Here is a 256,153-nt window from a genome sequence, read left to right as displayed (position 1 = left end):
CGTTATCTCTACGACTTCAAATAAAAGTGATCCAATGTTGAACGTTCCTAATGAGTTGCTGCCAAAAATACTCCAGAATTAGTCTGGCAACCTTCAGCTACCGGCAAGAGCATTATTTATCATTTCTTTTTTTTTACTCACAACTTACCTGTCGTTTGAAGACCAAGCAAAGGCCTGAAAAATGTGCTCTTCTTTTATGTTCTTCCTCAATCAAAAAGGTATTGCCTGCTCAGTAATAGAAAGTCCTACACGGAATAAATATCGCTTCTCTTCTATTTGGCGAGAATTGTTGCACTCTGATTAGATGGCTTCGTTAACTTTAGCTTATTTTCTGACTCCTATTCGAATCAGTCCAACAGTAACTCTGCCTGCCATGATATGAGGTTTTATTGTTTCTTTTACTGTGGAAGTGACTTGATTACCTTGTAATAGACCGTACCAAAATATTGCTAGCCCTATAGTGTACAATACATACATACATACATACATACATACATACATACATACATACATACATACATACATACATACATACATACATACATACATACATACATACATACATACATACATACATACATACATACATACATACATACATACATACATACGTACATACATACATACAAGCATACATACATACATACATACATACATACATACATACATACATACATACATGATTAATGTCACTCCGCTTTCAGTAGAGAGGATATACATGCAGCAATTAATCGTACCATTTATCCATCCTTAATATATCTTATAAGTACCATGGCCTTCTGTAAAAGGGAACATTCTGAAACATTTTGTTTAGTCGAATAACCTAGTCATGATGTGCCGTAGTGTCGTGTCGCAGTTGGCCATACGTCGCGCGTCACTTCCCACGGTAAATATCCCGCCGTCGACAACGTTGTCCATCGATTGAGACACTCAGAAATGGCTCGATCGGAAAGAAATATTTGCGCAGAGCTGGGGCAACCATGCTCGCCTACACGCACGCATTCGTATAATTGCGTCGATATAGCGAATAATGTGCCACGGCCCACCAACAACCGACGTCGCGTGCGTGATGGACCATTGCCTTCGCCGTAATGTAAGTGCAGTCTCCCCATCGACCCTCAAAGCTTACGGTGAAAGGTGGCCGCTAAAATTTCATCAGGTGAGACGCGCGCATGCGCGTCACACAAAATGGGGTCGTTGAATAAGACGCCTCTGGCCTCTCGTCGAAGAGAGGTGAAGCGGCAACATGCTCGTTAAAGCCAAGAGCAAAGCTCGTTACCTCCCCGCCTTGTGTAGCCTGCCCTGCCCTAACGCTAAGCACCCTTGCTAAGCGCCGCGTACGCACAAAATCCAATCTAGTGTGCCCGTGTAACATGGTCTTAACTGGAGCTTTTCAAAAACTAGGGTGCACTTAGCGAACAGGACGAAATAGGATTTTTCCGGGGACACTACAGGGTGAAAGAACAAAGAACCCGTGGTTGACATGATGCTGTTGGGTCAGAAATTTTGCGACAGCACAGAAGGCCGGATGCTGTCGCAAATGGCAGGCGTACACAGGAAAACAGAAACTATTTCTCCTGAAGCTTCGAGAAAGTCTTCAGAGCAACGGTCTACACATCTATAATTTTGTATCAAATTGGAAAAGGCAAGTGACCCGTTTAATGTGCTGATTAATGTGAACTGCAGAGCATGCATTAAACCGACGTCGTCTTTTTCGTTTGCATTCGGTAGATACACTTGTTAGCTTATTATTAAATTATTTATCTCATACGTTCATGTGATTCCAAGAAACACATGGATTTTGTGAAATGTACTCTAAGTACTTCTATGCTGACATGAAATGCGTGTATAATTAGTAGTTTATGTGAACGTTTCATGGAACTCAACGTCAAACTGGATTTCGTAAATTTAACTATTTGGGTTTAATTTCCTATAAGCACCATGTAATTATGGAGGCGCTGTAACGGAGGGCTCTAGGGGCGTAGCCAGTGGGTGGCGCACCGGGCACGTGCCGCCACCGAATTTTTTTTTTCGCCATGTCACAGAGAGCAGAAAAAGACAAATTTAAGAGGCTGTCTCTCCCGAAATTAAGGTGATACCCCCCCCCCCCCCGTCCCCCCTCCCGAAAAAAGTTTCTGGCTACGTGCCTGGACGGCTCGAAAATTTTGACGACCTGGCGTTTTTTAACGTGCACCTTAATTTATAGGTCCTTCAGTCTTTTAGCACTTTCACCTCCGTCGAAAATGTGGCAGCCACAGCCGGGATTCACTCCCGTGACGTGCAGGTCAGCCCTAGAGCACCTTAACCACTGGACCAGCGTGGCGGGTACGGACTTTAGTTATGCTCTTATGATATATGATTATATTGTTTTTTTTTTTGAGGAGAGAGAGAGATACGAGCGATGTCAGGGGAGCTCTCTGTGGTATAGTGAAGCTGGGAAAGCACAGATGATTCAGCTGACTTCATTCCCTCAAGAAGCACAGAATGATTTAGATGCTTTTATGCATACGTACAAGCAAAAACAGACGAATAAGAAAATAGAAACCAGGATATTGCTAGTCTCCATGACATAGCATAGTTTGTAAAGGAATCAATAAAACAATAATTTACTTGCATGGCAAGGTCAAATTAAACGAGGTATCTATCTATCTATCTATCTATCTATCTATCTATCTATCTATCTATCTATCTATCTATCTATCTATCTATCTATCTATCTATCTATCTATCTATCTATCTATCTATCTATCTATCTATCTATCTATCTATCTATCTATCTATCTATCTATCTAATCTGTCTGTCTGCCTATCTATCTATCTATCTATCTATCTATCTATCTATCTATCTATCTATCTATCTATCTATCTATCTATCTATCTATCTATCTATCTATCTATCTATCTATCTATCTATCTATCTATCTATATATCTATCTATCTATCTATCTATCTATCTATCTATTGATCGATCGATCGATCGATCACACTCGCAACATACTGCACTCATACTGCGAGTGCAAAGTACATACGCCAGTTCAGAATTTCAGCAAGTACATATGCCAGCAGTTCAACAAGTACTCACTCCAGTTGACATAAACAACGTCGTCCACAGAGTGAATTGTTTGAAAAGTGGCGACCTTTCAAATGAGAGTGCATACTGAGATGTATCGTGAAATATGCTCTATCTAAATTTGCGCCAGTAGACACGTAAAGGCTGCATAGAAATGCTACGAAATAGAGACAATGTTATCCCACAACTTCGCATAGCGCCGGAAAAAAAAAAAACAGATGCCTAGGTGCCTATCAGAGATGGCGATCCACCGTAAACCGATTTCTCGGCTCTTATCTATATCTATGTACTACTACCTTGCACAGAAAGTTTAATCAGTGAACGCAGCACCGGAAAGCGCCACAAACATTCAACATATGATGCGAGAGGAGCAAGCAAACCTGGAGAGACGCGATTCACATTCCTGATGTCACTCCGATCACTTATTGTGAGTGGCGAGATCTGCAGATCTGCAAATGTCCCAGCTGCTCATGCGCGCATTGCAAGCCATGACCGACCGCCCTCGAAAGCGATTGCATGATCGTTTTCATAGATAGATAGATATGTGGGGCTTAACATCCCAAAACCACTTCATGATTATGAGAGACGCCGTAGTGGAGGACTCCGGAAATTTCGACCACCTGGGGTTCTTTAACGTGCACCCAAATCTGAGCACACGGGCCTACAACATTTCCGCCTCCATATGATCGTTTTCAAGCGAGAGTCTAAGCACAAGTATACAAAATATGTGCATGTAGCTTAAGAAATAAAGCAAGGGCTCTCCTTTTGACCAACGGAATGTCGTATTGCTTGCTTCCCAACCTTAGTGGATAATTTCGGCGTCACTGAAAAAATGCACAGAGAAATGTAGGAATGTCTGAGCAACGTAAGTTGCCGAAAAAGACGTGTTCACGCAATTAATGTCGACGCTTCTATTAAAGCTAGGGATCGAAAACAGGGTGATCGAGATTGCGACGTAAGTACAATATATGCCTGAACCAAATTTCTTGTGACACGAGCCAGGTGTGATACAAGCCATTCGACACGCTGTTCCAGGGCCAAGGCGGAAGTTTGGTGGTCCACTCCTGAGCACCTACATCATATCCCTGTTGTTTCTACATTAGCTTATTAATTTGCGATATCCATGGCATGAGTGAATCTGCACCTGACATCGTGGTGTCCAAGTCGTTTTGATTTTTTTTCTCTGTACCTTTGAAGCTGCAGTTTCATTGTTATACCTTTCACCGAACAAAGAACTTGACTAACCCAATAGAATCCTTGTTTACCTCATTAATTGAGGTAATAATAATAATAATAATAATAATAATAATAATAATAATAATAATAATAATAATAATAATAATAATAATAATAATAATAATAATAATAATAATAATAATAATAATATCGCCACCACATTGCAACAGGCGTTCGAACCGAGAAATGAAGTGGGTGCATCATTTTTCGTTTCTTTTTTTTTTCGTATAAACCTTAACTGATGCGTTTCTACTATGGGCCGTTTTTTTATACTTATCTGGAGGCCACTTCCTGTAGCTCCAGCGAATTAAAAGAACTGAGAGTATGAAATGCGAAAAAAAAAAAGGACTACAGGGTGCGCAGACGTATAGTTCCTATAAGGCCGTAGAATTATGACACACTGGAACATTTCGAGTGGAAGTTTGTACGCGAAGACCTCTTTATTTTGTTAAGAATGTGCAGGATAAGCAGCAGAAGAAAGGAAAACGCTGGCACTAACAAAAAAGAAAGAGAAATAAGAAGAAAAAAAATTAAGGAAAAAAACAGCTAGATGTAGGAGCCGGAGGTGCGGTATCGTGGTCTGCAAAATATAGTGCACAAAAAAGGCGTAGTGAGACAGTAGCGGTCACTCGGGTGAAGTAGTAACCTGACTCCACCATTACGCACCTGCGTAATTACTAACACACTTTAGAACAAGAATGTGGTAGAGAGTTGCTAAGTACACAACCATGCGAAATAATGCTTCGGTACAAGTCTTGATACGAACGAGGGAGCTAGAAAATGTACATTTTGTAGATACAATTCTCACGCTAAGAAACACCCGAGGTGAGTGTGAGAAGAAGGGAAATAGGAGAGTCCACTTCTGTGACATACTATACGAATGAATCAGAACAGAAAATACTGAATTATTTTCTTTTAAAACTCATTCATGTTGTGTTCAAACAAAATAAGAACGAACCCTTAGAAGTATACCCTTCTGTCCTTGATATACATGACGATAGTTATAGCACGAGAACATAACGACTACGAAGAGACAAGAAGGACACGAAGGGCACGAGCGCTCGTGTCCGTTGTGTCCTTCTTGTCTCTTTGTCGTCGTTCGGTTGTAGCGCTATAACTATCGTCATATCATACCAAGTAGCCCAAACTGCCACGCTTGATATACTACAACACGCACGCATACAGCGGCCGCTTCTTCATGCAACTTAATGCATCACATGCTTTCCAGTTGTTGCTTAAGTAACCGATATGCGCTTCTTTCTTATATTACTATACACAGAGTGTCACCAATGCTTTAAATAACGGTGCCTGCGTATACTTGGTGAAAACCGGTGCCGTTGCTTCCATGGAAGTGAAGTTTCGGGTAACGGTATCTTGCAGCTGGTGCCACGATGTTCTTTTGGCGTCCTCATATTCACCTTTGATAGCATGCAGCTTCACCGAAGACTCGCTTATTTTGTTATCACTACGGACGACTGACTGTAGTCATTAATTATTACGCGAAGATTAGGTATCAACCTGCAGACTACCATCACATGATATTACATCTGTTATACCAGGGCGTACAATTTACGAAATTGCGAAATGATTATGAAAGATGTCCCGCCGGGGCACCATATAAAATTAATTGTGAAACAAGAAGAAATCATGGTACTAAAATATGCAGTGAAGCAAAAACATTCCGTGCATGGCTTAGAGTTCAGGCTGTGGCGAAGGACGTTGTCACCGAATGCGGACTAACGCAGAAGTTGTTGCTCCGCCGTGTATATTCTAGCCCCAGTTATTTATATAGGAAGAAAACTTAATACAGGATTATCGACGTTACGAATGGTGGCAAAGTAAGCCAATAAACTACTCTCTCGTTTGTTTTGCAGGTGTCGCGAAAATAGGACCGTGATGCGTTTAAGCGCTCAACTTTGCGCGGCTTTGATTGCTCCCTTCGTGGCTTATGCGTTCTTTATGAATGGAGGTGCCTGAAAGCAGGCATAGCCTCTCCTCCCTCTGCCATTCCCTGCTGCGGTCCCGTCTCGGAATAGCAAAATAAAAGTAAAGACGAGGCGAAGTAAATGTCGTGCCGCCACTCTTGCAGTGCTGTCTTTCTCGATCTTTCACCTTAGGCGCAATCTGCGACTATTTTCAGTGTTCTGTACAGAGTTAGACTTTCGCAGGTCGACCGCACGCCACGGGGTGATAAAGAGTGAAGTCGGTGGCGTGCGTCAATCGTGACTTCTATTCGCAGTTTTTTTTTTTTCAGAGGCAATTCAGCTGGCTAGATAAAACAAAATAATAATGAAAAAACACTCCCGTGCAACTTGCCGAAACTTGACCACTCGGAACTCTGGGGGCATGTTATCCCACAGAAAGTAACGGCGCACTTAGGAATTATCTGAATGTAGGTACACATCAACGAAGGCAGTTATCGCTCGAGAAACTCGTGCAATGCAACGTGAATATAAATGAAGTAAACTAAAATGTAATTAAAATGTAATAGATGTACTTTCAACAGTCATGTTACGACACTATAGCTGAAGTGGAATGTTTGGAAAATAATAAAGTATAGAAGTGATGTTGCAGTTTCTTTAATATATATATATATATATATATATATATATATATATATATATATATATATATATATATATATATATATATATATATATATATATATATATATATATATATATATATATATATATATATATATATCCTTGCCATTGAATGTGCTGAAAGTTGAAACAGTGCGAATGCTTTTTTTAATTTCAGGTTATTTCCGCTCACTTGGTTTCCAGACTAGTTCGGTCATAAGCCCCTTTTTTTATTAATCTTCACAGCCAACAGTGAGCGGTTAAGGTGGTGCTGTTATGGCAGATCTTTCGTGTATGCGCGAACTGTGCTTATTAGACACCGCTTCAATACATTAATATGCCACTTATCAGAGTGCTCACATAGATTTCACGCAAGAACGGATACCACAGCATCTCTGCATCTTGTTCATTTCATTCGTCTGCATCATTTTGCGCCAAAGCATGCTGGAATAATTATACGCGCGAACCAGCCCAAGCATGAATACTACGCAAATAAGGCAGTTCTTTATGCAGCTCTGCCAATATTTTATCGTTTTCACGGTGCTCGACAAAACGAATGACTCTCATAAAGTCAACAATGCGTTAACAGGACAATGTGTATAAACTTGCTTATCAATAAAGTCACCCAAGAATGATTGCTTAGGTTAACAGCTGACCATATTGGTGCTGCTCGTATACAAACAGCCTACGATGTGATTAGCACTCGATTTTGGATTATTGAAGTCTTATTATTATTGAAGATATATATATATATTTATATATATATATGCATATAATATTGCGTGTCAGAAGCACAGAATTGCACCAGGTTTTAAAACATAGGCCCACCAATTCCAGAGCCCCTAGCCATATTTAATAATAATCATCAGCAACAGCAAAAGAGACAACAAAATGAGCCGCATTGGCGGTATACTCTTGTTGCCCTATAGACGCATAGTGGGTTATTCGCCGATTCGCAAAAGGAAGAAGTCTGGCGGGGTTGGCAAGTTCACTTGCAGTACACGCAATGTAGAAGTTTGAAACGGCCATGTGTCATGTGCACAGATGTTTGTTTTTTTGCGGTGCAGTTGAGGCATGCACCAAGAACCAAAGCCAGTCCAGGAATCAAAAAGTTGGTGACCATGGGGCCTGATTACGCCATTGCATTCTACTCTTGAAGGCGAAGCCCGCGAGCGTCCTCCGAGTTATCTGGCGATCTGTAGCTGCACAATGTTCTGACACAGGCTCACGTACGCTCCTAACGTACCGCAAGGTACACTTTCGGATTGGCCGACTTGTTTGTATTCATATGTTTTATCCAAGTTCGATATAATCCTGTTTCTATGCACACATTATATGACGCATGTGTTGTGCGTGTGTGAATCCTTGTGTACATGTGAAATTACTAATATATATTAATAATAATAGGGGTTTGGCATTCCAAAAGCACGACATGAATATGAGGAATACCGTAGCGGAAAGCTCCGCAGGTTTCGACCATCTGGTGTTCTCAGCGAGCACTGACATGGCATAGTACACGGACCTGCATTCAATTTCAATTTCGCATTGATTGATTGATTGATTGATTGATTTGTAGGGTTTAACGTCCCAAAACCACCATATGATTATGAGAGACGCCGTAGTGGAGGGCTCCGGAAATTTCGACCACCTGGGGTTCTTTAACGTGCACCCAAATCTGAGCGCACGGGGGCCTACAACATTTCCGCCTCCATCGAAAATGCAGATGCAATTTCGCAGCCATTGAAACGCGACAGCCACGACTCGGATCGAACCGGCGACCTTTGGGTGAGCCAATGAGCACCCTCACCGCTACACCACCGTGCAACTGAACTTAAAACACTCAACAACAGTTAACTGCATGTTTTACACAAATTCAAGCATATTCTACTGCTCGCTTACGATTCGGCACGTGTTCATTGCCTTCATTCGCTATAAGGTACAAAGCGTGGGATTTGAATAAACATAGTTGGAGTAAGCACCCGTCCTGCTAGCACTTCTCTATCCAGTCCTCGTCAAAGTAGCGCTGAAATGTTTTATGTAAGAATGTATCATCAACTAGCTCCGCAATGTGTTCTGTTAAGTGGACATTATAATATAGATGATTTATGACATTCGGAGGCCCCATAAATCACTCTACAGTGACAGCGACAGTTAATGCACTTTGCTTGACCAAATCAGGCCGATTGAAGTGTAGTTTTGTCTTTTGCGCCCACTTATAAGTAGTCTAGCGAGACTGAGAAATTATAGCATGTGTATGTGGATGAGCCAGAGCGACCGTTATCAGTACATAGGATTGCTTGAGTAGACCTACTGGCAATGTTCAAATAAATATGCGTAAATCAGGTGGAAGGTTAGCCGTCACGAGTATTGACTCTTCCGAGAACCAGATGGCGTGTTTCAGCAATTTAGATCCTCGATGCAACCTCCTGCTGTGATCTGGATGAGATGGTAAAGTGTTCACCTAAACGTAGTCGGTTAATGCTGTCTCAGGGCACTCTTCAAGCTAGACCAGTTTTGCGCGACGTTTATGCAAAATCATACTTCACACGCTGCCTCATGTACATATCCAAGTGAACTGAGTTTGACGACTTCAGACCCGCAGGTCGCGGAATATATTCCCGGTCACGTCGGCCACCCTTCGATGAAGGCGAAGTGCCAGAGGCCTGTGGGCTAAAATTTATGTGCGGGTTAAATAACCATGGGCTGTCGAAATTTCCGAAGGCCTCTACTACGGCGTCTCTCATAACCATATCGTGGTTTCGTGTCGTAAAACCCGAATAAATTTTATCATTAACTGAGCCGGCCGAGCACGTCATCGATTCTCCACGTAAACGGTATAGCCTTAAGGCCGTTGAAGGCTATCTACCAGTGCCTTCAAGTCGCAGCGTGACGCCGCTATCATGCACCAAGTTTAATAATAAAGAACTGGAAGCCTACTGCGTGGCTGAAATCGAGTGTATGTTGTTAGTATCCGAGTAATGTTACTTAGAGAATACTAATCCTACGGTATTTATTTGGCTTTGCTTATCGAGGAGTTTGTAACAATGAAATGGTAAATTGTAGGTCCAGGCAAGCTTGTCAGTATAACACATGCTGTAGAAGATATTAAAAAAATGTCGGCAGGTTGCGGAGCGCTATCAACATGTGGATGATTTATCAGTGTTTAACAGAGGCCGCAGTCTCAAGCTCGGAATGCAGCTGCAGTTCTCCTCACAAATATCTCACGAAAAAACTGAATCCTCGATACGTACATCTAATACCTGTTCCATACAGTGCGTTCACTATAGTGTGACCGTAAGAACCCTACCATATATGACCATTGCGTCTATAGACCGTATATATGACTGTGTACAAGAGGCCATCAGCAGTTTCGGAAACGCAGGCTACGAGCAACGATGACGCAGCTACCAACTTTATCAACCCTGAACTGCACCACGAACGTTTATAGCTACCTGACAGAACTGCCTGTATGTGTGCTATATTGACGAGCGGGATCGCCTGCAGACTTTTCGCAAGCGATGGGAGGAGCATTGTTGCTTCGCTTAAGTTTAAGGAAAGTTTTCACGGGATTTCTTTAAACGCAAGCCTCGCTAAACAATCAATAGTGTTAACAACACCTTAGCCTGACGGTTCACGAATGTGGTCCAATAACCTATTATTTGCAGAACTGTTAGACTGAATAGTTTAAAAGGTGTTTAATCCCTTACTACAACTTGATTATCGAATGGCTTTATACGTGATAGGCAATATTCAGTAGCCTTGAAGACTTCGAATTTAATAATTAAATAAATAAACACTTTGGCAGATCCCCCAATGGGAGAATTGGTTTTCATGCGAAACAGTCAGTGAGTAGCTATAGTAGCCAATGGAAGAAAATATATGGGCATGTATACACATGCATGCTGGTCTCAGTCGTAATGCTTGGCTATAACCCCGAAAAATGTGGCATATGCAGCTCCTCACTGACTGCTTCGCATGAACCCAGTTCCACTTACACTCTTAAAAAAAACGTCGACATACCCACTCACTGAATGCTAACCGTTCACTTGTCACAAAAGGCACTTACCTCTTAGATATAGATGCCGCAATTGTGTGGTCGGTTACACCGGCGCTTAAAGGTTAGCTTACGTCAGCCATCACGACAGTGGCCAGACGTCAGTTTCATCAAATCGAAGGGAACGCAACAATGTGATGATGTGCACAAATCATCCGTAGCGTTCCTCAGTTTAGCCCTTCTGGGTTGAGCAACGCTCGAGTATAGCTTGCTGTGCCATACGAGCAGATATTTAGTGTTTAACACTGCAACCACAACTTACGTTGTTCTGGCATCACGTCTGCATAGGGTACTTTTTCTAAGCAGTTTGAAGTCCCGGCGTGACTCTGTGGTAGAGGACTTGACTGTCATGCAGCATGCGATTCCGACTCGAATTCCGATCATTATTTGTCAGGATTTTTTTCTCACCTGACAAGTACGCTGACGACGACAAGGGATCTTCTATGACCCGGGATTCATGAAGCTATCACGGAGAAATTTTCAATGTATGTTCTCGCCGTTCCTGGGTTGTCACAGACTGAATTATATAGGGTGCATACCCACACGCTACCGGTGTTGTGGCACGCGTACATGTGCCACAGATGATGGAGGAAATGTTTTCATGACGTAGGTGACCGGAATTCGATGTTGGATGCAAGCACAAGAGCACCGATGTACCAATTTATATATATATATATATATATATATATATATATATATATATATATATATATATATATATATATATATATATATATATATATATATATATATATATATTGTGAGAGGTTCATGTGGGCTCAGGCGCTCAACCGACAAGGAATAGGGCATAGACAAAGACTGGACGTTTATACAAGTTGGACATAATTACACACATGAACCAAAACTGCATACATGCACTCCTAACTCGTGCCAGTCCAGTTCGCTCTACAGGTTTAAAACACGTAGTCATGGTTCACGCAGCCCTGACACAGCGAATCTAGTTCGCGCACCACTCGACGTCAACCACTCACGCCACTGTCGTCGAGATGGTCCGACGTGTCGCCGTGTCTCCTGGATTTGGGAAGGTCCCGGAGTTGCCGTCGCACCACGTGCACGGCCGTCGCTGGAACAGCTGCTCGCTGTGCGGTGGCTGGTCGGATCCGTGCTCGGCCAAGCCCGAGAACATCCGATAGATCGGCCCAGCACGCCTCAGCTTCCCTGACTCGGCAACCCACGTAGACGCCGACTTGCCAGCAGGTCTCGACCGTGACCACGAGCAGCGTCGTCGCCCGGCGTAGCTCGTCGCCCGAGGTCGTCTGCAGTCCAGTCGTGACAGGATGCGCGCCGTAACGGGCCGGTAGCCGCCACAACCCTCGTTCTGCCATTGCTGCCCGACTGCTTCGGTCCGACCTTCTTCTTCCACGTTCCGAAGAATTCCTTTCACGCGCCCGCCCACGAGCGGCGCCGCCACGCGCCACACACGCACTTTCGTCTTGCATTTACTAATATTTTACTACATTCTCCAACAGTGAACGAAGAAGCAAGAGAGTAAGACAATAAAAATAGAATAAGCAAGAATTTCCCATCTCGCCATTTAATGTCAAGGTAATTTTGCTTAACCACAGCATCATCTCTCTTTAGAATTTTCCCTTGCCCTATATTGAATCTACCGCGGGAAACTACAAGCGCAGTGCTATTTACCAATCTTGAAGTAGTAAGTGCTTGTCGCAATACTCACTGCCCGTCTAGTAACTTCATGTATTGATTGACTCTATCTTAATTTGCTTCAATACTTTTGTTCGCACTTTCAGTTTCGGTTTCTTAGTTTCTTACTACACTATATATATATATATATATATATATATATATATATATATATATATATATATATATATATATATATATATATATATATATATATATATATATATATGAAAACTGAAAACAGGTAAAGTGGCAAGTGGCCCTGGGTCACTAAGATATGCTTCCCACTTGATATATCTGATCCTACCCCTCACGTGTATATATATGGTCACTACCTCATAAGAGCACGCGTGTCAGAAAGACAGACTACTTTCAGCGTCGGCCAATCATGTAGGTTCTCTAAACGACCTAAACTTTCGGCGTATATAGGGTGTTGCGACGGAGAAGAGACCAGCACCCGCGTTGCCCTGGTTCAACACATCGTTCTTCTCTTTATCGCGTGCTCACGCGCAGCCCCGCTTTCTGCTCACTTGTTCGCGCGTCTTGTCCCTGCAGGGCGTTTTGCGCCAGCGTTTTCCCGCGGTAGATTCAGCATCCTCCCGGGGCCGCGGCGTGCTTGTTTGCGTTCAGTAGGCACAGCCGATGCAGATTTGCCATGCGCCGGACTTGATTCCGTCTGGGTAGAAGAGTTTTAAATGCTTGTCGATGCTGCATAGAAATGCACCGATCACGCTGCCGAGCTTCGCTTGTAACGCTGGCACGTTGTCGCCCTTGCCACCGAAGCGCAGGTGCGACGAAGATGAGCGGAATGCAGTGGAAGCAAGTAGTCCTCCTTCCTTCGTTTCCACAGTTGGAGAAGCAGCTCCCTTTCGCACATCACCCAACTTTCAAATTCATGCTCGATGGAAATAGGCCAACAGCTGCGAGATGTTCCTTGTACACCTGGATGCGTCTGTGGGTTAGGAGGTGTGATTCTGTCAGTGCCCGTGCATCTTCGATGACTTCGCAGAGTTGCATCAGAAAGCGGTGATGATGTCATGCCTCGATGATCTTGAGATGTCAATAAAAATAAACGTGCAATGCAGGAGTCAGAAAGAGTGGCAAGTTCTAGTGTCATTTTCTTCCACAAGTTCTCGACAGAAGAGTGAAGAGGCACGTCCCAGTAGATGTCTTGCCTCCATAGACGTCTGCGTCCCTCGTCCTTTGATGTAGTGGCTAGGCCATCACCCACATGTGATTTGAGATGCCGCAGAGGGACGTAGTCTCTCTAGGCTTCGAAGCGGTAGGCGGTGATGATGACCATGCATGGTGTCGGTGCTATAGGGCGAACGGTAGATCATCCTGCGTCAAGATGTCCGTGGCGTTGTGGGTTTCAAGTAGTTTCTTCGCGTGACATTGGGTTCTTCTCCTGGTTTTCCACTTCAGTTCCAATGAACTTCGGGATTTGGGCTTGTTTCCTTTTTCATTGAACTGCAGATCGAGTGCGTGGCGTCTGTGTTGCTCTTCATGCGCTTCCGGTACTGTATCGCCAGGTCTTCTGGAGATGAGCGCAAAAGCTTGCGGTGTGGAATGGTCGGGTTCTCTGCAGATGGCATGCCAATGCTACAACCGGGCTCGAACTGGATGCTCTCGTACTCGTCCTGTTTCCTTGATATTTGTGACGATCACTCGGACGGTTCTGTGGGAAGTAGGTTGGCGGTTTCTTTATGGACGAGATTTTTGCTGCCATACATATTGGTGGGTACCTCTACGACGACGTTGTATGTCCTATCGGTCAGGTTTTCATCGGTGTGCAGCTTCTTATCACAGGCCTTGAGCGTTTCGACGTCCGTGAGCATATGGTTGGTGTAAACGGTCACGTGTACCGTAGTGCTCCCGAGAACCCGGCAACTCATGGTTCTCGCTGCTAAAGGCGAGTGCTTGAAGCTTCGGGAAGGTGTCCAGGATGCCAGGTGCTCGTGGCCTACTGAGTTTAAGTTGTGGCTGGTTCTGTCTGAGTGGGTAGCTCCCATGGAGGTGCTGGATCCATCACTAGAGTGGTTGGCTTCGAGAACGGTTGAGCCATCGCGCGCACGCCCGTTCATCGCGGATCGAAGCCTGCTGATGGCTTTCGTAATCTTCTCGTGGTAATCCAGAGCGCCCATAATTTCGTGCTCAAACTCTTTGCCGTCAATGGCGTTGGCAATCAGTTTTTTTTTAGTGTGGTGAGAGCTGAGTTCTTGTCGCGAAGCCTGTCGATGAGTTCCTGCAAGTTGGCGGAAGACCATACAGTGTCTTGCAGCAGGACTTGTATGGCCTCAGACAGGAGTCGAGTGAGGGCACTGGGAAGGATGCTTCGGTGTTTGCGTAACTTGTCCATCCTGGGAACGTGTCGGTGCGGAGGATATCAGCCTTCTCCCGGTTTTCGGCACTATTATGTTGTGACACAGAAAAGACCGACTCCCGCGTTGCCCAAGTTGAAGACTTTGGTTTTCTCTTTATTGCGTGCTCAGGCGCAGCCACGCCCTGTGCCACTGTGCTCGCTTGTTCGCCCGTCTTGCCCCAGCATGGCGTTTCGCGCCACCGTTTTCCCGCGGTAGATTCAATATAGGGCAAGGGAAAATTCGAAAGAGAGATGATGCTGTGGTTAAGCAAAATTAACTTGACATTAAATGGCGAGATGGGAAATTCTTGCTTATTCTATTTTTATTCTCTCACTCTCTTGCTTCTTCGTTCACTGTTGGAGAATGTAGTAAAATATCAGTAAATGCAACATTTACTACTACCATGTCAGCTTCACTACATTTCGTTTGCGTTTTGCTACTAATAGTAACAGTATATGAAGACACAATAAACCATGTCATTGCTTTTCTGTCTGTCAGGGTTAGTAAAGTTACTAATTGCTTACATGACAGGTCCCCTCTACTAGCTGTGGTATGTTATGCCATAGTTGTGACAGTCTTACGAAAAGTTTAGGCAAACTACAACTTTCTTGATTATGTTGGAATGGCAATTTTGCGCTTTCTTATGACATGCGTAAAATAGTAAGTTAGGCGGATATGTGCTCAAAATGTCGATTGTATGCCTAAGTTCATGGCTGCTAACCCGCACAATGTGTAATGTCCAATGTAGGGCTATAAAAAACCTTAACGTTCTTTTTTATATTAGTATAGAAACCTTGCTATTTTGTTTGTGCGTTTACATGTGTGTTTTTTTGTTTATGGTTCGCTTATGCCTGCATATTAACACATTGCGTGTCTTACCATACCGTTGTGATATGTATTTAAGAGCAACTAGACTATGCATCCAGTTTGCTACCCTACACATGGGAAGGGGGAGAGTGGAGTAAAAAAGAGAGAAGGATAGACACATGTCACATCACACACACAATGCACAGTCATAAGTGAATTTTAATTAAGGTAACAAGACAATGCTGTTTCCACAGTGGCTCATGCAACAAGCTCTCATAATATGAGTCAGTTCAGGGCGTTAAACCAAATAAACCAACCGAGCATGCCGTTTCACTTTTATATCATTACCTTGAAGTTACCGATTTTGTATTACTACTCCCCTGAATGCAGTAAAGCTACTAAACACCATTGTAGTATTTTTACTAATTCGACATTTACTGACCATATTGCCGTATTAATACTTCGCATTAATTTCCCTTGAAGGAAGTAACGTAAGTGGTAATAAGCATGGTTTAAAGTTACCAACTCGGCAGTTAATACATTTAGCACTTTGACTTGACCGAGCTCGTACATAATAGGATAGGCTTCAGCCTGACTTAGACGAATACCATAGGATACACACGTATGTATTCTGTGTGTCTCCTATTGTCTTCGTCCAAATCGCGCTGAAGTATCCAATTAATACATGAAGTTACTAGACGGGCAGTGAGTATTGCGACAAGCACTTACTACTTCAAGATTGGTAAATAGCACTCCGCTTTTGAAGAGTGTGTTCGACTTCCATTCAAGATCGACTCAAACGTATACCACCTGACAGCCTGCAATTGGCGCTGTAGAATGGTTGAATGTGTGCTTCGGTGACTGGGAATAAGTAAAGTAATGAAAATGAAATGTCGAATCCAATGAAGGAAAAAAAATACACAAAAAGTGGCCAAGCCGCAGAAGGGTCTAACGTGCAAGCAGGGCGTGCAACCATGGAGAGTCCACTGACGCAGTCTGAGGTACTACAAGCGTGCGGTGTTTTATTTTCTTACACTATACAATCCTCCTGCAGGCTCTATGCCCGAACGCGTGTGATACAAGCTTCAATAATAGGACACGGAACTCCTCTCAATAATTACGTGACTTCAATGACAACGTTGGCCTTATTCTCTTCTGCGATAGCTGTAGAGAAGCCAAACCGAATAACAATTAAAAGAAAAAGCACGCACACGTTGTTTTTTCTCAACATTTCATTACTCATACATGCGCATATCCAACAAAATGAGCTGGCTTCACATTATGGGGCACTGATCAGCTTGAACCTCGCCTATACCATCCTTGAACGTCATATACGAAAAGCCAAGCGGGAGACATAAACGCATACTGAAAAGAAAGAAGAAGAAAACAAGAACGTCACATTGTTATTCCCTGAACGCCGTCTGTACCTAGCTCATCTTTTGCGTTCTTCGTAACTAACCCGCGTACCACCAGCGCCTGCTAAAGGACATCTGTGCTGGAACTATCGCCGCTAAGAGAGGTGGAAAAAAAAAAGGAAGACAGAGAGGCACGGTCGAACGTGGACATGCCGGACATCGTCCTGCATATTGGATTGTACCAGTACACCGGGATGGCCGTATATTTTCGCATCAGCCAATCCTGTGGGCGACATTGACGCATAATAGCACGTCCACCGCTTGGAGCGCGACTACGAGCGCATAATGAGAGTGTGGACAAACCTGCCGCTCCATCGCAATGGGGGTCCGGGATGGGAAAGATCAAAACAACAAGCCAGCCGAGAAGAGCCGCGCGCGACCACCTTCATTAACATTGAAAAGCTATCGAGCATTGTACGACATCATTAGACCTGGTAGGCTGTGCATGCCAATGAGCAGCACATGGTGTTTGAATATTAACACCCCGTCGCGTTGGCCGCCGTGCTTGGCACGCCTGCTTTCCAGATGAAGCCACAACCCTTTTGTGCCAGGCACCGCAGGAACAAGAACAACGGCCGATCGGCGCGAAATAATAAAGACACGCGGGCGGCGGAGTAATTTCCCCAGGCGCATGAAAGCAAACGGAAGACAAAAGCGACCACTGGTTAATTGGGCAGAGTATGGGACGCACGCTGCGCTGCAGTGCACGCTGCTGCCCTGCAGGGCAGAGAGAGAAAATAATACGTTGAGCGGCATTGACGTCAAGCTCGACAGTGTGATAAGACGTCATTCTTCACTTTAATTGCTCTTCGGCGACAAAGGACACGACGAGAAATAAATTTCACACTGCGCGTACAAAGACTGGCGCTTGTGCAAGGAAAAAAAAAAAAAAAGCGGCGAACAATAGTGGCGGAGCTGCAGTGTAGTCGGGAGGTCTGCACGCTGCTGTATCCTCGGGATGATGTTTCGCACGTGAGCCAGGCGCCCCAGCGCATACTTAAGCGCTCGGGATAAAAATGCGACTGTCTCTCTTATACTTCTGGCGCAAGATAGCGCAGATTAATCCACTCAGCAGCAGCCGGATTCGACGAAGACTCGTAAAGATTCTAATCCTGCCTGGCAGGCCGATCAAGCATCCACCCAGCGCGCTCAATAAGCGACCAGTCTTTTTGGCGGGGACTCACGTGCGAAAAACAAAATTAAAGCAGCGTTTCTTCTTCAGTTTTCGACCGACTGGTTTAAAAGCTGATAGCAGCCAGCATGCGGATTGGTGCCGGTGTGCCGAATGACGCCCCTTCCTTCGAGTCATCTGGTGAGCCACCTGAAAGCATTTATCAATCTTGATACACCATTGGTGAGAGGACGTGTGACACGAATGCAGAGTGGCGATCCCGAGTCGAAAGAGGCGGGGCCTTTTGGGTCTACCAGAAACGAAGTTGGATGTGTATGCATGTGTGCGTTTTGTTTTTGGACTTGTTTGATTGCTGCGTGCGTTCGCCGTATACCTTCTGCAAGCCAAGGCGAACGATAGAATGAACAAAACGAATCAGCCCCAACAAGCTCTAAAAGGAACGAACATCCTTTTAGGAGCGATATAAGCTGAAGAGAAAAGAAGAAAAGCCCAGAGTATTACGAGTAGGGTAGGTGTTCCTTTTCACGGATCGGCGCATGGGAGGGGGGGGGGGGGGGTGCTTTAAGATGCAGGGCCATTCTCCAAGGACGAGATAAGTGTGCTACTTATGAAAGTGCGAAATTTCGATACGTGCTCTACAGGATGAATTTAATTACCGATTACGTGACCGATTCGTACAGCAACATGTCTCGATAAAAGCTGAGCGTTAAGGGAGTTTTGTTTGAGCGGAGATATGGCTGTCGGGGTGGTGTATGCAAAGCCGTAAGAACAATGAATAAACAAAAGCCCTTTTTGTACAAGCCATTAATAAGCGCTCGATTGTCACCTAACACTTAAGTCTATGGAAATGGAGCGACTTGAAGCCAGCCGGAGAGGGGAACATTTTTGCTGTTGTCATGCACTGGCCGGGCTGTGCCATTTAGCGGGTTATTACTCAAGTGAGAATTTCAATATTATTCGAATGCATTACAGAACAGTGTGAATGATTGCTGGCTCAAACGAATAATTAAGTGAAAGTACAGCATAATCATAAAACCATACCTTGCTCAGTAATGGGAATTACACGTTGGTGTCACCAAACAAATTAAACGTAGACTTTTAATCATGTCCTGTGTAATTTGCCACTTATACTCAGGACACTAAATGGTTTTTGAGTTGTTTCCTGACTGTAGCTAGCACTATAAGTGGTACTTGATTAACAGTGCGATCAACGCTTGCGATGTTTGGTTCCTATGCCACGCTATATAGAAAGCTAATTCCAGTGTCCTTGCGCATATTTTTAGGTCGGTACATAATGTGTTACTACTCAGTATTTCTCGTGTTGTGGCAAGATTAAAATGTCAGACAGCTTTTATTTTTCGCTAAAGATTTTAATTTCACCCTAATACCTATGGCGACCTGTTTAGCGGACACTTTTAGTGAATGTTAAGAAATATTCTTCGTTATAATAACAGCAATGAAAGACATCGGTGTGTGGTCTATCGTGGAGGAGCCTATATATACTGGACTCAAGCGCGTAATATGATGACAGTTGTCACCCACAAACTGTATCCGGTTGGATGATTAATTCAGAATCTTAATTCCACTGATTTGAGAACCATTTACTTCAGCATCGGACCACGCCCCTGACAGCGTTTGGCAGACTTGGACATTTTCGTATGCCGTAAACCTGTCATTGAGAATCGTGTATGTTTAACGCTATACTGAATGCACACTCATACAATTCGTGTTAATGCCAAAGTTGGTCCACGAGATTAAAGAGCGCATACATTAAATTCATGAGATGAGGTGCCGCAAGAATATTAAGAACGACGTCTATACTAGGATACAGAAATTAAGTGCCGCAATCTGATCAAAGAGGGAAAAAAAAGATGAGCAAAGCGAACGTGTTAGTAGCGAGAAGCTAATAACCGACAGCATACAGTTGATTGTATATACAAAATTGTAAATAATATTAAATGACACATTGAATGGAAAGCCATGATGAGCCAACGTCGTAGAGGTGTATGAAACTTCACCATGTCATGGTCCTTTTAAGGCATCAGCTGTCGCGTGTTATCTTGCATCTTTAATTATTTGCTTGGTTTTGTTTTTCCATCTTTTGCTTTTGCTTTATACGTGCACCAAAAAGTTGCCGTGTAGGTGTGTGCTGGAAGGTACACTAACTAGCCTGTGAACTACGCTGAAAGATCGTGTAAAACAAAGAGCTAAACCGAGTGACACAGAGAGTGGAATTCGCTATGTTTCATTTTCCGTTTTTTTTCTTAACAACATACTGATTTGAAAGTGACTGGTCCTTCTATCTGAACTTGGGGTTATAGGCTCAATGATAAGCAATCATTTTTCATTAAATTTTACAGTTATGATTCTTTAGTGGCTGCTTAAGCTTCAATGGAAAGCTTACTCTCCAACCAGTGCCAAACGCTCTAGAAGAGGCATGCGCTGGCAAGGGCACGCTTTTTTTTTGTTGAAATTTCGGTGTTTCTCGTTTACTGTTTGAGAAAAAAGAAAACCGATGTTCCTCAAGGCACATAATCTCCGTCACAGCATGAGTGCGGAGGGGCCTACAAGGCGCCATTCTAATCAATAATTTCTTACGGTCGGGACACTATACCGCACACGCTGAAACATGATCATTGTAGCTGTGCCACTGAAGTTTCACCTAATTGGCTATCTCACATATGAATTGTAGAAATTACAAGCACTGTCATTAAAAATAAAAAAAAAATAAAAAAATAAGTACATAAATAAATAATAAATAATAAATAAACACATGCTGCAAACAAAAGGGAGTGCGTGATCCAGAACTGTATTATGGGGGCTCTTAATTCGTAAGTGATGTTGTTATTGATTGAGAATTTCGGTTAATGAAATGGTCGACGTCACAATTGAATTTATTCCTGCGCCAACAGCTGTAACGTAGAAATAATTTTAGGGGTTCCCCATAATTGATCAAGGTGACAAGCACCGCTACGTCCTTTCATATGTCTCAATATAATTCAAATGTATGCTCACTACGAAAAAGAAAACTTGCTATGAACGCATATGAGATTTGATACCCGCACACTTTCGATTACATGGAGAGTGGCATACAGAGCGTTTTATTTGAACACTCCCAGATTCGTTTAAGGTTACCTGTGGCTTCTAGCGAATACTTAGTTATTGAGCTGAATGATTCGACGAGGCAGACATTACATTTCTTTAGTATCGCGTCTTTTCTTAAGAAACGTATATGAAATATTTATCTCAAGGCGTCATGTCCAGCTTTGGCATCGTCATCAGCCCGGGCGTTATTTTGTATTTGGCAACGGGCAGGCTACTGTGACACTCGCATCGGCACACGCTTGGCGCCTCCATTGATCTCTCTTGGCAGACGCTAGTCACCAGTATGGACCTCTGTACAAGATCGATCTATTGTGTCACTTTGGTATGATGAAAAAATTCACCAGCCAAGAGGAAAAATGCTTGCAGCGCATCTGATTAAACGTCGCATACACCAATGACTTAAGATTAGACTGTTGGACTCACCGTTGTGTGTCCGGTGTAACATCCCAGAAGATCTCAATTGTGACCTCTGTGATTGCAGGCTGTGCATACCAGAGAGACATTTTTGGAAGGACGTCTTAAATTTCCAACGGGACTCAAATTGAGTTGAGCCATATTCTGGGCCCAGGGTAAAGCAGCTCCAGTGTGTTACGAGCCATGACAGCACTGCTCACTCTCTTGCGGGCCACAAGCCTAAAGTGAAACTTGGTAAATATTGTAGTCAACGTGTGTGTGGCTGTATGTGTCATGTGTTTATCAGTGTATATATCATTTATTAACAACCCAGCAACTGGGGTGGCTTGTCAGGCATGTCGCCTTTTGTGACGCCTGGTTGTTCCTTTGCTGTTCTAAGATACTTCATTACTCATATTAACGTGATTTCTTTCCCGACATCAAGCCTTCCTAAGGCTAGTTTGCGAGCGAGTCCTAAGGATCGGCATGACTCAGCGGTAGGGCTGGCACGCAGTGGACCCGCGTTGGAATTTCTTTATGTCACCACATGTTCTTGGTGTTTTTTTTTATTTAAGCTTTTTTGTTATTTCATGCGATAGTGATTACGGACACCGGCGGCCGACAACTACGGCGTGCGCCTCACCCGTGTTGTGATCCCAAAACAGCTTTTGCCGTAAAAATTAAGGCAGGTTTGCTCTATAGTGCTGTCGAGCCTGAAGGAACTGCGCAGCAGGGCATCCTTGTTTGTTTTATTTAATGTTTTCTCTTTTTTTTCCTCAGCTCTTTCCTTTTTCTTCTCTTTTCTATATTTTTTGTGTGTGCTTGTTTTTATTTTTCTCTATTTTTTCATTTCCATCTCTTTTTATTTCTCGCTTGCTTCCTCTTTCAATTTTCATGCGTGGTTTGTGTTTTTATCTTTCTCCCGCTCTAGTCGGTTATGTTTCTGGATGTTATTGACTTGTTTCTGCGATAACTTAAAGAGTCTGATAATGGCTTTCGTATGCCTCGGGACTTCGACGGTTGCTATACTATAGACTCGCACCCATTGAACCGTTTTTTACGGTAAATTACTTGACGTAGAACGCATAATAAGTTAGTAACAACTTGTAGACCAAAATGATTTTGCTTGCAGCCGCTTATTGATGTTGCTGCATTTTCCTGGGCTGAGAAATGCTTTTGTTTATCGTGCTAAAACCATAGTCTCATATAAAACGTCATTTCTTATGTCCGGATTAACTTTGATTCTTGGTTATTCAACTCTTGGTTCTTCAGCCTATACACCTTGTTCAAAGTATGCGATCGTTTTCTCATTTAGAGCCCCTCTCCAAATGTCGCAAGCATTGCTGGGATATATGCTACAGCTGACTATGATATTAGTGGTTTTGATTGTGCTACGTACGCCACGCGAGGACGACAGAATGCGACAACCTGGTCCACCTAATTTCTCCGCACCGAAAATGCTCTGTTCAAAAATTAACAACCCAAGCCAGAATGCAGCAGTATCCAGGGGCCAAGCCACATGGTGGTGACCCAGGTACTGCGACACCTTATGTGAAGACTTCGCCTTCACAATCTTGTAGTGCCAACATCCAGCAGAGAAAGCGCTTACAAATCCACGCGCTATACTGACCAAGCAAGTGGGGGAGGACTACCACCAGAGCCTCCCAAGCATCATCCGTAAGAGCGAGAATGCTATAGCTGTGGAAGCTATAGCGCACATATTGAAAGACTGCTCAAAGACAAACGTTTCTGGTAACTTCATGGCGAATGAGGACCCAACAATTGACAGTGGTTCATCGAAGTTTCTGAAGACTGCGATCATCAATGGTACTTATCAGCTCTCCATGATGATTGACTCGGGAAGTTCAGACTGTTCATTGCGTCATCAAGTGGCTGACCGGTGCAACCTGCAAGTTGTGTGCAAGGCCCAAGCACTGTATTGGTTGGGACGCACTGATACAACTATAGTACAGTCTAAAGGAATCTCTGAGGTTAACATATAAATTGATGGTGTGTTATGCCGTAAGGTCAAGGTAGTTGTCGTTCACAACAGTGTCTTGCTTGTGGACCTGCTGGTTGGTAGGACTTGGACGGAACAGGACCACATCACATACCTACGCATGGGAGACGAACTCAGGACTGGCTAACGAAATGATATTTCATTTTGCAACATTGACCTTGCCCAGATGAAGCCTTCGAAGGAGCCACTTCGTGTCAAGGGGGCCATTGTTATGCCCAAAAGGACTGTGTGTTGGGTGACAGTGGAGACCAATAAAAGGGAAGGAAATGTTATATTTCCTGCGGTAACTTGGAAGGAAATACTAATTCTCTTTGAGGACGGAATGGTTGAGATACCCATGTTGAATGACAAGGAAGAAGACCAACAGCTGGTCAAGGGAAGTTCGTTGGCTCATGCTGCATGAGCTGCCATCAGGGAGCTTAGAACTAACCCCCGTTAAACCTGTGCCTCAGCAGAAGCCAATTGATCGAAGCATGCTAAACGTTGGTAAGAATGTCAATGAACAGCAAGTTAACACACTGCTGAAAATGCTGAATGAATATAGGGACTTCTTTGCACTTAATTTGTCAGAGTTGGAGTATTGTAATCAACTAGACATGACGATCACAGAGCGTCCCGGGAGCAGCTCAGTTAGCTGCAAACCGTAAACCACTAACGCAGAGGAGAAAAAGGCGATCCAAGAAATTGTCAAGGAATGGAAGGCGACTGGCATCGCAACCCAAACATCTTCGCCATACGTTAGCCCAGAGCTACTTGTGAAAAAGAAGAATGAAGAAAATCGTCTAGTAATAGATTATCGATGGCTAAATAGCCAGACAGTGCCGCAACACTTTCCCTTGCCAAACATTGATGACAAGTTGCAATGAATCTTCGCAGCACAGATGTACCATGTGTTAGACGGTGCAAACGGATACCTTCAGCTTCCACTAAGTGAGGAATCGAAGGCCAAGACTGCATTCATCACGCCTGATGAGACCGAGCCGTTGGAGCAGCTATCAAGGAAGCCAAGCGCGTTTTTCTTAATGATACCCTTCCTTCAATTCTTGTAACCAACCCTTCTAAGTTTTGGAAAACTGTTAAACCTAGGGAAAAGATAAACATTTCGCTTACGAACTCAGATGGGCAGCCAGTTCGCTGTGAAGAGTGTTGCATTGCATTAAATGATTTTTTTGTTACTTCTTTTTCAAGTTGTTCTGCTTCTGCGTTGCCGCAAATGCCTAGTCGTGATTTTTTACCCATGTATCCTGTTACCGTTGATGCCGTTGGAGTGCAAAATTTAATTCACAAGCTTAAGTTATCCTCTTCTTGTGGCGTAGATGAAATCAACTCAAAGTTTCTAAAAAACACTGCATTGTATTCATCAATTTACTTGTCCTTAATCTTTTCGCAATCTATTCAGACCTCCACTTTGCCGCTTGACTGGAAGGTGGGGAAGGTGGTCCCTCTGCACAAATCTGGTAACACACAGTCTCCTCTCAATTACAGACCAATTTCCCTAACCAGTGTTCCTTGTAAAATGTTAGAACATATAATTTACTCCAACCTTGTCTCATTCCTAGAATCAAATTCTTTTTTTACTCCCTACCAGCACGGATTCCGAAAAAGTTACTCATGTGAAACCCAACTTCTTTATTTTACTAATGACATAGGATCGGCTTTAGATCGCGGCTCACTTGTGCATTGCATTTTTCTTGACTTTCAAAAGGCTTTCGATAAAGTACCTCACCAATTACTCCTCCTGAAAATTAGTGCCTTAAACATGGACCCGAACATTCTTAAATGGATTGAATGCTTTCTAACTAATCGCACTCAGTTTGTAACAACTAATGGCTATAACTCACCTCTTTCTAAAGTAACATCTGGCGTACCCCAAGGTTCCGTATTAGGCCCTTTACTCTTTCTTATATATATTAATGATCTCCCAGACAGCATTAACTCCGCTATAAGGTTATTTGCAGATGATTGTGTAATTTACCGCGAAATAAACAATGAATATGATAACCAATTTCTACAGTCAGACCTTGACACTGTCTCAACCTGGTGCAATAAATGGCTTATGACTCTCAACTCTAACAAATCTAAATGCATGTCAATAACCCGGCGATCTATTTCTCCCCCCTGTACCTACAGAATGAACGCCGTTCCCCTCCAGCATGTCTCTTCATATAAGTACCTTGGCGTTTACATTACCAACAATCTATCTTGGCACACGCATGTTACCTACATCTGTAATAACGCTAACCGAACGCTAGGATACTTACGCCGCAACTTTTCTCGCGCTCCGCTGTCCCTCAAAATTCTATTATACCGATCACTAATTCGCCCAAAGCTTGAGTACGCGTCCGCTATATGGGATCCCGTGCAGCAAAATTTTATTAACGCGTTAGAATCTGTTCAGAACCGCTCAGTTCGGTTCATTTGTTCTAATTATTCCCGTACTGCTAGCATATCAGAAATGAAATCTAACCTTGACCTACCCAATTTAACTGTCCGGAGGAAACTGGCGCGACTGCATTTTTTTCATAAGATATTTTTTCACAATCCATCAATGAAGCGAGACCTCATTTCACAACCGTCATACCACTCATCGCGCATTGATCATCAGCATAAGGTTGCCATTCCGTTTTGCCGCACCAAATTCTTTTCAGCAGCCTTCTTACCGAAAACAGCCGCCGATTGGAACCACCTTCCCTCTTCCGTTGTATCAATAACAGACCCTTTGTTATTCAAGACTGCAATTTCTCAGCAATGCTTGTAACTATACGCAGTTTCCATTATCTCTCTTTGTCTTGTATGTGCTTGAATTCTTATACATTTTTAGTTGACTTATGTTGCCTTCCTGATTTGCGCATCTGATACTTGTTTCTTTATTTTGTCTTTTTTTCTTGTGTGTTATATATGTTGTACCCACCCCCTCTGTAATGCCCTACGGGCCCTGAGGGTATTCTAATAAATAAATAAATAAATAAACATATGGTGTTTGGGTTGAGAAATGGTCCTGCTGTATTTCAACACCTAATGACCAAGGTCCTCGGATTTTTGCGCAACACTGTAGTGTTGTGTTACATGGACTACCTACCCATTTCAGATAAGGATTGAGAAGAGTTGTTGGTTCGGCTCAAAGAGGTCTTGAATGCCCTGTGAGCTGCTGGTCTAACTCTGAAAATATCCAAGTGTGTGTTTGGAAGTAACGAAATCGACTACTTAGGCTTCAAGATTACGAAGGGCTACCTGCTGCCAAGCTAAGTGAAGCAACAAGCCATACTGGACGCTAGCACACCAACTGATCTTCCCAGTGTAAGGGGATTTCTGGGTCTAACGGGATTTTGCAGGCGATTCATTCCCCATTATGCCTCGAATGCAGAACCGCTTACAGGAAGTTCACATGGCGGGTGGATAAGCAATGAGCTTTTGACCAGCTTCGAAACTGACAGTGCCACTCGTTATGAAGTTGTACAACCATTTGGCTCCGACGGAGCTCCACACGAACGCAAGCAGACATGGACTTGCGGGGATGATCCTTCAACAAGGTGAGTTGGGAAGCTGGAACTTGGTATTCTGTGTCAGTAAACGTACCACTGATGCTGAAAGAAATTACCATGTGGGAAAGCTGGAGCTGATGGCGATAGTCTGCAGTATGGAAAGAATTCGTCCATTTCTCCTAGACACTCCGTTCACGTTGGTAACAGATTGTCAAGCAATTGTGTATTTGAATGCGCACAAGACGCTTAAACGACAAATAACAAGATGGTTCGACTTGCTTCAAGAGTATGACTGAGTTGAAGCACCGAGCAGGTAGGAAAATGGCACATGTGGACTATTTGAGTTGTGAACCTGTAGGAGCGCCTAAGGACACCCTCGATGAGGGTGTCGAAACAAGTATTGAAGTTCCCTTACCATGAAATTAGATGAACAAGTTGTGATCATTCAATGCTCTGATGCAGATTTGGTGAATCTCGCTCAAATATTGGAGAAGCCAGTCAAAGAAAGGACCTAAGAAGAGAGCGCCAAGGTGAAAAATTTACGGCAGAGAGACGGGAAACTTCATTACAAGAAGACGATGGACGACTTCTCTTCGTGATGCCTAAAAGCATGCGCAAAACATTGTGCATCAAGTTTTATGACTTACAGAGACATTTTGCTTCAGACCAAAGGGTGACAAAAATCAAGGAACTTTATTGGTTTCCTCGGATGAAGTGCTTCGTAGACCAGCACATTTACATGTGTTTTGAGTGTTTTATCACAACGGTAACAGGAAGAAAGGATCCTGGGCTCCTGTACTCGATACCACCTGGAAAGAGACCATTTAAAGTCATTGGCCAACTTTGGACCACGTTGGTTCGTTTGTGAGAAGTTCCAAGAAAAACCAGTGAATATTGGTGGTGGTGGACAATCTGACCACGTTTGTGCGCCTGTATACCCCGTGCGAGACACCTCGGCGAGAAATGCGCTGCGGTGTATGCAGAACTTCCTAACAGAGTTCGGACTTCCGCAGGACATCATCTCTGACCGCCATGCTTCGAAGCCTTCTGTCAGGCAAATCGCGTGGCTCACACTCGGAACTCTGCCCACGAACCAAGGGCAAATGGTTAGGTGGAGCGTGTGAACAGAATTCTGGTGCCGTGTATTATGGCAACGATCAAGGACCCAACTAACATGGACTGGGATCAGAAGATCAAGGAGGTAGAAAGCTACCTAAACACTACTTACAATGCCTCAACAGGGACAAGCGCCTTCAAGCTCTTGCATGGATATCAACCAAGGATGCAAGATGAACATGGTGTACTGAGATGGCTGAACACGGAGAATAACGAGTGGGTATGCCCTGAGAAACTTCAAGAGATAGCTCAAGGGGACATAGTGAGCCAGCAAGAAAAGTCAAAACGGCACTTCAACAAGCGTCCTTTCTCAGCGGACAAGTTAAGCGTTGGAGACATAGTGGTCATGCACTGCGTTCCAAAGCACACTGGTGGTGCCCCAACAAAAGCCCACAAAAGGTGTAGAGGTCCACTCACAGTGGTAGAAGTTCTCCGAGCAGACACCTACAGAGTGACCTAGATGACCGGAAGAAACAGGGTCTACTCGACAATCACCCACATCAGCCATCTGAAAAGATGGGGTGGAAAATACCAGGAACAGTTCGACCAGTCAAGCTCTGATGAGGAAGAAATCATGCCGAGACGTAGCACACGTGTATCCAAAAGACCTGCGTATCTTCGGGACTACACCACATGAACTGAGGACAGTTCGTTGTCAGGAATAACCGAGGGTTAGCGGAATTGAAATGTCAGGCTGGGAACATACGCGGAGTAGGACAGAACCTGAATGAGAAAAGAAATTGTCACGTACGTTGCTTCGTCGCTACTGATTATTCTATCTTTTCCATCAATTAAACAGTTTATCTTTCCAACTGTGAGCCTGTGAAAAACTTCCTAACACAAGTGAGCTCGAAAATCTCGAGAACATCAAATGCATCATCATCATCATCAGCCTTACTACGTCCACTGCAGGACAAAGGCCTCTCCCATGTTCCGCCAGATAACCCGGTCCTGTGCTTGCTGCTGCCAATTTATAACTGCAAACTTGTTAATCTCATCTGCCCACCTAACCGTCTGTTTCCCCCTAACCCACTTGCCTTCTCTGGGAATCCAGTTAGTCACCCTTAATGGCCAGCGGTTATCCTGTTTACGCGCTATATGCCCAACCTATGTCCATTTCCTCTTCTTCATTTTAACTATGATATCCTAAACCCCCGTTTGTTCCCAAATACACTCTGCTCTCTTGTTGTCTCTTAAGGTCACACCTACCATTTTTCTTTCGATTGCTGACTGCGTCGTCCTCGATTTAAGCTGAACGCTCTTTGAAAGACTCCAGGTGTCTGCTCCGTAGCTAAGTACCGGCAAGATACAGCTGTTATATACCTTCCTCTTGAGGATAGTGGCAATCTACCTGTCATATTTTAAGAGTGATTGACAAATGTGCTCCACCACATTCTTATACCCCTGTCACGCGGGCACCTGCGAAGACCGTTTAACTCCCTCCTCCTTATGACAATGAAGGTGCGGTCTGTGTCACACGGCCACCCTTACGCAAACGAAGATAAATGGAGCATTTCGCAAAAAAAAAAAAAAAACTTTCAACGATCTCCTTTCGCAGCGAAACGAGGTACTTTCGTCCCCAGCAGTCTAGAGGTCAGAGAACAATTTCGAGCACTAAGTGGCCGCAGTGTAAAAATAATACATTTTGGCAATATTAAACGTTCTTTCATTGTAGTACTCCTTCACAACGGGTGTTTGCATATATTTACGCCCGCCAGAGTTCACTTACTCTCAACACTGATGCCCTACACACCATGCCCCGCGAGTCGGGCCGGTCAGCGCCAGCCGATCAACGTAATTACCAGCGCATTTTCGTACCACTTCCTCACGTCGTCCGCTGTGTCACTCATGGCTGAAGAACACAAAATGCGCGCTTACGAGGCAAGGAAGCATGAGAACTTTCGTACCGGTACCGGGCATATACACAGCAGCAAAACAACTAAAAGCACAATGTGGCCAGCGTCACTAGGAGCATTGCTACATTTAGCAAATGCGTTTTTATATAAAATCATTTTTAATGTTTTTAGTCGCATACCTACTTAATAGTGCCTTTTGTAAAAACCGCATAGAGAATTCACAAAAAAATCAATAGAGATGAAATTAGAATACTTTTACGAAGATCAAACAGCGCCAGCTGAGCCTCCTCGCGGCAACTGTTACAACCTTGTCATTGCCGTGTGACACTGCCACAACTCCTTTTCCATCGAACCCCCTAAGGGAGATTTACGTTGACGGTGTTTAACGAAGTTTGGTGGTGGCCGTGTGACAGGGGTATTATTCTTCTAGTTACTTCAATCTCGTGGTTCCGCTTCGGGGTTATTACCTGCCCTAAACAGACATAGTCTTTTACATCAAATGCACTTCGTTGCAAATTTTGGAAACGACTTTGCCATGGAAACTGTTATTATGCCCAGAATTAAGTTCGAGTGCCTAGAAGTTACAAAAACTTGGGTGGGAATTCTTAAATTACCCTATGAACACCAGCGTTACTTGTTCAAGAGTTATTTAGCGGAAATGTTGTTGATAAATTTACTAGTGTTGCTATTTCTCGTGCAAATATTGCATGCCTGTTAGAGCAATTCGCTTCAATAAACTGAACTCTGACACTAGCCTCAAGCGCTTGTAATTGTGTTACAGTTATATTAACGGGGGAAAAAATAAAAAAAAGCCTTGCTTTGAACATGACAAGTCGAATTTTGTGTTTTCTCGCATGCCCCATAAAACGCGGTTATCGGGCTTTCTGTTAAAGCGTTGCTGTCTATGGCTGCCTTCCAGGGTTTGACGTAACTGATCGGTATCTCGGAGGAGACGCCCGTGGATTTTAAGGCTGCATGCTCACAAAGTGAAAGCATTTCATTCGGTAGGTAGTATGCTGAACGACAGGGTAGGGCAGTAGTTCGTCACAATGAAATCAACGTAATTTGAATTCTAATGGATATTAGCTTTATTCAAACAGTCCACGAAATGCAGACAAAATTGTGCAACCACTAGTCTAGAGCACCTGCTCCTATATATAAAAAAATCGTATAAGGTTAACCATGTACATATCGCGTAACAAAATAGATCATTATTTAATAAATAAATAATTAATAATGCTGTCTCAGAAGTACTACCTCTAAAGCTCACTAGCCTGTTAGTGGACAATAGCATTAAATATATTCAATAATTTACTTTATTTTCTTCGTCTTAGCCCTTCAGAGCGTGCCTTCTCAGTGAATTCCAGTTTTCGGTGAATCTTTGGGAATATGCTTGCGCAACACAACCCCATAATCCTCATATGTGGCTGGATATGCGCGCCATACTCGTCCGTGCATAAATCACCTGTCGTTGATATTATTTGCTCCCCTACCTGAGCCATATAGATCAGCTTTACTCTTGCGAAATTGTTGCGCAGATGTCTCGCACTTTGTATTCGCCTAATATGTGGTGTTTCATTTCGACCTTACTTGTAAGCACTGTAATGCATAAACATGGAGCAAAAACACAATTGTTCACAGAATTTCACGTGCGCCTGTTTCTGCAACACGCTACAGATTTGTTTACTCATGGGGAACTCCCATAAGGGCAACTTTAACTGCTGGAGGCTCAGCAGGGGAATGGGAAAATTCCAGAGAAATCCGTCGAAATAAAGTTCACAACATGGCATCAGACATCATCAACAGCTTGGAGAACTTGCCGCCATCCATGCTGCCTTAAGTTCCTAGTTGAAGGACCACCGCAGACATGGTAAATCAGCGGCTCTAAAGCAGCCCTCCAGGGCATTACCTTAATTGTCATATCGTTACGGAGCAAATGAACAGCTAGTCGCTAATATAAGACTGTCATCGCCACGCTATAGAGAAGGAGCATGACATAGCGTATCAATAGACACCGGGCCACTGCGGCATCGACGGAAACAACCATGCAGATGAAGCAGCCCGATCTGCTCATGACAATGCCCCTCGTGCTGGTATACCATTATCCAGAACGAATGCCGCTACAAGGCTTCGATCACTTGCACGAGAACTGACGCCCGCTCAGTGGGATTCGACGGCATTTACCAACGTCCGCGTTCGTAAATTGGACCCACACCTGCAGCTCCGTCTTCCGTCGGGAATAACCAGGGCTGAAGAGACGCTCTTATATCATCTGTGGCTCGGGGTGGTCTTTACGAATGCTTATTCGTTTCAAATCGGAGTAGCCAGCAGCCCGAAATGCGACAACTGTGGCTGAGTGGAGACTATTGTCCTTCTTTTTTGCGAGTGTCCTTGCTTCAGTGCGCCAAGAAAAGAACTTTCGAAAGTTCTAGATAGACTTTACAATCATCAATTGTCGGAAGTAAGGGTCTTAGGACACTGACCTAGACAGTCCTCGGCACGCAAGGCATTGAGAGCGTTGTTGTGCTTCTTGGGAGCTTTTAACGTCTCTTTTCTGTGAACTTTCATACCCCATACCCTCCTTTCCCAGCAGAGGGTAACCAGATGGTCTGAGAACCGGCTAACCTTCACGTCTTTCCGTTTCTCCTCAACTTGGAGAATACTCATTCATACCAGCAGCCAGTTGGAAATCCAGCCACGACAGACATTTATATTGCAAGTGTGACGGGGGCGCTAGACTTTTTGCGTAAGAATAAATTGGTGGTATTAATAAGGGTTATTAGCTATTTCCATGCGAATTTGATTAACATGTACGATGCTATGACGAACATCGGCCCACAACAGTTACATCTGACCTCCACTTTCTTTAAAAAAAAAGGACATCACAAATAAATAATTCAAGAAACTGTTGTGTATATTCGATCACTGGCAACGCCGATACCACCGTTTTTCCCGAAAAATACGTCAATAATTATACTTTGCTTAGATTCCAAAGAGATCATTGACCGCCTGTGTCGTTGGGCCATTCGTTAGATATACGATGCGCCTATACCTTCACACGCGGCTTCGCAGTAGCCCGATAACTTGCTCCAGTCACGTTCTGTAGCTTTCCTCAATCGACCCCTCGGCATCCAGGCTTCCCGATAGCGCTAAAACATCGACGGCATGCGTGGTTGCTTTCGATCATTGTAATCAAGCGGCTTACCTTTGGCGGTGCCCCTTTCAAGTGCGCCCCGTACTTATCGTGGTGTGAAATGTTTCCTCCTGTAAGCACGCGCATCTCGTGTATCGCCGGCAAAAGCTTACACCAATACGAAATGACAAGCGCGACAAAAACAGATACACGGTGTTCAATCGCGCGTGCTCTCTGAACTCGTGTTGACAGTGACCCGTTACTAAAAGCCGGCCTTTATTTCGTTCTTAGTCTCTGTCCCTTACAGCAGCTCCAGTTGGCGCAAGGTAAGCGCGTTTATCGTGAGCATGTCACCCGAATAACATCTTTTGCGCCCGGTAATTTGGAGTGGAAAGGTTTAGTGCTTCTAATGTTTGCGAAGACGTAAAGAGAAAGGGAAAAATACCCTATGACGTTATCGTTGAGCACTGTTTTATGTGTCTCTTTTCGAAGATGGATTTTTGCTGCAGACGCTGAGCGTCGGAAAATTACAAAGAGGCTCCAGGTGTCTGGCGGCAGCGCGTGAAACGAGCCGTAGCAAATCGAGTCGGATCGGCGAACGTCTCCCGGATAAAGACAGAAGCAAAATGGACCCGATCGGGGCACCCTTGGCTGCTTCCCGTTTGCGAATGCGGTATAGATGTAGATACACGAGCATGCAATGACACTGATGAGCTCAGTGTCGCAACCACTTTTATACCGCATGAAGCCACAGAGATAATGAAGCCAAAAGAAGCCAAGAGGAAGCTATTTCTATTTCTTTAAAACTGAATTATAGAAATTAGACTGAGGGGAATCGTGAAGCATAGACAAGGCGTGCGCACAGCAGTGCCGGACCAGCAATGCATCAACGTAATTAGCAGAATGAAAAGAACGTTTATTGTAAAGTGTAGGACGTATTTATAGGCAGCACCGAGTAGACACACAATGGTGCACACGTGGTAATAACAATAATTCGATGTGATGCAGGCAACCAGCTGATGCGTCACAGGTGCGCACGCGCACGCACGCACACACACACACACGCACACTCACACGCAAGGAACGTGCGACGACGTATAGCATTCCTTCCCCCTTAGAATTTAAAGCGTTGTAGTGGCTTGCGAGGGCTTGTTGGGCGACACCGGTGTTCATGGGTACCACCGTGATTTTTCGTGATGCACGTTGTGCAGAACCATCATCATTAGAAATGAGCCCAATATAAATTTATTCCTCTGTGCTTATACCGCTTCCAGAGGCGATCATTCTGTTGCTTCGTCTTGCTCGCTGCAACTTGCGGCAGTCGTTGCAACTTATGGCCGTCGATGGCTGTCTGATCACTTCGCGAGTCTTGTTGCGGGCGAAGCTGATGTAGATGCCGCTGGACGACCCCGTCCGCATTGTCCACGGTCACCGATCTCGCTCCAGGACTTTCCTTCACATTGCTAGGCGTCCATTTGCTCCCCGCACCATAATTGCGGGCGTATACGTCACTTCCTGGTGGTGGCAGTCAGACCTCTTGAGCTTCTTTTGATCCTGTAAGGGCTAGAGGAAAACACGAGTACACGTGTACACGCGTTGAGCGTAACTCTGCTGGGAATTTACCGCACTTTCACGGAGTCCTCCAATGGCTAAACAGCAAGCGTATACCAGATTCTCCTCCAGCTTCCCTCTCGTCATTTTTCGAAGGCCATCTTTGATATTTCGCACTGCCCCTTCTGCTGCACCATGAGACTAGAGGTGGTACATAGGGAGCACATTGGAGGTGAACTATGTTGTTGTTTGCCATGAATTCCTCATAATCATGGCTGGAAAATTGAGCCCGTTGTCGGCAACAATTGTTCATGGTATCGCAAACCTGCATAAAATGTCACGCAAACAGTGAATGATTGTTTTCGTTGAGGCATGTGGACTCGCTCGCTGTGAGGCATGTGGACTCGCTCGCTGGATTCTGTGCCGACCGCTTGCGCCCTCGCGATCTCCGACGTCAGCGTAGCTCTGGCCGACTGAACTCGCCCTATGTCTTCTCCTGACGACTGGACTTGCTCTACGCCATTTACTGACGCCGACAAGAGCTCTCGCAAGTGGTGCTCCGTCCTCGTACTCCTGTGACCGTGTTTCCATCTTTCCTATCTCTCCTATCCCCTCGATATGTCGTCGCTCTCTGGCTTACCTCATGCCTCTTTCTCTCTCTCTACACCTTTATTCCTATCCTTTTAATCCCTCCTTACCCCCATCCCTTGTGAGCTACTGTTGATGTGTCGCTCGCTGAAGCAGACAGTTATGGTTCTCACTTTTCTCTTCCTTTCTCTCTTAGACCACTTTGTTGAGGCATGTGACAGAGGTTGGGCTTCGAGTCATTTCGTGTAGCCGTCAAGTACGACGAGTACCATTTTGCCGCTGATTGGCCCCGCGTACTCAATGTGAATGCGGGACCACCTTTCGCTGGTTTCTGGCCACCTGACATCTGGCGCCGTAGTTGGCATCGGTAAATTTTGAACACGATTCTTACACTGAGCGGACTCCTCTTCAATACTTTTATCTAGGCCTGGCCACCAAAACAATGAGGGCATCACAGATTTCATTGCCGGCGAATCCTGGTGAGTCTCATGTAAAAACTGCAGCACTTGTACTCTTGCTTCGACTCGTATTATGATCATATTACCCCCAGTAAACAAGGTCATGTGCAACGAATAGCTCTAACTTACAGCCAAAAAAATGGTTGTACGTCTCTTGTCAGCCCATTTGCATGTCTCGGCCATCCATGTATACTATGTATCGTTTGACTTTTACCAGGACAGGATCTGACGCGGTGAAAGCCTTTAGCTGACGCGTCGTCACGACACCCCTCTTCAGCTGGTTTAGCGAGGGTACACATTCGAGTGGCTTACCGTCATCGTCAATTTCGGTAATTTGCAGTGGCAGTCGGCTTAGGGCATCCGCATTCAGCATCTGTCGTCCTGGGGCGTAAGCAGCTGGTATAGGCCCCCAGCTGAAGCGTTCACCATTGTATCCGGGCAATGGCCATGGTGGGTGTCTGCCTGTCTGACCTCAACAGGCCCATCAACGGCTGGTGGTCAGTCAACAAGGTGAATTCCCAACCTAGAAGTACAGTCGCAGAATTTAGTTACACCAAATACCAGTGCCTCTTGCTCGAGTTGTGAATAGTTGCACTCTGCCCATAGAGTAACGTAAATTACAAGAGTGGTCACTCGGGCCAAAGGCGGTGGTGCTATGCAGCTCCACGCCGGCCGTAAGATGGCAACACATCACTCAGTGATTTCAAAGAAACACGTAATCTAGTTATCTACTACGGTGCCTTTTCAAGTGCATATATGTGTACGTTGCGATTGTCGCTTTGCCTAGCTCGCGTTGCAGCTCAGAGTCCGTCTTTATAGCCCGGAATGATCCGGCATGAATCGGATGCGAGAGAAGTGAACATGGCGTAGACGCGACGGCAACGTGGTCACGCTCCATGTTCATGAGCATTTACGGCAATGAAGAAGTACGGGCAGCCTTAGGGAGATGCCATAAAAGATGTGCGATAACGTGCCCGGCGTGCGTCATGGTCTTCGCTTGTTTCGTCTGCCTCTCAGCTTGGCTGCTGCTGCCAGGTACGAACGCCGTCACTACTTTGTAGTGTGTATTGTATTCAGCATTGAAGCATTAAACTAACACTTGCGGCATTGTGCTGTTCGGCGCAAAGAGCTTTTTTTCTGTTCTCCACTTCGCGTATTATTTTCTGGACTGCTTCACACTAACAAAAAAAAAAGAAAGCCGCTCTTCGAATTCTGTGCAACACGCTTGCGAGAAAATAGTTTTTTGGCTAAAAAAAATTGAGTCACCACTCGCGTTGTTAGATTTGATTTGTTCCGGTACATAGCCCCGCCACGGTGGTCTAGTGGCTAAGGTACTCGGCTGCTGACCCGCAGGTCGCGGGATCAAATCCCGGCTGTGGCGGCTGCATTTCCGATGGAGGCGGAAATGTTGTAGGCCCGTGTACTCAGATTTGGGTGCACGTTAAAGAACCCCAGGTGGTCAAAATTTCCGGAGCCCTCCACTACGGCATCTCTCATAATCAAATGGTGGTTTTGGGACGTTAAACCCAACAAATCAATCAATCAAATCAATTGTTCCGGTACATGTACTCCAATTCAGTGCATGAGTGAGATTGTGTGAAAAGTGCTGTTATGCTTTGTATCGTTATCTCTGGCGTTCGCTGATTGCGTAAAGCTGTTGTAATGAGCACAATAAGAGAGAAGTAGTAAAGAGAATTAGCGCGAAGGTGGAAAAGAAAAACGTAGCCAAAACTTTTTTTTTATCGCTTCATGCCGCCCGGAGTCGAGTGCTACGGCACCTACTACTGTGTTGCGTTGTGCACTTTATGTGTAGTTGTGTGCGTGTACTGCAGTTTTACTGTTATCCGGGTCCTTTATAATGTTACCTATATGTTTATTTGTTTTGTGTAATCTATACTCATGATATGGCAGCTGCATTGCCGCGTCTTGCAGTACAATTACCCTATCTCTTCCTGCCCGTGTTCATGTGCTTACCACGAATATCAGTTGAAAATGCAATGTTTGGCTTTTCCAGTGATTCTCATGACTTATTTAAAATGTGTGCATACACACAATGTGGCATCTTGGGCTTGCCACTCAAGCGATGAAGCTTACACGAAGCTACGCGCTGCGTGCAAGCAACGAGTTAAAAAAAAGTATTGCCTCCGAGACAACCACACGCACAGATGTTGTCTCGGAGGCCGTGTAATTTTTCTCAATGCTAGAAAATTGCCTTCGAGATATGCTTTTCTGCATGGTAGACGAAGAAAGTGCTTAACAGCGCAAACGACAAGAGAGGATAAAAGAGACGAGAACAGAGCGCTGCTCTCGTCTCTTCTATCTCTTCCTGTCGTTTGAGCTGTTAAGCACTTTCTTCGCCTACCATGCAGCACTAACCAGCCCAATCAAGCACTTTGCTTTTCTGCGGTCTGCCATCTCTGAGGCTACGAAGGTTCCCAACGCCTGTTTGGCGCTCTGCGAACCGAAATCAGCCACAGGGGCCTATGGGAGTGTCCGCTCTTAACTTTTTATGTTACTCTATGCTCCGCCTGTAATACCTATACGTGAGTGGAACCCGATCGGCCTGTGATCGTTACCGATCGTGTGAAGGAAGACCGCACCCCCTTCGTATGGAGACGCCTGGCACTCAAGTTTTAGTCCCTTTGAAGAGTAGAAAGAGACGACAACCTTGTCTACTTTGAGGCTTTGCTTAGCAACCTTGAGCAGGCTGTCCCCAGTGCCAGCACGCATTCTTTTCCAGCAGCTGATACAAAGGGAAAAGTCTAGTAGACTTGTTCGGCAGAAACCTCGCGTAAAACGTAGACATTCCCCCCCCCCCCCCCCAAATGCAGTTCGCTGACAGTATGGGGGCTCTGTGCCTGCGTGATAGCGTCGAGGTTTTTCTCTGTCGAATGAAGCCCATCGCGATCGATGCCCGAGATAGGCAACTGCTGGGCTACGCAGCTTGCGCTTATCGTGTTTCAACTTTACGCCTCTCTTTTAAAAACGCTCCAAAACGATGTTCAGCCTTTCGCCACTGTGGCTTGATTTTTCAGAAATGAGCACGCCGTCAAGATAAGCTTGTGCACCCGCAAGACAAGCTAGCAACTCGTGCATTTTATTTTTTTGAATATCGTGGGTGCAGAGGCTATTCCGAAAGGTATTAGTTGTAGCAAAAAAAGTCCCTTTGGTGTGGCAATGACGCAAATGTTCTCCACAACATCATCCAGTGCCACTTGATTCTATGCGTCCCGTAAATCCAGTGGGCTGAAACAATCACCGTCGTGTAGTTGCGCCAACATATTTTGAATGATGGGCAAGGAGTTTTGTTCAAAGGCGCATGCGGGGTTCACTGTGACCTTTAAATCTCCTGAGATTGTTTCTGCCCCTTATTTCTTAACAAATACGATTATAGGCCACGGCCATTCGGAGTGTACCATCGATGATAACGTTGCCACGCCGCGGTGGTCTAGTGGCCAAGGCACTCGGCTGCTGACCCGCAGGTCGCGGGATTGAATCCCGGCTGCAGCGGCTGCATTTTCGATGGAGGCGAAAATGCTGTAGGGCCCGTGTGCTCAGATTTGGGTGCACGTTAAAGAACCCCAGGTTGTCAAAAATTATTGAGCCTTCCACTACGGCGTCTCTCATAATCATAAGGTGGTTTTGGGACGTTAAACCCCACATATTAATCATCGGTGCTAACACGCCCAAGGAAACTAACCGATCAGGTTGAAGTGGCACGCGGTCGCGTAGCGCATGTGGTATGGGTCTGGACTTACAGAACTTAAGCACGGCGTCTTCCTTTACGTGCAGACTGACCGGAGGTTTTGTGATGAGCCCGGAAACACGTAGTGGAAGTCGTTGAATAAGCTGTTCACACTGGATCGGTCCGTTTGTTCTGTGGGCTTCGAGACTCCTGCAACATGGAAGGAAGGAAAATAGAGGGAAAAGAAAGGCAAGGAGGTTAACCAGCCTATAGGCAGCCGGTTTGCTACCCTGCGCATGGGGGAGGGATGGGGGAGATGAAAGAGAGCAGAGAGGGAAGATAGAAACAGCACATTCGGCAGCACATGCGCGCACACTCAGTCATAGTCCAGTCTTGTCTTTCGCGGTGTGTGACATTGCTGTTACAGTCGCTTGTTCAAGTCGGTGTCGCGTAGGAATTTCAACAGAGCTTTCGTCGCCTTCTGTTGCAGTGTCTTCTCTCGGGCACTCCACAGAATAGTGTCCACAGACATTTGGCTGTTGTCGATGCGCGCAAAAGCAGACGCCAGTGACTGTCTCTGGATTTCATACAATGGACAGTCACACAGGATGTGGTGTAGCGTCTCTTCGCAATGACAGGCATCGCAGAGAGCGTTGTCGGCCATTCCTATGACAAAGGAGTAAGATTTTGTAAATGCCACTCCTAGCCATAAGCGATGAAGTAGGGTGGCTTCTCTTCGGTCGAGTCCAGTGGGCATGCGGAGAGCCATCAAATAGGACAGGTGGTGTTGACGATTCGTATCGATGCTTGGTGGGCACCATAGTGAAAACGTGATTTCACGCGCAAGTCGTCGAAGATTACTGGCAGCATCAGTCCTCGAAAGTGGTATGGCTTCTTTTCGTGTTCCTTCAAGGGCTGCCCGCGCGGCAGTATCGGCATGTTCGTTCCCTATGATGCCGCAATGACTTGGCAGCCATTGAAGCGTCACATGATGCCCTTTCTCGAGTAAAGTGTGGAGAAGGCATCGAATTTCGAAAACAAGCTGTTCGTACGGGCCGCGACGCAGTGCTGAGAGCACAGATTGTAGGGCAGCCCTTGAGTCGCTGAAGATTGACCATTGTTGCGGTAGTTCCCGATTGACCACACAAAGTGCAGAGCGCAAAGCAGCTAGTTCCGCTGCTGTAGATGCCGTGGAGTGGTCAGTCCTAAAGCTGACGGTAACACCTCTTGCTGGGATAACTACTGCCCCTGACGAACACTGGTGGTTCGTGGAACCATCGGTGTATACATGTATGCTGTCTGAATATTTCTCGTGCAAAAGAAGAAGAGACAGTTGTTTCAGCACGGGTGACGAAAACTCAGATTTCCTCCGGATCCCTGGTACACTAAGATGCACTGTGGGTCGAATAAGACACCAAGGTGGTATGGATGGTTTAGATGCATGAGTGAAGCCCGAGGGAAGTTTATCGTTGTATTTCACGATAATTTTGGCGAACGATGCTTGGCGCCTCTCTGAAGGCAACAGTGCAAGGTGATGGCCAGGGGCACGTGCGAAGTGTCGGATGTGCGTTCTCAGGACTTCTACAACAATGTGAGTTTGTATCGGATAGTCACCAGCAATTGCAATTGTTGCTTCTGTTGACGTACATCTGGGCAGACCGAGGCACACTCTCAGCGCTTGGGCTTGTACTGCCTGTAAAACACGAACATTGGTCTTGCTGGTATTGCTAAGCACAGGCAAGCTATATCTGAGGAAACCGAGAAACAGGGCCCTGTAGAGCTCCATCATTGCGTCTACTGACATCCCCCACGTCTTTCCTGCCAGGAACTTGAACAGTTGAGAAATAGCGGTCAGGCGCTTCTTCATATAGGTCACATGCGGACTCCAACAGAGGTCCCTATCAATAATGATGCCCAGAAACCGGTGGGTTTTGGCGTAAGAAATCGGTCGCCCGCAGATTGAGATGACATAAGGGGTCATTGCTTTGCGAGTGAAAGCCACCAGCGCGCATTTTTCTGGTGATATGCTGAGACCTTGTTTGAACAAGTAGTTGGCAATCATAGTTGCTGCTTTTTGAAGCCGGGAACGTATCTGAGGACGTGTGACTGCCGATGTCCAGGCACAGATGTCGTCTGCGTATATTAATATTTTAATGGTGCTTGGCAAGTATTCAGCAAGGCCAATTAGTGCAAGATTGAATAGCGTTGGGCTAAGAACTCCGCCTTGAGGAACACCCCTGGTAGTATAGCGTCGCGTAGTTGGGCCATCTTCTGTTAACACAAAGAATGATCTTGCTGCCAGGTAACTCGAAATCCACCGAAAGACTCGACCACCAAGGCCAACCACCGCAAGAGCACCCAAAATGGCTTCATGTAGTACATTATCATAAGCGCCTTTCACATCTAGAAACAAAGCTGCAGATAGTCGCTTACGGGATCTTTCGTGCTGAACGTACGAAACTAGATCAACGACATTGTCAATAGAAGAGCGGTCGCGTCGGAAACCAGCCATTGAATTCGGATAAATCTTGTAGTATTCAAGATACCACTCCAGGCGGCCTAGTATCATCCGTTCCATTATCTTCCCTACGCAGCTGGCCAGCGCTATTGGGCGGTATGAGGTTAGTTCAAGTGGGGATTTGCCCTGCTTCAAGATGGGTAACAAGCGGCTTACTTTCCAGTCATCAGGAACATTGCCATCCTGCCACGAGATGTTGTAGAGGCTCAACAGTTCTCTCCTTGCACCTTCCCCAAGGTTGCACAAGGCTCGGTACGGAATACCATCTGGGCCCGGAGAAGTTGAACGCCTGCAGAGAGCTAGTGCCGCCTCGAGCTCCTCCATTGTAAAAAGGAGGTCCATGTGGTAGTCACGGGAACGGGGGACGTCACCTCTCACTGGAGAATCTGGACGAGTAACTTGGTTGGCGATCTGCGCACAGAAATCTTCTGCGACATCGATGTCTGGCCTCCTTTGAAATAGCGCGAGCGCTTTGAATGGAAAGCGCTGTTCCGTAGGGTGACGCAGACCTTGCACCGTTTTCCAAATGTGTGAGAGTGGCTTGCGAAGGTCTAGTGACTGGCAAAACGTTGTCCATCGTTCCGACGCTAACCTATCCATGCGACGCCGAATCTTCTTTTGCATCCTCCTGGCTGCCCTAAGATCGTGAATTGATTTTGTACGCCGATACCGACGCTCCGCCCGGCGTCGCAGTGCTCGGAGTCGCTCCAACTCTATATCAAAGTCGTTTCGTGTGGAAGATATCGTCACCGTGCGAGTGGCGTTTTGCATTGTGCTCTTAATTGTTTCCTCTAACCCAGATCGTAGGCCATCGCTGCAAGCATCTTCCATGTCAGATTTGAAGTTGGTCCATTGGACTGCTCGAATGGTCGTCCGTGGACCATAACTAGACAAGCCTTTGATGTTAAGGTAGATTGGAATGTGATCACTTCCTCGTGTCTCAACATCTGGAAACTACTTGACGTATCTCGCGAGGGAGTTGGAGACAAAAGCAAGGTCGAGACAGCTGCTGTATGTCACCCCTCGAAGAAAAGTGGGGCTGCCATCGTTCAGGAGAGTAAGGCCATAGTTGTAGGCGATGTTTGCTAACCTGCGTCCTCTTGCATTTGTCCGCGTACTTCCCCATGCGTGATTGTGCGCATTGAAATCACCTATGAGGACCCATGGTGCAGGGCACACTCTCAAAATATCCGCTAATCTCCTGGAATCGAGATTACTTGACGGTGATATATAAACGCCTATGAGAGTAAACATGAGTTGGTTCTTTTTCACAGTGATGCAGACATACTGATTGTCATCGTGAGGTGCAATTGGTTGCACAACATACGTCAGTTCACGACGAACAAAGACGATGATTTTGCTGCACGCACCGTTCGTTGAAGACATGACAGCTTCGTACCCCGATAGTCTTATTGGTTTCGACAAATTGGGTTCACAAATGACGATAATTGGAAACACGTTGGTAAACACAAACTGACGAAAATCTGAAAGGCGTGATTTTAGTCCTCTGGCGTTCCATTGGATGACGGATGCAGCCTTGACTTCTTTAAGAAATGTTGAGGTGTGAGTAGCCATCTTCCTAGTTGAGAGATTCAAGCACTGGGCTTAGGGCGTCCAATAGTCCAAGTGCGCTTCGAGCAGATGGTGTCTTCATGTCGACTAATATCGCTCGGATGGCTTCTATAAGGGAACGCAGCACCGAGATCACTTGACGATCAGTTTTAGGCAAATCTTCCATGGTTGGAGACAGCTCTTGTGTGGCCACAACCTGCACAGGTTCCTTGGCAGAAGAGCGCGTCGGGAGCGTGGGCCATTCCTCCAGAGAAGGAGGCTTCTCTGTTTCTTTCGTAGAAGTGGTGGGCCCTTTCGCGGCGCTACTGGATGGAACCGCTACAGAGTGGGAAGGAGCGTCTCGGGAATGTGCCTTCTTTGAAGACTTTCGATGATGCCGACGTCGACGCCGACGCCGGACTACTTCGGCTGCCTCCCTGTGTGTTGAGTTGTCTCGGGCCATTTGTCTGAGAACCGCGCGCTCCTTTTGGATTCGAGGACAGTCTTTCGACGAGGCAGCATGAGGACCACTGCAGTTGGCGCACTTCAGAGTAGTCGCCCGACAGGCGTCTTCAGCATGAGATTCAGCACAGCGGGGACACATTCGTAAGTTGGGGCATACGCCCTTGACGTGTCCTAGCCTGAAGCACTGATGACATTGAAGTGGCTTTGGGATGAATGGTCGAACCGGATGTCGAAAATGTCCAACTTTAACGTGGGACGGTATGCAATCTCCCTTGAAAAACACTTTTACGCAGCGCGTATTTCCAAGGCGCCGCACTTGCGTAATGACAGTTCCCTCGTTTGCAGGCTTGATGAGGGTAGACAAGTCAGCATTAGGAATGGCAGTGTCGATGTCATAAATTTCACCGGCAATTGATTTGTCATCCATCGGGATAAAGGGGCGCATTTTAATGCCACCTAGCTCAGTTATTTGCTGCAGCTGTCCTAGCGCACTCACATCGTGCACGTCTATGGCGAGAATGTTCTTCCTTGGGTTTACTCGTACGTCCTTAATTTGATGTGGCACCGCACATTCGAGAGCAACCGAAAGGGCTTGCCTGTTCAGGAGCCGTAGGTTGCTTGATGGATCTTCGGGCATGAAGATGATGACGTGCGGCCAGCGCGCAGGCCTTGAATGCACAGTCGCTGTGCTTGCAGGAGCTGATGCTGCTGTATTCGCCGTCCTTCTCTTTGCCCTCTTACCCCGGACAGGTATGAAGCTGCCATCAGATGTGTCGTCTTCCGACATAGAATAGAGATCGGTGTCCTCAGTGTCACTGGGAGAGCCAGCTCGCTTCCTTGTGGCTGACGGGTGTGAGGACCTGTGACCAGGTGGGCCTCTGCCATGCTCCATGTCCATCACCGCAAGACGGAGAGGCGAGGCACCTCAAAAGACCGATGATTTCACTAAAATGAAACAGAGCGCTGAAACAAGCGTTCTTCTAAAGAGACACTTCTTCTTCTTCCAACCTGCAACATGAACCACCGAAACACCAGCGACGTTCAGCAGCTGAATTAAATCTCGACCGCAAAGGCTTGGTCCCACACAGTTTAAGATGGCCAGCGCGCACTGCACCATCGCTCCCTCACGTGAGACACTGAGCGCAAGCTCCTTAAGCACTGGTAGTCATCGTGCATAGCAGGATGATTTCATACTGGATAGTCTCAGCTTCGGCCGCGTTGCCTCTCGTAAAGTTGACGTGGGATCCCAAACGGGTGACCCACTAGAGACTTCCATATAGTAAGCTTCACACCACACCAAGAGAACATCCGGCAAATCGGTGGCACCAGACATCTCTTCCGTTCCGAGGCCAACGTCGACATATGCACTGCTCTGTGTTCGTCGTCTGTCGAACTTTCCGTTCCCGTGAGAATGTTGCTTTGTGCCCTCCTTGCTGTTTTGTGCAAGGTGAGCGCGCCCTCTACAGCGGTAACAGTGAGCGTTAGACCAGGTGCAACCGCTCTCATTGTGCTTTGCACTACCGCACCTTGAGTATTCTTGACGTGCTGCACTCCACCTCTCGTCTTGCGGCGTTTTCCGCTGGTGCGCTTATACTTTCAACTCTGGTGTAAAGACCGTTCGTCCATGTTTGTCACACCACTAGCTGCAGCTGAGAGGACCATCACTTGAGCGTCTTCTAAATGTTAATTCCTGCTTCTCAAGTAGCTGCTTTTGCAGTGCACTTGACAGGACCCCATACACAGTGCGATCTCGTAGCATGCGATTTAAAGCACTGCCTAAATTGCAGTTATGAGCTAGTCGGTGACTGTCAACTAGAAATTCATTGATGGTCTTACCCTCATCTTGACAACAACTGAAAAATTTGTAACTTTCTGCTATTTCATGCCCCTTGGGATCGTAGTGCTCAACCAGCACTGCAACGACTTCCTCAGAAGTCAGCGCATGCGGCTTGCGTGGGGCCACCTTCCCTGTCGGTATACTTGTGTGTGTGCTTAAGGCAGCAAATAGCAGTGCTGTTTTCTTAGTCTGGTCTTCAATGACATTCTCTCCAAAGTCTGCCTCGACTTTATTAAGGTATGTCATCCACTTATCTTTGCCTTTTTCGAACTCCGGAAGCTGGTGGTGAGCCATGATCGCCTTGGTTGCTCGGTTTTTCGTAGCGTCAGGTTTAGGGTCATCCTTCACTGCATGATTGGCGTCCATGTATACGTCGCCACTGCAGCATAGTCAAGGCGTACGTACAGCAGCGCCGTACCACCAATGCATCAACGTAGTCAGCAGAATGAAAAGAACGTTTATTGAAAAGTGTAGGACTTATATACAAGCAGCACCATGTAGACAGTTAATGATGCACACGGGATAGTAGCAATCCCATCTGGTGCAGGCCGTCACCTGAGGCGTCACAGGTGCACGCGCGCACACACACACAAAGAACACGTGATTACATAACAGGAATAAAAGAGGATGATAAAAATATCAGTGTTTTAGCTCGGCTACGGCAGGATACACATAGCGGGAGCTAAAGGTGGACGCATGGACAAGCGAGCGAGTTCACGCGAGCCAAGCGCCAGCCAACTAGCAACACATCACCCCAGGAGCTTCCAGGCCCCATTCGGCGCGCCGTAAGACGTCACTGCTCTTCGCGCATGCGCAGCGCGGCTCTCGATAAGCCACGCGAAACTGCGCAACCCCGGCCGGTGTAGTTTACGCAACAGAACAAGCTTGACGCCTGTGAAAGCCGAACCCACAACATCTCAATATGCACGCTTCAATTTTTCAAAAATAAATAACGCAATACGCTTTCCTTGGCTTCAGTGCCCGTTTTCTTGATTAGAAAAAGCCCTTCAAATGATTTACCTCTTTGTTCAACCTCGTCTGGGTGGCTGGAGTTGCGCGCGACCTCAACTTGGAGCGAAGCATCACAAGCTTGCGCGCGCTTCGTGCCCCGAAAAACGCTCCTATTTACTTCTGAAGTGGAAAAGCCGCCACTAAAGCTTGTGATATGAACATTCTGTCTAGTCATTGTTATTCATTTGTCTCTCAAGTGATGGAAGTGCTTATTATTGTAACCTTTTCCTGTATTTTTACTTATCAGCACGATAGCGTTTTATAGCCCATTTATCAGAAATTTCCTGCTTCTGCGTCGGTATCGGCGAAAGTTGCTTGTGAGGGAAAAATCTACTTTGTGCATGATTTAGAAATAGAGATGGATGTAAATAATAAAAAGCATCAGTACCAGTAAAAACCTGACCTTCAGCGTGGGAAGCAGGTGTTCTTTCAGAGAGCCACGCCAGCTCTCAAAACTGACTCAAAGAAGGGGAAAAAAATAGATACAAGCGCCATGTTGTGCGAGGAGTTCCGTGATGTATTATTGCATGACAAACGCATAGAATCACATTAGGCGTCACACCAAGTGAATTGCGCAAAGGATTGGTGGTTTAAAATCCCATCCATTACAAAGCCCTCACGCATGAATAACCATCAGCAAAGCGTGCAGATTGCATGGGTGTGCGGGTGCGTCCTGGGTGCTTCGATGCAATATCCTAAAACGGCCTATGTTGCACGAAAACGCTCCTTTCCTGGTGGCGTTGTCGAGGTGTTCACTGAGAGGCGAAGAATAGCAGTTGAGAAGGCGACGCGAATGGGGTCCGATTAGGCTTTCGCGATCTGCTGTTAAGGGCAAGCTCAAACGTCCTCGAAATTCGTTCTGTTCGTCATTTGTTCATTTGTTTATTTTCTAACTGCCCCGCCGCAGTGTTCTGGTGGCTAAGGTACTCGGTTGCTGACCCGCAGGTCACAGGATCGAAACCCGGCTGCGGCAGCTGCATTTTCGATGGAGGCATAATTGCGGTCGGCCTGTGTGCTCAGATTTGGGTGTACGTTAAAGAACACCAGGTGGTCGAAATTTCCGGAGTCCTCCACTACGGCATCTATCATAATCATATGATAGTTTCGGGACGTTAAACCCCATATATCAATCAATCAATAGATGAATATATATTTTTTGTTTTCTTCTATCTGTCTTCTTTCTGCTTTTCTTTCCCCCTGTGTCCTTGTGCGTTTTTATATAGGTATACTAATAAATAATAATAATAATAATAATAATAATAATAATAATAATAATAATAATAATAATAATAATAATAATAATAATAATAATAATAATAATAAAATTAGCATGCGATCAATGTACACACATAACTACCTCTGTACCAGTAGAGTTATACTGAAAGTAAAATGATCAGCGAGGCGAACATATGCAGCGCATCAAAAACCTATGCGTGTTGGGAGCGTGCGAACATTGAACAATCAATCGAATATTTTTGTATTCGATTGGGCACTCCAATCGAATATGGCATATTCAAAATATGGAATATTTTGGAATATTTTTCATATTATCAGCATTGACCAAAGATGCTCAAATGAACGACACGTTATAGAACAGCGATGGTACTGTTTTCATTTTCATCATTGAATTATCCAGATGCATGCAGCCCGTGTACTTGACGGGACTATATCAGTGCTATATCGATCACAGGATGAAGGCCTTGCCACACTGAAGTTTCAAGCAAAAAGCGGGCCGATGGCCCTGAAGAGTGCCATTGACCCGCTGTCTTCACTGTCGCATTCATTATGATGTTAACTCATAAAAATTGCTTGATATTTATGTATCATTTTATTTAAAAGCTGTTGAAAAAGTCCCACCTAAAATACTGTACGATCTAAGGGCAGTTAAACCGATAACACTTCGTCTTTTATTTGGTGAGATGCGATCATGGGTGTCTGTCTCGCGCCAACTTGAACTATCCACAAGTTTTGACTCAACAGTAATAGCATGCCTGTCTCTTCAACAGAACTTTTCGACTGCTGAAAATTGATGATGTGACGCAGACTGCTTATGAGCATACTTAGAAAAAAAAGGAGAAACAAACAAAATAATATATTTTTTTCTGTATACGGTAGAGGGGTGAAAGCCAACACCACGCATAGTGTTGGTTTTCATTGCGTTTCGCTTTTGTTTCAATAAACTTCAGTTGTTTGATAGTGCTCGTACTGTGCCTTTCTCGTCGTGCGTTTCCATCTCGTTAACGCTGATTTTTACAAGTGTTCTTTCTGTGTTTCCTTTCATCTCTTTAATATTGAACGACAGCAAGGCTCTATCAGCCAGCCTAAAACGAATGCGCCAAGTCTCATGCAGGTTTTCGAGTGGCATCCCATTATCTGCGGTTATCTCACACGCCAGCAGCTTATTTGCGGTGATAGGTGTAACCAAGATATGAGAAATTAACGCTCACATTATCTAAGCGCTAGTTTAGAACATCGGTGCAACTTTGCACCTATGAGAGGGAGAGGAGGTTTCGCAATGTGGTGTGCCCGAAGCTGCTCCGACCGTTGCTTGTATACAGGCTGCCTGACCGTCGTCACACTACAGCGCCTTCGTCTTATATACTTCGCGTGTCAGTTCACGGGCATCTTGCATTACTCGGTGCTATACTGCATATATGTCACGGTGAAATTGATTTATATATGGTGTTTAACGTCCCAAAACCACCATATGATTATGAGAGATGCCGTAGGGCTCCAGAAATTTCGACCAGCTGGGGCTCTTTAACGTGCACCCAAATCCGAGCAAATGGGCGTACATTATTTCCGTCTCCATCGGAAATGCAACCGCTGCAGCTGGGATTCGATCCCGCGACCTGTGGGTCAGCAGGCGAGTACCTTAGCCACTAGACAACCGCGGCGGGGAACAGTGCAATGCAAAAGAATTGGAAAGATTGATCCACCCGGCGAAAAATCTACCAGACTTACTGATAGCGCATGCCTTGTTTTGGGCCCTAGTTCATCTTTCGTTTTCCACCGTTTACAATTCGATCACTATAGAACTTATTGACCTCAAAAGGGGGACTCCGCGATATGCGACTACGTTATCTTCCTGAATGCGCCGACACTACAGGTGTTCACAGCAAAGCGCAGCGCTGCATGTGTAACCTCGGCTGCTCGTCTACAAGCCCTAACCTGTTCCTCAAAATGAACAAACCACGACCGTTGTCTGCAGCCGTGATTCCGGCGTATCTCGCCGCCGTACAAGTGAGGCCACGGCGTGGCGCGCTGAAGGCTATGTACGTGGCCGCAGGTGGAGACACGTTTCGGCAGTAGTCGGGACTAGCAAGACAGATCAGCTTTTAATAAGTTGTACGCGTACGCGCGCAAGCAGCGCCCATAGGCAAACATGTCGGCCACCGGTGGGACTTCTGCAGCCGGCCCTATACTTAATAGCATGATGGATGGCAGCACGCACGTCTGCTGGCTGCCGATTCGTGAGAGCTCTCCCACTCTGCAAATGGCATGCTCTAAATTGCACCTATCTCGCGCACACACACATGCACACCCGTATACAGATCTGGTTCATTTAAATTGTCGCAATTATTGCCTCATCGCCCCGAGGCCTTGACACCGCGGGAGCCGGGTTTTCGCGGTCATTCGTTGATGCCATTACACGGTACTTTCTCGAGGACGGGAGCCCCCGAGCGCCGTTTACCCTCCCGTGTCTCGTAATCGTCAGTTGGCCACCACCTCGGTCCACCTCTAGTTGTAAGTACGATTCCTAATACTAATTGCTTCCTGTCTGCAGGAAAAAGAAGACGCCTTGCTCTGCGGCGCGCTGCACGCATTACAGGGCGCCGCCGGGGCCCCTTGAGCACGCGTGTGTATTTTGAGAGCGCCCGCAAAACACAGATGGGTCTGGCCGCTGGCCCCTTGTTGCGCGAATATTTATGAAGAAGCCAGGCAAGGGACAGAAAGCTCTTCATCGCTGAAGGAGAAAGCGCTTAGCATAAGATACGAGCCAAAGGGGCGATACGGGTTACGTCTCGCGCTCGTTATTTATCGCGACGGCCAGCGCCTTCTATCTCGGGCACGGCTAGGGTTTCGCGCAGTTTCCGCTGACGCGCGTGGAGGGTTACCACCACGGCGCGCAAAATATGCTGCGCCGGCGGCGCCTCAGAAGTCCGCGTCACTGTATCGCCCGCCAGCCCGGGCATGTGTGCGCGGCCGCGCGCAGCGGCACGCAAACTGCAGCCACCGGTGCTGTCTTTCCTGTTGCTATGTTCGCTCAATTCGCGCTCGCCGTGGTTCTTTTCTTCGGTCGAAGGCGAAGAAGGCCACAACGTTTCGCTGCGCAGGCCCCTGTGGCGTCGACAAGAGTGGCGATGTGGGCTTGTTGGTGAAACATAAATTTCTTTCAAAATTCCCTGTGGCGTCATCCATTATTGCACTGATTTCCAGCGGCACACCACCACGCTGTAAAGTTTTCACCGTGAATACACACCACTTAGCCCTCTTTCATGGAAACTGCTTAAAGAGGGAGAGCAACAGAAATTTCGGTACCGAAAGCATTCTCTGCTCGAGACATCATCACCATAATGAAACAGCTAATGGTCATCGCAGTGCCTATAAGGGTGACTAGCTTACAAAATACGCCCTGCGTATGCGTGGAAGGTAGCATAGAGATGAAATTACATTTGAAATATTAGTGTGGGCTTGGCTAAGGTGCTAAAAATTATCGGGTAGAAAGGGAGCCTTTTTGGCATGAAGAAGCACGTTTTTGTTAGAAGGCAAGTAATAAGTACAATAATTTTATTCTGTTAGCAATCTGAAAGCTTGCGAATGAAACATAATAAAACATATAGCAAGAATGCTACCCCCGCCCCCCCCCCGCTTCATTTCCTTTATTGCAGGAAAAAACGTGGTGCAGCAGTACTTATAAGTCGCGCTCTCTTTTCTTCATTCTGAAAGTGATGGGTGCACTAGCAAATATATTTTATTTTCAGAACTCGTACATATATCGGGTAAAGCAAGAACAAATTGGCAACATTGTCTGGGACGATGACAACCCGTGATTATGAGCCTAAAACTTGGTTAAGGTGTTCCTGCTGCCTGCTAAACCTTACTGACAGTAACCAAAGCAATTTTATCATTTCGTTTCGTACTATTATCTGGTCCAGTACTACAGGCAAGGAAGACCCTGCGAGCACGGGCAGTAAACAAGTGACGAGTCACTTTATCGCAATTTAACGGTGACTTTCAATAAAAGAAAAAAAAGACATCAAAAAGCTATCAGCTTTTGTATTCGCTAACACAGTGCACAGTGGATACACCGCATTTCTTATCCGCCACCGTGCCCACAAACGAAGGCGCTTGCCTTGCTCAAACGTAGCGCAAAATTTTGACTCTCCTCCAAAAATGCGAGCCATTACAGCCGCCCGAGGGTCGAGACAAAGCCAGGTTTAGAAGAAGCGGGGATCAGGACCACTAGTATACAAATCGCAACGCTGTGGAATCGTAACAGGCTAGATCCCCGAGTAAAGGCGGGCGCGGGGCATATATATGCTGGCAGAGGAGACGCGCGCCAGCGATTCTCTCGGGCATTATTTATTCTTCTTTTCGTTCCTATCGTTAGTTGGCTTGTTTGTTTTCGCCGGTGCGACGGAGGCAGTTCTTTCCCGAGAATGCTGGAGACGACTTAGAGGTGAAAGGATTTCCTTACGGGAAATCGGATTTCTCTAAAAAGAGAGCCTCCCTGGAACTGCCGCTCAAATAAGGTTCGGGATCAACAATAATCCCCGTCGTGGAGGAGTGGGGACATAACGTATTATGCTCGTCGGTGCCCCGACTACTGCCAACAGTTGCATGCCTGATCCCGATGTTACGCCTCATGCAGACGTATGCGAGGGCTCTAGTCATCCAGGCGACAGGATTTCGCCCCGTTCCTACGACAGATGGCGCATCGGAAATGTATGTACGTTGTCGTGTTCGAGCCGAAGATGTCTCGCTGTTCAGGCTGGCACCGCAGGAGAATCGCAACAGCTCGGAAGGACAGTGAGTAGCTTTTATCTACCTATTTGGTCTGGACGCAAAAAAAAAAAGAAGAGCGAGCAATGTTGCCTGATTTTACCAAGATTTTTTTTCTCGCATTCCCCGCGCTGAATAGCAGACCACAAACAAGGATACACGCAACGCGCCCACAGGAGAGCACATAAACGTAAACTAACGTCATTAATTTTACCTCAACAAGTCACTATTTCAGCAACATGGAGTTCTTGTCTTAAATACAAGATAGCAAAACTATTTGGGCAGCAGGCCAACAATCGTTTCCGGCGTAAAGCTTTTTCGAGAGTAGTTTTAGAAAAGACTGCACTCGGGACAGATTGGAATATACTGAGCATCATTTACTAGAAATGTGGGAAAGTTGCGTTATCAGTTGGGCTGGCTCGTTTACGGCTTTTTCTTTGATCAAACTGCGTAGCAGACAGCACACACCCACAAATAAGAAATGAGACAGACGAGCGCAGACTTACACCCGAGTTCCCTGAAAACACGTAATAAGCCTTTGAATAGTACCCAGTCGATGTTTCATGTCCCAAACTCGCCAAGATGGCCTAGTGGTTATATGGTACCTGACAGTTGACCCGGGAGTAGCGAGATGGAATCCCGGCTGCGGTAGCCACATTTTAAATGAATGTAAAAATACCAGAGGCCCATGTGCTTATATTTAGGTGCACGTCAAAGAACCCCAAGTGGTCAAAATTTTCGAGTTCCGGCCTCATTTTCGATGGAAGCAAAAATGCTTGAGACACTTGTGCTTACAATTAGGTGCACGTTAAGGAACCCCAGCTGGTCAAAATTTTCGGAGCCCTTCACTGCGGTCTCTCTCATAATCATATGGTGGTTTTGGGACGTTAAAACCCCAGCAATCATGAGATAGTCATGACGCTGCACAAAAGTGATGTCACCAAATTGGCTGGAACGAAAAGTCTGCTAGGGGATAACTAAGTCGCCCTGAGAATTCTAACGTCGCATCACTAAAAGACAAAATCTTATTCAGCTCAGCAGTATAGCGCTGGATTCGAGCACACCTTCAAGTGCATGACACGCAATGTTGTGCCGTGTATAGAGAGTGCAAAACGTATATTAATCTTACGGGCACCCCTGTCTTGCTCAACTGTTGCTTTTAACAGCGCAGATACGACACGATAATAGACTTCCTTTACCGACAAAGCCACATGAATGCCGCGGTCGTGAAAGGGCTTTCAGGGCAACACGCTCCAAGTTTCTAACAAGGATATCCGTTGCCAGACCCGCGTGCATCACGTCGTTGCGTAAACACAAAGTGGCTCATTGTCACACTCGACAGCGTTCGTGTTTTCAGGCCAACTGCTTGAGCGGTGCAATTTCGCTCCGCTGAGACCCAATTAGAGCAGCGAAACTGCACAGTAGGTGCGCGTAACAAAAGGTGGATGGGCGCTATCACCACAGGTTCAAAGGGTCCAATGCGTAGGTGAGGAAAGCTTGCCTGCGCATGAGTGTGCACGGGTTGCGTATAGACGCCTTAAGACACATGAATCGGTAGCTGTGGCTTCACAACGGTTTTGCTGGCTACCGGAGCTTCATTTTTTTTGGTATAGTACATTATGTTTCCACAATTATGTCATGTCACCGAATCATATCAGTGCATATGAACACGTGTTCAATTAGGTCAAAACTGCTCTGCGTATACAAACTCGCAGAGAAATTAGAGTTGTGTGAAATCTCTTATCATGCTTTATAGGCAGTACGTGGCTTCGCGATGCCTGCAGCATTTGATGATGTCTGATGTTTTGTGGCGCAAGGGCCATTTTGCCTGCGCATTTAACCTTACGGTCCGGCCCGTCGTGATCCATGCCAATCCGCACAGTATTCTTACACTGATACGTATTTATGTATGAAAACTACTTCACACCCCTGTAATCACAGTGGTTCTTTTTGTGGATGCGTGCGCAGGGCGTTCTAAAGTCGCAAGTTTCTCATTAACGCCCACGAAGGGCCGGTAATTACAGAATGATAACTAACATTGTTGCAACGTACTTGGTTTTTTTCTATGTGCTCTCTGTTCTTCCAAGGACAGGAAGCGAAATATAGAAATTGTGCCCGTACATAGCAGGCTTTTGAATCAAAGTTTTGGTCCTATACTGCAGCTTCCCGGCAGAATGGCTATAATTTCGAGCCAAAGAGGCTCGTTCCAAAGATGGCGCGTCATATTTAATTTGACCTACGACCTTAAAAGAGCGTCTTGTTGCCATTCCGCACGTGCACGTTTACATCTTAGGTTAATATTTAGTCGTCGCCACCGCGAGTACGCCCCCTAATGATAGGGCAGGTCACCTAAAACCATGTCTCACAAAGCGTGGCATCTGCGCAGACAATGCGTGAGAGACAGAAGAAGAGGAAGGAAGCGCAAGAGCAGACATTATTACCTCACAGACAGCGAACGCAGGAAGGGATAAAGGCCACTGGCAAGGAGGTGAAATGACGTCAGCGGCTTTCCGCATTATACCCTTCGGGGCAGTGTCCGCCGCGAGCCCTCAAGTAACACTCCTCCCCGCACAACGTGACATACACGCCATCTCACGACTGGGCGTCTCTATTATTTAAGCCGCGCTTTAGATTTGCCGCCCGCTCTTTAGGTGGCCCGAGGAGCCTTTGCAAGAGCGTGGCCTCGGATTCATTCAAGCACCAGGCGTGGCCGGCCACCGCGGCTGTCACAGAAGCAGGAAACGGAGTCGTCGACCACTTCGTAATACCCCCCTCTATCCACGCTCTGTCCCCGCGAGTAGCAGGCATGCTGACGACGGCGACAGTCTCGGCTATCGCCCCGCCGCGAACACGTCACCGCAGCTTCACACTAGCGCGCTGGAAACGCGGCTACTATGCGTGCGCTTGCGAACCCTTGCTCGCGTTCCCTGGAGCGCGCAGGCGCGCGCTTGCTCGCCAGAGAAACGCCGAGCCGAGCGTCGTCAGCGCACGACGTGAGGCGAGACAATCAGCCGCCCAGCCGTGTGGGGAAGAAGAACAACGGGGTGACAGGTGGCACTTCGGAGCGAGGCTGCGCACGTCAGGCGACCGCCACGGTGGCCGCGGGGAAGACGCCATTGTCTGGTAACACGGCAAACAGTATCCTCGGAACTTCGGACGCTCATTCGCCAGACCTGGGCGACGCATTCGCCGGCGCTTTTGCGGTCACGAAAAGGTTAGCCACACCAGGACCTCGGCGAGTCCGTTGATTTCGGGTTACGCTGGCTTCGTCCGGGGTAATCGCATTCGCCTTCTAACAAGCGAGGACGACGAAACTAAGCACCACCTGGGAGCACAAAGAGGACTGACCTTTGGGTGTCGGAAAGAGAGAGATAGAGAATGTAGTATGAAGAAAGACAGGGAGGTTAACCGGAAAGCAAATATCTGGTTTGCTATACTCTGCACTGAGAAATGGGGAAGGGGAGATAGAAAGGTAATGAAGAGGTGGCTGAAGGATCACTGAATAAGCAACGAAGAAAATTAGGGAGCTTCTGCTATTTTTCAGTTCAAAACCCGTCATTTTTCACCTATTGTACGTCATATTGCGAATAAGTGCCTCAATAAACATGCATTTGAACAATGAATGATTTCTTAGACGGAGGAGTGCCTTCAACTTTCTAGCAGTAAATAATGGTCACATAATTCGATGCTGCGCACCACATTTTTGCATATATGGCTCATGTTAACTAATAAGTCATGAGTCATTGAGTCATTGAGTCAATGAGTCAATGAGTCAGTGAGTCATTAACCTATCAGATATAAAGCGCCAACGAGACGATAGTTATAGCGCGAGAACGAAACGACGACACAGAGACAAGAAGGAGACGAAGGACACGAGCGCTCGTGTCCTTCTTGTCTGTGTCGCCGTTTTGTTCTCGAGCTATAACTATTGCCATGCCATACCAACTAGCCCAAGCTGCCACACTTCTGAGTCAACGAGAAATGCCATTTGATAATAATAATAATAATAATAATAATAATAATAATAATAATAATAATAATAATAATAATAATAATAATAATAATAATAATAATAATAATAATAACAATAATAATAATAATAATAATAATAATAAAGAAAGCAGAAAAGGATGAACGAGTAAACACTTAAATAGCGTTGCAACAATTTTAACTCACATAAAAAGTCGTCTATCGCAAGCGCTAAGCGAGCTTCGGCAGAATCGACCTCACATGAAAAATCACGTAGCAAATGACAGGAAGAAAAATAACGCTGAATATAATAATAACATCTTCAGCTGTTAATTTCGTGGAGTGTCCCGACAGTGCTGAACAGGTCCTGCAGCACTCGAGTTGCTGTGCGAAAATAAGCGACCTCTATTAGCGGCACTCGGTGTTCATTACAGCTATTCCAGCCCGATTATGATTAGGGCAACGGAGATAAGCCAGCTGAGCGGCACGGTCGGGGCAGAGCTTCAGCAGATGTTGCAAGGAACGATCTGCAAGTAGCCCGAGGAACAAGTGCTTACATCATGAGTGTCGCGAGCGAGTTAAAACCAATATTATCGACACGATTACATCCTCAATTCTTACACCTAAATCTCGGTACGGAGCAGCTATATGTTGAAAATAGTCGTAATTAAATAATACCTACCGAACCGGTCGGAATTTCTGATCTCCAAGTCCATGATCGGCGCAATAAGTGTGCATGCGGCAGAATACGGCGAATCGCGCTGCTGAGTGCGTGCGCGCCTTAACAGCAATAAAGATTAACTTGATTGGGTTCGTGTTTATAGTATGTTTCCGCGGTCGACGTTTTGGTGGTGCGAACTGCGGGATGTGGAAAATGGGATTCACTCACTCTATGACCAAGTTGTAAGCGCGGACTCCACATTGCCTTCCACGCACGATGGCGTAGATATTTATCTAAATTGTAACGCGGAACAAAGAAGCAGCAGCGTTCGCGCATACGTTAACGCAGAACGAGATCTGATAGTTGCCAGATCGAGACGTGCAGTCTAGCGGGAGTAGCAGTCGACAGCAGTGAATATTGGAAGCGCATCGCGTTCGAGGGGCGTGACATGGCGCGGACTGTGCATACAGCAACGACTGGTATACGGATCGTGAGCGATGCACGAGCTTAAACAATCGAAGCGGGGGCAGCGTGCGGCGAGGCTGCTGCGAAAGCGTCGATCGTCTATAACAAAAACGTTTAGTAATAGGTGGGGTTCTACATTCCAATACTATGATAGGATTATGAGAGACGCCGTAGTGGAGGCCTCCGGAAATTTTCACCATCTGGTGTTCTTTAACGTGCACTAATATCGCACAGTACAAGGGCATCTTTTATTTCGCCCCCATCGAAAGGTGACCGCTACGGCCGGGATCAAACCCGCGACCTTTGGGTGAGTAGCCGAGCACCATAGTCATTTTTCCACCGAGGCGCTCAACTAAAAGTGTTTGTGAAAGTTGTTTCGGAACAATTATGAGAATCACCGTTAGGCATATGCTTTCGCATCACTCACTGCAGCGTGCCTGATCAGTGTGCTTCGGAAAGAAGCTTACATCAATGGCTTGTATGAGATCAAAGAAATTAACATTCTGTAGTTTTGTGTGCCAATATCAATGTGTGATTATGAGATGTGCCGTACCTTGGAACTCGGGATTGATTTTTATCGACCATCTGAGGTTCCTTGACATGCAGCCTACACAAATGAAAGTACGCATGCATTTTCGCACTGCGCTCCCGTCGAAAGATGTCCGTGTTGTCGGGAATTGAATTCACGTTCCCAATCTTGGCAACGCGGCAGCCGCTGCCAAGCTTCACCTCTGCGGGTATGTGATGAACGAGTTGCAAGTAAACTGGTTATTAGCGTTATCTTGCAGCCAAGGCGATTATTTCACTCAGTGAAACGTTCAAAGAAATAAAGCTGATAAGACAACTTCCATCGCAAGAAAGAGTTTTCCTAGGCCGAAAGGTCTATCAGCAAGCACGTTAAAGAACCCCAGGTGGTCGAAATTTTCGGAGCCCTCCACTACGGCGTCTCTCATAATCATATGGTGGTTTTGGGACCTTAAACCCCACATATCAATCAATCAATCACCAAGCAGGACAAGGTTCCTAGTTGTGACGGCTACACAAAACTAGTAGATGCTGCACTTGATTTGAACGAGTACAACAATTTAAAAGAGAAATGTAACAGCATTCGTAACTCTATTCATAACAAAATGTGCATTTGCATTTTACTGTGGTCATTTTCGAAGATGGCTTAAAGTGATAGTCCAATTGATGCCACACGGTGTGTATTCTAAGCTTACCAAAAGTTATAGCATAGGCTTGAAAGGATAACTGATTTGGTTTTACGTGCTGAAACCACGTAGCTATTACGCATGCACGTTGCAGCATAAAGCTTCGAAAGCTCTTTGACGTACATCGACATCGCATCGTACACGGGCCTCCACCTTCATCAAAATGCGGCTGTGATCGAACGCGTCTCTTTCAGGTCAGAAGCCGAGCACTGTACCGTACCACCGCGCTGCCCTCAGCTGAAAGAAAGAAACCTTGCAAAATTTACTACGAGTAGCAAAAATGAGGGAGTGAAGAAAAACAGAATATGGTAATTTGTATCTCATTTAAATGGCATAGAAACAAAAAGCGACGCTGTGGGGCACAGTTATCTTTAATCTGATGTATACATACCAAAAGGAAGATAACGAAAATCAGCTCGCCTTGGTGGACTCTATCTGCTAACTACCTATGTCACTGGAGGCTGAGCAAACATTGTTCAGAAAGGAAGGATTTATAAGTATGTTAAGCGAGGAACGATGTCTATACGCCTTGGGCATGTGATAGGCCTAAATAATTACACCTATTTACTGTTATCACGACAAACACTGCATGCCCGCACAATGGTGACTTTCGCTTTCTTTTATCTGCATAACTTTGTTTTTTTCCGCGCTTAACTACGTCAAGAAGGTTTGAGGCGAGGGTAGTTGCCTCACACACTTCTACCGTTTAATTGCTCCCTGCCTTCAGGACGTTGCTTTGTAGCACACGGCCACTTGCCTTGTACTATAGTGCTCTCTTTCAGAGCTAAAGGGTGCACAAAATTAAAAACAGAAACAAAAATGGAACAAGAAAGGAAAAAGTTGGTATGCGGAGTTTCATCCCAGCAAAACAACAACGCTGCTCGTGTAGTTGGCCAACAAAAGGTGACAGCGCCGCCACTATTATTTTGCGCAGGCAAGGTTATTTTGCCACTTTTGTGAACTTGTCTGCAACTTTATGTATTGTGAACATTGTGTTTTATAATTCGGTGTTGGGTTATACCAGTAGGTGCGTCTACGCCAGCGATCAAGGCTTGCAAATGTTCCGCCAGTAACTATTTGGGTCACTGCCGCACGCATAATTACGTTTCCGTCAGTTCAGTCTCACTTTATAAAGTGAAGATTCGTTTTGGTTCTTTGCCGGCTGTTCCGATCGAGGCTTCTGAGAATACTAAGTGTTGCAAACACGGATGTCTAAAGCTTTCTTTCTTTCTTTATTATAATTTTTTTACTGGGAAACGGTACCGTGCACTTTTCGTGTGCGTCAATAAAAGCTCCTAGAAATAAAACAAAATTAACATTCTGATAGGGCGCGATTTGAGCCCGGGCCCCTACGCTTCGAGTGTGGATGTCTCAAAAACTGGGCTACCCACCCGTGTTTGCGGAAGGTGTATCCACTTTCAGCAAACACGGGGGTAGGGGGGGTAGTTCAGTTGTCATATTACTGCGTTGTAGTCGTGGTGAAAAACATAGAAAGAGAACACTTTCTGTGAAAGCCTCGTTGATTTTCGTGGTGATAGAATAAGAGCCCTGTTTCGGGACAGATTGTAAAGCCGACGTGGAGAATGGCATAAATCTAGAAAATTGCAGCTTTGCGAAAGTTTTATGCCAAGGATGTGGTCAGATGGTCCACTCGCTAAGCTGACAAATACTGTGCAGAAGCCCGCTTATTAGGATTAGGAGCCCGTAAAAGAACGCCAGACAGGCGAAATTTCCTGAGCTCTCCGCTGCGGCATCGCCCTCCGTTATTGTGGTGTTGGGACGTCAAACTTTTAACGTTGCGCAAAAACACAACAATTATTATGAAATCAACAGGGGGAGTAGCAAAAGTAGGAGCGTTTTTTAATCTACACTGAGCCAAATGGAAGGTAAATTAAAGGCTTTTCGCCATTACTTGTGTCTTTTATGACTCACCGAGCCAAACTATTGCCATCAGTGACGTTTTCTACACTGTAAACCTCCGCAATATTCTTTAATCCACTATGTTGTAAGTCTTGATTGGCTTGCAAGCCTCCTGGAAACCATTTGATTGCGTGAAAACGCCAACGTGATCACATTTGACAGTGTGCTGGAATTAAATAGGGCCCGTCAACTTCTCATGGAGAGCTAGTTCACTTCTGGTTGGTTTACAGGCCTCTTGAACGTACCTGCGTTTGTGTGAAGCCGTTGGCCACAGTCTCCACAACGGCCGCTTGTCCACTCGTGAGCTTACAGCCAGAAATGATAGCCATGAGCCAGCCAAGAAGACGAAGACGAGCTTGCTCGTCTTCATCCTCTTTTTAACAGCGGCACATATACAAGCCTATACCACCCCCAATAGAAACAATACTTGCAGAACTTATACTAGTGGCAATATGAACACAATTTATCATTTTTCTATATGCAGTTTGCGGGAATAATTGAAGTAACCCTGTGCGTTAATGCAGTTTATGACGTGTTCATTTCGCCATTTCTGACAAAAGAACATAAAAATGAAAGCAAAACAGACGTCCATGTTGTGCACGGTAAAATCCGAACGGAAGAAAAGTTGGAAGTCGTCCGGGTGTTTCGTCGCATACATTAACACGAAATACTTCACTTATCTTGTAAAATTCTTCCTTTGCCCTGTATAAATACACCGCTCTACTACGTATCATTAGCAATTTGTCCCACCACGGGAACAATGCCATGGTTACGATTTGTATGCTATATATGGCTCGAACGGCTTTAATACAAATTTGTGCGACCACGTTTTTCTTAAATTTTGATTGACAGCTCATGTTGATCATGTGCCATGATTGGACAGGACATGTGTGCTCAGTCATTATACCGATGAATAGAGCACTCTCTCTGAATTTCGCTATTCCTGTAGCGCCATAACGCTTTGAGTGGTTGTGACTATATTACACCGGAAAGTCTTTTGTTCACGAAGACCGGACAAAGTCTGGCCACAGGGTCAACTTTCCTCTTTCAACCGCGGTCTGAAGAGCGTTCAGCGAAGGCGACAAAGCCGTGTTTGCTGGCATTGTCTCGCGAAACTGCCGAGCAAACATGAGTCACCACAAACAGCTCCACGTATATGCAGCCATTCAGACGAGCTGCCTTCCCGGTCTCGACCAACACGGGCTCCGTCATTGTGGAGCAAGCGGGCACTCGTTAGCCACGCAAAAACCCTAATGGGAAGCGGCGCGCCTGCACAGCGCCGTATAAACTCCTAGCACGAGATGTACGCGCATCGTCACGTAGGTACCAATGTAGGGACCTTTCTATTCAGGTGTCCCTAACACGATTGTTTCGATAATAGCCAGCCGTCTTTGTTCCTGGTCAGTGATAACCGCCGGATGAAAAACGGTCGCCTGGGCGCTTCCGGAGCACGCGGCTGAATCGCGTGAGCGGAACGGCCGCCACCGCGAGGGCGTCCAGCGCGCTCAATGGCCGCCCATGGACAACCGAGCAGCCTCTTGCACGCGCCGCCAGCGGCGCTAATAGCCCGCCATGTCAGCCGCCGCAGACCGCGGGAGAGGTCGGCTCGCAACGTTAGAATCGGTTCGCAGCGATAAAGGGTTGCCGGCCACGCCAGTACCCGACTCGCTTTAGAACCATGCCGGGGAGTCGCTTCACGCTTTGGCGAGCATAACCTCTTTAATTCTCTACAAAGTGACTTTCTCTTTTGTTCCGAAGTTTGTTGAGTGAGCGCCCTCTCATGGACGGGATGACAAGAGAAGCAGTCTTCTCAAAGAGCCCGCGTATCCCGCGACAATATAAAGCCGGACATATGCGCGACAGAGGAGTGCTTGTTGTCGGTTCTACTATTGTGGCGGGTCCACATACTCTGTCGCGCTATGTATATATCAGCAACAGTTACCCAGCGCGCCCAGAATTATAAGTATGCTCATCTTTCGTAGAGTGTTTGTCGAAATTTTTGTTCGTATATGTTACGATGTCAAGTGCGATTTTCCGACTGTGCTATATATGCAGCGCAATATTCTTAGCAATAGACTATCAAACTTACCAAACTTATCCGCATCTGCTTCTCAGTAAGAAAGGCACCAGCGGCTGTTTGTATGCGTCGTACTCACATCTCAGCTTCCCGGTGTGTGCATGTGTTAGCCGCTTCTGCCCACTCTCCAACTCCTTTGTCTTCATCCATCTATATAAGCTTTCCTCCAGCGTATAAGACTGCAAAGCAAGCTCACAATAAATTGATTTCCCTACAACTCCTTCATCCCCACCTCTGTCTCAAATGTTTAAAAATACCATACAGCTTGCTTGCTTTACAAATCGTCGTGACAAACTGTCAGCACGTAAAGTTATATCTTGCGTGCCTCATAGGCTCATATACTCCCGTGGCCCCTAGACAGCCAGTGATGGTTGCAAAAGGGACCACCAAGCTAGGGGTTAAGTGAGTGGCGGGCCATCCAACCACGGTGTTTTGAGTCCTCCAGCAAAATCGACGCGGCCGCTCAGGCCAAGCGCCTTGCCCTATACTGTAATGCGCCTTGTGCCTTGTCGGTGATAATGCATGTGCCCCCACATTAGCCAGTGAGGGATAAGTCTTCTTTTACGATGTCCACACAGCCTAAGTTTGCGTCAATCGGCTTGTTTGACAACCCAAGGTTAACAAGTATGTTCGCGGCATTTCTCGCAACAGTAACTTCTGTGGAGGCCTCCGCAACACGTTCACTTTTACTGTGCGTTGGCTGGGTGCACTATAATTTACAACGAGGCTGCGTTGAGAGGCGCATTTTTCGAATTCTTTGTGGGATGAGTGGCAATAAATCCGCAGACAAAGCGGCTCACTCATCTCACCTAGGAGATCAAACCCTTCCGATTCTTCTGTCAAGGACAGGCACTGCAAAGCAACTTCGTCACCTGGCACGTAGTCTGTGTCTGCTGGCGTGGAAAACCCCAAGCAGAAGACATACGGAACTCCACCAAATAAATCCTCCGCTGGAACTTCGACCTCCATCCGGACTTCATCGACGTGAAGCTTCGCTCCTTGGTCGGCTTTGGTTGGGGGCAATTGCCTTCAAAAAAGCATGTAGAACACTTATTGGATTCACCGACAGTGCGGAATACGACGTCTGTGGCACATAAGAAGACATCGACCATCTGCTATGTTGTTGCCCTCGATTTGCCTCTGAGAAGCGAAAACTTTCTGACGGGTTTGCTACAATTGGACGATCAGCCACTCTCTGTGCAGATGCTGCTGGAGCACCGTCCTCGTCTTTCGTCGACTCAAGGGGCAGTCAAAGCCCTCTTGAGCTTTTTGAGGACTACGGGCCTATGTGAACGCTTTTAACTTTTGTGTAGTACCACCGCTGCATACACGTCAGCCCATTGACTGACATTTTCTTGTCTCTTTCTCTTCTCTTTACTCTTCCTCTCATCTTCATACTCCCCTTCCCAATCCCCCAGCGTAGGGTAGCAAACCAGGCATGTGCCTGGTTAACCGCCCTGCCTTCTCTTTTGTTGTTTTTGTCCTTTGCCTTGCATTTTTTGATAACGGCATTCAAGAGAGGCAAACAGGCAGCGTCGAAACAGCTGATTGCAAGCCTGATAATTTCGTGGACAGCTAGTTTCCTTGTTTCTTCTCTTTCCCGTAATCGACAAAAAAAATACACCAAAAGAACGCAGGACATCGCGTATTTCCACAATCGCGACGTGCGGAGAAATTAGCATGCATGCATGGTTGTCTTGCATCCCGAAGGTTTAGGATAGGAAATCTAGTTTTTCCACCGAGTCGTTACGTTGTATGAGCAAATGGGGCCGGTGATTATGCATGGCTGCGCATTTGCTCGTGTCGACAACGTGCACACTCGTCTTTTTTCTTTATCTGCCCCTGGCGTCAGCGCCAGGGTTTTACGCAAAGGGGTGTACGGCAGCTGTCACTTATCCTTAAAGATGTAGTTTTACCCTTTTTCCTTGAGCAATTAGGTAGATAATTTCTGCAGGAGTGTTTAGTCGTTTCGACGATGTTTGCGGCGTTTATCTTTGCTCTTTTCCTTATTTTGCATGGCGATGTAGCACTAAGATGTATGGGCAACTTCAGAGTCGGATACCTCAATCAGTTAACGCAACAATACAAGCAAGCGAACCAAGGCTAGGCAAGAAAACAAATGTTTAACATATGGCATTGAGATTCAGTGTTCGGGGGCCTATACTATGGAGCTGCGTGTTACACGCCCTCGTGTGTATCCCACTGTTTAAACCAACTGCCTGTCATTTAATTTTTCACATACTCTTCCCTGTATACCACGCCCATTGCTTTTTTTTTTGCTTCGTTCTACTAGCAGAGGTAGGTGTTGCTTTGCTTCGTCGCTTTGCACATCCATGTTTAGCACGCATTTGAAATTGAAGTGTATGTGTTTGCTTTCAAGGCTGCGATGCATAGTCAGCGGTTTTCAATAAATTTCACCTGCCTGGCGCACACGTCCATGTGCTTGTTCTCGTGCAGCCGTAGTTCTAAAATGTTTCTCTAGTTCTAAATGTTTCTAAATGCTACGACCACACCCTGTGCGGGACTCGTTTGCCCACACACTGACGCTAACAGCGGACTCTAACTGGAATGCGGGTGGGCGCGTCTCGTTTGTAAGCTCGCGTTTTAGGACTCTATGTGAGCGTGTGGGACTTTGTCGCGACACCTCTGAAACATATTCCCTGCAACATGGTTACAGTATTTATAATTTTATGTTAGTTAAATAGAAACTGCACTGGGGCTCAGCAGCTGCTTCATGTTGCCGTAGTTCAAACTAATGTTGTTAAAGCGAAACTAAAGAGAAACAATGACTTGGTTTAGATAGACAAACTGCACTGTGGGAACTCTAATGCCATGTTTCACTATCATAAGTTCATAATTAGTGAAGAAAATCAAGGCTCAAGTTTCATTTCTCAATTTCGCGCCGAAATCTCCGCGCGTGACATGAAGACACCAAAATGTATTTTTTCACATTTTTGCGAGATTGGCTCAATGAGTTTTTTTTTCTTCTGTAACTTCGTATGCCAGCTCTGTGGCACCCACAGGTGAAAATGTATATCATTTTTATCTATTAAAAGCTATGTAAAACCCAGTAGACGCCTTCAAAATTTGTGCTCGGCTGTTGACCCGCAGGTCACGGGATCGAATTCCGGCTACGGCAGCTGCATTTCCGATGGAGGCGGAAATGTTATTGGCCCGTGTGATCAGATTTGGGTGCACGTTAAAGAACCCCAGGTGGCCGAAATTTCCGGAGCCCTCCACTACGGCGTCTCTGATAATCATATGGTGGTTTTGGGACGTTAAATCCCACATATCAATCAATCAATCAATCAATCAATCAATCATTCAATCGAAATTTCTGACGTCACAATGTTTGGTGCTGGAATGCCAACGTTCGTCTCCACCCGCACTCTCTTATGGCGCATTTTCTGGTTAACTAAGCGTCGTGTCGTAGTAATAGTGGTGTTTCAGGGTTGTGAAATTGTACTTTACCAATATGCGAAAAATCGTTTTGCTCTTTAGCGTCCCTCTAAATTATTTCGCGAAGGACGACGTTCCAATTGGCGAGTTGCCAGTCATAGCTTCCTCAAATGCTCACAGAATTTGTGCGCAAGAGCTGGGTGACGGTGCAAGTGCTGGCGCTGTGTTGCGCGCACTTTGTTCTGTAGGAGGTGACTTCTCATTTCCACTCTATTTATTCTTGCACTTATTCTCCCCAGGCACGAAACATTGCTGCGCCGTGATGCCTCCCTCTCCTCAAACTACTAATACGACCTTGCACCAAAGCCTCATACATTTGCAACCGAGCCAACGATTGATGTAGTGGCTTTAACTTTATGGGGAAAATTAAGGAAGACAATGCAAGGAAGACAACGAGGAGGGGCAAAATGAATAATTTAGATTAGTAATAATATGTGCCAATCACTTTCTTAAAGTACAGTGCGAGTAAAAAGAGAACGAAAAGAAAAAAAATAAAGACTGGTGCGAAAGCAGCCAAGATATACCGAGAATGATACATAAATTTGCTCCGCCGTATAGACAGGTCGAAACTCTGCATATATATTGATACAGTCACTCCCTGCAGTGAGCCACGTGAAATTTTTGGCAATTGTCAGCACAATATCTCTAACTGAGATCGAGGTCGACCTTATGTCGGCTTCGTGGGGCTATCCACCACTAGCACCCCGAATCTATTTATATATGTGGGGGACAGGCGTACAGAGCGCAGATAAAAAAAAAAAAAACAGCGCTGCCGCGCTGACGCTTTCTCTCGCTCAGATGTCCGTTCTAGCACGGGGAGGCATCCTTACGCACGCCCAAAAAATCGGGGATTACCAAACTTTGGTCGACGCCTAAGCATTCTGGTATTATGCGCAGAGCTGCTAAGCATACACAGGGTTGCTAAGCATGCGATCACTTAGAGTGAAGAAATGTATCACACCGACGGTGACATGTACAATGGGACGGCCGTCGAAGCCCCCTGCATGGTTCTCAAAAATCAAGCACAGAGTGATTTGTCAGAAGGGAAGCTCGCTTCGCAATGCAGGCTGCGGCCTGTGCCGCTCCTCAGCGTGACCACAGGCGACGACGTCTGCAGGCGAACCAGGAAGTATAGGGAATTCGGCCGCTGCCGCACACCCGGCCGTCGCTGCGAATTACAGAGTGCGCAGGAACAACTCGCTGACTTTCATAATTGCAGGTAGCACGCTGCACTCCGCGCACGGTCTGTGCGCAGAACAAATCGCCCCCCTCTGAACGGCTCGTATTTAACCCACCGGGCCCGCGGCCATCGACAAAAGGGCGCTGTCGAAAGCGCGCGCGAGCAGCACGGACAAGATGGATGGGGTCGTACCGATGCGACGATGTAATTACCGCCCATTTTTAATAGATTCCATTTCGACTTTAACCCCGGCACTTAATGTCACCAGACTTGGGCGAGGGCAAGTTTGCTGGGACTGCTCCCAGTAAACGAGCCGTAACGATGCCTATCTACGTAATCACACGCCCTCCAGAGGGCGAGCTGATCGCGTCGTCTAAATAGGAAATCGCTCGTGGGTCCTGCCCGGGTGCATTGGCTGCTCGTAAATTGTTCCAGCCACAAGTAGGCAGCGAAATGTCGACAGGCGCACCAGAGGAGGCAGACGATGCTGAGACGGCGCCCCGCGAAACCGACGCGCGCGATCGATCCATTAGCTCCGTCCGATATAGGCGCTCGCGCACGCTCAGCCGATTATGGGTCGCGCTGAATTCGCTATCGAACGGCTGCACGTTTCGTTTTCTTTCGAGTGAAACATCGAGGCTTTGACAAATCAAGCTCTTTGCGGGGCAGTAGTGCGCAAGGTCAGGATTTAAGGCCGCGTTCTTGTTTGATCAATCAGTTTACGGGGATTACGAACGCCAGGGCGTTAGAGGTTCATGTGTGCGCTGGTGTGAATGCGCTATAGCGCGTACGAAGACTTGCATCTTTATGCATTATTATTGATCAACGATGAAGAGAGAGTTGTAATTGGTATGATTAATTAAATAATTAAGTAATATTTCATTGATTCATTCATTGATTGATGTGTGGCGCTTAATGTCCCAAAACCACCATACGATTACGAGAGACGCCGTAGTGGAGAGCTCCGGAAATTTCGACCACCTGGGGCTCTTTAACGTGCTCCCAAATCTGAGCACACGGGCGTATAGCACTTTCGCCTCTATCGAAAATGCAGCTGCCGCCACCGTTATTCGATCCCGCGGCCCGAGGGTGATTAATAGAATTATAACCCACCGGTTTTGTAAGGTGCGCTTCGTCATTTCTCGAGTGTCGCAGGCAGCCTTTTGCCCCCTTCTTTCACACGGCTTACTCGAATTTATAATTGCAGCTGCAGAAGAAAAGTAAAAAGAGAGAAAGAAAATGCATCGTAAATATTCAACGTCGTTTTGCGGTCTCACCTGACCGAATCAGCATACGTTGTGGGCACCGGCACAGTATAGTTCTCAGTTTGTTGTCTTTCCAGCAGCGGGAACGATACGAGCAAGAGCCTTGCATGCCCATTAGCAGGCGATGGCTTTTCCGGCCTATGAGCGATCGGCTCATTGCACACCAGGGCACGGCCATTTACGACTGTTCACCGTCTTATGTGATGTAACTGTATACCTGCGGCCAAGTCTGCCACCCGCAGCAGTGGCTTAACGGCTACGGTGTTGTGACATTGAGCATAAGGTCGCTGGACTCTTTTCCTGCTCTAGCAGCCTGGTGCAATCTCATGGGAAACGTAAGCTAAAACGTTTACAAAAAAAGGGACAAAAATATTCCTGCGCACTGAGCTAAAGCACCTCTCGTTGCCCTTGTGCTGCTTTGGATTTTAAAATCTCCTAATAGACTAATCGTTGTATGGTTTAACACCTGTAAACGCTAACATTACTGTAGCCAAACAAACGTATTCCACTTTCAAGATGTATTCATTTATAGATAAACAGAATACCACGACCTTATACGCATCACAGGCTTGGAAAGAGACGCATGCGTGGGTGCCGTTCTTCATGCCGACTGGCATCGGCGATCGAGGCGTAATGAACTGCCACAGGTGCTCCGCACTGATATGACCTTTCTCCTTGCCTCGTCTTTACTTCTATCCTTCAATCTCATTTTATATGTGCAGGGTAGCGAAGCGGTAGTGCGTTGGTTCGACGTCCTCTCCTTTGCGACTTTTCTTTCTCATTTTGCCCTCCTACGAAAAAGAAAAACGAAAAAAAAAATTGCCCGCAGCTTCCCTCGGGGGAACACTGAGGAGGATGCGGACCATATAATTGGTTAACGGGGTGTTAAAGTGCGACTTACTTGGGTCGATGGCTAAATTGGTTAACGTGGTTGTGAAATGGGGTGTTAAATTGCGACTTACTTGGGTCGATGGCTAAATTGGTTAACGTGGTTGTAGGAGGGGGTGTTAAATGAGTGAACACGTACACACGTATGCGAAAGGGCGGCGCTGGTCGAAGGGACGTCGATCATTGTGTTTGTGGATTCGTTGGAATTCATTTCACCGCGACCTTGGACGTCGACGCGCCGTACAAACCAACCGACGAGCGGCAACTGAGCGAGCGAGCGCCGACCTTGAGTATATATACAGCACGACGGCGCATGCACTGTCAGCTGTTGAATGTTCTCGAAGCGCGACGCCACATGCGCGTCCACTGGAGAATCAGGAGAATTGTAGATGTCGAACGCGGTGTGTAGAGGAGGAAGGGTGCACAGATGGTGGAGGAGAGAAGCGCGCGCGGTGTGTAGAGGAGGAAGGGATGCACAGATGGTGGAAGAGTGGGCGACGGCGCGACGGCGCATGCACGCGCGTCAGCTGTCGAATGTTCGAGAAGCGGTGCGGACGGCGCGGACGGCGCGGACGGCGCACTACAAGGCGCGAGTATAAGATGCTCCGCATCTAAAACGAAAAGGAGCTATCGTAAATGTTGTCAAACAAATTTGTGCACTCATTTTCACTAGCTTGTGCTAGTGTGTGATGGTCCACGACAATCTACGCAATCTTTCATTTGAATATAGTGACTTCTGCGATGGCAATTAAGCCTTGCAGGTGCATTATATTATACCTACAAGTCCATATTCCTTTTTTTATTACTGTGATATTCATTGTTCGCTTGCAGACAACACCAAATAGGTCTACGTAAAGTATAGTCGAAACTTACTAGCTGTACTTTTATCCACTTGCAGATTCTTCTTGCACACAAATGTTCTACTATAGCCCATGAAGCTTTTTGCAGGCGTAGTTAGGGGATTAATGCAGCTTTCGGTGAATCTAGTGTTGCATTGCTGCATTACTCGACCGAGAGTTCCTTTCTCGAAGTAGTCTAACTTTAGGTATTTGCTTTACAACGGACAAAAATTTTCCGCATGCCGGAATCATAGTGATAGAGACGCCGGTCGTTTTAAGGAAGCGCCACAACTAAGCCGTAGCAATCACTCACGGTCGTGAGAAGGTCGTCATCTTTCTCCAGCGTTTTACTCTGACCAAGGTGGTCCCAGGGAGCACTTGACAAACGACCTAGGACGTCCAGGTTGCCAGTGACTGAAGCTTACAGAGGCGAGCAATAAAATAAAACGCAAGTGTTGCCGCTGTTTCGCAGACGTTCCTGGGTATATATCTTATTTCACTCTTCCTTCGAAGATGAAGGAAGGCCCCAAGGGTCTTGACTGCGCCTGACCCGAGCGGGGAGGACCACCGCTCCGCAGTTATGGTGCTCCTCAGGGGTGCGTGGCCCGGGGTCCGTGGGAAACACTTTCCTTGAAAGCACTGCACACTTTAATGAAGACTGTGGCTTCGCTCCAAGGGCGCGCGGCGGCTAGTGCGGGGTGTAAAGTGTACTCGCCGAAGACAGCCTTCGCTCATTCCGGGCATCGCCAGTCGTCGTCCTGAACACCCAGCCAAGAGCATAAAACGCGTGCATCTCCCTTTTCACACTGGGGGCCCTCGAGATAAGCGCACGCCAACATCGGCCGAGAACGGCGCTGCCTAGCACGCGCAACTGGATCGCGCTCCTTCGCGCCTGACACATCCTATCGTCGTCGACATCGTGACGCTGCCCAGCACACCTTGGCGGACCTCGCGTACGTTCCTCCTTACATGCCGGGGGAGAAAGGGAGAGGGGAGAACGCAACAGACACGATCTCCTCGTTGAGAGCAAAGAAAAACCGAGAAAACGATGCAAACAGAGAAAAACCAGGACGACGGGGAACGCAAACTGGATCTGGCCTCCGTGTGCGCGGAACGGAAGAGCAAGTAGAAACACTCAAGCAGCGGGGGGATAGAAGCGCGCTTTATCGCCTTTTAATAAATGACGCCGGTCGCAGAAACGCATCACATCGTTTATGGGATCTCTGAAATGATGCCGATGACAATGTTACCGGTCGTCCGATAGCCGAGGGAAAAACGAGGGAGCCTGCCAGGCACGCCCGAGGCATCTCTCCTGTCCCCGGGGGCACCGCATCATTGGTGGTAGTGCCACTATTGTAAAGATTCTCGACATGTCTTGGAAATCGCTCTGAGACTTTTGCCGCGATCAGTTTTTTTTTCGCACCTTCTCTACGCGTTCCTGCGAGGTATCACATTATAAGCTTCACTGTAGCCCGCATGCCATCACTATAGTCGTAGCACACCAACGCCACTGGGTGCTGCTCTACCGCGAGGCTTTACGTTTCGATGACGTTTCTTGCATTGAGAAGACATTCTAAACGGGTCATCAGCCGCGATGATCAGCAGCGGGTGATCAGCAGCGATGATATGGGAGAGGGAAAGAGCGAGATAAAGAGAAAACGGCAAGATTAAAAATCGAATTCAAGCTGTTCCGAAATGAAAAACTGTGAAACTGGCAAAACTAATGTAGTACTGTATATTGTTTGCATAGTATCACTGAGAGCAAGGTATTGAAGTACTATTCTCGACAACTTGTGCAATGTCGGGTTACAACTTATTTTACCTGCCCTCATTCTATCAACAATAAGCATTTGTCAGTGATGTTTCCATGAACATGTGTTTCCTTTATTTGTTTCGTTTTCCATTTACTCTCTAATTTACCACCATCATACTTTTAAATATCTCTTTGCTTCACCACCTAGATAAACCTCAATAGCCGAGTTAGACGTTATCTCAACCTCTCCACAACAGCCCATTTATAATGAGGCAGAACATATCTATGCAAGCAGATTTATAGCATTACGCAGGTGCGCACTTCCACAACAACGCTTTCGTTTCTTTTCTTTTCGATGAGTGAGAGTGAACACTCTTAAACGTAAACTGTTTTCATTGAGCAATCACAGATAAGAGGGTGGCAACGCCCAACCACCTCACCGCGGTGGTCTATATATAGTGGCTAAGGTAATCGCCTGCTGACCCTCAGGTCGCGGAATCGAATCCCGGCTGCGGCGACTGCATTTCCGATGGAGGCGAAATGTTGTAGGCCCGTGTGCTCAAATTTGGGTGCACGTTAAAGAACCCCGGGTGGACGAAATTTTCGGAGCCCTCCACTACGGCGTCTCTCATAATCATATGGTGGTTTTGGGACGTTAAAACCCCACATATCTATCTATTAACGCCCAACTGTAGCGCACGCCATTTAGAACGAATTCGAATTACACTTCGCTCATTCCGGAGCACCGAATGTGTGAAAAAGCTCGTAAGGGCCTGATAGTGTTCCCCTCGCACAAGCATTTACACGCTGTTACCAATGGCGTGAACAGCAAGCTCGGCGCCGCAGATATGGGCGTCAATCTAATATGAGAGTCGGCTTTGAACACCGCATATACGGGCGCGCACAGTGCTCGATAAAGCGCACGGGCATACAGTGTTTCGGCCGGAACACGCGGGAAGTCCCCCGACCTGGTCTCTGGGGCGTCCTTTTAAGATATGCCCTAATCTTGAAGAGCTGTCTACAACGGTTGCGCCGAGCGAACACAGCCTGTGTGGTGCCTCGCGCAAGCCCACGCGTCCCTAGCCGATATCGAAGACGCCCTCGCCGAGTAGCATTCTCTCGCCAAAAAGCAAGCTCTGCCGAGACACGGCGCGAGTGCAGGTCGTTCATCATTGAGTTAAAACACGCAGCCAGCGATAAGCGGCCCAGCCTTGCCGTCCCCCGTCATTACGTCTTGGGTGCGGACAGCACCGAAAAAGGTGGCCGTGGCGACTGGCCGCGTTATCAGCCGGTGCATGCGCAGAGAGACGGAGATGGCGGTCGTAAATTGGACCGAAGACGACCGTGTTAGTCGTCGAGCACCGAAACTATCCGACGCCGGGTTGTCGCATCCCGGGATGCGACAGTCTCGGCCGACGAAAGCTGAGGCGCTGGTTGCGAGGAGGAGCACTCATTGCGCTCCCTTCGTGTGATCAGCGGAGGTTGCTACTCGGAGCAGCGGAGAGGAGGTGTGCATGCAGTCGCGCATGATAAAAATGAATCGACAACGGCTGCACGCTATGGTCGCTATTAGCAGCTACTCGGAGGCGGTATTTCGGTCCTGCTTTTTTGTTTGTTTGTTTCTTTGCTTCCGTACCCTCTGGGCGAGCCACTTCGCGAGTAAGACGCGCCGCTGAGGACGACCGGGTGCGCTCGCTCTCTCTTTTGCTTTCTTTCTTTTACGACGCCACAAAACGACTTCGATGCTTCCCAGTGGCTCCCGAAGGCTCGGGAAGGAAATGCCTGTAATTCCTCGCTCAGCAAAAGCTGCCCAAAGAAGTGGCGCGAAGTGGTCCCGAGACGCAGCCACAAATGCGACTGCTGCTCGACGACGGTTTTGGACGCTGTTTTTGTAGCGCTGTCGTGTCGCCATTTAAATTGTTCTTGCTTTCTTTTATTTTCTTACCTGGCTCTGACCATTTGCAAAGCAGCGTGGACTCCAGGCTGTCGCCGTTGAATCGCATTTATGGAGAGGTGCTCTTAGCCCAGCCACTCTGCGTGCTGGCATTCGCGGGAATGAGCAATCGAGGCGGTATAAAATACTTGCCACAAGCGAGAACGTCGAATGAAATAAGCCACCGAGTTAAAAAAGAGACAAGCTCTTATCGCTCACCGTTCCATAGTGAGCGTTGATCTTTCTCGGAAGGTTGCATGCTTTGGCGAGCTGTCGCTGAAGGGTGCAAGATTCCTTGCGTCGATTTCCACTCCTTTAGGTGTGTGCCCCACGTTTTCTCACTACAGTTTCTTCTTTGTAGGTTACGCACGAAAAAGGAAGAATTCTAACGTTTTGCGTTGTAGTCAGATAATTTCTAGAATCAGGATTATGATATAATTCAAAGAGGCATGATGCAATTCAATTAATGATATCATTTGGTGTTCTACGTGCCATAACCCCGATATCATTACGAAGGACGCCGTAGCAAAGAGCTCCAAAAAGTTTGCTTATCTCGAATTTTTTAACGAGCACTCACATAGCATGGTGCACAGGCCTCTAGCATTCGTATTTCATTGAAATGTGACCTGAGCCGAACCTGCGACCTTTGGGTCGGCAGCCGAGAACGGTTTCCGCTATCACCGAGGCAGACTCAAGTGTTAAAAGTTGGTTTTGCGTTTAATTTGATTACGATGATGATGATCATGATGATTACAAATATGACTATAAAATATCGAACTGATGATATCTTAGAAAATACTATCAGCAGCAACCGGAATGTATGCAGAGAAATGTTTGCGCTACTTGACTTAGGTTGGCCCCACTGTGGTGGTCTATAGTGACTAAGGTACTCGACTGCTGACCCGCAGGTCACGGGTTCGAATCCCGGCTGCGGCGGCTGCATTTCCGATGGAGGCGGAAATGTTGTAGGCCCGTGTGCTCAGATTTGGGCGCACGTTAAAGAACCCCAGGTGGTCGAAATTTCCGGAGCCCTCCACCACGGCGTCTCTCATAATCATATAATGGTTTTGGGACGTTAAACCCCACATATCAGTCAATCAATTCGAAAGTAGACGCTATTAAGCTTTTCAGGAGTGCTCCTTATAAAATCTCCACCCCAATGCCATGGATGCATTGTGCCGGTTCCAAAACTGCTACAAGACTGACCAAACACGTATGTTGGCCTACGCCTCTGGGCGTGAGCACTTCACTGATCCGTGGATTAGCATTTGATAATCCTGCATTGGGAGTGCACAGTGCAGTGCATGTCTCTTCTGTTCGCTACAGAGAACAATTTTCTATACCGCAAATACGTTTATTCAAAGGTAGGCTGCATTACACGGGAATTTAATATAGGGTAGCTAAGCCACGTTTACATATTGCTCATGTGAACTACTCTTACGAAACTTGCAGAATTTCTACGACTGTATGCGTCTGGATAACCGTGAACGTGTGGCTCATTGTTTCGCGAGGATAAAGTGGGGAGGCAAATGACCTACGCGCGTACTATTCTGGAGCACCGTAGAAAAGTACTAGGGACAAGCTTCTCAGTGAATGCGCTTTACTGCAGTCCTATTGTCTGTCGCAGTTTTCCAGGGTAATTATTAAAAAATGTTCCAGCAAAAAAGAGCGTAAAAATAAATGACTCGAGGGAAACGAAAATCAGTGGAATGAAAGAAATGCACCCACCAATCCCAACCAAAGGGTGATGGCGTTTAAAAAGTGTGTGCACGCGGAACAGAGGGGGCCAGCGTGGCCACCCTGACGCTGAAAGGCACTCAAGCGCCGAGCATATCCCACTCGATATCAATCACCAGGGCTTGCCCGCCGCCGCCTGGACCCCGTCTAACACAGGGACTCGACCACTCCATTTTACTACGTTCTACGACCTCTTTCGAAACGCCGGTGGCATCCTTCTCCTTTCAGGCAGCCCCCGCTGGACGGAAACAGACTATCGCTCAATCGTCGCCCCCAACCATGGCGAAATATAATTCAACAACAGATGACGACTTTCTATCGTCCATCTATTTGTCCCGGAGGATGCCCACAGCGTCCTACATTGTGCACACGCGTTTGCGCTTAACCGCGCGCTCTTTGGCGCTCGCTCTTCCACTCTTGTTTCGTTTTGAACGTGTTCTTTTTTCCTCTTTTTCCCGCGCATGTACCACCACGACCAGTGCCGCATGCAGTGGTGAGCGCTTACAAGGGTGTGCTGCTCCTGTCGGTCTCGAGACCGCCCTGCTGGCTGCTCCACAACCCCGTTCCGTCGTCGCTGTCGGTCCCGTTGTTTCGACAAAAAGATGAGTGCTGGAGGCTGCTGGGGCCAACCGAAGTCGGCCGGGGGTGTTCGGTAGGAAAATTAGGATGAATGATTTGTGGGCGGAACCGGAGCATCAGTCGCAGCAGGAGCCTATCGGGCATTTTAATGGGTTCCATCTCAGCGCTGAAGAGCGGGGCGAATTTCGGGCGACGTGCTGCGGGCTGGCGAGGGGGGCCCACCGCGACTCTACTCAGCCAACAGCACGGCGCTCAAAAGAACGCGTCAGCGCCACAGTGAAGCAGCGGCACTACTTTTTTCGAAGAATTCAAACATCCCGTAATGTTTTCAACAAAAGGTGAATTTGGCTGCAGCGTTGCTGCTGGCTCATTGCTCTACAAGCCAGAAAACTCTTTATGAAATTTTTGAAAAAAAAAAGAGACCACGCAGCTTGGAAATACTTGCGTGTTTTGTTGCTGAACATTGGCATTCGTGATTTCTCTGGTGCCTGCTATGCCCTTGCTAGTGTGGTGAAACCGACATCATGAAACTTTGCTCCATTAAATTCTGATATTCTTTGTAATCACCCGTATAGCTTAATACAATGTGAAAATTTTCCTAATGCTAATTAAATCAAGCATACTTAGAGAATTCGTTTGCGTGTGTGGAATGGAGAAAGGCGTAAATGGGCAGATATACGCCAGCTGACTCACACCTTTCACCTGGCCTATATAGTTCGTTTGCAGCTATATTCATCGTTCGAAGAACAGATGATTAATTTTAGAACTGCCAAAAGTTAAATATGATTATAAGCTTTTATGTGCCAAAGCTTAATAGGATTGGGAGGCATTTGTTGATTTACTTCAGGTTCCTGAGGGTAACTTATGGCACAGTACACAATTTTTTTTTAGTTCTGGCCCCAATTGGATGCGGCCACCGTCCGAGGGATTGAATCAGCACATGATCTATGACGCGGCAGGTAATTCAGAAAGTCTACTGGCTTTAGCACACGTTTGCAGTCTAGAATATTGCTGTTGAAAAGATTTGTCATTCTGGTTATCGGAAAGTGATAAAACGCCTCGTGCTGCAAGCATGACGAATTTCTTATTCTCGTTGGGTTGGGTAGCCTATAAAAATATTATGCGTCAGTGCGGCAAACATCGACACTAAAATAGGCCTTATATAAGTACACGCTCGTTGACGAGCAACACACCGTGTACATCATGTAGGAACTCTGCCTACAGGCCGCGTCTTCTAAGAAAGCAGCACTTCATTACGCTGTCAAACGTGAAAAAAAAATATGACCTCATGCCTCGCGCGCACATGTACTTCACGGCAGATTACGCGGATCAAATAAACAAAAAGCAGTGGCCATTCCAAGTACCTTGTGAGTGTATGTAAACGGGTCGAAATAGAGCCGTAAGAACCACTGGTCGTTTAAAACAAATTAAACACTCAAGCGACACTGACAGCGACAAACGCTGACCGTGTACAAAGTCGTGTTTCCCTCCCAAATAAGTAGTGAGGCTACATGTATGCTACCATCGGGGTTGTGTGAGTGCTGCGTTATTGTGGACAGTCGGAAGTCACCAAGGGCGCAATAGGCGGCAGGGCAAGCCGTGCGTTCGGCCTCGAACACGTATAGTGCGGCGTCTGTGTCACAGTATATAGGCGCCAACTCTGAATATTCACACAAGAGAGCCTCGAAAAAAAGCGTAGACGCCTGGTGTGAGTTAAAGCAAAGGAGAATGATGCTGTCTCGGCCTGCCGGCCAATTAGACGTCGTTAAAGGCTGCGAAGGCGATCACCTTCTTGCGAGCTGGGTAAAAATTTACGAGCGTGCAAATTATGAGCAATTAGGCCTAATGACAGAAACAAGCCTGACCGTAAAGGGATCACAAGGCGTGCGCACGCATCCGAGGAGACCAGCAGAAGGGAAAGAAATGTGCCGGCCGCAGTGCCAGCTGTTGCCGCACGCGCATTCCGCGGAGACCGCCGAGCACACATGGACTCCGGCAGTGCATGGGAACGCCGAGATGGTGCCTCCAGCACCGGGTTGCGTGCGTGTGTAGACATGCGTTGGAGCCTTGACAGTGCCACGCCCCCCGGTTATACTCGCGCGGCGACAAATCCTGCGAACGTGTGTGCGGACGGTGATGGCGTGCGTCGAGAGAGGGACAAATTTGCGACATGTCGTCTCCGCCTCACTGTTCAAATGCATTTGGACCGAATATCTCGAGCAGGCAATGTAGGGATGTCACACGAGAATGAGCGAGGGGTGGTAGGCGTTGCGAGAGGTGCGTGCACGTCGCCTGGAGCTCTTAGCGACTAGTTGTGGTGCCACCACTTTGCCCACACTATCGAGTCGTGTGAGAAGGAAGTACGGCCGTTAAACACACAAGATGTACGCATTCAGCGGCTGCAACCTAAAGCCACGTAATTGCGACTGCTCACATTGTTTGGAGAACGGTACACGAACACCGAGGTGGTCCATACAGGTGCGGAAGTAGCCCGTAGTCACGAGTTTAGCGTGTGCTGATTGTAATTTCCAATTTACGCGTCTGCATCGTAGTGCTCCAACGATGAAAATGATGAAAGGAAGAGTGAAGCACAAAAGTTTTAAATAAGAGGCTGGCTCGTACTGAGTTTGACAGTCAAAAACTTAAGGCTTGGAATCGAACACTTTCATCAACTTTGCTCTGCAGTCGTTATAGTTCTACCGGAGCAACGTCAAACCTTTACACTGTACCGCGATATGGACTACTCGAACTATTAACGAACTATTGTTCCATCAACCTCCCGTGCACTTGCAAAAAGGAGGGCTTCAAAAATGATTTTTTTTTTTATTTCAGCGAGCTCAATATTTCCGCTCTACACTTCCGACACTGGCTGGTAGGCGCATACGCTATCATTCATCGTCTTATAGTGTCCAACGCCATGTTACTTTCTTATTGCGTTACTCAGTATTTACTAAAAAACCTTAAATTTTAATCTTTACCGTTAAGGTACAAGATCTAATTTTTGCCGACTAGGTCGTGTACTAATGTGCTATCTATACTAGTTTTTATTCATTTTCATTACACTTTAGATAGTGGTTTTGGGACGTTAAACAACACATAATAATAATTACTTTTTAGATGGCACATTTGATGCTTCAAACTACTTAGCCGATATTGTTGAGGGCCCTCGGTAGCTATAGCGTATAAATTAATTTGATCCTACATCGTTCGTAGATTCGTCGAACAATTCACCACTGAGAAGAGGTTAGCTGGCTAAATAGATGTGTTGCCAGCTTACCCAACACTTTCACATGAAAGAAATTGAATATATATATATATATATATATATATATATATATATATATATATATATATATATATGAAATAGATGATCAGAGTTTCTTCCGGCTACCGTAAAAAAAGTTATAAACTTCGAGAATAGTGCAGTATAGGAAACAAAACAATAAACAATAAACTATTTATTTATTTATTTTTTTATTGTTTTGTTTCCTATACTGCACTATTCTCGAAGTTTATAACTATATATGTATATATATATATAAATATATATATATATATATATATATATATATATATATATATATATATATATATATATATAAATTGCAGAGCTTATCAGTTCGTATACAAGTATTTGACAACGGGATTTCAATGTGTGACTGTCTGCCTCGATAACATATTGATCGTCGATAACAGCGAGCGTGTAGCACAATTTAGTGATCAAAAATCCTGTTCTCACAACTCAAACAATCTGGTATCACATACAGGATGACGAAACGCTAAGATTTGGCTATCGGAAATTACGTTTCGTTTTTTTTAGAAGCGTTATCTGATGGTGACTAAAAACAATCCATGATTGTGACTGATAAAACGGCTGCAATAAATACATTCATTTGTTGCGATTTCTCTTTCACGCCGCTTCTTTAGCGCGTGCGTAATCACGTTTCGAAAGCACTCGGTCTTTTTACGCTACGAGACGTCGTTGATCATAGAAAATGTAGGGTGAGTCAAAGTTTCGACAAGTGATCCTATTTATTTATTTATTTATTAGTACCCTTAGGGTTTACAAAAAGCATTGTAGAGGGGAGGGGCTGAAGTAAATGAAAACAATATAAGGAATACACATACGAAGAAAACTACTGGAAAAAATGTTAAATCGAAAGAAAAAAATATCTCACTATAAAATAACATAAACTAACAAAAATATGCGTTTGCCAATTGGTGTTTGCTGCGCTGACGCCAACTTCCATTGAGCATCTGTCTTGCCAGGCCTTTCTCAGTCCATTGAGTGATATTGAGCGAAAGCGCGTTTGAATCACACACGAACGCAAGAGGCATGCTGCATCGTTCAGGGAAACTCAGCAGAGTGGAATTGTCACAAGCCCGGAATATTGGTACACCAAGTGAAGGTGTACAGGATTAACGCAACAAAACAAACACAATCATGTGCACAGTTCACTGAGTTCCTCCTAAGGAGGTTGAAACAAAGGCAAAACAAAGCATTACAAAGCCGCTGACGTCTTATCGTGTTTCGAAAGGTCGTTACCCTACGGGTTATGCCCACCGGCCATATCTGGGAACGAAATACATAGAGTATATGGTTAAGCGACTAAAGAACCACGTCTTTGCCCCACCGGACAACACAACACCGTTGTTTTCCGTGAGTTGAAAATCTGTCTTACGAAGTTCAGTCACGCAAGCTTAATTTTTTTTCAACAGAGCGCATTACTTAACTCTTCTTAACCATTTGCATGACACAGGCAACATATAGCGACAGGTAGACCATTGCGTACGCGAGTAAATGTCATACAGAGATCTTCGTGCGTGCCTCGTGGCTATTCTGCGAGCATGCATTTTGAGCTTCAGGGTACTGGTCAACTGGTCACCGCGGAGGTGAAATGCTATCTGCAGCGATCCACCCAGTATGACTTCCTGGACTGTTTATAAAAGTTCAGTCGACTTGCTGCTGTATATGGAAGTCAAGGTGGCGATCAATACAAGTTGCACTTATGCATGCGCTGCAATGAGCCCGCGCATCTTCGTCAAAGATGTATCTACTGTGCATGGACGCGTCAGCTCCATGCGAAAACGCAATTACCGGCACTTCTACTTCGCACGCCCTCCGAAACAACAACAATGTTCAAACAAGTTGCCCTTACTAGACAATGAAAATTATTTTTCTTAAGGAAACGGATGTTATAATCATCGAACCACGTGTTGTTCATGTAAACTGTGTCGCCTTCTTAAATTTTGGTGGTTGAAAAGATTTAGATATATAGTCAAATTACTCAGCAAGTCTCTGATGTTTCATTATGGATGCAAGAAAAATATTGATTGATATCTGGGGTTTAACGTCCCAAAACCACCATATGATTATGAGAGATGCCGTAGTGGAGGGCTCCGGAAAGTTTGATCATCGTGCACCCAAGTCTGAGCACACGGGCCTCCAATATTTTCACCTGCATCGAAAATGCAGCCGCCGCCACCGGGATTTAATCCCGTGACCTACGGGTCAGCAGTCGAGTACTTTAACCACCAGACCACCGCGGCGGGGTTGCAAGAATAATGTATTCAGGCGCTGATGTAGACGTTTTCATATCAGTGCCTTTTGATGTGGACTTTTCTACATCAGTCCCACGGCGACAGTTGCACCTCATGACGGGCGCTTTTGTCAAGCCTGTTTCTATAGGGTGTGCATCGGCGCCCCAGTTAAACATGGCTAAATGGCGTGTTCGGTATTGTTGCTTTGAAACTTAACCTCTCCTAGAAGTGCATACACACAATCAAATGATTTTAAGAGCCTTGGAAAGGCAGGGATGAAGAAACAAAACGCTTTAGCTTTTTATTTATTTTGTCAGCCTGCTCGGCTACGAATACAGGCCGCAGTCAGCTGTGTGTCGTCCTTCCGAAAATGGCTTCTCACCCTTCCAGCTGACTCATGACTGCACTCTGACTCAGAAGGCAATGGACCGATGAGTACTTCGCACAACTGTTCCTATCGAGTTAAAATAGTCTCTACCACGCTACACACCAAACAAGAACGTATATCATCGAAGGTGGGCTGGATGTATCGGTTAGCTGGGTTGGGTGGGCGCCGTATTTTTAAAGCAAACTGGCAGTATTTTTGCGGCCACGTTCATCGAGGTATTTAAAGGCGCAAATAGCTACATATTCTACCGTGTTCAAATTAAGAAACTTAAGGACTCAACTATAAGGCATGATGGCTTTTAAATTTCGAATGACAATACAGAAGGTGCTGTTTTAATGGTCTAGCTTATGTTACGTGAGCGTAAAATAAATGAAAATGATGTAATACACTGTTCTTATTCTCTTATTACTGGAGTCTCAAACAAATTAGACGCAATTTTCTTCAGTTGGGAAATTTGATGGTAGTCCGCACCCCGTCTTCTGTGGAGACGTTGACGCAAGTGGAGCTTAACTCGTACTCTTAAAAATATTTTGCCTGATTACATTTATAAATAAATAGTAACAGAACTTGCTATGAAGACATAAAAATTTTGTGTCATTACAAAAAAAAATTGTAGTTACTACAGATTCGTGACGAGACGACAAACATATATGTTGTGCAACAGACATTTTCGTTGGCAAGAGAAGTGGATTATGTTGCGTGCGCGCTGTAACAAAAAAGAGCAGTAGTCTAGTAGATGCTAAAAAAGTAGATGCTAAAAAAGTAGATGCTAAAAAAGAGCAAGATATACCGTACTTTGGATGAATTGACAAGATGCTTAGACTACCACCGTAAAAAAGTGTTATCGTAACAGGCAACAAATTGTCAAAACAAAGATGTCCCTAAAGTAACACGAAAGATTTGTTGTAGAACTACAAAAGCCACACAACATAAAAACAACAGAGCCTCGCGACGGACAACGTCATGCCATGTCCTAAAATGCACGATGAGAGAATTTACTGAAGTTCCATTCGGTTACATTTGTCAATTGGATCCCCCCCCCCTTTCAATTAAACCTCGCTGCTCTATTTTTTACTCATGCCACATTACGTGTAACAAACCTTCAGTGAATACTGACTGCGTCGTGATAATCTAAGCTTGATCATACAGGCTGTAAATACAATTGTGCCCCATTTCGTAAAACCAGTGGAATGAGCAAGAAAGTTGTCATTGTTCCTTGAACACATTGTGGAATTTCTGCTCAAATTTGCTGTCCACGCACGCCCACAAGTGTATTACAAAATTCCAGTGTTTTCTTGTCATACGTAAAGGTGGTAGCGAAAGCGTAGCGAGTGCAATCATGTTTCACAGCAAAAGCATTCAAGAGATCAGAACAAGGGCCGCGTGCGCAGTATAGTTGTCCGCCGTCGCCGCTGCCGGTCTCCATAACCACTATTGTACAAAATAAGAAAAAAAATTAACCCTTTGAGACGCTATGCACACAATTGTGCACACCAATCATTTTTGCTATTTGCATCAAGTAGATGCTAAAAAAGAGCAAGATATACCGTACTTTGGATGAATTGACACTCCTGCATAATAACTTTTGTTTTCATTTAACCTCATTTTGCAGTGTATCGATACGTATGCTCACTTTTCTGAACGCACTACCACGCTCGACGAGTCGTGCGAAGTGCCCCTTCCAGCGAGCAATGTGAAAAGAAGAATTTTTCTTTTGTCAATAGGGACATTAGCAAAAATGATTTTGCACTATATTCCTAGCCTGAGAGATTATTTTGTTTATGCTGAAAGTAAGCGTCAATGACTTCAGAGAAAAACAATATTTAATTACAACTTAATTTGAATGAGTTGCTACAACACTCATACATTCAAGAATAATGTTATTCTTGTTGCAATACTATAATGAGTACCTTGCAGTAACGTTGTAGCCATTTGACACATTTTTCACACAGCTCTTCATAGGTGGCTCTGAAATAGAAGGACGATAGTTGGCATCGAGAATGCCACCCTATCACAACAACAAAAAAAAAATGATTATTTATAGCATAGTGAGTACTCTGCAAGTGTTCTTGTAGTAGTTACCTAAATAATGTTTAAAGAAGGCTTTTGAAAGGCCCCTCTTTCAGCTTTCGCTGTGTCTGTGCTGCGCGCTCGGAGCAGGCCTGGTGTTTTTTTCCCTTTTTTTATTCGAATAGAGCATCATGATATTTGTATGACGTAGAAGCACTCAAATCATTAACCCCGAAAATGGGATATTTGATAAAAAGAAAACGGAGGATCGAGGTGCATCTATGATTTTTCCCTCTGCTCAAAACATTTGCTCACAGCTCGCCCTTCGTGCTATTCAGGGACGCCTTGCCTTAAACCCAACAGCCGTAGACACGAAAAAAGAAAAAAAAAAGGGGGGGGGGGGGGAGACCAACTGTGCCGTCTAGTGCATCAAAGCAACCGAGCGTGCAAATTCCAGTGAGTTTCGTTCCACTTGAATGTATGGAGTAGCAACAGCGTAGTAGTAAGTGGGAAATTTTACCAGCTTGGCATGTTCTAGCTGGAGCAAACGATTGACTTTGGCTTGTTCGTGAGTCGTCCGGAACACTTTTTTAAAAATAAACAACAATGTCAGAAGTCAGTGTATAATGAATTAGAACAAGCACACCATCTTAGATGTAACTGAAAATATTTATGAAATGATTGTGAAGGTAGAAACAAGGAAACAAAAATATATAGCAAGGGACTAAATTTAGTCTTTTTTTTAAATTTATACTGGCATAAGTATATGGTTTGAGCATTCAAGGCACTCTGTGAAGGAAAGGAGAAAAAATGGATGTGGCGGGGGTGACTATCAAGAGGCCATTTCTACGAAAATTTATCAAGTGCTTCATATGTGTCAATAGCATGTAACACAGGGGTGGTGCACTAGCACTTTCTCTCTTCGAGAGTGAAATTCCACGTGGAGCATTTTCGTTGTATGAATGACTGCAGAGAGAGAGATAATTTATTAGAAGTCAGATAGGTCGGCCTGAGCATATAGTGCGATGAATGTCTGCGACTTGTCCTGCATACATATAAATGTGCTCTTCCGCACGTTGGCCTACTGTCTTGTTGGCTTTCACAATACACAAGAGATATATCGTGGACTGTTGAGTTATACGTCCCCGTGTGTATTTAGTGTTTGATATTCTTCCGCAAAGATGACCCACACATACGAGTTTGACGTATATATACGGCATACCAAACTCGTATGCGTGGGTTGCAGCACTTGGAATACGGAGTCAAGGATTGCTTACTTCCGATATTTTTTTAGTTCATGCAACAAACTTTGCATTCATCAAAACGCCCTGCTAACGTGTTATGGAACTTAGTAAACCTTTTGCAACCGCTAATTATTTAGCGTACATCGTGGGGCGCGGATGTACGTGTCGGCGGGCTTATGAAATACGTGGCGCGGCTTTCGGAAGGCAATAGCGAAGCTGGAGAAATGAAATAGCCGCGAGATCGCCTTTGAAAGAAGACGTTGCATGAGAACGACGGTGGAGATATCCCGTAACAGATGGCCTTAAGTGGAGTCCTCGATCGGTCTGCCGAGGCCATGCAGGCGCCGAAAGGCGGCGCGGTATACGTTTGACTTACGGCGCGACTGCCTCGGTTTCCGCCGGGCTCGGGCCGCGAGTAACAAAAGGCCGAGGGCTTCCTGTCTGAAGGGGTTAGAAATTACGCCGAAGCTCTAATCAGACACTATTATTCATCGTTGCCGTTGTCATTTCTCTTGGCGGAAACGGCAGCCGCCGCCGACGCTCGAATCCGGCCTGGTCGCGACAGCGAGCGCAATGAAGAAGAGGAAGCACGAGGGAAAGAATCGCGCCGAGAAATGGAAGAGCAGGCGCGTGACGGCCGACCGCGCCGAGAACAAAGCAGCGCAAAAGGCGCCGAGGAAACCTGTCTAAAAACGAATTGCGTGAGGCCGGCGTAAGTTGGGGCCCTTGGCAGGCGGAGGCCGACGCACCTCGGGGCAATGACAAGCGCGGCAATGGGCGTCGTCACCGTAAGGAAGAAAACAGCCCCCAGATGGTAACAAGTACGGACACCGCGAGGCGCGTCGGCTACAACGGCGGCCCGTTTATACGCGCCAAACATGCAAAGAGCTCGCGCGGGGCCCAACAAAGGGATGCCATTATGCCCGTTAGCGGGCTGCAGCCGGCGAAGACGAAACAGGACTTGCCTCAAGCGTCAAGTTCTCAGACCTCCTTTCGTAAACCTACACTGATTTGCTGGCCACACGCGAAGCGCGACCAGGCACGGAGGGGCCGCGCTGTCACGAGATGCGAAGGTTGAAGCCGAGTCTTTTGCGCACGAAGATCTGCAGTGGCGCCGGGTGGCCGCGGGGAATAAACAACTGCGAAGGGCTCCTGCACGCAATGTTCGGCGAAAGAGTGCGAGGCGAACATAGGGACAAGATTTCCGCTCTCTTTTTCTTTGCATAATAAACATCCCTTGGCATTCATTACTATACACGTGCATTCAAAAATAAAGAAGCAGTGTCACCGCACTGCGAGTTCGGTCAAAAGCAGGCTGTTGCCGGGTAAGCAGCATCGCAGGGGGCAATGTGAGCACAATGTTTCAAACTAATACGGATAAAAGTGAAATACACGTGCGAGCTCAACCCGTCGAAGCCCTGTCATTTTCGTATGCATATACCCACAGCACGCACAGGAAGCCATGGCTGGGGTATATAGTGGCCACTGAACACGCGACTCTATATACTGTCGCATCGGCAACAAGAATACGCTTGGTTAAGCGTGCCGACATCAAGGCTGAATGTTTAGGCCGTACGCGTGATTCTAGCCAGAAGAGGCCAATGGAGCAACCCGTTCGTATTCGCTACCGACGAGCCTTTGGTATTCAGTCGCGCTCACATAGCTGATTACAGAATGCCGCAACGAATGGAACAGCTATACTTTGATAAACTCAGGATGTGCATATAACCGAACGATGACCACTCTAAATTTCTTGTACAGCTGACGAACTCGATCTTAATAAAAATTTGTGAGATATTACGTCCCAAAACCAAGATATGTATGTGAGAGATGCCGTATTGGAGGGTTTCGAAAGTTTCCACCATCTGGTGTCCTTTAACGCTCTCTAGCATAACACTGTATAGGCGAACCTTTTATAGACCACCGCGGCCCGGATTGAACTGGCGACCTTCGAGTCAGCAACTCACTCTTATAGAGGGTGCTTGTTTACGTCCCAGTAGTTTACACAACTTAGACTCGTCAAAAGAGCGACGTTGTATACGCCGAGCCGTACGTGTCGTTGCCGTCCGGTCGCGTGGATCGAGTTTCTATTATTCAAGGGCTCATAACCGCATGTCAACAAATTACCGGCCCATGAATATTGCATAAGTGAGATGAAATGCCTCGACCGTTTGAGTGCAGACAGCGGGAGGCATCTTGATGCACCGCCACCTTACGGCCAGCAGCAGCAGCAGCGTGCGCGCGGAGAACTGCATATGCCGAATGCCCGATGCAACGCCCTTCCACCGTGCAAACGACCCGGTTGTGCAAATGTGTGCGCTTGAAACAACGGAGGGAAACGCGGCACGCACGCCCGAGCTGGCAACTGACCCAAGGCGGAAGAGGAGGCGCACACTCGTCTTCCGTATATACCCGCCCCGCGTTGTGCATATATGCTTCCCTCGACACTTGAGCCACCTGCTTGGGGACTCGGAAACCACCTAGCGGGCGAAGACAGCCGCCGTCAGGGGCTTAATAACAGATATTATTTTGTTACGGCCTTATACGCGAGATGTGCTCCCGTAACTGTCGACACACGTAAGCGATAAACTGGTAGAAAGAGCCGGCGGCGTGCTCGGTCACTGAACGAATGGCCGACGCTTTCCTATGTATGGCCAGTAAAATTAACTTTGGTGAAGCTAAAATATAAGGATAAAAATAGGAGAATGCAGAGATACAAGTAAACTACAGGGGTAAACGAAAGAAAGAGAGAGAGAGAAATGTAGGCGTAGTTTTCGAGAAGTGGCAGTGTAGATGAAGAAGTAAAAAAAAAATGAAGACAAGAAAAGATATGAGAAAACCTTGAGAGAATGCCGGGGCTGCACGATCACGCTATTCTTACGGTAAGCATCGCTGCCTCTGTGTAGGCCGCTCGTTTTGGGCATGCTTTTTTAAGCGACGTAATTCGAGATATTTTGCTCCGAAACAATGCGCCGTGTCTTTCTTTATTTGCGGAACCAAAGTGGAGTGGGATCTTGCCCTTGGAGCGTAGAATTGTGAGGGTGCCGGAACCTTGCACTTTGAGATACAGCCTCCCCAGATGCGCCACCCGCACCGGGAAACTCAGCTGAACGCAGCCGCATGCCCTGAACAACTTGTATGCATCCAGTGCGGTGAGTTCCCCTCTGTCGACACCGAGAGAGAACGGTGTGCGAGCTAAGTAACTGTTTTTCCGGCACAGATTGGTCGCTTGGAGAAGAGGAAAATCATTTACCCGAAGGGCGGAGTTAGAAAAGCGTCCCTGAATGAGACGACAGACAAAACACGATGTACGATGCCAATTAATGACAAATTACTTGCGTGAGAGACCGTCACACACGGATATCTTTGTGTTGAGCACCGGAAATGTATGTTCATGTTAAAGCGCACAAAATCGAAGGCCACCTTCTTCTTTGGTGATCAAAGCATAACATGGATCATTAAACACTACTGGCCGACATAGACGTGTCTATGGTATGCAGGTTAAAAGAGCAATATCTCTAAACAACATCCCGAGTGACAGAGCAAGTATTTCTCATAAATGTAAAGATCCCTACAAAAGAAATTAAGGGACACCACGTCACTCCTTCCCCATCATAAACTTTTAAAAAAGCATGAAATGTGCATTATGTATGTTATACACACCGATGATTAGGAGAGTGAAAAGAACACTATGGGTGCGTGGGGGAGCTTTCATCAGCCTATCTATCAAATCAGCCCATCGTGTCAGTAGGAGTGGATGATTTGATAGTTATTCAGCGTGGTGAATGGTGATTAATTTGGTGATTTGGATAAGACTAGCTAAAAAAAGGGAGAAGTGTTAAGTGTGAGTAGCCTATGTTGCGTGAACAACGGCAGATCAACGAATAATTTATTTTACAGCGAATGCTGTTATGAGATCACAACTCGGGTCACGCGCAGTTGTCCGCCGTCGCCAGCGCTCTCCGTAACCATATCACGCGAAATTAGAGAAAAAAATAGCACCAATGACACAGTGGGGCTCGAACCCGGGTCCATTGTGTGCTAGCCCAGTATTCCACCACTGAGCCACACCAGTGCTTGCGACTTCGCAAACTTGCTTTAGGAATGCTTGATGTCGGGAAAGCAATCTCGTTGATACGATTTATAAAGCTTTTTAAAACAGCGAAACAACATCCAGTCATCGCACAATGCGAATAGCGTAACGAGTTGGCCGCTGTCTAATGCTCCAACCCATTACGAAAGCTTATTCTCGATCACCTATTAACAGTGGCGCATACCCACTTCAGCTATAATCCTCATCGTCGTCAGCCACTGCATGAAATATTGGCACAAAGTTCCTTGCAAGTGTTTAGCAGATACCACGCTTCTCAGAGGCATGACAAAAAAATAGCATAGCGAATGCCTACTACCCAAAAAAGTGGTTATCAAGCGAATGTGCTTGGAGTAGTTACCCAATGAGTGTTTTGAAAAACTCTGAAAGGCCGCTCTTCTAGCTTTCGCGTGTAACTGTGCTGCACCTTCCACGCAGGCCTGGCGTTCTCGCTAGCGTTGCTGTTGTAGTTATCAGGTTGTTTTTTTTTTTGGGGGGGGGGGGGCTTCTTTTTATTCTTCTTGTGGTGCAGCTTTTTACATGCTTGTTATCCTGCGGATGAAAACACAGTTACTCCCAATACGTTGTTGCCTTTATTTTGGTGGTGGTCATCGTCGTAGGGAACAAAAAAAACTGACAAATACCAAGCGCTAAAAAAAGCTATAGTATCTAAATTGCAACTTAAACTAAATAAACAAGCAACATAAAAAAAGCTTGACAGTGTCGGAAGGTATTCTGAGGTCTTGTCAAGCGTCAGATCTGGAATGTACGGATATACAACATATGGGTGCTAATGTGGCTTTCGAGCCTCTGGGGAAGAAGAAGGTGCTTGCTTTGAAGAAAGACAAAAGATATGATCAGCTTATAGTCATTGAGACGTGATTCCACTGTAAGATACGACAATTATTAACAATGGTGCGTGTACCTCAGGGGTCAGGCAGATCACTCAACAGTACACAAACCTTATTTACGAGTCAGTGCCGACTTTACGGTAAACGAGAGAAAAATTTCTAACTTCATAAAAGAAACAATTGCCTTGAACCAACTAGGTAGCCAGCCGGTTTCAGGAAAGGATACTCTATACGAGAGATTACAGCCATGTGAGCAACCATATATTATAGTAATCTGCCAAGTACGGCCAACGAACCACTTTGCGTGGTTTTGATTATTACAAGACATTTGACTTCGCAGAGATGCAAGTAGTCTTGGAAGGATCGCGCCACAACAAAGGGCTCGGAATGTATGTATATCTTGGCCGACATGTACTAAGACTTAACTGCTACTTTGCTTGAGTACAAGCAAAGTAATACATTTAGGACAGGGCAGGCGCGTCACACAAGGAGATACAATATCTTTATTGTTGTTTACTGCATATATATACTTGGAAGAAGTGTTCAAATGCCGTAATTGGGAATAAATGGGAAATAAAAAGCATATATTGGCAATCTACGGTTTGCCGGCGAAATAATGATATTCAGGGCTGATGTCGACGAATGGCAACCACAACAACCACAACAACCACAAAAAAAGTAGATTGAAATGCTCAATCGAGAACGTACTATGAGTGTAAAATATGAATATGCAAAAGGTAAAGTTAATTGATAGTACATTAGTCAAAGGAAAAGGAGTTAATGATTAGAAACAAACCTCTAGAGTCTGTATAAGAGGATGCATACATAAGACAATCACTCATAATCACGTGGTGGTCTTCGGACGTCAAACCCCAACAATTATTATTATTACTTACAGGAGAACCCACTCGTGAAACAGAGAGAGAGAGAGAGAAAATAAGAAAGGTAGGAAGGTTAACAAGACTACGTCCAGTTTGCTATCCTACACATGGGAAGAGGCGAATAACGGAGTAAAAGAGAGAGAGAGAGAGAGAAATAGAGAAGGAGAAGTCATTGCACACCACGCACACAGTGAAGAGTTTCACAGGTGGTCGCTCAGTGGTGCTGCCTTAAAGGGCTCGTGTGGCTTTCTGGGCTGAGGTGCTTGAAAACCATGGACCCAAGATCTTCTCCTTAGTTAAGAGAAGGCTGTAAAGTATTCTCAAGGCTCACTAGAGAGTGTGCCTTTACAATGTCTAGGATGGGCTAAAGCCCTTACAAGTCGGCATTCCTATATACTAAGATAGAATTTACAGCTCTGTGAAATCAACGTAAGCTGCCAACTATAGCACTGACACATTGGGCAGAAACATGAGGACTTGCTCTCTAGATTTTGTGCCGACCGGTTGTGCCCCTGCGATCTCCGACGACAGCGCAGCTCTGGCCGACTGGTGGCTCGCCCTACGCCATCTCCTGACGCCGACAAGAGCTCTCGCGGAGTGGTGCCCCGTCCTCGGATTCCTGCGACCGTGTTCATCTCTCATATCTTCTCCTTACTTCTGGGTGTCGCTGTCCCTGCGCCACTTTCTGTCCTTCCACCTCTCTGTAGTTATATACTTTTTAATCCTATCCTTTTAATCCCTCCTTACCCCCGTCCCTCGTGAGCTACTGTTGAGGTGTCGCACTATGATGCAGACAGTTACGGGGCTCACTTTTATCTTCTTTTCTCTCTTTTGAGAATCACATAAGAAGAAGAAGAAAGAAACACGGAACTTTAGGAAACTCGAGAAGAACTTCAGAACCCCGCAACGTGCGATAAACGAGAAATGAGAGGCATAATATGAAGAGACAGGAAGGGATAAGAGTGGATGAGGGAACAGGCAGGGTTTTCCGGCATTCTAGCTGACAATAAGAACAAAAATTGGACATAGGTAGGTAACTCAATGTGAAGTAAGCACATTGTCAATAGTAAATGAGAGCGATGGAATAAATAACTGCATATGGGAAACGTAGCCATGAATGGCAAAGTGTGAAGTGTACAGTATAAGTCAGGAACATGTTTAATGTGACGCTGAAAGACGAAGATGAAGAAACAGAGAGCACAGCTTGAGTGCAGCTCTGTGTTTTCTTTTGTTTTGTTTGGGCATTACAGAATATGGCACATGCCCACTCTGGGGGATTGGCCAAGATGTCGTAGTTTTAAATTTAAAATATAATTTTAATAATGTCGAATGAATAAGAAAAAGTAAATAAGAATAGAAGACTAGGCAATCTACAAAAAAATTCTGATTTCACTCTGTAATTGTGCTAGTAAACCAGACTGCGGAATGAACCTGATCATAGCAGTCTGGAATGTGTTGAATTCCAAGTGTTTTTGAAATATATGTATACTACTTATAGAATATTTGTTGTAGTAAGGATCACGATGGACTACCTTTAGAAGCTTTAATGTAACTGCAAACCGCATCAAAAACATCCCTTTGGCAATGTCCCAAACCTGAGGCACCGAAGCTTAGTGCAGTTTCTGCAGTTAAATTTAAACTTATCTTTGAAAGCGGAGTTACAAGTAGTCTTTAGTCTTCTTCTAATATATGTGTATCTGCAACATTTTAAAAAGTAATGTTCAATACGGGGGCGATATCGACAGACCAGTCCTGTGTAAATGAAAGTTCAAAGGGTCACACAGCATCGAAATCTGGTGATCGTAACTTCTGCTCACCGAGACTGAGCCCACAGCGCCTTCCATAGAAATTTTAGATGGTGACATTCTGTCCACGTTGTTACGGCTTCCATCAGTGCAAATGGCTAGGTTTGTAAATCTTGTTGCTGTTATATATTCTATATCTGGAAGAACCTTAAACATTGGGCTTAACTGTCGAAATCAACTGTGGCCATCTGTCAACGCTGCAACAAGCATACCAGATTACAATACTGTCGTAACTTTCCATACTATTGATAATAATAATTCTTGGCGTTTGACATCTTGAAACAACTACGTGATCTTTAGCGACGCTGCAGTAGAGGGCTGCGCATATTTCGTCCACCTGCAGTTCTTTTACGTGCGCATACATATAAGTACTCGGGCCTCGTGCATTTTCGCCTCCATCGAAAATGCGGCCACAGCATCCGGGATTTCATACCGACAACTTCGGGTCAGTGGTCGAGCACTAGGACACCATGGCAGGTTTTCATATTGTAGAAATCAAGAAGTCCGCAGACATAAAATGGAATGATCTCGCTTTAGATAGGTAAAATGGAAATCACTTAAAGAGGCCTGTGTACGGAAGGGAACATAACAAAGCCTGAAAATTATTGTGATGATTGCGACGATTATGTTGGATAATGGGACGCCGGCCTCACACCTCGAACGCGCACGTACGGCATGAGATCGACGGCAAACCTTCGAAACATTGAAGGCGCGTCACGCGACTGGCTCTGAACGAGCTCGCTTGCTCGAGCGTCAATCCTAAAGGTGTTCCTAAAAGTATAAGTTCCGCCTAATGACGCGTACGCTTGTGGCACATAAGGGTTAGAGAGTACCATAGTTTGTAATACTGCTGGCAGAGCATTTTATTTATTTATTTATTTATTTATTTATTTATTTATTTATTTATTCATTCGAATTTTTGATGATCGCTCTTTCCACCCAACCCCCCCTTCACGACGATTGTGCACAAGGAGCCTGCTTCTAATTGGCTCTTCGGACTCTCTGGATGAGCTGATTGTCTTGTTCCTAAGGCAATAAAATTTCACACAGCAGTGCTATATTAATTTAATCATTTAAAAAGGCGTGCAGATACATGGACCAAAGGTGTGACGCTTGGGGAACAAAATTTTGAACAAAGGGCAATGAAAAAAACGACTTCTTTTTTTCGTGACATCTATGTACAACAGTTCTGCGCATTATTATCATATTGTGTTTGCGGCTTGCGCATGCAATATTAGATGTGTCAACGGCATTTAGGTACAGCAAGGGCTCCGTGAAACGAAGTCCTCAACAGCGCACTTGACGAAATTAATAGCAGTCTCCGTATTTATGCAAGAATCTTTAAAACTCTTACTGCAGCCCTCTTCAGCCCGAATTGTTCTGAAGAAGCTAGTGGACTTCTTCAAAGCGTCGAGACTGATTGACACATTGGGGCAGCTCCCTAGCGGGACTAAAAATGAGGAAAGAGTGGTGCCTTCCCCTCTTTCATTCTCTCCTCACCCACGCTTCCCTTTACTACGCTATGCTACACTGTAGTATACACGGCTTTACTATGCTTTACTCTCTCCCCTAACTCCCATTTCGCCCTACTATACTCTACAAGGCTATGCTACTTTTTCTTTCTCTCTTTTTTTTTCTTCCTGCATCTTTCCTTCTGTATGTCTGTATAATTTTTTTATTTTTCTTTCTCTCGTTCTCATGAACACTGTTCCAGAAAACTGAGTTTACTTCATTCAGTTGTCAGTTCTCTTTCTGTTTCTTTCTCTCTTTCTAAATATATTTCTTTCTCTTCATCTTTCTTCTCGCTATATCCCTTTTAGCAACCCGAGAATATGGGAATCGTATGTCTCCCGTAAATGCTCGTTCTGCTACCACGCCTGCATAGCCGAGTGCTTACGACACTCGCTCTCGGAACGTTAGTGCGTGGTTTCGAATCCCACCTTCTCGCTCGCTAGATTTCGTGCCGACTGGTTGTGCCCCCGCGATCTCCGACGACAGCGCAGCTCTGGCCGACTGGGCTCCCCCCTACGCCATCTCCTGCCGCCGACATGAGCTCTCGCTGAGTGGTTCCCCATCCTTGGACTCCTGCGACCGTTTCCATCTTTCCTATCTCCTCTTTACTTCCGTCACTCACTATCCCTGCGCCTCACTCTCTCCTTGCTCTCTCTATATATGCCTTTTAATCCTATCCTTTTAATCCCTCCTCACCCCCATCCCTTGTGAGCTACTGTTGAGGTGTCGCACTCTGATGCAGACAGTTACGGGGCTCACTTTTCTTTTCCCTCTAAGAATCACATAAGAAAGAAGAAATCCCACCTCACCAAGAAAGTTCATTTTGTTTAATATCCTCATCCTCCACCTCTCACATTCTCTTTTCCTCTCCTCCGAATTTCCATCTTCCAACGCATTGCTAGGTGACCCAAGGTGCCGTGGCAGTTTATGGTGGATTTCGTGAATGCTTCAGTGCAAAACCTGGTGCTTATGCAGCTCCACTGTTTGTCTGTACAGTTTCCTTTCAATCTTTTTTTCCCCGTATTTCCTGCACTCACTCTATCTCTTAGTGTAGAGTTCACTCAGCCATGAATTTTATCTTCGAAGAGGCTCTGCACTACTCTGTTGTTGTTTTTTTCGTTTTGTGAAAGGAACCATCACCAGCTTAACGCACACGTGTCCAGGATCAATTCAAAGGTAGAATAGTGTCTTTTTGCTTCCTCGTTCAATGCGCTTAGGTGCAATTCTAATGTTGCGATGCGGGTGTGTTTGTATGGCGTTTCTAATCAACGGTGTAAAGCAAATAAACGTGGATACAAGAAAGGCAACAAACACTCATACAAGAAGCTATGTGTAGGGTCTTGTGCGTGTTCATGTGCATTTTGTGTTCCTGTTCATGTGCTCTACAATATTAATTGTTAGCGCTTCTTCCCTTCACCTGTATTTTCTCAAGAGAAGCACTGGCAAACAGTGGGTAATCTCGAAACTATACGTCAAGCCTTAGATCTCAATGAAAGACGGAGACACGAGCTGTTTACTTCACTGACGGAGTGGAAAACGCCACCGGTTGGCGAGCTCGAAAGTCTTCCGTCATTTCCTACATGGGAAAACGACGCCAGCCCCCATGCCCCTTAAGCGTGGAACACTCTGGAACAAGGTTTCTTGAACCAGGATGGGCACGGCCATGACTCACTCGGCAGCGTGGAGAACAAGAAGACGAAAATGAGAAAATTGTTTATTACAACCCATTAGGCCAACTTAACACGGAAAAAGTGTGTCTTACACACGAAGCACAGATAAAAAGTTGCTGCCGGCAACTTATCACAAAATAAGCGCATTATATACACGCGTTGAGCGCACAGTGCGTTAAGAAACAAAGCAAAAAATGACAAGAAACAATGCCTAAGTTGTTTTTCACAGTGATATGAAAAAGCGAAGAACCCCCCCCCCCCCCTGGCCAGGATTAAACGTGCAAAAATAACGCATGGCGCGGTGTAAATGCACCACATCAGAGAGAGCGCACATAATGGCTCGGTAATTTCTAGCGCGCGCGGACCAAGACGAGAGGTTGGCAGCGCGCGCTTAACCGAGCCTGCGAGAGCGCGGCTCTCCGACACGTCCTGCCGGCTAATACCTACACGAAGCTGCGTTCGTAATTGCGATTATTATGATGCCGGTGGTCCGGGAGCTCGAGCAGCCCCGCGCATGCACGCAGGATAGGCCTCCGTGGCAAGGCGGAAGAAACGCGAAGCTCCGATCTACTGCCGGGACAAAACGCGGGGTGCGCTCGCCCATCGCCCCCCTCCTTCCGAAACCAAAATGAATAAGAAAAAGTACGGCGACCAGGGGCGACACGATCTTCGCCCACCGATGAGCGGACAAAGCAATGAAGATGGAGAGCATCGTCGGCCTGGGTGGCGGCCTCACGGCAGGGTTTTTTTTTTTTTTTTTTTTGCGCGTGCTTCGCGAGTCGGACAACACTTGCTCGCACGCTCGGCTCCGTCAGCTTCCGCACCGATCAGCCTGAAACTGCTTTCAACACTCCTCCGCTTCTCGATGTACACAACACCGGTGTTCCGGCTTAACGGCATTCCACAAATTGTCCGCTCTCATATCCTCTCGCGCACCGCGATGGCACCAGTAGGTGCGTTGTATTGCTACGTAACGTCGGTGGGAATTCCTCACGGCGATGCTACGTCGACAAACAAGTAGCCGTGGTGGAATGCTCGTAATGAAACTGACAAACAAACAAAGCACACAAAGAAATGAACAGAGAGAATAAGGGGCCAGTATGAAAAATAATGAGATTCAACTCGCCTACACGTCTAAAAGTTCCGAAATGGGGAAGCTGGAACATAACACGATGTTATGGGAGTTTTTCGTTTCATTTGACCAATGGCACTTTTAAGTTTTACATGCGCACTCCTGCAGTGGGCGTTGTTTTTCAAATGCATGTGCTTCGGAAACACTGGCGTGGCAAGGATTACTGGCATCTACTGAGGAATAAGGATAGCTCATGAGCATTTTTTTCTTCTCTAAGCTGGCAGAGGTGAGGTTGCTGGAACTAACAATGTGCAAAGTTTGAATTTTCTGTCGTAGTTAAAGTGAACTTATACCGAAATACGTAACTATACGTAACTACACAACTTTGTTCTTTCGTGCAGTCATTGCGAAAAGAAAGACACTCGGTAAAGAATTCACGAATGCAAGCGCGAGGGCAAATAACATGCACTCATCGCTTACGACGTAGGAATGAGAGTTAAGAGATGTCTCAGACGTCCTTGCTTTGTATCGAAGATAACAGGGCTGAGTTAACAACATGCGCGAAAGGAGTGGCTCGTAGCTAATGAATCTTCACGTTCTTTTACTTCTATGCCCACTTCTCCACTTGCTGTCACGAATGGCAAATAGGTAGAAAAAAAAAAGAGGGGGGGGGTGCACAAAGCTATGATCACGTAAACGCAAGAGCGAAGAAAATTAAGTAGAATATCGTGACTTAGGCGCCTTAATTTATGTCAGTCATAGATTTTGATCTCACTTGATAGTTATTTAACCTTCATCGTAAAAGATGTACTACATTGTAGCCGAAATGAGCCAAATGTTGGGCCTAAATTTCTGAGAGCATTTCCTGCTGCGTCAAAGTCCAAGCACGTGAAAATATATTGAAATTTGTGCTCTCACACTTTTGTGTGGGACTGGGGAAAGAACCAAAGCTTGTACGTTTAGTTTCGTGCTCATTTTGCTTATCTACTTGTCGTGGTTTAAGCCGGAAAATCTGTTTCTGTTCTAACCTTTCAACGCGTCGTGAAATGCGTAAGTATGATGAAAAGTGGCCAACTCGTCCGTTACCGCAATCTTCAGGTTTCGTAACAAAAGCAAAGAGTATAAAAGCCTGGACAGCGCATGATGAATGAATGAGGCCTTCCCTAAATATTTCGAGACAGTGGAAGCGGTGCCCTGTGTTGCGTTAATGTATATGCCCTCTTTTTTTCACCGCGTTAGCTCACTGACTGACACTGGCAGTAGTGAGCAGGCGTAATTGTGATGCTCAATCATCCCTTGTTCTCAAGCAGCGCTCTCGGAGAAGTGCAGAAATACTCTCAGCAGACCATCGAGAGGCGCCGCAAGAAAGAGAAAAGAAGGCTTGGACAGGCGACCGGCCCATTATTTCCTCTCTGCGCATTGCATGTTCTGACAAAATAATCCTGAAATGAGAGATAATAAGCGCGTAATTGCTTCCGAAACATGCGAGACGACGTGCGCGGAATCTTTTTATATATAATAGGTGACGTAGGCCAAGCCTGTGCGTCTTCTTTTCTTATCCTTCGAAAAGCAGACGCACTAAACTCACCCAACCGAAACCGAGATTGTGTGTTAGCAGTTCCATATAGCAGCAGTAACAACATGTTAATGCTTCGTGTGCTACCTTACACGTGGCCAACGCAAAAACAAGCTCAGTATATATGTACTCAACGGAAAGAAAAATCACCCGATCGGCGCAGCCGGCACGGCTCGTGACGGCGCCTGAAGAGGCAAGCAAAATGAACAACGTGCTGACTGGCGTTTGCGAGAGCAGAAAGCACCTCCAGAGGGGGCTATTCTTAGCTAATTTGCCCATTTAGCATCACAGTCACCCAAGCGGTGCAGAAAAACCAAAGAAGAGATGGCAAACAGAGCACTTCTGTTTGCACAGCTAGAAACACTTTATGGGCTCATTCGAAAGCGCGCTTGGCCCGCATTAAAGGCAGCCTGGAAGAATGGAGCACTGAGCTCTTTGGGAAGAAAACGAATCGAGGGACAAGGAAAGGGCGAAAAAAAAAAACGTGAGGGGGTACAAAAGCGTGGCCAGAGCAGCGACACGGCGTAAGCGAGGCGAAGGGACCCGCAGGAGCAGTTTGAAACGCAAACGAAAGCTTTCTCGGAGTGGCTCGTAATTAATCACAGACGCGCAGAGACAGCAAAAAGGAGGAGGACGGTAGAACAACGACACGGAGCTTATTAAACCTTGCCGTGTGAGAAGTGAGGCAGGTTTCAGGACGGCCCGAGCGGAAACAATAAAAAGTAAGTATGTATGAGAAAGAAGAAAAGACCGCCGACGGTGTGTTTGTGTCAGTGCGTGCCATAACAAGAATAATCTGGGATCGGCGTCGGCGTCTGGCTTGATTTATGTGGCCCCTCGCATCACCGCATTGCGACTGATTTATTCCGCCTTATTTCTCGCGCTGGCTTCGCGCAGGTTGTTGGTGTACTTACGCGCTTAGTGAATGCTCGCGGCGTTGTGTGGGTGTGCTACAGCGGCGCGGGTGATTTTGTGGAGGGCATTTCGCGCGCCCGTCGACGAGGGGGACGTCCCAGCGACGCTTCTTCTGAACGTGACGGGAGATTAGACTTCCGCCGATCGGAACTGGATGAGCGACCTTTAAGACGGCGGCACTCCTTCGCGGATGTGAAAGAACGAGTCCGGAAGAAGGGCCCGCATCTCGGTCGCTCGTCGCCAACTCGACGTGCGTGAGAGCTCTCTTCATCTGGACATCGTCGTTTTTTGACCGTTTAATAATCAGTCGCGTCGGGTCGCCTTGCGTGGCACGCATCTTGTAAGCCCGTTCAGCAAGGCAAGAGCAAATTCGGCTCGGTTAACGCCGGTGGTGGCGACGAGGAAGCCGAGAGGTTGGCGAAGGAAGCGCGTACATTTTTTTTTTTTTCAGTCAGGTCGCCCGGAGGACCACACGCACAGGAATGCCACCCCAAAACACGGCAAAGTGCCGCATCATCATGTAGACGCGTCATTAGGGGCGCACCTCGGATCAGGGCGCATTGAGGCTGAATACTGGAGAGCGCGCAAGGCGCTAATCAAGCAGTAGAGTGCGCCGCCGGTAATTATACATTCAACGCCGCCGGCTGGGAACAAGGCAACCACGCTCTTTTGCCACTGGGCTCTGAGGCGTCGCCGCGAGAGGTATCCTGGCTGTCGAAAGAGAAAACAGAATTTACGACACGGCCAGGCTCGCACCTGGCACCTTGGGCCTGACTTGTTTAATGAAGAGAACATTCGAGAATTTATGCGGACAGATCGAGTGATAAAGCACTGGCTGGCTGCCTCAGCTTGTACACGGGCGCGGCGGCCATGTTGCCGCCTCGCGAAGCCACTGTTTTATTTTTATTTGCACGTGTTTTTTTCTCTCGTCTTACCTGTCTCCCTTCGCACCGGGGCGAACGGCTCCTGGTTTTACGCCTGTCGGGGAACGCCTCCGCCTTGTAACGCCCGAGGCTCAGGGCGCAGCCGTGCGCCGCCAATTTTGACGCGGCTCGAGTCGGGGCGAGAAGAACAAGAAAGCCAGGCCGCAAGGAACCGCAAGCAAAGTGCGCCGAGGGAGGGAAAGGTGTCGCACTAATTGCAGGTCTCGGCATTAGGTCAAAACGCTCGGCCTTTTTGGGACGCCGTCATTAGCAGTACGCACGCGGCCATATACCGGCCATTACAGAGCAAGTGTAAAATGCCACGATAATTTAGGAAGTTGTCCTCGTCGGGACACTATAAGCGTGCTTTAATTGATGGAGCCTTCTAATCGCTCTCAGGAAGTAAAGACGCACGCAGCGACCTGCTGCGGCACTTTTAAATCGTTGTCTTCTACTCTCTCATTAGGAAGTCATGTTCATGCGTCGCAGTACTCTGATCGGGCTCTGGTGTCACCAATGCATCTAATCAGCGGCCGTATGGTTATCCTGAGAGCAGGAAGGGCGGTACTTTGCCAGTATCTCTGATACTGCCCATATTTAGGCCCTCTAGCTGCGTTGCACGCCTGGAGGCCCTTGACAAAAATAACAAGCACTTGGGGCTTCAATATATCTCGAACGTTAGGTGCACTGATTTCTGCACGTGTCTAACGTTTGTTATTTGGTACCTGTTGATTTTTTAAATGTAGCCCGCACTCAAGCCATCGCCAAATCCGAATCCGAATAAAAGGAACACTTCGCGGAAATGCATGCATTCAAGCTGAGTTTCATGATATCAAAAAAAAAAAAGAAATACGAGATATGCCAGTCTATTTTAACTAGATCACCATTGCACTTATGGACCTTTGGAGTGCTAACGAAATTAGGATTCAAACGCTGCCGCTGTAGGTTATGGCGAAGATTTCCGGCGAGCTGTGCTCCGCTCAAAACACACGGCGAAGCACACAGCGCAGCATCGTGAGACCAAGGAAACATGGAAACGGCGTGTAGATGTAGGCAAAGGCGTTTGCAAGCATCATATTATAGTTTCTTGAGCATGTTAAATATAATATTGCAAATTTGTCGACTTGAGACGACAAAGAGAGAGCATGCACGTACCACCTACTGGGTACACTAATTTGTGTCGTGTTTATTAAAGGTAAAAAAAACCAGAGCAGTTAGCGCCATGCGGACCACTTTCAACGCAATAGCGTTGAAGATCTTGTTTCGCAGAAGTGCCGGCGTCGGCGTCATTGGTTGTGAGCGAGAAATGATCTTGTGCGTGACGAAAAAATTGAAAAAAAAAAACGTGCAAATAAATTACAAAGAAATGTAGGGTCCGAGTGGGGTTCGAACTCGGGTCGTTTGCGTGACAAGCAGGTGTTATAAAACATAGCCACGCGTCTCCTTTTGATGAAAACAACTTCCCCTTCCTGGAATTGCAGCGAAAATAAATTTCTTGCATTATAAACGCACCAGTTGTGTATACATGCTGTACAATACAGCATGAAATATTGCAATTATAACACGTGATACAATCGTGCAGTGCCATCAGGCTTCAGAAGAAGTGATGATCACGATGAATTCATGGTTTAAAGCTGGTCACCCACTACAAAAAGCGCACACGTTACTGCGCCTATTGCCATAAGGTCACGTAGTGGATGCATAGTTCGAAAAGATTTCATGCACTAAGTGTTTGAAGTACGCACTAGGGACATGATATCGGTATGGCGTTCGACTTTTAGAGACGGAGCTTAAGGATCCCCCTAATTTTTTCCTAGGAATGAAAACTGACTGCAGGGACATTCAAGCAGTACCTTATGCATTTGCCTAAAAGCACTCAAGGAAAAGTGAGTTCCTTTTTTATTCTAAATAAGTTGTACGGAATGCTACCTTCCCCCTTCCGCCCAGACAAACACCCGAAAGCTTTCTGCATTTAAACTGGTTTTAAAGCGCCTCCGGGACCGGCCACTTTTTGAGCAAACGACGACGTGATGTGGCGACGCCGTCATGTGACGTCCCGTTTTGTGACGTCATGTTGATGGGATACGTCCACGTCATCACACGATGACGACTTTAGGCATCGTTCGTGTTGACATCGGCACCGCCGTCACCGGACGCCGACGGCCACTTTTCGCTTGGTAAGGAGGCATCGAAGGATTTCGCCTTAAAAAGGAAATAATAACGACGTATGAAAGAGGAAGCACCGTCAGAAGTCCGTGACGATATGCCACGACATCAATGGAACAAGCACGTACGTATAAGTCACGGAGGCAAATAAAAAAAAAAGTTGACACTATAAGACAGCATGAATAACACAAGCGTGTGCAGGTAACGTGAACATATATAGGGAATGCACGCGTTGCATATTTCCTCCTTTGATACGTGGAAAACATGCAAATGACTAAGTTATTTGTGCAAGGTGACACTAAATGTGTAGTGCCTTCTCGGTTGTGCTCTCACCTTCCCTCTCTTGCCCCGCTCATTCTCTCTTGCTTTTTACGGCCCTGCTGCGAAACAAAGAGACACTGCGAGGGGAAGGAGTGGAAGAGGCACAAGGCGACAGAGTCTGCGACACCTACCATCCGCGCGTACACGCTCTGCGCGTATGCCTATAGTGATCCGCGCACGCCACCGGATGGGCACAATTTTGGGCTTCCTGTCTCGAATTTCACGGCTCGTTGGTCTCTTTGAGCTTCCAAGGCAGCGGCGAAAATTACACGTTGCCGAGCCGTGTTGCAGGCTTGATTTTATTTTGCCCACTTGTCGTCTTCACCTGTTTCGGTCGGTGTGTTAACACACGCCGGACTGTGTCACCTCTCGTGCACGGACCGCCGAGGACTTTCCCGAGGCTTGCGTGCCGCTGCTGGGTTCTTTATCGCGCCCTCTGCCTTTCTCTACACGGTGGCGGCGCTGAGGCCTATCTCGCATGTCTGTGTTCACGGGCCGCGATTTTGGTGGCGCTCTCCGGCTCGGTTCATGGATCCGCGCGGGAAGGCCAGCTCCTTCGCGTTTCGCCTCTACGGTTGGGCTTCCAGCCGCGTCTACACAAAGTACGGACTTTACAGCTGTTCTTCCGTCGCGGTTGAGAGAAGGTCATGGGCAAGTGCGAGAACGAAGCCGGCCGAACGCCTGCCGAGGCTAATTATACGCTCGGTACGGTGTGGTCGAGTACGCGGCAAAGCGGTCCTGCGTAACAAGAGCAGCCTCCGATCTGCCGCTGGCCGCGCATTGCCTGCGTGTGTGGTGAGGCAAGACATGCGTCGTTTTGTAACCGGCCGCTCATTGCGGCGCGCCCAGAGTGGTAGCGCACGGTACTGTGCTCCTGCGGGGGCCACCTCGTTCCCCCACGCCCAAGGCGCCACTACACGCAAGCTTGAGCCCACGTGAGTCACATCGTCGGCTCAGTGGGGTAGCCTTAATTACTTGTGCCTTCTTGCTGATTAAACACTGATTCGAAAAAATAACAGGACGGGTGTCACTGTCGAAGGGGCAGTATTGCACCGGGCTGGCATATAACACACGAGAAGAAGCACAACTGAGCGCGAAACATACGTTGCAGCCACTGGAGTAGCCAGTGAGCGGGAGGGCACTTCAAAGTACCACCCTCTGAACTTTTCAATTTTGCATGTGCGTATATACAGTCACAAATGAAAACGCACGCAAGAAGATGCATACTTTTAAAATGTATGACTGAATCCCCACCCACCCACCCACCTTTTCCGAAAGGAATTTCGAGCTGCGCTAGTCAGCCATGTAATTGTGAGTTGTGCCAACACCTTTCTGTTTCAGTTCGCCTTCCTTACTTTAGCATAAAAAAGCGACAACAGCTTTTAATGTAGCGCTGCTTTAAATTGCTTCCAATGCACAGTTTCCGAATAATTTTGGGGAGATAGAGTCCTCCTGGTTCATTCGAGAATTCCCTGTTCGAAGTTGTCGAATAGTGATTTCTTAGAAATGTCTCATGAATTCTATGAATGAACTCATCCCAGACTAAGGGATGCCGAATGATTGGTGTGATGACTATTCTGTGCGCTTCTTCTCCAGGGTCACTGCGATTGCTGCATTGCACCCATATTCAAAAATACAAATTACGTCATAATTCTAAGAAAAAGATGCAGCCAATCTTGGTACAACACACCATAATGCTCAGAGAAAGTGGCCTATACCAGAGGCAAACACTGTAGCGAAACTCATTGATGGCCTAGTGTGTTATGCATACTTTGAAGTATGCCAGTATTTTAATAAGGACATATCACGTTCGCGAGCGAGGGTACAAGGACAAGCTCTAATTCACACTCTTTCACCCCTTATAGCCTCTTTTGTAAACGTTTGTGTCTACTTGAGCACCATAATACTTCTAATTGTATCCTGTATTTTTTTCTGTTCTTACTGTACATGGCTTATCTTTTTGTATTTTTAACCGAGGGTCCCATTTGCAGTCACTGACTTAATTGGAACCCTCGCACGCATATTGTTTTTTACCGATCAGCGTAAGTTGTATTGTAGTAAAATGAAAGTGAATTAGTGGCAAAAACACTTCTTGTCGACGATTTTTTGTGATTTTCGACTACAGTTTTAGAGCTATAGAGCTGGGCAGGTAACTTTCTTTCAATAAGTTTTCAGCCATTCAGTAAGAGTGGCTTTCCTTCAGGTAGCATGAATGCGGATTAATTTCGATTACCTCTTTCGCATATGACAACGCAGACAGATTGTCGTTGTATTTCCCGAGCTCACAATATTAACGAAACAACCTCATATATGTGGCCAACGGTGCGGTTTCAATAGGGTCTATACTGTATTGAGTTTGTACAGGTGCTTGAGTTTTTGTTTTGGCTCAGTTGATGCAGTATAATGAACTAAAATGCTCTAGTGCCACTCCTTCGCAGCATTCTATTCATGTCCGTGGCATCCTCAGGAGTAACTGTGATACATTGGGTGCATATTTACACTTTTACACTCTTCACAGCGGCTGTTTTTCAGGCCACTTGACAGCCATACAGCATTCTCCATTTGTAAGTTATCACTCCCCTGATAAATCATCGTCGCAAGTTTACTTAGGAATCTTTGGGAGAACCAGACCTTTGGGCTAGTAAGCTTCATCTATCATCGTCACCTCCACCACCACCGCAACAACAACAACATTAATAATAATAATAATAATAATAATAATAATAATAATAATAATAATAATAATAATAATAATAATAATAATAATAATAATAATAATAATAATAATAATAATAATAATAATAATAATAATAATAATAATAATGATCACAGAAGGTCGTTTGCAGCGTCTTAAATATCGCCTTTGTGCATGCTCAAGCTGCGTTCTCCCTTTTATGCTCTAGCGATAAACGAAATAAGCTTTCACCCTCCATTTACTATGAGGTCCAGCAACAAAGAACCAATGAAAGAAGTCTTACACATTGTGACAGGCCTGACTATTACAACCGGAGGTCACACGGCGACGAACCAGTCACAGTATGCGAGCAAGGTTACGAAACGCTCCAATTCTGGTGTGGCATAATTTTCTAATCTCATCGGCGCCGGGTAACGAAACAAAGTTTGTCTTGCCAGATGGCTGCCGATTTAAGAGAAAACATTGAGAAGGACAGGCGTGCGGAGCACGGGGGGGGGGGGGGGGGGGGGAGGACACAAAAGTATGGCTAAGTGAGCGGGCATCATTACGCTTTTTTTTTTTTCGTGGCGCACCTGACACGACCAGGCGCTTTATTATGAGCGAAACTCCCTTCTAGATGTGTAGCGCTGCCACGAATTAAGTGCGATAAGCATAAGTAATGTGATGGCCATGGGAAAACTTTGAAAATGAAGTCCGAAGCTGAAATTTATTTTTGTTCGTCTTTGTGGGCACGTTTGAATTATGTGGCTGCGCAACAATGAAAAGGCGATGGCAAAAAAAAAAAGTGATACAAGAAAAAGGCGCAACTTGTTTTCGAAGGTCCGCGAACTTCTTCCTCGCGCAGGTATACATTAAAGCGCAAATCCATTAAGAAAATTAATTCGGGTGATAGGGATAATTAGTGTACCATTTACCCGCTCGTTATGGAGATACGGGCCACAGGGATAAACGAAAAATAAAGCGCGTCACGTGGGCATTATCACATGTGAAATCGAATATTTTCGCCCTTTCTAGCCGAGGCGCCTGCCGCATGCGCAGAGAGCAATTTGGAAGCGCAGCGCAGCTGTAAATTGCCTCGCGCGCTCGCACCTTGGGCACAAGTGCACGAGGGATACCGGTGGACCACCGTGAGGCAGGCCCCGCCAATTAGCCTTCGGCCGAGGTACATGCCTGCCTCGCCGGCCGTTGGGAGCTGCTGCGGCGCCGGGCGCGTTTCATTACGGCCGCGCCGCCGTTGCAGGTCCAAGTCGCGCGTCGGCTGCACCTCGCCGAGCTACTTGTGAAAACACGTCGGCGACACATGCGAGCGCCCGACCGAGCGAATTTCTTCCGGTTCCCTGCGCCAGGCAATCTCAAGGATGGGGCCGCCATAAATTCTGGCCCGTTCGTATGTATATACTTACACAAGCGGCCTGCAGCAACGCCTTGTAATGAAACGTTAAATGGCGAAACCAGTTTCCCGAAACTTTTATGTGCTAAAGCGTGAAATATTGCGGCCACTTATGGCGACGTAACGCATAATTTTGAACGTTTGAGCGAGTGTTAAAGTTCTTACATCTGCTTAACTCGAACCGTGGTCAGAGATGCGGCGCGTCGGGTGCTTCGCCACGCTGTTACCATCTGTAGCCTTTTGTTCGCATCACGAGATGGTGATGTTTATTACGGAAACAGGCTTGAAGAGCTTGAGGGATCTTAGTTGCGGATGTGTGTGTAGGTCGTGTTTTGTCTTCATAAATATCTGTCGCCGTCTGTCATAATCATGTGGTGGCTTTGGAACGTTAAACCCCCCATATAAGTCAATAAATATCTGTTATGCACGCAAGCACGAAGGCATGGGTGCCTCATAGAGCAGTCTAAGCTTTTATGTACAAGCACCCTCCACCAATGCAGTATTTCTCGAAGTTTTTCCTTATGTGATTCTTAAAGAGAAAAGAAGAGAAAAGTGAGCCCCGTAACTGTCTGCATCAGAGTGCGACACCTCAACAGTAGCTCACGAGTGATGGGAGTGAGGAGGGATTAAAAGGATAGGATTAGAAGCTAAAGAGATAGAGAGAGGAAGGAGAGAGTGAGGTGCAGGGACAGCGAGCGACAGAAAACGACGGAAGAGGAGATGGAAAAGATGGACATGGTCGCAGGAGTCCGAAGATGGGGCACCACTCGGGGAGAGCTTTTGTCGGCGTCAGGAGATGGCGTCGGGCGAGCCTAGTCGGCCAGAGCCGCGCTGTCGTCGGAGATCGCGGGGGCACAACCAGTCGGCCCGAAATCCAGGGAGCAAGTTTTTACTTATCCACGTTTTCGGGCTTGTATGCTGTACGTGGTGGAACAGATGGTAGCCCTACTTGTGCCCTCCTGTACTATCAATCTGTTTCACAGTTGTCGTGAACCAGCTTTGACAAAGTAGGATCAGAACCATGCTCACATGCATCGCCATGCGCTCTTTCGTTCTTTGCAGAGTATATGCAAGAGTTACGAGAAGCACTGTATGCGAATCTGTGAGGCATAGGAGCACGTTTATCCTTCTGGCCTTATCAAGAGGAGAGAGTGCAGAAGCGGCAGAAGCATCGCTGCCCAACACTGCCACGCAGAACAACAGGAAGTGTCCCTAGAGATGGTGGTCTCTCTGCGGCGTGTATGTGTGCTGAAGAGCAGGCAGCCGTATTACTTATGGAGCCTTTTCCCTACCGAAAAATCCATGTACAGCTTATCAAATAATATTAGAAATCTCGGAATCTGATATAAAATTACGTAGGACCTCGAATCATATGGAGCCTTACTGTCATGCACCTCATGCCCCATATTGTATACAAGGATATACACGGGACTTTATTCTTCTATCTATCTATCTATCTATCTATCTATCTATCTATCTATCTATCTATCTATCTATCTATCTATCTATCTATCTATCTATCTATCTATCTATCTATCTATCTATCTATCTATCTATCTATCTATCTATCTATCTATCTATCTATCTATCTATCTATCTATCTATCTATCTATCTATCTATCTATCTGTCTGTCTGTCTGTCTGTCTGTCTGTCTGTCTGTCTGTCTGTCTGTCTGTCTGTCTGTCTGTCTGTCTGTCTGTCTGTCTGTCTGTCTGTCTGTCTGTCTGTCTGTCTGTCTGTCTGTCTGTCTGTCTGTCTGTCTGTCTGTCTGTCTGTCTGTCTGTCTGTCCACCTACGTCTTTTAGCTCTCCTGGTCGTTTGGATAATGGGATCTATATACCTAAATTCGTATGGCATAACATGCCTGTGTGACGAGAATAAGTGACTAAAAAAACATGAAAATCATGACATGAGTATCATTAATGTCATGGTTTACATGTCATGGTTTTGCTGCTCCTGCGGTGGTTTTGTTGACATGACATATCGCAAAACTGGTATGGTGTGACATGACTGCATGGCGAACTTAAGTTACAGGTCCTCGCACGGAAATCATGAGATGCGTGTCATGTAAGAACATGACTATATTCCACGCTCATGATGCGCTCGCGGTCGTTTTGCTAGCTTCACAATCACCAAATTTGGTATGATGTGACATGAAAAGATGACTAAGGTATATGACTTGTGCGAACATGATAATCATGACATGCTTATGTAAGAACATGACTACATGCCACGTTCATGACAACATCTCAGTCGTTTAGCTAGCTTCACATATACCAAATTTGGTATTAAGTGACGTTTGGTATGAGGTGGGCGTAACGTTGTGCTTATCTCAATGTGACAATTCAACATTCCTCCTTCGTGCTTCGCATATACATTGATTCCCACTGTACATAAGATCTACCTTTTTTTTCATATTCCCTTTTAAAAATTAGCATGCTCTTTATTATTGTTGTTCCAGCCGGATCACATCTTCACACAATATATGTGTTGAATATACTGCAATATGGGCCAAATTATTATTGGCGCCCTGCCGCGGCGGTGTAGTGGCTAAGGTACTCGGCTGCTGACCCGCAGGTCGTGAGATCGGATTCCGGCTGCGGCGGCTGCATTTTCGATGGAGGCGAAAATGCTGTAGGCCGGTGTACTCAGATTTGGGTGCACGTTAAAGAACCCCGGGTGGTCGAAATTTTCGGAGCTCTCCACTACGGCGTTTCTCATAATCATATGGTGGTTTCGGGACGTTAAATCCTACATATCAGTCAACTAAATTATTATTAGCGGTATATAGTGCTAGCCTTTTCTACCTCACTTTGATGTACAGTCATAGTTGTCATAAGACTCATGACACGCCTATGTGCTCAAATTATCTATTCATTACCTGGAATCATGCTCTAGTGCGAGTCGAGTCAATAATGATGAGCAACGATGTCCCTACGTGTTTCCCTTTTCATACCACGCTGTACATCGTCCTCCTCCTCCTCCTCCTTCTTCTTCTTCTTTGATCAGGTATCCATTCTACAAATTTTTAATGGGGTTTAGCATCGAGCTACGGTCTCTGCTTGCAGCATCATTCATTTCTTCAATAACTAGAATGACTGAATGGCCCTTCTGTTAAAACAAAACCTGACTTGAATAAAGCTGAAGCGTCAAAACGTATGTTTTAACCTCTCTGACATTCTGAGAATGTCGCATTGCACAGTGCCACCACCCCATACGCGTCAGTGCGTTTATTTATCCTTTTCTTCATTGCTTTCCATCGTCTCTCTCAATCTCTCCTCTCATCTTCCCACTCCAATTTTTCATTCCTCCAGCGTAGGGCCGCCAAGCAGACATGTGCATGGTTAACTGCCTTCTCTCTTGTTTTCTTACTTTCTTTCTTCATTTCTTTCTTTCTCTCTCTCTCTTTCTTTTTTTCTTTCTTATAGAATATCTCGATAGTGCTTCCTGTTATATTTGAAGGTAAATTACTTTGTTTTTTAGTTTTTCGTCTTATGTATTCTACCTTTCCCGACTCAGTCTATATGCATACGTCAATCAAGCTATCCGGAATGATAAATCAACCGCATACAAGGGTGTCGATGGATCGAGCGGTCCCGAGCACCCATAGCGAGAACGTGCGGCCTCGTTGACGCAGTCGGGCGCTTTTGCTGCAGTAACATTATAACAACCCTTGCCTAAGAGAGAATGCTAGCACCGACACTGGACCCCTGGCGCTCGTTGAGAAACTTAAAAGCGGGCGGGTCCGGTGCGAAGCGAGGACGTTGCTCGTCATGCGCGGACTGGGACGCTAGCTGCCGCCACCACGTAGGTAACCAAGCGCGCCTTCGGGCAGAGATTTGGCTTAAGGGAAACATCACTCAGCCTTTCCCTTTGGTACAAATTACAAAGTGCCCGTGCACCGCTAATTACGCGCGCCCTGACGAGACGCGGATGTGCTGCGCCTCGTCGGGGCCGGCTGCACCAGGAAACAAGTATACCTCTCCTGCTCGCAAGCGCCAGATCAATTAGCACGCCCGGACAGCATGCGTTGTTGCTGCTACTCCCGCGCCACGCTCGTTTATTTCTTGTTTCAAAGTAAGCCTCGAAGAGGCAGCCGGAAAACTGTTAAAATGACATGCAGCGTTTAGAACACTGCGCTCGAGACGGAAGAAAAGAGTTGCCCGCGCGCCTCAGCGTGGCTGTCGGCTGGTGTGCAAGACATCGTATACATGCGCGGGCCAGTCTCACTGCCTCGTACAACAGATTGATCACTGTGGCGCCACGGACGCGTGCCCAAGAGAGAGAGCCCGCGCATATGGTGTGGGGCATTCGGCGGAGGGTATACGCGCAGCAAAACGCGATGAGGAAGGAAGAACAAGAGTTACTCGCGTACGATCTAAGTCATACCGCTCTGAAAAGGTTGAAGCATAGTCGTCGGGCCTGAGTTAAATCCTTGGTTTCACACTTACGTGGGTCGTTTGTTCACCGTAATTGCGATGCAAATTTTTCAATCGTCTCGTTTTTGGACATTTGCCGTTTCAAACATTAACGAAGCGTTACTAGGAAAACAAAAGTAATTTTGAGATGTTCTACCAGAACAAAATCAAAAGGAAAAGAGCGGCCTTGTGGCCAAGTTTGCGCTTGAGTGCACATTTAAATGTGTACTTAAGAGAACGCGACACTTGGAGGGTGAAAGTACACTAAAAAATTGCACTGTTGCGAACATTGCAAGATATTTTTTCCTATACTTTAAAGATGATGTTTGCTTTGTGCTGTTAACTGAAACAGTTGCAAATATTTTCGCGACGCTCCCTCAATCCGCATGCAGCACAGACGTTTTAAGCTATTAGTATAGTGAACCAAGTGAAGCAAGCATCCGGTCAATTCTTCAGCCTATACTATTAAGCAATAAATACACAGACATCGTTTACTTCCAGCGAACCCGTTCGAGGGATTTGTCAGGGCTGCAAGGACAAACTCTGTGGGAGATAATTAGAAGCTAAGCAAGTGGTCCCAGCTTTTCTAAGTAAGCCCAGTGCACGTATGAAACTACATCCTTTAGGCGGTACCGGCTGGTCACTCTGTCCAGCTGGCTATCTGCAGTATACACGCGGTCTTTGAGGCACCCCAGGCAGCACTCGACATCGTGATCGTCGGATCGGTTTTACGCTGACGTGCCACGGAAGCTCTTCTGCATTACAATGAACCGCGAGCTTGCAGAGCTCGGGGCTCGGTCGCCTCAACGCTTTGAGCGTGGGCGAAGCTCGTCCACGGTTTTAATTACAAAGCTCATTGCGAACGCTCGGACAATAGAGACATCTCGCCACATGTGTCGCGGCGAGCTTTGTGCCGACGACGGCTGCAGGGAAGCGGCGCTTATGAAGACTCGGCATAGAAGGCACACACGTTGCGACAGCGTCTTGGGCGGGCCCGCTCACTCCTCGCAAAGATGGCTAGCTGCCCCTTTCATGACAGCTGGCTGGTCGCACTCTCACGCTGCAGCTCTCGCCAGTGGCGCAGGCTGGACAGGGCCAGCTGCTGTGTCGAGAGAAGCGGTCATACCACGATTAAATTCAGCTGCCGCTATGCAAATTGCATTCTGGCCTGAAGTTTTGTAGAAACTGGAGACCTAACGTGTGTATGTACACGTGTGCCCAGCGCTGCGAGTCGCCGTGCGATGGCCCGCAGCGTCCTATAGGACGCTGCGAGACATCCTCCTGCAGAGCAAGCTCCTATAGGAGCTTGCTCTACAGGAGGATGTCTTCACAGCCCCGCAAAACAAGCGACGTGTGGTTGAGGCGAGCAGAGGAAGTGGTCAAGCGGCCGAGGAGCAGTTCCGCTAAGTGTTACGCCGAGGAAACTTACACGTCTTGGCGCGGGAGCTGGTCGGGCCAGTGCAACCTTGGGCGAACCTCGCCTCCCAGCGAGAACGATTTGCAGGCCAGTTGCAGTGATCCGTAGTCATGACGAGTCGTAGCGTGCGCATCCCGGGTTTCACCCGTCGACCTGAACGGCTGGCGTGCCTCTTACGGACAATGAAATGGCCCCGAAGGAAGAGCATGCGTTCTGAACAAGAAGGCCATCCATCAGCCTGAAAAGCGCGAATAAAAGCAACATGATCGGCCAAATTTTTTTTCCCTATTAGAACCCACGCGAGGCGGTCTTGCGTGCCGGCTGCCATCACCTGAGTTTATTACACCGAGCCCCCTCGGTAAGAATCTCCTTGTTGACAGCCTAATGATCTGCCTACCAGATACGCGAGGCATCGGTCTCCGCGCGCGCGCGCCATTGTGCGATCCCTTCGGCTTGGCGGCCGTAAACAGGACTCCTTCGAAACGAGTACAAAATCGAAATTTGCTACGTGGATGTTGACCGCTGTAACGCGCTGCGGCCGAGTGACCAAGGCAGTCCAGGGACCAGAAAACGCTGCTGTCACGGAAGACCAGCGCGAGTGCGGCTGCACGCAGTCTGCGGCGGGTCCCGGATGACCGCAATCCATCAAGCAGCCGCTGCGCCCAGTACCCTTGGAAGGACGACGCGAGGCTGTAGGCAATCTCTGTATGAACGTGGTTTGACGCCTATAACTACAGTCCTCTCACTGCATCCGAGGCGATCGCTGCAGATTGGATTTGAGAAAGCACACGGTGATTGCTTCGGGTACACGCCATTCACCGGCCATCTATACGCACTGCAAGTTGTATTTTCCTCTATCGTTTTCTCTCTCTATATATATTTTTTTCGTATTGGTGGCTGATCCACCGCTTCGGCTGCCGAGCTACATTTACGGCTGCAGGCAGCCCACAAGGCGGCACGCGGAGAACTGTGTGCTGCTTCGATGGATGACACAACACGCGGACGCGGAACCGGAGGCATTCGCAAGCGCCTCTTATAGCCGAGTTGGCGCATTTAAGAAAAAAAGCGCTGTAGGCATACATATTGACAATTTAGCTCCCACCGGGGCAGAACGGTGTACAAGGGCTTATACGTATTTCTATACGGAGTTCCGTGTAACGTAGACCGGAAAGCATAACCCTTGTGAGTGTTGCCACGCTAACATACCCAGCACGAATTAGACGTAATTATAGTAATCTTTAGGAAGCTTCCTTCTTCAGCCTATTCGAGGTAAATCTAGTCAGTTTTTTTTTTTTTTTTTTTTTGCTGGGAGTGAGGCACTACATGCTTCTCACACTATACACTATAGCTTATTGTACCTGTCGACCTTGCACTACTGTAATCTCGTGAGAGACTGACTAATGGCTTGTTCTATGCACCATAAAGACGCCAAAGAACGCATGTAGTATAAAACGAATACTTAAACGAAAGTGTGGTGTGCGTTGAATACGCGTTCCGTATTCGAGGTATACGATGCCTAGGTACGATGCGCAAGTAACTCAGAGGCCTCACGGCAGAAGTTCAAGCACATGTACATCATCATCATCATTATTCTGACTACGCCCACTGCAGGGCAAAAACCTCTCCCGATTTCCACTGATTAACCTGGTCTGTGTTTTTGGCTTTCACGTTACACCTGCAAACTTCTTAAGCTCCTCTGCCAACCTAATTTTCTGCCTTCTCTTGGAATTCAGTAAATTACCCATAATTATCAACGGTTATCCTGCTTATGCATGTCCGACAGATGTCCGTTTCTTTTTCTTTATTACAGCTGTGATGGCCTAAACCCCCGTTCAATCCCTGTCTCACTCTGCTTTCTTACTGTCTCTTAAAGTTACACCTGTTACACAGCTGGTAACTATGAGAAACATGACAACCTAAAGCGAAAAAAACATACAGCATGTAATTTTTTGGACAAATAATATGGGCTAACATAAGTTCATCTTCAACTTCTGTGTAGAGAATATAATTTAGTTTGTTTCTTATTTCGTTGTTATTTTAATAACGTTGTGTTTATGCTATTGTTTCATTTTCGTTATGGATGAATGGATGCTCATCATCCCAGATCGTGGCGGTCTGTATGCCAGCAAGCTTCAAAGTTGGGAACCACAGAACGTCAGCGATTTTGCCTATATGAAGTTTCTTCATATAACTCTAACGATTGGTTTTGTCGAAGTAAAGGAACATGTTCCCGCTAATAACTATACTTGCTTACGGAAACATGTAGGGACTTAGAGGTAACAGCATATGTAGCTGCCATGAGGGAATATACTGAACTCGAGGTCATGGGTTAAATCCCATTCGCAACAGGAACATTTTGATTCAACAGAAGTGCAAAAACGCTTGCACACTTAAATTTTAAGTCTCCATTTCAAGTTACAGTAAAAAAACAATTTGGGGTCTCCGTTTAAGGCATTCCCCACAATCAGATCATTGTATTTCTCTATATTTGCTTCGCTTCTAGAAAAGGCATATTTGTGTTTGTCTCCTTTGAGTTTTAGTTCACGCACGTGGTGCATGTCGACGTCATTAAAATTTCACGCTTCCGTTTAGCTCTTTCATTTAGGTTCACGTAATATTCACTTGTAATGAAATGAACATGGCAGAAGCGCCTCAGCAAACACAACGTTTCTTTCAGGCGCGACCATTGCAGCGAAGCGAAAGTGCACTTTACGCTTGGCCGACACACGTGGGCCACCATGAATTTTTATGTTTCAACTCCCCAGACGTATAATTACAGAAAGAGTGACGCAGCTTCGCCTCAGAAGGCTACATTGGTTTAACACGAGTTGCCTAAAGGAAGCATGTGTGGCAGAACGGAACCGGCAATGACTTCGTTGGAGGAAGAACCACGGACTGTGAATGTCCGCCGAAGGTTTAAGCATGCTCTTAACCTTTTTTAGATTTCATTATCTGTAACAGCCTTTCGGTATTTGAGTGAAATGTGCCGTGGTTACAGTGGGTGGAGCAGGGCAGACATGATTCGAAACATCCCTGTTGCAGCCCACAGACAGTACGTATATGCGCATATTATCAGTGTGCAGGAGTGCTCAAATGTACCTGGCTTTGCACGGAAAACGCGTATAGTGACAGCGTTTAAAGTATACTCAGTTATTCAAAGCAATATCTCCTCGAACAGATGCCCTTTCTACGTCTTTGTTCAATTTTTCTAGCTCATGAAAAAATTAACATGCTATACCTCATCAAAACATTCCTCAACAAAATGTTTGACCTCGGAAACGTCGTCGAAATGAAGCCCCTGTCAAGTGTTTTTTCAAGTTAGAAGACGTGTAGCAGTTGGAAGAAACCAGGTCACGTGGATATGAGTGTAGTGGACTAATTCGGAACCGAGAGTCTATTTTGGCATCCACCACTGTTGACTGTTCAAACATTCCAGCACACACTCCGTGCTGGAAGCTTGCTAAAACGTAGCCCAGCTCCTTTACCAATGCAGCCTTCTGAGGCGAAGCTGCATCGCTCTTTCTGTAATTATAAGTCAGGAGTTGAAACATAAAAATTCATGGTGGCCCACGTGTAGGATATTGGTGCGAGTGGAAGCGACATGCTCCTAGAAAATTCTGAGGAGCTGGGCTACGTTTTTGCCAGGTACTAGTCTAGCATTGAGAATCAGCTTTTCGACAGCGTATCATGTTACCGGATAGCTCGTGGTTGTTTGGTGGCCACTGCCCGGCTGCAGTTCAATTGTAAAATATCATCCCTTCAAACGTGAGAGCCAGCTATTAAGTGCACTCTAGGAAGGACATTTCTCTCCCAATGATTCTGACGTTTCAGTGGGTATGTACTTTATAGTTTTCCTTGAGAAACAAAAACTTAATAACACCCGGTAACTTTACCTGCAAGAAACCTGCTTATACCTCTGCCATCCCATCTTCCATATGAAATTAAAACTAGTTCTGAAAATTAGACACACCTAACATTTGCACAATATCATAACGAAGTATCATGATTTCGCATGCTTTCATGCTTGTGATGCAATTCTGGGCAAAAGGTGAAAGCCATCAACTTTTCAGCACCTCTGTCCTCATACAGGGTAACACTGTCGGGTCGCAAATCGCTTGAACCGTTTCTTCAGGTCAGTCATTTTAAATGCGAAGCATTTCTTATCGAACTTCCGTGAGTTTGAGCGTATCTATCTATCTATCTATCTATCTATCTATCTATCTATCTATCTATCTATCTATCTATCTATCTATCTATCTATCTATCTATCTATCTATCTATCTATCTATCTATCTATCTATCTATCTATCTATCTATCATTCTATCTATCTATCTATCTATCTATCTATCTATCTATCTATCTATCTATCTATCTATCTATCTATCTATCTATCTATCTATCTATCTATCTATCTATCTATCTATCTATCTATCTATCTATCTGCCTACGAACGACTTTTAGCTCTCCTGGCTGTTTCGATGATGAGATCTGTAGCAAAATTGATATGGCATAACACGGCTCTATGACGAGCATACGTGACTTCTCGTAACATGAAAATCATGACATGTATGTCACAAATGTCATGATTAACATGGTCTTTCTGCTCTTGCGATTCAAGGTTTCGTTCCCATGGTATATTGCAAAACGGGTATGATATGACATGACTGCATGGCGAACATAAGTGGCAGGCCCTAACGTGGAAATCATGGTATGCATGTCATGTAAGTCATGACTACACGCCATACGGTCATGGTGCGCTCACGATCGCTTCGCTAGCTCTACATATACCAAATTTGGTATCACGTGACCTGAGTAGACGACGAAAGTGAATGACACTTCCAAACATGATAATCACGACATGCGTGTCATGAAAAACATGACTATATGCTACGCTCACAGCGTGCTCGCGGTATTTTCGCTAGCTCCACATATACCGAATTTGGTATGACTAGACGTAAATAGACAACGAAGGTAAATGACACGTCCAAACATGATAATCATAACATGGAAGTCATGTACGACATAATTTACGTCCACCTCGTAACGTTGTGCTGCTTCTAAAGTGACATATCAACCTTTCTCATTCATGCTTCGCATATCATCGATTCCCACTGTACGTGCGATCTGCCAGTTTATTTTCCTTAGATTGATCATGTTCCTTTATTATATCATGAAAACGATATGCATATACGCAGACACTAATTTTACATAAAGTTTTATGCAGCGAAAATTGCATGTCTACGATATATCGCGGAGTAGTCTGGTACCTTTCAATGTAAAAACGTCATAGGACAAAAAAAAAAACAACTTTCAAACGCACACCAAAAACGTGTAAGAGCGTTAACGATTTCGCTCATTAGTCACCAGCTAGAACTAATTAGTATTACGCATTTTACATACTATGAACCTTTTAGCTACTATACTCAATGGCATCTAGTTTACAACTAAGTATAGGCTTTCTGATACGCCAATATTAGGGCCATGAGGTAGCGCTGAAAATGAAAACAAGGCTCTCTTTTTCATGCTCGTCATTTTCGTTTTCACAACCGGCGAGCTCATGACATTGGGAAGTATCTCGAGCTACTCGTTTAGTGTGGTTTGTGCGACCCGACAAACAGAATATTGGCGCCTTCCGTCGAAACAGCCAGACAGTCTACCCAGTTACTGGTGGCAAGGGGCCATTGTCTGTGTTCCACTTCACATGTGACGTTGAGTGCTTAGCGCATAGTCTATCAACGCCTGCGCTGCTGCAGATTATGACCCACCGAAGGATATGACCCACTGGAGGACCTATCAGCATATGGCTTATGATCCTATTTATGGGTCGTTCGCTGAGCTGTATTGCGTTGGAGGCGAGGGCTCCACGCACTGCAGGCTTCAATTATCGTAAACGCGTTTTATGCTCCATCATGGTCATTTCGCGAACGAAGGAAGCAAAACAACAGTAAACAATCTATTTTGATCCTCTGCGGATTCCCCCCCCCCCTTTTTTTTTCTCGCCACCGTAATGACTGCAGGGTTTAGTATTTCAGGCTTCAAGACCACAGCAGAGATTAGAGTAAAGCTATCTTGTTTTTCGCAAGGACATAGTAGTACGGGAGAAGAGATACGTAAAAGTGACGCGGTTGTTGTCGAATGGAGCAGTATACTAAATATATATATATACAGTCCAGAATCGTAAGAGCTCTTCGGCATGTTATCTTTTTGAGATATTGGCAAGCCCAGCAGTGAAAAAAGATATTAAGGTTTTTTTTTTCGGCTAGTTGATCTTGGTCCTATAGATGTAAACATTCGACATAGTTCTCGGAGAGTGTGCGAGCTATTAGTAAAAATATAAGATAGTACGCCTGGAGTGAGGTCAGGATGCACACTACACAACTTTTCAATGGTGTACTTAATGTGTCCCGGCCTTGCCAGTTGTGGGCGTATTTTCTTTCTGGATTCGAAGTTTTACTTTCCTTTTTAGTTAATACCGCCATATCAATATTGCAATTAACAACAACGATGACGACAACATGAAAAGTAAATATGGACGCTGCTATGATCCCATCTGGAAACTGGTAAATTTTGTCGTAAAAAAAGAAACATATATATAACCATTTACGGCGTGGTGTTCACCTTTGTTGACAAATCTTTTTTTCTCTCTTTTTACTTGACTACATATAACCACCAAAAAAACAAGGAAAAATTAAGGCAGCTTCGTCTGCTGCGCCATCTCTTTTGTTTGTCTTCGGTTTTCTATTTATTTCCTTTTCCCTTTCTGTCTTGATTTCTTTTCTAGTCTTTGTTGTGTTTTTTCCCTTCTGTTATTTTTTTATTCCTGTTTGTTTTCTCTCTACATTTCTTGCTTGCTTCCCCCCCTTTTGCAGTTTTTATACGTGTTTTGCTTTTGCCTCTATTACGTCAATCGATGACAGAATACGACAGTTCGAGGCCTGTAAAGGGCTCCGCACTTCATTTAATCATCAAGAAGCTCGAAGAAGAAGAGGAAGCACACTCCTCCTTGGCGCGAGCGCGCGCTCAATATCTTACAGATGGATATGCACTGCCCCGCCGCGGTGGTCTAGTGGCTAAGGTACTCGGCTGCTGACCCGCAGGTCGCGGGATCGAATCCCGGCTGCAGCGGCTGCATTTCCGATGGAGGCGGAAATGTTGTAGGCCCGTGTGCTCAGATTTGGGTGCACGTTAAAGAACCCCAGGTGGTCAAAATTCCCGGAGCTCTCCCCTACGGCGTCTCACATAAACATATGGTGGTATTGTAGACATTAAAGCCCACAAATATATCAACAGATGGCTATGCTACACGTGGGTTTTTCCTTAATTACACCAGGCTACCTCTTAATGTGACAGCATAAAACAGGCAGGGCGCCTAAAGTTCACCGTGCCTAACAAAGTTAAAGACATTTGTCTTGGATCAATTGGAACCGGCCGCACACTCAGTGTACCTCCTTCACCTTCTGTGCGCTGCCTGTTTCTACCGACGATCATTTTGATTAAGGCAGTGTGCATACTCAAGGAGTCGTTCCGCGTCAGCTGAGTTCCGGCAGTTCCGTCAGACTTGTCCTTTCAATTCGCTCGAAATGTGTTACGACTCATCATGCATTGCGCGTGTGTTTCGATCCTGAGATTCAATTATTTTGATGCAAAAAAAAATCTAGCACGATTGACACGAGAATCTGTATAGACACAGCAGATTGAGCTTTTATGCATGCGCAAACAAACCGCATACTTCAGGCTTAATGAGAACTAAGAGACAGTGATCCCGAGTAAAGTATCGGGGAGGTTATTAGTAGCAATAGCAATGTTAATGTGTTGAAAGAAAAGTTGACGAAAAGATGACTCTCTGCAGAGACCGAACCTGCGACCTTCGAATAACGCGAGCCATGTTCGACCAACGGAGTTATACAGCGGCGGCCATCCCTCCATCCACGTTATAGGGTATACATGTGCATTTTTTAAACGTGCGAGTGTCAGTCAGCGCCACTATAGTGACCTTGATGGCGGGTGCGGAACGCTCTTTTCTTTTAGGGGCGAAACTCTCAAGGTCGAGACTTGTCCGTTGGCATGCGCCGTAGCCATGATGATCGTCATGATTATAACGATGAAAATGATGACGATCATGGTCATGATATATGACGTGTCGATATGCTCATACGATGCATTTCGAATAAACTGGAAACAACCAACAACCACCAGGGGAAGGTGCCCAGACTTTCTTTTTGTCAACTTCATGCTAGATCTGATGCCACAAAGATGTAATAATAAAGCCAAAAACTAAATTCACTACTCAACACAACATGCCATTTATGACCAGCAAACCCTGTATATAACGGTACACTGCTTTGTCACCCATTTACATGCGTGAGTGGCCAATGTCACCGGAGACTTACGGTAACACTGAACGATCTCACTGCTTCGACCACTCATCATCATTCACTTCGTGGATATGCCGTGTTTCGGCTTGTTGGTGTCACGTAGCACGTGATCTTAGCACGAGCTGGCAGCTGACCAATAATCTCTCGAATTCAACCAGAAGGCATCAAGTTTGCCAGAACGAGACCCTCACATTTACTGAAGGAACGATGTAGTAATATAAGGACTCGTCTTGTCAATAATGCCAAGGTTTCTCAAGAAAATGAGAAGCCTTGGCATTGTTTGTTAGTTCTCATTAATATTTTGCCTAACACAGAAAATCTCTTATATTTCCATTTCTGTACTTGAACCTTGTCTTTTTCACTCTAGAGTGTGGAGTATCTTTGCAACAGAAGGAATAAAGTTGTTTAAGTTTAGCTCATTTAGAGATAGTCGGCCATCGACTAAAGGGGTTCATGACGAGCAAGTCGGTCATGCGCTATTGCTTCGAACAGCTTGCAATGCTCAAGCTTAGGTGGACAGCAGAGAAAATAGTGCTTTATTTTTTTCCTAATACGAGCGCAAGACAATGAGAAAGCAAGAAGTCACCCCACGCAGATGCTCAAAGCCTAACCCTGCGTCTTTCACGCTACTATACAGTATGGTTGTACTAACGAGGAGACGTATTCAAAACTCAAGCACACAAAAGTTTAATAAAAATGAAAACCCAACTTTTTTTTAAGTTCTTCAATGCAAGCTGAACGACGAATCCATAAGTGAATATGTTGAACGGAGTCAAAGCCTCTGTGTTATTCCAAATTTTATGTGTTCTTTCAATTCAAAATGTGTGTTAGTCTTTCATACGAAGCATCAATAGCTTGTCAAGTGCTCATAAAGGTATCGGTACAAGTTATTAAAAAAATCAAAGGCTGCTATGTCAAAACGTTGCAATAGAATGTTTATGCAGACCTTATCAATGTACATGCAGCGAGCATGTATAACTAAAGATCGTTTTAATTTATTTTCTTTTTGAAGTGATATGTAGGTTACACTACGACAATCCGTGCAACAGTTTTTTTATTATTCATCTATGGCCCACCCCACAGAGCGCCTGCTGCTGCATGTTGTTATCATTGAAGTCAAATATTTAACGGGACAGAATTTTTGCGCTGCCAAGTAACTCGGATTGATTTTCCTTCAACTATATAAGTGGGAAGATGACTCATTAAAGTAATCTTGACGGCAAATCTGAAGCTAAAGGTAGAGGATAAAATCACCGAGTGGCCATTTTCGACTCACTTATATTTCTTTTTCGAGCAGACGCCATACACTTTCGCCTCATCCTCCCTTTAGCCTATCGCTCTTCGGCACTCCCTGAAGACGTCTTTCGGTCCATGTTTTGTTGCTTGTTTTTTCTCCCAGGGCAACCAAGCAGGCTCGATGTTGGCCACGCTTTGTCAGCAATACGCTACAGCTTGTCCAACAACGTGTCAGCGCTCTTAAAAGAAACTATATACATCTTTATACATCTATGCCACTCCTTTTATGCTTTGGTCGCGGAAAAGCTGTGTAGAAATCCCTTAATAACCTCTCATTTCATTTCAGACAGGCCCTCTCCTGCACAGGCCATCTCTTGGGAACTGCTCTTCCAACTCTTTCAGGGGAAACAGGACGTCGATCGCCACGCAGCGAGTCAGTGAAAGGCAGGATAAACGTTGCGCGCCTGCTCCGAGTACGGCTGCAGGCGAGGAGCGTATATATAACTGTAGCTCGCTGTCCCAGGGGAGCGTACGGAGACCGACGGTTGGTCGCCTCTCTAAATGCAATCTCCCCCTCTAAGGGAGACCGCGGCTAGGCCTCGGGTCGTCTTGGGAGTGGCAGGACGAATTGTGAAGCTGCCGGGCTCGCGCTCTCCGAACGCAGGGCACACGGCATCGGACGACGGTGCCATCCCCGCGGCCCAGTTGGTCCTCCCGTCGTGTGGGAGAAAGAATAGCCAGCCGCGACAGCGAGAGAAATGCCCCTCAATTCCAGGGCTCTCTCCCTAGGGACGCCCGGCCGCGAGGCTATGATAGGTGTCGCGCGTGTCGCTCGGACGACTCGGTTCGACGCTGGGTTTGTGTGTGCGTACGTGGGGGGCGCCGGTTCCGTTCACCCGGTGATCCGTTCCTGTCGACACGTTCCCCGAGCACCGATGCCAGGATTTGGCGCACGAACCCTCCTCCGGCCCACGCTCTCCTTTGTCTTCCTCCTGCGTCCTCCTCCGCGGCAGCCGATTCCTCCTGTTTTTGCTGCAGTGTGTTCGGGGCTCAGCTGTGCTTTTCCTACTTGTCTTATTTCTCACCTCGAGTCTCACCATCTCGGATGGGTCCTACAGCGCACGAAAAACGAAACACATTAAGTCACCGATATCACAGGAGTATAGATCTCACAGGCTCAAGCCACCGCGTTTCACGTGTATTCGTGCTCCGGCAGTTCACACAAACTTTTATTGCGTGGAACAATGGGCCTATATGATTTAACGGGCGTGCTTTGTTTCCTAATAGGTGGAAGTGTTCGTCTGCTCTTTTAAATGTGGAGCAAAATTGCTGATGAGTAAAGCTGAATGTAACCGTATTATCACAATACTATTGGGGCTGTTTAAAAGTAGTCGTAATACACTATATAACCTGAACAAGCAAGGAATATTGTCTCAACCTATTCGACTCCTGTATTTCGTAAGGAACAGAAAGACGAATAAGAAAACAGATGAAACGGGCAGATTGTCACAGCGCAAGTAGGTCCTTTTATAGAGTAGTGCAGATGAAATCACACCGTGATATGATGCGGCACACCAGAATAAACTCCCTATGAAATGTAATATTAATTCAGCTGCAGCGCTGACGGTGACTCAAGACCTCGGTGCTGCCCTGAATGTTGATATGATAAGACATTTTCATAATTTTTGCTGCGTAAGAACAAAGCGCTAGAAAATTACGGACTCTCTATATAATGGATTTAATATGAAAGCAGCAGTTTTTTATGTTTATAGTACTTCTCTAACCTCTCTAACCTAAACACCATCGAAAATTCTGAAGTGAACTTAGGCCGCTTGAAGCCTTCAGAGTAAACGCTAATTTTTCCGGGCGTTGAAGGTCACTTCACCATAGTTTTACGTATCCCGATAGCATTCTGTTTTTTTGTGTCCTCGAAGTGATACATGGCTCTCTGTTTTATAACCATAAAAGAGAAACTGCTATTTCATGATACCCTTAAGATAACATAAATTGCACTAATTCATGTAGTAATGTACATCCGTTACTACTTTACAATGATAATGTGACATGTTTGGGAGATTCCTTCAACAGCGAAGCCGTTGTTCGTCGAAGTTTTCATGTTGGGGATCCCTGGTAACGCTTGTGGCCATCATAAATGGGTATGTACCACAGAAATTGGGCATTATCCCACTACTTCCCACTGGACCACTAGAAATTAAGGTGACAGCTAGCCCAAGAAACGGCGTGCGCGTTTCCATAGTCGCACCACTGCGACGTGATACCCTGTGGCTATAAAAGCTGGTGGCTTATACCGACACCTCAAAGCTTAACAAAGAACGCTTGACGAAGAGCAGTGCAACAAACAATCTTCAATACTTGCGAAACTTAGAAATGTGTTTGCCCAATGAAGGGAACGCCACCAACTTGTTTGTTTCATTGGTGTCTACGAAGCGTACCTGTTTGGAATTTTTTCACTTGTACAACGAACCGATGTTTCAGAAAAAACAATTTAATTTAGATTGGCAGTAACTCATTAAATATGTAAAGTGGGAAGCAAAGCCAGCGTAAATTTTCGCGAGCAATAGACTAAATGTTTTTTCTTCCTCTGTCAAACAAAAATAATCACTGGTGGCATTTATTGCCTAACGTCTTATAAGCTAATTATTACGATAAACATTCGATTGTTCAACAAGGCAATATTTTTCGTGCTGCACTTATCTTACTTCGGCAGGCTTTCCTGCCATGCCTTTGTTGACATGATTTCTGCGAACCAGAACAATCGTCCTTGTTTCTCTTGCTTTGCTGACCTTGGCAATTAGCATGACCTCAGCTCGCACCCTGATAAAGTGTCAAGCAAGCTTCCTGATTTCTCCTCATACAGTGGTGACTAATGCTTCTCGTGCCTTACTCATTGCTTGCTCTTTAACGACGCAAATTAATGAAGTACCGAATAGTTCTTTTGAGATGTCGCGCCGAATATGTTTGAGTGAGTCTATGTCTCGCAAGCGTAATAAGCAAAAATAAGCAAGAAGTAAGTATGGTTGGATGTAAAGATCGCACCTTTTATGAAGGGAGCATAGCCCTGCTCGTCCGCTCCATGAAATCATGTCTCTACTTCCATGACCCCGCTTACCGAAGAGCACGCTGCGAAGAGCCGAAGGAGTAATTATCCGGCTACATAACGAGGCAAGTATAATCTTGATGCCCGGAGCACCTGCTGCACTTGTCAGCACTCACTATAGGGAAGCTAGGAGCCGTGTGACTCGTCTGTACCGCATCCGTCTTTCATCGCGCAAGCGGTGTTTCCCAGAGCAACAGTATCGACAAGTGTAGTACAACATGTATGTGCTTACGTCTGGGGCTGAGGAACGACTGCCTCCGGTAATTGGAAATGGGTAGCCGCGCATAGCTGCCACGAGAGAGCGTTTTCTTGGGGCGTTTTCTTGGGCTGAAATGGCGTAATTGTCGACTCGAGTGATCGGCCGATGCCTGCGGCACGCAACGTATACCCCACACAGCCGGTGTATAACCGATCGAGACAGGCCCATTCGTTATGCACCGTCTGTATGCGGAAGACGGTCGTCGTGTGCCCGATCGCCACCGTCATGGCCAAGCACACACGTATCGCCGTCACGACCGCATCACGCTAAACTGCAGCGCGCGAGCAGCCGTGCACCGCTTGATCATCATTATTCTCCTGCGATGGCTCGCCGCCGCGGCTCGGCGCCGGGAGCGACGTCGGCGGCAACGACGTTCTCGCGTGCTGCGCCGTTTCTCCGCGATGAGCGATCATTTTTCTGCTATCCGCTGCTCCCTCGCGCAGACCACTCAAGGGTTGTTGTTACAAGAATGCCGTTCGATGGGACGCCCAATGGCGACGCGCACACGTGCCGCCGCTGTGCCGTTCACACACCATTGCGCATCGCATGGATCCCCCGGTTGACCGGCCACGCCGCGAACACTTCGCGCGCCGGCTATCGCCGGGAATTACTCGGGCAAATTTCACGCTCGTGGGCCATCCGTCATTGTCACGGAGCTCTCGTCACGAATATGGTAATGCGGCCGGCCGCATATCGGCGGCTCCGAACACATCGTTCCGCGTTGTCGTATAGCACTCGCTCCCCTCTTCGCGGTGGGTGTCCGTCCAGAGGCCCAGCTTTGTTTACTCGGGGTGTCACGTTAATGTCCTCGCCGGCTGCGGGGAGAACTCCTCGGCGCAATCCTTCGTCTACCGTATACATGACATTACGCCCTCGCGTGCGCATCCATAGTGGCGCAGAAAATGAGCGCCGCATCGTCGTCTCTTCCTTTTTTTTTACTTTGTTTCCTCGTCCTTCTATAGGACCCATAAGCCGCTGGTTGGTAGATGAACACACTTTGCGGCCTGTTTCCGGGCCGCTTTCGTTGCAAATAAAATAGCTTGCAAATCGATAGCAACTAGATACTCCAAGGTACACGATCGACTATAATAAACACGTTGTTATGAGTGGGCCTGTTTCCCGCCTTTTCTCAATCGGCCGCACAATCAGCTGCTGCGAAGACAAACGTGCGCGATACATTACAGAGGCGAAATGAATGCGTGAGTATTCCAAGTTTGTCAATATACCATAAATAGGTTTGTTTCTTAGACTCGATCTGCTGTACAGTAAATATAGTATGCATGTTTACTTTGAAGTGTATGGAGTACCGCTGGAATTTTATAAAAATGAGCCTCTGCTGCTTTTCCTCGTATGTCTCTTTGTGTACTTCACTCTTTCATTATCGTCCAGGCATATTCCAGGTCAATTGAAATGACTGCAAATGGGAATAGGCGATTTCTGAAAGCTCCCTGTCTATTTATCCCTCTTGTGTTTCTTACATCGACGTCATGGAGGTTTCACTGACGTCTTACTTAAGAAGTATTTATGACTTATTAAGGATTCTGTCACTGTGGGCCATTATAAAGTGCAGTCGTCATAGATTTCAGTTGGCTGGCCGTTATTAAGATTGTCTCGTGAAGGTTACGTTGAAAGCTGATGAGCATGTCAGTAACTGTCGAGATCTCTTCAATACAGAGCCTCGGACAAACTTTGTCGGCGCGTGTGCGTGTTTTAGGAACTCATGTAAGCGCAAACAAAGACTTAAGACATAGTGATGAAAAATTCTATAGAAAGGCCGGGTGCTAAACCGCTCGACCTTTCTTCTTCCTACTCTTTCTGTCTCGAGCCTTTGTTTCGTTGTTTGCGCTGGCATGTGTATCCCTCTGACGTCAACGAACAGGCTGAGATACGAGTCTTGCTTATGTACGTCTTCTTCTCAGTGCTAGTTTGCTACAAGATGAGAAATCCTCAAACCGCACAACTGAACTAAGGAAATAAACTGGAGAATATATGTAAGGAAGTACTGCATATAGTGCCGAACTCTATACAAATGGTAAGGAGCAAAAAGTCCAAGAGAGATTTATGACAAATAAAGGGATGTAGTGTAAGATCCACAACACAGGGTCTTTTACTTTCCTTAAACTTTCAGCTGGAGGCGTGCATTTGTATTTTTTATCTGTTGTGTTGTAAGGTGTGATTCCCACCGACAACGTTAGAGTATCAATACTAAACTGTGCATGACACAGTGTCCGACTTGCCCGCTTGGTCACCTTTAGAGCAACTTCACGCATTCGCCCCTTAGCTCTCTGTGTATGGTTGCTTTATTAACTGGACGTTGTTATACAGCTGACAAGTAGGAAGGCCACCTGAGTTTTTGGGGAAGTTGGGCTTCTCAGCTAAGTCAATCAGTTGCGAGTCTAACCGGGGCGGCTTAACAGCAGTGGGACGGCTAAGTTCTCTTCTCTGTTCATGTTTTGCGTATGTGCGTGAGAGATGCACTTCGCGCCGTCGTCTCGCCGCAGAAGACTCGGCGGCGGGCTTCTCTCCGTTGGTCGGAGACGATAGGAATTGCAGTCTGGCAACACAGGCCGAGGATGCGGCTCTCACGGAGCGCCATTACCATTAACGCGCTCCGGAGGAGTTCTGGGCGAAAGCAGCGCAAACAAAAGGGTGCATCCTCGCAAGAGGACGGCTGGAGCGGGGAGGTCTCCATTAAGGTGATTGCTTGCGATCCAGATTGCATCTAGCAGGTGATCAAACCAAGTGGCCTCGCCGGGAGATAAAGGAGCACGCAAAACAATTCGACAGCGAACGCGAAACCAAGGGGGAAAAAAAGAAAGCGACTGACGCAGTGCCACGTGTAAAGAACGCGGTGAATGCTCGACGAACGAGTCGGGACTCCAGCAGTGCCGTCAGTTCGTGTTCGGAGTTATCTTGACAAACTCGTCGCGTCTCGGCGTACAGCCGTCTTTGCTGAGAGAGGAGAACAGAAAGAAAACGCGCAGACGGAACGCCAAAGAATTACTCGCTGCCGGCGAATGGCGTGGGAGGATTGTTCTTGACGCTTTTGTTAGATACTGGGCTCGGGAGGACGCTCCTACTTCGGTCATCTCCTAAGAATATCTTTGTCAATGAGTAGGGGGACAGCTTGTGCGGGCAAGCATTACCGAGTTGCACATGCAGGATCTCCACCGAATTGAAGGGTCACACAGAGCACGAATAGCGAACAAATGTGAGTGCTTAAAAGGCAGCCCAACTGTTGAAAAGGGAGAGAAAGAGAAAATAAATTATGTTCGCATACAGCTGCAGAGTTTTTGTGTAAGAGAGCCAGAGAGTATAACTAATGAAACCAACAGAGACTTAAGCCAACGAAAGCGCAGGGGACATTACTTATTGTCTTTAACTGTAGCGTGATAGTTATGATATAAATTTAAAAGAATTAAAGTGCACGAAAAACCACAATTACCGTTGGTGTGATCCTAACCCACAACCTTCGAATCACACTTCTAATGATACACCAATTTAGCTACGACGGAAGGTGCTTGATCTTCCACTTCGCTGAGTTTTACGTCCGTTGAACCCCTGAGTAGCTTTGCCAGAACCACTGGTAACAAAGAAACCCCTGGTACTGAGAGTTTCACACTCGCCATCTTCGCTGCGAGAGCGTGCATGGTGTATAAATGCATCCCAACCACCAGGCAGTGGGGCAGCAAGTACTCCCTTTCTTTATCCCCTCCCCTTTCTTTTCTACTTCAATTTCTCTATTATGAGTAATTTGATCGTAGTGGTGTGTCATGAACGCCTATTTCTCTTTGTGATAACTGTATACCGGCTGCACAATTAGAGTTACTGTGAAACTGCGTGCAACGCTTAACACTTTTTCAGCGTTTCGTGCTTTCTTCTTTATCATTTTCTTTTCTTGCCGTAGAATTTGGTCATTGGTGAAATATTGGGCATCATAACGTGTGCATATTCATGTACCCGTTATCAGTACAGCAATCATATATGACCCGCTTCAACTTACCCGTTGCCAGGATGGGAGAAATCGAACCTTAAAAAGGTTCACGACTGCCATGCATTAATTGTAAAACATGAATTTCACCAGAAGTCAAGAGTATATATGTGATACAACTTGCGCAAACAAAGTAAATGTCCTTTCAAGGTATGTTGTCGCAGCAGGTTTGAATGTCACCGTGGCTTTTCCTGTCAAATCCTGGGAAACGCCGAAACTTTCTCCTTTCCGACTGCGGATCCAAAGAAAACTGCACCGGGTGCTTGTCAATGTTGCAGCGCAGCCAAGCGAACAGCGGTTCAAGCGCAGCCCTGGGTGAAATTACATGGCCGGCATTCTCATTGCGACCAGCGCTGTAGGCCACACACGCTGCTGAGCTCAAGTGAGCAAGCGAACCGCGTCCGAGCGACGCTGGCGCGATTTCTCCCTCGCATCAAGTCCTACAGACCACGCTCGCTCTACAGCGGTGTGCCGGGAAAGCACGCGTGCCGAATTGCTCCCCACAGCCTCCGTGCACGCGGTTGCCGCGAACCCGGCGTTCTCCTCGAGGGGCGAGACTCGGCCGCGCGAGGAAGCGAGCTCAACAATCCGTGAAATGGGAAACCGCCCTGACAATGCGGTCGGTGCTCGGCACCGGCCGAGTTCTGTTAATGAACACGTTAACAGAGCCTAATCCTTCTGCGAGACCCTGGCGGCGCCTGCGCATCAGCCCCTCTGACAAGACGGATAGCGGTGGGTCGACGATTCCCCACGGCTGCTGCTCGCGGTCCGGCCTGCGGTGGGGATCAGCGAGCGAGACGTCAGGTTCCGTAATATAGAAACCTTCGACCTGTCAGCCGTCATTAGGCCTAACCAGAAGCGGGAAGTCTTCCCCATCGCAGCGAGAGTCGCCACGGAGGGCAAGAAGCGGCTTGGTGCTGCAGCTCCAAAAGAGGTGGCACATAACTCCACAGCAAATGAGTTAGTGGGTCCGGGCAGGTTCATAGAACACTGTCGCATCTTGTATACGAGAATATGTATACGCGTTTACCCTGCTGTCGTTCCAGCTCCCTTTGTCCCTGAACAAAGTCCCACACCACTCCCGTTTTGCTCGGCTACATCGTCTTGTGGCAAAATATTCGTCTGAAATAGAGCTCCATAAATCGATAGATATTCAACTTATCAGGCAAGTCGAGAAATATATATATATATATATATATATATATATATATATATATATATATATATATATATATATATATATATATATAAGGAAAGAAGTGTATACCTAAGGGCTCGTTTTTCCGTGTTTTTACACAATACTAATGAGATCTAACAGGCAATAATGCCAAGAAAAGTATAGGGGAAGATATTAGACCAAATTGTAATGTAAATACGACGAAAAGTGGGTGAAAAGATAACTTGCCGTTGGCAGGATCCGAACCTGCGACCTTCGAATGACGCGTTCGATGCTCTACTTCTGAGCTACCACGACAGCTATCCCCCCCAACAACTTTATTGGGTTTACATGTGAATTAAACGTGGGAGTGTCAGTCAGCGCCACCAGTAGCCATGGCGGCGAGTGTGGCACGCTCTTTTTGAGCCTGTTTGGCGTCACGTAGCACGTGAACTTGTTACGAGTGGGCAGCTGACCTATAGTCCATCGTATACAACCTAAAGGCACTAAGTCTGCCAGTACGAGACCCTCGTTAATGAATAAGAAAAGAAGAAAGAAGTATATATATATATATATATATATATATATATATATATATATATATATATATATATATATATATATATATATATATATATATATATATATATATATATAAATAAGGGAAAAACGTGTATACTTCAGGGCTCGTTTTTCGTGTTTTTACACAATATTAATGAGATCTAACAGACAATAATGCCAAGCAAGGTATAGGGAAAGTTATTAGGCCAATCGTAATGTAAATGAGAAGAAAGAAAAGTGGTTGAAAAGTTATCTTTTCACCCATTTTTCTTTCTTCTCATTTACATTACAATTGGCCTAATAACTTTCCCTATACCTTGCTTGGCATTATTGTCTGTTAGATCTAATATATATATATATATATATATATATATATATATATATATATATATATATATATATATATATATATATATATATATATATATATATATATATATATATATATATATATATATATATATTTATATTTATATATATATATATATATATATATATATATATCAGGGAAGAAAGGGTGAATTACGTTTAGTCAGTTATACTACACGTTATTGCCTTTATTTTTTTTATTTTAAATGTAGAATGATGAAAACATTGACTTGGTAACGCCTGAGGTGCCAGAAAACCAGTGTAACGTGGAAGAGAAGAGTGCTCGGTGCGATGTGGCAGCAAAATAAAAAAAGTTTAATATGCGGTCATGAACTTGTTTCTAGCTCACCATAATATATACACACACACGTATATATATATATATATATATATATATATATGAAAGTAGATGCGCTTTCACATAACTGTTTATTGTGCCGACGTTTCGACGAGAACCCCGTCTTTTGAAAAAGACGGGGTTCTCGTCGAAACGTCGGCACAATAAACAGTTGTTATGTGAAAGCGCATCTACTTTCATATTTATAACCTTGCGGCAACCGAAGTTATTCTTCTGCATATAAGCCTTATATATATATATATATATATATACATTATTATATATATAAATATATATATAAATATATATATATTATATATATATATAAATTTTATATATATATCATTTCGTGCGCCAGCGAACGCCTGTTGTGGTCAAAACACTGAGTCAGAGCTCGGAGTTGAAAACGCACAAAAACGCATATCATCATTTCAGACATTAAACAATTCCTTATTCATGCGCACTTGTCTGTTTACGTAGTAATAATCCTAGCACGGATTACCAACAATCGAGAGACGCTGAAGTACATAACAATTCACTATACCATAAAAAAGGTTTTCTGGAAACAATCTAAATTCTCTGGAAGCTTTCTTGGCACAAAATATTTGTAAAGCTTTGTTTTCTTTGTTTCAACAGATTTCCTTTTTTTTTTCATGAACACAGCTCTGTTTTGCGTTGCAGAAATAGGCGTTAGTTTCTGCTTTCATCTTACTAATATTTAACATTCATTTTCTGTTCTACTGTATGAATATCCCATGCTTAAAAACTCGTTTCACCTTTGTACCTAACGACGCCGACCTCTCCCTAAGCATTGTGGCCTTCTCTGCTAGTCCTTGCGAGGTGCCAGTGACAACCCCTCCCTCCCGCCTTTTTTTTGTCAGCGTTCGTTATTATATAGAACGTCTCTATAGAATGCACGTCACACGACCGCAAAAATGGATCTGATGGAAACGGACCTGGCAAAAACTTTTCGCTATGCCTGTGTTTTCTTAAAGTTGCTAAATGGTCACAATCGGCTCCGCACTTTGTTCTAAAGAACGCTTTTATTCTACCAAGTGTCGCACAGCGGATGAAGCAAGTTTGCAAACGTTTAGGCGAATTGATTTGGTGAAGAATGTTTTGCCATCCCTAACGTAATTTTTCTGTTCTGTATATAACACGAAATGGATGTGCTAATAACAGAAACGATTTGTTTGCTGGATACAATTGACGAATTGCATCATTCGAAAAACAGAGTGTCCTCTTCTCCTATTGCGATAAATTCCGTCTATAGGTAACCAGAAAATACCTGTAAGTTTTATTTTATTTAACATACTTTTTTGACTGTGTATAAACAGATTATTTCTTTTTCCATGCTCTGCGCTGCTTGTTCAGAGTCAGCATCATGGTATAGTCAGCAGTCCACAAAGTGATATTGAAGTCATTCTTGTTGACATTTTCTTCAGCATAGCTGTTATCGTCGGTGTTTGCAGTGTTGATTGATTGATATGTAGGGTTTGACGTCCCAAAACCACCATATGAATATGAGAGACGCTGTAGTGGAGAGCTCGGGAAATTTAGACCACCTGGGGCTCTTTAACGTGCACCCAAATCTGAGCACACGGGCCAACTACATTTCCGCCTCCATCGGAAATGCCGCCGCCGCAGCCGGGATTTGATCCCGCGACCTGCGGGTCAGCAGCCGAGTACCTTAGCCACTAGACCACCGCGGCGGGGCGTTTGCAGTGTCGTAGAAGAAAAATATCATGTACCAGTACACACTCAGTGACCTCTTCAGAGCTCTGTACAAACGTTAAATAAGACCAGTTAAATGTGCAGCCTGTTGCGAAGCCACCTCCGAAATCCCGCCGCTGACCTCCACTGTTGCGAACGACGGACCGATCCCGCCGAAGCCACCACTGTTGCGAAAGACGGCGACGCCGACACGGCCCCGAAGGCGCCACTGCTTTCAACTCCGCCGGGAAGGTCACCAGCCGTTTGGTAGCGTATGTTTCTCAGCTCGCGACTGCTTCTGCGCAGAGCTGATAAGACGAGCGGACGAGACGACGGTGAGTTAAACAAGGTTTATGTACAGCATATATACAGAGGCGTTACAATTTCGGCACTGGGGCCGACAGAGACTCGAAGAGCCGAGCTCTCCTCTCTAATACATAGGTCAACTTTTCGCCTAAGACCGCCGACTCATACACATGTCGGCTCTCCGACATGGGGACTCCTCTCTCAGGACCGCCGATCGCGACGCGCCGCAGGGCTTCTTTTATTTACACCGGGTCCAACCAAAATGTCCAATCAGAAGCGCCGCTGGTCGTCAGGGCAGACTCCTCCAATGGGGTTGCCGCGCCATGCGTCAGACCACCAGACACGAGGACGCCGGCTCGCTGTCACGTGCGCAGCTGACTCAATGCACGTGGGCCAGAGGGGCGCCGCGCGTGTTCACGTCGTCGAGTTGATCGCGCCAGGCGGACTGCGGGCTGGCCTTGACCCAGATTGCCTTTTTCAGAGGCACGGACGTTTGACGAGGACTCGCTGGCAGAACAAGCCCCTAGTCGGTGTTTGTTGGACGTGTGTTCCCTTGTTAATTTTTAGTGGATCATGGTTGTGAGTGCAGTGGTTCGCTAATATTTTGGAGATCACTCAAACACACTCACGAAACATATTTCGCATTATGGCTCACTCGGTCTCAGGCTTACGAAAATAATGCTCACCCGGCTTCACTCCGACTCAAAATCGCGACCAGTCCGCCTCGGTGGAACAGTGGCTATATACGGTGCTCGGCTGCAGAAGTCACGGATTTGATCCCAGCCGCGGCGATCGCATTTCGTAGGAAGCGAAATGTTGGAGGCCCGTGTACTGTGTGTTGTGAGTGCACGTTAAGGAACACCAAATGGTCGAAATGTTCGGAGTCCTCCAGTGCGGCGTCTCTCATAATCATGTGGTGGTCTTGGGACTCAAAACCTCACGAATATGATTGTCCAGACTCACGACTCGATCTCAGCTCAAAGGATTCAACTCATGAGTCCGTTGGTCAAGAATTAGTTTTCTCTACTATGGTGCAAATGATTTTTATAACCGGTATATCCCTTAATCAGTGCTCTTCTTTGCGCCTTTTGACATAGCGTCTTCGAATACGAGTTATGGATGGTATAGGGACATTTTTCTTAAATGAGATGACAACATAAGCAATATTTATCAAGATTAACTGAACGAGTAGGCGGGGGTAGAGTTCAAGGTACCCCGTAAATCACGCCTCATAAAAAAAAATGGGGGCCCTTAAGCTTCGCCTTTAAGAGTTAAACGCGATAGCGTTATTCTGTTCCTAGTGCGTCCTTCAAACACTTAGTGCATGAAATCTTGTCGAACTTGCTACGCACCCACGTGCAGTAGCGTTTGTGCCTTTTGTAGTGGGTGACAGGCTTTAAACTAAGAAGCCATTATGATAATCCCATGTTCTGACGCCCGATGGCAATGCATACGCTTGTACCATGCATTATTACGGCAATAATTCATGTCGTATTGTGAAGCATATATACAGGACACGTGTGTTTGGTAAAGCATGGAAGTTAACTTCTGCTTGGAAATGCAGTGTTAGTATTTTCACTGTATTCCCAAGCAGAGGGTTGGTGGTGTTGTTGTCGAAGGTGGAAGCCTTCACAGCTTTCAGGGAATTTTAATATAGGTGTCTATTCAGTAGGACTACCACTACTTGTTGGTGTCACTTTATCGTCATTGTTTCGGTATATAGTGTCTGAGAACAGGCAACAACAACAAAAAAAGAGGCGTGGTTGTGTAGTATAGAACACCCTCTTGCCACGCAAAAGGCCTGAGTTTGAAACCCACACAGGCGTTTTTTTATTAATTTCATTTGAATCTTTTTTTTTATTTTTGGTCACTCATAGGTGATGATTTTTCGCTCACAACCAACGACACCGATGCCGGCATTTCTGCGAAATGTGCTCTTTAACGCTATCGCGTTAATAAATGTTTAAATAGTATACTGCTTAGACATGCGTGTGAGTAGACGTGAATGTGAATCCAGGTAAGGCTCATAGTAATGGTGAAGATTCCGTGAGTTCGGATTCCGTGAGTTCGGGTTTAACCAATTGCTGTGGCACATACACGTTTGCGGTTTTACGGCAGACCTGTTATGGTCGAAGAGTGCAAACGATAAGAGATGACAGAACGACTACAAAAAAAGAGATAGATTGAGAAAGAAACATAGCAAAAAGGGAAAGAGAAAAAGATAGAAAGAAGTGAAAAAAGGCAATTTTCTTTTACGTTCAGTTCACACTGTGGCAAACGAACGGCCTACTTCATCGGAGCACGTTCTCTGGTATACCAAACTACGATCAGTAGAAACCTCTAAATGAACTGGAAATTCATGAAGGAACTCAAGGATCTTCTCACGTTGTGCGTAATTGAGGTTACTATTACTTCCGTTCCCTGTCATTCCTGCTCACAACCTGTTGACGAAGCGTCGTATCACCATCGTACGTTGCTCAAACTAGATGTCACACTATTTTTTTTATTTTCGAGGTTTGCCTTTTTTTGGCTTTCGCGTGTTATTGTCCGCAAATTTCTTAGGAGTGGTAATTTTTTTTATTTTTTATTCTTTCTCAGTTTTGTTTTTGTTTTCTGTTGTGCTACTTGCTGTCGTTCTTTTTCGGTGATACTGTGTATTTCCGATTGCTTGTTTTCTGTTCTGATGTTTGCTACTTCAATTTATTTTTCTACATTCATTACTGGAAGAGGCCCTCGTTCTGTCTCTGACTGTAGGTTCTCTTCCGGTACACGAAAAAAATTGCAATCTTTTTTTCCCCAAAACAAAAGTACTTCTGGTTGATGCTTATACTGGCCTCTGCCTAGCTTAGAGACCTTTAGATCTGAATCACAGTATATGGGAAACCTTAGAAAGCTCTCTCACAACCCTCTCTCGCAACTTCGACGAGCAGCATAGCGCGTTTGTTGATGCGGTGGTGCCTCATGCAAGTTCTAGAGTGATCACGGTGATTCGCATTCGCTATAGGGTACAGTAGCACGTGGGCGATGTGCGTGGAGAAACCTAGTGAGCGACGGTTAAAGGGGACGCTCATGGGTCTTGGTGGCACGCGCTTTCTGTATGCGCGATATTGTGGCTGCAGTTGTTCTCCATAAGACAGTTCCTTATCTGGAGCATTCGAGCGTGCGTCACTCGTGATACCTATTGGCGCGATAAATCGTCGCCGCGTTGTCATTCATTCATTCATTCATTCATTCATTCATTCATTCATTCATTCGTTCGTTCTTTCATTCATTCATTCATTCATTCATTCATTCATTCATTCATTCGTTCGTTCTTTCATTCATTCATTCATTCATTTATTCATTCACTCGTTTTCGAAAAGTTTACATGAACAGCGAGCCTTAGTATAAAGGCTCGCTGGTTTTGCATTAAGAACAAAAAAAAAAGAAACCAAAACGCAAACTTGAAAGAAACAGTGCACAGGAATGCACGGAAGTGAAAACAAATAAAACGGAAATATAATCAAAAACAGAAAGGAACCAAAGAGGAAATAAAATGACGAAAAAATTCGGGGACTCTTCGCCTTTAAGAGTTGAACACGATATATCAATAGCCTGTCCCTAGCGCGTACTTCAACCACTTAGTGCATACTTTTTATTGTACGATGTTACCAGAGAAGTTTAAATTGTAGCCTTGCTATGTAATCGATAAAGTTGGAAGTTGCTTGTGTTAGTGAAGCTTCCGCATAAGGCTGCCTTCTGTGTAAGGAGTTGCATGCTTTAAACCATGAGCAATTATGCGTGGGAAATATTTCCAAACTTGTTGTGCACCTATTGTATACGTGGTCTGAAAGGAGTACGTGTCATTACGTGCGTGTCTTTTGAACGAGTGGCCGGCCTTAAACTACTAAGTCGTTATGATGATCACATGTTCTGATTTGACATGCGATGGCAATGTATGCTTGTACCACGCGATAGTATAATATTTTATGTTGTATTGTAAAGCACGTACACATGACGCGTGTGTTTGTAAAGCATGAAATTTATTTTCCCTGCATTTATAAGCAGAGGAAGTTATTTTCACTGTATTTTCAACCAAATGCAAGGCTATGTGATAGAGCACCTGTTTGCTGTGCAAATGGTCTGTGTTCGTTCCTCACTCCGACACGTAAATGTTTAATTATTTATTTTATTTTCATCTTTCTGGATTTTCTGGTCATGGAAAAGATGACGGATTTTCACTCACAACCAACGACGCCGACGCAGGAATTTCTGCGAAACAAGCTCTTTAACGATGACATCTCGTTAAAATGTTCAGACCGTAACGTGAGGTACATTGTGGTACAATGCATGCAATAGTGTCAGTGGCACAAATTGAATTTACACTGTATACGTCAAGAGTTGAGAACAAGTGAGACAAAAAATCATAAGACAAACGTCACATTGCTTTTAGAATCTACATGGCTCCGTTTAGAAAATATGGTACCCACAGGAACAAGATAAATAACGTGCTTAGCTTCCACACGCCTGCTATGAGCAAAACCACGTTGGCAAATAATAACCTTTCGCTTAAAGGAAAACGACAAACGTGTGTAAATATCTCTTTAGAAAATTTTTTTTGCGAATGAGGATAACGGGGATGTGGATTGATAATTTTAAAAGCGAAGCTGTTCAGCCAATCGTCCAATGTCCGGCGAATTAAAAACACTCCGGTCGAGTATGAGCCACAGGAAGGTGGAAGCCCCACTGTTGAGTAAAAACGAATTCTAATTTCTTCATGTGCAGAAACTTCGTCGGTCATGTAAAAAAAAACATCATAATCATGAGCGCAACAACTCGGCCACCAGCATGCGTTCTCTTCGTCCTTCTCTTCATCTTCTGCTTGGCTCTCAGGACGAGTGCGCCTATTTGTCTGGCGTGGGATGCAATAACTCGGATGGGCAAGAGAATGAAACAGGAAGATAGAAAGAGGGACAAAAATAGAAGGAAATAGGAAGAGAGAAGTAGAGGATAATAAAAGGAATAACGGCATAAAATATTGAAAAGCATAGAAAAAAAACAGACACAGTAGCAGAGAGAAAAAGACAGACAAACACACAAAAAACAGAAAGAAAGCGAGAGCAAGACAGAAAGAGCTAAATATGGAAAAACGAACTGATCGAAAAACAGAAAGAAATCGAAAATGACAACGATAGAAGACAACTGATAGAAACAGGGAAGGCTGCCCAGCTTCGCTCTTTGTTCAGGCTTGTCACCGCTAGTGCGAATCTGCCTTATTTATTTTTAGATCTTGCTTGTACTATCTATTTTTGTAATATGACGCGATTACTGCATTTCTCCGCAAAAAAAAAAAAAACTAACTCGTACGCGATCCAGCTCTTTTATAAGGTAATTTATGTTCGTTCAGGTAACTCTGTTTATTGGGACAATATTTCCTATATACAGCAATAGCTGAAACTAAACAGCCTAAGGAGAGCAAGTATACGCTCCATGACATTTCAAATACTTGCACTACAAAACTCATTCTTTACTTCAAATTCGTGTGTGTTTTTTAGATGGACTCATGCTGGCCTTAAAGCCCAGTTCCGCCAATTTCTGGCCTATAGGCGCCTCACTGGAAACTCCTGGGTGGCAGTCGTCTCGGTATCTGTGTTCTCACTTTCTTTTAACAAGACCATTTGATCACTGTATTTCAAACATGGAATAAAACCTACGAGACAAATGAGCAGTACACTATAGGACAGCACCAATCAATCAAACATCGCGCATAAGATAAAACAGGGTGTGATGGGAAGAACAGGCCAGCGTGGAAACAAGGGTGCGCAACGCAACCCAAACTTTCCTTTGTCTTCACGTCAGCAGTAACTAAGGGTAGGCGTCGTTAATATATGCGGAGTGCCCCACGTAACTTGAGCCAGAGTTTAAAAATATGCCAGGACAGGCGATTACGATGGGACCAAACGTATGTTGCCCACCGTTGCCTGGAGTTAATCAGACTATTTTTTGTGTTCTCAAATATTGTTTAATTAGATATCTTTAATTAACTAACTTTTCAAAAAACGAAGATAAATAAAAAAATTGAATGAGAAAGTTTTATATCGGTTTGCAAAACGTCCGATTAGACAGTTTTGAACTTTATATCTGTTAGATATTCGTGTTTTTCTGCTAATTACAAGTGACTGCGAAATACAAAAAAAATACCACGTGACAAACCCGCTCGTGCGCCAGTGCGCGCAATGATTCTAGTGCTCCCTAGCGTTCCGCGTACCAACGACCATAGCATTTGCCCCATTGTACTGTCTCGGCAGGGCCGCAACGATGGTGGTGGCTTTACGCTGAACACGTTGTGCTATCGCCCACAAAAATGATAACCACTGTGACGGCTTATCGCTGTCATGAACCGGTGCGAGGGAAGCGTGTCATTCGTTGATTGATTGATTTGTGGAGTTTAACGTCCCAAAACCACCATTTGATTATGAGAGACGCCGTAGTGGAGGGCTCCGGAAATAAGCGTGTTATTCGTACGCGGAACGTTAGGGAGCACTAGAATCATCGTGCGCACTGACGCGGGAGCGGGTTTGTCGCGTGTTATTTTTTTTGTATTTCGTAAGCATTTGCAATTAGCAGAAAAACACTAATACCTAACAGATATAAAGTTCACAACTGTCTAATTTGACGTTTTGCCAACCGATCTGCAACTTTCTCATTCAGACTTTTTTTATCTATCTTCGTTTCTTGAAAAGTTAGTTATTTAAACATATCAAACAAACAATATTTGAGAACACAAAAAATAGCCTCACTAACTCCATGCAAAGGTGAGTAACATGCTTTTGGTTGCGTCGTAATTACGCATCTCGGCATATTTTTAAAATCTGGCTCAAGTTACGTGAGACACCCTGTAGATTTCATTCAAGCGCTACAAGAAAGCAAGGTTTGTAGTAGTGCTTCGTTGTATGTTGTAAGAGCGCGGTCACTGCTCGCGTTTTATTCCAAAGCAAAGCTTCGGTCCCATTCACCACCAGCAGTTCGGTGAAAGAGAGGGTGGGAGGCACCACTGACTCGGGGCAAGACCAGAGGACCGAGGCGAGCGCGTGTCTATCACAAATTGCTAACTGCAGAAATGATGCGCGGCAAGCAAGGCGACGGCTGGGCGCTAAAGCGAGGGGCGTGTCTCGGCTGAGTGCCATGCTGCCGACCCAATCTCGAAACGCAAACACAAGTGGTCCCCGCTGGTGCTCGGCAGTGGTTGAAGGGGGGGGGGGGGGACCTGGAAAATCTACGGCGGCCACAATAAACAGTGGAAAGAGGCACTCCGGGAGCCGCATTCCTGCGGGGCCACAGTGGCTCGCACAGTTCCTCTATATGCCGCCAAGGAGGTGTTTATACGGCGGGCATCGCGCGCGCGCGCACTCTCCGGCCGGCGAGGGTATTTGTTTAACCACCGCGCCGGAGGTGCCCAGGGCCCATTGCGAAGGCGGAGCGAATCACGATGTTCCGATTGTTGGAGACGGCGGTGTATACCGGGTCGCCTCCAGATGGCCCGTGCTCGGCCGTTCTTTCATCAGCCAGTCGGCCGGGCCTGCGTCGGCACTGCCATTAAGGGACCCCCAACGCATGTCACCGGTCGTTGGTTCGCCGGGCCTGCGCTATTATGCACACTCCCGGCCCTCCTCGCGTGCACCGACATTTCAAAAACCATAAGGATTCGCCGGCCATTGTGGCCGATGCGCGCGTTAACTGCTGTATCCCTGTTCCGCAGCGCACGGCCACGCAGCCGCAGCTACGACGCCGTTGTGTAGACACTCGGCGAGTCGCCCAGGCGGCAGACTCGGCAGATTAGGGCACGCAACTTCGAGGCGCACGGCACCGGGCTATCTTAATCGATGTCAATGGCGGAAGTGCGCTCTCTGCGCGCATCAGGACTCGTTTAAGTGCGGCATGAGCGGCCAACGCACGATCCGGTATTGACGTCCATTCTCTGCGCGCACGCGAGGTGTGCTATTAGTCCGCCTCTCGAGAACGCGCCGTCACTCGCTCTTCCCTTCATCGCATGCTCCACAACCTGTCCGCCAGTCGGCCGGGAGACAAAGAGAAGTGACCACGCGTTTAGCCTCGACGTCTTTCCCCGCGGTATACACTGTGACTATCCCGGAGTACTTTGTGCCGCGTCACAACTCGGCTTGTAGTTTGACCCCTTCATACACGTGTGCGTGTTCTGTTATTTTGTAGGCGACGGCTATACCAGAACAAACCCTCGCTCCCCCCTCTCTCTCCCCGTTGAATCACAATGGTAATATCTTGGGTTAGTCAGGCTTCTGCCCAAAAACCATCGAGATGCTCATTACGACCTGCGCGTGTGGATGACTTGTGAGCAAAGTCGGGACCGACAGTGCCACAATGACACGGAGATGTACACAGAAAGACGATGTCATGTCCATAGTCATCTCTTGCTTTAATGCTTTATTTGTCGAATACTATCTGATCGTATGATCGGTGACGTAAAACAGCCTGGGGCTGTGAAGAGTTGCTTAAACTGCACAACATGCACTACATTTCACACATGCTTGCATCAAACAATCACACCTACACTGAGCCTGCAGACAATGCATGAACTCTGTCATTCCCACCTGTCACTCCAATTTATTCAGAAGCTGCCTTATTAAATGACTCGCAACGTCAAGGAAAATATAAAACACAAATACTCAAGCGTTCCACATGCTTGGCAAGCTTCCATGGCAGTGTTGGTTGTGGTAAACCTCTTGGATTATTGTTGTATCTGACCGCTATTACCACTAATTTCGGAGATATAGCCTGTATCATAATATTTGCCTCTATCTTGCATGTGCCGAAGAGCAATCTATGCATAAGATGGTAATACACCACAGGAATGCAATCACGCTATATTTCATCGACGTATCAATGCATTGTCCAAGCGTGTATACATAGAAGTGTGTGGCGCATCCTCATTAGTGCAATGCTCCTTAGTTTACGGCTATCGGTACAGCAGCCCAGTGTTCAAATCACCATTTCAAAATAGTCCACATTGGGCGCCGATTTACTAATTGGCTGCTTACCACAGACACAATATGCTTACAACGCCCTTCAGTGAAATTTAGAGTGCTTATTATCCAATTCGTATAAAAGTGTAAAATGAACATCGTGTATATGAGCATTCCACGTGCGGGCTTCACTCAGTTTACCAGCAGGACATTGATTGACATTTCGTTCATTTATATCCATACATACTATCCAGAATGAGCACCTTTTGAGCAGTGGGCATGTCATTTGTGTCGTCGTGCCGTAAAAGCCGATGATGCCGAGGCCCAGCAGCCTCTAAATTTCACGGAGTAATTTTTATTGGCCTTTTGACCGTTCCAACCAAGAGCACGTATGGTGGCATCAACAGGAGTCTACTTACATGACTCGCACGAAAGGCTTTTGGTACCCCTGTTACTTGCAACTGACATTTAGACTAAAGCTTTCATTGTACACTGCAAAACACTATACACAATATTGGGCTTTTCAATCACTTGTGTGCGATATCGACTACTCAAATGCCTTGGTTTTCTTTTTTTTTATATGTGAAGTCATGGGAAGTTAGGCAAAGTTAGAGCCAGCTATTCCAGCATTATGAAATAATATTAAATTCATAACAAAACAAAAAGAGGACGACACTAAAGAAATAGTTTAGGTCCCTGTGAACAGGTATTCGATGGCCAGGATACAAAGAATGTATCTGTGAACAGAGTTTAACAAACAGCTTGTCTTCCAGACTACCACAGATGGCGTTTATACACGTATTTTTGACGCACTTGTAGACAAAATCACCTTGACATCCAGAGTTGCCGCTGGTGGCTACTTCCCGCCAAATGGACTCCTTTTCAAGTCGGTCTGGCAACAAAACCTTGAGGTTGTCTGCATGACTACTTTTTTTGTGATTTAGAACTCTCACAGAACGCTTGTGCCCGTGTCTCAGTGTTTTCAATTTGTTTTCCTGGAAATCCTGGGAGCTGCCGCTCCCTCCTTTGCGGTGATGCTTCAGGACACACCTGAGAATGTTCCAGGCGTGCAACCGTCGCGCCGGACTTCGTCGTCCAGGAAGCGTAGCAACGCGTCGAGCGACACCGACAGTGAGGCAACCGATTTGTATTCGGACGGCTTTGAGTCATCGGATGATGACTTCACGGTCGTCATGAATCGATCTACAAAACGAAGACTGCTGCGGACGGCATCGTCGGCAAGTGTTTCCACCGTTAAGACTGCACCACAGCGGTGGCCGCACACCATGCTGTTTATGCCTGAAGACCCTGCATCTAACTTGCGACTCCTCAACAGGCAAGTTCTTTCTGTGCTTCTCGAGGAAACCGCGCCGAATGAGATCAAAGACGTGAGGATCAATGCACGAAAGAATGTCCTTGCTGTAGACGTCATGCACCGTAGCGCACTGCAAAGCCTTCGGCACATAACAGAAATCGGCAACGTGAAAGTTCGGCCAATGGTCGCTACAGGTTGTAATGGCACTGTTGGCGTCATTTATGATGTGGATCTTTCCATCTCAGCTAATGACCTGCCAATACTAATAAAGCCAGCGACTGAAGGCACCCGCATTACGCACATTACCAGACTCGGCAACTCACGCTGCTTGAGGCTTGTGTTCGAGGGAGACAGCCTTCCCTCGTATGTCAAAGTTGGCCATGTTCGCCACTCAGTGCGTCCTTACATACCGAAGCCACTGCAATGCTACAAGTGCTTCAAGATGGGACACGTAAAAGGTGTCTGTGAGAACAAAGTTGTGTGTCCGCGGTGCGCTGAGTCTCACTCAAAAGACGCCTGCAGTGCCACCATACTACGATGTCCAAACTGCCACGGCGCTCATGAGGCCTCATCCAAAGATTGCCCGCGGGTGCGAAACGAGCACGCGGTACTCAGGCGTATGGTGCGGGACAATTCAACGCACAGGGAAGCTGCCGCTACACTACGCCGACGACGGCGTCGTGGGCGAAGACCATCACGGAAAAACGCCTCTACCGATAGAGAGATGTCATCCTCTATCAAAGAGGCTGACCCACAAACACCGAGCTCACTGAAGACGGATACTGCCAAACAGAAGAAAGGGACAGCAGTCGCGCCTTCCGAACAGTGGCCCTCTCTTCCACGACGTCAACCTACTTCGGAGCTGCATCAAATCCCGCCGCCCTCGACGACCCCTCAAACCAGTGATGCGATGAATGAAGATCAAGTGATAAGCTTGCTGCAATCGCTGATGAGTACCATGCGTGTCCTACTGAGTAATATGAAGACTTCTGCTGCGCAGACCGCACTGCATGTGCTGGACACCCTGAGTCCGGTGCTTGCAGCTCTAAGGTAAAACCATGGCCAGCGAGGCACCGTCGTTTCGAGCGGAAGTCAAGAATGCATCTGTCTTTCAGTGGAACGCCAGAGGACTGAAGTCGCGCATGTCTGACTTTAGACAATTTGTATTTGTGAACCGCTTCCCCATTATTGTGATTTGTGAACCCAACCTGTGTGCTTCAATCAAGCTGTCAGGATATGAGTGCTTTATGTCCTCCACTCACAGAGACTGCAGCAAAGTTATGGTATTCATGTGCCATGACCTCACTTACGTTCACCACAGAGTCTCGCCTGATGAAGGGAATCAGTATGTGTGCCTTACTGTGAAGAAGGATAAGGTTGCTTTCACGATTATCAGAGCTTACTTATCTCCTTCAAGCCGCCTTGACTGCGAGCGCTTACGCGGTATTCTGACATCGACTCCAAGGCCATGGGTGATCACTGGCGACTTCAATGCCCACCATTTCCTATGGGGAAGCTCCAGGGACAACTCTAGAGGAAGAAAATTGGTGTCCTTAGCCTCGGAGTACGAACTCTGCGTTTGTAACGATGGAAGCCCTACATATTTACGCGGATCAGCCTATAGCAGCTGCCTGGACCTTACATTGGTTTCTCGCTCACTTATCAGGAAAGTGCACTGGTTTTCGGATCTGGAAACGCGGGGCAGCGACCATATACCAACTTACCTGTGTATAGAAGGTTTCACCAGCTCCAAGTCCTCAAGAGGCCTCAAGTACACCGATTGGCCGAAGTTCAAAATGTTAATGGAAGACTGCTGTACCGACGGCTCATCATATAACCTAGAGGACTCGATAAAGGATGTCCTGCAGAATACCACGCATACACATTTGACTAGTCACAAGCGCACCGATTTCGACATCGAGCTTGAGAAACTTCGCGCAATACGCCGTCGTGCAGAACGAAGGTACCGACGGACAAAGTGCATGGATGATTTGAGGCTGGCTAGACGCATTCAAAAGAAAATGCAGCGGCACATGGATAAACTGGCTAGGCGACGTTGGACATCCTTTTGCGAGTCGTTGGATCCACGAAAGCCCCTATCACTGATATGGCGAACTGTCCGGGGTCTTAGCACAACCTTGGGTCAGCGACACCCGTTTACATCTCTGGCACTTCACCTTCGATGCAGAGAGATTGACGTCGCAGAATCTTTCTGTAGAAGAATTGCCGGTGATTCCAATTTCACAGTATCAAGAACGGGAACTTTTGACAACCCACCGCCCTCACGTGATCCCCGTATGGAATGCCAGTTTTCTATGGATGAGCTAGAGGCGGCACTGGCTCTGTGCAGACGTTCTTCAGCACCCGGTCCTGACGGCATTACCTATCGTGCCCTTTGTAATCTTGGAGACGAAGCTCGGAAGGCACTCTTACGCCTATACAACGACTCCTGGCAGACTGGTACTGTTCCCCAGGCATGGAAGTCAAGTCGCCTCATTCCACTTCTAAAGGCTGGTAAATCTCCTTTGGATATTGCCTCATACCGTCCTATCGCACTTGCCAGTTGTGTGGGAAAAACGATGGAACGAATGATTCTAACACGAATGGAGTGGTATTTAGAGCACTACGAAATCTATCCAGTGTCCATGACCGGATTTAGGCGCGGCCATTCGTCAATCGACAACGTTGTTGATCTGGTGACATATGTTCAACACCAGAAAGCCTGTAAGAGACTGTGCGCCGCCCTGTTTCTAGACGTTAAGGGGGCTTACGACAATGTCACCCATGAAGCCATCCTTAGTGCTTTGGAAACAGTAGGTCTTGGTGGCAAGATATATATGTGGGTGTACAGCTACTTACAGCTGAGATCATTTTACGTGATGACAGCGAATGGCCCAACACCTGATTATTACAGCAGCCGAGGAGTTCCTCAGGGAGGAGTGCTAAGCCCTACCCTTTTCAACCTAACTCTCATTGGTCTAGTCGAGCAGCTACCTAGCACTGTAGAACTTTCTGTCTATGCTGATGACATCTGCATTTGTACATCAGGTGTGACAAGGCCTCAGCTTCGCGCCCGCCTTCAGAAGGCTGCTACAACGACGTCATGCTATCTTCGTAAACAAGGCCTCGAGGTGTCCTGCGGAAAATGTGCAGTGGTAGCGTTCACGCGGAAACCAATGTCTGCTTACAGTATATCGATTAATGAAGAATACATATCGTTCAGCAGAAGCCACAGGTTCTTGGGAGTCATAATAGATAGAAACCTGTCGTGGACTCCACACGTGAACTATGTGAAGAAGCGGCTGATCGCAACATGCCACATGCTCAAATTCCTTGCAGGAAAAAATTGGGGAGTGCCCATACCATCCATGCTACAACTGTACAGAGTGCTGTTTATCGGATTCTTACGGTACAGCTTACCTGCAATGTCTAACACCGGCAAGACCAACCTGCGCGCAATTCAGAGCATTCAAGCCCAAGCACTTAAGATATGCCTTGGAATACCCCGCAGTGCTTCAACGGCTGAAACCATTGCCATCGCTCAAGATCACTCGATAAATACGCATATTATTACCGAGACAATGCGCATGCACCTCAGGCATTATGCCAGGACCCCTTCTCACCACCTGGCGAGCCTAGCTGCTGAAAGGCCCCGCACGACATACGGCACTATTGTCTCCAAGCATCGTTCATCGTTTGCTGAGACATACGCACCTGCATCAAAGCCACTGCTTCCTCCTTGGAGCTTGAGCCGGCCGCGAGTTCACTTAATGATTCCAGGAATGAGGAGAAAATCGGACTTACCGACACATGCCCTGAAACAACTGAGTCTATTCCTACTGGAAAAAAACTACAGTAACCACGTGCACATTTACACGGATGGCTCTACTACGCCGTCTAGTTCAGGTGGAGCAGTGGTTATACCATCACAAGGGATAACTCGGTGTTTTAAGACTTCACATGTGACAAGTTCAACGACGGCAGAACTCGAGGCTCTGCGCAATGCACTGGAACACATCAATTCAGAAGAAAGACCAGGTAAATGGGCTGTGTTTTCTGACTCAAAACCAGCGTTACAGTGCCTGATATCAGTTCTTCGACGCGGATGCCACGACCAGTTGACCTACCAAACCGTGAAACTTCACCACCTGTTAATACAAAAAGGCCATGACATCGTCTTTCAGTGGTTACCTGGGCATAGTGGTATAGGCGGCAATGATTCTGCAGATCATGCTGCTCGCACGTCACATAAAGAAGCGAACAGCGTTCCGATACCGCTTTCAAGAGCGGATGCGGCGAGGCAGATTCGTCAACTGGCCCGCAGTCTCACACTGACTGAGTGGAACACACCAAGCATACGACGTACACGACTGCACGAGCTCGACCCTTCACTACAACTCCGGCCTCCACCCGGCCTACATCGACGTGAAGCTTCGCTTCTCTATCGCCTTTGGCTGGGAGTTGCTTTCACGAAAGCTTATACCACGTTAATCAGAATTACTGACAGTGCGGCGTGCGATGTTTGCGGCACCGACGAAAATATCGAACACCTGCTGTGTCATTGTCCTCGATTTGCCTCAGAGAGACAAGTACTTGCCAACGCAATGCGGCGACTGGATGATCGGCCTCTTTCTGTGCAGGTGCTATTACAGCAACGTGCAGATGCCTCGACAGCCCACAAGGCAGTGAAAGCCCTGCTGCGTTTCCTGAGAACGACAGGCTTGTGTGAACGCCTCTGACATGCGGTAGAGTTCTACACGCTGCAGTGAAATTACTGTCAGTCTCTCCCCCACCCCCTTTTTCCCCTCTCTTCCTTCTTTCTCGTCTTTCTTGTCCCCTTCCTTTATGCCCCAGTGTAGGGTAGCCAACCGGATGTCTTTCTGGTTAACCTCCCTGCCTTCTCGCTTTTTGTTGCTTCCTCCTAGAACTTGTTTTGTGGCTCACTTGCCATTTAAAAAAAAATAATTTCTTGCTAAAATAGCACAAGCCTAAAGAATATTCGCTGTTTCCAAGCTCTCCTGAAATGTTGACTGATGTGCATTAATGTTTTCTCCCCGCCGGCGGGCCAATCCGCATCAAGGCACTTAACGGGCTCCGCGACTGCAAAGGTGGAGTGCAGAGGTATACACAACTCTTCTCGACAATTCGTGCCCAAAAGAACTCAGTGGTACGTATACACACGATTTTATTACAGCAATATAGCAGTCACCGCAGGCCATTTTTGCCGTCGCCACCATGTTCTATATCAAGCCCACATTGATAACAATTGATCTGGGCTGAATACAGAACACCACGTGTGTCGAATGTTTTGTGCTAGGGGAAAAGCGTGGTGCCTACGAAGGCGGCTCAAGCGAAATTGCACCGCCTGTCGCATGAAAGCCGCACCGAGGGATGGAGGCATCCGCAGATACTGCGTAGTTTAAGCGACCGGACGTCGTCCCCTGTAGTGCATACCTCATAACAAACACTACATACAGTATTATTATTCAGAAAAACCTTAACCTTATCGAGTCCTTATGTAACCATGGGTTCATGCTTTAACACGTAGAAAACTCCATTATTATAGTTTGGATCATCGCAGATCACATTAGCAGCTGGTAAGATATACTATTTTCTGTTCTTCTGTGCCCTCAACTGAATCTTATAAAAGCTTGGCCTAACGTTTTAAGCAATCTAATTTTATCAGCCCTCGTGATTAAAATGGAAATAGCTGCGAGAATCGTGATTTAGGGTTTCTTCATGGGAACATGAAAATATTGTTCCCATGTCCGTTAATTTACCAGCATATCATATTCTTGGCGGCCTTCACTACTCTTTTAAGTCACGTGTTAAGTGCTGCTTATAGCCAGGATAGTAGGCAATCTAGTGTCCTTCCTATATCTGACACGTTACGCAAGTTTGGGTTCAAATATGCATGCTCCATGTGATCTGGTCATCAATCTAACCTATATATTGTTCTCGAATGAATGCAATGCGTTTGATCTACTCCGTCCACAGTTTCCGACCTGAAAACTCGTGGCCACCTTACTAACTCCGAATTTCGGTGTCATATATCAAGAGTTTTCTTTTTTGACAAGCCCTACCATGATACTTTCGAAGTTCCCGCTGTCTTACCAGTTCATCACTTGTCCAGCCACTCAAATAATCTCAAAGTGGTTTACACTCCGCCAGTGCAAATTAACACTCATACGACGTGGGTCTGGAACGATGCACCTGCTTCTACCATGCTCCACTCCAATCCATATCATTTGAAGACTGCTTTCGAATCACACTTTTAGGATAACTAAAACCCATTCCTCGTGTAATACGCCAGCTGGGGCATTTAAAATGCAGTCTTGAAATGCATTCTAGACAAGGAAAAACAGACGGCACATAACATTGTAGGCATTGTGCTGTTATCGCAAAGCTTTTTTGAAGCCATACACAACACAAAGGTCTATTGGCTCACGCTTCACTCGCCGCAGTGGCTGCGTTTCTTTACGTCAGAGTTTTTGTTGACTTGCTTCAGTCCGTTGTTTCGCCCTTCCGGTGAAACTGGGACTATCATTGTTCAGTGACAAAAACAATCACATAATAATATTTTTCTTACATGGCCAGAAATTTGGCGCTAAAATTGAATGGCAATGCTATTTTAGCGTTAATTACGGCTATTTTTGAAATCTGTTCAACAGCAACCCTCGCCAAATCTGTGGGCAAACATCACAATACGATGAAGACACAAAGCAACGCGAGTTACAGGTAGCTCGTGAGGTTTCTGTCCACTTAAATGTCACGAAGGGCGCTTCCTGCGCTTCACTTTTTTTTGGGGCATGGCGACGTTCCAACATGCACTTAAATAATTGCTGAGGTTTAATGTCTCGAAACCACGATATAGATGCCGTAGTGAAGGGCTCCGAGAGTTTCGACTACCTGGGGTTCCTTAACGTCTAAGTACACGCACCGCAAGTATCGCCGTGGCCGCGATTAGAGCACTTCACCTTCGGGTCAAGCACCCTAGAAGCCCGCGGCAGGTAGCGAGAAATTCGTCCAGTGTGAGTGATCGTTTGTCGAGTATGTCCGACCGATCTTCGTGTTCAGTTAACCAAGCGGCGAACAAACAACAACAACAACAACAACAACAACAACAACAACAACAACAACAACAACAACAACAACAACAACAACAACAACAACAACAACAACAACAATTTTCCATGAAGTGGCATCCGCACGCCCTGAGGCACCGCTTAGCGCGTGAAATTGTCTGCGTTCTCAAATCACTCTGGCTCCCCCATCGAGGCGGGTACAGTGTCAGTATAACTAAAGCGCACGATGGCAGAACAACTGGCTTCCCACACAATTTTTTTCTTCTGCTTTGTTCCCCGGCTTCCCCCTCTCGAAAGCCAGCAAGATTGGTATTAAGTAGGGAAGGACTCTGGCCGTGTTAACAGACCCATAAAATCGGCCAGTCAATCGCAAAGGTCTGAGTCAGTTTGCTGAAGGAAAAAAAAAAATGTCCACTGCACGACGCTGGAACAGGGAGGAAAATAGAAGTGGGGAGGGTGCTGCACAGAGACTAGCGCCACCGAAGGAAGGTGCTAGGTGCGCCCGTGCACGTCGAAGCCGCCTACACGTCAATCACAAACTGTCAAAGTATTTTGCCATCCAGCCCACCCGCTTACGCGCAAGCGTGGGGACAGGCCGCGGGTTCACAGTTGACTTCACGGCGCACGTCTAACCAGAAGGGACGTTTTAGTTAGCGTCCCCGTACCCGTTCTTCGCTCTTCTTTTTTTTTGCGCGTGCCTCGCTTGCATGGTCACCCGCGAATAGCTGGTCCCACGGAGCTGCTGCCCCAGTGGCGCGCGGAGGTGTTGCTGACAGGCTGACGTTGAGCGCGCGAGCTTCCTTCGCATAGATGCGTGCTTTTCCATTGTGGGCCTGCTGGTCCGAATGAAAGAACTGCCCCCTTTGTTATGACAAACCCTTTGTGATCATGAGCCTAGCGTGTTGCCTTTCGTGTTCCGCGACAAAGATCGACGATATGTTTTTCGTCATTCGTTCTGGTTCTTTTGTGACCCCGCGAAGCTGCCAGCTCACAAGGACGCCCTCAACCCTCGAAAAGAATTTCGTAAGCGGTTATTTCAGCCCAAGTGTCAACGATGAGGAAATAGGTAGTTTCATCTCTACGTATAAGCGTTTGTCCAATTAAGGATGCATGAATGGCCAACACTGTATGGGGATTCTTCTAAATGAAGGTGGACTTGTGAACAAGCCAACATGCAAGAAACAGCAAAAGGACACCAACCGAAAGGTGGCACAGCGGTGAAAAATAACGTACTCGTAAACACCCCAGTTGTACGCTCATGCTCAAAGGCAAGCAGCGTTTACTCAGGAGCATGTGTACTGTAGGGGCACGGGAAATAAAATTGGGGTGGGCACAATATTTCTATACACAAGGGCTCACTTACCGAAATGGCAAGCGTTTAAACGCGATGAACTATACGAAGCACCATTTGGCTCGACCCAGCACATCGCTGCAAATATGTTTGTTTGTATATGTTCACATGTGTATGTTCCGGCCGCGGTAGCCTCGTTTTGAGTCTCTTCATTGAACAGAAAATTAGAGCATCCGATGGCGCATCTGACGACCAGCCCAGAGACGAGATCTTGATCCCGTCGCTATATCAGGTATATAGCTAGACCTCTATCGAATGCCATGTCTCACCTGCGCCAGCGCCAACTATATACATCTTTGGAACTACTGCCGCTCACACGTCACGTCAGGACTATAGTGAGGGCGCGGGCCGGCGTGCGTTATATATAGTTTCAACAAGGCCGCGCACTTACCACTGTCTTTTTTACAAGTGCTGCACGAGCTTGAGTGTCGCCGTTTTTTTTCGTTATTGTCTTGTGGCAGTTGACTCTTCGAGATGTTCTGGTAGATGGCAGGGCATTCGGTATCAGCGTACATGTTCGAGTCCTTTCCTCTTAGCAGATAAAGCCATAGCACATGTATAGGAAGACGCTGTGCCGGACCATGCATACCGTATTCCGGACCAATAGATTGTAACATGAGACGTTGAAATGGTTCCTTATAGGATTAAAACACGGGAATGACAAATAGTTGAGCTCGCTATAGTAGGCCTTGGCAAGAATCGTGAACCTAGGCGTTCTGCTTGACAAGCAGGGTTGAAACCACGTCGTAAAAAAAAAGTATCCATAGGAGTGTTTTGTATAGGGAGGAGCCACCTCAACGACTCTAATATTGCAAGTCAGAATCGTAACATCGCACTAGTAATCCTAGCATGTGAATTGCTCAAAGAGCGGGTGGATTAAAGTTGCCCAATCATTACAAAGTGCTCAGCTACACATGAAATCTTACGGACGAGTGGGTCAATGCTTCGGCAATTCACGGAAGGAGGAATTTTGCGTAGTGGGCAGTCCACAACTGCCCTTGCAGTCTATAGTTATTCCAGGTTCGTTCGAAACATCCTATCGGCTGTTTGGCTCACAAATGCTCCCTTCCCTGCGGCACGGCTGAGGGTGATGCGCACGCTACCCCGTTGCACTCTTGAAGGCGTAGCTCAGGTGTCCTCGAAGTTTGCATCTGTACACACACACGTATACAAACACAGGCACGAACAAACAAACTATAGTTGAAGCCCCCCTCCTCCTTGTACTGAATTTCTGACGACGCCCCTGTTCTATCTCGTCTCTTCCTGCGTTATCAACTCTTTGAATAGCATACTTGTCTTATTTCTGTTATAAAAACTAAGACTTTGGCCATGTCGTCGCCGTCTTGCTTATGTATTCTCACAAATTCTCGCGTTTCACCAAGACGGTGGCTCATTGCGCATCTCCTTGAAGAAGTCTAAACAGGCAACTGTCCTGCTTTGTGAGTATGGCTATGGGAGTGGCTTTTACGCCGTATTGTGCACTCCGCGTTGGAAGGGCGCACACAGTAGCCTGAAATGACTGCGAACGCTCTCCAGGAGGCACCTGCAAATCTTTTATGTTCCTCTCCTCAATAAGAGCTATCCGTTCACGACTAAGCCAAAGTGTATAGATGACAGGTCTCCGTTAAAAGACATCACATTGTAACGCCGAACATATAAACAGTCGCAGCGAATGCCCACAAATGCGCTTATTGCCGTTCTTCAACAAACCACTTTAACGACTGTAATACTCACAAGTACCATATCATGTGCTGTAAACAGCGGAGGCCATGCGGAAATGCTAATCCCCCTCTCCTTAGATCAATATGTCTCTCACTTTGCTTTTTTTCCCTTCTCCCATCCCCCATGGTAGGGTAGGAAACCGGATAATTGTTTTGGCATACCTTTTTCTCTTTCTATCTCTCTTCTTTCTCTCGTTCTTTTTCTTAGTGTCTTTTTCTTTCCAAACTTTACCAGATAGCTACAGCTATGCGAAGAATGGCTTGCTTTAAAAGCGATTTCGAAGGTTTCTTTCCCTTGCTTATTTCTTCTCATATTTCAGTGCACAATTTTCCTTTATTTTATTTAAATATTTATTTATTCTTTACCACCTCGTGAAGCACGTCAGACATTACGCTTGGCTAACATGTCAAGCTATCATTTGGATGTCCCCATCTCTCTCCCTCTGTCCCAACATTTGTCGAGAGTACTTCAAGAACCCCACTTGCCATTGCACCGTTATAAACAATAAACGTTCGCACAGTGACCTCGGCACTTCATGTAGAGAATGCACCTTGTTGCAACAACTTCTCAAAAACCAACACGCCACAGCCCATTCCGTGATTTGCAAAGACCTTGTGTGTTCGCCCCAATTACGTTTTTTTTTTTACTTTCTTGGTCTCCAGAAACGCCCCGCTCCAATCCAGAGTCGCAGCTATATAGAGGAAAAGTGAGCAGACTAAAGCGCATGTCTCGGACACGTTATCACCTGTCCCCACGAAAGGAACCACCGTCCAGTGCAGGGGCAGGCTGCGCTGCGTGCCACCTGGCCCGATGGCTGCCGAGCCAGTCGTCGCGACCACCACCTGAGGCGGGGCTTGCGGTTCGCACGCGGCACAAACCATGTCAGGCGCAATTGCCAACTCGGAGCCGCTAATCTCTCGCGGCTCGGCGCAGGTGTACGCCGCCGTTTTCCGCCGTGGCCGCTGGGGCACCGCCTCGCGCACATCCAGAGGTGCAGATGGCGCGAACATTAAAAACAAATCATGTCGCTACCAGTTTTGCTGCCCCCACACGCGGCGCGGCTCCGCTATACGCAACCACTTTAATTGGGTGCCTTGAGAGGTCTGCTTCTGTGCTGATTTAATGCATCCGTTCACACAGCCGGTTTGCCGCGTGCGCTGAAACTGTGAGCGAGAGGATGATTTCTGGGAAGACAGGGAAGTGCCGTTACCAAACACGTCTTCCTATACAGTACCCGCGATCTCGTAATATGGAAGAACTCTTTTACTGCACATTGGACAAATTTCACACAGAATACATCTAGATGTGACTTTTTTTTTCATTGAGCGTTTGGCAAACGAGTCAAGCTAAAACAACCTCTGTACTATATGTACACGACACATTGCGCAGTCGTTTTTGATAAATGCTCACTTCATGCATTGCTCGCAATATGATCAGCGACTCCTTCATTGACGCAATCAGTTGAACGACTTGGATAAACTGTATATGTTTATAAAAAGTTTTAAATATGGCGTTCCGTGCAAGAGAAAATTCTAGGTGGTTTCAGTAATCGTGGTGTGTCATTACCAAAGGCAATCGGCCAACGGCAAAGAGAGGGGGAAAAATACTGGCGTACGAGAAGCGTTCTGAATTTCGGTTGAGAAATAATGGCCCTGATTTTCCTGTTACGACAATGCTTAGTCATCGTTCATGGCCCATCATGCAAGGGCGTGCACACTTTTGCAGTACTCAAGAATCATATAAGAAATAGGAATGAAGGCATTTTGATTCGTTTTATAATGTCTCACCAGCTCATCATATGCATTATAAATTCAAATTCTTTATTTTTGCCTTGTGGAGGTACAGTACTCGGCTTGCCTTGTAACGGTTAAGGTACTCGGCTGCCGACCAGAAGGTCGTGGGTACGATCCCGGCCGCGGTGACCATATTGCGATGGAGGAGAAATGATAAAGCCCGCGTATACTGCCCGATGTCAGTGCACATTCAAAAACACCAAATGGTCTAAATTTCCGGGGCCCTCCACTAAAGGCATGCCTCATAACCCGTTCATGATATTGGCCCATAACACCCCAGATATTGTTATTTATATGTATTTAAAGAAAGACTCCAGTAGAATTGGCCACAAGATAGCTAGTGTTCAGATGTAACACAGGCTTGTGAGCAGCCATATTTATCTTAACACGTAGCTTAGTTTAGTTTCCGCTTAACTGAGCGTCATTTAAGAACAACGTTACTTTAATAATACGGTGTTATGCGTATAAAAACCAACAATTGGTCTTTTTCTTTTTACACAAGCAAACAATCTGACTAATGCTACACTGTTCTTGTTTCTGCATTCTTTCCAAAGTATATGTCGTCATCAACAGAGAAATGCCGTCTGGTTACCTTCTTGTCTTTCCTAATCCCCTCCATTCTAATATATTTATTAGGCGGACCGTGGTAAGCTTTTACAGCACCAATAGTGTGACGCATCCAAGCGGAAGTGTGGAGTATAGTTCCTTGCACGCTTTGAATACTGTGCATGTGTCAGCAAGTTGCTCGCAGAAGTGACGAATGGTTCAATGTACTGAGTGCGTGTCGTCATACTTTGCGTTCTCTCCTTCTGCAAGCCTTTTCTCTTTCTTTCTTCAACACAATAACACGCGGCTTACAGTCTTGTTCATAAAGTCGCCCAAGCAATTTCTTTTTACACTTTCTCCTTCCTTTCTTTCCTTCGTTAATCTTCTTTTCTTCTTCATCCGAAGGTTTGTAAGCCTTCTTTATTTATTTGTCTCTCTTTCGCCTGCGTTAAGAGCAACAACGCGAGCACGACTCCTAGCTTCCCATTCGAGGGATACATAAAGGCGACAGAAGTTGCTGAACTTGGATCGAGGCTGCCGCAGCGCTCTCTGCAGACCCTTGCACAGTCTGTTGTCAGAAAGCACTTGAAAGACGACATTTTCAAAATTTGTCCTGTTCTCAAGCACTGGAGGCGATCGATGGTGCACCAGACAGCGCGTAGGCACCTTTTTTTCCCCCTCTTTTGTTTCCGCTCAGGACGGTACAAAGCAATTCTAATATGTGTGCGGCGCGACTACAAACATTGCCTCGGTACCGGCCCACATAAATACAGCTCCAAGACGGTGCAACTTCGGAGAACAGCCATCAGTTGCTGTCGCCGCTGCGTGCGTGTTTATGATTTGTGGCAACGGGATCTGTTCGTTTTTTTTTTATTTCTCTGCTATTACGAAGCCGGGGTACGTCGAGAATGAACGAAGACATTAAAGAGAAGAGAAAAATGTAAGGCTGTTGAAAAAACAGCCCCTGAACACGAGTCATGCTCTGTGAAATGCAAGGCAACGACAACAGCAAAAGCGGACACGTGGAATGTAGCTGTTGTGTCGGGAAGGTTAATATAAAGAGTGGAGATAAAGTTTATAGATGCTGGGAGTTATGAGCCCGAGACGAAACACAACTTTGGGCGGAATGGCTTTAGTATAAAGAAATGCTGCACTCTGTTGCTTTGTTTTGTATTATTTTTTTATCGTTGCCCCTTTCTTTTCTTGGGCCATCTTTTCTATTTTTTTTCTAACAAAGCTCCCGACAATGTGCAGCGGCGTTTCGAGTACACGTCGACATTAAAAGTAAAGAAAAATGACCTGACGTTGCACCATATTTGTGTAAGCAGAAAAGCTTGAGAGAGTTTATTCAGCCCAGCGTGCATCGCAACATGCCTCAGAGGAAGTATGAAATTGCGATGCTCCTACACTGAAACAGGCTGTGTATATATGTGCGAGGCGTAAGCGAAATTCGAGTAGCTGCAAAAATTTTAACTTGCTTGATTCCTTTTTTTCTTCTTTTTAAGTTTTTACGTACAGATATCTACAGAGTATACAGCACATTTTACGGCGATACCGAACATGGCTTACAAAGGGCTCGATAGACATAGAAGTTTGAAGAACTGCAAGTTTCAGGAGCAGTGACAAGCCATACCTGCAGTCAGAAGTTCGAATATCTATCTATCTATCTATCTATCTATCTATCTATCTATCTATCTATCTATCTATCTATCTATCTATCTATCTATCTATCTATCTATCTATCTATCTATCTATCTATCTATCTATCTATCTATCTATCTATCTATCTATCTATCTATCTATCTATCTATCTATCTATGTATCTATCTATCTATCTATCTATCTATCTATCTATCTATCTATCTATCTATCTATGTTATTCATTTATTTATTTATCTTTTATTTAGTTCAAGTAGCTACAAAGCCCGTGGGTATGGGTTTTACACAAATAATGAGCTGGTTCTTATATACAAACGTTGAAGGACTGCTGCGTCCGGAATGTTGTCATCGGCATCGAAAAGAATAACAGTAGCAAGCAAATACGAATACTTCCCAGTAAATAAAACAGAAACCCCGACCACACTGCAACAAAAATTACTCCGAGGTCGGAGTAAAAGGCTTGTCCTCTGTTGTGAACCCCTATTCGGAGTATATTTTTATCCGGACGTCCGGAGCGAAGTGTTTACTCCGGTGGACCGGAGCGATTGCGTGGCACATGCGGGGCATTTTCAGTGATATTTTACTCCGGTCAGCCGGAGTAATTGCGCGGTACTGCCGGAGCATTTCTTACCAGCCTTTCGCTCCGGCTGGCCGGATTATGTGAAACCTCCGGAGCATTTTTCGCCGGTTTTTCACTCCGGCTATCTGGAGCTTTTGCGGGGTACCTGCGGAGTATTTTACGAAATGTCCTTACTTCGTCCGCACGGAATTTCAGTGAGATGTATCAGTATTTTTTCAAGTGTTTGCTCCTCTGTGTACTTTATGCTGATTGTGTCACGTGTCGGTTAGATGAAGGAATTCTCAATTCTGATGCCAACACTGCAGAGTTACTGTGTATTTTTTCCACAGTGCTCTAGCGGATGACCTTCAAGACAACGCTTAAGATCTTATTCTTTGATTTATTCAAAATAGGCTGCCATTCCTGGTTGATTACCCGGCATCAGGGAAAAGAAGACAAAAAGAAAAAAAAACATGTAGAAAGCCACCGAAAATAAAACTCAAGAACAGAGATCACATGATATCAGCAGCACTGAAGCTCAAAGCACAGCGCTTTGAAATGACGCCCAGAATGCTGCAAAACGATGCGCGACAAACGAAGAAAGCGTTGCCACCCGGAGCAACTGCTCACCATCCCCGAAGGACCATTCATCAGCTTCGTTGACGACGCAAGGGTTCAGCTGATTGCTGCCTGCTTAGTTTAGCAAAAAAATAATTTCAAATTGCACATGCGAACTGAAAGTCATGCGAGAGGCACGAAATCTGAGGACACTGAAGCCACGGGTACTTGTTAAATCGTGTACAGTCTGTAAGTACACGAGAATAACTAGCCTCTTAAACCCCCCCCCCCCCCCCACACACACATACAAAAACACAGGACAAGCGTTCAATTTCCGGAAGTCGATCCCATGTACTCCGGTGTCAGACAGCCAATACGTAAAAAAAAAGACACCTCCGTGACGCGAACAAAATTCAAAGCAGACGAAAATTTCCTATATAAATAGACAGCCCTACACTTGCTGAAACATTCTAAAGCATTTTTTTTTCCTCGCTAAAGTGAGATAACTTTGGTACTCTCGATCACAACATCAGGAATGCCTCTGCCGATAATTTCCTAATTTTATCATATATTATTTATTGCTGGTGTTACACGTGCATTTTAGTTGATACTCATCATCATACTTCAAGCAAATTAGACCCTTGCAGTTTGTATATTTGCGGCCTGTCTTCAGGAAAAGCGTGCATGAAATAGTCTTCGAAAGAAGCTGGCCTTGTTTTTGTTTTTTATATTTATACTGCCTACTTTGTTTTGTTACTTGTTGTAGTGAACATTTTTCAATGTATGGTTATTGCATGAGCAAGTATTGCTTCAAAATGAACAGCCTCAATCACAAAATAAAGAAAATACCGCTATTATGTAACAAAATAAATTAGCAATAAAAGGTACTAGCATCACGCCACCTATGCCGACTGCATTTTCATCATACACTGCCATAAATAAGGGAAGGTCGATCAATTTACCCAACATGCACGTCCATGCAAACATCCGGAGGTCACGGAAAGTGATGCAAGTGCAGGCGTAAAGACGTGTGCGCCAGGATTCCAGGAATTCTCTTTCCCCCCGTTCTGTTCACAGACCAGTGCTGTTGCATTATCCCGGTCAAAACTATTCTCGTATTCGAGCACTGTTCGTCGGAGAGAGATAGAAAGAAGCGTTTTATTAATAATAGGGCACGTGAAGGAGAACATTTTGACACTTTTACCTGCTTGGTCGTGAATACTTGACTCCTGTCTCCACCTCTCCCTGGTGGTAGTGGTTGTGGTTAGAAGAAGAAGGAGCCTAATTTCTGCAGCCCCGGTAGGAAGCATGGCGCAGCGCCTGCGGGTAGGGGGTGGGAGAACAGTGGCTAGCGAAAAGGTTAGAGGTGTTTTTTTTTTTCCTAAGGACTGAACAGAGAAAAAAAAAAAAGCAGCAGCGGGGCACTACTCTCTACCATCGTGAAGACAGAAAATATGGCTAGTTTGTGGAGAAGGTGACCTCTCTTTTCTCTCTCTCACTACCATGTCCCTTCGTCCTACAACGTTCAACCATGCTTCAAAATATTTTTTTTATCTCCCCTTCCATAGAAACGTTGAGCGATCCACATCCCATCGTGCCAAGCGACAGTTTTACCTGCTTGCATTCTTTTCGCATTCCTTGTCACTGGCCTAGTCCACTCCTTTCCCCTTCTCTTTCTTGCCCTGAAAGCACGACGACCCCCGCAAATATCTCAATGCCAATGATACGATCAAAATCTTTTTTCACCATAATGAGTGTGTGTATGCGTTCCAAAGGTCTGTACAAACACATCGCCCAAACTCAATTCATCACATTCATAAAAGATTAACGCTGATTTCAGTTATTCGTGTTTCATTAGTTCAACTTACATCATAGATCAAAATAACTTATATGCAGTGTTAAACCTTGATCTGGCTTTTAATAATATGGAAAGATATTACCGGACAAATATTACCGTTTACCGGACAAGTATTACCGGACAAATATTACCGTTTATGCTTACTGGCAAGACAAAAATTTTTTAACCAATACGGTTTATTTATAACAGTTATTAACTTCTTCTAGAATTAAACCACAACTATGATATTTTCCATTTGGGCATATCAAGAAGCTCTACAAGTATTACAGTGTTGTGATTAATATTATCGATGTTGAGAAAAAAAGACATGGTTCAAACAACGCGTTATCAAAATTTCCGCTGTCTTATTTGCTTATATCCTGTAAAATTAGCCCATTATTGATAACCAGTATGGTCTCAAACCAACATTACCCAATCTTAGCTCTACCTGACAAGAATAGCACAGATAATATAAAAAGAGCTCATTCACCATTTTTTCGCCGCACCAACACTCGCGAGATCACAATGCCTCGTTCGCTGCCAGGAACCATCACACGATTACCGTTCCCACAACTCCCTTCTGTCGATGATAACATTCGTTGCTGCTTCTATTCAGTTGTGAAATCCAGAGGGTGCACAGAACAATTTCCTTTTCCCGAACGCGGCCGAACGCTTCGCACAATCCTCACTGCACCGGCTTGGTCCGGGCTTTGTTGGTTTGTGGGGAACGGCCTCCCGGCGGTGAGGCTGCTTACGTCACTCCTCGAACAGCCAATACATGCTGCTGAGCCATGAGCAGGAGCATTTGCGGAGCATCCACTGGAGCAAGGGTGATGTGCCGGAGCATTTGCGGAGCAACCAAGGGAGCATAATCAGGGGACTGGTCCCGTTTTCCTCCGGTTTCTTTCGTCCGTCGCCCACCGGAGGAAAAACGGTGGAAAACGAATGTATTTGCTCCGGTACATTCCGGTTATAGTGAGGCCACCGGAGCAGAGCGGGCGCATCCTTCTCCAATTCCTCTCAGGTGGGTATATTTTTGTTGTGAAATGCATAAAAAGTTTGAAAGCAGAAAAGTCTTTTTTTAATTTTTGTGTGTTTTACCTTGGTCAGTGTTTTTGTCTTATTCCATTGTGTTTCTGCACGACTAGACAGGATTCCATCGGACTCTTGACTGTACGAATGCTTCTTTTTAAGACCTCTTGGTACGCTCCACTAGAATTTCTACATCATGTCGACATAGGTTTTTTTTTTTAATGTAGCATACGTGATAGATGATTTTTAAACCAGCTATTCAGGGTGCATCGTCGGTGCGAACGATGAGCCACAATCACTAAACGTCACTAATGAGCTTCCAGTACCACCCTGTGCTATTCGGTAAACTTCAAAAGAAGTGTACCAAACGGATTCCACGTTGCGTCTAAATGCGCAACGTTGCATCCGAACATGCCTCCGTGGGGCTCTGCCCACGCAGCAGCTCCTCTCATTAACTGCTGCTCCGCTCGACATGGAACACAGTGCGCGAGTGTGCGCAATTGCCGAGCGTCGCCGTGACGCCGTGCCAACACTGCCGCCTCGCGGTGTACCCACCGAACGGAGTTAGACCTCCGCTGAGTATTTACCCACCCACCGATGACCATAAAACTCAAGAGCTGGCCCAGCCGACATCAACGGGAGATAACAAAGAGCGAGAGAACAGGGCTGCCGATTTTCCCTGGGCAGGGACTTTCGCGAGGCAAACGAGCTGCTGCTATGCGTGCCGCGCACCGAGAGACCTACTTCCTCTGGCATTACGCGCCGCAGTCATTCCGGCCAGGCAGATCCCGAGCAGCTGCGTTTTATGTCCACCCAGACCGAGAGAATCGCCTGTCTCTGTGTTCGCGGCAGATTCGCGGCGCAGTGCCGTGAAAACTTGGGGCGACGTGTCAGGTGCTCGGCTGGTTGCCATTCGCCGAGCTAATGACCTGCGCTCTGCGCTTGTGCCAATTAACAATGCCAGTCTTTGGACCAGTTGCCCACAATGACCGTTGGGCGGAGTCGGCGTCGATCCAGTCGCCTGCGGTCGCGCCGCCTGCAGCCCGTGAACGGGTCCGCGCCCGCTCGCTTCACTCGTAGCCATCCCCGTTTCCCGCAGACTGAACAAGCGGCGAGAAGTTTCGGGAAAGTTCTTTCTCCGGCAGTGGGTTCATCCTGTTTACTTTATACACCCCGACCGTGCTCACCGAGTGCACTTATCTGTGCAGGTTACTTTCTCTGTTGCCGAGCTGGTAATGTTGCGAGAGAGTTTGTAGTTTCTCAATAGAGCGTTTGCTCAAGGAAGACTGGTGGCACGGGCGTAATGTATGCCGCTGTTGCCATTTGTTTTGTGCATCCATACTTAGACCAGTTCCGGTCGCCGATCACGTTTTAGCCGACCCTTTTGCGCAATTTTTTACGGCCGAGGGCTTCGGCAACGCCGCGCCGCGGCCGCTTCAGGGATTCCCGGTCACCCGCGGAGCACTTATTTCGGACTTATCACACACGTACGCTCGTCACCGCTGCCAACAGCGTTAAAGACAGACAAGGAAAACGAGAATAAACTCCCCAAAGCTCTGTACGTTGTATTCTCCTATTTTTTTCGATTGTTTTGTGTCTTTTTTTCTACTTTCTATTTTTGTTTGTTTAGTAGACAACACAGACACTGGTTGCACTGGCTTCACCGTTGCTCACTCATTCTAATGGTGCCTTCTTTGCCCGCTTGAAACGCGAGCCAGCGTACAATGTGGTGGCAATAAAGTTAAGTGTGGCTCGAACACTATTGCGCCAACCGATAAAGAGAGGCACGCCTAAGCGTTTCGTGTATACGCACACGGCCGGCTGCGCAGCTGGACGACACGTGGACGCCGCGCGGCGATAACAGGAGCGCCGGTGGCGCTCAGTCATTCCGTGAACCTTTCACGAAACCAGTCATCACGCAATTACCGAACTGACAAAACAAACACGCGTGTTGTTTCAACAGATCGCTAACCGAGCCAGAGTCGTTACGAGATGGAGAGGGGAGGGAGAAGCCGCGGGCTTCCCTTCCACCGCGCGCTGCTGCAGCTGCCCCGTTCCTGGTGATTATACCGTTATTCTCAGGCGCGCAGGGAGAGAGGAGGAGGGTCGCTATCCACGCCTGCGCCTCTACTACACGCCTACCGGCATTTAGCGCCGCACGCATGATTACAGCCCTCAATATTCCAAGACAACTTCGATGAGGATCTGCCTGTGCGGCTTTCACAGGTCCCCAGTGTCCGTATGCTGCTGCTGTCTGTGCATTTCGCCTTTCTGAGCGGAGCGCTACGTTGCCCATTGCGCCGTTCCACGATGCACATTCTATAGCATGTGCACCGCGAAATGGTGCACCATGCATATAGCATGGTGACTGTAGTCACCAGACGGTGGCCAGCTACGAAAGCAGGTATCAATTAGCGCTCAAGAGAACGTTGCAAAAGAAAATATTGTGATACAAGGTCATATCGCTGACAAAACGGTGTGAAACATGATCTTGCACGTGTATATATGCATATATTGCTGTACTAGTGTTTGCTTGCCTGTAAAGCCTATTTGCACGTGTTCATTCAGCCTCCTTTCTTCATTGTGAATTATGTTCACATAAACACTGCTATACGAACACAACCAGCTACTAAGATTTGCAGTTTATGTTATTATTGGCTGTTGTTGTAGTTACACACAGAATACAACTATGAATCAATCTATAAAGTAGAATAAAAAGAAAGACAAAAATAACATATAAAAATACGAGCACTCGTTCAATATAAGGTATTTCTCGCGTGCGCTTTAAGACTAGTGATGACAGAAGTGTACTGAGAGATCAAACATATATTGAGCATGTACACAACTGGCGTGTCGGCCAATCATGAGCTCATAAGCATGCAGCATGTATTTTTGAATCTAATACTTTTCTTTCAGCACGTTTCGTTTTAATATAGTGGGATGCTTAATTTATCTGCGCTAATACAAATTATAATTGCTCAGATTCTGATCCACTGTCAAAGAAGGAAGACCAGGAGACTGCCTCCACAGTCGTTGGAAAGAAGGGTGTCAAATCGCCCCGAACGACAGGAAAGAATGAAAAAGAGAGAAAGATGTTCCGCTTGAAGCGTCAAGGGGCTAATCTAGCACTTTAACTGGACCCAGCCATGGAAATACCGCGACGCCAACTACGACGGCGACGAAGGCGCTTAAGCAAGCGTGCCCCGACAGCTCATGCACCGTTATCCACGCCACCCTGTTTTAAACCGGTGCGATTCGTGTGAGGGCGTCTCATTTTATCCGTGCGCCTGCACTGAACCTAGAATGGCAGCTCCTTTTTTCTCGGCTCGTCACTTATTCAAACGACCCCGCGCAGCTCCCTTCCTTCTTTCTATCTCTTAATAACAACACACCGAGTTGTTACAGAGGTGAAAGGCAAATTAAACAGAGCGAGGGCAGGCACGAACGTGAAGTTTTAGTAATGTCATCAACCCATGCATTCAGGCATTAAAAAAATGGCGGGAGAGAGCTTCGCCTGCGCACAAACGCAACGTTTCACGACGACGAACGGAGGGCCCAGAACTACGCGAGATGGTAAAAAAAAATAGAAGAAAAGGAAATGACTCTATCGGAGGCTGCAGGGTGCAGTGAATACACAGTCAAGAAGATTCTCTCCCTGCATGCCTGGGTAATTTAACGATACTCCCAGAATAGGAGATTAAGAATCTTCAATCTTGCGCAGTTGCGCCCCCCCCCCCTCCACCCCAATCCCCTTCTTCGCCCTTTTCCAGTCGCTGTTCTTTATGGAGTCTCCCAGCGCCATCCCGCACTCTCGACACTGCCGCTTTGATTCGCATAGGACGGTGCGCAGATTATGAACCATTAGGTGCACTGCTACAATTAAGGCATCTATTGCTTACGCCCCTCTTCTCTTTAGCTGCTGACTGAGCGTGCAACTGTGATTTCGCTATACGTCTTATCCCAGCCCCCGTTTCGGCTCTTAGTTTTCTTTTTGTGTGTGTGTTTGTATGCGTGCGTGTGTGTGTTTTTTGTGGTGTTTCCAAGCGCAGGGGCATGGAATGGCGTTTTTATGCTAAGACGAAGATAGAGATCGAGACAAGGGGGATAGAAAAAAAATGCACAAGAAGGTGAGAAGATAAAAAAAATCAGATCAAGGCGATAACGAGACACTTTTGCAACGTCTTCAGGCTCTTCGCAAGTTTGAAAGCGGGACAACTGGCAAGTACAAGAAAAATTACAACAAAAACAAGACAGCAGTGATACGATTATCGCAGGAATAAAAGGGAATAACAGCGGGTGAAACTTGACAGAACAATGCGAGGTGCAAGAAAGGAGGAAAAAAAAGGAGGGGGGGGGGGGCAAGCCGGCCATCCCGAGAATGAAGTTGTCTTTGTCCCTTCGCTCGCTGCTGCTGTCAAATTTAGAAAATCTCTTTCACTTCTGGGGTTCCGCTGCAAAGGTACAGGGCGCTGGGGTTAACGACGTTCTCGCAGATACGAAACACCTGTAATTGCGCTCCGTGTCACTCGGAGAGGTGTACGCAACTCGTGCTTTCCTACGATCTCCTCTTCGTCGCCGGCTAAAGCATGCCCCGGCCGTTCGAAATAGGTGGAGTTCACCTGGCGCGCCGGGGGTGGAAGAACAGCGTGCGGATACATTGCCCGTGACACTCGGGCTCAATTTAGCAACCCCGTAGGAGATGCCGGACGACTCGATGTCCTTTTTTGTTCTTCTTCTTGTTCTTCTCACTCTTCTTCTACATGTTTCCTTCTGCGCGTGACATTAATGGAGGGAGGAAGCAAAAGTGATGAATTGTTAATGGCTCAAACGAAATCAGGAGTCGACACAATCGAATGAAAGGAGAGTGCGCGAGTATACGGTGGGTGGAGGGCACATTCGCCGTGCCATTCTTAATACGAGGCACCGTTTATATATTTATTGTTGTTCTAAATGATGGACTCTCCTGGCGTCTTTTAACACGGCACGATTTCAAAACTGACGGTGTGACAGTTCGGCTGACATGAGAATACAACAAGAGATGCATACATACAGCCATCAGCACGCTTAACGCGAACGGTCCGCAGCGTGGTATGGTCTGGTTCGACTAGAGCCACTCGCGACGTGTTGGGCGCCGTTGCCAATATATTACCACGGTATGTTTGGATAGTATGTGGGCAGGTGTTGGTAGCACCTCGGCATATATACATTGCATCGTGAGGCCGCCGCAACCGTCAGAAAGCGGTGCCATTGATGCCGAAGTTCGTCAGAAAAACCCAACCGTTTTTTCCTCCACAGCGCCCATTCGACGCCCTGCTACGCCATCTCCTTCTCCACCCGGATTGTACTCGGCTGGTATGAAGCAGAATGCAATGAAAAGCAAGGTTTCTTCGGATTCTACTTGGCCTATACATTGCCAAAGCAAAAGCCACATGGATCAGCGACGGTCGGTATCAACAAGACTACCATGAGCACAACTGACACAGTTTGGCCTCTGTTGCTGAAGTTGCAGCGACATGCGGATTCACAGCGCACCTCGGCATTGCCAGAAGAAGACAAACCTATCCTAATAGTTCTTCAATCACTGTTATACCCACTTCGAATGTTCGTCTGCTGACTGAAAACACCACACAGTGAGGCCGTACAGCAGGTGCTGGACATTCTACGTCCAGTGCTTGCAAGCCTTCAGTAGGCACCATCAACCGACGGTCTATATGCGTACAATGGAACGTGATACGCCTGAAGTCCTGAGTCCGCTACTATCGAACGCAGCAGTCTAGTTTAAGCTCACGTTTTGTTTTACGTTCTCTTCTTTCTATCTCTTTATTTTCAACCCTCCATCCCCTTCTCCCGGTGTAGGATAGCAAACCAGATGCTCACCTGGTTAACCTTCCTGCCTTTCCTGCCTCTACCTCCTTCCTTCCTTCCTCGGCAACAGAACCGAAAGCTACGCGTCGCTCGTGTCAATCAAACCGTTTCAGGTAACTTTTTTTTTTCGTAATCCGTGCTACGTGGGTTATTCCTTGTCTGTTCAGAGAAAAAGCTGGCGAATATTTTTGCGCACTTTGTCGAGCCCCTAATTTATAACTGAATATTTTTTATGAACAGGCGAGTGACCTGAGAGTCGGCCAACACTGAGGCACTCTCGAGCCATGACGTAACCAGGAGCTTGTTGTGCGAGCGTCGGCATTGCAGCGAACAATATTGTTCCGCTGTCAGATTCGTGTCAAATCGATATATATATTAGCTTTCTTCAGCCTGGAAATGAACTTGAATAGTTTGTAGCAGCCAAAACGTTGCTAAAAACAACGGCTCAGCTCTTTGCAGCGCATGACGTCACATGCGCCATTGGTAAGCAAGCGATCACCGGCGGTGGGTGGTGTTTATAGCTGGCGCCTTATAGGGCTTGCTCTGCACTGAAATATTATGTCGAAGTTTACTTTTCATGCATGTGCAGGCATAATAGACCTTCTAATTCTATATTTCGCTGAAAACCACAAATTGCTGGGAGAACATGTTGTGCCCTTTTGAACACGCTAACGGCTGGGCGTATACATATGTGTTAATGCGCAATCATCTGCTATACAGAAAGGCGGGTGTGATCAAATGAACCGTTCCTGCAAACATTATGTGCTGTTACAGAGGTAAGCACGCAAATGAAGGAATGGGCCTAGTACAGTTTTTCACTGTCGACCACGAAATAGCCAGTTCAATTACCGGATATAGAGACCGTACTTCAGTGGGAGGAAGATGCGGAAAACGTTTTTGTGCTGAAATACCAGTGTACGTTAATGAGGTCAAAATTAATCCTTAACTTCCGACTGCAAAGTGTGCCTCGTAACCCACCGTGTAGTTTAGGGACAATAAATCCCTTGATTGTGTTTGATTTTTTTGTGCTAATTGTAAGCGGCTGGGCGCCACCGGTCGTCGGAGGTGATTGATTGATTGATATGTGGGGTTTAACGTCCCAAAACCACCATATGATTATGAGAGACGCCATCATAGAGGGCTCTGCAAATTTTGACCACCTGGGGTTCTTTAACGCGCACCCAAATCTAAGCACACGGGCCTACAACATTTCCGCCTCCATCGGAAATGCAGCCGCCGCCGCCGCCGGGATTCGATCCTGCGACCTGCGGGGTTCAGCAGCCGAGTACCTTAGCCACTAGACGGGGCGTAGGAGGTGATCTGGTGTGCCTCAACTGTATGTGTGGAGAAAGAACGACGACAGCTGTGCTAGTTGAAGCAAGAGAGAAAGAGAAGAACTGTGCGTTATGAACAATTGTACACTATTCATGGTCGTACAATACGTTACAGTCCCGACATCAACGAGGGTCAAAAAATGTACACGGTGTTTGCCGCTCACTCGCACTGCAGTAGAGCTTTTCATTTGGCGCCATCGTTTTCCCCGAATGGCTACCACACGTGTGGTTGGCGAGAGGCATCAATAGACGTGCTTGAATATCAGGCACATTTAACTATGCAGCGCTATCGGGGAGAAAGTGAAACGGCAAAAGGCACACGCGAAATCTCGATCGCATTGAACTGGCGTGACCGTCCCCTTACAATCAATACAACCTGAGCACTATTTTATAGACAATCCAGTCCGCTTTTATCGTGGCCGACATCACGCCCATAATTTAACTGGGTCTCTCCTTCTTTCCGCATCATTTTTTTTTCGACGCATCAACGGCATAAGGCTCGAACGCGCTAACACGTTGTTCACGACTCGATATTTTTTTGTTTTTTTTTTGTTCGTGTGTGGGCTTTGTGCGGCTCTGACAGAAGCGGGGTGTCACGAAGCCAGCGCGTGGCGATAGCATCACGTTTAATGAGGGGGAAAAAATTTCCCCGGCGTTCTCCTCGAGAAAGCGAGAAGCCCACTGTAGCCGTACCACCCACGGCTCCGAGGAAGCCGCCGTCACGCTAAGCCGTGCACGCGGCGCTCGGGAAGTAACCAAGCGGCCATCAGGCACGCACCACAACCCGCAGGTAGGCGGAGCAGTGGCCGAGTGCAGGCATCTGTTTTCTTCACCGCAAGCGTCTCCACTAATTGGAACTATTCGAAGCACGCGAAGCAAATTCGACAGCCGTGGCCATAACTCATGGCTGACAAATAATCCTCATTGGCGCCCCCTCCGTTGTTATGGCCGCTTCCCTCTCCCTCGATGCTAAGGTGCAACGCACGGCTGGGCGTCCTCCGCCGTGGCTTTTTCCTTTGGAAGCTATAGCTGCCTGTGCTGAAGCTCGATCAGGGCGAGAACACCTTGCCCCCAGCCCTCCCCTGGGCATGCAATAGTCAGCAATTAGTAGAGATTAAAGTGTTATTATATTACAAACTAGAAGCGGGCGCGCAAGCATCGCGCGGGTGGGAGGGAGTCAGAGGAAGGGAAGGGAACAGGTTCCCACCAGAGTGTGGCATCGCGAGCCTATCATTAATTCGAACATTAAAACGGCCCGAGGTGCCGGGAGAACATGTTAAAAGTTGGTCCCTGCGGCGGCGTGCTGGCCAACACGAGAAATGCGTCTCTTTCGAACAAAGGTCACGCGGCGTCCTGCTCTCCCACCTGCTCTTGCGGTGTGCTTGGGCACCCCGCACTCTTGTTACACGCCTGTTGAAAAGCTTGTCGCCTTGCAATGCACGAGGGAAGGGAGCATGCCGACGGTCGCGTGCACGAATCATACACGGGCAACGCGTTTGTCGAAGCGCTCTCTATCCGTGGAACGCGGAGATGCGCCTTCAGCTGCTCCGGCTGTCAGGAAGGCTAAATAGGTTTTTCGGTCACGTGGGGGGGGGGGAGTGATTTCTTAATGAAGAGAAGAGAAAAGTGAGCCCCATAACTGTCTCTCAGAGGGAGGACACCTCAACTGTAGCTCACGAGGGACTGAGGTAAGGAGCGATTAAAAGTATAGGTTGAAAAGGTGTAAAGACAGAGAGAGCAGAAGGCAGAGAGAGCGAGGCGCAGGGACAGCCACATACGGAAGTAAAAAGATAGGAAAAATGGACGCGGTTGCAGGAGTCCGAGGACGGGGCACCACTCGGCGAGAGCTCTTGTCGGTGGCAGGAGATGGCGTAGGGGGGAGCCCAGTCGGCCAGAGCTTCGCTGTCGTCGGAGATCGCGGGGGCACAACCGGTAGGCACGAAATCCAGGGAGCGAGTCACGCGGTGTAGCGCAATGACAGTGCGATATAAGTGCGCAGGGATCAGAAGCGGTCTTACTTTATACTGAATTGCACTGTTTTCGGCTACCACTTGTTGCGTTTATTTGAATCATTATCATACATCACTGCGGCTACCGGTTCGCCGGAATGTGGATCATACCGCAATGCGGTATGAACGTCGGCACCACGGAGGCACACTGGTTACGGTGCTCGTCTAGTAAATCGAAAGTGGCGGGTTCAAATGTGGCCGTGAAGTGACCGGCGAAGTGCTATAGAAAACCGTGTATGATGTGCGATGTCTGTGCAAGTTAAGGAACACCAGGTGGTGGGACTTTTCCGAAGCCCTTCACTGACGGCATCTCTCGTACCCCGAGTATTTTTGGTACGTTGAACGCCATAAACAAACCAACCCAACGGGAGATGCTTGGGCGAGAATTGAATCAATGGTCTGCCTTTTCAGTGAGTTCCGCAACATTTCCAGCGAAGTGGTATACGGCTATGTGAAAGCGAAATAATTCCGTCGTATGAACGTAAGACTTCTTAGCCCGCGCGTGTCGCACGAATTGAGTACGCCCATAGGGTGGCTCACACTGGTCCGCTAAATATGAATAAATAAGCCGCGGGCAAACGCGTGTACGCAATTAAAATTGCGCAAATCATACTAATCACCAGGAGTGCACTAAAATGAAGAAGGGAAAATACGGTCTGCAAGCACTGATTGCGATTTTCTACACAGGCGTAACGAATAATTGAGAAAGACTTAACGAACAGTCGGGATTTACCTATATGCAGTGATAAACACCCAGACCGCTGGTTTAAGTTTCTCTAGTTAACCTTTTACAGCGGGCTTGGCCGATGATTTTTTAACAGCAAAACTATGTGTAGAAAAAAATTATCATCCTCATGAAATGACACGTGCTGCCTTCATTGTATTTTTTATTTTTGCAGTGAAGCTGTTTAAGCTATCAGTAGGCTGTGCTTTGTCGTGCGAAACTCCTCAGGTGGATATACGACACAGGATTATGCCAAGCTCCCCGGCTACCAAATGCAGCATGTGCGAGCATTAAAGGTGTGCTGACACGATTTTGAGATATCACAAAAAAGGTATGTTTCATTTGCTTGGTATTCAGTGTTAACGCTCTCCAAATACACTGGAGTTAGCCAACATGTGTAAATTATTTCCTTTGATTTTAAAAATTTCGTCGCAAAGCCTCAGCAAGCCAGAACCCCCTCAATCGACATTATCCCGACGAATTAATGCAGTCCCATAGAGTTCGCTTTCTCCGCGTCCTGTGGGCAGCTTAAATCATAAGATCTACAGCCGGGGTCACTGGAGACCATGCACTTATCCTTATTTACGTGTACCACGGGCAGATATAGTATCAGTCGCGAATGAATGTCGCCCCGTGACGTCACACTGCCATGACACGTCACCGAGAAGCCGTCCTCTCGATATCTAGACCGAAAGCGTCTTTTCAAGGTAGCGGTATTAAAAACACGTGCGATGCATTCATAGGCACCGCATTTATCTTAGAGTTCTCGAAACCTGTGTTCTTATTGAGAGTAATAGTTCGAAATTATTTAAAATCTGTGCCAGTACTCTATCAAACAAAAACTTTGCTCCGCGATATAGACCAAGTAAAACACATGAAAGAGAGACAGATAAATAAAGATAAAGAAAAAAATGATGACGATTGCACTAAGTCTCGAAGAGCTTAAAACAGCCAAGCTTGATGATTCTGAAGTATAATAAAACAGCCAATGACCTACAAGCAATCTAACCATTGGCTAAAGCCCAGCAACGATCAAGGAGCAACCTAGAAAACGACGAAGCTAAGCATTTATAAGAGTAACCTAGAAACGATTTAGCCTCACCTAGTTAAAGCTTAATTATATCCTATAGGGGCAACCCAGGAACAACCTAGTATCAGCTAGCTAAAGCGTACCAACAACCTACAAGCGACCAGTTTATGCCGTAGATGAGCAACCAGCTTTGCTGTTTCAAGCCTTTTGCGACTTAGTGCAAGCTTGGCAGTTTTTTTTAATACTAGCAGTGTCCACTGCAGCGAATTTCATTTGTTGGCTCATCTTATAACGTGTGGACCTCGGCGGACTTGCGAATATTGCTGAAGGCATCGGAATTCGGGGTCCTGCGCAACAATTGTTCGACCGCATTATTTCCACCTTTTCAAGCACTGATCTTGAATAGTGAACGCTGATACCATGAAGAACTTTCCGTCATCATTATCATGATCATAATAATTCTCAACCTGTTTTAGTCAACCGTATACGACGCAGGCTCCTCCAAATTAACGACCTTCAGTTTACACTATACTGTGCGAACTGATTCCATTTCATCCCTACAAACTTTCTAACTTTTTATGCCGTATAACTTTTTCTCTCGCCCCGTCACGGTGGTCTAGTGACTAAGGTACTCGGCTGCTGACCCGCAGGTCGCGGGATCAAATCCCAGCTGTGGCGGCTGCATTTTTGATGGAGGTGGAAAGACCGTAGGCCCGTGTGCTCAGATTTGGGCACACGTTAAAGATCCCCAGGTGGTCGAAATTTCCGAAGCCTTTCACTACGGCGTCTCTCATAATCATATGGTGGTTTTGGGACGTTAAACCGCACATATAAATCAAATCAATCAAATCTTTCTCTCCCTTCCCTGACTGCGTTTCTCATCCCTTGGTAACCAGTCTGTGGCCCTTGCCCTATACTGTCCACTGTTGTCGGTTCAACGAATTACGTGGCCAGAATCGGTCCATTTTTTTTCTCGCTTGGTAAAGACTAGGATATTTGCAACACCTAACTGCATGCCTGTTACCTTGCGTATTATGCTTTAATCTGACCTTTTAAGGTTATTCCTATTATTTTGCATTACAGTGCATGCTGCGTGGCCCTCAGCTTTTGTTCTAGTTGTTTCGTTATAATCCATGTTTAAGCCTCATATGCTAGAGCTCACGCTACGCAATCGTTGTCTATCAGGACGTTTTGAGGGGCTAGTTGGTTCATTTTATCTAGGAAAAATTTCGCTAAAATAGAAAAGACACCACAAAGAAGGCACACTTAAACGGATGGAGCACTCGATCTGTTTAAGTGTTCCTTCTTTGTGGTGTCTTTTCTACTTTAGCGCGATTTTTCCTGCAATGATTGCATACTTCTCGCCATTATTACAGTATCTAAGATTTTCTGACAATATTTGGGAGTACCTGTCGAATGCGCTCCAGCCCATTCATATTCTTCAGAGGATTATACTTGTTTTGTGATTAGGTTCTCCCGGGAATATTTGTCTTTGGTATACATATTTTTGTCCAATGTGTGGCTTCTGACATTAAACTCTTTATGTTCCGCCAGGCTATTTAAAATTATCTCTGGCCTCGTTATATTCATTTTCAGGCCTACCTTAATACTTTCTTGGTTTAATTCTTAAATCATTCTTTGCACTTCGTTGTTAATGTTATCTTACTTAAAAGCACTATGTCTTCGTTGATCTTGAGTCCGGTTTCTTCCCATTCTAGGTGTTTTAACACTTTCTCCAATCATGCAGTGAACAACATTGGGAATATTTTCTATCCTTGTCTGACTCAATTTTTTTTTATGGTAGCGTCCCCTATAAAGTGCTTTAAAAGAACGAAAAAAGAACCAGTCGTCACACAATGTGAATAGCGTAACGAGTGGGTCGTCCAATGATCCAACCCATTACAAAACTTGAACTTGGTCTACTCTTACTATGACGCATACGCACGTCAGGTATATTTCCTCATCGTCGTCAGTCACTGCATGAACAATTGGCACAGAATTCCTTGCAAGTGTTTGGCGTATATACCACGCTTCTCAGAAGAATGACGAAAAATAGCATATAGCGAATGCCGGCTTACTATCCCAAAAATTTTATTATTAATGCCCTAGTGGGTATCAAGCAAGTGTGCTTGCAGCCGTTACTCAATGAGTGTTTAGAAAAGGCTCTGAAAGGCTGCTCTTCTTTCTTTCGGTGTGACTGTGCTGCGCCTTCCGCGCAGGCCTGGCGTTTTTGACTGCTGCTTTAACGTTTTGACGTTGTAGTTCCTTATGTCATTGACTTCCCTCTTGCTTATCAGCTCTGTCAGCTCAACGAACTCTATTTTCGATATTGAGTTGGTCTCCCTCATGTGTTGTCGCTTCTTCATTAGGTCCTAAGGGGAGTAGGAAAGTTTGCCTAGTTCTTGTCTCGGCGTTTTATTTCCGACTTCGACAGCTGATTGAGACATCATTCTAGTTACTGTTTCATTCACTCATTTGGTGTCACGTTGCAATGGAGAGGAAAAACTAGAGGCCCGTTTTACTGTGCGATATAGGTGCACCTCAAAGAGCACCAGATGGTCAAAATTTCCGGGAGACCTCCACGACGACATCCCTCATGATCATATCGTAATTTTGGGACGTGAAATCCACCACGTATCTTGTGTTTTTTTTTTTGTAACTTGCCCTCAAGGCAGAATTTTTATTAGCGCTCACTGTAACCCTTGCACGTCCGCAACTGTCGACAAGTATTTATGGGGCTCGACATGCTGACTCGAAGATCGCGGGATCGATTCTGCGGCCGCGGCGACGTCATGGCGGTGAAATGGCTGAGGCCTGTGTATTTAGATTTAGGTGCACAACACATGGCCAAAGTTTCCGGAGCCCTCCACTACGGCGCCCTTCACAGTCGTATTATGATGCTGGCTCGTGAAACCCCAACAATGGTGATTGACGTAATCCCTTCACATCTGAGCCATGTTTTTCGCGTCTTGAGGTTCCAGGTGTCCTAGCCCAAACAGATGTCCTAGCCCAAGGCCTCCACACTTCACCCGTCAGAACAAATTCGCGCGACTGCACTTTTCCCAGTTAGAACCCCGCACAAATATTGCAAACGCCCGATGCAATTTTTGCACATTGACCCGTGAACAGTACAGCACTTGCATCCTATACCATAGCTTGGACACAAAAAACCAGTTGCATACAGTAGCCCTATCAAACATGGACAGATAAGTTGCTTTCCATCTATTCGCTTTCTCTTTTATTATTTTCTTTGCTGTTTCCAATAATCATCAGTACTTTTGCATGACTCTAGTGGAACTTTAGGATATTTACCAGGCGTTTTTGTCCATTTAATGGCTGCCAAAAATTTTGAGGTGGAAGCCCAAAATCTATGCCAAAAGCCGAGGCATTTGCTCCAGTTTTTGAGGCTTACTGTAACTTCGGTGAAAGATTTAGAAACTCTCAGTGATTCTTCAATACCTTCGTAACAAGTACTACGTATCGCAACATCATCAGCGTATGCGAGTAGTTTGACCTCTGATAATTGTGATCTAAATCCACTAAGGATGTCGTTTCAATTTACACATGCAATTCAACAGTGGACTAACAGGGCAACCTTGACGCACTGAGCGCTTAATTTTAATGGGGAGGGGGGGGGGGCATCCAATGTCTTGCTGATTATTACTCTTGTACTATCATTTCGGTATGCCATGGCTATACCGTCCAAAATTCTCTTAAAAACATTAATCTGCTCCAATTCTGCAAATAAATAAGTGTGGGTGACGCAATCAAACGCTTTCTCTAGATGCAGCTGGAGCGTGACCACACGAGCTTGATTTTTGTCAACACATTCTAGAACAGACCACATTTTTTTTAACATTTGTTACTATGGACCTACCTTTGATTTCACGCGTTTGGTGAGGACCAACAATATCTTTATTATACTGACTGCAGTCTAGCAGCCAAAAGTTTCATTAGTGTTTGGTAATATACGTTTGTCAGTGCGATTGGCCTGTACGTTGTGACGTGCCTGAGCTTTTTAACCTCCTCGGTCTTCGGAATCAGAACGGTACGGGATTCACCACCGGATGGTGGCCATTTTTTTATCTCACAAGCCTCGTTAAAAGCACCTGCAAATATGGAGACAATTCAATTTTGAAACACTCGTACCACTTGGCAAAAAGACCATCAGGTCCCGGAGACTTGCCGGAATTTAACCTATCAATCACCCGTTCAACTTCAGATGCAGACATGGATAATTCCAAAGCACTTTTCATATCATCACTCACTTTCGGCATGCGTCCTAAATATCCTGCTTTAAATATTTCTAGGTTTAGCTTTCTACACGCAAAAATGTTTTCAAAGTGCCTTGAAAAGACAAATAAAAAATTGGCAGATCTCAAGGATGGTTGGAATCGATGATAAACGAAGCACGAATGAGGAAGGTTCATATGCCACTTTAATATAAGCACAACAATACGAGGCGGATGTAAATTATGCGGTACATAACTTCAATGCCATGACTATTATGTTTGCGCCTGGCATTTGTGTTAGTCGTCCATTCACGTCACGTAATACCTGTTTTAGTTATGTGGAGCTAATGAAACGGCCACGAGCGCACTATGTGCGTATCATGTAGTCATGTTTTACATGACACGTTTGCTAGCGAAACGGCCGCGAGTGCATCATGAGCGTGGTGTGTAATCATGAATTATACATTACATGCACGTTGTCATTTCCACGTAAGGGTCTGTCACATATGTTCGCCATGCAGTCGTGTCATACCATCTCAGCTTTGCAATATGTCATGTGAACGAAACCACCGCAAGAGCAGCAAGACCATGAAATGTAAATCATGACATTCATGACACAAATGTCATTATTTTCATGTTATGACTAGTCACTTATTCTCGTCACACAGACATGTTATGCCATCCCAATTTTGGTATATAGATCCCATTATCCAAACGACCAGGAGAGCTAAATGACGTAGATAGATAGATAGATAGATAGATAGATAGATAGATAGATAGATAGATAGATAGATAGATAGATAGATAGATAGATAGATAGATAGATAGATAGATAGATAGATAGATAGATAGATAGATAGATAGATAGATAGATAGATAGATAGATAGATAGATAGATAGATAGATAGATAGATAGATAGATAGATAGATAGATAGATCCAAACTCACTGAAGTTTGCTAAGAAATGCTTCGCATTCAAACTGGTGTCAATATACGTTATTTCGGGGTCATTCTCTATTTTTTCAATATGATTCGGTCAAGCATTAGTTTTTTTCCCACCCTAATCACTGAGCTACGTCGTTGCTTAAGGCTCGTTCGCAAACTTGCCTTCGGCATACTTGATGTCAGGAAAGTAATCGCGTTAATGTGAGTAATAAATCATTTTAGAACAGCAAAGGAACAAGCAGTCATCACACAAAGCGAATTGCGTCACGAGTTGGTCGTCCAATGCTCCAACCCATTACAAAAACTTGTTCTTCATCACCTACTCACTGTGGCACGCACCCACTTCAAGCGTAATTCTTCATCGTCGTCAGTCACAGCATGAAACACAAAATTCGCACAAAATTCGTTGCAAGCGTTTAGCGGATAACACGTTTCCGCGAAGAGTGGTGAAGGATAGCATACCGAATGATGACCTACTGCACAGACATTTTGATTATTTATTACGTAGTGGGTACCCAACCACTGTGCTTCTAGAATTTACCCAAAGAGTGCTTAGAAAAGGCTCTGAAAGGCATAGATACGTGGTGATGTCGCAACCTGTAGTTCATGTGTTACACACACGGCTAAGTTGGGCCTATGCCATACGCTTTTAATCATTATGTACTAGTTGCCGCGTAGTCCAACCATCCGTCCGTTTCTCCATGCGTGTGTGTGTTGTACGTTCGCACGCGCGTGTATTTGTGTTTTGCACTCACAAACTGCGGTGAGCACACAACACTAAGTAGCCCAAGAGACCCTTTTCTTGAAGTAAAATATTATTTGAAATTCTATTCTTTGCGCTTTCTGACCAGATGAAAGGTAAGCGAGGTGAAATTGCTCCTTTGCGTGCGAAACAAAAAACGATACAATTTTCGCTGTAATCGCGCTTACTTTTTGTGGAGCTTTTCTAAGACATCATAACATTTATTAGAAAGTAAGCAGCAGGAAATAACGCCGGAGTATTCCTAGAAGCGCACAAATGCAGACCGCGAAATCGTTGGCGCGAATGGAACTTCCGAGGAACGGGGCCGCAGCCCAGCCGGAGCCGTCCTCCCGCCAGGGCGCCGGCTCGTCCGCGATCACCTTCGGCCTTCTACACCAGCAGCAGTTCGGAGCAGTCGTAAAAGGCCGTACCTTTGTTTGTATACCGCTGCTCTCACCTCGAGGGAAGCTACTAAGCCCACGGGTGTGCGGGATAGGTGGGGGAGAGGGGGGGCAACCATTACCGAAGCTCTTCTTGGCTTCCATTCATGGCGTCGCAGTGTATACGCATGGCAACGTAACCATCCTGTCGCCAGCCCATTCATGGCACCGGCCAAGTTTCGTCTACCAGAGTGAGTGAGTCAACTGAGCGTGTGTTGCGCGAGGCGGCGTTGAGGTAATTTCGAGCTCGGCACGTGTGACGGCCTCGGCGGGTTATTACCAGAACCCGCGGACGCGCTGCCCGAGTATACATACCGCGGCGGCTCTGCTCTTGTGGGCGAGCGCGCTGTGCGGGGCTCGGACATGAAGGACCGACTTTGGTGGGACGTCCGGAGCACGCTCTGCCGGGGCGTGGACACAAGCGCCTAACAGCGTTCGACCGAGATGCTATCGAAGCAATTACACGGCCGGAGCACCGCTCCGGAGCAGTCTTCGACGGCACTGAACGAAGTGTCGGGAACGGCAGGCGTCCCACTACGCTGACGGAAATTGCCCCGCCGCTCCGCTCCCGAGTTCTTTTCTTTGCCTCCCCCGCAGCTCTAGTTTTTTTTTTTTTCTCGAAAAAGCCGCCATGGGTCACGAAATGACGAGTCATTTCGAGTGAAGGGGAGTTGTTTTCGTTTCGATGTGCCAGCGTGTCCTTTTCGTTTTTGTCTATTCTTTCTCCATTTGTGAACAAGTAAGCGTGCGTGTCGCGTGCGTGTCATTACAATTTTTTTCTAAGCAAAGGAAAGCCGCCATGAGAGGATGTGCCCTGCTTGAAAAATCTAACCCCTATGTTAGAGTTCTTCTAAAGTGAGGCGTGTGACCCCATCGCGAGTTTACGTTGTCCTTATCGCCTGAAGTGTGCCGTCAGCACTGCTTTTAAATGTGAAGCATTTCTCTGCCGACGAAAGAGCCCTTGGCCGCTTCTGCCTGTCTGCCTGCCTGTCTGTCTGTCTGTCTGTCTGTCTGTCTGTCTGTCTGTCTGTCTGTCTGTCTGTCTGTCTGTCTGTCTGTCTATCTATCTATCTATCTATCTATCTATCTATCTATCTATCTATCTATCTATCTATCTATCTATCTATCTATCTATCTATCTATCTATCTATCTATCTATCTATCTATCTATCTACGTCTTGGTGAGGTCGTGATCGTGTCCTCAACTTCGTATGAAGCAATATTAGCGGTAGAGGACATTAGTGCACGACAAAGACGACTAACAGAACAACAAATTGATATCACAACATGCTTGTCACATAGGTCGTGAAACCCTTTTCCTCAGTTACCTATGGCACATAATCGCCTATAGCACGGCCCTCGCATGCATGCTTGCATGTACAGCCGACCATTGTTCTGCCCTGAACGCGTGAGCATCGACCGCCGCGTCTGTAAACGCCTGTTCCGGGCGTCATGGCGTCTGGTTCCCGGAACAGCGCACAGGACTGTTCATCGCAGGCATGCACGTATTCTCGTTAGTTTTGCCACTGTGCCTCGTTAAACGCCGCTTATCGACTGGGTGATCGACGCTCGCGCATTCAGGTTTAAAAAACTGGTGGCTGTACATACATACATACATACATACATACATACATACATACATACATACATACATACATACATACATACATACATACATACATACATACATACATACATACATACATACATACATACATACATACATACATACATACATACATACATATCCGTCACGGTGGTCTTGTGGCTAGGGCACTCGGCTGCTGACCCGCAGGTCACGGGATCGAATCCTGGCCGTGATGGCCCCATTTTTGATGGAGGCTATAATTCTAGAGGCCCGTGTGATTAGATTTAGGTGCACGTTAAGTAACTCCAGGTGTTCGAAATTTCCGGAAGCCTCCACTACGGCGTCTATCATAATCATATGGCCCAACAGTTAATAATGCGTGTCTATGTACGTATATATGTATATATGTATGTACGTATGTATACAGAGGAGGAAGACATGAGGAAAACCCGCCATCTATACTTGCGCCCTGTAAAATATGTGCAATCATTAAAGGAACACATTGCGTTGTGTCTCGCTAATACTCTACTCTTGCAAAGCGGGTACAAAGCGGAGCGGTAAACTTGATGGCCGGGCTACTTTAGAAACAAAATGCTGTACGACGGCGCACAGCCGAGTATGTACTTTTGCCTCTACAGGCCACTCACAGATCCAAAGAAATATGTGGCACTGATAAGCAAGAGTTCGATGAAGTCAGTGATTGATGTGCGTAGCATGGCGTGTATGGAACGCAGCTCCGGAAGGCTTCGAACGTGCGTTGAAATCTTATTACAGTTATTTTTTTTATCTTATTCGCTTTATCGGCTAGAGGCCCATTAGATGTGTAGCAACAGACTTCCACTTAGTTTTTTTTTGTTTGCATTTTACTTTTTCGCTTTGCTTTAACATATATTTGCTCCGATATTAATGCGGAAGACGCGGCTGGAACTGCACGAAGTCGCAAGCCTGCGACTTTGTTCTTTGGCGTTGAACACTTCTGTCTCTGCATTAGTACCTTGGGCACGTATGGAAATGTTATGGAACGATGAAGCATGTCCCTACTGTTCATGATTTCCCTGTTTACTGAGCGTATACATATGCGGGAACATGGATAAAAAATTACTTCTCTGCGTGCAATGTTTTTATTTTCGAGTGCGGTATTAAAACGAGCTAGACCAGACGTGAAATTCTTCGAAGAGCCACAATACCCGAAACGCGCCTTGAAAGAAATCGAGCGCTAAAAAAATTGCTTGAGGCGCACTGTGAAGAGAAGGTTCTCGGCAAGGAATGCTAAAGTGTGTTTGCATTGTTGAAGAGTGGTGTATAGTGTCAAGGCAGCCCAGCAGCCATCTTTCACCGGAATATGACCCCCAGCCACGGAGGTCCCGGCCCGCACGAGGTTTCACAGCAGACAGCTATTGAATTTCACGACCTGGTTTCCACTCTATGAGAGGATGGAGGGAAGGTGGCACTTTTTCTTGCGGACATGCGACACTCTCGGCTTCTCGCAACAAGAGCACACTGGTCCCTCTACATTTACAAGCCGTGCATGAGAGGTGTTATCACGCTAATGTATGCAAATAGGCGTGCCTCAAGTTCCCTATAAATGATGTGCGGAGAGGATGCATTACTCGTTTCATTCCTTCGCTATACCTCTCTCGCCGTGCGTGCGCTCGTGTGTGCCGGCCGAGTCTGCATTTTGCTCACGCGAGGCTTTGACGTCGTGTGCGGGTACAATACGTCGCGCCCTCATCCGCGGCTCCATAAATAACAGTAATCCATAAAAGAATGATCTCGAGGTACAGTGAACTTAGGCAACTATGTGATCACTGCGTCGTTGTGTAGACTTCTTTATATGTGTTATGTGGGGTTTAACGTCCCATAACCACCATATGATTATGAGAGACGCCGTAGTGGAGGGCTCCGGAAATTTCGACCAACTGGTGTTCTTTAACGTGTACCCGAATTTGAGCACACGGGCTTACAGCATTTTCGCCTCCATCGAAAATGCAGCCGCCGCAGCCAGGATTCCATCCCGCGACCTGTGGGTCAGCGGGTCAGCACCTTATCCACTTGACCACCGGGGGGGGGGAAGCGTAGACTTCTTGTCTTGGGAAGACTGGACAAGAAGAGTAAAATAAAGACAAAGCGGTTATTTGGGCTGCTGGGGAGTATTGTTTGTCAAAATAACCACCAGTACACTCATGTTTTATGCAGTTGCTCAAGTTGACAAACGGTTTGCTGCAGGCAACCTATAGTTGCCCAACAATGAATAAGAATTTGGCCGAGATGCAAATATCAGAAGTTTTCGTTATCGGGCGTGGCGGAGGATAACTCTGTATCCTAATATATGGAGTCTAATTTCGAAAATATGCACTTGTGCAGGCAGAAAATAAACGAATACAAGCGTTGTATCTTTTGCGGGAACGTTCAGGTTTCGGTGTATACGTTCATTTCGCTGTCTCTTTCCCTTGCGCGGTGAAACAGTATGTGTGGGCGTTTAGAATAGTGGTCCATACAGGTTCCACAGCAGTGCGCTAGTCAGAAGACATTGCCGCTGTTTTTATTCATCGTGTATGTATACGTATTGATGCCTCCGTAAGTTAGCGAACGCTCTTGTTGGCCAAGTTAAGTGACGTTGAAAGGGAAACAAAGATTATGGCGGGTCGAAGTGTAGTACATGGCGGAGCCGTGGACCATACGGCCATCCGTGAAAGTCCTGGTCAATGGTGGGTGCATCAGCTTCTAGACTAAGCATCGTGGGCAGCCACGCTGCTGAGAGTAGAGCTCGGCAGGAGCGCTTCATCATCAGCGCATCCCCTAACAAGCCGATAAGCGCGCGTGTGCGCACAGATGGCGGTGCCTTCTGGGAAAGTTGCGTGGCGCATAGCGGTGGTTGTTGCGATGCATCGCTCTCGCAGGGGGGGGGGGGGGGGGGGGGGGGGGCACTGTGTTACGTGTGTGTTCGGGCGCCAAGTGGGCCAGCAGCGCCAGTCGTGTCGTCTCGGGGCATCTCTTATCTGTGGCCGCACTTGGCGCCACGCTCGTGCTGGGGGCTGCCCGCAGACGTCGTCCGGCCCCATCTTTTTTCTTTACGAGTCCTTTTCGGGGGGTCTTTATCTCTCCGAATTGTTTTCCCCCCGTTTCTTTCTCTTCTTTTTTTATTAATGTGCGTCTCGAGAGTCGTCGCCTCTTGGATTGTCGAAGCGCATCGGGACGCCCCACCAACTTTCACAGCCGACGGGCGTCTGGGCCGCGACGGACCTGTTTGCGCCCGCCCTCGCGGTGGCCCACCGTGCTGCCTGCTTTCACCGCAGCCAGAGTTTCTCTACTTAGATAACGAAGCACGTCCAGCCATCATGCACACTGCTGCAAGCTGGTCAAGTAAAGAGCGACACGGCCTTATCGACCACGTCGTGCTTTTTCTTGCGGTGCCTTGCTTTGTCTAGACTCATGTTGGCGATCTTGTTTTGGGTGAAAGCGGAGAAGGTGGGGTGAATGTAAAAATACTTCGCCAGCACTTGCTGTGGCAGGGATACACAGCTGACGATGCCGAGGGACCTGCCGCCAGGCGAGTGCCAAGTAAATGTCGCCGCAGGCAAACACCACACTGAGATAAGCGTAGTGGTCGGGAATCTTCCAAAGGTGATCAATAGTGCAGAAGTTAACTGCGTAGTGCACGGTCTTTAGGTTTTTAATTGTCTCCTGTTGCGTTTTGTTTGTCCTAAAAAAGAAACAAGCAAACTGCATCACACTAAATCTACTGATTACAAAGAGTCTCGTGCATTCAAGCCTGCAGTCGGCACTACTGCATGGAACTCCGAATCACTGCAGCTCATAAAGGGTCTGCCGCGGCGTAAACGTTCAGGTTGAATGTTGACAATGGGAAAAGCTGCCTAGTGAAAAGAAAGGAACACAACGCGCCGCATTTCATGGCGAAGCAGTGAGCTGTCATCAAGAGCAGCGAGTGGAACCAGCCCTGAGCGAGGCCGTCGCGGCGCAACATCGCGAGGAGCAGTTTCAGCGGACGCGCAGGTGACGGTTGTTCATTGAACCACGCTGAGCCCCCGCGATGACCGGGTACACAAAGGTACTACAATCCCACGACACAGACAGCATTCGGTTGCGGCGTAACAAGCGACGCCGGCTGCAGTCTTGAGGTCAGCAGAAGTCAAGCCTGATAAACGCGGCCGAGGGATGCACGGGGCATATCAGGGGCTTCATTAGCCGACACCGACGGGCGAGCGCGCGTATGCGCAGTCGGTAACACAAGCCGGACCACGTAAGCATCCGTGACGCTGGGCACGACTTCCGGTGCCCGCTCGGAGACAAAACGCCAACAGACAGCTTACGAACACACACACAGGGCGCGAGCAACAAAGGGCCGAGCTGCAACAATGAGCCGTGGAGAACACTTGTCGGCTGGCCCGCGAGTCACGTTCGGTGCTCCCAGATGCCCTGTCGCGACCGTAGCGGGGCACCTTTGTCTCGTCATTTGTGTGCGGCAGCCAAGGCGACCCTCTTTTCTGCAGGCGCTCGCCTTAAAATGCGCGCACAATACTACACGCCTCTGCCTGGCTTTTGTTCAGACGGCACTGGGTGATTAAGGCACTCTTCGGACCCGGGCCCGTTTGGCATGAACGGCGCGAAGATTATTTTCTCTCCCTACGAACGCCCTCCTCGCCTCGACATGTGTTGTTTTGTTGGGCTATAATTAATCGAGGCCGCCATGATAAACTGGTTTATTGAAGTGTCCGGGGGCAGACCACCCGCTGCTGTTTAAAACTGTTTCGTGCAGAGCCCGCGCACGGCTATGCCGCCCAAGTTATCTATATTCACGCTCTCGAGAATTCCACTTGCTGAGGGATGATGGCATTTTCCCTCTGGCCGGACCCTTTGTGCTGGGGCTTGGGCAGGTCGTTTTTCCATTACATCACATCAATGAGGCCATTCCCTTTTATATTTTGGTGGTGTAAATGATATGGCCATACCGCAGTGCTGTAATGTCAACTGTGAGGTCTTCCTCTAACAACGTAATCGATGAGTGGGATGTTTGAAACAGATCTAACAGTTGCTGCCGGCCTCACTGGAATGTTATATTGTCTGTGTGAAAGGGCAACTTGATGATGACTTAAATCCTCAAAAAAATGTGCGTAAAATTTTTTTTACTTCTTTATCAACTGTATCAATTACAAAAAAGCCTCGTCATCAATGAGATCATCTGTTGAAATAAGAACAACTTTTATAGCCCCCCGGGATTCAAATAAATAGACAAAAATCAAACCCCTTTTAGCATGAAATTGCTATCAGCGTCGCTGGGATATAATACAGCACCATGGCTGCATCTGTCTACATGTGCTACACGGCGCTTCCGTTACAAGAACGCAAAGAATGCGCGCACGGAGGGCGTCGTGACGGTACCACGCGCGGGTGCTCTACTTCCTTCATAGGGCGATTTGTATACTGCGACGTCTGCATCCTTTCAGCCTCCCTGCCAGCAGTTCGGAAGAGACCCATGAATCAGGCCTGCCTGGAAGCCGCAGGCCGTGCTTACAACCCAGCTACAGCGACGGTGCAGTGTCGCGGACAACCTGCGAACGCCCGGCGTCGAGGAGGCACTGGAAAGCTAAGCTAGCACGCGTGTTTAAGAGCACTGGAGTCATCCCGAAACGATGTCTGGCGCGTCGGGTCTGTTTCGCTCGCCCGGTGTCGCAGAGACAGCCAGGCTACCGAGGAAGCCGTGGTCGCCGCAGGCACGCACCGACCCGGAAGGAGAGACTGTAGTGAGGGAGCAACTGGAAGAGTAATGAAACATGCAGGCATTCCTGGCGTTCAACAGTGGCCTGCACGGCCGTCTCTTTTCCTCCCGCCGTACTCCTCATGGTCTGCTCTGTGTCAACCGTGCACACCGGACAGCTGCGCCACGTCCGCTGCCGCCTTATCGATGGGCCCCGCTGGACCCCTGGCCGGCGCCAGGCGGGGCCAATTATCACAGAATTGAAGTTCATCCTCGCATTACGGCCGCGCGCGGACGCAGTCCGCCTCTGCTCTGTCTGTCACGCTGTCTCCTGGTGTCTGTCCGGGCCCAGCAGCTGGGTCATCTGCAACACAAACCACAGACCATCGATTACTTGTTTTTGTTGGCTCGTGATTACCATCGCCGCGAGCACTTTTCTTGAGCTACTTGGTATACATTTGTTTCATTTTGTTCCCGTTTACGCAGCAGAGGTGCGGGGCTTGACTGAAATGTTGGTGTGCTCAGCCGTCACCTGTCGTGTCTAAAAGAGCACAGTCGTTTCACCCCACTTGTATGGGACAGAACCTCTGGCCTCTTTCATGGCACTTTGTATCTTTCACTGAAAATTCTATGTCGCGGTAACTTTTTTTCCGAAGGAGCTTTGTTTTGAACCATGGAGTGCAAATGTGCAACAATGTTTTAAGATTCCATTGAATACTTCTATCAGTATTTCAACAGCGGAAATGTTTATGCCAACCATTGGCTCTAATGCGCGAAAAAAAAAGACTATCAGTATCACCCACTGGCACACACTATAACTTTGTCCTCTTCATCTTCTGCTTCATTTCCAGAACTCGTGTGCCGAATTGTCCGGTGTGGGATGAAATAACTTCGCCAAGTAAGCGAACGAGTACAGATAGAGAGAAAGAACAATAGCAAGAAAAAAATAGGAATCATTGACGAAAAAAGGATTGTCTTGTCGAGGCGGGATTCAAACTCGCCTACCCACAATTGGAAGGCGAACAGCGTAGCCACTCGAGTTATCCAGGCACGCTAGCTTGACATTGCCCTGTATAATACAGTATATAAAAGGGGTGAGAAAGGGAAGTGAGGATGAGGAGGAGAGATATGATGGTGATGTGTAGGCTGAGGAGGACAGAGGAGAGTAAAGCATAGCACAAAAAGAAGCAAAAGAGAGAAAAAAAGCACAGAAAAACTGAGAGAGGAAGAAAGACACGAGGGAGTCAAAGAAAGGAAAGGAACTGTGTATACAGACAGAGAGACAAACCGGTTGAAAGAAAGGAACGAGCAGTGAGAAATAGAAAGAATTGTATAAGCAGAAAGAAAGACAAGAGAAAAAAGGAGAGAAGCAAAGAAGGCCGCCCAGCTACACAGGACCTTCAGGTGGGGCAGTGCTCAGCTGACGTAAATGTTCGTTAGCAATGCAGACATCGTGAGAAGAGCTTTTTTTTACACCACCTTCTTCTTTTTTTTACATTGTATAATATATTGATTATCTGTAAACATTGCGGTTAAAGTGCCGCATTTAAAATGAAGGGTTGCCAAGAAACAAACAAACGGAGAAAGCACGCTATGACGCACAGGGACAGAGGCCACTCGCGATGCAATGCGAAAAAAACAAACTTCGTGCACGTTGCACGTCTGTTGCAGAAGTGTTATAACACTGTACTGCTTATTTATTGACGCTTAACAGGTCAAGTGCTACTAAGCGTGCTGCATATTGGTTCACATAGGGCAAAAATTTGGGACCTTAATTGTAAATGCCTTCAGTCATCAAATTATATTGTAAACCATATATTTAAATAATAAAATCCGATTCCGCGTATTTCTTTCCACTTTAACAAAATCTCTCACTCGCACTGGTTGTCACTTGCGAGAAAAAAAAATGAGCCAGCTTAGCACTAGCGGAACCAAGCCTGAAGCAAATGCGGAGCTGGGCGGCCCTCTCTTTGTTTCTCTTCGGCTTTCTTTTTAGTCTCTCTCTTTTTTTTCTTCTCCTCTGTTCACCTCTCTATTTATTCTTTTCTCGTTACCTTTTTTTTTTTCACTTTCTATATAACTTCTTACTTTTTTGCCTTTGCATCTCTTTCTAATTATCGCTTGCTTCATTTTTTTCTATCTTATACGGTGTTTTTCTTTCCTGCGTTATTTTCTTTTTTCCCCTGGTGATCATAAGTGATCGCCATCAAGGCGCTTGAAGCACAAGAGAATGAGCATGTCTCCTTGGCGCTAGCGCGTGCTCAATATGCTACGCATGGAGCGTTGCGCCAAGCGACGACGACAGCATATGACAGCCTGGCCCCCTACAAAGTTCTCTGCAGTTAAAATGAAAACACATGCGTGAGTGACCAAAACATTTCAAGACGGAAGAACAGCTGCATGTGTACGTACCAGCATATGCAGAAAGGTTGATTGACTGTCGCATAATCTCGATCAATTGAGCAGCGAGATTGGAAGAAACAAGGCTGAGAACTCTGCCCTGATAGGCGATAAGGTTGTTGATGCTCAGCGGTTTGACCATCCACGCTAATCGTGAAGTGACCATTGACGTTTGGCTATTGTGTACTTTCACATCGTATGTTGTACGGTCTTGCATTTTGTGCCCTTATTGTTCATTTTACGGCATATCTTGCCTGCTAAGAGAAAAGGAGTAGCTAGTGTCACCTTAATAACGCCAACCTCTTCTATTTCATCATTTCAATTTTAAAAAAAGGGAGGGGGGAGTCGTCTCCTGAATCCGGGGCTTCGAATGAATTGAAACAAGTATCCACGAAATTCAATATTGTCTAGGGCATCGAGAATGGTTTCACGCACCTTCCCAGATGCACCATTCGCATACTCGCTTGAGGTGTTTTTCCTGTTGCATGTATGCCATGAGGTCGAAGACGTTTTACCGGGTTTGCCTATTCGAAAGCCATCCAAGGCTTCTGGAAATAATGTGTATGTGGTGGCTGTTGACCAAAGTGGGAACAGTGGCAGATCAGGTGGTCGATGCTCTCTTTGAAATTGCACTTACGTCACAATTAACATTAACCAATGCGTCTTTGTGTCAGAATTCGTAACTAATAACTGGTGTCAGCCGCATGTTTCTCCTATGTGAACGTACCGCGAATAGCCTCCAATTCGTAAATACCTAAACCCCTCAGAATACCCTAAACTGATAGGTTTGAGAGTAAATAAAAACATGCTTACTTATTGAAATCTATATATAGGTCTGTCGACCATTTGGCTGAACTACCACCCAGAGAAGCTCAGGTCATTGTGTGAGATTCTTAGTTGCTGATAATGGAGGTTGGCTGGAGAAAGAGGTAACGGTTGATGATGAAGACAACTAGTTAAATGGTTGAATGCTACTCTGGCGTAATCGAAGGTACTACTATGGTGTCCAGCGTTGCATTTCCTACCATATATTGTAAGGCCCCACAAGGCGCTTCAACAGCGAAGGCCTATAGAGGAGCCGCCCGCCTGTCGCTTTCATTTTGAGCTATACGTCGGTCCAAAAGAGGGCGGGTGAAAGACAACCCGCCTGGGACTGATACGAAGGCCCGTCTATACTGGCTCGGCACCTCGTCGAGGAAAGCCCCGTGTTTATACATGTGCGCGCGCCATTTCCAAGCGTCACAGGCCAGAGAATGGGGAGATAGGAGCAGCAGGGACGCCGACATGTGTACGGCCCAAGACCGGGTGGGCCACGTCGAGAGATCTGCAGCCATTTCCCTCCTGCTGGTGATGCAACGTGGGCGCTGTTTACCGCACGCAGGCAGTTCGATAACGCGTCGAACGGGCGACATTTTTTTCTCGCTCCGCGCGTGACAGAGGACGCGGCTTGATCGGCTCGAGACGCGTGCTCGGCGCAGCTGCGCCTCCCACCAGCGCCGCGCCGGAAGGCGGCTGGAGAGCGTTAGGCGTTATCGGCCGTCATTCTATATGGCACGCGTTCAGCCGGCAGCGGGAGAGGGCGCGGCAGTCGCAGTGTATGCGTGGCCAATAACTCGAGGCGCCCAAATGGAGTCATAAGAGCGGAGCCGCTTTCTCGGGTCGATCGCAAAACAGGTTGCCGCGAGGCTCCGAAGCACCGCGTTCGCGTCTTATACGGCGTCAAAGCCGAATTCCGACTTTTTCCATTGTGTGTGAGCATGACATTTTGTCACGTCATGTGACACACGCAGTTAAAAAACAAAAAAAAGAGGGAAAAGGTCAGAAGCGTGCAGCTATACATATATCAGGATGATCAGCGTAAGGACGTCGAAACTAATAAAGCGTGTCAGACTACTCACTGCGTTAATCATTTTAAAACAAGTACGTCTGCAACTTGGTCGATGAGGAGGTAGATGATTCTGCACATTTTTAAAAATTATTATGAGTTTGTTTTCGATTGTTATTTTTTCTGTATGCATATAAAAATTTAAGACAAGAAACGACTCGGTTTGTTAAATATATTTTGCTATTCGAAGCCCACTGCGTGGCCAAGGATTTTGGCGGTGAGTATAAGGACAGCACTTTTTTTCTAATCCACCTCCATAAGAGCGAATGGTCGGGCAGCGTGGGAATCCGCTCCCCGAAATTGTGGAATAAAGCCTTGAGCACTCCGCTGAAACGCTCAGCGACCCGCGTCACGAACTACACCAGAGTGGAGTAGCGATCACCTTCCTCTTTTCAAAATACGTACGTGGTTCTAAAGCTCACTGGGATGAGCGAAGAGGGTGGGGAGAAAAAAGTAAAGGAGTTCTCTGAAGCAGAAAGAGCAAAAGAAGATGCAGAAGGTTTTCTCTATGCGAATAGCCGAGCGGAAAGAGTGACACCCTGACCAAAGATAATCTGATTTCAGTTTTCAAATTCCAAGAGCAGCATCAGTACGAGACGAGAACGGTACGCGCGATTTTCATTTTTTTTTTTCTGCGAGAGCCGTCTGATCTTTTCGAGGCCCAAACTTTGCCGTGGAACCCGGTGCTGCGCTCTCTGAGCCAAGGTTTGTTTATATCTTCTTTTCTCCCAGAGCTCACGCATCCTAAGGCGTTCTTGCTGCGCACTCAACGCGGAAGCCGAGTATAAAGTCAGCATCGTCTCGGGCTCGCAGTGACCAGCGGATGCACGTTCTTTTCAGTCGCCGCGATCACGTGTTCATATTAATAGTGGGCCGGTCGAGGTTGAAGAAAAGGGGATTTTCTCTCGGTGCTGACCGGACGTGCGCTGCATGCCTAAAGTCGCCCGGGCCGCGGCCAGCGCCCGTTTTCGGTCACCAGGATGGCGTTGCGGACAGCCAATATATCGCCAACAGTGCGGCCGGAATTCGCAGCGTCCCGACGTTGCATCCGCAAGGGTGATACACTTCGGAATGCGGGCGTCGTGTCGGTCGTAAACACGAACTTAATGCGGAAAAAGCGCATACGCGATTCGGCAGAGCCGGCCGTGGTTTCAGTACGGGTTGAACACCCCTCCATCCGTCGAAATGCACTGCCGGGGATGTTGCGCTGTCCCCGCTGCCTGCGTCGCTTTCCCCGTACGTCCGTGTACGGGACCTTGCGTTATGATTTATGTTACAGTTTTGGTGTCACCGCCCTCTCTGAATGCTTGCGTGCATGTAATACGCTACCAGCATTCTAATTTCTTTTAAATGTTCGTTTGCAGTTACATTTACTTCATCTAATTGTGAAGAGTGGTTTGGTGTGGGGTGTATGTACAGTTAATTTCGTGGCCAATGATTTCAAACACGCTGCGAGCGGATGTACTAGGAACCGCAACCTAGCTGAATTGTTTACCGGATCGCTTATATTAGCTGGCCGTTTTGCCTACTGAATATAGTTGATTTGCAATGTATTTCTACTTTATTTCCTCTACGGAAATAGGTACGAACAGAGAAGAAAAAAATGAAAGAGAGAGAAAAAGAGGAAATGTAGTGTCTGCTTCAGCCTGCTACTGAGCTCAGGGAGCAGAGGTGAGAAACAGGTATGAAGAGTGACGATGAGTATACTGTGGGCAGAAAGATGCGACCGTATGCGGGACAGCCGAGATGGTCTATGGTGGTTATAGAGCTCACCTCTAATTCGGGAGGTGCTGGGTTCGATTGCCAGTGCCACCATGTACCCCACTATATTTTGCAATTGGTAGAGAAATGCCGCGGCCTGGCGCTTGGATTTATGGCTGCTCATTTCTAAAGAAGCTAGTCTCTCCTTATCGCTCTCCTCCTGAACCCCCTACGCCACCATACGACGCTGCATGGTGGAGCGTCGTTTGGGGGCGCGGGCGTTGCATATATAGTACTCTATGCATGTTCGTGTCAAGGGAATGGTTCTGGCGTCCTTGATCTGGTACACGGCTAATTTGTTTGTAACACTTTTCTACTTAACAACCTGTTGTTAAGTGGCACGGATTAAAACTCTCCGGTACATTGGACATAGGACATGCTGAGCGAGCTCACGAGTTGGGCATGGAACCAACAGTGGAGCGTAAAACCAATATATAGTTCTGTCTATATATGGCTACGTTGGATGCCACTCGACACTTGTAATGCCTTGTAGGTATCAACAGAAAAAAATAAACGCGAAGAAGGGCAAGCAGAAAAGTTGTGCTGTAAACGTTTTGCAGACTTAATACATATCTGTCCTGGGGCTACAGCACATTCACGATTTAGCGAGGAAGATGAAATTTATATGATGGCGGCCAATTAAGCTCCCTCTTCTGGCAACTTTCTGTGGAGGGAAAAGATGTTGACGGTCTTCACATTCAAGACACGAAAACTTCGTGAAGTGTAATTTGTCTCTCTCTGACTTTTAGCTAACATTTCCACGAGGATTAGGCAGCCAGAACTACTACAGTGTTACACTATAACTTTACTTTCATCGCAGGAACAGATTGAAGTAGCTGTTATGTACAAGAGCTTGGAGGGCCGGCCTGGAATTGTCTCGGTGGACATTTCAACCACGCTGCGAGGTGAGACCTGTGCCCAGTAGCGTGGTGAAATGGAATGGGAACAGGGGGGAAAAAGGAAGAGATGTTAACCAGTCTAGAATGACCGATATGCTACCCTACACTGGGGACAGGGAGGAGGGAGTTTGAAAGATGGAGAGAGGAAGAGAGGAGAACACGTGCAATTAAAGTCGCACTTCACAGTATTCAACACTATTTGTCTATAACCGGTGCTCCAAGTACCGATTTTTTTTCGTTGGTGGGGAAGGGAGGTGAGGTCATTCCTATTTTTGTATGCTGCGTGCATGTAGAATGCGAGCCCATTATGTACCAACCTATTTCAATGTACTTTCCCCCAGCATTTTTCGCACAAAAACAAAATACAAATTAAAGAAACTGCTACGGCGTATCTGTATACAAATGTAATGCATGTCGTGTGTTATTTCACATACACTCATTCACTAGCATGATGCTGCACAATTATCCAGTGTGTTACTTTGCTTAAGAAGCATTTGCTCTAATTCTTTCTTTTATCCTTTACACCTTTTCACTTTCAATTGCTGTAACTATTGTATAATGCTTGTAACTATTGCTTATATGCCCTGTTGTTTCTAATCTTATATGCACGTTGGTTTTTGTCCTATCATCCCTCTTAGGCCATGAAATACAATCTTGTAACGCGTCCGGTTTGTTTTGCTGTCTGCCAGGCTCTGCCACTCAAGCCACCAATTGGTTTTGGCAGGCCTAGTCACATGTACTGTTTTATTTGAAGAAATAAAAGGTATTATTATTATTATTATTATTATTATTATTATTATTATTATTATTATTATTATTATTATTATTATTATTATTATTATTATTATTATTATTATTATTATTATTATTATTATTATTATTATTATTATTATTATTATTATTATGCGTCTGTATGTGTGTCTCCCTGTGTAGTATATGCAAACTTGAAAATTTCGGGAAGAGAGTTGATTCCCTTCCCCTTGGCTACGCCAGGCCGTTTTAAACTTTTCTCGTAAGCCTACCATAGGTACCATTACGAAGTGACCACTGTGCCGTATTTCATCATTTTGTGAATTGGCGAAGTATCTACGCAATACGCATCTGCCAGTCAATTTGCGCACTCACGCACTGGCAGGCTTATTTGGTATTTTCGCTGATTATGGTTGCAATAAACTATGTCGAAGTGCTTTACAATGGGTTAGTCTTAATAATATAATGTTATATGTGATTTTACGTGCCTAAATCACGATATGATTATGAGGTACGCCTTAGTATAAAGGAACTTTTGACCGTCTGGAGCTCTAACGTGTACTGACATCTCACAATACACGGACCTCTAACGATGCACGTGGGCCATTAAAACACCCACTCGCTGCTAAATTCACATGGTTTGACGCCTGCTGCTATTCTAAGCTTCCGCCACGCAATATTACATTTTAACGTTACTTTTCACGCTATATCAGGACTATGTATATAACTTTTTCTGAAGCATTATCAAGCACACGCGTGTCTTTGTGGTGCAACGCCTGACTGCCACTCAGAGGTCCTCGAATTCATTTAGGCTTGAACCCTCGATTCTTATTATTTGCATCAATTGCGACTTTTTTTGCTCGACGGACAACACCGCCGACACCAACGCCAGGATTTTTGCGACATGGGCTACTTAACGTTGTCGCGTTAATTAGCTTTCGTTACACACGAAGGCAATGACGTTAGCCGCGTTTGCATGTCGAAATGTACAAAATTTCTCGCTTCGTGTAATGTGTACAAGCAGGAGGCTTTCATGCTCACTCCGGCGGCCAGGAAAGAGCGCGTCGGTGCGCCACGGTGCACGATGAGTTCACAAGGCGCTTTGTGCGCTTGACTCACTGACTACATGATCAGGACGTGACGCAGCGCGTTACAACAGCGCCGGAGGGGCATAATAACATCGCGCGGCCATTCTGTCTACCAAGAGAGACACGGCGTCGCTTTGACGAGGAAACGGCGATCTCGTAACACTCGGCGCCTTTGTGAGCAGACAACGAAACGAGCACTTTCTTCAACCCCGAGCGGCACCTGATCACCGGTGTTGATAATGATGCGAGGCGGAGTCGTGACCTCACATGTGACGACGTGCCAGGGCCACCGAGGATTTTACGGGGGGCCCCGCGCCGAGCACCACCGACAAAGTCGACCCGTTGAGCTGTTGCTCAAGCGCCGACCACCGCCGGCGAGCCGCAATCGCGTGGCCTTTGGCCCCTCGCGAGGCCTCGGACACGACAGCGAACAAGTCGGGTCTTGGGCGAAATGACAAGGCAGCGGCAATGTTTTACTAACGATGATGTTCCAGGGCTGTTCTAACAAGGAAAGGCGGGCACTTCCCGCGTCAGGTATAACTCGCGGCGGCCGCCTTGTTGGAGCTCACGACACGCGTGCGATGGTGGTGGCTGCAAAGCATATACGCGCGTTATTGGGCGAGAAAATAAAAAAGAATAAGTAAGGGCAACTGCTGCATACAGGCATGCAATATTCATATACTTGTCTTTTTTTTTTCTCAAGCAAATAAAGTTTTAATCAACTAATCGTTTTTCGAATCCTTCACTATAGAAAAAAAAGCTGATAAAATATGACTTTAGAGTCCACATTTGCACGTTACTACAAGAAGAAATCGTCTGTGTACTTCTTGTACCACGTGATTGTGGCTTGGTCATAAATGACGAATGCAAAGGCGGACTTGATATACAAGAGCAGTATTGGCAATTTTAATTGGTCGGTTAGCTCACGTATCCTTCTCAGCACTAATCTCTTCCTGTCGTACATCGGAAAGGGAGGATAATTAACGCAGCGGTGGCACCGTTGCGGAGGAAGTCATTGCGCTTCACTACCGCTCCTCAGCGGTCCCTGTCACGAAGGTCTTCATCGTTTCTCAAACTGCAGCTTGGGAAAATTTCCTAATGTGTTTGTTTGAAATGCGACGCATTTCTTAGTGAACTGCAGGCATCTTGAATCTATCTATCTATCTATCTATCTATCTATCTATCTATCTATCTATCTATCTATCTATCTATCTATCTATCTATCTATCTATCTATCTATCTATCTATCTATCTATCTATCTATCTATCTATCTATCTATCTATCTGTCTGTCTGTCTGTCTGTCTGTCTGTCTGTCTGTCTGTCTGTCTGTCTGTCTGTCTGTCTGTCTGTCTGTCTGTCTGTCTGTCTGTCTGTCTATCTATCTATCTATCTATCTATCTATCTATCTATCTATCTATCTATCTATCTATCTATCTATCTATCTATCTATCTATCTATCTATCTATCTATCTATCTATCTATCTATCTATCTATCTATCTATGGTTGCTACTGTGATCACCTCCTTAAACATGGGGTCGGCCAAAATTAGTATGAATGGGTAAGATGGTTCAACGAATATGTCTGGCTGTTCATGACATGAATAGCCTGAAGATGCTGGACGTCACGTACGTCGTCAAGCATTTTCCTGCAAACATGTGTGGCGCACACCCGTATGGGCCATGATATGCGGGTGCGTGCCACAGGTGATTGAGTTTACATCTATATATAAACTATGCAACTATAGCAGACCTTCGTAAATTCAATGCAAGAGCATTAAAAAATAAGAACATACATAAGCAGCGTTGACCCGACAATTGCAATAAATAAATTTCAGGATTCCAGCAGGATCGAACCCAAACGTTCTTCGTGGCAATCAAATATTCTACCCCAGAGCTCCGCCAGCTCTCGAAACTGCCTTCGAAAAAATATTCTATGCAGACCCGTCTACTGTATAGTTGCAGTGCTGGCTATCTAATATCATAAATATTGCCTACGTACTTATATGATACATGCGTCACGTCGGGTTAATGTCAGTTCTATACTTTAGCACCATCTACTAAAGTTGGTCTGCGCAGCACTAGTCAGGACTACCAAATTCGCAAGCACGAGTGCTACATATCGGCTAACCGCTTCTGGTGTTGGTAAAACGTATGTTGTTGTTGGCATCCTTACGCAACTGTGCACAACTTGTTACACAAAACAGTATGCGACTCTTCAACAAATGTCTGTGCATACATAATCTATACGTATATATAGTTTCATTTTCTAACGTAGAGATAAAAAAGTACACCACAGTCACTTTCGCATAACATCGATTCAATTGGTATGTGGACTCTGTCGAACATATCCCCCCCTCCCTTTAGTGAAAAAGGAAAGCTTGGGCTTAGTCCACAATCCTGAATTGCACGTTCAGAAAAGCTGGCACATGCACGACCTGTCGGTTGTATGTTATAGAGCGCCGTTTCCTAGACAAGCAACACACGCAAGATTCATTCCACAAAGTGAACAGGGAATATACTGACGTGAAATGAAAGCCTTCCCTTCTGAAAACTGTTCTCCGCCCGCTAGGCTGTGTGGCAAGGCTATTGCTCTCAAGTGACGTTTCAGCGCTTTGTGACAACTGCATGTGACCTGAGATGACAAGGGTGACTTCAATAGCGTATTCACGCATGTAGCAAGGGCGGATGAAACGCATAAATCACATAGAGTGACAAGCATCAATAGTGTCTGGCCATGGACGTTTGCAAGATTTTGTCTCGGGGGTGCAAACCCGTGTTGCATCGCAGTTGTGAAGGGGGAAGGGGGGATATGAAGCTTCTCTTTGGCACTTCCTTGCCGACACCCATGTGTCGCGTGTGCGCGGCCTGAAAGCTATAACAGCCCCGTCTGATTTGTTGAACTAGTATACATCATCTAAGCACCTAATTGGACCCAAAGGCGTTTCACACGAAAGAAAATTAAGTGCGGTTACAGCTGAACGGCCAGGTGGAACTGCACAGTGCGAGTTTTCTGTTTGCTTAAACATATTGGGACAGAGGTTTACGGGAATAGCGGTCATTCTTCTTCAAAGTTTAAATGCACACAGCCTTCGATCCATCAATGCATGGGCGTCCTTGCCACAAGCCAGCCGCCTTCTATATTAGGTGTCCAAATTCAGCATAGGCAACAATTTACCATTAAAAGAATTTCAGCAAATCATTGTTTTTCTTCGCATGAATACGTGGGCCGGCCTAGTTTTCTTTCAGCAATACATAAATAAAAAAAGAAGACCCTCCTGTCTCTTTCCTGTGTTTTTATATTTCACGCCACAGGTTTCTGAAGTAGGGTCCTAGAAAGAAAGAAACAAAGAAAGAAAGAAAGAAGAAAAAAAAGAAAGAAAGAAAGAAAGAGAGAAAGAAAGAAAGAAAGTGTTCGTTCAGACAGTGCACATGTGTTCTCTTCTCTCGCACGGTATTTGGTTCCCTTTTTCTAAAACCTCTACTCCCTCAATCCAACCGCTGCCTATTGTTTCCTATAGCAGCTAAGCGATTTATGCCGCCATTTCCGAGCGATGTTGATGCCTTGTCAGTGGCCTCAATTCTCTAAATAAATGTTCAGATAAACACAGTCAGGAAGTCGCTAGAAACGCTTGAACTCCAATGGTTTACTGCACAAGAGGCATGCCTACAAGCAGGAAACGTTGATAGAAAAAATGAAACTGCAAAAAAAAAGGCAGAAGAGCATACGCATGACGACCTCTGATAGCGTTAACCCGTACCGCAACAACAGAGACAAGTCTACACATTCGCGCGCCGCTGTTGTTCGCCGCGCTGAACACGAAGAAGAACAGAGCGAGCAACGCGGTGCTCGGCACATGCAAAATCGGGCCGCCACGAGCCTGACTTTGCATACAGCGTGGCGGCGCGCGTCATATATTGAGAGTCACGAGAAACATCATCCGGCCGACGTCGTAGCGGCTCTCCTGCATTCGTATGCGCATCTAAATGGAACTGAAAAAAAAAGAAAAAACGCTCCGCTGTACATATGGCGTCGCGCGTTATTGGGGTCGGCCCACTTTCGAAGCGCGACTCCTAATAAAGGCGACCCCTTGTTGTATCTGCATGCACGCTGACGCGGTGCCAACAGCATGCTCGCGACGCGAGGTAAACCCTGGCGCTAGGTGGGCGCCCAGCCCTGCACTGCAGCGTGTAAGCGACGAAAGCGGCGTTGAACGCGAATTCTAAAACGTCTCCTCCGGGCCACGCCGTGCGCGCCGCCCTTCTCTCCATCTTTTGGTGTTTAGCTTTCCGCGCCCAAAAACAAAGGAGACGCGGTTTATGAACAGAGACGGTCCTGTTTCGACATACGACTTCACCACCCCACCCTCTCTCTGTATATACACCTCCGCGGATCCTGCTTTGTCTGATCGCAGGCCAAATAAACCGGAGATTGCAAGGCGAGAGTAAATTTCTTTTGAGGAGAGTGCAGTCAAGTGCTGCCAAGTGCTGCCAACTGCTGCCACGTCGTTGTCGGCGCCCACAACGGCATGAGCATTCACCGAGTGGTTGGCTGCGCTTTGTCAACATTGTTCCTGCTCCTCCAATAATACTGTTAGTCTAGGAAAAGAAAGAAAGAAAGAAAGAAAGAAGGAAAGAAAGAAAGAAAGAAGGAAAGAAAGAAAGAAAGTAAGTAAGAAAGAAAGAAAGAAAGAAAGAAAGAAAGAAAGAAAGAAAGAAAGAAAGAAAGAAAGAAAGAAAGAAAGAAAGAAAGAAAGAAAGAAAGAAAGAAAGAAAGAAAGAAAGAAAGAAAGTGCTGCCGATTATAGTATGCGTGTCAAAAAGACTAAACATTTGTTGCAGCTGCAGCGCCATTAAACAAGTAAATTTGGATTCTCGGCAATTTGCAAAACACGAAAATGGTGGGAACGTTCGTAATTGACTGATTGATTGCGCATTAGATGAAATTTTATGAACAGGAACTGAATTGTACACCAAACTTTTGAGAGCATCACGTTGTGCTAAAAGCCAGTAGGAGTATTATTTATTTATTTATTTATTTATTTATTTATTTTGTTTCAAGTACTTAGTTGCATTCACGTCACGTGTACCAAATTTGGTATATGTGAAGCTAGCGAAACTACCGCGAGCGCACTATGAGCGTAACATGTAGTCATGACTTACATGACATGCATGTCATGATTTCCGCGTTAGAGTTTTTCACTTATGTTCGCCATGCATTCATGTCAAATCATCTCAGTTTTGCAATATGTCATGTGAACGAAACCACCGCAAGAGCACCAAGATCATGAAATATAAATCATGACATTCATGATATACATGTCATTACTTTCATGTTATTACTAGTCACTTATGTTCGTCATACAATCATGTTATGCCATATCAGTTTTTGGTATCAATACCATTATCGAAACGGCCAGGAAAGCTAAAAGCTGTAGGCGGCTAGATAGATAGATAGATAGATAGATAGATAGATAGATAGATAGATAGATAGATAGATAGATAGATAGATAGATAGATAGATAGATAGATAGATAGATAGATAGATAGATAGATAGATAGATAGATAGATAGATAGATAGATAGATAGATACGCTCTGTCCGCGAAGTCCACTAAGAAAAGTTTCGCATTCAATAAAGACTGTATTGATTCCCCCTTACCTCGAAAGGTTTCTGCATGCATGGTCTTGCAATGCCTCCAGGATTGGAAGCATTGCAAGCTCTCTGCACCTTACGTGCCCCCGGCATTGGCGCAAATATGTCCGAAGGACGATGTTATGTAATCGCATGATTTGACGGTACGCTGTGTTATGTCATGAGGACGTCATGAGGATATGAACTCTTTGTTGATGATTTTTCCATCACTGGCAGCGCACACTTGTCGTGTTTGGAGAAGCATATAAGACTTTCGCCTTATTGACTGGACTCGACCGCCGTCGTAGAACTAAAACGCTGCTCCACGCAACGAACCCAGAGAAGACGATGTAGAGAGAGAGAGAGAGAGAGAGTAATCTATAAGATAAAAACATTAATGCTGCTACAAGGATGCGTTATGCCTCATCCCTCGTCTCTGCCCAATAGATATGCTGGTGACACGTGAATTACAACAATTCGAACTTTAAAAAAAAAACCTTTAGTTTTCCTATCTGTTTAAGAAGGTCCCACTCAGGATGTCACGTCATTCGTCAACATTTTTTTGTTGATATATCAAGAGCCGAAGGAATAAATTACCCTGCACCTGATCACAAAATCGTATTACTGCCGTACGGCCCTACGCTGCCCGAAAAATTGCCGAAAATACCCTATAATATACACGTTGGGATATTATCCTATGGGGCAACACTGCCTTGTAGCTCGATTACGGAGTCGATTTGTTTGCTGTACGAACCGTTAGTAATACGTAGTCTGATGCTTTTATGCGCGCCTTAGTTAGCGCTGAAATTTAGAGCATGTATATTATTTACATCTCTGCTTTATTATCTGCCACTTACGCGGCAAAAAAAAAGTTGACGGTGAGAATTGGCGCTGTCTTCCCGGCAACTAGCCAAACATGTCGAGCAGCGACGTATGTGCAGCAAATTGCCACGCACATACAGAAACCGCTTTCGTGCTCATCTCCCACTATTTGTAGTCTGTGTTGTGTGCATGCGACTTCATATTTGACAGAGCGGTAAAGTTGATTATGAACATATCATGGCGTTTTCCGTGTGACAAGTCCATGATTAGACACACTAACTCAAAAGCTTTCCGTTGCGCCAATGAAAACAGGTACCGTAAAGATTGGTTGTTGGTCCTTTTAAGAACATTTTCTCTCGTCTTGATGCCAGCGAGCGCACTAAAAGCCAGGCAACAGGAAGGGGGGTGAAGAGGAGGCGAGAAGATGCGTCCGTTCGACAGCGCGCGTCATGAACATGGGTACCTTTTTTTTTATTATTCTCCTGCACGGCTTACAATAAATGCGACTGCGAGGGCTAGCGTGGACACGTAGCGACATCCCACGGTGGCCGCTCGAACTGTGAAGCTCTCGATACTCAAAACAGTGAATGGCCGTCAATTTCGAGTTTATGATGCGGTCGTTTGGGTTTATTGCATCATTTGTCGAGAGTAAAGCAAGTGATCTATAGCTGATTTTGAGAGTTATTGGAAATCCTAGGCCGCGCACTTCGTTTTAATTCTTCGCTCGCGTATTCTCAGGAGCCTTGGCTACTGATTGGCAGCAATTTTTGACTATGCTGAAAAAGTGTTGCTGGACCCCTTTAAGGTTTCAACGCTGCCAGGTGTGCATGCAGGGCATGGCGTCATGTAGACATTATCGATGAGATGGAATATAGGTAGGGCAAAGGGTCAATATTTGATAGCTTGGTGCTTGGCTATAGGGCCTACAGAATCGACAGGCTTATGCTAAACGGTACTGCGGATCGCCGCTTTCGGAAGAGTGTAGTCGTCAAAATCAGTCCTAAGTTCCCAACTACGACGCGCCTTAAAAACATATCGTGGCTTTGGGGCCTAAAATCCCGAAACATAGCCAACTGCGGTAACTCGCTGTAGACACCTAAGCCATGGCGTACGCGTCAGTCGTAATAGTGAACTACCCAAAGAACGCTACATTCGCGTGTGTCGACACTCGTTTCGGCAGCATCGAACACCGGAACCACGGACGAAAATTCGCTTCACTACAGGCTTAAGGCTAGTGGTGGTGAGGGCGTAGAGAGCGAGGATGGTGCCGTTTCGTCGCGTTGATCACTCATCATTCTGCACGGGCACGGCCGCCATGCTTGTGCAAACCACGGGATAGGAACAAGGCTCTCGTGGCCGTGTGTGCTCCGGCTCGGTTGATCGAGCTCCCATCCCGTTGTTCTATATCTCGTGTCATCGTGTCAGGCACGGAGCTGCGACAGCACCAGATGGACGGCTGCGTGCCCAGATTGCAACCGAAGCGCTCAGAGCGCGCCCGAAACTGCGCAAACACCCACCCTGATTTTAGGGAAGGCAGGATTTGGCGCGTGCCCAGACGTGGCAAGTTGTCCGAGGGTTTTTTTTTTTTTTTGCTCCGAATGTTGACTGCGCAAAAAATAAAATAAAAAAAGATTGTGGCTAGTCAATCTATGGATTGGAAAAACGCGGGGGTATGGTACAAGCCGGTGAGAGCAGTCGTCGTTGCAGCTGGCGCATGCGAGACGAAAGCTTGACGCGTGTTATGGGCCCTTGTGTAGCTTGACGGCCGTGAAATTCTGTCAGCGCCGTGGACCCGACGCGAGAGAATGAGGCGTTAATCTTCACTCTTCAATCTGAGCCGCAGTGCCTGAAAACTGAGCCTACTTGTAATCGAGAAGCCGGAAATTCAATGGCCACTCTGCATGCACTTCGACTGAAGAGCGGATTCCGTCGTGAATGGTGGGAATTAGACATACTCATTTCTTAATCGTGTTGGTGTTAAGTGGAAACTGGAGAGGGTTTCGCAAAGGGATTTTGCTAAGCAATTATGAGCACTTCGGGGTTGCAGACATCCAAAAACGGTTCACTCATCGCCCGTTCTAGATGTATACCGCCGTCAGAATTGTTAACACGCATGACACAGATTTTGCGCTTTTTTAATTTTCTAATCCACCACTTATAAGTATTTGTTTGCTGTAATAAAAAGCCAGATATTCATTCACTTATAGAACTAGGCAAACATTCAAAATTTCGAATTAGATTTGAATAGCACTTGCTTTTTAAGTAGTATTCGATAGGGGCGCTGAATATTTGAAAATCTCGAATATTAAAAACGTATTAAAATCGGTCTATATTGCCGAGTGCAGGGTGTCATAACTCGTATGATGGGCTCACACATACAAGGTGTTAATGCATATAACTTATGTGTTTAGGCAGAATGGCATATCCCATTGGTATTTAGTTATCATACCTCTTTCCTCCAACGAGTGCAACAGTGGTGTTCCAATTGTTTACTAGCATCATTCACATGGCGTGAAAGAGAGCTGATAGTGGTCGCTTTCACATTGAAATCCCTTGAGCTCACCGCATTTGCCGTTCTGAACTGTATTACACGCATGCACCAAGCAGGTACAAATATTTCTAAATAAGGCTCCGCACAAAGTTAGTACCTATGCTATTTCTACATGGTTAAAAATTAAGGCGCAATCAGTAGTGGATTCAACATGCGCACTGCTGTTACCCAATATTCGAAATTTATTTGATTAGGGAGTTTCACTATGTGAACACCTCCACTTTTTGAGTAAGTTGACCATTTGGAGAAGAAATCGCGCAAGTAGATTGGGCAGCCTGTCGTATATACATGTAAGTTGCTGAACAAGGAAGGTGTGTGTCTAGAGCAGAGCTGCCAACTCTTATATAACCAGATAACTTTATTCGAGTCAAGTCATCGTGATCCACGGGAAGCTTGTTACCCGCTGGTAAACAAATCCACGCTAAAATGCGCTTTCTTAGCAAAGTCCCTGAATCGGACTTTTTCATCATTCGTGCGATGGTTACCTACGTTTGTCCGAAGGCCGGAAAACAAGCAGCGTGAATGACGAAACGTCGAAAGTGAACTTCCACTTATAACAGTTAGACTACATGGTACAATTTTATACATGTAAGCGCCAATGGTTCGTTTGATTTTCCAGTGCGTGGCGGACCGTGTCTCACGCTGAGTAACCTGCTAAAATCATCTGTCGGACGTTTCATGTGTCGGAAAATTCAAGGCGCGTGCACTTGTTCTGGCATTCGTTTACCTCCAAGGGATGTCAGAAGCGGCTGGTTCGGGACTATTTCTATTATTGTTTTCGTTCTTTTAGCCGATCTTTTGTTTGGCGACTGTGATTATCGTAGACGTTATGGCAGAAAATGTATACTTCAATTTTTTTTTGCTCCGTTGAATGAGGTGCAAGCCTAAGTTCAAATGATTCGTATAGAAACCCATAAAATGGAACTGCTCGTAGTAACTCCATTCGGAAACAGAGAGTACTTCATAAGGTGATTCGCGTTGGTTCATCGCAACGTAATGTGGGCATCACCTTATCACCAGCCCTTCAAGCGTCCGAAAGTTTGAGAAAGAAAAACCGGTGCTTTCTTTCCATTTTTCATCACCAGAGCCCGCGTATACGTGCACGGCAGGACAGGGAACTGCGAGGGGAAGGGGAGTGGGAAGCGAAGCAAGCAGTATCCTACTATTTTCTTTTCTTCCCTTTGTATTTTTTTTCACACGTGCCCCACCCTATCGGGTAAAACATGCGGGACGAGCAAACTATCCAGTTTCTCTTTTAAAAAAATAATCTCTATAATGTCGTTTTCATGCTAATAGCCTCAGTGTTTGTTTTCTTCAAACGCATGCTTATGGTTTCTGCCAACATGAGATGCGATAAATGCGGTTCAAAATTGTAGGGTCAAGCAAAGCAAAGGAAAGTGCTCGTTTCGCAGAGGCACTTCTCTCCCATTACCGCACAGCAGGCGTCATGCATATATTTATACACTCGACTGGTGCTGAATGTCCCGAGAAGTAAAACAGAAATAAAACGACGAAACAACAGGGAGAGCGATAAAAATCTTACGGAGGACTGAAAACACTTAGCGTGACAGGACGCGCGTGAAACGCTCTCCGATTCTGTTTTTATTTAGTCTTTGTGATGGTGCGTGGTCCCCGATAAAAATTTCGTAGACTGGTTCCGCGAATAGTAATACGAATACTTGCATCTCACCGCGTCTTCTCCACTCTCCTCGTCATCTCCCCCCTTCCCGCCAGAAATTTTAAACATATATATATGTATACCAAAGTATAATAGCAAATAAAATGAAGCGGAACTTGCTTTATTGCCCTCAAGGGCCGCATGTCAGCGTTGGCTCTTTATACAGATAGCGCCCCTTTCCAGCGGAGCCCACACGCTGGCGATCCTATCACCTCGAATTCGCGTATCTGAACCGAGAGAAGAGAACTCAAAACGCAGAGTTTTACTACCTGTGACCCATTAGAGGCTAGTGAAGTTAGAAGTCAGATTTCGTGCAGCACCGGAAGATTTGTGTTCGTGCCCTCGCGTTGGCGTGTCTTATGGATTTCTTTCTTTCGCCCCCCCCCCCCCCCCCCAGCGTTTTCTATGTTGTCACCCGGAACCAACCTCTTGAGCTGTCATTCCGTGTAGCTGTCGACAGATGCGTTCGATGCGTCGTTCATCACCGGAGGGAGAAAGGAATGAGTCCGTCAGGTTCCAACGTGCTACTAACAATGATATGCTCCTATACAGTCTCACAGTGCACGGCAATACGTACACGCTTTTGTTTTCACTCGTAATTCTGCATTTACATTTCTCCTGATGCAAAAATGCAATCTGGTCAGTTACTGCAAAATGCCTGTTAAAGAACGTGGTTGTTTAAAGGAGTACTGACACGATTTTGAAGAGTGGCAAAACTGACGTTTTTTTGTTTCCTTCGAATGTAGTGTTAACCTTTTCCCCACACCAGAACCAGGAAACACGTATAAATTATTTCAATTTAATTTTAAAGTTTTCATCTCCCGGTTCCTGCAAGGCAGCTCCACCATCAGGCACAGCGCTTGACGTTTCAAGTTAGGTGCACAGAAAATTGTGGCGTCATGTAAATGCGCGCGCGTTGGGGTAACGACAAAATTAAAATGGAAGAAAGCGCAACCCTTCTCGACTGCCTGTCTAGTGGTGCGCCGCCGACCGGCGTCATTCGTAGTTGTGCTGTGCGCTGTCCATTTTGCTGCGATACTTCGACAGTGATCGAGCGCTGAGACACCTCTGTTGTATGCCAAAGTATGCGAGTGTGATTTCATTGGTTTTCCGATCGCCGCATCCCTGTTTCGCGATGCCACCCACTCCTTGTGCCGTCAAAGGCTGTGATCCCGAGACCGGGGGCGGCGTTAGTATGCACAGTTTCCCGAACGACCCAGCGGTGAGACAAGCGTGGGTAGATTTTGTGCTTCGCAATCGCAGCTGCGACTGGACGCCAGCCAAGCGAACCTGGATTTGCTTGCTGCATTTCGGCCCCGACTGCTACCCGATCGGGAACCATCGGTACCTTCTTGAGTTCGGCATTGCGCTACCTGGAGCCAGAACCTGTGCTCCACGCTGCTTCAGCACAACATCGCTATGTAAATCCAGCATCAGAGTCCACACGCAAGCGTCTCTGGTTCCAGCAGACGATATAGCTGCATTGCTACGTCACGATTTTCTGCGAATGTCTCAGTCCCCACATCCCCGAGGCATACGTCAGCCTGACTTGATACGTCGCTGTGAAGCCGCTCCTTCGAAATCGAAAGTGGGTTTAGAAAAAGCGATATTAAAATATATTCAATGCGTTTCTTGGCACCAGAATAATCTTTCCTTGGTGCTCGATACCAGTGCTTTTATTTACAGCGGAAATCCGAAATTTTTCAAAGTTCATGTCAGTACTCCTTTAATCTGACTGGTAGTCCGTGCCGAGCGGAGAGAAAACTTTTTTCTTCTTCACCTCCACACATAGCACACACTCATTGGAGGGGATCGGCCAAGTAGAAGGTTAACTATTCTCGTGATTTTTACATTATGTAATTCTCACATCAACTAGTCAACGAAATGTCATTATTTGGTAATTTGAAGTGTCGATTACTTGTAGTGAAATAGGCGTTGTGCGCCGAATTCAGCAAGAGATTCTTTTAGTCGCAGGGCAAAGAGGACATCCATGTGGCTGTACCATGTGGCGTCTTTTGTAGATAAGAGACATCGTGCCATTAAAAAAATATTTACACAAGATGAAAATGCTGATTTGATTGATATGTGGGGTTTACCATCCCAAAACCACCTTATGATTATGAGGCACGCCGTAGTGAAGGGCTCCAAAAATTTCGTCACCTGGGGTTTTTTAACATGCACCCAAATCTGAGCATACGGACCTACAGCATTTTCGCCTCCACCGAAAATGCAGCCGCTACCGCCAAGATTCGCTCCCTGGACCTGCGGGTCAGCAGCCGAGTGCTTTACACTCGTATTCTATATAGAACGCCCCTTCTCTCAACGCTCCACCTTCACTTGAGAAAGCCGATGGGAGCGCCATCTCTAGGCAGGGTAAGTCACTGCATATCGGTGATAATTTGTTGCTATTCTTGAGTAGCGCAGCGTCATTTTCAGCCGAGCAGTGGCGTAGTGCGCAACTCTGTCAAGTGACGGGTGAAAGTCGAGTCGAGGAGCGTTTGTGAAAACGGGGGTTAGCTACAAGACTACCGCAGCGGGGTGCTCCTTTGGAAAAGATAGGCGAAAGCAAAATAGACAGAAAGGTATAGGAAAGAAAATTGGAAATAAAAAAAAACTCGTCGGAGACGAGAGTTGAACAACTTTCCCACACACCGTTTCGCTCGAGGGATCAGGAAACTCTTTTTGGAGTGTAGCACACAGATACACAAGGAATGTGCTCCTACTTTTTGTATTTGTTTCGAATGGAAGTTTGTGAAAGTTCAGGTGCATTAAAATTCAGCCCAGGCCACTTCACGACTTTGTATACCTTGCTACAGAAAAGTGAGCGTGAATTTACGCAACTGAAGACGAATATGAGCAGAATAGCGTTCAGGTTGAGCAGGGTTGTGCAGAATTTTTTTTTTTTTTGGGGGGGGGGGGGGGGGCTTTTTTATTTAAAGTGGAGGCCGGGCAGGCAAATGGTCATTTTGCGCTGTGTATGCTTGGCGAAAAAAATGAATTTTTTTGAAGTGAAAAAAAATGAAAAAATTGACCAGCGGCAAGTAGAGTGCCCAATATCAGTGGCGTAGCCACTGATGTTGGGCACTCTACTTGCCGCTGGTCATAACCGCTCAAAGTGCTCGAACTGCATCCTTCGAAGCACTTGCAGCAAACGTGGGAGGGAGCGCCACAAAATTGAATACATTATGATCATTCTGAATGCAGTAATAAGTCCATAAACTGTCTACCAATATTTGTGTACTTATTGTTATTTGTAAATCAAAAAAATATTTGGTTAAAATTGTGACCACTGTATGTAAGCATTCGAAAAATATTTGCATAAGTATCGAACAGTTGTAACTTTAACATTCAGAGTACTAAGAACACAAATGAACTTCCTAAGGGGAGGTTCAGCGAATTGATATGAATAAATAGTAATTTAACTCAAGCAAATTGCGTTGCGGCACATTGGTACAGTTTGATTGCGACCCAAACCTTACGAAGGAACAGTGTCGCTTGAGGGTGACCTTCGCGAACTCGTTCACTATAATTCATTATCATTGCTTTTTTCTGTACTATATATTATATTATAGACTATATACATTAAATTAATGCACTTTTACTCGTGCTCGCAGTTGAAAAATGTCATTATGCATGCAGTGGCAGCTTTTTCCATCCAGCTATTCTCTCTCAGTACTATGAACTAATCGAAATGAAAGAGCCGGGAAATCGATATTATAACAATACAAGTTTTTGCAGAGTCGTAACTAGAAAACCTAATGAATGACAGAAACGTGTTGTTTCAAATGCATAAGGTGACTTTGTGATGAGAAAACACGCATTAACCATGCGGATTTCTTTTTTCGACTGAAGCCGTTGTTCTAATCAGGCCCGGGTGGATCAATACAGGTGGCATAGCTACTTCGAGACACATAGCACACTGTTCTGAGAGCCATTCAACAAGATATGGACTCTTAATTGCGGTATGAGAACAAGTGAAAGAAGGGCGGATATACATATGTCTAGCGTGGTTGCCGTATACACCCCACGGTATGGCGTGCATTAGGCGTCGTCAGTCATGGTAAGTCTTAACGGCTATAGTTAAAGAAAACTTGCAATGGCATGGCTAATTTGGTTCACCTTACGTCAGCTACGCCTGCGTGTACACGTACGAGAGCGAAACACGTAATTTATTCACAGCAACAATTGCAACCCACTCAAATAGCATACAGCACTGCAAGGTCATACACAAGCGCCCCAATATTTCACCTCGGTGTTTTATATGTGCTTTTTTTCCTGTTGAGCGAGACTCTGTAGTTGGCTTTTCGGTGGGCCAGTAAAAATGTAATGATTATCAGAATTACACGCTGCTTCATTAAAGCTATATAACGGACACTTTCGCAATTCACCGGTGTCTCCCTTCGTCGGGAATCGAAGCCTCCCTTGCCGCAGACACAGAGAACAAGAATTGCGCCTGGTCGATTCGCAAAGCCAACAGCCGCAGATCGACGCCCACCATTTAAGGCGACAGCTCGGGGCGGCACGCAAGCGTTGCGTCGCGGGACACGAACGAGCCGTGCATTCGGGCCTCGCGTGACGGACCTGGGGCGGATGGATCTCGGCCGTGTACGGACGTCCGCCCCCATTGTCAATACGTGTCCTTTATTACCTGGCTCGCCCCAGAGACGAGCATGCGGCCGTGCTGTGCGGCCGCGCAACAAAAGGCGCATGAAAAATCATGACGCCGCCTGTCATGTCGCGACATATCTGGACCCCCGGCACACACGTCTCCAAACAACTTTTGTGTGCGCGGTGGCCTCCTCTGAAAGAGCCCGAATAACATATACGCATATAACATGGCCCATGCACGAGGCGCAGGGGTAAACACGCGACAACCCGTTGCATGCACGCCGAGGGCGCGCACGCAGCACTTTATGCTGTCCTTAAATATAGGCTCGGCAACCATGGCTCTATTACGGTTCACTTCCGTGTGTCGGGGCCGAAATGACATCGGTCGAATGTTGGCTGTGTGCGCGTCCAAGAGGCAATAACGTGTGTGCCTCCAGTTGTTGGTTGCGGATTGATAGCGCACAATCAAGTCATTCGAAGCCCTGAATAAGGCCGTACTAATTACGGCCGGTCACATCTACTTCATGACGTGGAGGAACGATACGCCACCTGCTCGCTATAAGCACCATCACGCAACCTATATATGACTTGATTTTCGAATCTATATAGGTGGGGATAAAGATGGCCATGACTTGTCCTGGCATGCCAATCAAAACAATTATGATATTTTCATATATAACATCGGATGTAGTGACATAGCAGGCATATATCATATGGCATGTCAGATGTAAATAATGCTGCATTGTTAGACTTTTTCATGCGTTGAGAATCTCCTGCTATGCAACCGTACTTTTTGGGCTGCATCGTCTTCTGTTGGGCAAGTTGATGCATGCGCTGGAAAGGGATTTTGTAGTGGAAAACAGGAACAAAGACAGAAGGGAGCACACGGACAAGCGCACACTCGCAAGGGAATTTCGTTAATCTCATGTGTCGCTTCGCAAACCCTCCGAGATGCGCTTGTCTATGTATTTTCTTTCGTACGCGCTCCTGTTTCACGCTGAATACTTTCTTGCCTATTCTGCAATGTAATCCAATGCAGTTCAGTCCAATCTAATGCAACACATTACAGGGGATCTTAATGCGTCGCAATGTAACGTGATGTAAAGATATGTAAAGCAGTGTTACCCTCCCCCCATGCAATCTAACATAATTCAATTCCAGTTGAGGCACACACGACGTCTTCTTTTTTTTTAGGAAAGTTAGTCATCTCTCTCAATCTTCCACGAAGAACTACACTACTGAAATTATACCTCACTGGAGACAATAAATATTTGAAACTCGCCAAAATACGTTAAGTCGTCTATTGCGTGCAGAAATCAATCTCGAAATACAGGAAAGTTCAAGGAACTTGAATTTATTTTGCTGCGAAAAAGGGCAACCATAGGTTGACCCAATTCCATTTAACACAAATTGGATACACGAATTAACAGCTGTAATTGTATAGTAGTTTCTGCAATATGGTGAAAATCTAGTTGCAGAAAGAAAATGGAAGCAGAGCGTAGAAAAGTCATCAGACGAAAGTCAAACGCGAAAGTACAATAGAGAAGAAAAAAATTGAGATAGTGAAAAAAAAATAGTGCAGCTATAGCATTAAGTCGCTTGAAGCTGGGTCTCAGCGAGGCTGGTATAGGCACCTATAACTGGTTTTAACTTGATTCTTTCATGTCTCTTTCACACTCTTCGCTAAAATTTATTATAAGAGACGCAGCCTGCTCTTTCTTTCTATAATTATTTGTGTCTGTTTCTTTCTATATCTTTCTCTCTATGACCATTTTTTACTCTGTCTTTGTATCTTTTCTAAATTTCTTCTCTTCGTTTTTCTACATTAGTCCATTTTCTTTACTTCGACTTTTTTTCTCTCTTTTCTCTTTCTCTCCCTTTAAAGTCGTTCTCTCCCCATCTCCTCCTCTGTTTCTCCCGTTTCTTTCTGACTCTTCCTCTGTTTCTTTTTATTTCTGCCTATCTCTTTCTCTCCCTCTGTACTCGTTCTCCCATAAAGGAACAAATAGTGGTTCACAAATTGGCGCAGGCACTCTGGAAGCAAAGCAGAAAATGGGGTGAGGACAAGGTTGAAGAAGATAACGAAGAAAGTTCGAGCCTGTTGATGATGATAGTTTTTCTATGCCATACGGCAAACTATATGTTGATGTGTTATTACTGCACATAGCTATGCCTTTACTATTCCATTTTCTATCTTTCGTGTGTTGCTTTCTATATTTTTCCCTCTGTATATTTTTCCTTTGTATTTCTGCATTTACTCTCTCTCTCTCTTTTCTTTCTCTCTCTGTGGTCTTTTCCTCTTTACTGTTTTTCCATTCATTTGTACGTATCATTTCCTTTATACCCACCTCTCTTTTTCTTTATTGCTTTCTGTCTCCATCTTTACTCGTTCTCCCATCCTCCTTTTTTCTCCTCGGAACTTTCACGCTTCTGTTCCTCACCCTCACATCGCTTTCCAACTACCTTGCTGTGCTCTACTATGCCAGGCTATAGGGTCCCTTCTTGCAGCGTGACTGCAGATAGCCGAGTGTTTGGAACGCTCGCCTTCGGTTCGTGAGTGGCCGGGATCTAAACCCGCCTCGCCGAAAAACTTATTTTCTCCCAGAAGTCTTTCTCTATCTTTCCTTCTATCACTTTCTCTCTTCTTTCTCTCTCTTTTCCCTGTCTATATGTACTCATTATCTCGCCTATGAATATATTGCATACGGAAGGCGATAAAAAAGAAAAGGCGGCGCGTGCCGGTTCATGAAGACAGTTTTTTTGCTTCTTCTTGTCATTATACGTTGTGCTCCTCTTTTGCTTTACGAATTGTGTTAGTTCATTGTTTTCTATTGTCTTACTTTTGTACTACACTGTTGTCCCTAAAACGTTTTGGCGTCATTTCTATTTGTAACCACATTCTGCAACGACTCCACCAGGAGTTACAAGTATTGTCAAACAAACAAATAAATATTTAAACAAATAAATAAATTATTTTTCTCTTTGCGACACACGGCCAACCTCTATACCTTAAGAGCACTGCCGTAAAAAGGTGAAAAAAGCAGAGATGCCGTCCGTAAGATAAGATTCTGGTTGGCTACCCTAAACTGCGGAAAAATATGAAGACGGAGAGACAAAGCCGCAAAGAACAGAGGGAGAAAAACCAAACACAAGCTAAATGATAATGCGATTAACAGAGCTCATGTAACATAGCATATCCTGTTTCCTAAGCACATTTTGTGCCCAATAAGTATGCGCCACAGCTGAAGTATACAGAGAACAAAGCAATGTGATGAAGACGCAATAAGGAAGAGCGGCAAGGAAGAGATTGCGGGAATGTACTGTTGAATGGCTGGTTCCCATTTTTCTGCCACTTTCACACGTGTTGTACGAGGCAGCGAAAGCGGCACACTGAAATCACCAAGATGCTTTGGCGCCGAGATGGGTGCTGCCATTTGGGCAATCACCCGAGTGTGCACACCGTGTCACGATCAATGGATAGGGGAAGGACCGTCAGAGGCACGGGCGTGTCCGACAGCTATAGCAACAACCGATTCACGGCCACCGCTTTAGAGGTCAGTAGGGGCAGTCTGGAGGCCACCTATTGTATGCTCTACACGGCTGCTGATGGCGCCACTATAGGTCATAGATTGCCCAGTATACCGCAAGATCAAGGGCTGTGTTCGCAAAACTATTTCGTAAGTGCCGTGGGCCGTCGGCAATTGACGCTTCGCTCGCCTCGTCATCACGCTGATCACGGTACGCCGTAGGTGGCGTGTTCCCGAATGCCGACCGATAGAGAAACGCTATATCAGGTCGTATAAGACCCATATATGGCCACATCATGAATTGGGCATATCAGGCTTTATATGGAATTCTCATATATAGGCCTTATATCCTCATATATGGGCTTGAAGGAGGCGTAAGGCTAGAGAATAATTTATTCTGGAGGCATCGAAATAATAACACATTTTCCAGATTTTCGAAGAATCTGGGCACATTTCTTGAAACACCTGGTATGTATGTAAACAGAGCAAATTCTAGCATATCAAGTTTTATAAGGCCCATATATGGGCTTTCCATATAAAGCCTGATATGCCCAATTCCTGATTTGATACTTGATATGCTAGAATGGAGATTTGTATAGAGGTCCATATATGGGATTGTGGTACGGACCGGTACCTACGTCACGCTTTGTATATAAATGTAAAGAAATGTGTCCAGAATCCTCAAAAATCATGGGAATGCGGTTCTTTTTCGATGGATTCAGATTTGCTCTTTCTGGAACCTTCAAGCGTCATTAGATAGATAAAGACATCATATATGACTGTATTTAAGAAAGTTAAATAAACTTTTTATTAGTGGAGTTAGAAATCACGTCAAATGGAAAAATTGATGTTGTTCATTTGAGGAACTCATCAAAACTTTGAAATATCAAAAGCAGCCTCCAGTAATTCTTGTGGTGTAATGCTATTGAATGGCGTAACCGAAACCGAAGCACCGATAAGCGCCACAAGCAGACGATCAGAATGACGTCACTGTTCAAGACAGTGATTACAAAGTTGTATTTCTTCTGTGTTCATTAACGTATGTGCGCTATGCGTGGTACACTTGGCTTTGGTTTTACCGCTAGGTTTACTTGAGTTTCACTATTTCGGTGCTATTACTTTTACTAAGACCACTTTTCAAAAATATCAAAGCGGCAACCGGTTCTTCGCATGAAGAACTTCTATTCTCCCTTTACATCAATACCAAGTTAAATAAATAACTTTCTAATTACCGTCCCACGTTGTGTCTTTACTTATTGAAGGAGGCGTGGAGCTAGAGAAAAATTGCTTCTGGGGGCATAAAAAATTACCAAATTTTCAAGGAATCTGGGCCCATTTCTTAAAACACCCGGTATACTGTATATGTAAACAGTGCTAATTTTACAAATTTTAATGTTTAGTCGTGATGCTCATTCTAGTTAACACGACGGGCAGATGTCAAGGATCACTTACGAATGAGCAATGTTGTGGATTCGACCTCAACAAGGGCTGAGATGTGGAAGCAAAGGAGTAAGATACTTTACAGATGAAAAACCTAACTGGTCTTATCGAATACAGGCCCTCATTTTTTAAGTAGTATCCACAAGGCATGGCTGAAGCCAACTATTGCTTTTGTTTTTGCGTGTAGCAAAGAAAGAAAAACGTGTGATACCGCCTTCTTGTTTTTTTTTCTTTGCCCCTGTCTCTTTAAAGAAATAAAGAGTGCATCAACATTACAACCCTGTCGACAGGCTTTGAAGGACCACGATGAACGGGAGCGCGAGAGGGCGCTGAAAGGGACGCTCGCGGGGTTCGCGAGCTATCTAGATACGTGTCTTCCAGTGGTTCCTCCTTTTCCTAGTTTGCAAAAGACCCATTTCACCTTCGCGGCACGGCGATGCTGTTTACGTATGTGCGTGTGTGCGAGCGAGGAAGAGTTGATGTGGGTTTGTCGAGCTCTCTCAATGTTTCCCTTCCCTTGCTTTGTTTTATAATGCACGTTTAAAGTGCCCCAGACTGAAAACAACAAAGAAGGTCCATGCTCCTGAGGATAAGAAATGGGCGGGGCACCTCCGCAGTCACCAAAACAAGCTAAGCACCTCAGTCGGTGAGCGCACATGCGTGTCGCTAAAGTCCCGTGTAATTACCGGTCGCGTGTTCGTCTCATATCTGCCGAGCCATTGAATGAAGCAAACAAAGATGCCAGACGATAAAGCCAACTGCAGCCGTGGGGACATTATGCAAAACGCGCATTACGCAAATGGCAGGGAAGAGCACGGTTGAGGACGGTCGGTCCAGCGACGCTGCTGAGTTCACGGAGGAGAACGCTTTCGAAAGTTTCTTGAGCGGAAGCCGCAGCGCAAATATTATACGAGGTCCCGTTTAAGAGAGACAACACGACACTGCCTATTAGTGGAAGCGATTTGGCTCGAGGAAATTGTGTAAGAAAAGTATCGAAGTGCGTCCCCGGCGCAGGACCATTCGGAGTTAGATATGCGATTATAAAGTTTTGCGTGTTGTGAAATCGATGAGCACCGCTACTCCAGCATTAGCGATTACGAGGAGGAAAACTGTGATAAAAACAAAGAAGATGGCACTGCCAAATCTATAGAAGATGGCTTCCGAGCAGCTGCCTTTTTAGCCGGAACATTATACCTACCACACGCTTGTTAGATCTTGTAAGCCACCCATAACGGCCATTGAAACCTTATCAGCTATGCAGCAAACCCTGGGAAACCAACGCAAAAATAAAGTTCGTACTAGGGAGCGGGGTCAGCATAATGAGCATTATACCGCTTTGCCTTCGTAGAGTTTGCCTTTATCTGCACGTTTTCCTTCAGCACCGTAACAGCAAAGCTGCATGCGGCAGATGCTCATTTATATATAATGAAAGATTTGAAAAAAAAATGTCCACCAAATAGTTCAAAGATGCGGAGCTATCATGTTGTCATTGAAGCACCACTGTATAAGGATTGATTTGTTACACCATCATGCCACATCCTCTTTGTTCACATGCTCTCACTTTCTTTTTCTCTCTCTGCTTTGGGGACGTTGAACCCCAACAATTATTATTATTATTATTATTATTATTATTATTATTATTATTATTATTATTATTATTATTATTATTTTTTCTCTGTTTTGTTTTCTCATAATACGCATTCCTGTCTTTGTTTTTGGACAGTATGACGCTATTTTCAGGGATCATTGTCACTTTGCCACGCAAGCTAGACTGGTAGAAGTTGAGCAGTTTCACGTGGCTTATCGAGAGCCGTGCTACGCATGTCCGAGGAGCAGTGACGTCACACGGCACACAGGTGGCGCGCAGACTCAGAAGGCCTGGAAGCTCCTGACGTGTCTCACTAATGTGGTGGCACTTGACTCGCGTGACCTTGCTCGCAAGTCCATCCGTCCGTCCGTTCACCCATCCGTCCGTCCGTAGCTGACGTTACGTATATCCTGCCATGCATACCAGGGCTAAGCCAGTGCTTACAAATTATATTAGTTGTCTCACTTTACGATGACACATCTCTCCGTGTTCAAAAGACATAGAAAGGGGGTTAAAAAAAGAAGAAGGGTTCAAGCGCAAAGTACCATCTCGGAACAGCGACATATACATCCAGACGCACATGAGACGCCTCTCCAGATTTCGAGTCTGCTCTATTAGAGCATGCTGAGCATTCAAAACGTGATTGATGCTTCAGCGCTGCACCGCCTTGGCGCTGGCCCTGACTGCCTTCCGCGCATGAACACCGGCCGAGTGATCCCCCGCCGCGCTGCAGCCACTACAGCGACAGCGGGAGCACGCAGCTCGTTTGTGCGGGAGCTTGTCGCTTCGATGGCCCCTCTTTATTTCGGACGCCGCGAAGACCATTCTTGCTCGCTTTCTGCGACCGTATATATAGCTCCTACGCAGTGTACTACACGAATGGGAGCCATTAATCCAGTTCGCGCCACACAACAGTCCGACAAACGAGGCCAATCGAAGCTCGCCTCTGTTGAACAAGACTTCTCGCAATCTGTATAAAGGCGCCTCCCCCACACCCCCGCCTGTAAAGGAGGGGGACAAGTTGTTGAGAAAGAAGTTACTCTTGTCCTTCCAGGAAAAACGGTGGAGGCCACACGAAAGAACTAGAAGAAAACAAGGAAGAAAAAAAAACAAAATTTGTATATCGATAGACGTATAGATTCTTCCCCGATGATGAAAGCGAAGCATTAGCAAAAGCGAAATGCAAACAGGCGTTCAACTTTTGGACGACGAATGAACGGCCGACGAAGCACTGCTGTCTTATCGGTTGTTCTTTCACCGTCTTGTTTTAGCACTCTTTCTTGGCCTCAAAATGACGTGCCACCCAGCTCAGTCAGGATCAGTCTTGCAGAGATATTAAACTAAATGTTTCTGTTCTCATTAAGCAGAGTGTTTTCCGCAAGCGAGTCAACAAGGTACATACAGCACCATGTCAAATAGACATAAAATCCAATATAACTTTAGGCATCCTAAAGGCAATTCAAACGCTCTTAACCTTCGCCCCCAGAGTGCGCCTCGATGTGTAGACGGTACAAATAATGGCTTAACTTGCTGTACTGAAACATCAATCTATGGACCCATGGATCATAGGTATGGAGTTTTCTAAAATAACCAGAGGGGACTCTGGCACTGTGGTAGCTTAGTGACCATGGGAATGATGGGTACACAGATTTGCCTTTCTTCCTACTAGCGGGCAGTGAATCGCACTTGTGGCTTCGTTTATGGCGGTGTTTCGGTTTTGCTTCAAAAAAAAAAACAAAAAAAAACGAACCCCTTTGAGCTACGTGACCCGATTTGATACGCGACCCGATTTGAAAAGGTAAGCCTTAAAAAATAAGGTGGGGAAACACAACGACTGAACATACGCTGATTTTTCTTTCGTGAGAAAACAGCTCCAAGCCCCGCCGTGGTGGTCTAGTGGCTAAGGTACTCGGCTGCTGACCCGCAGGTCGCAGGATCAAATCCCAGCTGCGGTGGCTGCATTTCCGATGGAGGAGGATATTTGTAGGCCCCTGTGCTCCGATTTGGGTGCACGTTAAAGACCCTAGGTGGTCGAAATTTGCGGAGCCCTCCACTACGGCGTCTCTCATAATCATATAGTGGTTTTGGGACGTTAAACCCCACATATCAATAAAAGCTGCTCCAAGCCACACGAACGCACAAGAAGCCAGCAGCAGGCCATAAATATGAAGATTAGACAAATCCGTGTACTACCCATCATTCTCACGCTCGCTGAAGCGCCGTGCGTTGCAGCTTTCATAGACCCTAGCGCGAAAGCTAGTGTACATTAGGAAACTCTCTCATCACAAGCTGTTTGTTCGAGGTAAGAACTGATATCCTGTAGCCTGGTTATATATATATATATATATATATATATATATATATATATATATATATATATATATATATATATATATATATATATATATATATATATATATATATATATATATATATATATATATATATATATATATATATATATATATATATATATATATATATATATATATATATATATATATATATATATATTTAAGAAGCTGCCGGTGAGAGCGAGCGGCTGAAGAAAGAGAGAAAAAACGTGAAGGCCAACTATAAAGAAACTAGGTCACGTGGCTCACATTAAGTCTCTGTACGTGTACCCAAGACAACACGCGTTTTTGCTCCAATGCCTGTAACAGCATTCACACTGAATAATACCGTTCCACATAGAGAGCGCAAGCGAATCCAGCTGCTCAGATCACAACTGCTCAACGTTATAACACTCTGCTCCATCAAGACACAAAATGAGCGCGATTTTCTAGAGCCGCTTGTGCGAGTCTGCCATAAGGCGAAAGCGCCTTCGAAAGCATAATAACTCGCCTCTATTGACAACATTGTCGTCCGAGGAGGATCGGTCGTTACGGTGTTCGGCTGCTGAACAGTAGGTCGTTGGTTCAATCATGGCCGCGGTGGTTGCATTTCAGTGGAGGTAGAAAGGTACACAGGCCCTTGTAGTGTGCGATGTGAGAGCACGTTAAGGAACACCAGTTGGTGGATGTTTCCGGAGCCCTCTACTTCGTCGGCGTTCCTCACAATTATATGGTGGTTTGGTACGTTAATATCTAGTTTTATTATTATTAATATATTATTATTATTATTATTATTATTATTATTATTATTATTATTATTATTATTATTATTATTATTATTATTATTATTATTATGGTTGTTGTTGTTGTTGTTGTTGTTGTTGTTGTTGTCAACACTCCGTTCAGGGCTGTATTTGGATAGTTTTAGAGCTGAAGATCAAACAACACTATGCGCCAGCCGGAAGCGAACGTCGACACGTAGTACTTGTGGTTGTATACGCACCCTTTTGCTCCACTAAGCTCTACACGACGCTTTCGACGCGAAGGCGCATGCCGACATGTGCTCGCAGTTGAGTCTTTCATGGAGCACGGCTCGGCGTCGTTTCGGGAGGAAGAAGTGGGATGAAATGGCAGAAGGGAAAGGAGAGGCAATTTACTAGAGATACGTGTACGCAAAACATCGAGAGCCAAGACGGGCTTTCTCCATTAGAAAAAAAAAAAAGCGATGGCCGCATGGATGCAGCCAAGGACCCCGCAGTACAGAAGTGGACGCTCTAACCACTAGACCACCGCGGTGGTGATATGACAGGAAAGGCAGCATGAGGCTAGAGTTAATGTGTATGCTACCTTGAAAGCTCGCATATACAATACAGGCCTGACCGCTGTGTTAGAATAGTAACACCGTGGGTCTGACCACACGAGTGCGTTGCAGCGCATCAGCGTGTGGCCTGAAGACTCGGCAGCGCGCCTTTTCCCGATGAAGAGAAAGGGTGCGCTGCATCGTTTAGCCTCTCACCCTCTTCCTTGATAGAGAGAGGGCATGGCGCTGAGTCTACATGCCGTGCTGTGACGCGCTGCGACGCATACGTGTGGTCAGGCCTTCACTAGAGAGGAAACGCGCGTTCAACTTTCACTTTCCTTCTTCCCCCTTCGATTTTACAGAGTGCAACAAGCCGTAACTCACGCTCCAATACGTTCTTTCGCAGCCACAGTGCGCGGCGCTTAGGGTGAGATAGGATTTTTTTTTTTTTGCACTTAAGACTTAACACTGAGTGAAAGGGATGGCGAAAGTCCGCCTGAAGTGCATCTGTAATTGCCGTTGCAGTAATATAAATACCACGATTGGTAATCTTGAAAACGAGTTGACAAAGAGCACAACATGAATAACAGCTAGATATAAGGACATTTATAGGACATATTATTGCTTGTTCTGTAGGGCATAACTGGTCGCAGCAGAGCTTTGTAACCATGAGGTCCCGCAGACGACTTAAATATTAGAGGTCTTGTCTAGGTAGAATTGCCTTAGAAATTATCAAAACATTTTCTCTTCGCAGAAAAGGCGTTCACGTCGGCTCCCGACATGACTCGCAGAAGGCGCCACGTGAAGTGGACTCATTGTGCGGCCATCCAGAGGACGAGAGAGGCCAAAGGGGACACCCAGGAATGCGTGAAAGGTGGCAGCAAGGGGCGCGACTCCGGGTCATTGAGGCAGCGCCGACACATGGACGCGTCTTTGTGCGCGCCTCGGCGCGACAGCAGCCCCTCGGCGCGTGCGTGGGCACTCTTGGGCCCCGGATGACCGAAGAGCCGAAAAAGCCGCTCCCTTTGGCGCGCTCGCCTACTGAAAGAGCAGGAGGATCGCGCAGCGACACCCATCCCATTATGTAAAGGCGAAGCGGGTGAAAGTAACGGATGGTGCGACATCATTTGTCAGCAAGTGCAACGCCATTGTCGCACTGAAGGACCGGGCCATGTGGCCCTGAGGGGTCATCTTTCAGCGCCTTGCTCGAGGACACGTCGGCCCTCGTAACAATGACACTGTATAATTCCGCGACGTAGATCATCTTCTGGTGCAGATGATGGCGGATCTTTTAAAGATTCCCCGATCTTGGCGGCTTGGCATGTTCTTTTTTGGGTTGGTTTTTAATCCGGCACTACGGCCGTGGGCGCGCATCTTAAGGTGTTAGAGGCGCCTGAATGACCACCACTTTTCGGAGGACGCGCCTCTAAATGGCCGTGCCGCAGAGCGCAAACAACAGCTTCGCATTGAGGCCATCTATGTGTCGCGGCCGAGACGCTCGTGTGTTTGACAGTCTGAGAAGTAGCGCAAGAAAAAAAATGCCCCAGCAGCGTACAAAGAAAGACAGAACGGTGCATCGTGCTGTCCACGCCGGAAATTTCTGGCCTGGCTTTACAGCAGCACCCAATTGGCTTGGACCGACGCCATACTTTAAGCAGCCGCGGAGGTGTCGTACAGCGTCTCTCGTGGGAAAAAAAGGAATTGTTTAAGTCAGTGGCCAACCTCGCCGCCACAAAGGCTTTCACCTAACAACAAAAATGAGTAAAATAACGAAACGTATGCTGTTGTGGTGAAAGTGGGGAAAGAGTGATACTAAGTGCAGGCGAATGTGAACGACTTCCAAAGAGCTGAGACCAAGCACCTAGTTTCTTTAGGAAGCATCTCTACGGATAATGCGTTACGACTCTGTGGTGTCGTGATGCTCCCGCTCCGTGTGCTTCTGCCCTTGTGGCGGGAGTTATGGTGTTAATAACAATGCTACGAGAAATTAAGCTTCCCTTTGCTCATTGGCGCGCAATATGGCTCGAACTCATAAACAGCGGCCCTGAACTTACCAGTTGAGGGCACTTTAAAGCTTATCACTATTTTCTATCTTTTTTTCTGAAACTATGTTAGTATATATTAGGTTTTGTCTTTGGATCCCCATGAACGGCTAATTGATTACTGTTATGATAGACAAACAGATAAATAGACACAATAGCTAGATTTCTCTGAGCATCCAACTTGCCAACAGAAATGCAAGCATGGAACCTCGCATGCTCATTCAATAAGGCTTTTATTAAAAGTCGCGTTATAAGAATACAAGTAATTTTTGAACGTAAAAAAATCTGATTATGCTCTGATTGAAAAAATCACACATAACGAAGAAGACAGACAGACAGACAGACAGACAGACAGACAGACAGACAGACAGACAGACAGACAGACAGACAGACAGACAGACAGACAGACAGACGGACGGACGGACGGACGGACGGACGGACGCACAGACAGACAGACAGGCGGACGGACGGACGGACGGGCAGGCAGGCAGGCAGGCAGACAGACAGGCAGACAGGCAGGCAGGCAGGCAGGCAGGCAGGCAGGCAGGCAGGCAGGCAGAGGTTAATAGGACCAATCGCTTCAAAACAATTGACACCAGGCAGTAGCTTCTAGATACAGGATCTGTATGGAGATAGAGAGATAGAGATAGAGAGAGAGAATTAATTGAAAGGAGGGCAGGAAATCTGTATGGATGATGCGTCTGAACTCCATGCTATTCTGACCCGTTATTCTCTCTCCGTGTGACTGTATCCTGCATTGTGATTCTTGCAATGAGCGTATAAAAAAAATTAGCATTAACTAGTTTACCTACAGCCCTATAGTCAGCACCTTACTGGCTGTGCACATGTCAATCGAGCACTCATCTAGACGTATTAATTGCTCTCAATCAGTCGTTTGCTTTGCCAGTTCCAATTATGTGGCCTTTCAATCGTAATAATAACCGGAGGTGGGGAGTAATTCGCGTCTATGACTTGATGCTCAATTTATAGGCCACTCTACTGATCATCTACAGCTCGCAAACAACTTTCATTGCCCATCTTGTGCGCGAAATCTTTCTTTAACGCGGCGATTCAAGTACTTCAGTTCCGCGTAACGAATCGTGTATGCGTGTCACCGTCAGCAATTTCTTGCTTATTGAAGCAGGAAAGGAAATGCATGTAACATATATATGTGATGGCTACATCGTTTGGGGACATAATAGTCCCCGACAGGTGTGAGAACTGCTTAAAACGTACCAAAAGAATATTTCAATTTCATGTGCAATTGAAGCGCCAGGATACCATGGAGATTAATTGACATGGCTGACACAATGAGCCAACGAGTGCATGATTATAGGGCTTAAGCGTGACTCAATCTTCTGAAACGACATAAAAGGGTGTTTCTTTTTGGCCCTTTTTAGTTAACACTTTGTTGTCCATGGCACTTCCTGGTGGCATCACGCTGTTCGTAGCAGAAAATGCATGCCCGAAATATTTTCATGGTTTTCTTTCCTTCTTCATTCTGTTTTTAACTTCTCCCTGAACCGGACGCAGTTGACACAGACGCCGAGCAGTCGTCCGTATAAAGCTGCCTACTCACCAGCGCGTCGAAGCATCAGCGCACGTGGGTGCGCATGCACTCGGGTGTCCCACAGTAGCGACGGATTTGCTCTTCCGGCCTATATGGTGTACACGCACGGGCTGCCAGAGAAGCGCCTTCCGCCCCCTCCGACCGCAGAGGCCGTTAGCGACGCTCTGGGCAGCCGATGATTATTTTTTAAAGCACCGCGATATGGACGCTGCCGGCGCACGCGTCACTGAAGGGGGGCGCCTCCGATTTTGCGGGGGCCAAGCAAGAATCCCCGGAAGTGGGCTTCCTTCCTGGAGGGCTGCTGCCGATCATCGCCAAGGCATGCGCGACATTGCGCCGGCCTTTCCCCGAACCCCGACACTCGGAGGGGGCCACGAAAACGCGCAGCAAAACGCGAACAATGCTATTACGTCAACTCGCCTCCCCCGCTAACCGCCGCGGGAGGGCGCGTCGACCGCGGGAAAGGAAGAGAAGCGAGCCGGTCGGGCGTTCGCACGTCCGAGTATTAAAGCCGTCCTCGACGACACCGGCGCCCTCATCACCTAATGGGTGACACGTCAACCTTATAACTTGTGCAATATAGTCTATAATAATGTACTGCACCGAAAGCGAAGACGACCAGCCGCGCTATGTGTTGGGATTAGAGGGATAGCCGGCGCCCTGCTCATCTGGATTTCTCCCTTCCTTTCCTTCTTTGCCGAGGCTGCGCACACTTCTGGGCGTTTTCCGCACACAGGCCAGGCGCACTTCTCCGAGAGATAAGCGTCATCGCTGGGCAGACAGCAGTTTTGGCAGATATTTGGCCGAAAGACGGGTAAGATTGAGGGCAGTGGGGGGGAGGCGATATTGTCCGGATATTTGTGGGACATCGGTGCAGTCATGTAATGATCAAAGGGACAGTGGTCGTGATGCCTTCGAAGCTGATGCTGCCCCCGAAAAGGCTTTACACGCCACGCAAAGCTGTCGGCTGCTGGAACGCTGGCCGTTGCTTATTTCCGCGGATGCCCGCGAGAGGCAGCGGAGGAGGAATGGCCTCTTTTGTGCCCTCCACCCAGTGCATACATAAACTTCTGCCGTGCCTCTGCAAACGAAAATAAACACATAGGTACATAAAATACTTGCAGACAATTCAACTTTTGCTCTTCTATTCTTCGTGTGAGTTAGCTAAATACCTTTGCGTAATGTTTGCCATTCATATATGAGCCGAGAAATTCCGCATCATCGGCTGCCTGTAAAGTTGTACTGTTTTTTTCTCTACCCATTGTAAACCTATGAATATGAAATCAGACTTGGAACATGTGCACAATAATGGTAGTCCACCCATTTTATATCAAAAGTGCGCACTTTATAAAACTCGACAGTTCCGGCTATTACTTTTGTGTTTCTTTCTCTCTTCTCGTGCTCTGCCAGTGTGGTTGCATCATCAATGGTCTAACGTTCCCTGTGCCATATTTTACCCAAATTTGCCATGTTCGTTCATTGCTCAAAAAATACGCGCCCTTCAGTTTACGTTGGCAGTTGTTGTGCGCAAAAATATCGAACGCATCCTTTATGTTTGAAGTAAATGTCAATATGTGTTACCTAAATGACAGTCAAAAGAGAGAAAGGTAAAACAAAGTGAAAAATTGTAAGCGTCTGTAGGCCTATCACGGTGTTGTGTTGCAATTTCTTTATGGAATCAAAAAGTTGGCTGCACTATGCTATATAGAGGAAGTTTCTCGGGGTTTTGCAGTAAAGGGGTCAAGGTTTAGTACATCACGTGCCATTTATCATTAATCATCAAGAAGTTCTATGCTGCGATCAGCCATTCCGTGATGAGTCATCAAGAGGACCGTTTATATAGTCCCAAAGCCGTCACGTTCTTGAATGTGTGCACACAAATATGCTAAAACACACTCTTTTGTGCACATGGCCGCAAACCAGTATATATATATATATATATATATATATATATATATATATATATATATATGTGTGTGTGTGTGTGTGTGTGTGTGTGTGTGTGTGTGTGTGTGTGTGTGTGTGTGTGCGTGTGTGCGTGTGTGCAGATAAAAGCTGTTCGGCACGTATAATTTTATATTACGTAGTTCTCTAGAGCATCGATGTGCTTTCCTATTTACATACATCGAAAAGACACCCACAATTGATCCTTCCATGTATATATGAACGTTTCCGAGCAACATAAACGAAACGCTGAGTCATTTTTTTTTCTCCCACTATATCGTTTTCTCTCTCGACATCGATTTTCAGGTCACGTTTCCGACGCTCCAAGTGACAGTTACTGAAGACAATGCGCCCACCGTTACTTCTTCGGCCTCGTTAAAAAAGAAAGAAAAGGCACAAAGGGGGAATGCACACTGTGTGACCCGCGCATTAGGACAAGCTGTTCCTTTTCTCTTTCTGCTCGGTGTACGGCGGCCCTTATGACACCCGCGCCGCTGAGGCGGTCTTTCAGTCCCCGGCGCCCCCTCGCGTAACTTTAGAAGCAATGTAACGCCGCGCCTTCGTCGCTGTACCAGCGCCGAGGGCGGCGTCCCCCGAGGAGGGCGAACGTCGGGTTCGCCGCGAGATGTGCGAGGCTGTCGGAACCCGAAACGGGACAGTGAAAATCGAATTTCCTTTAATGACGGCGCTGTCAGAAGCGGCTGCTCCTATAACGACCCGGCGCCCGCTTTACAAGTCCGAGGAGCAGCGCTAAAGCAGTGGGTTAATTTGAGCCTGATCATCGTTAGTGACAACGTCGCACATCTCGCGCTCTCTTTTCGGTGTCTACCGCAGCTTCACTCGTGGCTGCATGGCGACCCAGAAATGAAGAAATTTGCGTTTTTTCGTGGTTTTTTAGGCCTCATATGTTTTCTTTTTAGTCGTGTCAAATTTCCGCCCAAAGAAATATAACATATCGGAATGGCTAGCCACCCCACTTGACTATTATTTGCACCCTCATCCCGGCTATTTTCAGTGCGTTAACAGTTCACTATGGCCAGAATTTCTAAAGGATGTCATTAATAAAACACCCGCCTGAGTGATGCTTTCGAAATGAGTCAACTCTCAGAAAAACACAATTTCATCAGGATGAGTGTACAGGAATAGAAAAAGAATAATAACCGTCATGCTTCCGTGTCCTATCGGTTTGACATTCCCAGCTATAGCTCACTCTAGTTTGCAACTAAGAGCTCATGGCGTCTACTACACGCGCTTCATTTTATAGTCTTTCAGGGTTTTTTTTCGAAAAAGGCGCGTATAACGTGCGCCCGTGGAACATAAACCGAACGCTCCTGCATCCGTCTGCCCTTTGCTCCGCGCCAAAGCTGCTTCGCTAGCGGTCGCGTTGTTCGACGTGTGACCGCTTGCGCAACGCTCTTGAATTGACATTTCTGAGTTTACGAAGGAATGATATGTAGTTGATGCCCAAATGCATAAATTTTGGCACACTTGCTTCCACAGAACAATTACAAAATTTACTTCATGTTCCAAGGGATGTTTTAAAAGGTCTGGGTAACCCCGCCTCGTTTACAAACCCCGAATGAATAGGATAGTCCGACAAATTTCTCGATGTTTTCTCTTGGCTGGAATTTTTTTATGAGTTGCATCCGTCATATACGGTGAGGATTTCACATAAGAAAAACAAGTTTTGTTCCCCGGTAAGCATGGGCATGAGCCATGTAGGCCTATAGTTAGTACAAAGTTGATACTACGACCACTACCTTCGCTCCTTCAGTAATCGCCATAAACATCATGATGATCCTTGCAATCGTTTCACACGATTCATTTACACGCTTTACAACACAGCGTACATATATCACTCTACATACGTCTGGGGAGGGCAACACGTCCTCAACCCATAACTGAGAACTGGCGTTACTCCTTAGTAGTACAAACGCCGACAGTACACATTGCCAGATAAGTATAAGCCAGTGCCAACAGTTTGCATGGCTCACCGCTATTGAACGAAGCATGTAAAGCTGTTGATCAAGTCACCACCTTCGCCGTTTCTTTGTTGAGAACGAACTCTTTATTCCAAGCTGGATGATGCGGGACCAGAAAAATAAAATAACAGAACAAGCTCACAAGAAACAGGCATATGGTCCGAACCAGAAAATAGACGACCCTGTACTGATCACCGAATACCAGCCGAATTCAGAAGCCCGGAGAGACCTGGGGAGTGCCGTACTGCGCTCGGTTCTGCACGCAAGGTCTTTGTGGTCGTGTCATTGGCAGCGACCTCGGAGTGAAAAACGACGACCTGGCGCTCCTCTTCTACTCCCTAGTGTCTCGTGCTTTTCTCTCTCTCTCTTTTTATTTCCTTCATTATTTCCTCTGATCCACAAAATAAGCCTCCCTTCTTGTCTACGAAACACTAAATAAAAAAAAGACGTCGAATTGTGCACAAAGAAGGCCGACAAGCAAAAAGAAAGTTATGTACACGTACATACACTCGCAAGCCTACAAGCAGAACGCATATATATATACATGGAACACGAATTCCCGCTCCCCCAACTCAAATGGAAAGGGCGAGAAATGCCAAAAGAAAGAATGAAAGTCGAGTGGGGATGCGGTCTCCTGGTGGCTCGAAGCTGTAAATCAAAAGCGCAGCCGGATCCACATTGCTAAATGGAGCGGGCATGCCACCCTGCAGCATGCGTGCATGCGCGAGGCACTGCACGACGGACTAACAGCGATGCATTCGAGAAGAACAAGCACGAAACCTGCATGATGTGCTTCCGCGGTTGCCCCATACACTGTACGGACGGTGGTTTTTCGCAGCAGCATTTTTCTTGATGGCTACATTACGCCAAATTGGCTTTTTCAGAACAAGTGCCGGTGACGAAAATCTCAAGTTGGCTTCATGACTACTTCAGGGCTACTTCGGACTTCTTCCTGTTTCGGAGTACTTATTATAGCTAATTTTTTTCCACTATTAGCGAGCGAGCATTTGACAACAATTTGTTTATATCGGCGTTTCTGTCGTGCTGTCCGGTGTGTGCACATATTCTCATTAAGGTACCAGGCTGGTACGCATCAACGATTCCCCACAAGTGTTCTGTGCGCCTTCGAGTGGCGTATAGCTGCAAATGTGGACAAGCGAAGTTACACTCATGCAGGTAAACGCATGGCTTGGTTGCTGCTGACATTGAATGCGGTTTATGCTGAGGCTGCGTGCCAATTTCATATGCAAAGCACGAATTATTTTGAGGTAATTTTACGAAAACAGAGCTATGCAAAAACAAAAATGAAGCTGGGATGTTCATCTTCAATAACGTTACAATATTCGAAGGTGAAATGATTTCGTGGTGATTTTTTTATGATAGTTGCTCTAGGGATGCAAGAAACAAAACAAAAATGAAAGTAACTTACAATGTTAAACGTATCTACGTACTAGGTTACTGAAAGAATTTGTCAAGTTACTCAATGAAGTAGTCTATTCGAGATTAGCTAAGTACAAGCAGAAAGAACTCCATTCTGAATTGCAGCTTCCTCAAGGTGTATTACTCATCCACAGGTCCAACTCGCGGTTCCAGGCGTATGGTCAAAAGCCCAGTTCTCGTCTCTAGCGCTAAAGCACTTTTCCTTGTCTTGTTTTATGACAAGTAAAGTGAGCATAATCATCTATATACTGACGCTGCAACTAATGTTGATGGCTCTGCAGGGTCTTTCCTGCAACAGCGACAACGACGAAGATGTGGCTCTCACCAGACGATCTAGGTGACAAGACAAGACAAGACATCGACAGCTGCAGAACTTGCTGCTCTACGTAGCGCAGTTAAAGTCTATAAACAAGAAGCCAAGAAATAGAGCGTGTTCACGGAATCTAAGGCAGCGTTACAGTGTTTGGTGTTCGCCTTACGCCGGGGACTGATTGATTGATGTGTGGGGTTTAACGTCCCAAAACCACCATATGATTACGAGACACGCCGTAGTGGAGGGCTCCGGAAATTTATACCACCTGCGGGTACGCCGGGGAACAACTAGTGATGAAAACAAGAGAGCTGCTCCACAACCTCTTTGACAAAGGACATGAAATCACGTTTCAGTAGCTTCCAAGTCACTGCGGCATATTGGGCAACGAACATGCCGATGCAGCTGCTCGATGAGCACACGAATACGGTGTAGAAAAATCTGTTTTATTCTCAAGGACTAATGCTGTAATGAAGATGCGACAAATTGCTAATGAAGATGTAAAATCCATGTGCGACACAAAGTGTTTACGGCGCACGCAACTGCATCTAAATGCTGGACCCGTCTTGTCGACTTCGGCCTCCGTTCGGACTATTCAGGCAACGGTGCTTTGCTGACTGTGTCTTGGCGTTGCTTCCAACAAAGTTTTCGTTTTCCAAATCGGCATGGAAAACGGTGCTGCTTGCGGCTATTGTGGCAGCGATGAAATGATAGACCACGTTCTCTGACACTGCCCTTACCACAGCGTGCACAGACAGCTGCTAGCTGCTGCGTTAGCCCGCCTTGACGACAGACTCTTGTCAGAACTGTCAGTGCTCGAAAACCGACACGATCTGTCTATAGACAGATCGTGTCGTGATTTTTTTGTGCGTATACGCACAAAAAAATCATCAAGGCCTTATTGAACTTTTTGCATGGTAGTGGCCTATTAAATTGGCACCCCGCTTTCTTTTTCAACGTTGCTCTTCGCTTTCTTTATCCTCTTTCTTCTCTCTCCGCTTAGTGCAGGGTAGCAAACCGGATGCCCGAATTTCTGGTTGACTTCCCTGCTTTTCTCTTATTTTATTTTCCCTCTCTCTCTCTCTGTACTTATTCATTTACAACGTATCTGCTTGAGAACCAAGCACGAGGAAGATGAAATTGTGCTCTTTCTTCAATGTTGGCGCTTATTCGACACTTTACTTATTGTTTGGTAGCAAAAAAATTTAAGACCACTATGTATTCCATAATTTGTTATTTCAGCGAAAACATGCAGCTGTTCAACTGCCTATGTCACGTTGTGTGCGTGTGTGTGTGTGTGTGTGTGTGTGTGTGTGTGTGTGTGTGTGTGTGTGTGTGTGTGTGTGTGTGTGTGTGTGTGTGTGTGTGTGTGTGTGTGTGTGTGTGTGTGTGTGTGTGTGTGTGTGTTACACTCCCAGTGGACTGGGCACAGGATGATGGGTGCCGATTCCACTGGTACCACAAACGTTATCTAGTACTGCCCTTTGTTAGTCAGGCGCATGTTGTCGAGAAACGACCACAGGGGACCGTCGGTATACATAGCTTTCATTTCGAGCAACTTGCCGTGTAAGTATCCCTGGACTGCCGCAACGAGACATCTTAGGAAGGAGCGTTGCCGAGCGCGCCATTGTGCCTTCACGTAACTGCTGAGAGAGTGTGAGGGGGAGAGGCCCCAACTGGCACCGTTCCAAGACACGGACGAATTGAATCCGCGGGTAGTAGCCGTTAAAGCCTTTCGCCTTAAAATATTAAGCTATTTCTTTCTTTCTTTTCTTCTTTCTTTTCTTCTTTCTTTTCTTCTTTCTTTTTTCTTTCTTTCTTTCTTTCTTTCTCTCAGTACTCATTTTCTCGTGCATGCCACGCCGGACAAATCTGCGCACGTGTTCTATAGGAACGAAGCGGAAGAGGAAAAAAAGGAGTAAGAGAGCGCGGATCGCTTCATGACGGCGGTAGCTTTGTTTTCGATCTGAGCGGTTGGCTTAAACTGCTCCACTGTTGAAATATATGCATATTGTGTGAGATATGGAGCAGAGAAGCCGTAAAATTACTCGTTCCCATCGTTGTGCTTAGAAAAGGTTTTTATTTACACTCACTGAGGCCATTAGGACCCTGCTACCAGTTTAACGCCCCTCCTTCTCTCCTGGTGCTTCTTCGTCATCTTTTGTCCCACTATAGCACTTTCTATGCAAACAACACATATTTTCACTTCCATAATTAGCTACCAAGTTGAAATAAAGATTAAATGACGCGGATACTTTTGGATCGCTTTTGGCTTCAGTTCTGCCACCTTATATAACACCTTGCCAGTGGTCGCCCTGCTTTGCGGCATCCGCTATTTATGGATTTATACGCAACTGAAGTGCAGTAAACTGTGCGCATCTCTCGATCGCATTTTCAGGCTGGGAGTAAATTCACAAAAAAGACTTGAAGGTGCGCCACCACCAGGTATCCTGGCACCTGCATTTTCTTTGCTGGTCTTCTTCTACTTATAATATGGTCATTTTCTCCTTTTAATCTTTTTAAGGCATAAGAATATAATATTTCTGCACATATACCTTCAGTAGCTCCCCCAAAGTTCTCAGTCCCCACAGTAACCATTTTTAATTTATCACTGAGCATAGCAGTGAATCCCGATTGGCAGCACATACACACCAGCCAGAAAGCTATAAAATTATTCAATAATGGTCTATTATACATCGCTAACATGGTCGGTAAACGAGATTCCTTTTTCAAACGCATTTTCGTTTTCTGTCTCAGCGGACATCGGGATACGTGATATCTGTATATTTTGCAGCGCTTCTAATATAGCCTGAACTGACCACAATGCTTCTTCCTCTTGAGCTGTTTTAGAGAGTTGAAGAATATGGTGGCAAATCAGTACTGAGCAAAGGAATAAGGGGTTTTCTCTTTTTCTTTGTTTTTTTTTTCACTTCTCCGGACAAACTGAAAACAGCTTTAGTTTTTTTTTGGGGGGGGGGGATCAATTCTCTTGAGTTTCATTGTACATTTTGAACACCGTAATAAACACTACTACGGTGCGAATAATTGTCGCATCGACAAAAGGCAACAGAGACAAAAGCGCTGTTAGTGCATGCACCCAGTCACACTTTATCACAAGCTTAAAAGCGCACCACGCAACAGAAGTGTAAGCTAAAAAGTTACGCAGTCGCGCTATGTTTAGAGCCCCTTTATACAGCACGTACCTCGGCGGACGCGGACAATTCGGTTAAGCAGCACAGCGACGTTTGTGGAGGTCATCGAGTCTGTAGCGTCAAGCAATAACAGCTTGAAATAGAGTGCCAAGGTAACGCCTAACTATTACGGAGTGGTGCCAGACTGTGAGTATACATTTCTATACGCTCGCACATTGCTGATTTGCTCTTTGTCGCCTGTCAAAGAGAATTGTCACGCCGCTAAATTAGCTTCTATTTGTGTGTGATTTCTCACTCATTCTGCCCATGCAGTGTCCTTTTTTTTTCTGTTTTTATAGAGGTGGCCCTTTCATTTTTGATATATAATCAACAGTTTACAACAGTTAAGGGTCGAATTATAGGCAGTTCACTTTACATATTCCGCAGTAAGTGTACGACGGCCAGCATGCATGTTCTGAACCCCCCCCCCCCCCCTCCTTTTTTGTCTTTATATGCTTCCAACAAGAACAGAGCAGATTTCAAACATATTTAGAAATAAATAAATAAATAAATAAATAAATAAATAAAGAACGAACGAAACAGATCAATGAAAACACAAGAAAGAAAGAAAGAAAGAAAGGAAGAAATAAAGGAAGAAAGAAAGAAAGAAAGAAAGAAAGAAAGAAAGAAAGAAAGAAAGAAAGAAAGAAAGAAAGAAAGAAAGAAAGAAAGAAAGAAAGAAAGAAAGAAGAAGGAAGAACTGTCATGCATTTTTGTCAAACTGAATAAGTATAGTTACACGCAGCAAGAATAAATATTTCCTGAAAATAATCACCTTTCATGCATCCTCTTTAATTAAAAATAAAAGAACGGCTACCTTATTTATCCTATCTCGCGCATGTTCCCATTTGTTTGTTCAAGGGGTACAGTGATATATGGCAGTTACGGGCGGTGCTAAACTACTGCTGGTTGCAAGCTGTTTCAAACCCAAGCTGTTATCTCAATAGCTGTATTCCCTTGTCTACTCCTATTAGAGGCAATAGACGATGAGTAGTTGGGAGTCCACTGTGATTCAATCGGGCATGCTTTATGCCAGGTTTATTCAGTATTCGTCATTTTTTTCTTTACTTCCCTATCTCTTTTCTTCTTTCTCTCCTTCTATATTCCTGTCCTCTCTCTCTTCCTCCTGCCGAAAGAGTGAGCAGGCGTAGTGCCCTTTCAGGTGGCGGTTTCCGGCTTCCTATCTCGCTCTTTTCACTCTGTCTTTGTGTATCCGTGTATGCAAATCAAATATTACTACAACTACTACTACTACAGCTTATAATAATAATAATAATAATAATAATAATAATAATAATAATAATAATAATAATAATAATAATAATAATAATAATAATAATAATAATAATAATAATAATAATAATAATAATGTTCTCTTAATCACAAGTATACAACTCAACCACCGTGCTTTAGGTTCTATTTCTGACCGTGCCTAACATAGTCTCAAAGTTTAATGAAGAAGGAATATCGTTCATAATGATAAATATTGAGTGAGCTCATTTTCTGAATAACATGTCAGAAACAGTGAAAAAAGCATGTGGAAAATAAAAGTTATTGATGTGTTTTCGATCGTCTTTTAGTAATCATTGTGATATTTTATGAAGTTGTATATGCATTTATTTAGACGTGCGTGTCTTCATGAAGCAAACGTAATTGTTATTAAAACTTCATATTTTTGGCTTGAATGTTCCAGGATAACCTCATTGTCCGGAGTTTTTAGTAACTACATAATTAGTGTAGGAGCACTGTAATTAGTTTTACACCTTTAAAGCTGCTTCGTTGTCCAATGGGTAATGCGTATACCCGTACTTTTACGGCTATATCAAACTTTTACTACAGCTAACATCGAGCTTAACAGCATCATCGATGAGAAAGGATATCTTTGTAAACGTTGTACTCACTGTGACCACCTGTGTGCACAGGAACATCTGACACGAGATTTAGGCATCGCAAGCGTAGAAAATATATTTATTGCACTTCTCTCGTGGTCTGTATGTACCTATTGCAAGTTTCAGTTGCAATAGAAAGCGACTAACCAGAAACTTGCACTTATTTTCGCTTGTTAAGGGGGCCTGTCCATTAAACGATAGGTTATTAGCCACAGAATAGTTGGACAGTTTGTATACCCTCAAAAGTGTAAACGCCTTTTCCTTCATATCCTATCGGTATTGCAGTAGCTACGTGAAATTCGAACGTATTTATTTCTTTATGCGTTGCTCTCTCTGTACATAATAGTGCAACAAATTAGTTTTCTCAATACCATTTCTTACTAATGTTTCTGTCCGTGCTACATGGTATGGGGTACATATAATGTGAATCGTTACAGGCATTTGGTCATGCCTATATCGAGTATTATTGAGTAATATTGTATTATGGCTCAGCAGTACATCTCTTATATTTCATTATAGGACTCTTCATCGCCATTTGCCTCTTGTGTTGTCCTCAAAAAGGTATTTAGAGTGAATTATGGTGAAAAAAAATTAAAACTTCTACATAATTGTTCGTGAACTCTTGTCAAGTCTAGACAGGTTCTGGGTCTGCCTCTGAGAGTGTTTATCTTACTCGTGAAATTCGAGAAATTAATTCTAAGTTCTTAAAACCATATACATTAAAGGACATCAACCATTGACATTGACGTATTGAGTAATTAGTAAAATATATAGAACTGGACTAGGCTTATGTAGCGCCTTGTTCGAATTACCTCCACAGGTGTTCTTGTTGTTGGGCACCTTCTCTGCACAACAGCGCAACAAAATGACAAACCTAGCCAACATGACTGATGCGCTGGATCAAATATACATATCAAGAGCACAAGATGTTTAATCAAGCGAACATATGTACGCTTGATGATTCTCAAAGCTTTCGGTTCGATGTGTCTGCTTTGTCGTTTCCCCACCTGTAGTTCAGTGCTCTTTTCATCATCGGCCCACCATTGCGAAAACCCCAATACTCGACAAAGGACTTTCTACGTGTCAGACATCACCTGATGGCCCTTCATGTGTGAATGATCTGCGCCATTTCGCCCGTGGACGCGTCAGACTCGCCAGCTATAGACACGTGGCGTTGTCTCGCGTTCTACATACGATTCGTGGAATGTTTCGAATGCACTTAAACCTCCGAACTCCGTCTACACATCACTGCAAAGGAAATTTAAATCATGATTGTGATTCAACATCGACCTCGTCGCTTTGGTGAACCTCTTATGATAAAAAAATGGAGCATGAAAAAAAAAAGTTGGGTATACCTTAAAACTTTGCCTTTAGGAGTTGAACGCGATAGCGTCCTCCTGTTTCTAGTGCGTATTTCAAACACTTAGTGCATGAAACCTTTTCGAATTTCCTATGCACCCACTATACTGGGCCTTAATGGAATAGGCGCAGTAGCGTTTGTGCCTTTTGTAGTGGGGTATCGGCTTTCAACCATGGAGCCATTATGATAATCACGTATTCTGACGCCCTATGGCAATGGACGCTTGTACCACACATTATTACTGCAATATTTCATGTTGCACTGTGTAGCATGTTTACAGAGTTGGGTGCACGTTAAAGAACCCCAGGTGGTCGGAATTTCCGGAGCCCTCCACTACGGCGTCTCTTATAATGATATGGTGGTTTTTGGACATTAAACCCCACATATCAATCGAGCATGTATATAGAACGCGTGTGTTTATGAAGCATGAAAACTACTTTTACTGCATTTCCATGCACAGGAAGTTCTTTTCACTAGTTTCACGCGCAGAGGCGTGGCCATGTGGTAGAACATCCGCTTGCCACGCAAAGGACCCGGGTTTGAACCCCTCTCGTACCCAAACAACCCCGGTTCGGTCCCCACTTGGCTGCGAGATTTGTATTGTTAATTTGTTTTTATTGACATCGTTTTCAAGTTTTTGGTGACGCAGAAGATGATATTTTGCTCACAACCTACGGTGCCGACACCGATGCCAGAATTTTTTTCGAAACGAGCTCTTTAATACTATCGCAATAAACCATTCTCGATGCGAAGCCCTTGATTTGTTAAGGAACTTTTTTTTATTATGCGCTCACGATGACACAAAAAGCTCACACGCAACTGCGTAATGTGCCTACACACCCGCCAGGGCGGGTGAGGAATGGGGAGTGAGACATCATTCCCCCCCCCCCCCCTCCCCCGTACACGAAATTTTTCTATTTTGCATGTGTAGACAAAAATGGAAGCATATAAACAAGCGCATGAACATACACACAATATGATTGAACCTCCTCTTTCCGAAAAAAAAAATTATGGGTGTGCTAATGCCACACACACTAACACATACTCGCGCACATTTATTTCGAAGCCTCCTGCAGTCAACCCCCCCCCCCCTTTTTTTTTTAATTAGGCCTCGACATTCGTGGCTCTATAGCAGGCTCCAGAAATTCCATTTAGCGTATAACACCGAGATGCATACCACTTGAGGCGCTTGATAGCACAAGGCAGCATTACGCACTTTCAGCTTTCGCATAGTACATAATCTCACCTATGCATAACACCGTATCCCCAGCAGCACCTTTACATAATTTTGTCATGCTGTTTTCTTGGCAATTTCTTTCCTTCAACGAAGCCCCTTTTTTTTCTATATCTCCTGAAAAACTACAGGTATTTTCTGCCCATTCGATCTCATGCTTGCATACAATTGCACACCGTATACACTTCACTCCGGGTATTCGCGTTCTACGCAATGAGATACGAAAAACTGCTGCGCAATGCTTTTACGCTTAGTCGCACCGTGTTGCATTGTCTGTGTCGATTCGAGGGAACAATCATGAGCGGGCTTCCCGCTTTCGGAGGAGTGCATATATACGTGAACGACAAGGGGATCCGTTGAAGGAGAGGTGCCGTACGACTTGAAAGTGAGGAAACGTACATTGCTAGGAGTACTATATAGCGATTGAGAGAGAGAGAAACCCTACATCGCGAGACGTATAAAAGAGCTCTTGCTCCTTTGTAGGTGGCGGTTTCAGAGTCGGCGCGCAGGCAAATCGAGAAGGGCACACGCTGTTGGGAAAGTTCTCCTCTAATCCCCGGCCTCGGAGCATCTATAAAGCCCGGGGCCCGAAACAAGACATCTCCTTATTTATACAGGTCCTCCAGGGCGAGGGGTTCATCCACGCCATTCCTGTCACGTCAGGAAGAAGAGAGAAAGGGGGGTGGGTGCTGCAGCCCGGTCGACCACTTGAATATATTACTCCCTAAAACAGGCGCTCGCGAGGGGAAAAAAAAAGGAACGGTCGGCTAGCTTCTCTTGCAAGCGTGCTACTTTATTTATACGGAATGCCCGACACACCTCGTACGATGTCTCCGTGTCCGAGTGTAAGACGCAAAATCCGGCGACGCTTGCATAAAGTGGGCCAACTGGGCCGGAATCGGCGATCGCGGGTAACATATGGGCGCCCGGCTCGAAACAAAAGTCGGCCGGCGACTTTTACGCTCCGTGTTTCCCGTCCTGCCCGGGGTCTGCTTTGCATTTTACGTTTTCCGGCCGCCGCGCGTGTTTGTCCAATGGCGTGTAAGCGCGCTGCGGCGGGTGCCGGGCGCCGGAAACTGGCGCGCTATCGGCGCAAAGAGTTGGTCCGCGGCGCACCTTAATCCAGCGCGGGCTCCCCATTTCCCCGGGAGGACTTTAATGTTTTTACAGGGGCGGCCCTTTCCTACCCCTTTTGATAAATGAGTCGGAATCTGGCGCAACCGGAGCCGCGCGCGGTAATGGCGGCGGCGGCGGCAGCTCCGCTTATTCATGAGTAGCCGAGCTGTTTTACATGAGCGCGCCACGGCGCGGGAGAGAGAGACATAAGAGGGATTTCCGGGAGTCGATTGCGAACGAGGCCCAATGTCAAGATGTATGTTTGCGCGTATCGGAGGAAAGCTGCCGTGAAATGAGCCGGGGAGAGTTTAATTTTATTCCTCTAAAGCGCCCTCGAAAAGCGATCGGCCCGAGGGCGCGCGTAGTTTAACGCCGCTGCCCCCCCGAGCTTCAACCGGGCGCCGAAACAAAGAGGGGCCAGAATCGATGGCTGCAGGTCGATGCCGTTCCGCCGCCTCCGCAGCCGGCGCGAAATTATCGCGAATTCCGCCGAGAACGCCTAAAGTCGACAACCAACTAGAGTTCGCTGCCGCCCAGCCTCGTTATACTTGGCGTGGTGGCCACTTTTTCAGCAGCTTCAAGTGAAGTACTTAAAGAAAGGCAAGCTATATAGAGTGCCTTTACAGTACCTATAGAGGCGATCTATATGCGCAAATGAAAAGTGTTCTGAAATTTTTGGCGTTTTTGTAGAAATGTTTATTTATTTATTTATCTAAAGCTTTCGGTCACCACGAGACTTTCGCTGCATGGACCACGTCATATTTTCTCGATACGGTGCGCAACATCGCCGCAAATTGGGCCGATCATTCCCGATTGAGAACAGCCAGGAATGTATAGAAACTTAAGGGTGACACAGTAACACCTTAATAATTGCAGAACTTGTTCCGCTAAATACATGCTTAGCGGTGCACCTTATGAGGACTTTCATCCTGCTCATAGGTGTCTGCAGGGTTCCCCATTAGGGGGTGGGGCAAAGTTTTAGAGTAGGAATCCACCCCCCCCCCCTCCTCTGGTTTTTAATTATTTATTTATACTCCCGATGGACCCCCACAGGCTCCATCGGTGGTATTGTGTGAGGGGGGATGGATATACAGTGCATGATCACATTAGTTGAAACATCAAAACATGAATATGCTCGTTATAGAACATAATATCAAAAGATAACGTTATATAATTGCTAGCGAGAGCAGACATGACACGCGACTGCTAAACAAAATGCAGAGATACTCATTTGTAAGCATACATCACATAAGTATAACAAATTATACAATATCTAGCATGTTGTTCTTTAGACTCCTCTTGAGTCTATAAAGGACAACATGAATGCTTCGCAAAGGATGAAACAAAAAAAATGACAATGAAGCTACGATGTGTTTTTTCCTGACTTCTCTGAAGTAACAGTGGGGAGTAAATTGGTCGTGAAATGCTACATCAGGAGCCTTCAGCCGCCATTATCTCCAGAAACCCGCATTGAACAACGCACAGGTCCGACTGAGAAAACGTATGAAGCCGACTTTGCGCCTGCGTTTTGTGTGATCAGGAAGGGGAGGGGGCTATCCCCTTCGTCATCACAGATATGGTCATGACCACGGTGTTAAATTGCCCAAATTACGCACAAAGTTCTCAAATAGGATGTATTACCCATGCTTCCCATAGAGACAATGCTGTGATATAGCAAAGCTGAGCAAATGTTTGGTGAACCTATTTTATTTGCAAAATAAGAGAGAACTACAGGGGGATCCAAAGGGCAAGCAAGCTGACGGGCTAAATTATATTACAGACTGCAGCATGCACACATCAGGCCTCTTAGAGGGACGCTAAAGAGAAATAATGACTTGATTTACAACGACAGACTGCACTCCGAGAACTCTGATGCTGTATGTTTCATTATCATATAAGTTCATTATTAGTGGACAAAATCGAGGTTGAAGTTTTATTTTTAAATTTAGCGCTGAAATGTTCGCGCGTGACGTAGAAAATTTCGTTGTGTATTTTGGGTATGCTTTCGCGAGATTCGTTGATGAAATTTCCTATACAAAGGAAGGAGGATGTAGAGGAAGAAAAGGCAGGAAGTTCAACAAACGAGCGTCCGGTTTGCTATCCTACAGCGGAGAAGGGGGATTAAGGGATGAAAAGAAAGAGATAGAAACAAGAAGAAGAAAAAAAAAACAGGTGAGCTAAAGTTGACTGCTGCGTTCGATAGTAGACGACGCACGACTTCAGGCATATCATGCACATTCCACCGTATATGCTATGTCTAGGGCACCCGCAGACAGAGAGGTACTTCATTTTTATTCCTTAAAAGCTACGGACCCGAGGCATTCAACATCTATGACGCCACGGTGTTTAGTGCGGGAATCTCAAGGCGGCGCCAGCAACAGCATTTTCTTTTGGAGCGTTTTTTCGCTTACCACGCAAACATCGTGTCGTGCACTCGGAGTGGTGTTGACGAGATTGTGAAATAGTACTTTACTAACACGCGAGAAAATTTTTTGCTCTTTAGTGTCCCTTTAAATACACGCTCAGCTAGCGAGGTGGCCTGTAGTGATTACTCTGCTCGGCCGCTAACTGGAAAGTCACTGGTTCAGTCGCTGCCACGGCACATTTCAATGGAGTAAAAACTCTGGAGGGCCGTGTATCCATGCTATTGTGCACGCTAAAGAACCCCAGAGGGCCGAAGTTATCCGGAGCCCTCCTCTGCGACGTCTCTCACAGGCTGCTTTGTTTTGCAACGTTAAACCTCCTCTAATACACCTACCAACCAGTCGCAAACTCCGCCTCCCCTGCCCCCTTCTTTTTGTTTTTCTTTGCCGATTTCGTCCAAGTGACGTGTATGTTCGCGTTCGTTCTCCGGCATATACGCCACGCATGCATGCTTCGGTGCCGCGCTGCATGCGAAGGGATCACGCGGAAAGCAAGAACGCGGCCCCGTCATAACTATAGACTGCGCAAAACGCTGCCACGATCGTCTGCAGGGGCACATAACGCGCACGCAAAGCGAGACCCGCACGCCGCGGGGCAGAAGGTGAGCGATCCAGAAAGCAAAGCCTGCTCGACGTCTCCGAAACAGCAGCAGCATGTGGGGAGCTCTCGGAGCGAACACGGGAGGGAGTCCGTATCGAAGAGATTCGCGGGTTTCTTCACACCTGCCTTTCGCAAGGAGAGCGACGTCGCCTATGCCCCCCTCCCCTGCTGCTCCACGGTGGTGTATTAACTCAATTCTTTAATTAAAGCCTCGTGTGCCACGCTGCGGCGCTTCCATGCATGCGAGACGACCGTATAGCCAGCGCCTTTTATCGGGGCTTCCTTGCCCGCCTGGCCGCGCCGGGCGATATATTCGTGCTCGCTTTCTCTTTGTAATACGTTCGGCGTAAGCGGCCGCCGCCTCTCCACCGTCTTCGCGCACACTTGCGCGGAGCATATGCGCTCGTTCGATTCGGCCGCAGTTATATAGCGTGTCGCAGTCAGCGAGGAGCCCGCGGTCCAGCCGCGGCTGTCTGCGCCCGAATAAATCCTTGGCGGTGTTCATTAGCGGAATTTATTCCAACAGATTGTCTCGCCATTGTCAGCCCGCCGACCGAGCATGGCCGGCCGGCGGGAGAGGGCCGAGCACACTCGCAGCACGGATAGCGCACGCTGCCCCCCTCCCCCGTGGAAGTGAAAGAAAGAAAGAAAGAAAGAAAGAAAGAAAGAAAGAAAGAAAGAAAGAAAGAAAGGAAGAAAGAAAGAAAGAAAGAAAGAAAGGAAGAAAGAAAGAAAGAGTGGATTTTGGCGGCGACTGCCGCAACGGGCCCCCTCCGAATCGTACAGAAGAGGATCTCCGCACTCGGCGAATTATCGCCTCGGAAGGCACCACGAAGCTTGCAGGAAGAACATAGTCCTCCGGGAGTTACATAATAGGATTTGCAGACGTGATTGTTTATTGAACGAAAAATTGAAAGCCTTAACGCGGCTGCAGCAAATTAGAACAAATCTTAATGCGCCAAATGCGATTCTTCACGGCGTTCCTTTGTGCTCTGTATGCACTATCATTCTTGCCTTTTCTCTTAGGTCGTTGTGCATTCCTTTCAAAAAGCCCCTTGCAGTTGTCACGATTTCTTTTTCTTTTTTTGCCTTCTTCTTACTGACGTTGCTGAGCCCTCGGCAGAGTATATGTATACCTACGAATGGTTCTCACTTGTGAGTTGACGCCTTAAGCGGCAGCTTGATGATGAGGCCCATGTTATTGACGAAAAACGTAAGAGCCACGCTGCACACATGTCACATGACAGGACGTGCGCATCAGTGACTTATATCAGCTTCAGAGCTCATTACTTAATATCACGAGCGTGAGAAGTAGCTTGTGCATTTTTCGGCACGTCAGATTTATAGGGTGAAAGTGCGAGAACGTGTATCATACAGTGTGCAGTTAAAGCGTACTCTGTCGGTGCTGCAATACAAGATTGCCTCGGCGGACAATTACTGCTGATTTTATATGACTTCCGTCCGTTGGAATTTGGGTGGTCTGAGGAATAGACTCGCAAGCAGATGCCTATATATATATGAGATTAAGCATGACATATACTTGACAAATACTGCGCGTTGCACAATAGTTTTCGCACACTATCTAGAGACACGTAATTTGGTCCGTGCGCGATGCGAGTCCACTGTCGACTAGGAATCTTCATTGGCTGATTGGATCCGTACGTGTCACTCTCATAATTATTACTAAAAAGTATGAAAACAAACTGCTGTTCTAATGCAGTTTCAACAAAAGTTATCGAAACGAAAATTAAGTAATCTTTAGAAGCCCGTAGCATTATACGACTTAGGCATTCATTCTTGAGCACAACATGCTCTAAAGGAGAGTTATTCTTTGCCGACTGCCCTATACAGCATGTGGCTTATCGAGGCACAGCACACGATAACTATAAACTCACCGCGAGCTCTGAGCACCACTTGTGCGAGTGTTTCGAAGACCTGGAGGCCCTCGAGGGCTGCATGAAGTGCTTCACTTCGATGAGAAAGAGAGAGAATGAATTGACAGGAAGGCTGGGAGGTCAACAAGAATCGTAGATCCGGTTTGCTACCCTGCACTAAGGGGAGGGAAAGGGTATGAAAGATGGAAATGATGAGTGCATCAGAGCAAGAATAACTCTCATTATGCGAAATAGCGTCAAGCACGTGGTCTTTCAGGAAGCTAGGAGAGATTCACTTGAGGGAAGAGTAAATCTTGTCATGGCGAGTGCGTTTAAAAAGAAAATTAAAATTCGTTGTACCACAATGACATCAGTAATATACTACACGACTGATAACCTAATCTGGAGGCGTCACAGCGTCGTTCGGTTCGTCCCATCGGCGCATCTATGCCATGCCCCGCCTGGCACTGGAACCCGCGGCCGAACCATTAACTCGTGGACCGGGAGCGTGGCTGGTCAACGACCTTCCGCCCCTTCTCCGAGTCGGCTCTGGGCGCCGAGCAAACACCAAACATCTGTCGCCCTGCAGATCGCTATGAGGGTGCCCTGCGTTGTCGGGCATCATCATAATTCGTTTCAACGGTCGTCTTCGCGTCTCCGGTTTTTTCGTCGCCGAGGCGCCATGCTTCCTTCTTTTCCTCGGCTGTCGCATCCCTCCCGCGTCCTCTTCATCCTTCTCCCCGACTTAGAAACCGACCGATCCCCAAAACGAAGTGTTCCACAACGTGGCCAACCAGCGTTCGGCGAAAACTTGGGCTTCCCTCCTCGCCCGGAGCGAGGATGCTCGCCAGATTGGAAAAGAAAGAAAAGCACAACCCGGAGACGTTGCATGAAAAGGGAATTTTTGTCAATCACCGGCAAGAAGCAGATGGCGAGGGCGCCACCACGGAGGTGGGGGGTGACGCAAACGAGATCCGAGGAGAGAAGCTGCGGCCACGCCCCGCGACCGTCTTGGCCCAATGGCGGTACGGCGCGGTTCCGCCCCCGACTTCTCCTCGCCGTCTCTTTCCCGCCAAGAATTCGCCGCGCCGTTGGGCGAGGAGGGCAAGACGGCAAACAAAGAAAGGCGCAACCGGGAGTGCGGCCCGGTCGAGGCGGACTCCGGCTGCGGCGGGCGCACTCGCGAGCTCTTCGGGAGCTCCGACACCGTCGGCCGATGATGTGAGAACGTGGTAAGGCCACCTCCGGCGCTCCCCTCTGTTTCGTTTGTGCCCTTATGAGCGCGTAATAAACGCAAAGCTGGACAAGAATGCTGTGTTGCGCCTAGACAACCAGCCTTGATTGTCTGCCTTTGCACATTCGTCCGTTCCTCTCATGTCTCTCTCTTCCTCTCGAGTGCCATGCTGCTCCGGCGAGAGCTTTTCCTGGGAGAATGGCAACGTTGGTGGCTTGACGGCAACACGTCTTGGTTATCCTTGTGGTCGGAAGAAAACGAAGCAGCAGCGGTCACGATGCTTTGGCTCATTTCGTGGTCGAAAAAAAAAAGTCGTTTCATCGAAATCACTGATTAACGATGGTTTTCACGCATGTTAATTACTACTGAAGTAGAAGATATTTTTGTCACTCTCCCAAACGGATTCGGTGGTCCCGGTTTCTGTGCGCTCCTTTTTAATTTTCATGTGGTGGAGCCTTCTTTCCTTGGACCTTCATCGTAGAGAAAAGAAAAGAGACAACGAACCGAGAGTGATGTAAAACGGCAAATTCAAGTCTTATAGAGGAATTAAATTATCGAAGCGACTGATGCGTACGATATACAATATTGCATTCAGACTGATTCACCAGATCATGTTCTCCGCGTCAATTGTCATAGAGTGAGGCGGCCTTTATTTCTTGCCGTTCCCGCAGTAAATCCAATTCGCTCCTTTCCTCATAACGTCTTGCACGTTGACGGCCAACAACCGCACGCATCGGAAAGTTTTTCGGGGCCGTAAACGCATCGCCTCTTTCTGCTCACTGAAGACGAAGGCACCGCTGATCTACATGTCACTCGTACTGGGCCCCTCGCGCTTCAATGCAAAATGGACAGCGAATCTCGTAGGCAGAGTTTGCGCTTCCTTTTTCGTTGCGGACGAAGGGGAGGCGCACACGAATGGGACAAGCGTCGTCAAATTTCGGGGGAAACGAAGAAGCTCGCACATCTGCGGCGCGGCGCTCATTTGCAAGCCGTATTAACGACGCCACGATCCGCTGAACGGGCCTGACATCTGCGGCGGCCGGCTTGACTCAGCGCGCGCTGACAGTCGGCAAGCAATTTCTGCCGGGACATGTCCAGGGAGGGGATGCCGGGCTTGTCAGCGTGCCGGCTCGTGTTCCTTCAAAGGGTGAATATGCAAATCCGAGCGGCATGTTGGATTCGGTTCGGAAGATTTGATTTCCAGGAAAGGGAAGCCCCCCCTTTGACTTCCCCCGTCGTTTACACGGGGCGGTATACACTGGGCGCGCGTGCAGCACTGTAATATGCACCGGCCACCGCGTTTGTCTCGTCTCCTTCGGCCGAAGAGTCGATCGCGTATGCATGGACGTCTTGCAGAACTGCTCTGCCGCCGCTGCTTATACGCCGCCTATAGCGACGCCGTGACAGTGGCCGCACAGCGTCACAGCTATCTCGGCGCTTCTTCATCCTGTCGTCTGGTCATCCACGTTGTCATTCTTCAAAGAGAACACTACACATCTTCGTCCACTTAACTTCACGCCACACCAAAATAAGTGAGCGTAAAAACTACACAAAGGCGCAACACTCGACGCTGTCCAGCGTGAACAAGAAGCCTATACTGCCGAGGGTGCTTCCGGATTCCCTTCCCAATCACTTTATGGCGACAAAAGCATTGCACCTCATTGAATCTCAAACAGGTCACTGTATAGACGCCAATTTCGGGCCGTTCGTCTGAATTCTCATTTCGCGGCATTAACTGTTGGGAAATTTGCAGGTATAATGGTCATTGCGAATGATTGCTATAGAAACACTTACCGACTGCACAGGAGGCAATTGTTCCAAACGACACTACGTCATGATTATTAGCAAAAAAAGTAAATAATTGTTGTAGCGCTATAATTTTTTTCGGAAGATTTTTGGTACCAATTGAGTAATAACTATAGCTATAAAGAGCGCCAGCGCACTCATGTGGCTAGGCAAAATTTAATAATGGAAGTTTGTAAAACGAATACGCTCTGATCATATGTTTATTGTCAAATAGTTATTATTCTAAATACTAAAGCAATGCAAAAAACTATGCAGTTTGCATAAAAAATGGGTAACGAATGTACAGTCACCTACATTTCATGCCATAATCGATCCTGGGAGATGATACCGCCGCAATGACGTACGTATATAGCCAGGGGTGGCCCATCAGGCCCGTGCCTTCACACACACACACACACACACACACACACACACACACACACACACACACACACACACACATATATATATATATATATATATATATATATATATATATATATATATATATATATATATATATATATATATATATATATATATATACATATATATATATACGTAGGTTCCATTCCTGCTCACGCCTCGTTATTTTTTCACCCTCTTTTCTTTCTTCTTATTTACATTGCATTTGTTCTAATAACTTCCCCTATACATTCCATGGCATTATTGTCTGTTAGATCTCATAATATTGTGCCACAACACGGAAAAACGAGCCCTTAGGTACACACTTCTTTCCCTTATTCGTTAACGAGGGTCTCGTACTGGCAGACTCGGTGTCATTAGGTTGTATACGTGGGGCTATTGGTCAGCTGCCCATTCGTATTACGTTCACGTGCTACGTAACACCACACATGCGCATAAAAGAGTGTTTTACACTCGCCGCTTGGCTACAGAGGGCGCTGATTGACACTCCACCTTCTAAATTTACATATAAACCCAAGAAAGTGGGTAGAGGGACGGCCGCTGTGATAGTTCAGTGATTAGAGCATCGAACGCGTTATTAGAAGGTCGTAGATTCGATTCCTGCGCACGACTGGTTATTTTTTCACCCTCTTTTCTTTCTTCTTATTTACATTCCATTTGTTCTAATAACTTCCCCTATACATTTCTTGGCATTATTGTCTGTTAGATCTCATATTATTGTGCCAAAACACAGAAAAACGAGCCCTTAGGTACACACTTCTTTCCCTTATATATATATATATATATATATATATATATATATATATATATATATATATATATATATATATATATATATATATGGGCATAAATAAAATCCCTTTAGTTTGTAAGATGCAACAACTGTTTTTTTTTATTTTGCTAGCTGTGACATTTTTGTTCATATATATGAATGTACATATGTACAGTACGTGTGCACACACACACACTCTAGATAAATAGATATGTGGCGTTTAACGTCCCAAAACCACCAAATGAGTATGAGAGACGCCATAGTCGAGGTCTTAGAAAATTTCGACGACCTGGGGTTCCTTAACGTGCACCCAAATCTGAGCACAAAGGCCTACAACATTTCTGCCTCCATTGGAAATGTAGCCGCCGCAGCCGGAATTCGAACCCGCGACCTGCGCGTCAGCAGCCGAGTACCTTAGCCACTAGACCACCGCGATGGGGCCACACATTATCTGGCAACAACTCCATGTTTAATATTGTACTTTGTTCGTCGACGAGAAGGAAGAAAGAGGTCGATGTTGTTCCCATCAGTTATATTCTCCATCCTTTTTTTTTTCAGGTTGCAATATATATATATATATATATATATATATATATATATATATATATATATATATATATATATATATATATAATTAACGAAAATAATTTGGAATAACCTCAACACCGGGGTAAACCACTGGTCCTGTAGCGAAATACCTTTTCCGGGTTTTTTTTTTCACCCCCTACCAATCAAAGTAAAAACTGAGTTTTTGAATGTAGGAAGGGTAGTATTTATTTGCCCCACTGAGGTTTTGAGCGAGTAAATTGTTGTTGGCTTCACAAGGTTTTTCAGGTGATTTCCGGGAGTTATTTAAGGGGGTAAAAAAATTAAAGTTGGTGGGTGCATTCGCTCAAAGAGTCGACAAATTTAATAATTATCAAATGAAGGCGGAATAGATGACACAGATTAACATCCAAACACACACATACAACAAATGCAGAATAAAACACCACTTCAACAGACTGCAAGCGTTACTCTACTCAGATTTGGGTGCACGTTAAAGAACCCCAGGCGGTCAAAATTTCCGGAGCCCTCCACTACGGCGTCTCTCATAATCAAATAGTGGTTTTGGGACGTTAAACCCCACAAATCAATCAATGCACGCGTTACTCGACTGTACTTCGACATAGAAGTGTGGCAGCTTGTGCTAGCTGGTATGGCATGACGATAGTCATAGCGCGAGAACAAAACGACGACACAGAGGCAAGAAGGACACGAGCACTCGTGTTTTTTGTGTCCTTCTTGTCTCTCTGTCGTCGTTTTCTTCTCGCGCTATAACTATCGTTATCGTACTTCGACAATCCGGTATATATATAGGCATGCCTTTTTGACCTGCCATGTAATTCTGACGAGAAGAGCTGTTTTTTGCATCGATTATCATTAAAGCTTAAACGTGCAAGCATAAACTTCAGGTGGGCTGCAGGTAACTAGAAGTCACACCGACCTTTTATATTAAACCCACCCCATCTCACCTTTTTGACTATCCAATAATTAGCTTGCTCACCGGCCTGTTGGCCCCACCCGAGTTAACACTGCTGATGCACAAGTCCATAAAATATACCTATGTACACACAGACCACGGCAGCTCAGTGGTTTTCATTGAGCGGTGGTGCACAAACACAGTAGCAGCAGGTATTCATGACAACGGGCGTAGAAGAGCGGTGCACGCCTTTATACAAGCTTGTTGCCGACGGCGTACTAGGCCTTTTCGAGGAGCACGGCTGTGCGATAAACGGCAGCTGGCGATCACAGAATACATCTCTCATGCGAATTTCGTCGCCATTTCGGGCTGCACAATTCGGGCTGCGCTTTACTCCAGCAGGCATCGTCTTTTGTGGAACAAAATATATGCGATGCTTGTTTTACCTGCCCCGGCGACACACTCACACTGGCCGGCTTCTTGTCGATGACGTAGTGAAGCCTTTCGCTTATCGCTTCGGTAACTGGTCGCTCTTCAGGAAGCAACCACGGACGATGACACCAGCTTGATTTTGTTACCGCTGGCAGCTTTTCGTGAATCAACACGAAAGTGAACTATCCACGACGTACAGGTTTGGAGGCATCGCGCTCGGAAGCGCACGGTCGCTCGATGATGTAAGAAATACGTGAGATTCATCAGCTCAATCAGACACACAGATCGCGAGCTTCTTCCAACTTCTGTCTCCAGGGCCACCGCACAGCAAAAGCCAACGATTTGCGAAAATATGCAGGACAACTTTCTAGCAGGTTTTTTTTTTCTTGGAGAGCCCCCCCTCCCCCCCTTTTTTTTCGTTCCCAGAATGCTTTACTCGCTCGTTGTGCTCGTTCTGCTCCCAGTTTCAGTGAAACAGCGTTGACTCGAGGTCAGTCATAAGGCGCGACGATGCCGTACCAAATTTTGAAAAAAAAAAACATCTTTGGTCCTCGCTTACATTCACACATTCACGATTCAGTGAGAGCGTCAGTCAAGGGGTTTTGTGCCAAAAGCCGCCGAAGCAGCTGCGGCTTGCAGTCACGTGGTAATAAACTATGAAACGCAGGTTAAAAATCACGTGATAGAAAACTCCCCAAGAGGTAAAACTGGATTTTGACATCCTTTTACTACGCATCTCAGAGCTGGTGGTAAAACTATGTCATGTACAACCTTTCACTCCAACACGAGGTAGTAATTTTAAAGGCGAAAGGGTTTTCAGAGGTCACGAGCCGTGAAAACCCCCAAACTCGGATAGTTTTTGCTTACAGTGTATGGTGAAGTTTGATGAATTCTCCCTCTGCCGCGTAGGAGCACAATATGGAGCGTATACAGCGATGTTCCATGGAATAACTGCCTTCATTCGCTTAATATATACATCTATGCCATATATAGTGATACGCTTGACCAAGGTGGAATGTTTCAAACTTATGTTGTGCCAAGGGAACTGATGAGCACAGAGTGTGTACTTACACAAATATTTGTTTCAGAAACGCATCGAAAAGAAAAGCATAGGGTGCGACTGTCAAACCGTGTATTTACAAAGAACTACATACTACTGGAAATGAAAGACCATGGTGACGCAAGTACGCAAAGTCATCCTGAGAGAACCTGCATCAGATATACCCAAAAGGGCCGCAAGGCTGCTTATATAGCTTTAAGTACGATATACATGTTTTCTCGTTTCGTCAAATGAATTTGATGTATATACTTTCTTAAAAAAAAATTAGCGTGGTTAGTCATGCCGCAGCAATTTAGGGCTCCTGTTGACGCTACGTCGGGAACAGAAGCGTGTTTATTTGTCACCTATGCTGCGTGTAACGAGCTCTAATATTTCCTGGGTCGCGTTATACCTGTAGTGTTTGCTACGAGCAGTCACATATAACATGATGACCCGAGAGTGTAAGTTCTGCAGCTTCAGCAAAGTGCTTCAGATGCCTAATCATTTTTACGTAATGTTAGCGATAACGAGCGTGTGCATGCACACTCACACGCGTGTGCACCGTCTGTGCATTGCGTGTGAAACGTTAATGGCCGTTGTGTGTGCGCGCGCACGTGCAGACACGGAACAATTTCGCAAGAAATTAGAGCTTCACGCGTGAGCTATATTACGAAGTGCTTCACGCGTGAGCTATATATACGCTCCTTGATATAGCCCCCTGGGCGTCGTGGAAAGGAGTATGTGAATGCCGACTCGTGTACTTTTCGGCCTATAGAGGTGACGTATGTTATAACATTGAGTGGACGCATAATAAAGAAAAAAAAAAAGAAAAGGTGAACGAGGGCTGACGTGATCCACAGATGCTTATTGCAAGGACGGATTACTGCGCGGTGTTCGTTGTTTGCAACGAACACCACGCAGAAACTCATCGAGGTAAGTGGCCAAAATAAATTTTTGCGATAATGTCCGCACCCACGAAAAGCAAATATTACGGTGTAGCCTTTAAGAAGTGAGATATAGGACACCTTTCACTTTTAAGAGCAAATGATCGAAGGATTTGTATTTTAGCGATAGTAGCGTCTGTGGCGCATTTTGTTCTTCGCAGGATTACCAAGAGTGAACACATTGAAAAAGTAAATGGACTGTCATAGCCTATTCTTGTTATTGATATTACCTCAATAACTATGTTTTGATCAAGGCAGTGCCTTCTTTCTTCTCAGCCTCCTCGTGTCATCGAATACAGTCAATACTATATGCGGGCAAGTTGATTTTCATCAAACTTAAACGCTTCATTGATATCTCATTTTAATTCTGAAACAGGACTTGTTAAACAATTGACATTTGCTTTAGTCTGCATGGCAGATTTAAGAAGTATAGAAAGAAATAGAAACAGGAAAGAACGCGATAAAAGAAGGAAGAAGACAGTGGAAATTTTTTCTCGCAAGTTCACTTCCACCCACTCAAGTTTGGGCCAAATATGCAAAAAGTTTTAACCATTTGACCAAAAATGATGTCTTTGAAACTCTTTTTAAGGGCGAAGCTCCTTGGGACCTATAGCCTTGTCTTACGTTGTGGTCACGGTACAGAACCACAGCTATAGTCAGAACATATACGCGACCACATACAAAAAAAGTTTACAATAGACCAATATAAATTATATTTATTACAGAACAATATAAAACACATACAAGCGCAAACCATTTATACTATATAGTCGGCGATTGTCACTGCCCGCTATCACGGCGTAAAGAAAACCGTTGCTACCGTCGAAACAAATGCGCGTATGTAAATAAAAGCTTGCTTTACAATACACGAACGTCAATCATAACAGAACAATATAAAATACCTATACAAGCACAAACCCTTTGTAATAGTTGGTGATTTTAACGTAAACGTTGAAGAGGCAAAAGGATCACATTTACATTACATACACTTTATGTCACCCGATTTACATTATACGGTGCAACGCTCGGTTAACGCATGGTTACTTACCAATACGATAAGCACAGCTTCGCCCACTTGTTCTCATTCACTTCGGGGAGATGCGTGGATTTTTTTTAACCACAGAGTTCGATGGTCACTTTGTTTTCTGAGAAGTTTTCTTTCATAAATATTTTTACAGAATATTGTTTTGTGTTCAATATCAATGAATCTATTCTTTTATTAATACACTGGGTATTTCGATAATATTGGTCGAAAATACCAGGAAATTAGATAAATGCCATACTTCCGTGCTGTCTTAATAATTACTTTTCTTTTGTGCCAGCCGAAGCCTTATGATTGTAAGAGACTGTAAATATAGCGTTGGTATAGAAATTAATTTAATCCACTTGTAAATAATGAGTACAGATGGTGGTCGGGTGAAATGGGACAGTTAAGTCTTTCCTGCGGAGAATCACGTGCAGCTGCGATATTGTCAGAAAGAGGCCGGTGCATGATAATTCTTGCTGAGTGATAGATTTCGAGCAGTTTCCCTGGTGGAGCTGAAACCGACGTGCCGAAACACCCAACTGCCATAGGCAATGACTGACACCAAGAATGATGCCATTACTACCGACAATTGTACTGTGACGGAGTTCTGCATTAGCTGACCTATATATCTGTGCTATCCGTGCTATCGTGGCAATCGCCACCACGCACCAACGAAAACAAGGTGGAAAAGTGTGAAAGTTGTACTCTTCTGCGCTTCGATTTCACCGGCGAAGTGGTCGGATTTCTTCGCTCTGCAAAAATTACCAGCAGCCACTTTTTGAAAATTTCACAGCTGCAGAACGGCTTCTTCGCCGGAAGGAGAGCATTTCACTCATTTGACGTGACCGTCTCATTTAATTAGACCGTTTATGAAATCTTTGCAATCGCTAACTGTAAATAATGTATCCAGATATCTTAAAATGTCGGCCACTACAAAATGTGCCGAAGGTATACACCATAGCGAACAGAGTGGTTTCCTTCTGTTGAGATCTCTCGGACGCATCTTTTTTTTTTTTTTAATATGAGCCCGCCAAAATATTGACGGTGCTTGAATCTCCTTTTTTTTCTTCTTTGGTGCATCAGGGAGTACTGGTCAAATAGGTATTTGTGGTGAAGTCTATGCGCAGATACCGGCAACGTGTGTCGCAGCAATCTACAACATAACGCATTTTTAATCATCGTTATTGTTTAGCAAGTTATGCTGCCTCGATAAATTGATGCTTCGAAGTCTTACACTAACCTTCATAAGCGTGCGCATGCAGTATTCGCCTTCAGCTGAGTGAAGGTTGGTCGCAGCGCCCCCCTCCCCTTACTATCATGTCAAGTATGGCGCTGATTTTGCACGCCCCCTCCTCTCACCCCCTCCATGCAATGTGAATTTATGGGG

At 46.0% G+C, this 256,153-nt stretch overlaps 1 protein-coding gene and 1 pseudogene across 1 annotated transcript; both read left to right on the top strand.

The window, feature by feature from the left end:
* Window positions 1-28,474: 28,474 nt before the first annotated feature.
* On the top strand, window positions 28,475-29,080 carry LOC119176794 (uncharacterized; annotated as a pseudogene).
* Window positions 29,081-55,996: 26,916 nt separating this feature from the next.
* LOC142775081 (uncharacterized) lies at window positions 55,997-224,295 on the top strand. Its single transcript, XM_075876403.1, has 2 exons — window positions 55,997-56,316; window positions 223,424-224,295. The coding sequence occupies exons 1-2, from the start codon at window positions 55,997-55,999 to the stop codon at window positions 223,755-223,757; spliced, it is 654 nt and encodes a 217-aa protein (XP_075732518.1). The 3' UTR covers window positions 223,758-224,295.
* The last annotated feature ends 31,858 nt before the right edge of the window (window positions 224,296-256,153 follow it).

The sequence above is a fragment of the Rhipicephalus microplus genome, chromosome X (genome assembly GCF_043290135.1).
Source record: "Rhipicephalus microplus isolate Deutch F79 chromosome X, USDA_Rmic, whole genome shotgun sequence".
Classification (NCBI taxonomy): Eukaryota; Metazoa; Arthropoda; class Arachnida; order Ixodida; family Ixodidae; genus Rhipicephalus; species Rhipicephalus microplus.
The sequence above is the reverse complement of the archived record's forward strand: the minus strand, read 5'-3'. Positions and strand labels throughout refer to the sequence as shown.

What these genes read in the sequence shown, in the direction of transcription:
- LOC142775081 (XM_075876403.1), top strand. Translation starts at nt 55,997, where the DNA reads ATGCGTGCGCTTGCGAACCCTTGCTCGCGTTCCCTGGAGCGCGCAGGC. An exon ending in GCTTTTGCGGTCACGAAAAG is followed by an intron (nt 56,317 to 223,423) that starts GTTAGCCACACC and finishes TTCTCTTCGCAG; the next exon opens with AAAAGGCGTTCACGTCGGCT.